The 288,358-nt window shown below is 32.9% G+C and overlaps 1 long non-coding RNA gene across 1 annotated transcript; it reads right to left on the reverse strand.

The window, feature by feature from the left end:
* Positions 1–53,887: 53,887 nt before the first annotated feature.
* LOC141553632 (uncharacterized) lies at positions 53,888–230,754 on the reverse strand. Its single transcript, XR_012485563.1, has 2 exons — positions 230,663–230,754; positions 53,888–54,056 (listed from the first exon to the last, which is right to left on the reverse strand). It is a non-coding gene; the product is annotated as an uncharacterized LOC141553632 (long non-coding RNA).
* Between the last annotated feature and the right edge of the window lie 57,604 nt (positions 230,755–288,358).

Raw genomic sequence — 288,358 nt, forward strand, 5'->3', positions numbered from 1 at the left:
TTTTATTATTAATATGGTCAATTATACTAATAGTTTTCCTAATATTAAACCAGTCCTGAATTCCGTGTGTAAATCCTACTTGATCATAGTGTATTATCCTGGATATGATTTTCTGAAGTCTTTTTGCTAATATCTTATTTAAGATTTTAACATCAATATTCATTAAGGAGATTGGTCTATAATTTTCTTTCTCAGTTTTCAACCTACCTGGTTTAGGTATCAATACCATCTCTGTGTCATAAAAGGAGTTTGGTAGAACTCCTTCATCCCCTATTTTTTCAAATAGTTTATGTAACATTGGGGCAAACTGTTCTTTAAATGTTTGATAGAATTCACATGTAAATCCATCTGGTCCTGGGGATTTTTCCCTGAGGAGTTGATTAATAGCTTGTTCTATTTCTTTTTCTGAAATGGGAGTATTTAAGCAATTTACTTCCTCCTCTGTTAATCTAGGAAGCTTATATTTGTGGAGGTAGTCATCCATTTCACTTAAGTTATTAAATTTATTGGCATAAAGTTGGGCAAAGTAACTCATTATTTCTCTAATTTCTCTTCAATGGTGGCAAGATCCCCCTTTTCATTTTTGTGACTAACAATTTGATTTTGCTCTTTTCTTTTTCTGATCAGATTTACCAAAGATTTATCTATTTTATTGGTTTTTTTCATAAAACCAACTCTTAGGTTTTTTGTTTGTTTGTTTGTTTTTTACTTTCAACATTATTGATTTCTCCTTTTAATTTTTGTATTTCAAGTTTAGCTTTTGGTTGGCGGTTTTTAATTTGGTCTTTTTCTACCTTTTAAGTTGCAGGTCCAATTCATTAATCTTCTCTTTCTCTATTTAATTCAAATAAGCCTCTAAAGATAAAAAATTTCCCCTAATTACGACTTTAGCTTCATCCCACAAATTTTGGTATGATGTCTCATCGTTGTCATTATCTTGGGTGAAATTATTAATTGTTTCTATAATTTGTTGTTTCACCCAGTCATTTTTAAAGATGAGATTATTTAGTTTCCAATTACTTTTTGGTCTTTTTACACCTAACTTCTTATTGAATGTAGTTTTTATTGAATTGGGAACGGAGAAGAAGGAATTTACTCTTTCTGCCTTACTGCATTTAATTTTTAGATCTTTATGTCCCAATATATGGCCAATTTTTGTATAAGTTCCATGAACTGCTGAGAAGAAAGTATACTCCTTTCTATCACCATTCAGTTTTTTCCAAAGATCTATCATACCTAGTTTTTCTAATGTTCTATTTACCACTTTAATTTCTTTCTTATTTGTTTTGTGGTTTGGTTTATCTAATTCTGAGAGTACAAGGTTGAGATCTCCCACTATTATACTTTGCTCTCTATTTTATCTTGCAACTCTCTTAACTTTTCCTTTAGGAAGTTAGATGCTATACCACTTGGTGCATATATGTTTAGTATTGATATGCCTTCATTTTCTATGCTACCTTTTAGCAGGATATGGTTTCTTTTCTTATCTCTTTTAATCAGATCAATTTATGCTTTTGTTTGATCTGAGATAAGGATGGCTACCCCTGGTTTTTTGGCTTCCTCTGAGGCATAATAGATTCTGCTCTAACCTTTTACCTTTACTCTGTATGCATCTCCCTGCTTTAAGTGTGTTTCCTGTAAACAACATATTGTAGGGTTCTGACTTTTGATCTAGTCTGCTATCTGCCTCCTTTTAATGGGAGAGTTTATCCCGTTCATATTTACAGTTAAAATTACTAATTCTATATTTCCTGCCATCATATTATCTCCTGATTATGCTTTTGTTCCCTTGTCCCTCCTAAACCCCTTCCTCAGCATTGAATTTATGGACCCCACTTGTGATGCACAGCCCTCCCTTTTTAGTATCCCTCTCCCCTCTTTATAAGTCCCTTCCCCTTTCTTGTACCATTTTCTTATTCCCCTTTTCCTTTCCTCTTTTCCTCTCCCCCTTATAAAGAGGTGAGAGAGAATTCCCTGAAAAACAAATATGTCAATTATTTACTCTTTGAGCCTACTTTGATGAGAGTAAGATTCACCCAATGTTTCCCCCCTTCTCTAAATTCCCTCAGATGTGGTAGATTTCTATGCCTCTTCTTCGGATGTACTTTCCCTCTTTTTATCACTCCTTTCCCTTTTTCTAATACTATCCCCTTCCCTGTACTACTTCCCTTTTTATGTTATATCAGTACAATCAAATTATCCATGTGGACTTTCTGTATATCCACAACAGAGATAACAGTTCTCAAGAATTCTTTTTACCTTTTTCTGCTTCTCTTGAGTCTTGTGGATGTAGGTCAAATTTTTTGTTTAAGTCTGTTTTTTTTCTTAGAAACAAATGGAATTCCTGTTTCATTAAATGACCATCTTCTTCCTTAGAAGAAAATGCTAAACTTAGCTGGGAGCTGGGTAGTTTATTCTTGGTTGCAATCCTTGTTCTTTTGCCTTTCCTAATATCAGGTTCCAGGCACTTTGATTCTTTAATGTGGAGGCAGCCAGATCTTGAGTGACCCCTATTGTGGCACCTTGATATTTTTTCCTTAGTTTGGTAGTTCTGCAGCTTTAGACACTATGTTCCGTGGAGTTCTTTTTTTAGGATCTTTTTCAGAAGGTGTTTGATGAATCTTTCAATGTCTGTTTTCCCTTCTGTTTCTATTATCTCTGGACAGTTCTCTTTGATGATTTCCTGTAAAATAGAATCTAGGCTCTTTTTTCTCTATAATTTTTGGGAAGTCCTAGTGATCCTCAGATTATCTCTCCTAAATCTATTTTCCAGGTCTATAGATTTTCCCAGTAAATATTTGACATTATTCTCCAGCTATTCATTTTTATTTATTTATTTATTAGGGTTTTTTTTTTTTTTTTTTTTTTTTTTTTGACTGAGTCTTGGTTTCTCAATGAATCATTCATTTCTATTTGTTCAGTCCTGATTTTTAATTAGTTATTTCTTCATTCCCATTTTTTAAATTCTTTTTGTATATGTCCAATTGAGTTTTTAAATGAATTATTTTGCTCTGTTGAATTTTTTTCCATTTCATTATTATTTTTTTTTTAAGTGATTTATTTTCTTTTGCGAAATCACTGATCCTTTTTCTTGGGAATTTTTTTTTATCGTTTCCAATTCAGAAATCCTACTTTCCTGTGATTTTTTTAACCTTTTATAATTCCCAAATTTTGTTTCCCTGCACCTCCTGTGAATTCTTTATTTTTTCCAACTCAATTTTCAGGATGTTGTTATTCTCTATCATACCTTCTCTTTCCTTTCCCCATTTTTCTTCATACTTTCTTAACTTTTTAATAGTCTCTTCTAGGAGAAAGTTATGTGATGGGGGGCAGGTATCATTCCCCTTTAGGATATTATCTGGAGACTCTCTGCTGTTCGCCTCCTCGGGGTTGGATATCTGATCTTTCTCTGTATAGAAGGTATCAATCATTCTCTTCAGCTTCTTACTCACTGTTAACACTCTCTGGGTGGGGTCTGCCCTTGAGGTAAGAAATTTATCAACTTCCTCCCAGACTGGGGATAGGATGCAGCAGTCCTATGTCTGGGCTGAGAGAGAGCTCTGTGAGAGAGTTCTCCTCCCTCCTCCCCAGAAATGCTTCAGAGCTGGTTAGCTCTACTGCACTGGGAGGAATGCCCAGTGAGGAACCCCACTGTGTAGCCCAGAAACTGCTCTGAGCTTTAAGGCTGAACAGTGAAAGCATCATAAACCCCAGCCAAAGCCTTCTGGGGGGCCGTGCATATTAGCAGCTGACACAAAAGCCCCTGCACTCAAACCGGAAGTGTCTGTCCCTGCTTTGGAGGTTCTGCTTCTCTGGGAGTTCCACTGCTGCTAGAATTCCACTGCCTCAGGCTGACCTCTGCAGTATGTGGATTAGAGGCTGCCCTGGGCTATGCCCTGCACTGTTCTTAACTGCCCCAAGGAAAAGCCCTGGACAACAGAAGGTGGCTGCACAGCTGTCCTGAGATTGGTGCTAGGCCACTTCTGGATTGGGGTGAATCTAAGATCTGGCTTTATATTTTAAAGTAGCTTGATTTTTCTTATGATCTGTTTGTTTTATTAGCAGAGTAGAGTATCAGCATTTGCCAGATTCCTCTATCTCAGTGGCTTCTCTGATCCCAGAGTTCTCCCCAGCCCGTTTGACACAGTGTGCAATCCTGTCAATGCTGATCTTTTTTTTTTTTTTTTTTCCCCTTGGAATCAACCTTTTCTGTTGAAATTCCCAGTTCTCTCACTGGTAAATTGTGCTTCTAATCCTTGCGGGTTTTATCAGTCCAGCGTTATTTTTGAGGCTGATTTAACTAGTTGGTATTGAGGGAAGAAGGAAGTTTACAAATTCTCCTGTATCTTCTCCACCATCTTGGCTCCACCACCCTAAAAATAGATTTTTAAATGGTATTCATAATGGAATGTTAAACATGGATAGTGGAAATATACATAATAAGATTGAGAACTAAGCTAAGGTGCCACAATAATACTGAGAAAAAAGAAGTTAAACATGTCAATCTATGTTCTCCTATCTTACCTCTGAGACTTTCCAGCCTTAGTACTGTTACAGGGTTCAGTTCTTGTGATGTCAACCATGAGATTGCTCCTGATAACTCTATTTTCAAATGTTCATCATCCCTTGTAATTATTGTGTATTTACTTTTTATTCATTTTGAATCAAGTATGTGTGAATAAATTGTTTTTTTAGTAGAATATATGCACCTTGAAGACAGGGGATTTTTTTTTTTTTTTTTTTTGGTATCTGCTCCAAGCATTTAACTATGCAAGTATGGCATATATTAATCATTAAACAAACAAATAAATAAATAAATAAATAAATGCTTACTTACTGACTTGTTAATAACAAAGAAGTATGATCTATTAGATGGTCTATTAGAGTAGTTGTGCTTTATTATTTTTTTTTAATCATGGTGCATTTGTGAGAAACTCATTACATAGTAAATAGTTTAGATATTTTAACATCTTCCATTGTTTCTAACTTTTATACATGAAAATGAAATAATATATGAGGAAAATTGTACAGTAGTACAAAGAACAATATAGTCTTTGAAAGTGTCAGAATAACCTTGCAGTTAGTGAGATTTATTTTAATTGCTATGAACAATGTTCCACAATTTTTCAAATACTTTTAACAATGAAAGTGCCAACTATCATGAACACAATATGCTGCATCCAAGCATAGCTTATTTTTTGTATTACATGTTCTTAAGTTTCAAAGGCATAGATATGAGCAAAAAAAAAATTGAACAGTGAGGAGGAGCATATAGTTAATATTCACATTGTATTTTGTTTCATGAAAATCAATACACTGTTAACTATGACCCATTATTGTCTATCTATATTTATCTTTTTTGTTTAACAATTGTAGGGGTAGTAACAGTAGTAATAATATGAAACTTTTCTACATTTTATCTGATTGCTAAAATACAAGTATAAACATGTTAAGGTACTTTTTAAATGTCTTCAGTACATCTTAATTACTTCCAGGACTAAATAAAACCTTCATATTCTGTCATTCAATATGGATGTCTTCAGTCTATTTTTCCAATTTTATGTTATTCCTCTTGCTGGCTAACCAGATTTTTTTTTCTATACTGTGACTTTGTTAAGCTCTTTCTGTATTTGTTTACTCACCTTCTTCAGTAACACATTTGTCTAAGTATCTACCTGTTTAAATTCCTTTTTTTCTAAAAGTCTTTGTCTAAGGCTCAAATCAGTTTATAAGATAGTGAATTTAGAGGTTTAATGATGTTCCAACTAAGTCCAAGAGAAGCTACATGGTTTGCCTATAGCTGCCCTGCTAGATAGTATCTAAGTCAAGATGTGAATCTGAATCTTCCCTTGCCCAACATCAGCAATGTAACCATAATAACTGGCTTGCTGTCAGATCTGCTGCCTCTACCTTCATGAGGTTGTCCCCATGCCTTGTATATGTTCTTCCCCTTTTAGAATCCTTATCTTGGTTCAAATGTTGCCTTCCACATAAAATGTGGTGTTATGGCCACGGATTTTAGTGTTTTCTAATTCCCAAATTATTTTGCATTTTAAATATATATTTTGAATATTTACTTATTTGCATATATGTGCTATTTATTTTCTTTCCATAGACCTATGCTTTAAATAAGACCAGGGACTCTTTTATTTTTATTTGCCAATGTCTAAGACAGCACTAGATATATAGTAGATGCTCATTAAATGGTTTCTCAATGAATCAGTGCCATCCTTAATCCATTCTACGAAAAATGAAATAAATGACCAATGATTGCCGATAGCCTTTACACTTATCTTCTGTTATCATTGAGAAATATTCAAATTAATCTTGTGTAGTCCCATTGTATCTTCCTATAATCAGAAATACTTAGCTGGAGCCTAGAAAATAAAATTTCACTTTTCCCTTGTATTGTCTTATAAAACCTTTTATTTTATGGATCTTTATTCCCATATTCATTACTGGATCCTTTTGTAATCTGATTTTCAAAGCTCTTTTGATAATTGAATCATTAAACAATTTCTTTCAATATATTTCTGGGGATCAAATCCATTGCGTACTTTTCTCCTTTATTCATTCATCACAGGCCCTGGAACTGTTCCTTAGAATTCAGGGTCTAAAATGACTCTTCTACTTTCATTTTTCAGTGCCAACTTAAACATCAATTTGTAATCAAGTGCACAGTTTTCCTCTAGCAGGCAATAATCCTTGTTACCCCAATATTGTTTGCCCTAAATTTAACAAAAGAAGCTGACACCTTAGCTTTTCCTACTATTGCTCTATTTTAGCTTCTGTTAAATTCTACAAGTTGAAATTTTCTGTACTAGCCCACTTTTTCTTTTCTCTTGTAATTCAAAAATGGAAAGGAGATAAATAGATTCATCGGCAAGCAAATTGAATGGAAAGGAATTAAAATATTGTCTAATAAATTGGACAGCTATGAATATATTTCATTGGCTATTAAGTGTCACAAAAAGTGCTGCAAAAAAAGTGCAGATGAAATAATGCTGCATACATTTCTATCCTCCAGATTCATTTTGGAATGTTTCTTTATCAAAGTTTTGTAAATGTAACTCAGAATTACATTCACTACATCCTCTTCCCAAATCTCAGGAACTATAAATGAAGGTAATAATAATTATAATGATTATTATTATTAAACAAGCATATAGTACATACCTGTCATGTTATCAAACCTGAGGATACAAAGTCAGAAATGAAATATTACCATCCCCACTATCTTACATTCTACTAACCACTATCTTACATTCTATTAATGGAGGTTACATGTATGCCTGTCAGTAGAATAAAATATCAGAAAGAGCCTCTGAAGGGGGTGCAGTTTGACCTGAATTTTGAGGGAGACTAATGATTCTGAGAGGTGGAGAGTATTCTATATAGAGAAGATAGTCTATGAATATACATGAAGATGCTAGATGCAATGTGTGTGAGGAATACCAAGAGTAACATTTTGTAGAACCAAAGATTGCATGAAGGGGTATATTAGTTGAAGGAAATGGAAACATAAACTGGAGCCAGCTTTTTGCTATTGATGTTGAATGTTAAAAATAGTTGTATATATGTTAGGATATCATTGAAAGTAAACAGTAAGAGAAAAATCTATCTTTCATGCATTGAGATTTAAGAAATCATGCTAGTGATGTAAAAGAGACTATTACCTATGACAACTCATACATGTCTGGGAATGTTCTTACTGGATTCTTACTTATGGCCATACCTTTGAACAACTATTCACTCCCCCTCTCTGCTTGGCATTCCTTTTAATTGTCTGAAGTCCTTTCCCTTTTTTCAGTGAATTTTTTTTATCTGCTATCATCCTTCATTTTTTCCATTGAGTATCTGCCATATATTGGAGTTGCATTTGGCTGCTAGGGCTTCAGGGGGCATGTTATTATTATTTTGTGGGAGTGCCTATAGGGTAAATTATCGCAAATTTATCTTACTAGTCCATTCCATGATCATAACCATTCTAGCAAGCAGAATAAAGGGCCTTTTGGGTTAATATCTCTTTTCTAATCACTTCTCACCCACTCAAAAGGAATTCCCCCAGGTCCACTTGCTATTTAGATTCAGTTGAATAAATACATTTCAATTCTATCATGCCTCTCACAGTTTGCCACTTTCAAGAAAATTAACTTGGGATTTGACAAAGTCTGAAGGAGAAATTCTGCAACATTTTAAGGAGGAAAGACAGTAATAGCACACTTAGTCCTGAATTCTGAAGTCAAACACACTTTATCATCATCCTAATAATAACACCACAAAAATGATCCATAATAAGGACATGAAATAATCTGATATCTATATTTTTTTTGGTGATAACTCTTCATAGATTTTGTATAACTTCTACTGAATGATACTGTAAGAATATTCCAAAAAGACTATTCAACTAGCTGTGGTTTCAAATCTATGTAATATAATATTCTTAAGTCCTGACCTACTGAATTTCCCTCTTCAGCCAGAATAACCCTTGCAGTGACTTCAGTCTTTCTCCAAGGTTACTTCATATTAATTGTGCAGATATGCACTGCCCCATAGCTGTTCCTCATACATGACATTCTATCCTTTAATGATCAAAGTTTTTGTTGTTATCCTGAACCCCTGAAATATAATTCTTCCTAATCTATATCTGTTTCCCTCAAATCACAGCTGAATTCCAACTTCTATAGGAAGTCATTCCCTATTCTTAATCTATTTTTCCTTTTTTTTCCCCTAAGTTTATTGATTATAGTTATTCTTTGTACTTAGTTTGTGCAATAACTCTCAGAAAGAAATTGGCTAATGAAAACCAATTTGTAGATTTGTAGGTTTTTCCAGCTTGTGAAGAGATTAAACTAACCTGAGATGAACTTTTCAGATAAAGGCAAGGGAAAATGTAGATGTTTTCTCAAAAAAGAGACAGGAGCTTTGAAACTCTTTAGAAGAACAAGGCAAGGAAAGGAAAATTCATAGCTATGTAATGATAACAGCTGTTTGCAAAGTATGAGATACTTCTAAATTGACCAGTTGACAATTGTATATCTAATCTCTCTCTTGCTCTCTCTGTCTTGTCTCTCTGTCTCTCTCTTTCTTTCTCATTTATCTATTATGTATCATCTATCCAGATCCCTCCATCCCTCCCTCCATCCATCCATCTATATATTTATTTATCATGGGTATTCCCTACAGTAGAAGATAATATGAGAACTTAGAAAAACAACCAGAAGAAAAAAGAACAAAGGTGAGCCCTATTCCACTTTAACAATATTTAAATTTTTATTCCATTAAATAACACATTTACTTGATGTGATAGTGTTTCTCAAAAATACTAGTTTCAGAAATTGTATTTAGGTTTCCAAGTAATCTTTTGTTTGCCTTGCATAAGGAAATAAGAGCCACAAGGCAATAGAGACCTTTCAAAGTACAGGGCTGAGAGATTTACCCCCCAGCCCATTGTTATAAAGTTTTGTTCTCATTGTTTTATATATATATATATTTTTTTTTCATATATATATCATGTTGTGAAAGAATCAAAACAAAAGCCATGAGGAAAAACAACAAAAGCAACAAAGTGAAAATAGTATGTTTCAATCTACATTCAGACTCCATATTTCATTATCTAGATGTAGCTAGCAAGTGGATTCCAAGTCCCTTGGAATTGTCTTAGATTACTGTATTGCTGAGAAGGTCAAAATCTATCAAAGTTGAACATCTGCAGCATGTTGCTATTATTATGTATACTATTGTCCTGATTCTGTACACTTTGCTCACTATCATTTCAGGTAAGTATTTCTAGACTTTTTTAATCATTCTGCTCTTGATTTCTTATAGCACAATTATACTCCATCACATTCATGTACCACACGTTATTTAGCCACTACCCAATTGTAGTCATCCCCTCAATTTCCAATTCTTTGCCAGCATAAAGAGATGTTCTATAAACATTTTTGTATATTTAGGTTCATTAGGTTCATACTTTTCCTTAAAATAGTCAGGAACATATATTTAAAACCGTCAGTAAGCATCACATGTAATGGGGAAAAACTAAAACCTTTCCCAGTAAGATCAGGCGTGAAACAAGGTTGCCCACTATCACTATTATTATTTGATATTGTATTAGAAATGCTAGCCTCCACAATAAGAGTCAAGAAATAGATTAAAGGAATTACAGTAGGTAATGAGAAAACCAACTATCACTCTTTGCAGATGATATGATGGTATAGTTAGAGAATCCCAGAGATTGTACTAAAAAGCTATTAGAAATCATTCACAACTTTAGCAAAGTTGCAAGATACAAATAAATCCACATAAATCCTCAGCATTTTTATACATCACCAACAAAATCCAAAAGCCAGAGATACAAAGAGAATTTCCATTCAAAATAACTGTCGATAGCATTAAATATTTCAGAATCTATTTATCAAAGGAAAGTCAGGAAATATATTAGCAAAATTACAAAACACTTTCCATGCAAATAAAGTCAGGTTTAAATAATTGAAAAAATATTAAGTGCTCTTGGATAGGCTGAGCAAATATGATAAAGATGACAATACTCCCTAAATTTATCTATTTAGTGCCATACCAATCAGACTCCTAAGAAACTATTTTAATGATCTAGAAAAAAATAACAACAAACTTCATATGGAAGAACAAAAGGTAGAGAATTTCAAAGGAATTAATGGAAAAAAAAAATCAAATGAAGGTGGCCTAGTTGTACCTGATCTAAAATTGTATTATAAAGCAGCAGGCACCAAAATCATTTGGTATTGGCTAAGAAATAGATTAGTTTATCAGTGGAATAGGTTAGGTTCACAAGACATATTAGTCATTAACAATAGTAATCTAGTGTTTGACAAACCCAAAGATCCTAACTTTTGGGTTAAGAACTCATTATTTGACAAAAACTGCTGGGAAAACTGAAAATTAGTATAGCAGAAATTAGGCAAAGACCCACACTAAACACCATTTACCAAGATAAGATCAAAATGGGTCCATGATTTAGGCATAAAGAATGAGATTATAAATAAATTAGAGGAACATAGTAGAATTGACTTCTCAGACTTGTGGAGGAGGAAGGAATGTGTGATCAAAGAAGAACTAGAGATCATTATTGATCACAAAATAGAAAATTTTGATTACATCAAATTAAAAAACTTTTGTATAAACAAAACTAATGCAAGCAAAATTAGAAGGGAAGCAACAAACTGGGAAAGCATGTCTACAGTTCTGATAAAGTCCTCATTTCCAAAATATATAGAGACTTGACTCTATAGGAAATCAAACCATTCTCCAATTGATAAATGGTCAAAGGATATGAACAGACACTTGAAACTATTTCCACTCATATGAAAGAGTGTTCCAAATCAGTATTGATCAAAGAAATGCAAATTAAGACAACTCTGAGATACCACTATACACCTGTCAGATTGGCTAAGATGACAGGAAAAAATAATGATAAATGTTGGAGGGATTGCAGGAAAACTGGGACATTGATGCATTGCTGGTGGAGTTATAAACGAATCCAACCATTCTAGAGAACAATCTGGAATTATGCCCAAAAAGTTATCAAACTGTATATACTTTTGATCCAGCAGTGCTATTACTGGGCTTATATTCCAAAGAAATACTAAAGAAGGGAAAGGGACCTGTATGTGCCAAAATGTTTGTGGAAGCCCTTTTTGTAGTGGTTAGAGACTGGAAAATGAATCAATACCAATCAATTGGAAAATGCTTGGGTAAATTTTGGTATACGAATGTTATGGAGTATTATTTACACTCATTTCCTAGTGTTCCTTCACTAGGTGAGGCTGATTCTGTCCATCATTGATCAATTGGAACTGAATTAGATCTTCTCTTTGTCCAAGATGTCCACTTTCATCAGAATACATCCTAAACAGTATTGTTGTTGAAGTGTATAATGATCTCCTGGTTCTGCTCATTTCATAGGATCAGTTATGATTATATGAATATGTCTCTCCAAACCTCTCTGTATTCATTCTGCTGGTCATTTCTTAAAGAACAATGATGGTATACTTAGAGAACCCCAAAGACTCTGCTAAAAAGCTACTAGAAATAATTCAAAATTTCAGCAAAGTGGCAGGATACAAAATAAATCCACATAAATCCTCGGCATTTTTATATATCACTAACAAAATGCAACAGCAAGAGATACAAAGAGAAATTCCATTCCAAACAAATGTTGAGAGTATAAAGTATTTGGGAATCCATCTACCAAAGAAAAGTCAGGAATTATATGAGAAAAATTACAAAACACTTGCCACAAAAATAAAATCAGATTTAAATAATTGGAAAGACATTCAGAGCTCTTGGATAGGCCGAGCGAATATAATAAAGATGACAATACTCCCCAAACTAATCTATTTATTTAGTGCTATACCAATCAGACTCCCAAGAAACTATTTCAATGACCTAGAAAAAATAACAACAAAATTCATATGGAAGAATAAAAGGTCGAGAATTGCAAGGGAACTAATGAAAAAAAAAAACTCAGAGGAAGGTGGCCTAAGTGTACCTGATCCAAAGCTATATTATATAGCAGCAGTCACCAAAACCATTTGGTATTGGCTAAGAAATAGACCGGTAGATCAGTGGAACAGATTAGATACAAAGGACAAAAAAGGGTACATATATAGCAACCTAATCTTTGACAAACCCAAAGATACCAACATTAGGGATAAAAATTCATTATTCGGAAAAAACTGTTGGGAAAACTGGAAATTAGTATGGCAGAAATTAGATGTGGATCCACACTTAACACCATATACCAAGATAAGATCAAAATGGATCCATGATTTAGGCATAAAGAGGGAGATAATAAATAGATTAGAGGAACAGAGGATAATCTACCTCTCAGACTTGTGGAGGAGGAAGAAATTTATGACCAGAGGAGAACTAGAGATCATTATTGATCACAAAATAGAAGATTTTGATTACATCAAACTAAAAAGTTTCTGTACAAATAATACTAATGCAAACAAGATTAGAAGGGAAGTAACAAATTGGGAAAATATTTTTAAAAACAAAGGTTCTGACAAAGGTCTCATTTCCAAAATATATAGAGAACTGACCCTAATTTATAAGAAACCGAACCATTCTCCAATTGATAAATGGTCAAAGGATATGAACAGACAATTCTCAGAGGAAGAAATTGAAACTATATCCACTCACATGAAAGAGTGTTCCAAATCACTATTGATCAGAGAAATGCAAATTAAGACAACTCTGAGATACCACTACACACCTGTCAGATTGGCTAAGATGACAGGAACAAATAATGATGAATGTTGGAGGGGATGTGGGAAAACTGGGACACTAATACATTGCTGGTGGAGTTGCGAAAGAATCCAGCCATTCTGGAGAGCAATCTGGAACTATGCACAAAAAGTTATCAAACTGTGCATACCCTTTGACCCAACAGCGCTACTACTGGGCTTATATCCCAAAGAAATACTAAAGAGCGGAAAGAGACATATATGTGCCAAAATGTTTGTGGCAGCTCTTTTTGTAGTAGCTAGAAACTGGAAGATGAATGGATGTCCATCAGTTGGAGAATGGTTGGGTAAATTATGGTATATGACGGTTATGGAATATTATTGCTCTGTAAGAAATGACCAGCAGGAGGAATACAGAGAGGCCTGGAGAGACTTAAATCAACTGATGCTGAGTGAAATGAGCAGAACCAGAAGATCACTGTACACTTCAACAACAATACTGTATGAGGATGTATTCTGATGGAAGTGGAAATCTTCAACATAGAAAAAAAACCAACTCACTTCCAGTTGATCAATGATGGACAGAGGTAGCTACACCCAGAGAAGAAACACTGGGAAGTGAATGTAAATTGTTAGCACTAATATCTGTCTGCCCACGTTACATGTACCTTCAGAATCTAAAGTTTATTGTGCAACAAGAAAATGATATTCACACACATGTATTGTTTCTAGACTATATTGTAACACATGTAAAATGTATGGGATTGCCTGTCACCGGGGGGAGGGAATAGAGGGAGGGGAGATAATTTGGAAAAATGAATACAAGGGATAATATTATAAAAAATATATATATATATAATAAAAAAAATACTCTTTCTTAATTTGTATACCATCTATCTACCTGTCAGTTTGTATCTTTGTCTGTGTCTCTCCTTTTTTCTTCACAGGAATAAAATACTTTCAATCTATTCTTTCAGCTCTCTTTCCCATTGAAGTTATTGCATATAGTTGTTTGATTTTTCTCCCCATTTTAGTGCAGATTTATTTTATTGTGCTTTTAGTTTTTCCTATTTATTTATATTGAATCTGGCTTCCAAGAGATTTCTAGACATGTATCTCTAGCCCTAAATTTTCAGTGTTTCCAATGATCATATGTTACTGTCATATTTTTCCTAGTCTTATATCAGTTAAGAGAAACGGTTATTCTCCAATAACAAACGATCTGAGTAAAAACAGCACAAAATTTTGTGAAGAACACAAAGGGATAAGTAGAAAGAGAATAACACAAGTGCTGCAACAGGAAAAGCAGTTATGTTTTTATTCCTACCAAAATTTATGACAGTTTTTCTTCTGTTATCCTTGAAGAAAAAATGGAGAAATATTTATAGATGACAAAATGATCTAATTGATTATTATTTGAACAATATATCCCAACAGCTATGATTAATGAATAGAGGTCAAATTGGAGATCTCCAATTATAAGCAATAAAATTGGGCTATGGCTCTATCCCTTTAATCATTTTTCTCCATATTTTTGGAAAAAAATTAAATTCTTTAATACCTTTCCCCCCCTGTTATTTCACTGATGTGAATTTTCCTTCCAAAAGAATTATAACCACCTGTCTATATTTTAATATCTGATGTGACCATGTATATACAATAGGTTTAATTTTTTTAGCCTACTAATAATCTGAGCCTACTTCTTTCCCCAACTCCTGAAAGGTATAACAGGCTTATGTCTTTTAGAAACTGGGGGAAAATATGCTTTGTTCTTGCTAAATATTTGTAAAAGCTACCTTATATTAAGTGGTTAAAATACACTGAGATGTTAGTCACTGGACCTCTAAAATTGGAGAAATTTTAAGAATTTTTAGATTTTTAAATCTTAAAATTTTAGAAATTCCTTCCTCAAGGAAAGGAAGAGAATCTTCTCAGTGCTTGAGAACGTAGATAAGAGGATAATATAATAAGCTCAGACTTAAGAGAATAGGACCAAAGTCAAAAGTTTTATTTTGATAATCTAAATTAGACTTCTTTAAGGTTTAAGCAAATCATAGACACAATTAATAAGCGAAATCTCAAAAAAAATGTAATTGCCTGGTAGAAGTTGAAAAGTTATGTTATCTATATATCTATACTACAGATATTCCTAAATTGCAGGTTTTAATAGTAAGGTTTAGAATAGTCTAAGTCCTGGGGCAGATGAATGAAAGCACGCTTCTATAAAGTAATTAAAAAAAGTTCATATTGTAAGTTATTCTACACAGAGTGATAAGAATTTAGTAGATGTTGTATGTGAACTGGATTTTTCCCTGATATTTCCTTAAGACAAATGCCTCTTAAAATCAAAACCTGGGGTTAACAATATGGTGGGAAATACAGAATTAGTAATTTTAACCATAAATGTGAATGGCATAAACTCCTCCATAAAGCAGAGGCAGATAGCAGACTGGATTAAAAGCCAGAATCCTACAATATGGTGTTTACAGGAAACACACTTGAAGCAGGTCAATACATATACGGTAAAGGTAAAAGGCTGAAGCAGAATCTACTATGCTTCAGGTGAAGTAAAAAAAATTAGGGGTAGTCATCCTGAACTTAGATCAAGCAAAAGTAAAAATTGATCTATTTAAAAGAGATAAGGAAGGGCACTATATCTTGCTAAAGGGCAGCATAGGTAATGAAGCAATATCCGTACTAAACATATTTACACCAAGTGATATAGCATCTAAATTCTTAAAGAAGTTAAGAGAGCTGCAAGAAGAAATAAACAGCAAAACTATAATAGTGGGAGATCTCAACCTTGCACTCTCAGAACTAGATGAATCAAGTTATAAAATAAATAAGAAAGAAGTTAAAGAGGTAAACAGAATACTAGAAAAGTTAGTTATGATAGATCTTTGGAGAAAACTAAATGGAGACAGAAAGTAGTACAGTTTCTTCTCGGCAGCTCATATTAGAACATAAAGACCTCAAATTCAAATGCAGAAAGGCAGAAATAGTAAATTCATCATTTTCAGATCACAATGCAATAAAAATTGTATTCATTAAAAGGCCAGGGGAAAATAGATCAAAAAATAATTTGAAACTAAATAATATCATCCTAAAGAATGAATGGGTGAAACAGCAAATCATAGACACAATTAATAATTTTTGCCCAAGAGAATGACAATAATAAGATGACATATCAAATTGTGTGGGATGCAGCCAAAGTGGTAATAAGGGGATATTTTATATCTTCAGAGGCCTACTTGCATAATAATAGAGAAATAGAAAATCAATGAATTATGCTTACAAGTAAAAAAGCTAGAAAAAAATTAAAACACCCCAGTCAAACACTAAACTTAATTAAAATCTGCAAAAAAAAAAAAAAAAAAGGTCAAGAATTTCAAGGGAACTAATGAAAAAAAAAAATCAAATGAAGGTGGCCCAGCTGTACCTGATATAAAACTATATTATAAAGCAGTGGTCACCAAAACAATTTGATATTGGCTAAGAAATAGATTAGTTGATCAGTGGAATAGATTAGGTTCACAGGACAAAATAGTCAATAACAATAGCAATCTAGTATTTGACAAACCCAAAGACTCCAACTTTTGAGATAAGAAGGTATTATTTGATCAAAAACTGCTGGGAAAATTAGCATGACAGAAAGTAGGTATTGACCCACACTTAATACCATACACCAAGATAAGATCAAAATGGATTCATCATCTAGGCATAAAAAATGAGATTATAAATAAATTAGAAGAACATAGGATAGTTTTCCTCTCAGATCTGTGGAGGAGGAAGGAATTTGTGACCAAAGAAGAACTTGAGTACATTATTGAAAGCAAAATGAATTAATTTTGATTACATTAAGTTATAAAATTCCTGTACAAACAAAACTAATGCAGACAAGATTAGAAGTAAAGAAATAAACTGGGAAAACATCTTCATAATTAAAAGTTCTGATAAAGGCCTCATTTCCAAAAATACAGAGAATTGACTCAAATTTATAAGAAATCAAGCCATTCTCCAATTTATAAATGGTTAAATGATATGAACAATTTTCAGATAATGAAATTGAAACTATTTCTACTCATATGAAAAGGTGTTCCAAATCATTATTGATCAGAGAAATACAAATTAAGACAATTCTGAGATACCATTACACACCTGTCAGATTGGCTAAGATGACAGGAAAAGATAATGATGAATGTTGGAGGGGATAGGGGAAAACTGGGACACTAATGCATTATTGGTGGAGTTGTGAATGGATCCAACCATTCTGGAGAACAATTTGGAACTAAAATCAAAAAATTGTCAAACTATGCAGACCCTTTGAACCAGCAGTGTTACTACTGGGCTTATATTCCAAAGAGACATTAAAGAGGGAAAAAGGACCTATATGTGCAAAAATGTTTGTGGCAGCCCTTTTTGTATTGGCTAGAAACTGAAAATTGAATGGATGCCCATAAATTGGAGAAATGCTGAGTAAATTGTGGTATATGAATATTATGGAATTTTGTTGTTCTGGAACAAATGACCAGCAGGATGAATACAGAGAGGCTTGAAGAGAGTTACATAAATGGATGCTAAGTGAAATGAGTAGAACCAGGAGATCATTATACACTTCAACAACAATATTATATGAAGATCAATTCTAATGGAAGTAGCTATCTTCAACAATGAGAGCATCGAAATCAGTTCCAACAGATCAGTAATGAACAGGATCACCTATACCCAGAGAAAGAACACTGAGAAATGAGTGTGGACCAGCATATGGCATTTACACTCTTATTGTTTGCTTGAATTTTTGTTTTTCTTCCCAGGTTATTTTTATTTTCTTTCTAAATCCTATTTTTCTTGTGTAGCAAGACATCTATATAAATATGTATACAATATATTGTTTTTAACATATAGCCTAACGTGTTTAACATATATGGGACTACCTGCCATCTAGAGGAAGTAATGGAGAGAAGGAGGGGAAAAGTTGGAACAGAAGTTTTTGCAAGGTCAGTGTTGAAAATTTACCCGTGTTTGTCAATAAAAAAAAAATATAATAAAAATAATAATAATAATGAAAAAGACAAATGCCTATTGTTTTGAAAAAATATTTTGGATACTAGGATAAATTTGTTTTTTAAGGAGTCTCACAGGCACTTGCAAGAATGTCACTTAACCTTTTTATGTCATTCTTATAACCCACAAAATGGAATTAATTATGCTGACCTCATTATCAGAAGTATATTGTGTTAATAAAATGGTTGTGACTACAAAACCATAATGCTAAGTTTAAATGTCCATTAACTAGATATAAATCAGCATTGAAACATTCCATTAAAATATACTCCTAAGGAATTATTTATTCAATCTAATTTGAGGCATATCTGTGTTTCTTGCTTCTCCTGCTTGTATATCAGAAGCTATAACATAATTTAAGATAACATTAACAAAAAACTATCAATAGTTGCAAAAACTCGTTCAATAAATTAAAATAATACCATTAACAATGTGAGAATAAAAGGGAAATATTAAATGCTGGTCTTTTTATTCTGCTCCATATTGTTACTTTTGTTAACAGATGAAGTAATACCACTAGACATGAAAGTTAATATCTTTTTATAGCTTGAATAAATCTAAGAAAAATATATTAGAATAATAACTGAAACAGCAAAGTATTCTAAATGCCTCATCTAATGTAGTCTCATAACAACCCTATATGGTAGTTCTTATAGTGTCAGTTTCTACATTTAACAAATAAGGGAACTGAATTTTTAATGGATCAAGTAATTTATCCATGGCCACACAGTTATTTTCAGAGGCAAAAGTTACTAAGCTAAACTAAAATTACATCCTCCATGCAAAATGTTTCTGATGTCTGTGGTCAGGAATTGAATAGGATGAAAAAGTATGAGAGACATTTTTGACATAAAACAGTGAAATATGTAAAATTCTTGTTGAAATTATATTGAATTATTATTTTGAGTCATATGAAAAACAAACAAACAAAAGTTGAAAATTTTATGCTTTGATATGCATTCAGGCTCTGTAGTTCTTTCTCTAAATAGAAAAGGCATTTCCCATCCTAAGTCCATTGTAATTATATAGGATCACTGCATTGCTGATAACTAAGTATTACAGTTGATCATCACAAAATCTTGCTATTACTGTATACATTGTTCTTCTGGTTCTGTGCACTTTACATAGTATCAATTCATGTAAGCATTTCCAGGCTTTTCTGGAGTCAGTCTGTTTATCATTTCTTATAGAACAATATTATTCCATTACATTTTTTATTCCACAACTTATCTAACCATTCCCCAATGGATAGGCATCCAATCAATTTCCAATTCTTTGCCACCATAAAAGAACTGCTACAGAAAATTTTGCACATGTGGGTCCTTTTCCTTCTTTTATGATTTTCTTGGGATATAGACCCAGTAGAGGCACTTCTGGTTTAAAGGGTATCCATAGTTTGATTGTCCTTTGAGCATAGTTCCAAATTGCTCTTCACAGTGGTTGAATCAATTCACAATAGAGTTGATTTCTTAGAGGTGAGATCAATTCCTTTCTTCATCTATAAACATGAGTTATGAAACAAATAGTAATAATTCAAATATAAGAATATTTTACATATATATATATATATAGACAAAATGGCTTCTGAGTATAATGACAAAATATGATTTTAGAATTATGAAGTCATAGTTACATAGTAAATTTTGTGCTAGAAAAAAAAAACCTACAAAACCCTCATTTTGTATTTTCATACCATGACTATCAGTTATTTGAATGCCTCTGTATACTTGATGCAAGGTAGAAATTTAGTTAAACCAGTTTGAAGGGATCTCAGCTATTAGTCTTTATCAAGGATCCCATTTGCCAAAGTATTGAATAGTAGTAATACTGACCAATCCCAGACAGAGAAAATGGAGATAGAAAGACTTACAAGGTCATATTAACAAACTGAACAAATGTCCCAAATCCTCACAAATGCACAACTAGTATTTGTTGAATGCAAGCAAATTTTTTTTACCTGGAAATTAATTTCACTTATGAGGGCAATAGAATAATCAAGATGACTGTTTTAGGGCAATCTTTTATCTTTAAACAGAAGGGAATACAAAGCTGGTCAAGAATGATCTCACTAACATAAAAAGAAAATAGCTACATTCTCTATTAAGGCATGGAAGTAAAGCTGAGAGAAACACAGAACAAGAATGAGGTTTTAAAACTCTTGAACCACATGATGAACCTATGTTGCCTACTTGTATAAGCGATTTGTAATTAGAATTGATCAGACATATTTGGGCTACTTAGACTTCTTTATGAGATCTTCATGTCCAGGGATAAAAAGAAAATCTGACATCTCTTCTCATTTATTTCAGAACTCCACTTTTACTTAGTTCTCAGAATGTTTAGCTAATTATTCCTATCACAGACACTGAAAGGTGATAGGTAGGAGGGGTGGTACACAATCAAAAAACCTCATTATATTATTCTGCCACATATGCATTTACATATAAAATACAACCCATTACTTTGTAGTGACAGTCCATGGCATGACAATTCCTCCATGCCTGTGGCTTTTCTTGTAAGTTAAGAGAAGCAATTAAAAGGAGAAAAAAAATCTTATTGAAATTCAGAGTTTTTCCCAGTCACCCACCCTGTTTCCTTATTGTCATTCAAATAGAACTTATGTCAACTTTGGTTTCTTACTAATTAATATATATATATATATATATATATATATATATATATATATATATATATATATATATATATATGAATATGTGAGTGTGTGTGTATGTATATATATTTCTATCACAAAGAGAAATAAATGCTCATATAAAATATCCATATGACATTCTAAAGGTCTGGATTAATTTCTTATATTCTTTGTAAAACATAATTATTTTCTTGTTCTATAAATTTCTAAGTCTCTTTTGTTTTGACTCATACTCAATAGCATTTTCCTATATCTTCTTAGTAGGTATGATTACTCTAAGAAAAAAATAATCAAGAATGATAATTTTAAAACAGCATTAATTTTAGTAATTAACTATGAATGTTCAGACTATATAGTTGTACTTCTCTGATTATGATTATCTTCATAAGTTTCTATCATTCACCTATGTAGATATCAGAGAGAAAAATAAAACCAACAGAAACAAGACTAAAATGGAAATACAAAGTGAAGAAAATGTTTCACAAAATTTTTTTCTGAGTTCTCTGTTCAGAGAATTCTGAATTCTCGATTCTAAAACATATAAAGAACTGTGTAAAATTTATAAAATACAAGTCATTCCCCAATTGATCAAAGGATAAAAGACAATTTTAAGATGATGAAATTTAAACCGTATACAATCATATGAAACATGCTCTGAATCACTATTGATTGAAGAAATGCAAATTAAAATAACTCTGGGGTACCATCTCACACTTCTCATATTGGCTAAGATGACAGGACAAGATAATGATAAATAGTGGAGGGGGTTTGGGAAAACTGAGACACTAATGCATTCCTGCTGGAGTTATGAAACGATCCAAACATTCTGAAGAGCAAACTATGCCCAAAGGTCTGTAAAACTGTGCCTACCCTTTGACTCAGCAGTTGAGTTATATGTCTATATCTCAAGGAAATAATGAATAAGGAAAAAGTAGCCACATGTGCAAAAATGTTTGTAACACCTCTTTTTGTGGTATTACCTAGGTAACATAAAGGCATTGTCAAGCAAAAGGATTTGTGAGAAATAATAGCCTATTCAATAGATATATGTATCCTTTAACAGTTTTTTTTTTTTTTAACACAATTTGGTGGAAATTTTTTGTTTGTTTGTTTTTTGGTTGCTGTTGTTGTTCAGATGTTTCAGTGATCTTCAGTTTTGTATGATCTCATTTGAGGTTTTCTTGGGTGAAATGTTGAGGTGGTTTGTCATCTCCTCCTGAGTTCAATTTACAGATGAGGAAACTGAGGGAAATAGAGTTATGTGAGTGACATTCTATCTACCTGCCCAAGGCAGAAGTAGAATAACAACTACTTATTTCTTTTGTCTGGCTTCATTAAGTGTACCTGCTATTGAAATGAGTATTAAATTAAATTAAATTAAATTAAAAAAAAAAAAAAAAAAGAAAAACACAAAATACCATCATACATCTCTCCATTCATCTATTTAGAAGTTATCTATGACCTGAAAAAAGGAATAGCAGATATAAAGGAAACTAGCCACCATATTCTTTCTACTGATTTGGAGTGAAGGACACCTCTACTTTTATCCCACCATTCCAAAACTACTGAAATGAATATGGAAAAATGAAACAAAACAAAAACAAAACAAAACAAAAACAAAAACAAAAACAAAAACTTCTCTTCTCATAGATGAGGTAATGTCAGGCTAGTTTCTTCTTCTTCCAAAGTGGCAAAAAGTTTAAATAAAGAGATGATTTTGCTACAAATTTTTCTACATGAATCATGAATAGCAGCATTATTATCAGATTTTCAGAGATCTCAGCTTTGGCATTAAGGTGATAACAGATGCTGTTACACAGAATTCTTAATTATTCTTATTAACTCCTATTTTAATCTTTAGCCTTGTATGAAAGTAAGCTGGGATTTCCTAATACATTGAAAAAGACCTGAAATTTTGGCAAGGTTTAAGCTGAAAAGCCATTGGATGTGGTTCCAAGGCAGAATATAATGGCTTTCTGAGACTTAGTGTAAAAAAGTTTACTACCAGGAAGGCTGATCACATGATAAAAGATTTGACCCTTATCAACTCTTTTTTTGTTGTTGTTGTTGTTGTTGTTGTTGCTCAGGGTCACACAGCTAGGAAGTGTTAAGTATCTGATAACAGATTTGAACTCAGGTCCTCCTGATTTCTTGGCTGGTGCTCTACCCAGGGCACTACCTAGCTGTCCCATCCTTTTCAACTCTAAAAACAAAATATATTGGCACAGTCAAAAATGTCATCATCTGTTGCATCTTGGAATCTTTCTTTACTAGATATATTTGAATTTGTGCATATGTCTTTATTATTTACATTAGATATTAGCAAATTAGAGACCATGGATAAAATCTGATCTGCTGCCCATTTTTTTATTCATCCAAAGAACTAAGAATTTGTTTTAACATTTTAGATGTTATAATGTAAAAAGATAATTCTTAGCTCAGAAAAAGTTAAATAAAACTCATAGGATGTAGGAGATGTAATATGCATTTCCTCCTTTGGAAGTGATGGATGAAACATGAAATTTATCTGAGTATTGAAAGCAATAATGCTTTCATAAAGATTAAAGAAAATAATTTAAACACATAAGACACCTAAAAAAGATTCAACCTAATATTTTACTGTTGAATATGGAATTCTAGAATTTTTGTCATATTCTAGCATTTACATGAAGCTCAATAATAAGAAAAAAAATAGGAAAACAGAGGTCTTTGGAATGCTTAGATATACAGTACTTTTCTTGAAAATAATTTTTTTCTTAAAATTTGGATAATTAAAATCAACTAAATCAAATTTCAAATAAAGAATATTTGCAGTAACCTTTCATGAAATTTAATCTAAATAAATGAGTCAGGTCAATCAGAGAAATGTCTGCTGCCTAAAACAGAAGATTTCTCAGAAGTCACTGAGAAAGGATTAATAGAATATTTTGTTTAATTTTATAAAGACATATTGACAATAAGCATAACTTAATCTAGACATGGGAAAATACTATCAAATAATTTTAAACACACTAAACCAACAGAATAAATAAAACTAATATTCAACATGGAAATAAAATATTTGACAGTTAATTTCTCAGTGTAGTAGTTCAAAAGCTTAGGCTTCTTTTCTTTACTAATAAATCCAAATATGTTTTCCTTCTCAGCTTTTATTCTTCTTTTTTTTCAACACCTTTCTTATAGTTGTCCAAAAGAGAGAATAATAAAGGAGTATTGTGGAACTTTCTGATTTTCCCCCTTGATGTAGAGCAGCAGTAACATTATATGTTTCTTTTATGTTCTGTGTGCAATAAACTCACTGGTTCTAAAGGGAGCAACCCCCAGGAGAAAATGAAATAAATGGTTACTTTCACATGAAGACAGAAATGACAAATCTTTCCTAAAGCTATTCAGTGGTTAGTATTCTCCTTCAGCTCTCAAAAATTTTGTTTGTATTCATTCTGTATTTCAAATTTACTAATCTATTGTATCATTTTAATAGAATACAAGTTTCTTGTAAGCAGATTGTTTTGATGTTGCTTAGTATCTCCAATGCCAAACCTCAGTGTGTTGCACAAAATAAGTATTTAATGAATTCCTATTGAATTGAATTGATTTGAAAAATCCTTGACATATTTTGTTGTCATGATGATCCAATTCAATTCACTTAAAATGATTATCAAACTCGTTTTTTTCTTTTTGGGCAAGGCATTGTGCCAGGTTTGTTTATTGACTGATTGGACACTTCAATTGGATATAAAGATTACTATATAACATAGATCTTTGTTTTTTGAGCAACATAATTTAGTAAAGGATATAGTAGATATTCTCTGTCTCTCTGTCTCCTCTCTCTCTCTTTCTCTCTCCCTCTCTCTCTCTCTCTCTCTCTCTCTCTCTCTCTCTCTCTCTCTCTCTCTCTCTCTTCAGGTTTCATTTTTAAGCATATTGAATCAAAAGGGAACATTGTCGAGGCAGTGACTCCAACTTTCCCTCTAGCTCTGGTGTTTAGCTTCTCTGTAATCTCAAATTTATTTTTCTTTAGTCAGTTTCTGTGCTTTCTTTTCCAAGCTTTGCATCTCAAACTTTCATAATTTTTATAAATCCCATTTATTTACCTTATTTTCTTCCATCTTTCTTTAAAAATGTTTTTTGAATTTTTCTACAAGATCTTTTTGAGCTAGAGACCAGTTTATGTCCCCATTTGAGGCTTCAACTGAAGACATTGTGTCTTTGTTTTCTCTTCTGTATTTGTGTTCTGATATTCTCTGTATCCATACTTGCTTTCTGCTGTCTGTCTGTTTGTTTTTAGGGGGGGAGGGGATTTGCTCCTTTTTTTTTTTTTTTTAAATTGAGCTCTGTTTCTAGGGCACAGAGGAGATTGCTCCAAGTTTCTTTTGCAGGGGGAATGGAGATTTTCATTGAATGTGTGGGGCTTTTGGTGTGCAGGCTTTCCCACTGCACTTGGTGTGCCTGGCCAAGTCTCACCTGTTTTGCTGGGGTCTGGGCTCACAACTATTCTTCTGTGTTTTTGTAGGAGGTGTCACACATACTCTGCTAATTTCTTGGCCTTCTGAACCAGGAGAGAGTAGCCAATATTTCTGTATTTTGGTTAAGATCCTTCAAATAGATCCAGATAACAGTCAGAGGCCACACCAGGCCTCCCTGTGCCAGGCCTCTCCAACTCACAGCTATGCTGGGTCACATTCTCCCATGCCCAATGAGGCAGATCTTTCCTGAAGTCCTTCCATGATATATTATTATACTCTGAATATTTGTGGGTTCTGTCACTCAAAAATCATAGAGAGACTTGATCAAAAGTTGATTCTGAGGGAAGCTGTGGAGAGCTCAGGCAATATCCTGCTTACTTTCTGCCTTCTTAGTTCCTTAAGTGAGTAGATAGAGGAAGATAGAGTTGAGGTAATTGTGAGAGTGGGAAGTGGAAGGAGAATGCTACTTGTACAATAACATCTGGGCATTCAGAATCACTGTGGTTGGAAGAGGGTAATGATCCAAAAAGTATCAATGACTAGAAAGCGGCCCACTAAAGTAATAGGAAGTTATCCTCTTCATGGTCCTCTCTCAAAGATCAATGGAGTATGCAGAGTTATTGAGAATTATGAGATACATGTAGTCATAGTAAATAGAAGCTAGCAAATGGATAATTTGGACAGGAGGCAGAAAAACAGTCTGTTTTTTAAAAGACTTATAGTGAATTAGAGAAGGTGCTGCATCAGTGACAGACAATAGAAACAGGTATCCTTGATTGGGACTGAAAAAAGTCTCTATTTGAATACTGAGAAAGTGCCATAGGCAAATTTCAACCCTTAGATAAAATGACTGTGATTTGGTATTTTTATTTGTACATATGATCATTTCTTTAAAATGATGCTGCTCAAGGAGCTAAAATGGATGCCCCTCAGTTGAAGAATGGCTAAACAAATTATGATATAATGGAATATTATTTTTCTATATGAAATGACAAGGAGGCTGATTACAGAATAGCCTGGAAAGCCTTACATAAATTGATGCTAATTGAAGTGAGCAGAACAAAAAACAAACAAACAAACAAACAAAACAAAACAAAAAGCCATTGTACATAGCAAAAATAAGATCATTTGTGGTGTACTGGGCTCTTTTCAACTATAAGGTGATTAAAGGCAAATCCAATAGACAGATGAAAAGTACAATCCACATCCAGAGAGAGAACTATGGAGAATGAACTTGGATCAAAACATAGAATTTTCACCTTTATTATAGTTGTTTATGTTTTGCTTGTGTAGTTATGTTTTGTTTATGTAGTTTTTTCATGTTTTTTACCTCCTTTTGATCTGTTTTGTTTGTTTTTGGTTTTGTGCAGAATAGTGAATATGGAAATCTGTTTAAGAGAAAAGCACATGTTTAACCTATATTGGATGGCTTGTGGTCTTGGGGAGGGGGAGAAAGAGATAAAATTGAAACACAAGATATCACAAAGGTGAATATTGGAAAAATAACTTTGTATGTATGGGGAAAAACAAAATACTATTAAGATTTTTAAAAAATAAGAAAATGATGCTATTTAAATAGTGCATTTTAATTTGCACATGCATTTGTGATTATGACAAAAAATGTTCTGAATGATCATTTTACATGTGTTATTTATAGTAGCAACTTGTATCTACTACCTCAGGCTGGTAGGATAAAAAGGAATATATTTTTCTCTCTTTTTTTTCTGAAATGAATAATATTATAATAAAAATGCTGTACGTGGTACAGTGGAAAGAATACCAGTCTTAGAGTCAGGATGATCTAAATTCAAAGCTGGACTTAAAAGCAGCTTTATGACAATTGGCAAATCATGCATCTTTTATTTGCTTTAATTTCCTCCTGCTCCTCCTCCTTCTCCTTCTCCTCTTCTTCCTCTTCCTCCTCTTCCTCCTCCTCCTCCTCCTTCTTCAATATATATTTTTTAATTTCAATATTGGCTAGACTCTCCTTGCTTCTTTCCACCATAAATGGAACCTCCTACCTTTTGCCTTCAAAAAAAAGGAAATTCAGTGTTTTAAATATATACAATTAGGTCTACTGACTTCAATTATTTCTTACAGTCATTCTATAGTGCTTGAAGCTACACAGAATCTAAACATAGTGTAATTGACTTGTCTTTACATTTAACAGCATATATTTAAAATTATGTAGGTGAAGCATAAAAGTTCTTATCAAATATTAATGGGCTGTCTTCTGGAAGACAAAATGCACCAGGTTAAAAATTTGAGAACATGAACTTTTTAAGCAAACTTCCTAATTAATTAGGAATTTTCAAAATCATGTCTCCTGGAATTGGCCTCAAACATATATTAGCTAACTGACTCTGTGCAAGATAGTTTATCTGTTTGCCTTACTTTCCTCATTTGTAAAATGAGATAGAAAAGTAAATGATAAACTACTTCAGTATCTTTGCCAAGAAAAGTCTGCATGAGGTAATGAAGAATTGGACATGACTGAAATAATTAAAGAAGAAAAATTAGAAAAAAAAGTTCTTGTTAGTTAGAAGGAAGGAGTTTCAAAAATTAAATCAACTTCATAACTACAGGATGGGAAGATAGGGAAAACGAAATATTTGGGGAAATTAAATGGAATTTAAGATCAACATTTCACAAAAGTGTGATAAAGTAGAAAAAGAGGTGAATGCAACTTGGGTCACAAGTGATAGTATCTATAAAACACTATTTTAAGATAGTGTTTTATAGAGTTGTAATATATTATTACAACCTTGCTAGTTCAGTTCTGGGTATCACAGTTAGGAAGAACATTTGGAAAATATCCAGAGAAAAGTAAAAATATGGTGAAGGGACTTCATGTAATCATTTATGAAAATCTTGGCATTTCTACCATTAATGGAAGTCTTAAATGAGAAAGTGACTGACAACTTAGCATATATATATATATATGTATGTATGTATTTAACATTTGTTTTTCCCAATTACATGGAAAATATTCAACACTTATAGCCCCAAAATATTCTCCCTCCCATTCTACTGTTGCTCTTTGAGAAGACAGTTTGATGTTATGCATGTGCAAACATGCAAAACATATTTCCGTATTATTCATGTTCTGAAAGATTATATATATAATAATAAAGCCAAACCAAGAAAAAAGGAACTATGTTTGATTTTCATTTAAATTTCATCAGTTTTTCCTCTGGAGATGGATAGCATTCCTTATCATAAGTACGTCATTACTAGTTGATCATCACACATTATTGTTATTACTATTTTTGTACTGTATAAAATGTGTACCTGGTTCTTCTCATTTCACTTTGCATCAATTCATATAAGTCTTTCCAGGATTGTCAGAGAACATCTTGCTTCTTATTTTTATAATAGTATGTCATCACAATTATATATTATGACTTATTTAGCAATTTCGAATTGAAAGTATCCCCTTACTTTCCAATTCTTTGCTATCAGTAAAAGTGTTAATATAAACAATATTGTATATATATATATATATATATATATATATATATATATATATATGTATGTATGTATAATTTTGCTTTGTTTTATTTATCTCTTTGAGATATAGACCTAATAGTTGTATTGCTTGGTTAAAAGGTAAGTTTGTTTTTAGAGACTACTGGGTATAATTCCATATTGCTCTCCACATGGTTAAATCAGTTCACAATTTCACTAAGATTTTGTCATATCCTTTTTCTGTCATAGTAATCAACATGATAGATTTGTAATGTTACTTGAATTGCTATAATTTGTATTTCTCTAATTAGTAATGGCTTGGAACATTTTTTTTTCCTGTAGAACTATAAATTGCTTTGATTAGTTTGTCTGAAAACTTTTTCATATTCTTTGACCATATATCAATTGTAGAGTGATTAATTTAAAAATTATAAATTTGAATCTTTTTTTTTTTTAAAGAAATGAGGCCTTTAAAGGAAAAAAAATGCTTTAAATTGTTTCATAGTTATAATTACTGGCTATTTCCCTCCATTCTGTTATTTTCATTTGTCTTATTCTTTCATTCATTTTATCCTGTCCATCTTCAAAAGCATTTTCCTTCTAACTACTACCACCCATATAAAAAAAATTAGGGATAGATAGGTTCTTATAACAAGCCTCAAATTCCAATGTAATGTTCTCTACTTGTTTACCAATATATGGGATTCATTTGTGTTATTGGCCAGAGCTCTGTACTTGAAACAAAGATTCTTACAAGCTGGTAAGCCAGTGGAATTGATAAGACAATGGTTATCTAGGATTAATATGGTGATTAATAGTTCTCTAGTTCATACCCAGAGAAGGAACACTGGGAAGCGAATGTAAATTGTTAGCACTACTGTCTATCTACTCAGGTTACTTATACCTTCGGAAGCTAATAATTAATGTGCAACAAGAAAATGGTATTCACACACATATATTGTATCTAGGTTATATTGTAACACATGTAAAATGTATAGGATTACCTGCCATCGGGGGGAGGGAGTGGAGGGAGGGAGGGGATAATTTGGAAAAATGAATAAAAAAAAAAGTTCTCTAGTTCAGTATATGTAGTTAGTACTTAATATAGTTCTATAAGATTCATACCTATTCTACAAGATTCACAGCTATGATGATGTAATTATAATAGAGTATATAAACTGGAACAAACTCAGCCAGATACATTCATTTTTTCACTGAGACCAAGGCCCACCTGAGCCAGAGACAGATTCAGAAGGGCCCACAGATAGACTCAGAGAAATGCTCAGAGACAGAGCCAGAGAAGACAGAGAGCTGGAGGCTGGAACACAAGCTCTCAGACTGAGACAAACTTCAAGACAGACACCGTCATGGTGGTCCTCCTAACTCCCCCACAAAAACCAAGACACATTCTGGAGGATCTCAAGAAAGTTAATCCAGGCCCCAGGCAAGGAAACTAGACTGTGAAGGAGATAATAAAGAATTTGGACTTTATCCCTGGATATTCTCTTGGTGATTTCTCAGTTAAAATGAAGAGAGATCCAGAGACATCCAGAAAACCAACCAGAACACTACAATGTGTGTAACCATGAACATGTTGACAAAGACAAGTCCAAGTTGTTTTACTCAAATGCTATTTCCAAACCCAGTATAGTGGGATGCATTGATGTTTTACAAAGACCCTCCAATTTGATTTTGTACGTCCAGAACATTCTCATTTGTCCAACATGAGCAAGAGATACCCTATACTTCACCCAAATTGTTATACCCTTCCCCCTACTTTTTTGTTATTTTTGAGTCTCAAGAGCAAGGTCTATCAATCTGTATTTTTCTGTGACTCTTTTGCATATTGTGTATCAAACTCTATAAAAATAACGTACTAGAAAAAGGGATAATCTCAGATTATGAGAAAAATAATCTGAGTTCCACTTCATTGCAGGAGACCCTGGATCCTTTAATAAAGTACTATTGATTCAGATTTCTGTCTCAGTCTATTTTATTGAAGGTTGGAAAATTTTAATTCCCAACCCAATTAGCCCTCTCCTCACCACCTTTTTGTAGGCTAAGATAGATTTCTATCCCCAACTGAGTATATATGTTATTTCTCCTTTGAAGTCAATTCTGATAGGAATAAGGTTCAAGTTCTCCCCCTGTTTTACTCTCCCTCTTTTACATTATAAAAATTCTTCTCTGTCTCTTTTATGTGAGATAAGTTGCCCTACTCTGCCTCACCTTTTCCCTTCTCCCAGTTACTAACTCTTTCTTATCCCAATTTCATTTTTATTTGTAATTCCATCCAAGTTACATTCAATTCAAATTATATCTATAGCTTTTATCTAAGCTTACTCATTCTAAATGCCCCAATAATAAGAAAATCCATTCAAGAATATAATCTTCCCATTTTTGAAATGTAAACCAATTAACCTAAATGTAAACCAATTTAATCCTTTCTGATTTCTCTTTCCTGTTTGCCTTTTTATGCTTCTCTTGAGCCTCATATTTGAAAGTCAAATTTTCTATTTAGAATGGGCTTTTTATCAGGCATTCTTGAAAATCCTCTATTACATTGAATATCTATTTTTCCCCAGAAGGATTATGTCCAGTTTTGTTGGATCAATAATTCATGGTTGTAAACCTAACTCTGTTACCCTCAAGAACATAATATTCTCAGTCTTATAATTCTTTAATATAGAAGCTGCTATATTTTGGGTTAGCCTAATTATGGTGTTTTGATATTTAATCTATTGCTTTCTGGGCACTTGCAATATTTCCCCCTTAACCCAGGAGTTCTGGAATTTGCATATAATATTCCTGGGAAATTTTATTTTGTGATATTTTTTGGAAGTTATTGGTAGATTCTTTTAAATTCTATTTTATCTTCTAATGTTACAATAATAGGGCAGGTTTTTTATAATTTATTGAAAGATGCTGTTTAGACTCTTTTAAAAATATTATTATGGATCCAGATAGTTCAATAATTCTCAAATTATCTACCAATCTATTTACTGTCACTTTTTTCTAATAATGTGTTTCACATTTTTTTCATTTTTTCACATTTTGCATATAATTTTAATGTTTCTTGATGTCACATGCAATTATTAATTTCTACTTGATCAATTCTAACTTTTAAGAGATTTTCTTCATTTAGCTTTACTTTTCTTTCTCTTTGGATAGTTATATTTTTAAAGAAGTTCTTTTCTTCAATGAATTTTTGTAAATTTCTTTTCACTTGATCAATTCTACATTTGAAGATTTTCTTTTCAGTGAAAGTTTCTATATATTTTACCCTCTGCCTTCTTTTGTTCTCTAAGATGCCATTTACTTTATTATTTTTTATGTCTCTTTTACCAAGCTATTAGCATGTTTTCTCATTATTGTCTCATTTAACTTAATTCTTTTCCAAAATTTTTTCTACCTTTTTTATTTGATTTGTAAATGTTTTTTGAGGATTCCTAGGTATTCTCTATGAGCTGAGACCAACTCATATTTTTTCTCTAAGGCTTTGGATATAACAAGTTGACTTTGTTGTCTTCTTCTAAGTTTGTGTTTTGATCTTTCCTGCCAGCATACTAACTTTTAATCATTATGTTCTGTTGTTGCTTACTTATTTTCCAGGCTATTTCTTGACTTTTTACCTTATATTAAAGTTGAGCTCTGGAGTGAAGGGGTTCCCTCTCCTAAGCTTCAGATTTCTGTGTGTGTGTGTGTGTGTGTGTGTGTGTGTGTGTGTGTGTGTGTGTGCAACTGATGTTTTAAGCTAGTTTTTGAATTCTGTAACTTTTCAGTTCTTTCAATGTTGTATGATCTAAGGAGTGTATTATTGATCTCTGCTCTGATCTGTGCTCTGGTCTGTGAGCAAATCTTTTTTTTGCCCCAGAACTATGGTCAGAAACTTTAATCAACTGTGGGTGTAGGCACTGATGTGCTCCAAGGAAAGTGAAAGGAGTTTGTTTAAAATTTGAACCCTAAGATTTGTGCCAGTAGTACCAGTAAGTAGTGCATACAATAATGATAGTTATCATTTATTTTTTCACATATCCAGCAATCTCCAATTCTATATATATATATATTAAATACAAAATTATCTCACTTTTTGAGAAGATATAATGGCTTATGATATACTTTTCCTAGGTTGAAAAAATCCCATGAAAACCAGGGAGCTAAAAAAAAAAAATTAAGGTAAGTAGAAAAGAATAAAGCCAAGGAAAAGATATGCAAATGAAAATACTATGAAGCTGAAAGTGAAAGCAATGTAGAGAACATTGGAATGGGGGGAAATGGAAGATATCAAAAGAAGTGATAATATTGTAGATTTGATTGTAGGTTTCTTGGGCATACAGAGGAAATAGATGATGTCATTAATACAAATTACAAGATTGCTCTAGGGCTAATCTATATGAATGATAATGTAAGATAATTTCAATTAAGCAAACATGTTAGAAATCTCATTTTATGAAAAACTAGCTGTGATAAATTCTTGAATCTATTTGCAGATAATTTCATCTCTCAGAATATCAAGGGAGAAATAAAAGGAACTGTTTTATTGGACTTGAGTGACAAACAGAGAACTGGTTGATGAAGCAGAAATGATGAAAGCCTTGAGAAACCATGTCCATGTCACAGAGAATTAATGATTTTCCAAAATGAATCATGTGGTCCCTAATCAAGCATATATGTGTAACTATATAAAAAAAGCTTTCAAAGAGGTTATAGAAAAATTAGCTCCTATGTGACATTTTGACTCCAAAAATGTTATCTCAAGAGATATAGGTGTATTATAATATGCCAGTTCTGCCAATAATCTGAATATAAAAAAAAAGGCACATAGCTGAAGGGGTCATAGGGAGCAAACTAATGACTTCAGATTTTTAAAGTGCCCATATAGGAAGATAAAATAAACATACATATAACTGTGGCACAGAATTATGAGGATAATAATGTCTGCTCTGAAAACTCAGAAGGATATGAGTATTGTAGGGGAAATGTTAATAGCAGGGGATCAAGATGGCTGCTATTTAAAGTTATGTTTGAGGCAAGAAGATGAACAAGAAGAGAGATGGTAAATTGGGGGTTGATACAACCATGTTAACAAATAGAAAAAAAAGAATGTTGCTATTTTGCTTGTATACTCTGCTGAATAGAATGACCTCTAGCATGTAAAAATAAGTAAAACAGGATTTGGAGAATTTAACACTTACAGGAAACAGCAAGAGAAGACTTATATGTTCTATAGAAGTTCAGTTTTCATGTCACTGCTAAGTGTATCTCAAATTACTGAAATAATTAACAGGTGTGATTTCAAAATTGTGTCAAGTAGTATGATAAATTATGAAGAATGAAAGAAATTTGCAAATTAGAGATTGATTTTAACTTGGAATCAATGTTTTCAAGACATTTTTTTTCTTGAAATGAAAGGAAACAAAAATCCAGAATAATGATTCAAGAAAGAAATATTTAGAATGATAAATTTAACACATTTTATAAGAATATATAAAATGAATCAGTAAATACCAGACCAACGTGGAATTAGCAACCTAACACATATCAATATACCACTATCTTATTTTTTTTTGTTATAATTCCAAGGTTTATTGTAGAAGGTCAGAAGAATGTAGACAACAAAGAATATTTGAACATTTCTTTTTTTTTCTTTTTTTTAAATTTTATTTATAATTTTTGACAGTATATATGCATGAGTAATTTTTTTATATCATTATCCTTTGTATTCATTTTTCCACATTATCCCCTCCCTCCCTCCACTCCCTCCCCTTGATAACAGGCAATCCCATACATTTTACATGTGTTACAATATAGCCTAGATACAATATATGTGTGTAAATACCATTTTCTTATTGCACATTAAGTATTAGATTCTGAAGGTATAAGTAACCTGGGTAGATAGACAGTAATGCTAACAATTTACATTGACTTCCCAGTATTCCTTCTCTGGGTGTAGTTGTTTCTATACATCATTGATGGAAATGAGTTGGATCTTCCTTATGTTGAAGATATCCACTTACATCAGAATACATCTTCATACAACATTGACGTGTAAAGTGATCTTCTGGTTCTATTCATTTCACTCAGCCTCAGTTCATGCAAGTCTCTCCAAGCATCTCTGTATTCCTCTTGCTGGTCATTTCTTACAGAACAATAATATTCCATAGCCTTCATATACCATAATTTACCCAACCATTCTCCAATTGATGGACATCCATTCATCTTCCAGTTTCTAGCCACTACAAAAAGAGCTGCCACAAACATTTTGGCACATACAAGTCTCTTTCCCCTCTTTAGTATTTCTTTGGGCTGTAAGCTCAGTAGTAGCACTGCTGGATCAAAGGGTATGCACAGTTTGATAACTTTTTGGGCATAGTTCCATATTGCTCTCCAGAATGGTTGGATTCTTTCACAGCTCTACCAAAAATGTACTAGTGTCCCAGTTTTCCCACATCCCCTACAAAATTCATCATTATTCAGTCCTGTCATCTTAGCCAATCTGACAGGTTTGTAGTGGTATCTCAGAGTTGTCTTAATGTGCATTTCTCTGATCAGTAGTGATTTGGAACACTCTTTTATATGAGTGGATATAATTTCAATTTCATCATCTGAGAATTGTCTGTTCATATCCTTTGACCATTTATCAATTGGAGAATGGTTTGATTTCTTATAAATTAGGGTCAGTTCTCTATATATTTTGGAAAAGAGACCTTTATCAGAACCTTTAAATTTAAAAATATTTTACCATTTGTTACTTCCCTTCTAATCTTGTTTGCAGTAGTATTGTTTGTACAGAAACTTTCTATTTTGTGATCAATAATGATATCTAATTCTCCTCTGGTCACAAATTCCTTCCTCCTCCACAGGTCTGAGAGGTATTCTCTGTTCCTCTAATCTATTTATTATCTAATTCTTTATGCCTAAGTCATGGACCCATTTTGATCTTATCTTGGTATATGGTGTTAAGTGTGGATCCATATCTAATTTCTGCCATACTAATTTCCAGTTTTCCCAACAGTTTTTTCCAAATAATAAATTTTTATCCCAAATATTGGTATCTTTGGGTTTGTCGAAGACTAAATTGCTATAGATGTACCCTTTTTTGTCCTTTGTATCTAATCTGTTCCACTGATTGACCGGTCTATTTTTTAGCCAATACCAAATGGTTTTGGTGACTGCTGCTATATAATATAGCTTTAGATCAGGTATACTTAGACCACCTTCCTCCGACTTTTTTTTTTTTTTTTTTCATTAGTTCCCTTGCAATTCTCAACCTTTTATTTTTCCATATGAATTTTGTTGTTATTTTTTCTAGGTCATTAAAATAGTTTCTTGGGAATCTGATTGGTATAGCATTAAATAAATAGATTAGTTTGGGGAGTATTGTCATCTTTATTATATTCACTCGGCCTATCCAAGAGCACTGAATATCTTTCCAATTATTTAAATCTGGCTTTATTTTTGTGGCAAGTGTTTTGTAATTTTTCTTATATAATTCCTGACTATTCTTTGGTAGATGTATTCCCAAATATTTTATACTCTCAACAGTTCTTTGGAATAGAATTTCTCTATGTATCTCTTGCTGATGCATTTTGTTGGTGATATCTAAAAATGTTGAGAATTTATGTCGATTTATTTTGTATCCTTCAACTTTGCTAAAATTCTGAATTATTTCTAATAGTTTTTTAGCAGAGTCTTTGGAGTTCTCTAAGTATACCATCATGTCATCTGTAAAGAGTGATGGTTTGATTTCCTCATTTCCTACTCTAATTCCTTGAATCTCTTTCTCAAGTCTTATTGCCGAGGCTAGCATTTCTAATACTGTATTGAATAGCAATGGTGATAGTGGGCAACCTTGTTTCACTCTGATCTTACTGGGATGCTTACTGATAGGCTTAAATATATGCTCCTAATTATTCTAAGGAATAGTCCATTTATTCCTATACTCTCAAGTGTTTTAGGTAAGAATGGATGTTGGATTTTATCAAATGCTTTTTCTGCATCTATAGTGACGATCATATGATTTTTATTAATTTGATTATTAATATGGTCCATGATACTAATAGTTTTCCTAATATTAAACCAGCAATGCATTCCTGGTATAAATCCTACTTGATCATACTTTATTATCGTGGGGATGATTTTCTGAAGTGTTTTTGCTAAATCTTATTTAAGATTTCAGCATCAATATTCATTAAGGAAATTGGTCTGTAGTTTTCTTTCTCTGTTTTCAACCTACCTGGTTTAGGTATCAGTACCATGTCTGTGTCATAAAAGGAGTTTGGTAGGACTCCTTCATCCCCTATTTTTTCAAACAGTTTATACAACATTGGGGCTAATTGTTCTTTAAATGTTTGGTAGAATTCACATGTAAATCCATCTGGTCCTGGGGATTTTTTCCTGGGGAGTTGATTAATAGCTTTTCATTTGTAAGACTAACAATTTGATTATCCTCTTTCCTTTTCTGATCAGATTTACCAAAGGTTTATCTATTTTATTGGCTTTTTCATAAAACCAACTCTTGGTTTTATTTATCAATACCAAATTTTTTTTTTTTTTTTTTTTTTTTTTACTTTCAATATTATTGATTTCTCCTTTTAATTTTTGTATTTCAAGTTTGATTTTTGGTTGGGGGTTTTTAATTTGCTCTTTTTCTAGCTTTTTAAGTTGCAGGCCCAATTCATTAATCTTCTCTTTCTCTATTTTGTTCAAATAAGCCTCTAAAGATATAAAATTTCCCGTTATTACCACTTTAGCTGCATCCCACAGATTTTGGTATGATGTCTCATCATTGTCATTAAATTGGGGGAAATTATTAATTGCTTTTATAATTTGCTCTTTCACCCAGTCATTCTTTAAGATGAGATTATTCAGTTTCCAATTACTTTTTGGTGTATTTACCCCAACTTCTTACTGAATGTAGCTTTTATTGCATTGTGATCTGAGAAGAAGACATTTATTATTTCTGCCTTCCTTCATTTAATTTTGAGATCTTTATGTCCTAATATATGGTCAATTTTTGTATAGGATCCATGAACTGCTGAGAAGAAAGTATATTCCTTTCTATTGCCATTCAGTTTTCTCCAAAGGTCTATCATACCTAGTTTTTCTAATGTTCTATTTACTTTTTTAAATTTCTTTCTTGTTTGTTTTGTGGTTTGATTTGTCTAAATCTGAGAGTGCAAGGTTGAGATCTCCCACTATTATAGTTTTACTGTCTATTTCTTCTTGCAACTCTCTTAACTTTTCCTTTAGAAAGTTAGATGCTATATCACTTGGTGCATATATGTTTAGTACTGATATGGCTTCATTGTTTATGCTACCTTTTAGTAGGATATAGTCTCATTCCTTATCAATTTTAATTAGATAAACTTCTGCTTTTGCTGGATCTGAGATAAGGATGGCTCCCCCTGCTTTTTTGGTTTTACCTGAAGCATAATAGATTATGCTCCAACCTTTTACATTTACTTTGTATGTATCTCCCTGGTTTATGTGTGTTTCCTGTAAACAAAATATTGTAGGGTTCTGACTTTTGATCCAGTCTAGTGTCCGTCTCTGTTTCATGGGAGAGTTCATCCCATTCACATTTACAGTTAAAATTACTAATTCTGTATTTCGTGCCATCATATTATCCCCAGATTATGCCTTTTCCCTTGACCCACATGAACCCCTTCCCCAAAATTTAATTAATAGACCCAACTTGTGACCCGCAGCCCTCCCTTTTTTAGTATCCCTCCCCCCTCCTTCCAAGTCCCTTACCTTATTCCCCTTTTCCTTTTCCTGTTTCCATTCCCCCCTTTTAATGAGGTGAGAGAGAATTCTCTGAAAAACAAATATGTCAATTTCTTACTCTTTTATCCTCTTCTGAAGAGAGTAAGATTAACACAATTTTTCTCTCCTTCTCTAAATTCTCTCAGATATGGTATATTTGCCTCTTCCTGGGATGTAGTTTCCCTCTTTTTATCACTTCTTCCCCTTTTTCTGATACTACCCCCTTCCCTTTACTACTCCCCCCATTTTTTTTATATGAGTAAAATCAAATCATCCATGTGGAACTTCTATAGATCCACAACAGAGATACAGTTCTCAAAAATTCTGTTTACCTTTTTCTGTTTCTCTTCACTCTTTTGGATGTAGATCAAATTTTTTTAAAATAATTTTTATTATATATATTTTTATAATATTATCCCTTGTATTCATTTTTCCAAATTAGTCCCTTCCCTCTACTCCCTCCCCCCGATGACAGGCAATCCCATACATTTTACTTGTATTACAATATAACAATACATATGTGTAAATGCCATTTTCTTGTTGCACAATAAGCATTAGATTCCGAGGTACATGTAACTTGGGAAGACAGATATTAGTGGTAACAATTTACATTCATTTCCCAGTGTTTCTTCTCTGGGTATAGCTACCTCTGTCCATCACTGATCGACTGGAAGTGAGTTGGCTCTTCTTTATGTTGAAGATTTCCACTTCCATCAGAATACATCCTCATACAGCATTGTTGCTGTAGTGTACAGTGATCTTCTGGTTCTGCTCATTTCACTCAGCATCAGTTGATGTAAGTCTCTCCAAGACTCTCTGTATTCCTCCTGCTGGTCATTTCTTACAGAGCAATAATATTCCATAACCTTCATATACCATAATTTACCCAACCATTCTCCAACTGATGGACATCCATTCATCTTCCAGTTTCTAGCTACAACAAAAAGAGCTGCCACAAACATTTTGGCACATATAGGTCTCTTTCCGCTCTTTAGTATTTCTTTGGGATATAAGCCCAGTAGTAGCACTGCTGAGTCAAAGAGTATGCACAATTTGATAACTTTTTGGGCATAGTTCCAAATTGCTCTCCAGAATGGCTGGATTCTTTCACAACTCCACCAGCAATGTATTAGTGTCCCAGTTTTCCCACATCCCCTCCAACATTCATCATTATTTGTTCCTGTCATCTTAGCCAATCTGACAGGTGTGTAGTGGTATCTCAGAGTTGTCTTAATTTGCATTTCTCTAATCAGTAGTGATTTGGAACACTCTTTCATGTGAGTGGATATAGTTTCAATTTCTTCCTCTGAGAATTGTCTGTTCATATCCTTTGACCATTTATCAATTGGAGAATGGTTCGGTTTCTTATAAATTAGGGTCAGTTCTCTATATATTTTGGAAATGAGACCTTTGTCAGAAGCTTTGCTTTTAAAAATATTTTCCCAGTTTGTTACTTCCCTTCTAATCTTGTTTGCATTAGTATTATTTGTACAGAAACTTTTTCGTTTCATGTAATCGAAATCTTCTATTTTGTGATCAATAATGATCTCTAGTTCTCCTGTGGTCATAAATTCCTTCCATCTCCACAGGTCTGAGACCTAGACTCTCCTCTGTTCCTCTAATCTATTTATTATCTCCCTCTTTATGCCTAAATCATGGACCCATTTTGATCTTCTCTTGGTATATGGTGTTAAGTGTGGATCCATATCTAATTTATGCCATATTAATTTCCAGTTTTCCCAACAGTTTTTTCCAAATAATGAATTTTTATCCCTAATGTTGGTATCTTTGGGTTTGTCAAAGATTAGATTGCTATAGATGTACCCTTTTTTTGTCCTTTGTATCTAATCTGTTCCACTGATCTACCGGTCTATTTCTTAGCCAATACCAAATGGTTTTGGTGACTGCTGCTATATAATATAGCTTTAGATCAGGTATACTTAGACCACCTTCCTCTGAGTTTTTTTTTTTTTTTAATTAGATCCCTTGCAATTCTCTACCTTTTACTGAATAGTCATGGTGATAGTGGGCAACCTTGTTTCACTCCTGATCTTACTGGGAAAGGTTGTAGTTTATTTCTATTGCATATTATGCTTACTGACGGTCTTCAATATATGCTCCTGATTATTCTAAGGAATAGTCCATTTATTCCTATACTCTCATGAGTTTTTAGTAGGAATGGATGTTGGATTTTGTCAAATGCTTTTTCTCCATCTATTGAGATGATCATATGGTTCTTATTAATTTGATTATTAATATGGTCAATTATATTAATAGTTTTCCTAATATTAAACCAGCCCTGCATTACTGGAATAAATCCTACTTGATCATAGTGTATTATCCTGGAGATGATTTTCTGAAGTCTTTTTGCTAATATCTTATTTAAGATTTTAGCATCAATATTCATTAAGGAAATTGGTCTATAATTTTCTTTCTCAGTTTTCGATCGACCTGGTTTAGGTATCAGTACCATGTCTGTATCATAAAAGGAGTTTGGTAGGACTCCTTCATCCCCTATTTTTTCAAACAGTTTATACAACATTGGGGCTAATTGTTCTTGAAATGTTTGGTAGAATTCACATGTGAATCCATCTGGTCCTGGGGATTTTTTCCTGGGGAGTTGCTTAATAGCTTGTTCTATTTCTTTTTCTGAAATGGGACTATTTAAGCAATTTATTTCCTCCTCTGTTAATCTAGGGAGCCTATATTTTTGGAGGAAGTCAGCCATTTCACTTAAGTTATCAAATTTATTGGCATAAAGTTGGGCAAAGTAACTCCTTATTATTTCTCTAATTTCCTCTTCTTTGGTGGAAAGATCCCCCTTTTCATTTGTAAGACTAACAATTTGATTTTCTCTCTCTTTTGTCTGATCAGATTTATCAAAGGTTTATCTATTTTTTTGGCTTTTTCATAAAACCAACTCTTGGTTTTATTTATTAATTCAATAGTTTTTTTTTTTTTTACTTTCAATATTATTGATTTCTCCTTTTAATTTTTGTATTTCAAGTTCAATATTTGGTTGGGGGTTTTTAATTTTGTCTTTTTCTAGCCTTTTAACTTGCAAGCCCAATTCGTTAATCTTCTCTTTCTCTATTTTCTTCAAATAAGCCTCTAAAGATATAAAATTTCCCCTTATTACCGCTTTAGCTGCATCCCAAAGATTTTGGTATGATGTCTCATCATTGTCATTATCTTGGGTGAAATTATTGATTGTTTCTATAATTTGCTCTTTCACCTAGTCATTCTTTAAGATGAGATTATTCAGTTTCCAATTACTTTTTGGTCTATTTATCCCTAACTTTTTACTGAATGTAGCTTTTATTGCATTGTGGTCTGAGAAGAAGGCATTTATTATTTCTGCCTTCCTACATTTAATTTTGAGATATTTATGTCCTAATATATGGTCAATTTTTGTATAGGATCCATGAACTGCTGAGAAGAAAGTATATTCCTTTCTATTGCCATTCAGTTTTCTCCAAAGGTCTATCATACCTAGTTTTTCTAATGTTCTATTTACTTTTTTAAATTTCTTTCTTGTTTGTTTTGTGGTTTGATTTGTCTAAATCTGAGAGTGCAAGGTTGAGATCTCCCACTATTATAGTTTTACTGTCTATTTCTTCTTGCAACTCTCTTAACTTTTCCTTTAGAAAGTTAGATGCTATACCACTTGGTGCATATATGTTTAGTATCGATATGGCTTCATCATTTATGCTACCTTTCAGCAGTATATAGTTTCCTTCCTTATCTCTTTCAATTAGATCAACTTCTGCTTTTGCTTGATCTAAGATAAGGATAGCTACCCCTGCTTTTTTGGCTTTACCTGAAGCATAATAGATTCTGCTCCAACCTTTTACCTTTGCTCTGTATGTATCTCCCTGCTTTAAGTGTGTTTCCTGCAGACAACATATTGTAGGGTTCTGATTTTTGATCCAATCTGCTATCCGTCTCCGTTTGATGGGATCGTTCATCCCATTCACATTTACAGTTATAATTACTAATTCTGTATTTCCTGTCATCATATTATCCCCAGATTATGCTTTTTCCCTTGACGCCCCTGATCCCCCTCCCTGATATTTAATTTGCAGACCCCCCTTGTGATGCACAACCCTCCCTTTTTTTTAGTATCCCTCCCCCCTCCCTCCAAGTCCCTTCAGTTATTCTCCTTTTCCTTTTCCCTTTTTCTCTCCCCCCTTTTAATGAGGTGAGAGAAAATTCTCTGAAAAACAGATATGTTAATTATTTACTCTTTGAGCCTTTCCTGATGAGAGTAAGATTCACACAATGATTTTCCCCCTTACTAAATTCCCTCAGATATGGTGTATTTTCTATGCCTCTTCATGGGATGTAGTTTCCCTCTTTTTATCATTCCTTCCCCTTTTTCTGAAACGACCTCCTTCCCTTTACTACATCCCCCTTTTTTTCTTTTATATCAGTAAAATCAAATTATCCTTGAGTACTTTTTATATACCCACAACAGAGTTACAGTTCTCAAGGGTTCTGTGTACCATTTTCTGTGTCTCTTCAGTCTTGTGGATGTAGATCAAATTTTTTCTTTAAGTTTGTTTTTTTTCTTAGAAACATATAGAATTCCTCTATTTCATTGAATGACCATCTTCTTCCATGGAAAAAGATGCTAAACTTAGCTGGTTAGTTCTTTCTTGGTTGCAGTCCTTGATCTTTTGCCTTATGGAATATCAGGTTCCAGGGTCTTCTATCTTTTAATGTGGAAGCAGCCAGATCTTGAGTGACCCTTATTGTGGCACCTTGGTATTTAAATTGTTTTTTTCTAGCTGCTTGCAGGATTTTCTCCTTTGTGTGGTAATTCTGCAGCTTAGCCACAATATTCCGTGGTGTTCTTTTTTTAGGATCTATTTCAGAAGGAGGTTGATGAATTCTTTCCACATCTACTTTCCCTTCTGTTTCTATTATCTCTGGACAGTTCTCTGTGATAATTTCCTGTAAAATAGAATCTAGGCTCTTTTTTTGGTCATAGTTTTCTGGAAGTCCAATAATCCGCAGATTATCTATCCTAGATCTATTTTCCAGGTCTATAGATTTTCCCAGTAAGTATTTGACGTGGTTCTCCAAATTCTCATTTTTTTTGTTTTGTTTGACTGATTCTTGGGTTCTCTGTGAATCATTCATTTCTATTTGTTCCATCCTGACTTTTAAGGAGTTATTTTCTTCTTTCACTGTTTTTAGTTCTTTTTGTAAATGCCCAATTTTGTTTTTTAAATGAATTATTTTACTCTATTGAATTTTTTTCCATTTCCCTAATTTTTTTTTGAGAATTATTTTCTTTTTCCAATTCAGAATTTCTATTATCTTGAGATTTTTTTATCTTTTCCAATTCAGAAATCCTACTTTCCTGTGATTTTTTTAAGCTTTTCTAATTCACAAATTTTGTTTCCCTGCATCTCCTATGAATTCTTTATTTTTTCCAACTCCAATTTCAGGACGTTGTTATTCTGTATCATTGCTTCCCTTTCCTTTCCCCATTTTTCTTCAAAATGTCTTAACTTTTTAATAGTCTCTTCTAGGAGAGAGTTATGTGATGGGGGGCAGGAATCGTTCCCCTTTAGGTTGTTATCTGCTGAATCTTTGCTGTTAACTTCCTTGGGGTTGGATACCCACTCTTTCTCTGTGTAGAAGGAATGTATAGTTTTCCTGGCTTTTTTGTTCATATTTAAAAAATCTTTTGGGGGTCTGTCCCTGGGGTAGGAAATTATTTATTTACTTCTTTACCAGCTTCCTCCCAGACCGGATGGATGCAGCGGCTCTTGGGCCTGAGCTAAGATAGAGCTCTGGGAGAGAGTTCCCCACCCCCTCCCTGGAAGTGCCTCATTGGTGACTAGCACTGCTGTGCCTTGAGGGCGTTGTGTTCTAGAGGCTTCCCTGACTTTTGAGATTGAAGTAAAGAAGGCCCAAACCCAGCCTATGCTTCCTGGTGGGGCGTGGATGTCTGCAGCAGGTGACATGAAAAGCCCCTGCGCTCAAACTGGAAGTGTTTGCCAGAATCCGTGGCCCCTAGTTCAAAGGTTCCGCTTCTCTGGGACTTCCGGGGCTCAGTTCCACACCTGAGTTCCACCCCCTCCAGCTAAGCTAGGCAGTGTGTGTTGCCTTGGGCCATATCTGCCCACTTGTCAATCTCTTAACTAGTCTTAGGTGGGGGCTGAGGCCACACCCCCTGGTGCCAAGATCTGCTGAGTCACCCCCAGGATCGGGGAAAATCTAATCTATCTGAATTTTTAAAGTGTTTAGATTTCCCTTCTGAACTGCTATATTATAAGCATGGAATTGTTAACAGCCTGTGCCAGATTCCTTTATCTCAGTGGCTTCTCTGATCCCAGAGCCCTTCCCTGTGCAATCGGCGCAGTATGCTAGCACCCAGCCGTCTGTGCTGGCATCTCTTCTTCCTCCCCTGGGAACTGACCATTTCTGTTGAAACTCCAGATTCTCTTCAGCTGGTAAGTCTTGCTTCCAGTCCTTGTGGTATCTATCAGTCCAGGGCTATTTCTGAGGCTGATTTATGTAATTGGTTGTGAGGGAGTAAGGACGTTCACAGAGTTGTGTGTTTCTTCTCCGCCATCTTGGCTCTGCCCTCTGTTGGTCATTTCTTACAGAATAATAATATTCCATAACAATCATATACCATAATTTATTCAGCCATTCTTCAATTGATGGATATCCATTCAGTTTCCATGTTCCAGACACTACAAAAAGGGCTGCCACAAAATTTTTGCACATGTGGGCCCTTTTCCTTCCTTTAAGATCTCTTTGGGATATAAGTCCATTAATAACACTGCTGGGTCAAAGGGTCATAGTTTGATAACTTTTTGAGCATAGTTCCAAATTGCTCTCTATAATGGTTGGATCCATTCACAGTTCCACCAATAATGTATCGGTGTTCAAGTTTTCCCACATCCCCTCTCACATTCATCATTATCTTTTCCTGTCATTTTAGTCAATATGACAGGTATGTAGTGGTATCTCAGAGTTGTCTTAATTTGCATTTCTCTGATCAATAGTGATTTGAAGCACCTTTTTATTTAACTAGAAATAGTTTCAATTTCTTTATCTGAAAATTGCCTGTTCATATCCTTTGACAATTTATCAACTGGAGAATGGCTTGAATTCTTATAAATTTGCGTTAATTCTCTATATATTTTAGAAATGAGGCCTTTATCATAACCTTGAATGTAAAAATCATTTTCCCAGTTTATTGCTACCCTTCTAATCTTGTCTGCATTACTTTAATTAAATTATCTCTTTTGTGATCAGTAACGATCTCTAATACTTCTTTGGTCACAAATTCCTCCCTCCTCCACAGATCTGAGAGGTAAATTATCCTATGTTGTTCTTCTAATTTTTTAATATCATTCTTTATGTCTAGATAATGAATCCATTTTGACCTTTTATTATATACCATGTTAGGTGTGGGTCAATGCCTAGTTTTTGCCATACTAGTTTCCAATTTTCCTAGCATTTTTATTTATTTATTTGTGTGTTTGTTTGTTTGTTTCTTTCTTTCTTTCTTTCTTTCTTTGTTTATTTATTTATTTATTTTTTGGTCAAATCTTATGTCAAAAGCGGGGGTCTTTCAGTTAGTCAAACACTAGATTACTACAGTAATTGACTATTTTGTCCTGTGAATCTAACCTATTCCACTGATCAACTACTTTGTGTTTTAGCCAGTACAAAATGGTTTTAATGACCATTGTGTTATAATAATACAGTTTTAGATCTGGTACAGCTAGGTACAGCTAGGCCACCTTCATTTGCTTTTTTTTTTTTTTTTTTTTTTCCATTAATTCCCTTGAAATTCTTGACCTTTTGTTCTTCCAGATGTATTTTGTTGTTATTTTGCCTAGGTCATTAACATAGTTTCTTGGGAGTTTGATTGGTATAGTACTAAATAATTACATTAGTTAATGTAGTATTATCATCTTTATTATATTCACTTGACCTATCCAAGAACACTTGATATTTTTCCATTTGTTTAGACCTGACTTTATTTTTGTGGAAAGTGTTTTGTAGTTTTGCTCATATAGTTCCTGACTTTCCCTTGGCATATAGATTCCCAAGAATTTTATACTATCAACAGTTATTTTAAATGGAATTTCTCTTTGTAACTCTTGCTGTTGGGTTTTATTAGTGATGTATATAAATGCTGATGATTTCTGTGGATTTATTTTGTATCTTGCAACTTTGCTAAAGTTGTGGATTATTTCTAGTAGTATTGTAGTTGATTTTCTAAGGTTCCCTAAGTATATCTTGATATCATTTGCAAAGAGTGTTAATTTGGTTTCTTCATTACCACTGTAATTTTTAAAAATCTCTTTTTCTTCTCTTATTGCCAAAGCTAGTATTTCTAATGCATTATTAAATAGTAATGGTGATAGTGGGCAATCTTGGGGGCGGAGCCAAGATGGCGGAGAGGAAACACACGACTCAGTGAACGTCCTCACTCCCTCACAACCAATTAGATAAATTAAGTCTCAAAATTAGCTCAGGATTGATAGATACCACAAGGACTGGAAGCACGACTTACCAGCTGAAGAGAATCTGGAGTTTCAACAGGAAAGGTCAGTTCTCAGGGGAGGAATAAGAAAGACCAGCACAGACGGTGGGGTAGGGGCACACTGCGCCCATTGCGCTGGGAGGGGCTCTGGGATCAGAGAAGCCACTGAGGTAAAGGAATCTGGCACAGGCTGTTAGCTCTTCTCTGCTAATTATTTAGCAGTTCAGAAGAGAAAGCCAAAATATTTTAAAACTCAGATTAGATTTTCCCCGGACCCTGGGGGTGACTCAGGCACCAGGGGGTGTGGCCTCAGCTACCTCCTGAGAATAGTTAAGAGACTGACAAGTGGGTGGATACGGCCCAAGGCAACACACACTGCCTAACTTAGCTGGAGGGAGTGGAACTCAGCTCCAGGAAGTCCCAGAGAAGCAGAACCTTTGAACTAGGGACCACGGTTTCTGGCAGACACTTCCAGTTTGAGCGCAGGGGCTTCTTATGTCACCTGCTGCAGACACCCACTCCCCACCCGGACACATAGCCTGGGCTTCCTGCAGTCTTCACTATTCTACGCCCTCGAAGCACAGTAGTGCTAATCACCTCTGAGGCACTTCCAGGGAGGGGGTGGGGAACTCTCTCCCAGAGCTCTATCTTAGCTCAGGCGCAGGGGCCGCTGCATCCATCCCGTCTGGGAGGAAGCTGGTAAAGAAGTAAATAATTTCCTACCCCAGAGACAGACCCCAAAAGATTTTTTTTAAGTATGAGCAAAAAAGCTAGAAAAACCATAGATTCCTTCTATACAGAGAAAGAGCGGGTGTCCAACCCCGAGGGAGTTAACAGCAAAGATTCAGAAGATAACAACCTAAAGGGGAACGATTCCTGCCCCCCGTCACATAACTCTCTCCTAGAAGAAGCTCTTAAGAAATTGAGGGAGATCGAAGAAAAATGGGGCAAGGAAAGAGAAGTTATGATAGAGAATAACAACGTCCTGAAATTGGAGTTGGAAAAAATAAAGAATTCACAGGAGATGCAGGGAAACAAAATTAGTGAATTAGAAAAGGTTAAAAAAACACAGGAAAGTAGGATATCTGAATTGGAAAAGATAAAAAAGTCTCAAGAAAATAGAATTTCTGAATTGGAAAAAGAAAATAATTCTCAAAAAAAAAAAATTAGGGAAATGGAAAAAAACTCAATAGAGCAAAATAATTCATTTAAAAACGAAATTGGGCATTTACAAAAAGAACTAAAAACTGTGAAAGAAGAAAATAACTCCTTAAAAGTCAGGATGGAACAAATAGAAATGAATGATTCACAGAGAACCCAAGAATCAGTCAAACAAAACAAAAAAAATGAGAAGCTGGAGAACAACGTCAAATACTTACTGGGAAAATCTATAGACCTGGAAAATAGATCTAGGAGAGATAATCTGCGGATTATTGGACTTCCAGAAAACTATGACCAAAAAAAGAGCCTAGATTCTATTTTACAGGAAATTATCAAAGAGAACTGTCCAGAGATAATAGAAACAGAAGGGAAAGTAGATGTGGAAAGAATTCATCGAACTCCTTCTGAAATAGACCCTAAAAAAAGAACACCACGGAATATTGTGGCTAAGCTGCAGAATTACCACACAAAGGAGAAAATCCTGCAAGCAGCTAGAAAAAAACAATTTAAATACCAAGGTGCCACAATAAGGGTCACCCAAGATCTGGCTGCCTCCACATTAAAAGATAGAAGGGCCTGGAACCTGATATTCCGAAAGGCAAAAGATCAAGGACTGCAACCAAGAATGAACTACCCAGCTAAGTTTAGCATCTTTTTCCATGGAAGAAGATGGTCATTCAATGAAACAGAGGAATTCTATATGTTTCTAAGAAAAAAACCAGACTTAAACAAAAAATTTGATCTACATCCACAAGACTGAAGAGAAACAGAAAAAGGTACACAGAACCCTTGAGAACTGTAACTTTGTTGTGGGTATATAAAAAATACTCAAGGATAATTTGATTTTACTGATATAAAAGAAAAAAAGGGGGGTGTGGTAAAGGGAAGGAGGTCGGTTCAGAAAAAGGGGAAGGAGTGATAAAAAGAGGGAAACTACATCCCAGGAAGAGACATAGAAAATACACCATATCTGAGGGAACTTAGTGAGGGGGAGAATCATTGTGTGAATCTTACTCTCATCAGAAGAGGCTCAAAGAGTAAATAATTAACATATTTGTTTTTCAGAGAATTTTCTCTCACCTCATTAAAAGGGGGGAGAGGAAAAGGGGAAAGGAAAAGGAGAATAAGTGAAGGGACTTGGAGGGAGGGGGGAGGGATCCTAAAAAAAAAAAAAAAGAGGGAGGGTTGCGCGTCACAAGGGGGGTCTGTAAATTAAATATCGGGGAGGGGGATCAGGGGGGTCAAGGGAAAAAAGTATAATCTGGGGATAATACGATGGCAGGAAATACAGAATTAGTAATTTTAACTGTAAATGTAAATGGGATGAACGATCCCATCAAACGGAGACGGATAGCAGATTGGATCAAAAAGCAGAACCCTACAATATGTTGTCTACAGGAAACACACTTAAAGCAGGGAGATACATACAGAGTAAAGGTAAAAGGTTGGAACAGAGCTTATTATGCTTCAGGTAAAGCCAAAAAAGCAGGGGTAGCTATCCTTATCTCAGATCAAGCAAAAGCAGAAGTAGATCTCGTTAAAAAAAGATAAGGAAGGAAACTATATCCTGCTGAAAGGTAGCATAAATAATGAAGCCATATCAATACTAAACATATATGCACCAAGTGGTATAGCATCTAACTTTCTAAAGGAAAAGTTAAGAGAACTGCAAGAAGAAATAGACAGTAAAACTATAATAGTGGGAGATCTCAACCTTGCACTCTCAGATTTAGACAAATCAAACCACAAAACAAACAAGAAAGAAATTAAAAAAGTAAATAGAACATTAGAAAAACTAGGTATGATAGACCTTTGGAGAAAACTGAATGGCAATAGGAAGGAATATACTTTCTTCTCAGCAGTTCATGTATCCTATACAAAAATTGACCATATATTAGGACATAAAGATCTCAAAATTAAATGTAGGAAGGCAGAAATAATAAATGCCTTCTTCTCAGATCACAATGCAATAAAAGCTACATTCAGTAAAAAGTTAGGGGTAAATAGACCAAAAAGTAATTGGAAACTGAATAATCTCATCTTAAAGAATGACTGGGTGAAAGAGCAAATTATAGAAACAATTAACAATTTCACCCAAGATAATGATAATGATGAGACATCATATCAAAATCTTTGGGATGCAGCTAAAGCAGTAATAAGGGGAAATTTTATATCTTTAGAGGCTTATTTGAAGAAAATTGAGAAAGAGAAGATTAACGAATTGGGCTTACAACTTAAAAGGCTAGAAAAAGACCAAATTATAAACCCCCAACCAAAAATTAAACTCGAAATACAAAAATTAAAAGGAGAAATCAATAAAATTGAAAGTAAAAAAACTATTGAATTAATAAATAAAACCAAGAGTTGGTTTTATGAAAAAGCCAATAAAATAGATAAACCTTTGGTAAATTTGATCAAAAAAAAGAAAGAGGAAAATCAAATTGATAGTCTTACAAATGAAAAGGGGGATCTTTCCACCAATGAAGAGGAAATTAGAGAAATAATAAGGAGTTACTTTGCCCAACTTTATGCCAATAAATTTGATAACTTAAGTGAAATGGATGACTTTCTCCAAAAATATAGGCTCCCTAGATTAACAGAGGAGGAGATAAATTGCTTAAATAGTCCCATTTCAGAAAAAGAAATAGAACAAGCTATTAATCAACTCCCCAGGAAAAAATCCCCAGGGCCAGATGGATTCACATGTGAATTCTACCAAACATTTAAAGAACAATTAGCCCCAATGTTATATAAATTATTTGAAAAAATAGGGGATGAAGGAGTCCTACCAAACTCCTTTTATGACACAGACATGGTACTGATACCTAAACCTGGTAGATCGAAAACTGAGAAAGAAAATTATAGACCAATCTCCTTAATGAATATTGATGCTAAAATCTTAAATAAAATATTAGCAAAAAGACTTCAGATAGTGGGCAATCTTGTTTCACCCCTGGTCTTATTGAAAATGGTTCCTATTTTTCCCATTATATAAGATGCTTGCTTATGTTTTTAATTATTTTAAGGAAAAGTCCATTTATTCCTATATTCTCTAATGTTTTAATAGGAATGGATGTTGGATTTGATCAAATGCCTTTTCTGCATCCATTGAGATAATCATATTGGGTTTTTTATTGTTAATTTGGTTATTGATGTAGTCAATTATGCTAATAATTTTCCTAATGTTGTAGCACCCCTGCATTCCTATTTGGTTACGGTATGTTATCTTTGGGATGATTTTCTATGATCTCTTTGATAATGTTTTATTTAAGATTTTTACATCAATATGTATTAGGGAAATTGGTCTATAATTTTTTTTCTCTGTTTTTGTCCTACATGGTTTAGGTATCATTACTATGTCTGTGTCATAAAAAGAATTTTGTAAGAGTTCTTCATTCCCTATTTTTTCAAATAGTTTATATATATATATATATATTTGTGTGTGTGTGTGTGTGTTTGTGTGTTTAGTAGAATTCACATGTAAATCCATCTGGTCCTTTTTTTTTTCCTTTAGGGAGTTGATTAATAGGTTGTTCTATTTCTTTTTTCTGAAATGAGACTATTTAAGTAATTTCTTCTTCTATTAATCTTGGAAATCTATACTTTTGTTGGTATTCCTCCATTTCACTTAGGTTATCCAAATTTAATTCCACAAGGTTGGGCAAACTAACTCCCAATTATTGCTCTAATTTCCTCTTCATTGGTGGAAAGTTCTCCCTTTTTATTTTTGAGACTAATTATTTGATTTTTTTCTCTTTCCTTTTTCAAATTAAACTAACTAAAAGCCTATCCATTTTGTTGGTTTTTCATAAAACCAACTTTTAGTTTTATTTATTAATTCAATATTATTTTTTACTCTCAATTTTGTTAATCTCTGCTTTTATTTTTAGATTTTAACTTATTTTAAACTTATTATATTTTAAACTTATTCAAGTTTAGTATTTGATTGGGAGTTTTTAATTTGTTCTTTTTCTAGCTTTTAAGTTGCTAGCCCAATTCATTGATCTTCTTTTTCTCTATGTTATGCAAGTAAACATCTGCAGATATAAAATTTCCCCTTCTTATCACTTTGGCTGCATCCCACAAATTTTGGCATGTTGTCTCATTATTGTCATTCTCTAGGGTGAAATTATCAATTATGTCTATGATTTGCTGTTTCACCCATTCATTCTTTTGGACAAAATGATTTTGTTTCCAATTACTTTTTGGCCTATTTTTTCCCCTGTTCTTATATTATATGTCATTTTTATTGCAACATGATCTGGAAAAAAATGCCTTTATTATGTCTGCCTTTCTGCATTTGATTTTGAAGGGTTTATGCCCTAATATATGGTCAATTTATTTTTTATTAGTATCATGAACTGCTGAGATAAAAAAAAGTAAACTCCTTTCTGTCTCCATTTCATTTTTTCCAATGATGTATCATACCTATCTTGTCTAATATTCTGTTTATCTTTTTAACTTCTTTCGATGCATCTATTTCTTTTTTTTTTCTTTTTTTTTTATTATATATATATATATATATATATTTTATAATATTATCCCTTGTATTCATTTTTCCAATTTACCCCCCCTCCCTCTATTCCCTCCCCCCGACGACAGGCAATACCATACATTTTACATGTGTTACAATATAGTCTAGGTACAATACATGTGTCGATGCATCTATTTCTGAGAGAACAAGGTTGAGATCCCACACTGGTATAGTTTTACTGTCTGTTTCTTCTTTCATGTCTTTTAACTTCTTCTCTAGGAATTTCCATGCTATACCATTTATGTTTAGTAGTAATATTGCTTCATTATCTATGGTATCCTTTAATAAGATATAGTTTCCTTCCTCATTTCTTTTAATTAGAACTATCTTTGCTCTTACTTGATCTGAGATCAGGATTGCTATGCCTGCTTTTTTTGCTTCACTTGAAGTGTACTGTGTATTGCTCCAGCCCTTTACCTTACTCTATGTATCACTATGCTTTAAATCTGTTTCCTGTAAACAACATATTGTAGAGTTCTTTTTAATCTAGTCTACTATTTTCTTCCATTTTGTGGGGGAGTTCATTCTATTCACATTCTCAGTTAAGATAACTAATGCTTCATTTCTTGTCATTTTATTTACACTAGGTTGTCCTTTTCTCTTTCCTATCCCCCTTCCCTCCTCCCCAGCATTTTGCTTTTGATGACCACCTCCCTCAATCAGCCTTCCCCCTTTGGAACATCTTCCCCTTTTTTATACCTTTCCCCTTATTCTTCTGTTTTTCTCCTCTATTAGTCTTTCCATTTCTTTTTTTTTTTTTCCATTTTCCTTCTACTTCCTTATAAGGTAAGACAAGTTTCTTTGTGATACGAAATATTTGTGATATTCTCCCTTAAAGCCAAATCTGATGAAATGCTCATCCCTCTCCCTTTTTCCCCTCAATTATAATAGGTTTTTCTTTGCCCCTTCATGAGATGTAATTTCCTTTATCTTACCTCTTTTTTTCCTGTAATTCAGTATGATCCCCTTTCCATATCTAGTTTCTTTTTCATATTATCACAATAAAATCAAATTATACCTGCATTCTCAAGTATATCCATGACAGAAATTTAGTTCTCAATAGTTCTTTCCTTTTCAATTTTTTTTATGCTTCTCTTAAGTTCTGTGTTTTGAGATCCAATTTTTTGTTCACTTCTGGTCTTTTCATTAGAAATAGGTAAAATTCACCAAGATCATTTAATGTCCATCTTCTTCCCTGAAAGATAATGCTCATGTTAGCTGAATAGCTTATTCTTGGCTGTAATCCCAGTTCCTTTGCTTTTTGGAATATCAGATTCCAGACCCTTGGTGCAACTTAGATGACAGAGAATAGACATGGCTTTCTGTGATCTCCTCCTAGTTTCCCTCAAATTAACAGCAGATTAAATCTCTGAACTGGTTTTGGAGTGACAGAATCCACAAGTATTTGGAGTACAACAAATTTCCAGAAGAAGATAACTTTGGAAGAACTTCAGAAAATGTCTGTTTCTATCAGCAGGGGCAAAGGCTGCTGAACTCAGACCATAGCACCAAGAGCTCGAGGCAGAGAGCCAGGGTTAGAAGTCAGTGCATTCCTGCAGCCACATACCAGAGAATCTGTCCAGAGGTATTTAAGCTACTTTATCCTCCTTGCAATCTGATGGGTAAGCAGATTTGCTGTAAGACACCCAAAAACCAATACAAAAGGCAAAATAAGGCCTGGAAGAATGTGGGACCTGGCTGTGGTTAGCCAGCCCTGAAAATCACTCAGCAGAACAGTCACAGGGCAAAATAGGGCTGTCATTCCTTTGCCTCAAGAGCAGACCTTAACCTTTTGAAAAATGAGCAAAAAAATTTAAAAAAAAATCTGACCATAGACAGCTTTTTTGTTGAAAGAGAATAATAAACCATAAAACCTGAGAATTCTAAAGGCAAGCCAGCTCCAGATGAAGTCACAAGTGGTGATATGAGTTGGGCCCCATTTAATAAGGCTCTCTAGGAAGAATTCAAAAAGTATCTTAAAAGAGAGTTAGAAGAAAAGTGGGGAAAGGAAATGAGAACTTTGCAAGAGGGTATGGAAAAGGAAAACTAGAACTTATCTGAAGAAAACTCCTTAAAAATAGACTTGATGAAGTGGGAAAAATAGAACTTTTTCCAAAATAAATACGAAAAAGAAAGCAATTCATTGAAAAACAAAATCTGTGAAATGGAAAAAAATGCAATGAACAAAACACTTTATATAAAAGTTCAATTGACCAAATGCAAAGAAGTCCAAAAAGTTGACTGAAGAAAATAATTCACTAAAAATTAGAATTGAACAAATGGAAGTAAATGAATAAATGAGACTTCAAGAATCAAACAAAACCAAAAAAATAGAAGAAAATATAAAATATTATCTTGGAAAAATAACTGACTTAGAAAATAGATCCAGGAGATACAATCTACGGATTATTGGATTTCCTAAAAACCATGATGGAAAAGAAAAAGAACCTAGACATCAGCTTTCAGGAAATCATCAAGGAAAACTTCCCAGGTATCCTAGAGCTAGAAGGTAAAATAGCCATTGAAAGAAGTCACTAATCACCTCATGAAAGAGATTCAAAAATGAAAATTCCAAGAAACATTGAAGCTCAATTGTAGAATTATCAAATCAAGGAGAAAATATTGTAAGCAGCCAAAAGAAAACACTTCAAATATTGAAGAGCCACAATCATCATTATCCAGAATTTAGCAGCTTCCAGATTTGGAATCTGATATTCTAAAAGGCAAAAGAACTTGCATTGCAGCCAAGAATCAATTATCCAACAAAACTGAGCATCATCTTTTAGGAAAAAAGATGGATATTCGATGAAACAGGTGACTTTCATCTATTTCTGATGAAAAGACCAGAGCTAAATAGGAAATTTATATCTTCAAATATAGAACTCAAGAGTAGCATAAAAAGGTAAACAGGAAAGAAAAAATAACTTTCTTTTAAAAGTTGAAAAGCTTATGCCCCTATATAGAAAGATGATAGTTTTAATTCTGGATATCTGTGAATATTAGAGGGTATAGGTATAATTTGATTTTATTGTGATGATTTTTAAAAAAAGTTAAAGGAGAAATCCAGTGATTTTACTGGAAGAAGATGAAAATGGAGTTAAAATGGGGCAAATCACATCTCATGAGGAAGCAAAAAAGACCTACTGCAATTGAGGGAAAGTAAAGGAGGGGATGAACATTGTGCAAATCTTACTCTCATTAGATTTGGCTCAGAGAAAATAGGTCACATTTAGCTTCACAGAGAAGCTTGTTTCATCCTATAGGGAAATAGGAGTAGAAGGGAGAAAGGAAGAGAGGAGGCTAATAGAAGGGAGAGGAGAAGTGGAAGGAGTAAGGTATATAAAAAAGGGGGGGCTTGTAAAAAATGAGGGCTGTTTGAGGGAGTGGGTAATCAATGACAAAATACTGAGGAGGAAGAAAAGAGGAAAAGAAAAGAAAAAATATATAACTGGGGGTAAACAAGAAAACAGGAAATACAGAGATAGTAATTTTATTTGTGAAAGGGAATGGGATAAATTCTCTTAACAAAAAGGAAGCTGATAGCAATCTGGACTAAAAGCCAAAATTCTACAATTTGTTGGTTACAAGAAACTCATTTAAAGGAGAGTGATATATTTAAAGTAAAGGTAAAAGGCTGGAGCATAATCTATTATGCTTCAGCTGAGGTTAAAAAAAAAAAAAAGATAGGGGTAGCAATCCTAATCTCTGATCAAGCAAAAGCAAAAATAAAGCTAATTAAAAGACTTAAGGAAAGCAACTACATCCTACTTAAAGGTATTATAGACAATGAAGCAATATTAACAGTAAATATATGCACCAAGTGGGATAGTATCCAAATTCCTAGAGGAATTAAGAGAGCTGCAAGAAAAATTAGATGGCAAAACTATATTAATGGGGGATTTCAAACTTGCTTTTTCAGAACTAAATAAATTTAATTACCAAATAAATAAGAATGAAGTTAAGGAGGTAAATAGAATCCTGTAAAAGTTAGGGAAGTGAAGATCAATGAACTGAGCCAGCAACTAAAAAAGCTAGAAAAAGAACAAATTAAACCTCCTCCTATTTAAATACCAAATTTGAATTTTGAATAAAGGGGCAAAATAGATAAACTTCTAGTTAATATGATTAGAAAAGGGAAAAAAGAAAGCAAACTGCTAGTATCAAAAATTAAAAGGGAGAATATTCCACCAATGAAGAGGAAATTAGAGCAACAATTAGGAATTATTTTGCCCAACTTTTTGCCAATAAATATGATAATCTAACTGAAAAAGAGGAATATCTACCAAAATATAAATTGTACAGGTTAACAGAAGAGGAAATAAATTATTGAAATAGTCTCATTTTAGAAAAAGAAATAGAACAAGCTATTAATCAACTCCCCAAGGGAAAAAAAAAAAATCTCTTCGGCAAATCCAGGGCAGGATTAGCATGTGAATTCTATTAAACAATTAAAGAACAATTAATTCCAATACTATACAAACTATTTGAAAAAATAGAGAAAGATGGAGTTCTACCAAATTCCTTTTATGACATAGACATGGTGCTGATACATAAACCAGGTAGGGTGAAAACAGAGAAAGAAAATTGTAGATCAATTTTCCTCTTGAATATTGATGCAAAAATCTTAAATAAAATATTGACAAGGAGAATACAGAAAATAATCTGCAGGATAATAAACTATGAGCAAGTCGGATTTATACCAGGAATGCTGAGCTGGTTCAATATTAGGAAAACTATTAGCATAATTGACTATTTCAATAACCAAATTAACAAAAAATAACTATGATTATCTCAATAGATGCAGAAAATCATTTGATAAAATTCAATATCCATTCATAATAAAAATACTAGATAGCATAGGAATAATTGGACTTTTCCTTAAAACAGTCAGTAGCATCTATTTAAAACATCAGCAACTATCATATGTAATGGGGACAAATTAGAACCACTCTCAATAAAACCAGGTGTGAAACAAGGTTGCCCACTATCATAATGACTATCAATATTGTATTAGAAATGTTAGCATTTGGGTGTAATATCCAGGGTAGATCTCTGGAGGGCCTCAAGATTAGTCAGAGTAAGAATCAGTCAAAGTCCTTTTAGGACTTTAAAGTCTCACTTTAGGAGAAGTGAAGGAGGCAGGCAAACTTCCATGTGGTTTGTCAAAGATAGATCCTAGACTCTGGAGTCTGGAGTCTGAAGTCTTCCCTGCTGAACGAGCTGTGGCAGAGAAACTCTGACTCTCTCCTTCAGCCCTCCAATTCTTCCCTATGATTACCTCACCACAACACATTCAGCAGGCACCAATTTTGAGGAGAGCCATCACATCACCATATTATCTAAGTATATGTTTCTAGAACCATTATGGAAAAATATGGAAAAATGAAGATAATAATGTACTGCTAGTGGAGTTGTGAATTGATTCAAGCACTCTGGAAAGAAATTAGGAAGTATATTCAAAGGACCACCAACATGTGCATGTCCTTTGATCCAGCAAGAACACTACTAGTTCTGTATCCCAAAGAGAAAAAAGGAAAAGTACCTACCTGTGAAAACATATTTGTGTTAAATATGGGAATTTCCAAGGTATGCTTATTCAGTGGGGAATAATTGAATTAGTTGTAGTATATGAATATAATGAAATACTATTATATAATAAGAAATGATGAACAGGCAGATTTCAGAAAAACCTGGAAAGACTTGCACAAACTGATTCAAAGTGAAAAGTGCAAAACCAGAAAAACATGGCATACATATCAGCAACATTGTATGATGATCAAGTGTGATCAACCCAGCTCTTCTTAGTAACCCAATGATCCAAGATAAGTGCAATAGTCTCATGAAGGAGTAAAACCAGATTAAAAACTGATGTATTCTGAATACCTAATGAAGTATATTTTTATTTCATTTTTTCTTGCCTTTTTCCCCTTTTGGTTTAATTCTTCTTTAACAGTTGTGATTAATATGGAAATATGTCTTACATGATGGCACATGTATAAATCACTTCAAAATGGTTACCATCTTCAGAAGGCAGCAGAGGAGGGAGAAAAGAAAAAAAAATTGGAACTCAAAATTTTTAAAATTGAACACTAAAAATTTTCTTGACATGTAACTAGAGGATAATAAAACAATTTAAAAAATAAAAGTAGTTGTAAGTATTTATTAAAAGGATTCACTTTAGTATAAAACATAAACATCACATAGATTACACTAGAACTTTCTGCTCATTAAAGGAATATACTTATTGCTGCTGAATGTATTTTCCTGTTATCTTTCTTTTTAAAATAAAATCAAGACTTCAAACTCTTACTTTGGAAAGCAAAGAGATATTTAATTAGATAATGATAACTAGCCAACTATCTGTAAGATCAATTCATAGCAGGGTAAGTAAATACATTTGTTTTAGAATATTTGCTTTTATTGGATTTGCCTGTAATCAATTGATTGATGAAAGACTTCTCCAAAACTTTAAACATTTCTTTGACTTGGTCATTATCTTCTTCCTTGTTTGTTTAGGGAATAGGAAGTAAATCATTCCTGATTCCTTTCAAAGACATACCTTATTACATCCCCTAACTTCATTTTACACCAATAAGCAATCTAATGTTGATTGCTTTTAAATGGTAGGAAATAACTATTCAGGGGGAATGAACATGAATAATATAGATGAATTAGAAATGTTTTCATAATGGACATAAGCTTGGCAGCAAATCTTTACAACTAGAGATTGTGTGTCACTAGTCTGACTTCTTGATCTTTAAATTGCAGTATTAGAAAATGAGGGTCAATGAATCTTAGTAATGACCTTAATTAAAGTTAACATGTCCTTATATTGCTTACAGGAGAGATGCCACTAAGAGTTTGCTGCATACATACCAAGGTGGACAAAATCATTTTGTCTTAGGTATAAAGTAGCTACCTCCTTTTTCAGATCCTATTGAGAATTGGTATTATGATTGAAACTAAGTTGAAAAGCAAACACTGCTACTGAGAACAGGTAGATGTGATGGTATTCTAAAGTCTTAGCTTTTGCAAACTATAAGATTTAATTTTCACATATATACATATATGTATATACATACATATATTTATAATTTAAATTTAAGCATTTAAAGTAATAAATTTAAGTAGTATCATGCAAAATTGTAAGAGAATAATGGGCCCAAGAATACTTATTTTTATGGTCTTTGTTTGCCCATGGGACATCTTGAGCAGAGAATGCAGTACTTATCCTATGAATATTTATTTGTTGGCATATTTACAGAAAATTTTTATAGCTAAATGTTGTAATGATCATTTTAATAACTTCATTTTAAGTTGTGTTGTGAAGATTCAATTCAATGTATTTTAACACACAATAGCGATTATTAGGCCACTCATAGTGACACATGAATATAATTCCTGCTATAAGTAGGGGCTAAGATTAGTATATCACTTAAATTCTAGAGTTTTGAGTTTCAGAAGCCTAAGGATAAACAGGCTGTCTAAGGACAAGCAATGCATATTAGACTAAAAACAGAATAGGTTGGAACAGGCACACTGATCAGAAGAGCATTCATCCAAGTCAGTGGCTTAACTATACTTCTAATCTTGCAAAAACAACTAGGCGTGGTTTAAAAAGGAAAAAAAAAAAACAAAACAACAAACTGTATTTGTTATAAATAAAATACTGAGCTGGTGCTGAAGTAACATAAATTGAAAAAAAAAAGTTAGTCTCTGCATTCACAAAAGTTATTTTCTCCTGGAGATTTTGGAATGTACACAGCTGGGCAAACAAAAAGTAATGTGAAACATGGACTATTAAAATCTTGGGAATTCACATGATTCCATGGAAATTTGGCTCCCAAAACTGACTATTGAATTTTTGGCCAAAGTAAGTAATATCCAATTCATTGCATGATGGTAGGGAAAAAATGATGTGAAATTAAAATGAAAATTAAAAGAAAGAAAAAAAAGTAAGCAATTGCATGTGATTATGTAACTTGCTAAGAGTCTCACATATTCTTTGCAGTATCTTATTTTAGTTGAATATTTCTGTTTGTTTTCAAATATTAGCAATTTATTTTCTAGTTCCCACAGGCATATCATTTGCTCCAGAATACTAACAGTTGTTTAAAATGACCATCTCCAAATATCAAGCCAACTAGTATAATTAGCATCTTCATTTCCAAAATATTTAGCTACTTAAGAGCCTGGAATTAAATGAGCACTGAGGAATTATAATTACTTTTCACTCATCTATTTGTTGTCCTTTTATCAAAAAGTACCAAAATGACATTACTATATTAGAGTCAAGCTACAGTGTGTTCAACAGTAGCTGATCAATATGAACTCTGAAGGCTTGCCACAGGTCAGATATAAATAGGCCATATGATCATCCCAGGTGTATTTTCTATCTTGGCCATCTTATTTCTTTTCAGCTACTTTAACTCTGCTTTGCTCACAATATATAGTGCCTTCTCTGAAAGCATACCACATTGATCAGTCCTATCCTAATGTCCCCCATCTTGCACAATCAATTCTAAAGTTGAGAAAGACTTTGAAAGAATACTTGTATCACTTTCCATCCCTAACCATCATGGGAGAGCTTGCTCTTTGTGAGTTCTTTTTAAAATAGTTTTTGCATTTGGCATTTTAACAATGTGGCCAACCCAATGGAATTTTTCTCTCTGCAGTAAGTTGAAAAAGGTTGTTCGTATTTCGTTCTCAGAGGACCATCAGATCAGGAGGTGATGCTATGCTATCTAAGTGAATTGGATTTAAGTGAGGGAGGGCTATGCAAGGTCACGAGCCTCAATTTCCCCCCCAAAATCATGTGGGTTCAGTGGCAAGATATAGATCAAGATGACTGGAAACGTCTCTGGATGAAATGGGAGAATTTTATCTTTTTAAACTAAGGTCTTCAACAGGTCTGAATTTGAGTGAAGCCATATGCATTCAATCATTAAGAGTAGGTAATAATTGAGGCACAGAATCTCTGCTTTCACATATTCCCTCTCAAATATAAATAAATAAATAAATCTGGTAGGGGAAGACCTTGAGGTTTTCTGGAAATGATTATTTACATTCAATATGAATCAATCCAAGAACCTCAGTACCTGCTGTCTTATCCGACCAGGTCATCTTCATAATCATCCTGACATAAGTGAAATGGAGCTCATTAAATTTCCTTTTATGGCACTAATACATTGTCCAGATTTCATAGGCATACAAAAATAAAGTCAGCACAACAGTTCTGTAGACTTCCACTGTGCTTATTAGTATATTACATCTTTCCCCCCATGCTTTTCTTTGGAGACTCCCCAAAACTGAGATAGCTCTGGCAATATACATGTCAATCTAATTATAAAATTACATCCCTGGGAAGTATGCTGCCCAGGTAAATGAACTTATGTACAGTATTCACAACTTCTCCATTTGTTGTAACATATGGAGCATGTGTTGCTGGCTGTTTCCTTGGTGTTAATTGTTAGGACAAAATTAGCAAAAGTAGGAGAAAACTGACCTGTACTTTCATCTCAGCCTCAGAAGCTGAATTGAATTATATACATCTGCAAACCAAAAAGCATGCTCCATGTTTCCCTCCACTTTAGTCTTGCCTTGTAGCCTTTTCAAGTTGAAGAATTTATGGTTAATGTGATAGCTGACCTTGATGTCCTGTTTGTTCTCACTGGAGGATTTTAACAACATTGCTAATAACATCAAACATATATCTTTGTTTTATTCTACTGGTGACTGGGAAAATGTGAGAGCATCATCCATAATTCAGAAACTGGTCAAGCATGTCCTCATGAAATTAATGTACAATATTGATGAACTTCTTCAGGCACTTATGCTTTGATCCATAAACAGCCTTCAGGACATTATAAAAACCCTTTGCATTTTTGCATTGTGACTATCAGCATACATTGAATTTCATCTGCCTTCTCACTAAGCCAAAAATTCTGCATCTTTTTAAGCATCACTTAATGTAATTAAATGCTGCCTTCATAGAAATTGATAAATTATCCTGTGAAGATGAATAAAACATCCTGTGGATCTTTCATTTTCATTTAGCAACTTATGAATTTCCCCATCATTTTCATTAAATCAGTTTTGATTCTTGCAAGTGTTCTGGGCCACATGAGTGGCTGTACAAAATCTACACAATCTCTGAAAGTTGTCCTATACTTTTTTGTTCCACTGTTGCCAATGATGTGTTGTTTCCACTTTTCCTCTAAGTAACCAACAAAATGTTCCTCCTCAGAGAAGTGGTCTAATCTAAGCTATTATTTTGGAGTCACCATTTTTGTTGAATGTGAATTTTTAGTTTGAAGAGGATAAGTCTATGATTAGTCCAGCACTCTGAATCACAAACTGCTTTTGTTATACTTTGTCAATCTCTTTTCCTTAGAATCATACAAAATTTTATTCACAAAGTTTTATTGCATTTAGGTAAAAGAAAGAGGGTTGCTGATGAGATAGTCATGAAATATACATATACAAGCCTCCAGTATTGTTACCATTAATGTTGCTATTTGTAACTTTGTTGGAAATGGCATGTCTGATAGTCTGAGCCTACCATTAAAAATACTGAGAATTATTAACTTTTCCTTTTTTGGCATATTGATGGTGAGGGTCTCCAGGTTTTCATAAGGTTGTTTTAAATTTTATCTGGGTATGTCATGGTGAAAGCATAGGCAATGATGTTTTTCTACAGATGTCAATAGCATTGTTATGAGCCCATCATTTACCTCTTTTGTTTGGCATATAAGCTTGTTCACAAGATTAATTTTAATTTCAAAACATATATCAGTTTCCTGGCACTCATCTTCAATATGGCCACTTCAAAAAATAACAACAACAAAAAAAAACAAAATAAAACAAACAAATATGTATCAACCTCTGGGTTCAGTAAGCTGGTCTTCATTTGCCAGTCCTTTTTCATGCATGGCTGTTATTTGGATGTGATACTTGCTAAGCTCTCTCTCAATGAGAGTAGTTTATCTTTCATATCTTCTGGGTTTTGTGTGGTCTATAAGTATGTGGAAATTACATTTAGTGATGGTGAGTGGTGTAGAGGTTGAAACTCTGAAAAGGTGTGCTTGAATCAAATAGCAGAGCACTTAAGGGTAATTGCCTATTCAATGTGAGATAATGGCTCTCTCTATATATTTAGATGATATGGTAATGTGATAGCTCTCCTCATGATTGGTGCTTACTGAATGTTGGTGGTAAGATAATCATAGTTAAAGATTGCAGGGCTGAGGGAGAGAGATCAGGGGACCCTTGGCTGCAGTACCAGAAGGAGAGAGGCTAGAGAATCCAGATTCCAGAATCCAGGATACATCTTTGGCAAGCCTTGTGGTAGCTTGCCTGCCTGCTTCACTTCTACCCCAAAGACCAAGAACTTTGATTGATCCTGACTCTGACTGATCCTGAGGTCCTCCACGGACATTAAATATGGCGACCCAACGTGAACTAAGGACCTGCATAAAGCTCAATCATAATGATAGTGAAAAAGTCCCTATGACTAGGAAGTAGGGTGAGAATTAAAATAGACAAACAGAAAACTTTGGTAAGGAATGAAATGGGACAGATACTAGGAAAAGAGCCTTCCCCATTCCCATCCCTAGGGAGCTCTATAGAAAGCATACTTAGGTTAATAAAGAGGCAAAGGGTGCTTGTAATTTGGGAGCAGATTAGTTGTCTCTTAAAAACATTAAAAATGCATGTCCCCTTGGATTTTCGAGAAACAGGAAATAGAGGCAGATTATTGGAAACTAATAGGAGAGCAACAAAGTGAATATTACAATGATAATGTTCCTGATTCAATTTATAAGGAAACATTCTATATATACAACATAATAAAATTGGCCTTAAATAATCCCACAAGTTTAAAAAAAAAAATTAAGGAGAACAGCCAGACCAAAAAGCATGAGGAGAAAAAGAAAGAGAAGAGGGAAGGTACTGAAAAAAATAGCTGAAGGGCATGAGCAGTTGAGTGAACCTAAAGGATGTGGTAATCCTCACTCTCACAGCTCAGCTTCACCTTTGCCTATACCTGAGCAGGCTCTTGACCCTCCCCCATTAACTTCACCTTCCTGGTAGAGGGTCTAAAGTAAATGCCTTAAATATTCCCATTTCAGAAAAAGAAATATAACAAGTTATCAATCAACTCCCTAAGAAAAAATCTCTAGGACCAGATGGATTTACATGTGAATTCTACCAAGCATTCAAAGAATAATTAGTCCCAATGCTATATAAACTATTTGAAAAAAATAGGGAATGAAAGAGTCCTACCAAATTTCTTTTATGACTCAGACATGGTACTGATACCCAGACCAGGTAGGTTGAAAATGGAGAAAGAAAACTATAGACCAATCTCCCTAATGAATACTGATACTAAAATCTTAAATAAGATATTAGCAAAAAGATTACAGAAAATCATCCCTAAGATAATACACCATGATCAAGTAGGATTTATACTAGTAATGGAGGACTGGTTCAAAATTAGGAAAATGATTAGTATAATTGGTCATATTAATAACCAAATTAACAAAAACCTTATGAGCATCTCAATAGATGCAGAAAAAGCATTTACTAAAATCCAGCATCCATTCCTATTAAAAACACTTGAGAGTATAGGAATAAATGGACTTTTCTTTAAAATAATCAGTAGCATCTATTTAAAACCATCAGTAAGCATAAATTGTAACCATTCCCAATAAGATCAGGAGTGAAACAAGGTTGCACTCTATCACCATTATTATTCAATATTATATTAGAAAAGCTTACTTTGGCAATAAGTGTTGAGAAAGGAATTAGAGATGAGGAAACCAAATTATCACTCTTTGCTGATAAAATGCTGGTATACTTAGAGAACTCCAAAGACTCTACTAAAAAGCTATTAGAAATAATCCACACCTTTAGCAAAGTTGCAAAATACAAAATAAACCCACCTAAATTATCAGCATTCTTATATATCATAAACAAAATCCAACAGAGTTACAAAGAGAAATTCCATTTAAAGTAACTACCAATAGTATAAAATATTTAGTAATCTATTTGCCAAGGGAAAATCAAAAACTATATGAGCAAAACTACAAAACACTTTCCACACAAATTATGTCTGATCTAACCAATTGGAAAAATATTAAATGCTCTTGGATAGGGCAAGCAAATATAATAAAAATGACAATATTACCTAAACTAATCTATTTATTTAGCATTATACCAATCAGACTCCCAAAAAAACTATTTTAATGAACTAGAAAAAATAACAACAAAGCTCAGGGAAAAACAAAGCGTCAAGATTTTCAAGGTAATTAATGAAAAAAAATCAAATAAAGGTGACCTAGCTGTACCGGATCTAAAATTATATTATAAAGCAGTGATTATGAAAACCATTTGGTATTGGCTAAGAAATAGACTAGTTGATCAGTGGAATAAGTTAGGTCCAAAGGACAAAATAATCAATAACTTTAATAATCTAGTGTTTGATAAACCCAAAGACCTCAGCTTTTGGGATAAGAACTCAATGTTTGACAAAAATTGCTGGGAAAATTGGAAATTAGTATGGCAGAAACTAGGCATTGACCCACACATAACACCATACACCAAAATGAGATCAAAATGGATTCATGACCTAGGCATAAAGAATGAGATTATAAATACATTAGAGGAACATAGGATAGTTTACCTCTCAGACCTGTGGAAGAAGAATGTATGTATATCCAGAGAAGAACTAGAGATCATTACTGATCACAAAATAGCAAATTTTGATTTATCAAATTGAAAAGATTTTTGAACAAACAAGAGTAAGGCAGGTAAGATTAGAAGGGAAACAATAAACTGGGAAACATTTTTACAGTTGAAGGTTCCAATAATGGCCTCATTTCCAAAATATATAGAGAATTGACTCTAATTTATAAGAAATCAAGCCATTCTCCAATTGATTAATGGCCAAAGTATATGAACAGATAATTCTCAGATGAAGAAATTGAAATTATTTCTAGCCATATGAAAAGATGCTCCAAGTCATTATTAATCAGAGAAATGCAAATTAAGACAACTCTGAGATACCACTACACATCTGTCAGATTGGTTAGAATGACAGGGGAAAGATTATGGGCAATGTTGGAGGGGATGTAGGAAAAGAGGGATACTGATACATGGTTGGGGAATTGTGAATACATCCAGCCATTCTGGAGAGCAATTTGGAACTATGCTCAAAAAATTATCAAACTGTACATACCCTTTGACCCAGCAGTGTTTCTCTACTGAGCTTATATGCCAAAGAGATCTTAAAGAAGGGAAAGGGACATGTATGTGCAAGAATATTTGTAGCAGCCCATTTTGTAGTGGCCAGGAACTGGAAACTATGTGAATGCCCATCAATTGGAGAATGCTGAATAAATTGTGGTATATGAATATTATGGAATGTTATTGTTCTGTAAGAAATGACCAACAGGATTTTCAGAAAGGCCTGGAGAAACTTACATGAACTGATGCTAAGTGAAATGAGCAGGACCAAGAGATTGTTGAATACTTCAACAACAATACTATATGATGATCAATTCTGATGGACATAGCCATCTTCAACAATGAGATGAACCAAATCGGTTCCAATAGAACAGTAATGAACTGAACCAGCTATACCCAGCGAAATTACTCTGGCAGATAACTATGAACTACTACATAGAATCCATCTATTTTTGTCAACCTGCATTTTTTATTTCCTTCACAAGCTAATTGTATACTATCTCAAAGTCCTATTATTTTTGTACAGCAGAACAACTATTTGGAAAAGTATACATATATTGTACTTAATTTATATTTTAACATATTTAACATGTATTGGTCAACCTGCCATGTGGGGCGGAGAAGGAGGGTAAAATTGGAACACAAGCTTTGGCAATTATCAATGCTGTAAAATTACCCATGAATATATTGGTAAATAAAAATTATAATTAAAAAAAAGAAAAGAAAAAGCCTAAAAATTTTTAAAAAGCTTCAAACAAAACTTCTACCCAAACTTTCAAACTTAAAACTATCAAACCAAATACATAAAACAATTTTAAAAAGTTATTTTCTTTATTGGATGTTCATGGATCTTTTACCATTAGTGTAACTCTGTTCTGGTTTTGTTCATCACTGATCAATTGGAACTGAATTGGATTCTCTTATTGCCAAATATAGCCTCTTCCACCAGAATTGATCCTCATACGGTATCATTGTTGAAGTGTATAATGATCTCCTGGTTCTGCTTATTTCACTCAGCATCAGTTCATGTAAGTCTCTCCAAGTCTCTCTGTATTCATCTTGCTAATCATTTCTTACAGAACAATAATATTCAATAACAACCATATACCATAATTTATTTAGCCATTCTCCAGGTGATGGGCATCCATTTTCTAGCAACTATGAAAAGGGCTGCCACAAATATTTTTGCACATACAGATCCCCTTCCCTTCTTTAATATCTCTTTCAGATATAAGCCCAGTAGTAGCACTTCTGGATTAAAGGGTATGAACAGTTTGATAACTTTTTGAGCATATTTCCAAATTGCTCTCCAGAATGTTTGGATCCGTTCACAACTCCACCAGTAATGCATCAGTGTCCCAGTTTTTTCCATATCCCCTCCAACATTTGTCATTATCTTTTTTCTTGTTATTCTAGCCAATCCGACAGGTGTGTAGTGGTATCTCGGATTTGTCATAATTTGAATTTATCTGATCAATAATGATTTGGAACACCTAGAAAGAACTTGTTTAAAAAAAAAAAAAAACAGAACTGTCCAAATGAAGAAAGAGGTAGAGAAGCTCATTAAAGAAAATTATTCCTTAGAAATTATAAATGGTGAAATTAAAGTTTATAACTATGAGACATCAAGTAAAAATGAAAACGTCCAAAGAATGGAAATAAATGTAGAAAATGAAAAATAAACTCATATAAACACATTTTTTGAAAAGAAATCAAAGAGAGATAATTAAAGTTAGTTGATTAACAAAAAGCTATAATTAAAAAAAAAAGCACCAACAAAACAGATATCACATTTATAGAAATGATTAAGGAAAACAGTTTTGATATCTTAGAACAAGATAATTAAATAAAAATAAAGTAATTCTCAAATCACCTCCTGAAAAAAGTCCTAAAATGAAAACTCTCAGGGATAGGATAGAAAAATTCTAAAGTTCAAGATCAGGAGAAAATATTATAAAATCCAGAAGAAACAATTAAAATATTATGAATCCACAGTCATGTTTGCACAAGATTTAAACCTTTCCACATAAAAGGGTCAAAAGTTTGAGATATGATATTCCAGGAATCAATGAAGGTAGGATTAGAATTAAGACTGACCTTTTCCTAAAAAGTCAGTGTAACAGGATAGGGCAAAAATAGATATAATGAAAGAGTGGAGTGAATGCATTCCTAAAGAAAAGTGAAGTGATATGTAAAAATCTGACATTCAAATAGAAGTCTCAAAAAGTGGTATAAAAAGATAAATATAAATTAAAAATAATAAATAGTTATAATTCAAATAAGTAAAACTCTTTATATTCCTATATGGGAAGATGAGAAATGTAATTACTAAGAACCTCTTTGTTATTAAGTCAATGAGGGTCTATATAGACAGAAGGCATGACTGTAAATCTAATATTGTGGGAAGATTAAAAAAAAACAAAAAACAAGAGTGGGAAAAATGGATGCATTGGTAAAATGGGGAGGAGAGAGGCAGAATGAATAATTCCCCCCCCCCCTAAAAAAACAAAACAAACAAAACAAACAAGCATGCAAAGAACTTTTGAAGTAGAAGGAAAGAAGGAAAGATGATAGTGGGCAATACTTGAATATCAGTCTTATTGGAGTTAGTTAGTTCAAAGAGAATACATATATAGAAGTACACTTAGGTGGGTATAGAAATCTATCTGACTCAAAAAGGAAATAGGAGGGAAAGGAAATAAGAAATTTGATCGTCAATAATAAAAGAGGAGATAGATTAAAAGAGAGGTACTGATCAGAAGCAAAACAGACTTTTGAAAAGTGATAGGATAAAAAGAGAAAGGGAAGACTAAACATATAAAAATAATATGGAATAAATATGCAGATGGATGGAAGAAGAGATTTGAAACAAGAATTCCACAATAAGTTATTTACAGAGTCATACTTGAAATAGAAAAACACATTCAGAATTAAAATAAAGTACTATAGCAGGTTCTATTATTCTTCAACTAAAGTTAAAAAAAATCAGAGGTAGTAATAATTTTAGATAAAGCAAAAGTAAACAGAAACTAAGCTATATTTAGAGGCATTTGATTACTCATATTATAATGTTTATGATAAATATTTTTAAAAGATTGACAGGAAAATAATTGCAGCTTATACATCAAAATTAGTTGCTGAACATGAAGTGGCAGGAAAACATTTACATATACTTTCATAATCAGTAAAGGAAATAAAACATGAGAAACAGATATTGTGAGGAAAACAGAAATTTAAAAAATCAGTTCTGGGGGGCAGCTAGGTGGTGCAGTGGATAGAGCACCAGCCTTGAATTCAGGAGGACCCTAGTTCAAATCTGATCTCAGACACTTAACACTTCCTAGCTGTGTGACCCTAGGCTTAACCCCAGCCTCAAAAAAAAAAAAAAAAAAAAAAGAAAAAAAATCAGTTCTTAACCCCAGCCTCAAAAAAAAAAAAAAAAAAAAAAAGAAAGAAAAAAAATCAGTTCTGCAAGGCTTTCAGAATATGTAAGTCTCATATTTATTTATATAGAATTTATAATATAATGCAAAATTTTTTGAAGGTAATGGATATGGTGAACATCAATAACATGCAGAAATAAAATGATTGTTTTTTTTCATTTATTAGCATTTAATTTTCCCCAAATTTCATATAAAGATAGTTTTTAACATTCATTTTTATAATATTTTAAGTTTAAATATTTTCTCCCTTGCTTCCTCTTTCCCCTTCTCCCCAAGGCAATAAACAAGTATTATATAGGTTATGCATGTAGAATCATGTAGACATAGATCCACATTAATCATGTTATGAAAGAATAATAGAACAAAAAGGAAAAACCATGAGTAAGGAGAAAATAAAACAACAAAAAAGTGAAAATTGTATGTTTCTAACTGTTCAGACTGCATAGTTCTTTCTCTGGATGTAGATATCATTTTCCATATTTAATCTTTTCAAATAGTCTTGGATCGCTGTATTGCTGAGAAAATTAATCTATCATAGGTGATCCTTGTACAATGTTGCTGTTATTATGTTTAATATTTTTTGGATTCTTCTAACTTCACTCAACATTAATTCATGTATACCTTTCCAGATTTTTATGAAATATATTTGCTCATCAAAAAATAATTACATTTTAACAAACAAAAAACAAGTCATTAATAATGTGTTAGTAATTTAATAAACCAGTAATTTATGTATATTCAGACCACAGAACTGACAAATAAAAGCCAAAAATTAATGTGAAGGCAAAAAATTAAATAAAAATGTAAAAAGAGATCTTAAAATTAAAATAACTTAATCATAACTTATTAAAATGATTGATGATGAAAAATGGTATGTGAATAAAGAAAGAACAGATATAGAATATCATATTTTTATGCAGAAATATAACAGATATGGATGTCAGCATTCAACAATTTATTAAGAACATTATACTTCCTGGTACACTGTCAGAACCAGGCACAATCCTAGTTACTAGAGACAGACATATATATAAAAGGAAAAAAAAAATGCTTCTTCCTTCAGAGAACTTATAAGCTAACAGGGGAGACGACATTGAAATGTTTGGGCAACACAAGATATATCCAGGATAAATGGAAGATTATTATCATAGGAGAATGTTCTAGGACCTCAAAGGGCCTCTCAAAGAAAGTGGATAGTAAGGTGAATGTTGAAGGAATCATGGTAAACCAATGAATATAAGCCTGGACAAAGATTATTCTAGGTTTGGAGGAAAAGGAGTGAAAAGTCATGGGGACAGGAAATGGAGTGTTCTTTGAGAGTAACAACAAATAATCCAATGTGGTTGTTTCAAAAAATGCATGTTGGAGGGCAAAGTGTAAGAAGTACAAAGAGGTAATAAAATTGTATGTTGAAAAGATTTTTAATTATGTACATGTTTAGAGGGAGGGCTTTATATTTAACTAATCCTAGAGTCAATAGGGAATGGCTGGAGTTTAATGAGTAGAAAGGTGACCTAGTCAGACCTAATATTTGCAAAAAACACTTTTTCCAGCAGTATGGACAATAGACTAGAATGGAGAAACAAAGAAGTGAAGCAATAATAAGTACAAAATGTGCTAAAAGTGGAAATGATGAGTTTGGGCAGCTGATTAGATAAATATGGAATGAATGAGAATAAGAATCTCAGAAAGACACTGAGGCTGAAAGCCTGGACAATTAAGAGAATAGTAGGACCCTCAAAAATAGTAAAGAAAAGTAGAAATTATGTAGTAAAGGAGATGTGGAAAATAATGAATTCTATTTGATAATGTATGAATTTGAAATTCCATGCCACATCTCTGTGCCTTTAGAGGGCTCATGTCTAGAATGTAGCTTCTCTTTATCTTAATTATCATAATGAAGAAACTAAAGTACCTTAGCCAGAAAACATTTGAATGACTTATGAAGCAATGATATAAGGGCACTAAGGGTAATATTTTTTTAGAAAATGGAAGCATTTTTTAATTTATAAAGTATGATAGATTATAAGCAGTATTGCCTCAAATATGGGGGATTTAATAAAAGATGAAGCCTGTTTAAAAGCCACTTGGAAAGAATCCAAGCAAAGTTCTGTCAAGATAATTTAAGGATGAAAATGGAAGGAGGTGAACAAAAGTAAGAAAAAATGGAATAGATCTGAAAGATTTTTATAACAATTACTTTTATTACTATCAAGGAAAATGAAGCCTACTTGGATTTCTAAGCTTACAACTCTATATGCTTATTGATTGAAGTAAAAATGGCATCAAAGTCAACAACAATATTTATTAAGGATCTTTATTAAGTGTAAAAATCGTTCAATTAATCATTCAATTAATAAACATTAACTGCTTATTATGTTTCAAGGATTACTAAAGATTTGGGACACAAAAAGATGCAAAAGATATTCCTTGCCCTAAAGAAGTTTACAATTTAATGGAGGGGTGGAGCCAAGATGGTAGAGAAGATACAAATGAATTTGTAAGCTCCCTTCTTTCCTCAATACCAATTAGTTAAATCAGCCTCAAAAATAACTCTGGACTAATAAAAACCACAAGGATTAGAAGCACAACTTACCAGCTGAAGAGAATATGGAATTTCAACAGAAAAGGTTGGTTCCAAGGGAAGGAAAAAAAGACCAGTACAGACAAGGTTAGATGTGAACACAATGCACAGATTGGGCTAGGGAGAACTCTGGGGTCAGAGAAGCCTCTGAGATAGAGGAATCTGGCACAGGGTGATAGCTTTACTCTGCTTATAAAACAGCAGATCAGAAGAGAAATCAAGCCACTTTAAAATATAAAGCCAGATCCTAAATCCACCCCAATCCAGAAGTGACCTAACAGATCTAGGCATGGAAGTGCAGAGGCCTTCTGCTGCCCGGGGCTTCTCCTTGGGGTAGTTGAGAGGCTGAAGAGCAGGGACAGAACCGGATGCAGCTTCCAATCCACATAGTGTAGGGCTCAGCCTGAGGCAATGGAACTCTAGCAGCAGTGGAATTCCCAGAGAAGCAGAACTCCCAAAGAAGCAGAACCTTTGAAGTATGGACCGCAGTTTCCGGGCAGACACTTCCAGTTTGAGCGCAGGGGCTTTTCACATCAGCTGCTAATATCCACGGCCCCATGGGAGGCATTGGCTTTCACTGTTCAGCCTTAAACCTCAGGGCAGTCACTAGGCCAAACAGCAGGGTCCTTCACTGGGCACTCCTTGCAAGGCAGCCTTGCTAACCACCTCTGAGTCATTTCTGGGAGGGGGGAGGGGAACTCTCTCCCAGTGCTCTCTCTTAGCTCAGGTACATGACTCTGCATCCATCCCATCTGGGAGGAAGCTGGGAAGTAAATAAACTTCTTACCTCAAGGGCAAACCCCAACAGATTTTAACAATGAGTGAAGTTGAAGAGAACGATTAACACCTTCTACAAAGAGAAAGAGCAGGTATCCAACACCAAGGAGGCTAACAGCAGAGAATCTGCAGATAACACCCTAAAGGGGAATGATACCTGGCTCCCATCACATAACTCTCTCCTAGAAGAGACTATTAAAAAGTTAAGAGAATTTGAAGAAAAATGGGGAAAGAAAAGAGAAGCTATGATAGAGAATAACATCCTGAAAACTGAGTTGGAAAAAATAAAGAATTCACAGGAGGTGCAGGGAAACAAAATTTGTGAATTAGAAAAGGTTAAAAAATCATAGAAAAGTAGGATTTCTGAACTGGAAAAAGAAAATAACTCGCCAAAAGAAAAAATAGTGAAATGGAAAAAAATTCAACAGAGCAAAATAATTCATTTAAAAATTCAATTGGACATATACAAAAAGAACTAAAAATGTGAATAAAAGAAAATAACTCATTAAAAATCAGGACTGAACAAATAAAAATGAATGATTCATTGAGAAATCAAGAATCAGTCAAAAAAAAAAAAAAAAAAGAAAAGCTGGAGAATAACGTCAAATACTTTACTTACTGGGAAAATCTATAGACCTGGAAAATAGATCTAGGAGAGATAATCTGAGGATCATTGGAATTCCCTAAAACTATGATCAAAAAAATATCCTAGATTCTATTTTACAGGAAATCATCAAAGAGAACTGTCCAGAGATATTAGAAACAGAAGGGAAAATAGGCGTTGAAAGAATTCTTCAAACACCTACTGAAAAAGACCCTAAAAAAAAGAACTCCACAGAACATTGTGGCTAAGGTGCAGAACTACCAGACTAAGGAAAAAATATTGCAAGCAGCTAGGAAAAAACAATTCAAATATCAATGTGCCACAAATAGGGTCACACAAGATCTGGATGCCTCCACATTAAAGGATCAAAGTGCCTGGAACCTGATATTAGGGAAGGCAAAAGAACAAGGATTGCAACCAAGAATAAACTACCCAGCTAAGTTTAGCATTTTCTTCTAAGGAAGAAGATGGTCATTTAATGAAACAGAGGAATTCCATTTGTTTCTAAGAAAAAAACCAGACTTAAACAAAAAATTTGACCTACATCCACAAGACTCAAGAGAAGCAGAAAAAGGTAAAAATAATTCTTGAGAACTTTATCTTTGTTGTGGATATACAGAAAGTCCACATGGATAATTTGATTGTACTGATATAACATAAAAAAGGGAAGTAGTAAAGGGAAGGGGATAGTATCAGAAAAAGGGGAAGGAGAGATAAAAAGAGGGAAACTACATCCCAGGAAGAGGCATAGAAAATCGCCCTCATCTGAGGGAATTTAGAGAGGGGGAGAAACATTGTGTGAATCTTACTCTCATTAGAGTAGGTTCAAAGAGTAAATAATTGACATTTGTTTTTCAGAGAATTCTCTCTCACCTCATTAAAAGGGGGGAGAGGAAAAGGGAAAAGGAAAAGGGGAATAAAGAAAGGGTACAAGAAAGGGGAAAGGACTTAAAAGGAGGAGGGAGGGATACAAAAAAAAAGAGAGAGATGTGCATCACAAGTGGGTTCTATAAATTAAATATTGGGGAAGGGGTTCAGGGGGTTCAAGGGATGAAAAAAAGCATAATCAGGGGATAATATGTTGGCAGGAAATACAGAATTAGTAATTTTAACTGTAAATGTGAATGGGATGAACTCTCCCATCAAACGGACACAGATAGCAGACTGGATCAAAAGTCAGAACCCTACAATATGTTGTTTACAGGAAACACACTTAAAGCAGGAAGATACATATAGGGTAAAAGTAAAAAGTTGGAGCAGAATCTATTATGCTTCAGGTAAAGCCAAAAAAGCAGGGATAGACATCCTTATCTCAAATCAAGCAAAAGCAGAAATCAATCTAATTAAAAGAGAAAAGGAAGGAAACTATATCCTGTTAAAAGATAGCATAGTCAATGAAGCCATAGCAATACTAAACAGATATGCACCAAGTGGTATAACATCTAACATCCTGAAGGAAAAGTTAAGAGAATTGCAAGAAGAAATAGACAGCAAAACTATAATAGTGGGAGATCTCAACTTTGCACTCTCAGAATTAGATAAATCAAACCACAAAACAAATAAGAAAGAAATTAAGGAGGAAAATAGAACATTAGAAAAACTAGGTATACTACACACCTGTAAGATTGGCTAAGATGACAGGAGGAAATAATGATGAATATTGGAGGGGATGTAGAAAAACTGGGACACTGATGCATTGTTGGTGGAGTTGTGAAAGAATCCAACCATTCTGGAGAGCAATCTGGAATTATGACAAAAAAGTTATCAAATTGTGCATATCCTTTGATCCAGCAGTGCTACTACTGGGCTTATAGCCCAAAGAAATACTAAAAAGGGGAAAGGGACCTGTATGTGCCAAAATGTTTGTGGCAGCTCTTTTTGTAGTGGCTAGAAACTGGAAAATGAATGGATGCCCATCAATTGGAGAATGCTGAATAAATTGTGGTACATGAATATTACAGAATGTTATTGTTCTGTAAGAAATGACCAACAGGATGAATACAGAGAGGCTTGGAGAGACTTGCATCAACTGATGCTGAGTGCAACAAGCAGAACTAGGAGATCATTATACACTTCAACAATGATACTGTATGAGGATGTATTCTGATGGAAGTAGATATCTTCAACATAGAGAAGAGCTAATCCAATTCCAATTGTTCAGTGATGGACAGAATCAGCTATAACCAGAAAAAGAACACTAGGAAATGAGTAAAAACTATTAGCATTTTTTTGTTTGTTTTTCTCTCCAGGTTATTTTTTTTTCTCCCGAATCCAATTCTTCCTGTACAACAACAACAACAACAACAACAAAATTCAATTCAGCACATATATATTGTACCTAGGATATACTATAAGATATTTAATATGTATGGGAATGCCTGCCAACTAGGGGAGGGAGTGGAGGAAAGTAGGGGAAAATTCAGAACAGAAGGGAGTACAAGGGATAATGTTGTAAAAATGTTATAATTATAAAATTAATTTAAAAAAAAAAAAAGAAAAATTAGGTATAATAGACCTTTGGAGAAAACTGAATGTTAATAGAAAGGAGTATACTTTCTTCTCAGCAGTTCATGAAACCTATACAAAAATTGACCATACATTAGCACATAAAGATCTCAACATTAAATGCAAGAAGGCAGACATAGTAAATGCCTTCTTCTCAGATCACAATGCAATAAAAACTATATTCAATAAGAGGTTAGAGGTAAATAGACCAAAAAGTAATTGGAAATTGAATAATCTCATCTTAAAGAATGACTGGCTGAAACAGCAAATTATAGAAACAGTAATTTCACTCAAGATAATGACAACAATGAGACATCATACCAAAATTTGTGTGATGCAGCTAAAGTGGTAATAAGGGGAAATTTTATATCTTTAGAAGCTTATTTGAAGAAAATAGAGAAAGACAAGATAAATGAATTGGGACTGCAACTTAAAAAACTAGAAAAAGACCAAATTAAACTCCCCAATCAAAAACTAAATTTGAAATACTAAAATTAAAAGGAGAAATCAGTAATATTAAAAGTAAAAAAAACAAACAAACAAACAAACAAAACAAAACACACAAAAAAAAAAAAACTATTCAATTAATGAATAAAACCAAGAGTTGGTTTTATGAAAAAGCCAATAAAATAGGTAAAGCACTGGTAAATCTGATAAGAAAAAGAAAAGAGGAAAATCAAATTGTTAGTCTTACAAATGAAAAGGGGGATCTTTCCACCAATGAAGAGGAAATTAGAAAAATAATGAGTTACTTTGCCCAACTTTATGCCAATAAATTTGATAACTTAAGTGAAATGGATGACTACCTCCAAAAATGTAGGCTTCCTAGATTAACAGAGGAGGAAGTAAATTGCTTAAATAGCCCCATTTCAAAAAAAGAAATAGAATAAGCTACTAATCAACTCCCCAGGAAAAAAATCCCCACGACCAGATGGATTTACATGTGAATTCTACCAAACAGTTACAGAACAATTAGCCCCAATGTTATATAAAGTATTTGAAAAAATTCAGGATGAAGGAGTCCTACCAAACTGCTTTTATGACACAGACATGGTACTGATACCTAAACCAGGTAGACTGAAAACAGAGAAAGAAAACTACAGACCAATTTCCTTAATGAATATTGATGCTACAATCTTAAATAAGATATTAGCAAAAAGACTTCAGAAAATCATCTCCAGGATAATACACTATGATCAAGTAGGATTTATTCCAGTAATGCAGGGCTGGTTTAATATTAGGAAAACTATTAATATAATTGACCATATTAATAATCAAATTAATAAGAACCATATGATCATCTCAATAGATGGAGAAAAAGCATTTGACAAAATCCAACATCCATTCCTACTAAAAACTCTTGAGAGTATAGGAATAAATGGACTATTCCTTAGAATAATCAGGAGCATATATTTAAGACTGTTAGTAAGCATAATATGTAATGGAGATAAACTGGAATCTTTCCCAGATCAGGAGTGAAACAAGGTTGCCCACTATCACCATTACTATTCAATATTGTATTAGAAATGTTAGCCTTGGCAATGAGTCAAGAAAGTGATTAAAGGAATAAGAGTAGGTAATGAGGAAATCAAAGTGTAACTCTTTGCAGATGATATGATGGTATACGTAGAGAACCCCAGAGATTCTAATAAAAAGTTATTAGAAATAAATCACAACTTTAGCATAGTTGCTGGATATAAAATAAATCCATATAAATCGTCAGCATTTTTATAAATCACCAACAAAATTCAACAGCAAGAGATACAAAGAGAAATTCCATTCAATACAACTGTTGAGAGTATAAAATATTTGGAAATCCATCTACCAAAGAAAAGTCAGGAATTATATAAGCAAAATTACAAAACACTTGCTACAAAAATAATGTCAGATTTAAATAATTGGAAAGACATTCAGTGCTCGTGAATAGGCCGAGTTAATATAATAAAGATGACAATACACCCTAAAGTAATCTATTTATTTAGTGCTATACCAATCAGACTACCAAGAAACTATTTTAATGACATACAAAAAATAACAACACAATTCATATGGAAGAATAAAAGGTCGGGAATTTCAAGGGAATTAATGAAAAAAAAAAGTCAGATGAAGGTGGCCTAGGTATACCTTATCAAAAGCTATATTATATAGCAGCAGTCACCAAAACCCAAAGATACCAACATTTGGGATAAAAATTCATTATTTGAAAAAAATTTTGGGAAAACTGGAAATTAGAATGGCAGAAATTAGATATGGATCCACACTTAACACCATATACCAAGATAAGATCAAAATGAGTCCATGATTTAGGCATAAAGAATGAGACCATAAATGGATTAGAGGAACAGAGGATAGTCTATCACTCAGACCTGTGTAGGAGGAAGGAATTTATGACCAGAGGAGAACTAGAGATCATTATTGATCACAAAATAGAAGATTTTGATTACATCAAACTAAAAAGTTTCTGTACAAACAAAACTAATGAAAACAAGATTAGAAGGGAAGTAACAAATTGGGAAAACATTTTTTACAGTTAAAGTTTCTGATAAAGGCCTCATTTCCAAAATATAGAGAGAACTCACCCTAATTTATAAGAAATCAAACCATTCTCCAATTGGTAAATGGTCAAAGGATATGAACAGACAATTCTCAGATGATGAAATTGAAAGTATATCCACTCATGTGAAAGTGTTCCAAATCACTACTAATCAGAGAAATGCAAATTAAGACAACTCTGAGATACCACTACACACCTGCCAGATTGGCTAAGATGACAGGAACAAATAATGATGAATGTTGGAAGGGATGTGGGAAAACTGGGACACTAATGCATTGTTGATGGAGTTGTGAAAGAATCCAGCCATTCTGGAGAGCAATTTGGAACTATGCCCAAAAAGTTATCAAAATGTGCATACCCTTTGATCCAGCAGTGCTACTACTGGGCTTATAGCCCAAAGAAATACTTAAGAGGGGAAAGGGACCTGTATGTGCCAAAATGTTTGTGGCAGCTCTTTTTGTAGTGGCTAGAAACTGGAAAATGAATGGACGTCCATCAATTGGAGAATGGTTGGGTAAATTATGGTATATAAAGGTTATGGAATATTATTGCTCTGCAAGAAATAACCAGCATTATGAATACAGAGAGGTTTGGAGAGACTTGGATGAACTGATGCTGAGTGAAATGGGCAGAACCAGAAGGTCACTATACACTTCAACAACAATACTGTATGAAGATATATTCTGATGTAAGTGGATATCTTCAACATAAAGAAGATCCAACTCACTTCCAGTTGATCAGTGATGGACAGAAACAACTATACCCAGAGAAGCAACACTGGGAATTGAATGTAAACTGTTAGCACTACTGTCTTTCTATCCAGGTTACTTATACCTTCGGAATTCAATTCTTAATGTGCAACAAGAAAATCGGATTTATAATCATATATTTTTCTAGGTTATACTGTAACACATATAAAATGTATGGGATTGCCTTTCATCTAGGGGAGGGAGTAGAGGGAAGGAGGGAAAAATTGGAAAAAATGAATACAAGGGATAATGTTATAAAAAATTACTCATGCATAGGTACTGTCAAAAATTTTATAATTATAAAATTAAGAAAAAAAACAAAGAAAAAAATTCAATGGAAAAAAGAACATGTAACCCAATATATACAGAGAAAGCTATATATAGGATAAATAGAAAAAAATAATACTAGAAAAAAGTTACCAGAATTAAGAGGGGTTTGGTGAGGTTTCCAGTAAAAGATGGGATTTTAATTGGGCCTAAAAGGAAGCTAAGTGTAGCAGTATAGGTGAGTGAGTACATTCTGGGCATGGAGGATAGCCTGGAGTCAACAGATGAAATGTCTTTTTTTTTTTTTTTTTTTTTTTTTTTTGGTGTAATGGTATAGTGACCATTGTGACTGGGTGGAAGAACATGTGGCAAGAAGTAAATCATAAAACTACTGAAAAAAGGAAAGGTCTATGTTATGATCGACTTTGAATATAAAATAGAGATTTCATAGATCATTGAGTAGTGGGTGAAAGAATTTGACCAGTACTTGAGAGATTTTTTTTTTTTTCTTGGCTGAATGGAGGTTTAGAGCAAAGAGAGATTTGAGGCAAACAGACCCACCAGCAGGCTGTTACAGTAGTCCAGTGGAGTGGTAATGAAGGCCTGTATTAGTGTTATGGTTGTTTTAGAGGAGAGAAGATTTTTTGAAGATAAGATTAACAGGTTTTAGCAATGAATAACATATAGGCCCGAAAAATAGTGAAGAATCCATGATAACTCCTGAATTGTGATAGCATGGGAAAATAATATGTGTTTTTTTTTTTTTTTACTGTACTAGGAAAGGTATGAGGGACATTAATTTAAGATGTCTATTGGAAATCTAATTTGATATGTCTGAAAGACAGTTGGATATATGATATTGGAGGTCACCAGAGAGGTTAGCTCAGGATAAGTATACCTATTTGAGAATTATAAGTATGGATATTATAATACATGAGAACTGATAAGATCATTAAGTTAATACACATATATACATATACATACCTATACCCAAATGCATATACATATATATGAGTATATTATAAGATATGTATATATGTATATGTATGTATATACATAGCTGCTTTTTTCTCTCTTTTTGAATCCTCATCCAAATAATTTATATATGTAGATACTCATACATACACACAAGGTTCTTATGATCTGGATAAGGATTCAGCAAAGGAGAAAAAACAAAGGATTTATTAAATAGGCAGTATCAATTAAAGCTGGAATATCCAAAGAGTGGGAAAGGAAAACATTTAAGATTAAGAGAAATTCCTTTTGGACTAGACATCCTAGAGGGCATAGTTTAAGTTATACTAATGACTTCTCAGAATAAGAATCAATCACAGATTCTACTCTGCGTCTGGTCATTAAACCACTTCCAAATCTCTCTAACTCTATTACTATCTCTCCTATAACTATTTTTTATCCTGTTCACATAGATAGCATCAATGATATTATAAAATGCTTTGCTAAACTAAGTTAAAGTTATACCTATGTAGTATTAGCTTTATCTACTATCTTTGTTCTTTCTTCCCAGTCAAAGGTCTATTCAGATTGCAAAGTAAAACAGAAGGAAAAAATGTTTAGAGTAAAATTGGGTGTAAAATATTTTTCATGGAATGGATAATGCCCTTGCTCTTTCCAACAGAGATTAGTGATCAGGATGGAAACCAGCTCATTGGAAGATAGGAGAAACATAGTCAGATGAGAGACCCTCTTTACTCCACTTCTCTAAAAAGACTAAAGATTAAGTAGGAAGAGATTTTAGCTTGATATCAAAATTGAATCTGCAAAGCTGGAGAAAAAAAATGCCCAATCTCCACTAACTTTCGTCTTCTACTTCCCTCAAAGAACAATGAAATAGGAGATGGAAGGCCTGAAGTTAAAGGATAAGTTGCTTTTCTTTGCACTGGTGGAGAATGGGTTGGAAGTAGAAGGTGTAGATTGCCTTTATTGGCATCCACTGAATCATATGCATCTTTATGATGAAAAAATATCAGTGGAATGTTGTCTTCTGTATATCTTTAAATCAACTGTGTAATGAAAGAAAGTCAGTTTTTTCCCCTACTAATGTCTTTATAAAATAAATATCTTAAATAAATTCCATAAAATAAATACATATGGAAGTCATTTTGGGGAGGTAGATAGAAGAAACCTAGTTGGTTCACTTGCAATTTCTGTGAGGAGATGGAAGGCACAAGCAAATTGCAAGTGATCTGAGAGCATCTTACCTGAGGAGATTATTTTACCTAGCTAAGAAATGGCAACAGGAATTGGTAGACTCTCTGTGCATGAAAAATGTTCTTCAAGGCAAATGAAAGATGCACAGCTTGGCCCCTTATAGCTTTACCATAAGAGTATGTTGGGCCCAGCAGCAGATTGTAGAGGCAAGACATGATTTTGTATTTTTAAGGTTTTTCACTTGAGAAGAAAGACAAAGACAGAAAATGCATCTGGATTTGACAAATTGCATTTAAGGGATCTGTGCTGGAGATGATGCATTTTAAACAATTTTCAAAATGTCTGAAGCAGGGGAAAATAGTATTGACAAAAACAACAGAGGAAGAACAATATTATGTGCCTACTTTCCCATTTACATATATATGGGAAAGTAGGCACATAATATATATATATATATATATATATATGATATAATATAATATATGATTACTTTATATATGATTATCAGTTGCTTTAAAGGTTGCTTTAAAGGAATGCAACATATTACTATTGATTATTTTCTCATCATAAAAATGCATGTTATTCAGTGAATCAAAATACTATTATAAAATTTCTATTTAAAAACATGCAAGCTAGCATAAAATTATTCAAGATTACATGAAAATTATAATAATGTAGATGATTTTGCTAAACTAGCCATCACCAATTTCAATGGAGAAGATTCATTAAAGAGTTAAAGTTAAAAATGGTTTCTTTCTAGATTGATAGTGAAGTCCACTTTAGGGATGACACCATGCTGATACATCCAATTTAGAATGTTGAAGTCTCCTGGGTGTGATCCAAAAAGTGAATGATTTAGCCACAAATCCAGAAACTCATACAGCTACAGTCCTTCTGGAAGACATATGTGTTCCTAAAAATCGCTGCGCTATCCAAAATTGTATGATAAAAATCTTTACAGAATTTGTGTGAAAAATGAGATTACAGATACATCATTCAAAAAAAATCATGAATGAACATTATTTTTAAAGAATAATTTAACAAAAAAGTAACAGCTTTACACATGTTAAATTATAACAAAGTATATAAGTACTACAATATATTATGACATATCCTAGCTTCAGGCTGCTGCTCACCTAGGTTTCCATGGGAATGCTTCACAGGCTAATAAATTTTGGGCAGAAAACTTTGGTGATAGTAAAAGGTAAAGGAGACAGAAGGGTAAAACCTCACAACTTCCAATGCACCGAAAATCGTTTTTAAAAAAAATATGAGATTTCAACTTGAAAAAACCTGGTTTGTTTGTGGAAGTTCATTGGAATAGTAGCAGCTTGTGAGCATTTTGTAAACAGATATATTTATCTGCATTGTCTCACTATTTATCAAGGACAGACTTGTAGATAATCCATATTCCTGTTATACTGAACAAATTCCCCAATATATCAATTATATTGGAAGAAATTTGCATTTTTAAAACAAAACCTGTAACAAATATCTATACACCCATATACTCATATGTATATGTTTCTGTATGTATGGTGCAAACGCTGAAAATAAATAAAACACTGAAGGCTGAATTGAGTCGTTAGAAAATAGGCTCGGTTATCTTTAGAAATTGCACAATTCCTTTAAAGACCCCAAATATTTTGATCCTTCCCAATGAATCTCAGAATTAAATCTACATTTTTTACTAGCAATATTCTAAGTGCTATTATACGAGTGTAGGTAAAGTATGGGAGTCTGTGGTCTATGATGAATAAAAAATGACTAGCACATAGAAAATAATGGAAAAGAAGGTCCATAGTACATGAGTGTAGTTCATATACACAAACAAAAATAAAAAAGAAGAAATGAAGGATAATTATATGACCAAAATAGATGATGGTAAATCACTTGATAATAATCAACCATAAATGATGGACAGTTAATTCTGAGCTCCAAGATCAAATAGAACAAATGTGACTTTTTTTTCAAATACTAAGAGAACTTCCTCCATTAAATATTCTGTTCTTTACCCATTCCTTATATTGGTCTTCACTATCTTGCTTATCACTCTTCTGGATTATCAATATCATTTTCCAAATGCAATATCCACATTTGAGTATATTTTAGTCTTAACAGGAGCATGATGTATGATTGTTCTATGTATTAGAAAATAGTCCTGGGCATTAAAAGGAGACCAATAAGATCAGATGATTCAACCAATATATGAAGCATGAATCCCACATCCAACATAAAAAGTATTCATGAAGCATCTGTTTTCTCAGAGCTGATCTAATGATAATTAGCAACTCATTAACCAGTGAGGTAGCCTCTTCCATTTTTGAACTGCTTTAATTAGCAGAAAGATTTTTTTCTCTCTCATATTGAGTTAGAATTGCAATGTTCTTTAAAGGCTCTCCCCAAATAATTACCTAATATATTTGATTACCATTTTTATCCAAATGTAGAAAAACAAAGTACATTATAATTTGAAATGCTACTTAGAGATAATATGATACTTTAAACCAGTTGATTAAACTTAAGTAAATTAAAATTAATCCAAATCACTTTTAGGGAAAACGTTTTCTTATATATTGAACAACCTTTGACTCTTTATTATATTTTAAAATATAATCATCATATTCATCTCCATAAATAGATCCAATGTTTTTTGGTCAAAAAATAAAAATAATTCTTTAACAAGTTCATGGTTTGATTATACTTAAGTGCTTATTTAGTATATAACAATGAAATTTGAATATACAGAAGTTTGAATTTATAGAATTCTGCTCAAGGGGTTTTCTTTTTCCTCAATAATAGTATTTTTTTTTCAGATACATGACAAGAAAATTTTTGGCACTCATGTTTCTAAGATTTTTAATTTTTAAGTTTTCTCCCTCCCTATCTCTCTGCTTACCCTCCCATCTTCTGAAGGAGTTAGGCAGTTAGATCTAATTTACATATGTGCTATTATGTAAAACATTTCCATATTAGTTAGAGTTGTGAATGAAGAAACAGATAAAAAATAAAATATATATATATAAGAATAAAGTAAGTGAAAATATGTTTTGATATGCTTTCAGAGTTCAGTACTTTGCTGAGATATGGATAGAATTTTCCTTTGTGATTCTTTTATACTTGGATTATTGTGTTGCTGATAAGAGTTGAGTCAATCATAGTTAATTATCACATACACTTTATACAGTATTTTCATGGTTCTACTCATTTTACTTTACATTAGTTTATACAAGTCTTTCCAGGCTTTCTGGAACCCACCTGTTATTCATTTCTTTCATAGCACAATAGCATTCCATTACATTCATATATCACAAGTTATTCAGCCATTCCTTAATTAATGGGGAATCAATTTACAATATTGTGCTCCTCCAAAAAGGGCTGCTATAAGTATTTTTGCACATGTCTGTCCTCCTTTTTCTAAGTATCTTTTGGTGATATAGACTTAGTAGTGCTTTTGCTACTATTCCTTTGGGCATAGTTCCAAATTGCTCTACTGAAGGTTTAGATCTGTTCACAACAATGCGTTAGTAGAGTAATTTCCCCACATCATTTCCAACATTTGTCATTTTCCTTTTTTGTCATATTGGCCAATCTGATAAGTATGAGGATGGGCATTTTAGATTTTTTTAATGAATATTTTGCTAATCAAATGTGATTTAGATTACTTATTCATATACGTGCTTATGGATGACAAATGATAAGTGAGATCTTTATCAGAGAAACATCTAAAGATTGTTACCCAGCTTTCTGCTTCCATTCTAATCTTAGTAGCATCAGGTTTACTTATATAAAACCTTTCAAATTTAAAATGATGAGAATTTTACAATCTGTAATTGATTGGTCAAGATTTTTTCTCCTTACCAAAAATCTGATAATCCCTTGCTTCTTTAATTTTCTTAGAGTATCCCTCTTTACATATAGATCATGTGCCCATTTATATCTTATCTTGACATATGGTGTGAGATATTGGTTTAATAACTAGTTTTTGTCCTATTTTTTTTTCTAGTTTTCCCAGCAGTTTTTTTCAAAATCTGAATATTTTAGGTTTATCAACTATTAAGATATTTTTCATAGATGACTTGTCCTATATATAATCTATTCCACTAATCCAGCTTCTCTGCTAAGTAACTAGTATTATCACATAGTTTTTATGGTTACTGTTTTGTTTTTATAGTTTTAAGAACTGGTATTGCTAAATCATCTTCCTTTGTATTTTTTTTGGCACTGCTGAAAACTGTAGGGGTTTCACAGCTTACCTAGTGATGAGTTGGGATTCTAGTGTGTGATTTATGGCATGTACTGAGTTCACATGGGTTGTTTCTGTGTTTTCCTGGTACTACACTGAAGGAATTCTTGATCTGGCCCCTGGAAGATTCCTTTTTGCCTGGGACTGTGCTGAGCCTCCAGGAGAATGTGATGAATGTTTCCTGGTGCTACAGTTCCCCAAGCTCTACTTTTTTTTTTTTTTTTTTTTTTTTTTTTGCCAAGGTATCTAGGTAGTCTTACTATTAGCATTTCTCTGCTCTACTATGTTGGTGCCTTGGATCTCCTTCTGATTTGCTTTACATGTACATGCGGTCAACTCATGGGGGAATTTTCTTTCTTGCACTGAGCTCTTACCAGAATAACAAGAGTGCTTCATGAACATCCTCCAAGTTTTCTGGGTTAAAATACTATTCAGTCACTCCAGAACCCATCCTGAGCTGTTATTTTTATTGCTCTGAAGGGAAACAAGGGAGCCTTATAATGATTCAGTGCTTATTCTGTGATCTTGGCTCCCAGAAATCCCAATGAGCTTTGTAAGCATAAAAAAACAAGAGTTGCAGAAAATGCAACTCTCATTTTATTCTATTCATGTAATGCCTTCATTAGAGGGCAAGTGGTGTGATTCAGAGTTCAGTGGTCAGATTATGGGGGAATTGTATCAATAATCAGTGTATGATTATATGGCTATTTGTGTTGTGCCTGAGTATGCTGACATAGTCCAAAAATGGGAAAGCTAACAGATGTCTCTTGAATAGTGACAATACCAGTGTATGAGAAATATGTTAGAAAGGGTCTCAATTTTTATTGTAGCAAATAACACTAAATGAATATCCTCAAGCTGTCCTATGTCATTTTAAAAGCCTATCATTTGACTTATACAATTATAATCCTCCCTAAGTCCAGTATGACAGATAGCTATCTTTAAAAAGAGGATCCTTGGGAAAATGCTATCCTTGAACTAGGTTATAGGATGCTCAACTTGGAACAAAAAAGTGTTTTATTGTGAGTGAAAAAATGTAAAATCCCCAAATTTCTTTATTTGAAGAATAATGTGTGATATTTTCTCTATTGTTTTTGTTGGAATTTTTTTCCTCTCTAAGAGGCTCTGAGGTTTGACTGATAGGAACAATTTTAACTATGTTATTATTTATATTATTTAAAATAAGACAAGAATTGCTTTGAATATTAATGAATTTTATTTTATAATATAAAAAGGGTAAGTTATTTTTTCAAGTCAATTTTCTCTATTGCTTTATTTTTTATTATAAGAAATATGTCTTCTATATCACTCTGATATCTATCTTTTGTGGTTTTCTTGCTCTTCATATATAGTACACTATATATATATATATATATATATATATATATATAATACTATACTACTATAGTATAATATTTGATACTTAATAACCTTGTTGTTGACAGACACTTAAAACCACTTATTTATGAATTACAAGTAGTGCTATAAGAGTTTACTTTCAAAAGAGGAAAATTGAACATGCTTCTTTTTTTTTTTTTTTTATGAGATCAATAGCAAGGTGGCTGGACCAAAAGGATCATCCATCAATTTACACCTGGATAATGTCCAAAATGCCTCCACAAATTGATTTGCCAGCAATGACTTCCCAAAGCAATCTGATTGAATTGAAAGAGGGAAAAATTAAAATGAATGAAGGAAGAAGTGAACTATCTGTGTTTAATCTCCAGTTTCATCAGAAATCGATTAACTAGCTGACTTTGGGTCCAAAAGAATTAATTATACTCAGTCTCTGGTATAATTAACAACACTATGGCCATCTCCCAAAATATTCATTAAACAGTCAGGAACAATATGAAATTCAAATTAAAATTGGAAAAGAGATTAAATAGAAGTAGTCATCTCTAAAAAGAATCATACTACATCTGAGATGAAATCATTTGAGCAATACAAAATATGGAAATACATTTTGTGTTACATTTAATTATCATTAATTCCAGCACTGCAAGCTGGCAGCTATTTTAAGCTCATTACAAAGACTAAAATGGGTTGGAATTTTAATATGAATCTATCCTCATTGGAATAATGGGAATATGCTTCAAAGTTAGAAGAAATTTAGAATAAAAAAATCCAACTTTTAGTCAATTTGCTAAGTTTGGGTGCAGAAATATATATTCTTTATATGCAACGTACAAGAGAAAAATAAACAACATTTTCTTTTTTTTCTCAAATGATTTTTAAAAGATACAAGATATATTAAACAATCTGAAGCTTATATAGTGACCCAATTAGTAGACTCTAGATTCGTATGTTATGAATTTAAATTACACATAATTTTAAATTATCTGTGTCATTAATAAACTTTTCCACATAATGAGAGACAGAAACACAGACAGACTGAAAGTCTCCTAATCCATATGTATTATATGTTTGGAAATGATATGATTACTTTTATTTCCAAAGAATATGGAACAGAAATATTTAGGAAATGATAGAATGGCATAAAGGCATAATATTATATTATTATTATTTTTTTCTGTGGTTGGTTAATCTGACTACAATGGTAACATTATGATAATTTAAATTTGATAAAGCTTAGAGCATTAAATGAGAGAAAACAGTGTGTAAATATGTGAAATCATAGGATTATAAGAGCTTGTATGTGAATGTAGTTATATATAAACACATTTGCTACAAATAGAGTATGATTCAGTGAGAAAACCATTAGCTCTGAAGTCAGAGGACCTGGATTTAAATTAAATTTCTGACATTGAATAGCTGTGGACTTGGACAAGTTACTAAACCTTCGTGATTCTCAAAATCCGTATCTGAAAAATGGCCAGGGGAAGTGGAAGAGACAGTTTATCTGTAGGTTTATATTATAAAATATTTAACAATTATCTTCCCCATGCTCAAAACAATTTTAACCTTAACCTGCATTATCAGTATTTTCTCTATAACTTTCTTAAGCCTAGACAGGCAACAAAATTAAAAAAAAAAAAAAAATATATATATATATATATATATATATATATATATATATATATATATATATATATATATATATGGCCTGATTTGTAGTATTTGCTGATTTCAAATATGTAAATGCTCATACTTAAAATTTAATAATTGGCTCTATTGGGAAAGATTCTGGGAAGATAACAGAATAGGTCAGAAAATTCCAAGCTCTCCAGATTTTCCTCACAAAGAAACCAGATGTATGCCTCAGGACAAACATAGAATGATGCAAACAATTAATTCTCAGGATAGAATAGGGGTCCTCATGAGACAACTCAAGAAGGCCCTAAAACTCCAGAATCAAGACTGAACGAAAGGGAAGTGTAAACACCTGTTAGCTAGCTCCAAAAAAATAACAAGCAGGAGCCCTGTGGATAGCTGGATAGAGAGATAACTTTAGCATCTTTGACCTCCTAGACAGTTTGGGGAGCTGGGGGTCTGAATCTAGGAAAAATGAGGAAAACTTGACTAATAATGAACATCAGGCCCTGTTATGCTGCACAGATAGGCCCTAGGTAATAAGGAATAAGCACACACCTGGTCAATGCAAAAGCAGTAGGGGCGATGCTGCTTGCTTCAGACACTTATAATAGGAGGAGGGAATTATTGGTTTGGGGTTTCAGGACAGAGAATTGAACTGAAGTGAATTCAGAGGCACCATCCTCCACCCTAGGATTAAAAGTGGTTATACTAATAAGTTCTCAATAAAAAACAAACAAGCAAAAATAAACAGGCAAGGGAGAAAGAACCAACCACAGAAACTTACTATGGAAATAGAAAAGACAGGAGTTCGTCTTCAGAGGAGGAAACTGATGTAAAGAAAAAAGTATTTCCTTTTCCAAAAGCTAATGTAAAAGATTACCTGGCTAGAAAGAATTAATATAAGAACTCACTCAAAAATGATTTAAAAAAACAAATGAGAGATATTATAGGAAAAAAATAAAATATTAACTATCCAAGATAAAACAGAAGATTATGAAAAGAAAGTCAACCAGTGAGTAAAGTCCCATAGTCTTAAAAAATAAAATAATTGTTTGAAAATTAGAATTGGACAAGAAGAAATCAATGAAGTTATAAAATCAAGAAATAACAAAACACAATATAAAGTATAAAAAATAGAAAAGAATGTAAAACACCTTTAAGAAAAACAACAGGAGCAGCTAACTGATGTTGTGGATAGAGCACTAGGCCTCAGTCAGAAGGACCTGGCTTCAAATCTGATCTCAAGACACTTAACACTTTCTAGCTATGTAACCCTGAGAAACTCATTTTATCCCAACTCATTAAACCCAATTTAACCTAAATTTGGGGAGGAGGTTAAAAAAAGAAAAAAAGAAAAGAAAAGAAAAATAACAGATCAGGTGTATCTAATGCTGCAGTGGACAGAACATCAGTCCTGAAGTCAGTGGGATCTGAGTTTGAATGCATCTTCAGACACTTAACATTTCCTAGCTGTTAATATGGAGAAGTCCCTTAACCCTAATTGTCTCACACACATATACATAAAAAAAGACAAATACACAAAAAACAGATCTGGAAAACAGATCAAGAAGAGAAAGCATAAGTAATTGGACTACCTGAAAGAATACAACCAAAAAAAGATCATTGGTACAATGATACAAGAAATAATAAAAGAAAATTTCCTAAAATGATAGGAGAGGAGAAAATGAAGTGAGAAAAAAATAATTACTCATCACTTCAAATTATCCAAAATAAAGAATATATTTCTCCAAGGGGAAATATATAGGACATTATTTCTAATTTTCAAAAACCCTAAATCAAAGAGAAAATTTTACAAGAAACCACAACAACAACAACAAAATTCAAACAGGCTAGACCTCCAGTTAAAATTGTACTTGATATATCAGGAGCTATAAGTCCACAGAACCGAAGAGTTAGGCCTGTGGCCAAAAATATCATATCTAGCAAAGCTAAACATTGAGGGGAAAAAAGGGACATTCAATGGAATCACAGATTTCCAGGATTTTTATTAAAGAAACCTAAGCTCAATAGAACATTTAATATAAATGAGTCATTATCAAAGACTAATTTCAGTGAGGACAAACTGTTTATGTCTATATAAATAATATGTCTAATTGAAACATCAGTACTTAGTAGTCCAAAAGAAAGATCAAGCCAAAGTAAGTATAAAGAAAGTTTAAAATGCAAAATCAGTTAGGAAAAAGTAAAAATTAAAAATTATTCAGTATGAATAAGATGCAGAGGAAGAATCCCCACATAAACAGATGAGAAAGAAGGGCTGGCAGTTCAGAAAACCTGCTCATATGGGGAATGCATTAAAAAAAAAAGAAACACATACACATCATACATACATTCATACACTTATTCATGCCTATATATATATATATATGTATATATATATGTATACATATATATGCATGTGTATATATATACACAGATAGGTATCTGATAGATAATAGACATATAGACATAGAGATAGTAGCCAAAGAGAGAGAGAGCCAAAGAGAAAGAGATAAGTTAAGTTAGATTAGGTTGCTGTCCTTCTTTCTCAAAGAGGACCAAAATGATCTATAAATAAATATTTGAATTACAGTGTGTCCAACTGTGGTTAATCAGATAAATATGAGCTGAGAATGCTCTGCCACAGGTGGAAAGAAATAGTACCTATGAACATTTTGGGTCACTTCTCTAACTTTGTTCATGTTGCAATATTTCTGAGCAAATTCAATTCTGTTTTGTTTATAGAACATAGCACCTTTTTTGTTGAGGGCACTCCATGCTGGGTATTCCTATGCCATTGTCTCCTATATCATACAATCAATTCAAAAGTTTTTAAGAGAGACCATGAGGATGTACTTGTATAATTTTTTCTAACCACCTTGTGAACATTTGCCCTGTGTGAGTTCTCCATAAAGTAATCCTTGTTGGCAAGAGCACATTTGAACAATATGGCCAGTCTAATTGAGTTGTGCTCTTTGCAGTAGAGTTGGAATGCTTGGCAGTTTAGTTCAAGAATGGACCTCAGTGTCTGGTTTCTTGTCTTGCCAATTAATTTTCAGAATCTTCCTAAGACAATTCAAATAGAAGTGATTCAGTTTCTTAGCATGGTGCTGATAGGCACCAGGTTGTACAAGTGTACAAAAATGAGGTCAGCACAATGGCTCTGTAGACCTTCAGTTTGGTATCAGTCCAGTACGTCTCTTTTCCCATCTTTTCCATCAGAGCCTCCAAAACACTGAAATAACTTTGGCAATGTCTATGTCAATATAATTATCAATGGGGATATCCTTGGAAAGTATACTGCCAAGGTAAGTTAACATTCACAACTTAATTCATCAGTACTTTACCATTTGCTGTAACTCATGGTTCCACTTATGTATGGTGTAGGTAGATAGATAAGATTACCATGATGGGTGTAAACACCCTCCAAATCTATAAAGCAATAAGGATAGAGGCAATAGGATAAGGTGGGGTATAGAAGGATATGTAGATTAACAGGAGTGGGATAAGGTGTGTAGATTAATATGAATGTGATCAAAAGGGAGGAAAGGGTGATGAGAAAAGATAACGGAGTGATCCAGAGTGATAGGGTGAGGGAGGTTAAGTAATAGCAAGGCAAATTAAGGAGTAGAACTAAAGTAGAAGAGTTAGCAAGGATTGAAAATAAGATATATATGCAATAGCAAGAATCAGGAGTAGAATGTATTAGAAAAAAAATGTAGGTTTAGTAAATCACTGATCTCAAAGTCAAATTTAAAGTTTCAATTCAGAGAAAAATCTCCATTATTTGTCAGCCACATTAATATTGTTTTAGATGCATATGTATGTATATGTGAATATGTATATATAGAGATATATGTGTATATATTTATATGTAAGTGTGTATATGTACCTAGATATATGAATGTTTATGCATACATAAACATATCTGTGCCTAATTGTAGCCTGCTTGGGAGAAGTAGGGAGAATGAAAAGGGGGGAAAAGAATGAAGAAAAAAATAGACAGCAGGGAACAAAGCCATAACCTACAAGGAAGCAAAAAAGAAATGGACAGCCATGAATATGTCTTCTATTATTACATATGCTTTCTTGAAATAGAAATTTATTGTTACACATTTTGAATCCTCTCTAATGGTCTTCTGGGCACATGACAATGCTGTTACTTTTCCTGCCTTTCTTTTTCTATTCTGTTTTTTTTTTCTTATTTTGAATTTAAATTTTTAAATAAAATTGGCTCTAGTGAGTCAGTTTGAGCTTGCTCCACCATATGCTTATGACTGAGGCTACTCCTATTTTAAAATCTCTTGATCCTATAAATAAATATGCAGTTTTAAAAGAGTGCAACTTCTGTGAGTGTTTGTATATATTTATATTTGTATATGTGTAAATTTGTTAGTTTTAACATGTAATTAGTCTTAATAACAAGTAGGTAGTTGAAGAAAAAAAATCTTCATGCAATTGTAACATGTATGTGTTTGTCAAATTATTAAGAGCAAGTTAAAGTTTTAAAATTTTATTTTCAGAAGGATTAGAGATAAATAACTACTTTTTGCTTTTTTAATTTTTTTCATTAATGAGCAACATGTTAAATTAATATGCAGCTTATGTTTACTTCTATTTTTTCAATACAAAGAAATCAAAATTCCAATTTAAAATAATTGCAAATTCCACTTAAGTAACTATAGATCTGATTGATAACTTTGATTCAAGTAAGTCTTGAAAATACTTTTGTAATGTTCAAGCAAATCTTCAAAATATATAGTAGTATTGTTAACTCAGACACAAAGTAACATACATAAATATGAAAATGGCATGTGATCTAACTGATGTAGATGTTCCTTCATGACTATCCTGTACGATACTGTATGAGGATGTATTCTGATGGAAGTGGATATCTTCGACAAAGAAAAGATCTAATTCAGTTCCAAGTGATCAATGATGGATAGAATCAGCTACACCCAGAAAAGGAAACTGGGAAATGAGTGTAAACAGTTTGCATTTTTGTTTTTTTTTTCCCCCAGGTTATTTTTACCTTCTGAATCCAATTCTCCCTGTGCAACAAAAGAACTGTTCTGTTCGACACACATATATTGTATCTAGGATATACTATAACATATTTAACATGTATAATTCTGCTTGCCATCTAAGGGAAGGGGTGGAGGGAAGGAAGGGAAAAGTCAGAACAGATTTGAGTGCAAGGCAAAATATTGTAAAAAATCACCCAGGCATATGTACTGTCAATAAAATGTTATAATTTAAAAAAAAGTTGACTATTCATATCCTTTCACCATTTAAAGTTTGTGGTATGGCCTATATTCTTATAAATTTGAGTTAATTATCTACATATTTTAGAAATGAGGCCTTTATCAAAAACAATAGTTGTAAAGATGTTTTCCAGCTTTCTGCTTCCCTTGGCTGTATTGGTTTTGTTTATGTGAAAACTTTTTAATTTAATGTACTCAACATTATTTATTTTGCATTCCATAGTATTTTCTAGTTGTTATATGGTCATATGTGCTCCTCTTCTGAGGAGCAAACACCTAAGAGGCAAACTATCTTCTGCTCTCCTAACTTACTTATAATATCACCCTTTATGTCTAGAATATGACTCCATTTCGAGCTTGTCTTGGGATAGCATGTGAAATGTTGGTCTATGTCTAGTTTCCTCCATACTATTTTTCAGGTTTCCCAGCAAATAATTTTGATGACTGTCAGTTTATAATAAAGTTTTAGGTCTGGTATATATATATATATATATATATATATATATATATATATATATATATATATATATATTTATGTCACTGTTCTTTTCTTTAGTTAGGCCAATGCCTTTGCTTTTTTTTGTTTGTTTGTTTTCATTAATTACTTTGATATTCTTGATATTCTGTGCTTCCAGATGAATTATGAATTTTTAGCTATATAAATATTTTTGGTAGTTTGATTGGCATAGTACTGAATATGTACATTAATTTAAGTAGAATTGTCACTTTTATTATATTAATTTGGCTTATCTATAAGCAATTGATATTCAAAACACATTCTTAAGAGTCCTGTATAATTCCGAGCAGTCAAAGGACTTGGACTTGTCCATGATCACACAAAGAGAGTAAGAAGCAAAACTTACACAAATACAAATATTATACAAATACATATTATCCAGATAAGACATAAATAGTGCCTAAAGTAGTATAGTGGCTATGGCAGATAAAATAAATTCAGTCATTATAGGGCTTGATAACATATTGGATATTAGAGATGGTCAATTCGAATAAAAAAAAATAAAAATGTGACTCTGAGATAACAATGCTGAGTAACAAGAATGATGATAATCACCTCAAGAAAAATAGAGAATTAAAGAATGAGTACGTTTGGAGGAAAAAGAAAATATGTTTTATTTGAAACTTTGGAGTTTGAGATTCCTATGAAAAATCTGAGAAATGGTAATACAGAAAGAAAGGTAAGAAGAGATAAAAGGGCTATCTATCTCTACCTCTGTTTCTATTTCAATCTCTGCCTCTATTTTATCTCCATTTCTATTTCTATCTCTATTTCCATATCCATCATTTATTTTCTGAATACATAATATGCATATACATACATGCCTTGTGCATACATATATATTCATAATATGAATATATAAAATATTTGACCCATATGAATAGAAATTATAATTAAAGACATGAAATTTAATGAGATCATGAAAACAACAAGAATAAGGAGAAGAAGAAGAAAAAGAAGAAGAGAAGAAGGAGGAAGAGGAAGAGGAGAAGGAAGAAGAGCAGCAGCAGCAGCAGCAGGGAGAGATTGAGGAAAAAGAGAAGGAGCAGAAGAACAAGAATAAGAGAAAGAGCAAAATATGTAATAAGGATCTTTGGACACTCATATTTAGGCAATGTTGCACAGATGTAAATGTATCATGAAGACAGAGAAGGAACTATCAGATAGGAGAAGAGTCAAGAGAAGGTATTGTCATAAAAACAAAGAAAATGAAAAAGTATCAGGTGGAGAGGGTAAACAAAACAGTACTGGAAAGATCTCAAAAAGGATGGAGGCTCAGCAAAAACAAAAGAAAAACAAAAAACATTGGATTTAGTTACTAAGATAATATTAGTAACTTTGGAGGAATCAGAGTTTGATAAAGAAAGTAGATTGCAAAGGGACTGAAAAGTGAGTGGAAGGAGAGAAAGTTAAGGCAATATATGTAGGCAGATGTTGTCCTTTCCTTTATGGATGACAAATGATATAAGATTTTGGATATCGTAAGAGTCAAGCAAGGGCACTTAGGTTTTACTGGATAGAATTCTGACCAATGAATCAGAAAAACTTACCTTCCTGAGTTCAGATCAGGTCTCAGATACTTATTAGTCATGTGACACTAGGCAATTCATTTAACCATATGTATTTTAGTTTCTTCATTTGTAAAATTAACTGGAAAAGAAATGGTAAACCATTCCACTATATTTGACAAGAAAATCCAAAATGGGGTCACAAAATGGGAGACATGACCCAAAAATCCCAACTGTTTTGTTGTGGCAAAACATGCAACTGTTTTGTGCCATATAATTATAGATGGTAGCAGAGCAGTTAAGAAATTAATATATCAAGTACATCTTATTGAAAATCTGATAGAGATAATGGGAAGTATGATAGAGATGAATTTTTACCATGGAAAATAATAATGTATAGGAACAATCATATAAGTAGAGATTTTGGCCTTTGAGAAAAAATAGTCAGTCTCAGAGATAGGAGTATAGAAGAAAAGAATAAGCAATGATATCAAGGACTTTTGAGATGTAGAATACGGGAGAAGAAGAGATCATATTGAATATACTTTACTTTTTCAGCAAAGCATCAACATTTTTTCTAAGAAGAAAGCTAAGAGATGTTTGAAAAAAGAAAAAAAAATATTGGAAAAAGAAACAAACAGATTGTGTAATGTAACAGCCAATTAGGGAAGAGTAAAAGGAGTTCCTACTTCATCAGTGGTTCCCCTTTATTGGTTTTGTGAATCCCTTGGGAATTAACAATGATGGTCCAAAGGAATTTTTGTAAGTTCTAAAAAAATTCAAACTTAAATAATTAATAGTTGATAAATACATATACATATACTTATACACTCATACATACAAACATATATACATTCAGACAGATAGATAGATAGATAGAGGGGGATAGGGAAATATTATCCATCCATCTATCTATGTATCTACAACAACAGCATGTACTAAAGTATCATAATTTTGTTTCAGCCATGTTTCCAAGCCATCTTGATCAAATGTACAATAATTTTGGTGTTTGTGCATTGATTACATAAAACTCTGACTTCTTTGGCAAAATTCAATATGTCTTTTTATTTCTATAACATATTAATAATTTTTTCTGAACTGCTATAAGGCTCCAACCTATTCCCAACAGACATTCAGTTACATGAACATTAACTCATTTATATTTTATACATTGGATAAGAAAAATTTTCGCTTTTCTTTCTGCTCTCTTGTTATTATCCAGCATCAGCTGTGTAATCATGTGATCAAGATGTTATGAAGTGAAATGGAAAGAAATGGCTATTAATATAGTATTTACTACATTCCAGTCATTGTGCAAAGTGCACCATTGGTGTTCTTATAGCTCAAATAGCCTTTTTAAAAATCATGATCTATGGGCATAAATGTCTCAAGTAATCTTAAAAACTATTATAGACCATGACAAGTGTTTTACAGAAAGAACACTTATATTGCCTATCTTGCAGTATTAAGGTTATTTTCTGAGTCAAACTTATCTCCTGCTTATGCTACTACTCCTCTCTTTGATGAATTTTCTAATGGATTTATTGACACTACTTGTTCAGTAGTTATGCAGTAAAATCTATAAAAATGGAAGGACTCCTTGTAAAAGAAATTTATATTTGAAAAGATAATTTAATTACAAAAACCTGAATTATATATAAACATTGTTAAAATGAAGCAATAAATGCAAATGGAGTTTTAGTACATTTGTTATTTAATACAGTGCTTGGCTTTAGCCAATATAAAGTAAATATTTTATATTATAACTTGTCATTTGTTTTTCTTGCTTGGTTAAATATATAGATATATACACATAAACACATAGTATGTAGAAACAGATGTATATGCACTATATATATGTGTGTGTACATGGGTATACATACATGCAATACATATGTGAACATTCATCTTTCATGGAATAATCCTACAATTGTATTCCATAATGGTGTATGACCAACTTTTCATTTTTAATTTTTAAATAAAAATTAAAATATACTTTTTTATTTAACTGGATTTAAGATTGTACTCATCTACTCTTGAACTTAATATTACAAACTTCACATCAAATAAAAAAGTCCAACAGATTTACTAAGTTAATAAATATTTTGTTAAATAATTTCCAAATGATCATCAAAATATTATTTATATTTAACAAAATCATACAAAGACATTTAATATAAATATTATGATAAAAGTAAGCATGAGGTCTTTTGAGATTATTTATTAAATAATTCTCACATAAAATATTCATAATTGTTTATAAGTGTTATAATTTTACATAAAGTTTTTTAAAAATTATATGTATAATAAAATTGTGTATTTTATAATTGCTATTATACACTGTGAATTTTAATTTGGAGTTCTTATAAAACAATTATTCTAACCACTTAATAAAACATCAAAGATAATATTATAAGCACTATATCATATAAATATAAGGATTAACAATACAATTATTTTTTGTTTCTCTTGAAAAAGGATCATAGGGATAACAAAGAGGAAATTTTGCTTTTTACATTTTTTTCTAAATTTAATGCTTTATTTTCCCCAGTTACATGTAAAACATTTTTACATTTGTTTTAAAGTTTTGAGTTCCAAATTTTCTCTCTTCCTTCCCTCCCTTCCCCCATGGAGAAGGCAATATGAAGTTATGCAAAATATCTTTTGTAACAGTCATCTTGTGAAAGAAAACATAGATCCTTCCCTGCCACTCACCTTCTCCCCCCAAGAAAAAAGAAAAGCATACTTCAATCTGTAGTGAGACACAATCAGTTCTTTCTAAGGATATAGATAGCTTTTGCATCAGAATCCTTCAGAATAGTCTTGGATCATTGCGTTGTTGAGAATAAAAAAGTCATTCATAGCTCATCATCCTATAAATTTGCTATTACTATATATATACAGTACATTTAACTGTGGCTTAAAATCATGTAGGACTTTCCAGGTTTTTCTGAAAGCATCCTATTCATCATTTATTCTTTTTTTATAATGATAGTTTTTATCCCCCAAACACATGCAAATATAATATCCAATATTCATTCTTGCAAAACTTTGTGTTCCAAAATTTTCTCCCACCTTCCCCCTCCCCTATATAACAAGCAATCCCATATATGTTAAACATGTAATTCTTCTAAACATATTTCCATATCTGGTGACCAAGGAAAATAAGATTAGAAGGAAAAATGATAAAAAATAACAAGCAAGCAAAAAACAAAACAACAAAGGTGACAATATTATGTTGTGATCCATATTCAGTCCCCATACTCCTCTCTCTGAATGTGTCTCTCTTCATCACATATCTATTGCAATTGGCCTGAATTACTTCATTGTTAAAAAGAGCCAAGTCCATTACAGCTGATCATCACATAATCTTGTTCTTGCTATATAAAATATTTTCATGGTTGTTTTCACTTGATATAGAATCATTTCATGTAAGTCTCTCTGGGTTTTTCTGAAATCCTCCTCATTAGTTCTTATAAAATAATTATATTCATTGGATGTCCATCAATTGGAGAATGGTTGGGTAAATTGTGGTATATGAAGGTTATGGAATATTATTGCTCTGTAAGAAATGACCAGCAGGAGGAATACAGAGAGGCTTGGAGAGACTTAAATCAACTGTTGCTGAGTGAAATGAGCAGAACCAGAAGATCACTATACACTTCAACAACAATACTGTATGAGGATGTATTCTGATGGAAGTAGAAATCTTCTACATAAAGAAGATCCAACTCACTTCCAGTTGATCAATGATGGACAGAAATAACTATACCCAGAGAAGGAACACTGGGAAGCGAATGTAAATTGTTAGCACTACTGTCTATCTACCCAGGTTACTTATACCTTCGGAAGCTAATAATTAATGTGCAACAAGAAAATGGTATTTACACACATATATTGTATCTAGGTTATATTGTAACACATGTAAAATGTATGGGATTACCTGCCATCGGGGGGAGGGAGTGGAGGGAGGGAGGGGATAATTTGGAAAAATGAATAAAATAAAAAAAATAATTATATTCATTATAATCACATACCACAATTTATTCATATTTATCCAATTAATAGGTATCCCTTCAATTTCCATTTATTTGCTCTGAGAAAAGAGCTGCTATAAATAATTATATGAATATAGTTTTTTTTTTTCCTTTAAAAAAAATCTCTTTTAGGATACATGCCTCTTAGTGGTATTGTTAGATCAAAGGGAATGCATGATTTTATAGATCTTAGGGCATAGTTATAAATTGTTCTACAAAATAGTTAAATTGCTTCATACTTCCACCAAAAATGCATTAATGTCTCATTTTTCCCACATTCCTTCCAACATTTAGCATGGTCTGGCCCATTACTCAATCAAATAGCTAATTAATTTAATTAGCCAGTTGGATGATGTCTAAGAATTGTTTTAATTTGCATTAAATTTGCATTGCACTCAATAGCAGTTAGACTATTTTTTCATGTGTTTATCACTTTGATTACTTCATCTGAAATCTGTTCATAACTTTTAATCATTTATCAATTGAGTAATGGCTCTTATTTTATAATTTCATTCTCTATGTATTTGAATAATTAGGTCTTTATCAAAGAACTTGATTTAATTTTTTTCACAATTACTATTACAAATTCCCTACATTCTGTTTATCCTTGTGTCATTTATTCTATTAGCTCTCCTTTCATGCTATCCTTTCTCAAGAGCTCTAGTTTGTTTTTGATCCCCCTTTTCCCACTATGCCTTCTTTTCTATCACCCACCTCCCTTCTCACATCTTCTTTCCCTAATACTTTCCTGCAGGGTAAGATAGATTTCTATACCTAAATTTAGATTGTATGTTATTTCATTCTTTGATTCAGTTCTGATGACAGTCTGGTTCACTCACTCCTCCACCACTTTCCCTCCCTTCTATCCACCCTTTAAGCTTTTTCTTGCCTCTTTTTGGAAGATAATTTATGTCATTCCAATTTTCCCTTTTCCCTTCTCCTGGTACAATCCTCTCTCATCCTTTAAAGTTTTTTTTTTATATTATGCATTCTTACTCAACTCACATTTGTGCTCTCTGTCTATATATACTCCTTCTAACTTTCCTAATAATAAAGGAGTTTTTAGGAATTAGAAATATTATCCTCTCATGTAGGAATACAAACAGATTAACCTCATTAAATCCATTATGACTTTACTTCTGTCATTATCACCTTATGCTTTTCTTGAAACCTGTATTTGAAAGTCTGATTTTCCATTCATCTATGGTATTTTCATCAAAGATACTTAACAATCCTCTCTTTATAAAAAATTATACTTAGTTTAGCTGGATGGGTGATTCTTTGCTGTAATTCCAGCTCCATGTTCTCTGGAATATCATATTCCAAGCTCTCCATTTCTTTAATGTAGAAGTTGTTAAATCTTGTGTTATCTTGATTGTGACTGCACTATATTTGAATTGGTTCTTTCTGAATATTTGCACTATTTTCTCCTTGATTCAGGAATTCCAGAATTTGGTTATAATATTTTAGGAGTTTTCATCTTGGGATTTCTTTCGTGAGATGATTAATGGATTCTTTCAATTTCTATTTTACCCTGTGTTTCTAGAATATAAGGACAGTTTTCCTTGATAGTTTCTTGAAAGACAATATCTAGGCTTTTTATTTGATCATGGCTTTCAGGTAATTCAATAATATTCACAATATCTCTCCTGGATCTATTTTTCATGTTAGTTGCTTTACCAATGAGATACTATTTTGTTGTTGTTTTATTGTTTCTTGATTTTTATTAAGATCATTGGCTTCTATTTGTTCAATTAGAAAGAATTATTTTCCTTGGTGAGCTTTTATACTTCCTTTTCCATTTGGCCAATTTTGATTCTTAAGACTTCTCCATAATACACACACACACACACACACACACACACACACACATATGTATGTATGTATGTGTATATATATATATATATATATATATATATATATATATGTGTATATATATATATATATATATGTATATATATATATATATATATATTTGTATTTCATTTTTCATTACTTTTATTTCTATTCCAAATTTTCTTCTATCTCTTACTTGATTCTCAAAATCCCTTCTGATCTCTCCCATGACTTGAAACCAATTCTTATTTTTCTTGGAGACTTTGGATGTAGAAGTTTTGAATTTGTTATCCTGTTCTGAGTGTGTGTTTTGAGCTTCCTTGCCATCATAGTGACTTTCTATGAATCTTTTCTTTTTCTGTTATTTTCTCATTTCCTCAGCCTTTTAGTCAGCTTTTAACTATTTTTTTTTTGAATTAGAGCTTTGTTTCCAAGATGGAAGATAGTATTCATTTGATGAGGTGAGAGGTCAATTCAGTGCAGGTCCAGCTCAATCCTGGTGCAGTCCAAACCAGCACAGTCCCCACCCCAGCAAACCAGTATGATGGCCTTAGGTTTCTAAATCCATTGCTGCACTAATGGTTTCCAGGTCTCTCAGCCCTCAAATGTTAAAGATGATTTGGAAGTTCATCAAGAAAGGTCTGCAACAAAGTGTGAGGGGAGTCCTAGAAAACCAACAGCAGCAGCTTCTAGAGGTAAGGGAGTGAAACCACCGCTCAGAAGAAGGACTCTTCACTAGCACTGAGGCAGGACTCTGTTACTTTGTCCATACTCAGGAACTCAGTCTGGCCCAGAGTCTTAGGGTGAGGAGTATTAATACACTGTAGCTAACAACCAGAATGAAGAGCAAACCTTTCACACATGTTCAGGACAGAAAAGATTACTTATGGTCACTCACAAACCAGAACATACATAAAAGTAGTAACTACAATTCTTGGATCATACCACCTAGGAGGAGCTAAAACCTTATAGGCTACTAAGGAGATCTGTGAAAAGAGTTGTACCAAATTCCTAAAGCTTCAGGACTACAGACTCTTTGTATTGACCCTTCAAGTCATCTTTGTTTGGAAAATGGTGTTCCATCTTTTTGGTAGGTTCAGAGGTTTTAAAATTTGTTTAGAGTCATTACTTAAAGGTATTTGGAAGTGTTTGGGTGAGAGCTTGGGTGAGTTTCTGCTTTACTCTGCCATTTTGGTTCTGCCTTAAACTATTGCTTTTTTAGCAGTGAAGGCATGCTAAAGATTACATGATATTGATTGGTTAACATCAAATAGCTAACAGAAATCTCCAAGAAAAGAACAATCTAGGAGTAACCCAGGTGTACTGACATCCACTACTATACAGAAAGAGCATATAGGAGTGAATGAGATTTTGTGACGTGGGCCAATACACAATAACAATAATTATTAGAGACTAAGTTTTCTAATAAATGTGCCACAACCACTCAGTGGTACTTTTGTAATTTACAAAATTCCACAACTTGGTATTATTCTTATCCCTATATGTCACTCAATAAAATTTATTTCTTTTAATTTGTGCAGAACATGATACCATACTGGGATTACAAAGACAATACAGATTTTAAAAAATAGAAAATGCAATCCCTGCTCTCAAGAATGCACTTTCTCATGAGTGAAAGAACATGCATATAATTAGACCTATATATACAAAACAGAAAAGTAGTAACAAAAAATGTGAAAGCATTAGAATCTGAGAGACCATAGAAAAACCTTTTGTAAAAAATGGGATTTGAGTTGAATCTTAAGAGAAATCAGGGAAACTAAGACGTAGAAGTAAAGTGGAATCACCTCAAATACACAGAGATATGATATAGAATGATATGTAAGACAGTTGAGCTTGGTCATAGAGTTTTTACAGCAGGGTGAGGTTTAAGAAGTCTGGAAAGTCACTGACTGTATCAACACAAACTTCCTTCATATCCTTTACTTAAGTCTCTATCCTCTTTACCTCTCCCTTATACATGTCCCACTTTTATCCTGCTCACTCCCTTCATTATTTATTTTTTTCTTGGTTTAAATCAACATATCTAATTACAGTTAGATAGCCACAAGTAGTTCCTTCAATAGCCTTGACTGTGACCTTGCTCCTTACAAACAAAAATTCACTTCAGCTTATTATCATTTTACTAATTGTTGTTTATATTTTAAGGACTGTTTTCTGCTTTTCCCCACTAACACTATTGACCATTCTGCTTACAAAATTCATGTACAATTGGTCCCTCCCTCATTCATTTTTTTCAATAACATTGAAATCTCCATCATCTTCCTTCTTTTTCTAATATGAAAATTTCACCTTCTTCCTCTCTCCTAAATCCTTTTTTTACTGCATGCAAATATCCTCAATCTTTTTAGTCCTACAAACAGAAATTCACCCTCATTTATCATACCATTCTAACAGCTGCTTCCAATTCTGTTTTGTTAACTTATCATCTACATCTTCAACCTAACTATAGGCTTTCAAAGTTCTCTTAGTCTCTATATTTTTCTCTTTCTATACTTGTGTGTGCATGTGTGCATTTATGTTTTACCTAATTAAACTCCATAGCTTTAATTATCACCTCTGCGTGTTCCAAATCACTACTGATCAGAGAAATGCAAATTAAGACCACTCTGAGATACCACTACACACCTGTCAGATTGGCTAAGATGACAGGAACAAATAATGATAAATGTTGGAGGGGATGTGGGGAAATTGGGACACTAATACATTGCTGGTGGAGTTGCGAAAGAATCCAGCCATTCTGGAGAGCAATCTGGAATTATGCCCAAAAAGTTATCAAACTGTGCATACCCTTTGACCCAGCAGCGCTACTACTGGGATTATATCCCAAAGAAATACTAAAGAGCGGAAAGAGACATATATGTGCCAAAATGTTTGTGGCAGCTCTTTTTGTTGTAGCTAGAAACTGGAAGATGAATGGATGTCCATCAGTTGGAGAATGGTTGGGTAAATTGTGGTATATGAAGGTTATGGAATATTATTGCTCTGTAAGAAATGACCAGCAGGAGGAATACAGAGAGGCCTGGAGAGACTTAAATCAACTGATGCTGAGTGAAATGGGCAGAACCAGAAGATCACTGTACACTTCAACAACAATACTGTGTGAGGATGTATTCTGATGGAAGTGGAAATCTTCAACATAAAGAAGATCCAACTCACTTCCAGTTGATCAATGATGGACAGAGGTAGCTACACCCAGAGAAGAAACACTGGGAAGTGAATGTAAATTGTTAGCACCAATATCTATCTGCCCAGGTTGCATGTACCTTTGGATTCTAATGTTTATTGTGCAACAAGAAAATGATATTCACACACATGTATTGTACCTAGACTATATTGTAACACATGTAAAATGTATGGGATTGCCTGTCATCGGGGGGAGGGAATAGAGGGAGGGGGGGTAATTTGGAAAAATGAATACAAGGGATAAAATTATAAATATATATATATATATATATATAATAAAAAAAATTAAAAAAAAATTATCACCTCTGCAAAGAAAATTCATGGATCTCTTTAACTAGCCCAAGCATCTTCCCTGACCTTTAATATAGCAAAACCAGTTACACATTCAGTATTTTAAAGTGAATGTCTTGGAGATATCTGGAACTGAATATACCCCTTATATATTTTTTTTCCAATTTAACCTCTCTTAAAAACTTCCCTGGTTTTGTGGATGGCAACATATTTTTTTCTAATTTATTTATGATTATATTTAACTTAATATTTTCTCTCAATTCTTTACTCTACCTCACTCTAAACATTTTAAAATTTGCCAAATTTTGTCATTTCCTCTTCCATAATTTCTCTCATGTACAACCTATTCTCTTTAGTCACACAACTAGAATTTTACTTTTGATCTTTTCTAGATTATTGCAATTTTGTCCTAAGTGACCACCTGCTCATTTTTCTTCATTATATTTCCAACTCTGCTTCCAAAATAGTTTTCCTTAAGTATTTATCTGAACATATTAATCCCCTATTTAGTCAATTTCAGTGATTTCTTATGTTCTGTAGGAAGATATGTAAGGTCCTTTTAGCTTTAAAGTCTTTCACAGCCTAGCCCCAGATAATTTTCCCAGTCTTATAATTTTACTTCCTCTCCTGTCTATAAAATCAAATAAAATTAACCTTATCTCTTTAACTCAAAAGCAATTCATGTTTCATATCTGTTCATTTTAACTGGCCCTACTAATGTTTATAATGCACTCACTTTTCATCTCTGCCTATAAGAATCTTTCTCTTCCTTTGAAATGCAATTTAGAGTTCATCTTTTGTATGAATTTTTCCAGTTTCCCTCATTTCTTCCAAGATAAGATATATCTTTTCTTTTATTTATAATTGTTTTTAAGTCTTTTTGTCTCCCATTTTTATAATATAAGCAATTGTGAGTAGGGATTATTTCATTCTTTTTGTAGTCTTTACAGTGGATATCTGATTGAGATTTTTCTTATGTCTGATTTTTCATCATGTAGCTTTAATTCATTATTTTGTGATGATTTTCTATAAAGTAATGCATTATTATTCTTTTAATTTGAACTTGAGGTCTCTCAAAATTAATTTAATTTATCAACTTATTGACATTTGAGAAAATGAGCTATTTTCTCAAGGAGTAAAGTAAACTCTGAACATAAGCTTCCATATCTTATCTTATATGTGGGTGTATATATATATATATATATATATATATATATAGAAACACAGATACAATACTAGAAAAAAATTATCCTATAAACACAAATACATCAATATTGTGAAATGAATTTTGCTGAAGAGATATATTGCTCATTTAGCAATTTGTTGATAAATGCTTTTATTTTTGGTATTGGTCACTACTGGCATTAAACTTTTACTGTGTAATGTAATTTTCTTTTAATCAAACCCAAAGTTAAGGGTTAATACAGTCATAGCAATAGTAATATAAGTAGATGGTTGTTTAGTACTGTGGGTTCTGGCCTCAGTCAGTAGCCTAAACTTATGTTCTTGACATTCTTTAATTCTGAGAATTTTGTCAAGTTACCTGAAGATTCTGGAAGTCAGTTTCCTCATCTAGAAAATTTTTTTTTTTTTTTTTAACCAAGGAAAACAAGTTATTTTATTGGCCTCATATCAAAGTAACATTTCATTCTAAATCTTGATAAAACAAAACTTAGTTCAGGCAACTTGGGCCATATTGTTTCTCTAGCTTTTTTTTTTTTTTTTAATTTTTTATTTTATTTTATAATTATAACATTTTTTGACAGTACATATGCATGGGTAATTTTTACAACATTATCCCTTGCACTTACTTCTATTCAGATTTTTTTTTCCCTTCCTCCCCCAACCCCCTCCCCCAGATGGCAAGCAGTCTTATATATGTTAAATATATTACAGTATAATTTAGATACAATATATGTGTTTAGAACCGAATTTTTTGTTGCACAGGGAGAATTGGATTCAGAAGGTAAAAATAACAGTTTACATTCATTTCCCAGTGTTCCTTTTCTGGATGTAGCTGGTTCTGTCCATCATTAATCAATTGGAATTGGATTAGCTCTTCTCTATGTTGAAGAAATCCACTTCCATCAGCATACATCCTCGTACAGTATCATTGTTGAAGTGTATAATGATCTTCTGGTTCTGCTCGTTTCACTCAGCATCAGTTGATCTAAGTCTCTCCAAGCCTCTCTGTATTTCTCCTGTTGGTCATTTCTTATAGAACAATAATATTCCATAACATTCATATACCATAGTTTACCCAACCATTCTCCAATTGATGGACATCCATTCATCTTCCAGCTTCTAGCCACTATGAAAAGGGCTGCCACAAACATTTTGGCACATACAGGACCCTTTCCCTTCTCTAGTAGTTCCTTGGGGTATAAGCCCAGTAGTAGTATGGCTGGTTCAAAGGGTATGCACATTTTGATAACTTTTTGGGCATAATTCCAGATTGCTCTCCAGAATGGTTGGATTCTTTCACAACTCCACCAACAATGCATCAGTGTCCCAGTTTTCCCACACCCCCTCCAACATTCATCGTTATTTGTTCCTGTCATCTTAGCCAATCTGACAGGTGTGTAATGATACCTCAGAGTTGTCTTAATTTGCATTTCTCTGATCAATAGTGATTTGGAACACTCTTTCATATGAGTGGAAATAGTTTTAATTTCATCATCTGAAAATTGTCTGTTCATATCCTTTGACCATTTATCAATTGGAGAATGGCTTGATTTCTTATAAATTAAAGTCAATTCTCTGTATATTTTGGAGATGAGGCCTTTATCAGAACCTTTAACTGTAAAAATATTTTCCCAATTTGTTACTTCCCTTCTAATCTTGTTTGCATTAGTTTTGTTTGTGCAGAAACTTTTTAATTTGGTGTAATCAAAATGTTCTATTTTGTGATCAATAATGGTCTCTAGTTCTCCCTTGGACACAAACTCCTTCCTCCTCCACAAGTCTGAGAGGTAAACCATCCCATGTTCCTCCAATTTATTTATGATTTCGTTCTTTATGCCTAAATCTTGGACCCATTTTGATCTAATCTTAGTATGTGGTGTTAAATGTGGGTCCATGCCTAGTTTCTGCCATACTAATTTCCAGTTTTCCCAGCAGTTTTTGTCAAATAATGAATTCTTATCCCAAAATTTGGGATCTTTGGGTTTGTCAAAGATTAGATTGCTATTTTTATTCACTATCTTGTCCTGTGAACTTAACCTATGCCACTGATCAACTAGTCTATTTCTTAGCCAATACCAAATGGTTTTGGTGACTGTTGCTTTATAATATAGCTTTAAATCAGGTACACTTAGACCACCTTCCTCTGACTTTTTTTTCATTAGTTCCCTTGCAATTCTCGACCTTTTATTCTTCCATATGAATTTTGTTGTTATTTTTTCTAGGTCATTAAAATAGTTTCTTGGGAGTCTGATTGGTATAGCACTAAATAAATAGATTAGTTTGGGGAGTATTGTCATCTTTATTATATTCGCTCGGCCTATCCAAGAACATTGAATATCTTTCCAATTATTTAAATCTGACTTTATTTTTGTGGCAAGTGTTTTGTAATTTTGCTCATATAATTCCTGACTCTCCTTTGGTAGATATATTCCCAAATATTTGATACTATCGACTGTTATTTTGAATGGAATTTCTCTTTGTATCTCTTGCTGTTGGATTGTGTTGGTAATGTATAAAAATCCTGAGGATTTATGTGGATTTATTTTGTATCCTGCGACTTTGCTAAAATTCTGAATTATTTCTAATAGCTTTTTAGCAGAGTCTTTGGGGTTCTCTTAGTATACCATCATGTCGTCTGCGAAAAGTGACAATTTGATTTCTTCATTTCCTACTCTAATTCCTTGGATCTCTTTCTCGGCTCTTATTGACAAGGCTAGAGTTTCTAGTACTATATTGAATAGTAATGGTGATAGTGGGCAACCTTGTTTCACTCCTGATCTTACAGGGAAAGGTTCTAGTTTATCACCATTACATATGATGTTTACTGAAGGTTTTAAATATATGCTCCTTATTATTTTAAGGAATAGTCCATTTATTCCTATACTCTCAAGCGTTTTTAGTAGGAATGGATGTTGGATTTTATCAAATGCCTTTTCTGCATCTATTGAGATGATCATATGGTTTTTATTAATTTGATTATTAATATGGTCAATTATACTAATAGTTTTCCTAATATTAAACCAGCCCTGCATTCCTGGTATAAATCCCACTTGGTCATAGTGTATTATCCTGGGGATGATTTTCTGAAGTCTATTTGCTAATATCTTATTTAAGATTTTAGCATCAATATTCATTAAGGAAATTGGTCTATAGTTTTCTTTCTCAGTTTTCGATCTACCTGGTTTAGGTATCAGTACCATGTCTGTGTCATAGAAGGAATTTGGTAGGACTCTCATCTAGAAAATTAAATGATTGACTTAGATGAACTATTTTTCCAACAGCTTTAAAAGACATTAAATTATTAAGTCATAGAAAAGCTACTTGTAACAGAGACACTTTAATGGATTGGATCTTCTTCTAGTTACTTTTTGTTATTTTTCTTTATAAGGAATGTTGTGGCATTGTTACTACAGTAAAGTGACTCACATTTCTCAAGAACTTTGGAAATTTCAAGCACTATGTTGGTTATTTTTAAAGAAAGCATCACTAACTTCTGATAATTACAATGTTTCAATTATGTTTTATTCTTTGTAGATATTGTCTACATATTTGACAACATAAAAATATCTGGAGATGTTTATAGGCTATAAATTTTAAAAAATAAACTTTTGTGATTGGAAAATGCTTTTTAGATTAATCTATTACAGTATATTTAATAAAATATATTGTCTTTCTTTTTTTCCATCTTTTCTAAATCTCTTGAAAATCATCTCTTCCACATTAACAACCATATCTTGGAGAAATATCTATTCTACAATCCATTTATTTCCCCGAAATAAATGATAATAGCTCTTTTCACTATTTCAAGAATATCCCAGCTAAATTTCACTTCCTCTCTGCTTTCCTCTTCCATAGTGTTCTTGTACTATTTTATTTCCTCTACCCTGTTCTCCTACAATTCTAGAATTTTGAGCTCTGAATCAAGTCAATTGCATCATTGTTTCTGGAAGGGACATGTCAATCTACTAATCTGGGGTGCCACTCCTTGTAACTTTTCTGGATTCAGTGTTTCTCCTAAGTATCCACTCTGCCTCTTTCATTGGCATTTCATTATATCTCTGGTAATTAGCACAGTGCTTTTCCACTTCATAAGGGCTTAATTATTTTTAAAAATCCTTTTATTACAATGTGCATTTGACAAAGATCTCATCTTCCTAATACATTTCAATGATTTTGAAAAGTGCAATTGTGCTTTATGGAATTAATACTGAAGTTGAAATTAGAATGAGTGGTATTGAATTCTGAATCATACACAAACTAGGTATATGACCAAGATCAAGTCACTTATGTTCTCTGAATCACAGTTTCTTCATCTATAAAGCTGGTACAATAAATGTGATAATTACCTAACTGGATTTTATGAATTAATTATTTTAAACCTGAAGGAGCTACAAAATATGTATTATCATAATTATTCTTTTTACCTTAAACCTTCATATGATCATTTTCTGCTAATTCTCTAGTTAAGATTTTCTCTCTGACTCCAGCAGCATCCCTGGAGTTTTGTACTGCCTTGTTCATGCCAAGTTGATAAAGAATTAATTTCACTGACACTACCTTTAATCGAAATATCAAATTTCACCATTATTGCCTTTAAGTTTTTTTTTTCCCCATTACTCTTTCTGATGCTGCCCTGCTGTTTTGAAGCTAAAGTCAGTTTGTACTTTTTATTCTAATAACATAACTTAATTTAAAAATGAGGTGTCCATATACCAAGATAAGATCAAAATGGGTCCATGACTTAGGCATAAAGAGGGAGATAATAAATAGATTAGAGGAACAGAGGATAATCTACCTCTCAGACTTGTGGAGGAGGAAGGAATTTATGACCAGAGGAGAACTAGAGATCATTATTGATCACAAAATAGAAGATTTTGATTACATCAAACTAAAAAGTTTCTGTACAAATAATACTAATGCAAACAAGATTAGAAGGGAAGTAACAAATTGGGAAAATATTTTTAAAAACAAAGGTTCTGACAAAGGTCTCATTTCCAAAATATATAGAGAATTGACCATAATTTATAAGAAACCGAACCATTCTCCAATTGATAAATGGTCAAAGGATATGAACAGACAATTCTCAGAGGAAGAAATTGAAACTATATCCACTCACATGAAAGAGTGTTCCAAATCACTACTGATCAGAGAAATGCAAATTAAGACCACTCTGAGATACCACTACACACCTGTCAGATTGGCTAAGATGACAGGAACAAATAATGACAAATGTTGGAGGGGATGTGGGGAAATTGGGACACTAATACATTGCTGGTGGAGTTGTGAAAGAATCCAGCCATTCTGGAGAGCAATCTGGAATTATGCCCAAAAAGTTATCAAACTGTGCATACCCTTTGACCCAGCAGCGCTACTACTGGGATTATATCCCAAAGAAATACTAAAGAGCGGAAAGAGACATATATGTGCCAAAATGTTTGTGGCAGCTCTTTTTGTTGTAGCTAGAAACTGGAAGATGAATGGATGTCCATCAGTTGGAGAATGGTTGGGTAAATTGTGGTATATGAAGGTTATGGAATATTATTGCTCGGTAAGAAATGACCAGCAGGAGGAATATAGAGAGGCCTGGAGAGACTTAAATCAACTGATGCTGAGTGAAATGAGCAGAACCAGAAGATCACTGTACACTTCAACAACAATACTGTATGGGGATGTATTCTGATGGAAGTGGAAATCTTCAACATAAAGAAGATCCAACTCACTTCCAGTTGATCAATGATGGACATGGGTAGCTGCACCCAGAGAAGAAACACTGGGAGGGGAATGAAAATTGTTAGCACTAATATCTGTCTGCCCAGGTTGCATGTACCTTCGGATTCTAATGTTTATTGTGCAACAAGAAAATGATATTCGCACACATGTATTGTACCTAGACTATATTGTAACACATGTAAAATGTATGGTATTGCCTGTCGTCGGGGGGAGGGAATAGAGGGAGGGGGGGTAATTTGGAAAAATGAATACAAGGGATAATATTATAAAATATATATATATATATATATATATAATAAAAATAAAAATAAAAATGAGGTGTCAAGAAAATATCAAGCACAACTAAAATGACTTAAACATTTAAAGTATTTTTTTAAAAATATGGAATGGCTCTTTCTCCTGTTATATTCTTTTATCATATGATATCCATGAATCTTAATTTTTTGTGGTAATTAAAGTAAAACAAGTTGTTTCAACTGACTAAATGATATTTAAAACACTTTTTCTTTCTTTCTTTCTTTTTTTTACATGCTTCTTTAGTGTGTTTTTTATTGGAATTTAATTTTCTACCCAGAGGGATAAAAAATTCCAATTAAAGAAAAAAAACCTCTAGATGAATTATTCTGAAGCTTCTCAAACTTTCTTGTTTTAGGACCTCCTTTATACTCTTAAAATTATTGTGCATTTTCCCTAAAATTTTGGGGTTTTTATGTTATTGATATTTATTTGTTGATATTTTTTAAGAAATTGAAGCTTCTTAATATTATTATGAAAATAGCCTTGATTATATGACCTTTTGAAATGGTCTCAAGAAACCAGATTTTTGGACTATACATTTTGATTTATAGATTTATGCTAATAAGAAAGATTAAAAAAAAACATCAGAAATCACCTTTAGAATAACCTATTTCATAACACATTTAAATAATGATAAATGGTTAAATTTTGGTAAATAGTAAAAGGATCCCTAGAATAGCCTAGATAAGATCAAACTGAAAATATTATTTAGCATGACTTCATATTATTTGTAACCCCAAATTTGCTTCTTAAAAGCCGTATGGTGTTGAATAAGTCATTTAATTTCTCTGAATGATAGTAATTTTCAAAAAGAAGCATCATGCTTTCACTAAATTCAAAGGGTTTGAAGATCCAATAAGATAAGATATGTTTATTACACGGAAATGTCACTAACTAATAATATACATAAATTAATTTGGGTGTACATCTGCATGTCTGTCTGTCTATCTCACTTAAATATTTGCATAGAAGTTACTTATCTGACAAAATTCCTGTGAAATCTGTATATATTCCATGAGATTCAAAATGGAGATAAACCAGTGCTTAAAGGCAGAATGCATGAGTTTAATTTTTCCTTCTGATATTTACAAATATTGGTAAATCACTTAATTTTAAGTGTCTCAGTTTCCTCAGGTATTAAAATAGAGAAAATAATACTATTTATTTGTCAGGGTTTAGCAGTCTACAACAGTATTAGACCAGTGGCCCACAAAGGTCCTTATAGTTTAGGCTCTAGATATAGAGAGTTGAGAATAAGTAGCTTATTCTTGAACCAGAACTTGGGCAGATAAGGAGGTAGGACTGGTCTAGTCTTAGATATAAATAGATAGAAATATATCTCAAAATCACAGCAAGTGAAAGAATCCATGCAGAGGATGGGAAGCAAAAGCATCTGACATTTGGGACTATTGTTAAGTGGGTTTGGAGAAAGACATATATGATAATCTGTTGTTAGTGAGGTAAATTGATACAGCCACTATGGATATCAGTTTAGAACTATGTCCCCATAATCACGCAACTGTATCTTTTTCCTTCACTCCCTCCCTCTCTCTCTCCTTCGCTTCCTTCCTTCCTTCCTTTCTCTTTCTCTCTTTCTTTCTCTTTCTCTCTCTCTTTCTTTTCTTTTCTCTCTGTTTATATATGTACATTACATATATATATATATATAGTATTGTTATATATATATATATATATAATTTATATATAGTATTGTTATATATATAATTTATATATAGTATTGTTTTATATATATATATATATACACATACATATATATATATTTAAAGTATTTTGGAATAACTCTTATAGAACTGGACTAGTTAATCAAATAAGGAGTAGAATAATTGCATCACTAATCTTCACACAATTAGATAACAGAAATTTATAGTGGACTTAATTAGCAGAGTTTTGTGTGTTTTATATCTCTGTTCAGCAGAGAAGCAAAGAGGATGGGGCAACAGATGTACTCCAGGCTTGGGGTCTAATTCTTAACCGGTTTATTTCTGCTATTTGCCTCTTCTTGAAGTAATCAGGAAAAAACGAAAACAAATTAAAATTAAATTAAAAACAACAAAAACAAGAACAAGAAATCATAGTTCTTGTCCTTAAATGAAGAAACAGTAGGCAAATACATATAGGTGTGTGAACTATGCATATATGAAATGGATACAAAATAAATGTGAAATAATTTGTTAGAAGAAGGTCCTAAACCACTTGGAGATCAGGATTTAGTATTTTTTCAGGGCTTTGAAGAATGCTAGGGATTCTAAGAGGCAGAAATTTAAAAGATATGTTTGTGAAGCATGGTGACTAGGCTGCACAAAGTCACAGAGTTACTTGGGAGTGCGATATTGGGTATGAAGAAAACATTTTGGACATTTTAGATAGAATATAGAGTCAGGCAAAATATCTGGAAAGTATGTTGGAAACAGGCTGTAAAAAAGGTTTTAGTGCCAAATAGATTGATTTGTATCTTATCCTAAAAGCAATAGACTTTTTGGGCAGGAAAGTAACTCAGTGAGATATGTACTATATGATTATCCATTTGACACCTGGGTAAACAATGGATTTGGAAAGGGAACATTAAGTCACAGAAACAATTTAAGAAGCTTTTGTTCAGAAAGGAGAGAGGCAGCTAGATGGCCCAGTGTATAGAGCACCATTCCTAAGTCAGGATTTCCTGAATTCAAATGTGACCCCAGAGCTTAACATTTCCTAGCTGTGTGACCCTGGGCAAGTCACTAAATCCCCATTGCGTCAACAATAACAACAACAACAAAAGAGAGTTGATGAAGGACTGCAAAAAGATGATAAATATATAAAAGTTCAAAAGGGAAATAAACTTTTAGTTCTGTTCTTATCATGTTATCATGAGAAGCCCATGGAACATCCATTTCAAACTAAACATATTTTGGGAAATGCCACTTTGATGATACCATAAACTCTGCTAAGGCCCAGGGACCAAGACATTTCTAGGGGAGAAATATTAACAGATTAGTGAAACCTCATATCCAAGATTTGATCTTACTTACAGTAATTTCTTAAAGGATACTAATTCTACATACACACACATATATACATGTATATACATATATACATATTAAAAGCCCTCCAGCTTTTCTTTAAAAAGATAAAGTAAGAGATTTTTTTTTATCTCTCCTTATATTTGGTGCTGTTTTACTTAAGAGAAACTCCAATAAGTCTTTCTCTATGACAGCAAACTACAATTCATTGAATTGTAGAATAATTGGAAGAAAGACAATACATATGGCCAAACCAGTAAGGGGTAGAGCTTTTGCTAAAGCTACCTGAGAAGATTAATTTAGCTCAGGGAAAAGATAACAATGTCAGGGTTGCAAACATTAGTCAGATTTGATCATTTATCACAAGAATTCTTTCATGCTTTATGAACTATACCACATTCAGACAAGGGCATTATTGAGTATGGTTCAATAATTGTCGTGTACTTATACAACTTATCTGAGTCCAGCAAAGAAAAACAAGTAAAAAACTTTTCCATTCATCATTTGTACCATAATTTACAAAGGCAGGGGGAAGGGTTGAATATCTATGATTCTGGTTTACCTAATTGATCAAGTGTGATATGGCATTAATGATAGATGAGAGAATTGCTCATGCAAGGTATACAACCAAAAAAGTGATGTAGGTTAAAAATATAAATTTAAAAAAATGTATACAAACTCAGTCCCTTCTGATGTTTCAAGGTTACATGATAAAGTAATTTGAAATTAAGAAACCTAGGTTCAAATCCAGGTTTGCCCTTTTCTACTGTAATGTTGGACAAGTTACTTCACCTTTCTAGATATCAGTTTCTTCATCAGTCAAAAAAAAAAAAAAAAAAGCAAATTGTATTGCATGAATTCTTAAGTCTTTTCCAGCTTTAAATCTTATTCTAAGATCTAGAAGTTGGGCTATACAATGTAATGTGAGGCACCAACCAGAGAAATGTATATGCTACAGGAAGTAAGCTTTATTCCATGTAAAGCCAGAATAATTAAGAAGGATCTTGAGTCTAGAGTTGTTGTTTGTTGAGGAGAAGATGGTAAGAGAAATTGAGTGTAAGGACACTCTTTGCTTTATAATTTTCAGAAGCATATCGCTCACTTTAAGAACTATTTCATTGAGGATCTTCAGATGTAGTAGGTAATTGAAAGCCCAAAGCTTTGGCATAGCTATCCTTTCAACCAACAGTTTAGAGGTTATTAATAAATTTAAATTAAGACGTTAATCTAAGTGGAACTTAAAAAAAAAGAAAAGTTTTCAAAGATCAAAATTAATGTACTGTTTTTCTCTTTTAAATGAGCAGCATTTGTCATCTTCCCATAATCACATTTCTTTAGAAAATAAAGCCAGTCCCTGGGTTCTGCTTGTACAGACAAGAGTGATTTTAACTAAATTTGAATGTTGATTTGTCACTCAATTCTACTTTTTTAAAATACAAATAACCTACATAAAGAACTAGCAATAAAAAATAACAATGTGTAATAAAATATTGAGTAATATAATACCGATTATTATACTGAAGGATTTTAGAGAAAGCTAATAAAACGGGAGGAAGAAATCAGGAAAATATTAGTGGAGCAGGTGTACCATATTGAACATTAAAATATGGATTAGAGTTAGGTTAAAAAAAAAAAAGAGGAGGATACTAGACCTTCAAAGTTGAGAGCTAATAATTAAGTCTAACATAGTATCTCAATGTTTCCCTATAAATCATTTCCCTAAAACAATCCCACATTACTTCAAGAAATATTATTTGCCTCATTTTATAACACTACCACCACCGGCATTACTAGTAATATTACTATTGCTGCCATTGCTATTACTATCACTAGTAATAATAACAATAACAATAATAATGGTTTTGATGGTAATTACTATTTATATGACTTTTTGATGTTTTACAAGGCATTTTTAGATACTTTACCTCCCAAGATCCTTAAGGTAAGTATTACTGATTTTTAAATTTCCCTTTCATTTAAGAAAAAAAAAAACTCAAGAATTGAGGAGCAGTGAGATTTAGTGAGTTATATCTAGGCTTATTTAAAGTAAGAACTACTAGGTTTTAAAATACTCCTATATTCAAACAAATGGATTTTTCCATTGGCCTTTCTTTGAAATCTTGACTATCGTTTTCCAGTTGTGGAGAGTCAGGATCAGATTATTCAAAGAGATATGGAAACGAGGTGAACCCATTAAATAACTCATTTTTTCTTGGCAATAAATTTGTTTTAATTAAGCACTCCAGAAAGTTCTGCAGAATGGATTTTCATGGCAATGATATGTCTTAGTTCTCCTATTTCTTGCCTGTTTAAGTTTATTGGTTTCTTTCACAGAATCTTTAACAATGTCCATCCTTAAAACTATACATAGACATATGTGCCCTAAAGCTCTATCATGGATTCTCTCCTCTTTCTATACCTTCCACGTGAATGACTTTTATTCATCTCCATAATTTCAGTTATCCTTTTCTTATAGATAACTTTCACTTTTAAATATTCAAATCTTCATCTCTCCTCTCCTAGCATTTCTAGCATCTTCTTCTATAGACATATCAACAATACCATATCAAAAACAAACATTTTGCCCCTTAATATCTACCATTTTTCTGGCTTATGTATTGTTCTTCCCTTAACCATTCAGGATGAAACCTCAAATTTTCAATTCTTGTTTCCTCATTTGCCTCTGTTACAATGATTGTCAAGCTTTGCATCTTCATAATATCTTATAGTCCATAACTTTCTGTCCTTTCACACCATAGGCATTAAAGTTCTGACTCTCATCATTTATCACCTAATTTTCCAGTTAGCATCCATGCATTCACATTTGCCCCCCCCTTTCTGATGTACTTTTCATAAAGCTGTAAAAGTAAATTTCCTAAATAACAAATCTGATGTATTATTATCTTATTCAAAAGGCTTTATTGTTTCTTTGTCTTTAGAACAAAATGCAAACTTTTTTGTTGTCAGTCCTTTAAAATCTCTATTATCGGACTTTTTCCTATTCTTCCAGGCTGATTATACATTAAACTGCTTTGGAAAGAAGTATGTTATGAATGTTATTATTGTTAGTGGCTTATTTTTTCAAAGGGAGACTTTTTAATTTTTATTATTTCTCTTGAAAGATTAAAAATGGAATAGATATTTAAAGTCACAACAACAAAAATTAGAAGAGAACCATCTAACATACATTTTCCAACTATGACTAGGAGAGAATTTTAAATTACTAAATACAGAAAAAAAGATAATTCTTATTAAAGGAAAATGGGAAATATTTACATAAACAACATCAGCATAACTGGCATGAATAGTAGAAGCTAACTGGGAAGAAAAAATGACTTTTGCTGTTGCTGTAATGTCTGATTATCCAGACTCCATTTTGGGGGTTTTAATTTCCCTTTTTAGCTCATTTTATAGATAAAGAACTGAGGCAAAAAGGGTCAAATGACTTGCCTAGGATAACATAGCCAATAAGTGTCTCAGGCTAGCTTTGAATTCATGAGTTTGTCTTCCTAATTATCAGCCCACTACTTTATTTTCTGAGCCATCTAGCTGCCCCCAAACAATCTCAGTAACAATAATATCTAAGAAATATAGGAAATCAGCATAAATATATGATTAAAATTCATTTCCCTAATAGATCAGTTGTCAAAGGATATAAAAAAAGAGTTCTGAGTGCTAAAAATAGAAATCACAAGCATTGTGAGTCATATAAAATGTTTTACTTTTCTTTTTTTAGTAGATTAAAGGTTGTGCTTGTTTTCATATTTGTTTTTGACATTTTTGAGTTCTAAATTATCTCCTCCCACAATTAAGAAACCACATATGAAGCTATGTAAAACATTTCTATAAAAATAAAGTTCTGTAAAAATAGATTTCTCACTTTAATGAAAATAAAAGCTCTCAAGAAAAATAAGTTTAAGAGAGAATACTTCAATTTGTATTCAGAAACAATCAGTTCTTTCTCTAGGTATGGACAAGATTTTTCATTATAAGTCCATCAGAGTAGTTATGAATGAGTGTATTACTGAGAATAACAGCAACAACCTCAGAACATTGCTATTATTTTGTGTATAGTATATTTCACTTTGTCCTTGAAGGACTTTTCAGAAACACCTATCACAGTTTATTAAGTCAGTCCCCAGTTGATGGGTATGCCCTCAGTTTCTAATTTTTTTTTGTCCTGAGGGAAAAAAAAAAGCTGCTATGAATATTTTTTGTACATATAGGTCATTTTCCTTTTTCCCCCTGTTTTTTTTTTTGCTTGTTAATTGGAATCTCTTTTGGTACTCATGCCTAGTAGTGGTGTTGTTAGGTCAACTTATATGTATGAATTTGTAGTCCTTTGGACAGATTATTTCTTTTGATCATTTTCAAATGGGACATGGCTCTTATTTTTTATAAATTTGGCTCACTTCCATCTATGTTTGAGAATGGGGCCTTATCAGAATAACTTCATTTTTAAAAATTACATTTGCTAATTAGATTCCCCCCATTTATTTTCTCTCCTTTCACCCTGTCTCTCCTCAAAAATATTTTGCTACTGGGCCCTTCCTCTCCCAATATGCCCTCTCTTTTATCACCCTCCCCCTTCCCATAGCCTTTCCTCTCCTTTTTTTCCTTCAGGGTAAGATAAATTTCTATACCCTATTTAGCATGTATATTATTTCCTATTTGAGCCAGTTCTTATGCGAGTAAGGTTCACTGATTTACCTTCTCCTTTTCCTCTTCCTCTCCATTTAAAAGCTTTTTCTTGCCTTTTCTATGGCAGATAATTTGTACTATTCTACTGCTTCTTTTTTACTTTCTCCTAGTACATTCATTTTTCACCCCTTGATTTCATCAGTTAAAAAAATAAAGATGTTATCCCTTTATATTCAAATAACGCCCATGCTCTCTGTCCACATATATTCCTTCTAATTGCTGTAATAATTAGAATGTTCTAATAAGTTGCAAGTATCACCTTCCCATGTAGAAATATAATATATCTTTTTAGATTTATAAATAGATAAATTTTTAAACAGATAAGTCTCTTTAGATGTCACTTTCCTGATTACCTCTTTATGCTTCTCCTGAGTCCTGATTTTGAAAAACAATTTTGCATTCAGCTCTGGTCTTTTCATCATGAATGTTTGAAAATCCTTTATTTCATTGAATAACTACCTTTTTGTTTTTCTCTGAAACATTTTATTTAGTTTTGCTGGGTAGATGATTCTTGGTTGTAATTCTAGTTCCATTGCTGTCTGGAACATCATATTTCAAGTTCTTCAGTCCTTTAATGTAGAAACTGTTAAATCTTGTGTTATTTTGATTATTTATACTTCATTTGTATTATACTTTGTTATACTTCAATTGTTTTTTTTTTCCTTTTTTTTTTTCTGGGTGCTTGCAATATTTCTCCTTCCTTAATTGGAAGTTCCCGAATTTAGCTATAATATTCCTGGGAGTTTTCATTTTGGGATCTCTTCCAGGAGGTGATCAGTGGATTCTTTCAATCTCGATTTTACCCTCTGGTTCTAGAATCTCAGAACAGTTTTCCTTGATAATTTCTTGAAAGATGGTGTATAGGCTTTTTTAAAAAATTATTCATGACTTCAAGTTGACCAATAATTTTAAAATTCTCTCTCCTACATCTACTTCCAGGTCAGTTGCTTTTTCCAATGAGATATTTCACTTTTTTTTTCATTTTTTTTAGTTTTGCTTTATTGTATTTTGATTTCTTATAAATTCTTTAGCTTCCATTTGTACGATTCTATTTTTTAAGCAATTATTTTCCTCAGTGAGCTTTTGTACTTCCTTTCCCAGTTGGCTGACTTTGCATTTTAAAGCATTGTTCTCATTAATTTTTTCTATCTCTCTTACTTGAGATTTCAAAGTGCCTTTTGAACCCTTCCATGGTTTGAACCCAATTCTTCTTTGTTTTAGAGGCTTTGGATGTAGGAGCTTTAACTTTGTTATTATCTTCTGAGTGTGTGCTTTGATCTCCCTTGCCTTCAAGTTGACCAATAATTTTAAAATTCTCTCTCCTACATCTACTTCCAGGTCAGTTGCTTTTTCCAATGAGATATTTCACTTTTTTTCATTTTTTTTTAGTTTTGCTTTATTGTATTTTGATTTCTTATAAATTCTTTAGCTTCCATTGGTACGATTCTATTTTTTAAGCAATTATTTTCCTCAGTGAGCTTTTGTACTTCCTTTCCCAGTTGGCTGACTTTGCATTTTAAAGCATTGTTCTCATTAATTTTTTCTATCTCTCTTACTTGAGATTTCAAAGTGCCTTTTGAACCCTTCCATGGTTTGAACCCAATTCTTCTTTGTTTTAGAGGCTTTGGATGTAGGAGCTTTAACTTTGTTATTATCTTCTGAGTGTGTGCTTTGATCTCCCTTGCCACTATATTAATTTTCAATAATTAGAAACTATTTTTGTTGTTTTCTGCCAGTTTTCCTAGCCTATTACTCTGCTTTTAATTTTTTGTTTAAAGTAGGATTCTGTTTCTAGGGTGGAGGGTGCACCATCCCAAGCTTCAAAGGTTTTATCTAACTGTTTTCAGAAATCCTTCTAAGAATCTGACCACAATCACTCTTTTCTGCCTTGGAGCTGTTAGGTGTGTCCCAGTCCCACTGTAGATATATGATTTAGAGTGCTGGCTGGGATTGAGGGCTCTATTGATCAGGGATGCACTGGCATTGCACACCAGACTCCCACCCTGTTGCCACAGACCCTCTCCATAATCTTTTGAGTTGTCCCTGGTGTCCAGGGTGAGATGTCAAGAAGCTTTAATCACTGTTGCTGATTCAGAAATCCCACCTTACTGAGACTGAGACTGAGACTGAGACTGAGACTGAGACTGAGACTGAGACTGAGACTGGTCCTGCATGCCAGGGTCCCACTCTAGTTCCCTCAAAAATTTTCTGCTGACTTCCAGGTATTCTTTGGTATCTCTGGGCAGAGAGGTCTGGAAGCCACTAGGACTGTTACTGATTCAGAGGTCAGCCTGAGTTGGAGCTGGGTCTGGGACTGGCACACCAGAGCACCTTGTCCTAGGACTACAGGCTGGAATCCCAACTGGTGTCATAGACTTTTTTTTTTTTCTGCTGACTTTTTAATTTGCCTTCATTGGAAAATGTTTTACTCCATCTTTTGGGGTGTTCCAATGCTCTAAAATTTGTCATTATTTAAAGGAATTTGGAGCAATTTGGGGGAGACATAGAACATGTTTCTTCCTTTACTCTGCCATATTGGCTCTGTGTCTAGTCTTATCTTTTAAAATTATTTCTAGTTTTTCTCATCTATCTTGTTTATATGTATATGGTTTCATGCTGTCTTCCCCATTGGAACATAAGCACTGTGTGGACAGGGATTTTTTTTTTTTTAATTCTCAGCTCTTAGTACAGCTCCTGGCCCAGAATATATAATTAATAACTTCTTCTTGACTTGATCCCCTCCCCAACACATATATTCAGTGTGATCAGGAAAACTGATGTATTTAATAACTCATCCTTCATGTTTTTATAAACTTTTCCTATAACTAATTTATACTATTTCATTACAAACTCTTTATTCTTTCCTTTCAAAGCTCAACTTGATCTATCTTCTACAACAGGCATTTTCTGATTCTATCATTTATTGAGTCCCCATTATTCTGAATTTATTTTGTACATATATATGTACAAGTTATTTCAGAAATACATACACTTATTGTCTTTGTATCCCCCAATTCTAGTATAACCTCTTTTATTTAATAGGTGTTTTCACTATCTTAGGTTCAATACAACACATTTTACCAGGCTTAACCAATACATGCAGGCTGAGGGAAGTGGCTACATCTAGCAATATTAGACATCCAACTTAATCACCTGTCTCCCAAAGAGAAAATAGTTTTTGCTGAGTTTATTATCCAAGGTATAAACTAAACTTATTATATTGTAAATTTAGATTCCATCATCATGTTTTAAAGGTGTGAGTAATTTAGGATAAAATCATTCAATTTTCTTTTGATAGTACAATTAAGAACAGTAGCTAATATCTACAAGATATTTTTAAATTTCCAAAATGCTTTTATAACAATATTTTCATCTTATTCTCACAGCAATCCTAGGAGTTGAGTGCTATTATTATCCTTACTTTATGGTTAAAGAAATTTAGGTAAACAAAGGTTGCCTTACTGGCCCAGAGTCACATAGCTAGTAAGTTTCTTAGATTGCACCTAATCTTTTAGAGTCTAGGATTCACAAACATGTAGTGAATTTCTACAAGTATTAGGTACCATAGCAAGTGCTGTGGTAACAAAATGCCAAATAGAGAAAGACTTTGTTCTAAAGAGAACAGTGGAAACTATTGTGATGGTCATTGATTTCTAAATATCAAGAATATCAGAAATGATATTTAAATGCAAAAGGCATGTGTTAGATTATATTTGAGTCACTTCTCATTTTTAAGTATTTTAATTATTTAAACCTTAATTTCCAATATAAAATAAGAGATATACTTATTTAGATATAAGGTTGATTAAAATCCCTTATGGACAGCTCAAATTCCAGAATGACTAGAAAATCAGAGGTAAACCTTTCTAATTTTTAATAAAAGATATCCTAGTTTGTGTTATTTCTATAAGACCAAAATAAAAACTTTGTAATAATATGACTGAAAGCATAGTAGAAATTATTTAACATTATAGCATTTTTCAAAGATTAAAAAACAACAACCAACAACAAGGAAACTTTCACAAATGTATTGGACATTAGCTTTGGGGTTTGGAGTAATCTCAGTAAAATGCTTTGTTGGCTGATTTCATGTAACATTCCAGGCTCTTTTCTCAAAGCAGAGTCTTAAAATTGCTTTGCGATTTTTTTTTTCTATTTCCAATAATATTTGTAAAAGGGCCACATGTAGAAATGAGTTCTGAACTGAACTCAGCTCTTTTATGTATATATAGTAGCCCTGCAGCTTTTATATTGAATATTCCTATAAGTATAAAAGCATCCTGCCAATTATCTATTACCCCAATGGCACTTGATATTTTTTGGTTTTCTTTCAATTTTTCCTTATATCACAGCTCAAAAAATCTATATACAAAAAACTGCAGAGGGATGTTCATTACACATTATTTTGGGTTGAATATTTTTAGTATAAAAAATTATTATAGTACCCAAAGGCTAACAATTTTAGTGGGTAGGGGATTTTTTGTGATTGAAACATATTAAGATCCTGAAAATAATATATTTTATTATCGGCTTAATGGTACAATTATCATATTTGGCTTTGGTTAAATTATTTTCTAAAGGTAAATTTATGGATATGAAACATTTGCCCTCAGACAAGAGTCAATAATAAAAGGGAAAAAAAATCAAAGAATCAAAAACAAAAATCCCCCCTCATAATTGGAAGCAACCTCAGTGATGATTTATTTCAAGATGTCTCTTACCACAAATAACTTTTATAGGTTTTTCGACAAGCGATATTTCAGTGTCTATTGAATCTTCTTGTTATTCTTTTGGGTAGCTCTACTTATTATTATTATTATTATAAGAATTATTTGTGGCTTTAGTGGTAGTAGTAGTAGTATTGCAGATTATTTATTTATTTATTTTTGCTGAGGCATTTTGGGATTAAGTGACTTGCTCAGGGTCACACAACTAGGAAGTGTTAAATGTCTGAGACAAGATTTGAACTTGAGTCTTCCTGACTTCAGGGCTGGTGTTCTATCCACTACACCACTTAACTTCCCCTGAAGATGATTTTAAAACAAATATTTTGCAGTAAAAAAATAAAAGCAGAGCTTAAAAATAATCAATTCTCATACAGTAGATAGGTGAACAAAAGGCTCACCCAAAAAAGACAGATTAGAGAACTTGTCACTCCAGTCACTGAAGGGGATGTCTATCAATAAAGTCACATATTTATTAGAGAGTTTAAGAATGAAGTTATTCCTATTATATATATATATATATATATATATATGTATGTATATATATATATATATATATGTATATATATATGTATATATATATATACACACACACACACACATATATATATATATACATATATATATAATTTAGTTTCTTAGAATAAACAGATCCTTCTGACATTTAGATGCTAATTACAGATTTGATTTCAGGAATGTATATTAAAAGTGTCTCTGAAAAGAAAGAGATAGGATTTTTTTTTTTGAAAAACCAAAATGGATTTGTTTTCTCCTCAGATAAATGAATAACAGATATTTTCTGCAATTAGGTTGAAAAAAAAGTTTATTGATAAAAATAAAATACTACCCCCATTCTCTTGGGAAAACAAAACAAAACAAAACAAAACAAACAAACAAAAAACAAATGAGACTGAGAAAGAGAAAGGGAGAGACAGAGAGCACAATCATCACAGAAATGTTATATTTTGGCAATGAACCTAGTTAATGTTTATAGACTAGAGAAGATAATAATGACATAGTCATCTAAACAATAACCAGAATAACTGTCTGTGAACTGTAGGAAAGATTTCCAAAGACAATACATGCCCATTACATACTTCTGCTCACCCAAAAATTTCTTTGTTCATTAAAGTAAATGTTTAATGGAGAGATCATTTTCTAATTGTAATTTTTTAATTAAGTTAATAGGGATGAGCATTCAGAAAGTATATAACATGATGTGAAGAAAATATTACCCACAAAGTAGCATGTCCCCTACTGTGGAGATAAAATCACAGAACTGTAATTAAATAAACAATAACTGTGGGGTATCAGAAGCTTATTCTTCCATACTAATTTATTGGGTCATTACAAGATCTCTATTAGGCACAAGTAATATGTAGTATGCATTTTTGTGCTCTGAATGCTGCGTACTATTGAAAATAGCATTTATATTGATCACAAAAAGAAGCCTTCTATCAATGTATTATAAGGTTATAAGTAAAAATAAATATTGTTCTTGATGGAAGATAGTCACATTAATATAGAATTATTTAGACTTGATTGGATCTTTTTTATAGCTTTTTATTTATAAGATATATGCATGGGTAATTTTTCAGCGTTGACAGTTGCAAAACCTTTTGTTCCAATTTTTCCCCTCCTTCCCCCCATCTTCTCCCCCAGATGGCAGGTTGACTAATACATGTCAAATATGTTAAAGTATATGTTAAAAACAATATATGTATACATGTCCATTATTTTGCTGTACAAAAAGATTGATTGGATTTTTATTTTAATAGTTATCTCCTGTAATAGTGAGAAACTTTACAAAAATCAAGACCAAATGACCTAAGAAAAGGACCTGAAGAATTTAAACTTAACATTAACAAAATCAATGGAGGAAGAAAAGGACTAGAAGCACAAAGTGAGAGAGAAAGATCTTCTGACCATCTGCTTGATTTTCCTTTTACATCTTTGATTCACATTTACCACATGGTGTCAGTTTTGTTACAATAATCCTTTTGTTGTATGTAACAATCTTAGGGTTTGTGAATGAAAATCTATTTCTTTTTCTTCAGATACTTCTTCATAAAGAAGAATTCTAGAAATAGAATTTACCTAACTTAAGCAAAATAAATTGCAGTATGATTGGACCAATGGGCCAAAGATTCCTAGGCAAATAAGCGAATCTTTGTCTGATCTCCAGAAATATCCAAACCTCTTTCTTGAATTATTTTTACCTCTTCCTGAACCACTTATTTACATGTAAGTTTGAAAAAAATGATCTTTTCATGATTATGGCCACCCAACACTGGTTTGATTTTCGACAAATTAGATTAACATGTACACTTAATGAGTCTACCGGAAATCATATTTCTTTTTTAATGACCTTATACTATAAATTAATTATTGAACACTTTATTCTACCATCTGAAATTAATTCAAACAATTAGAAGCCATATGGTGCATTTTCTCATTTCTGCTGTCTTTAAATGTTCTTGGAAAGTTTATAACACTAACATAATTTTCTTTTTTTGCTGAAATAAAATTATATTTTCTTAATTCAATCTTAATATAACTATTTTAATGCTAAAGCAAAGTTTTGAGGTGTTTTAATTAAATTAGTAATTAAGATAGTTTGCATTTGAGAAGTGAATGACATGGAAACAGCCAAGTATTATTAGCCCTTACCCTTAGAAGACTATTACTTCAAACTCAATGAATGTTCTGACATCTTTTGCTTGAAAATTGCTAATATGGGAAACATGATACTTCTCAAACACATTGGTATTGATAACTTGGTTAGGATGCTTTGTTATATTTTTCTAACATCTTGCCTATTTTTTGGGAGGGGCAACTATTCCTATTACTTCTACTTTTCAAACACTCTGAAGTCAAACAGAACAAATGTAATCTTTTTTCTTTACAAAATATCTATTAAAATATTGGAAGATAGCCATCAAGCCACAATATCCCTCTGAACTTTTTCTTCTAAATAAACATTTAGAATTCTTGGTGGATTTTAGGAAGATGGTGGAGTCAGGTGATGAATTCCAAGCTCTCTCTATTTCCACCACAAGTAGACTGAATTTGTATCTCAGGGCAAACATGGACTAATGAAAAATCAAAAATATTTGGGGCAGAACAGGTATTCTCCTGAAGAAAGACCCTGGGCTAGGGATTAACCTGTCTAAAGTACAAATACCTCTAGGCTAGCTTCAGGGGAAACTTGAAGTGGGGACCCCTGAGCCAATGGCTGAGTGTGGCTGGGCTTGTCTGGAGCTTCAGCAGGAACCCCAGAGACATTCACCTCCTGGACTGTTTGTTAAATCGGGTTCTGAGTCTGGGAGGACTGAGAGAACCTTGACTGATTAGGAATACCAGGCTCAGCTATGCTGAGATTAGGCCTTAGGCAAGAAGGAGCCATCTTCCTGTGAATGCAGAAGCAGTGGGGCAGGGATGCTGCTGGTTCTGAGCTTTTGTAAGAGGGTGGAGCTCTTGGTTGGGGTTCCTGGTCAAAGGGGAGAGCTGATGAGAAGCTAGAGGAATCATTAGCCTCAGCCCAGTATTAGACTAATACTTCTTACTTTAAAAAATAACCAGGAAAGAAGAAAGAACCCCATTGCTGAAACATTTTGGGAACAAGGAAAATTCAGATTCATCTTCAGAGAAAGACACTTTAATAAAAAAATCTTCTACCACAAATAGTAATGTAAATGGTGCCTTACAAAAAAGAATTTATAGAACTTAAAAAAATAATATAAAAATCAAATGAGAGACATTGAGGAAAAAATAAAAATAAATAAAAATAAAAACCATCCAAGAAAAACAAGATTATGAAAAAAAAGTTAACCAACTAGACAAGGTAGTACAAAGTCTCAAAGATGAAAATTATTCTTTGAAATTGAGAATTGGGCAAGAGGAAGCCAGTGAAACTACAAGAGACCAAGAAACAACAAAACAGATTATAAAGAATGAGAAAATAAAATAGAATGTGAAACATCTTAAAAGAAAAATGACAGCTCTGGAGAACAGATCAAGAAAAGAAAATATAAGAATAATGGGATTGCCAGAAAGTTGTGACCAAAAAGAGAATCTTGACACAATAATGCAGGAAACAATCCAAGAAAATTGTCCTGGAGTCATAGAACATTAGAGGAAAGTAGAAATAGAAAAAATCCACCAGTTACTTCAAAGAGATCCTTTGTGGAAAACACACATGAATATTCTTTCCAAATTTCAAAACCCCCAAATGAGAGAGAAAATGTTTCAAGAAACAATTAAAAAGTTGAATTAACTTGGAGCTACAATTAGAATTGTATAAGACTTATCAGCAGTCCCAATGAAAGACTACAGGTACTAGTATAATATCTACTGACAATCAAAAGAACTAGGCCTGCAATATCATATTCAACAAAATCATCTATAATTTTGAATGAGAAAAAAAATGGACAATTAACAACCTTGCAGATGACCAGTACTTTCTATCAACTAAACCCTACCTTGACAGAAAATTTAACATGTAAGAAGCAGTTTCAAAGACAGTTTTAAGGAGCATACTGTTTAAACATAGACAATTTTTTTTATTCTTTTTACTAGGGAAATGTATGTTGTATATTTAAGAATCAAATCAACAAAAGGTAGCTTAAAAGAAAAATTGTGGCAGAATTAAGGTAAAAATAGTAATCATCTTATACAAATGAGGTACAGAGGAAGAATAGACACAGAGGCATTAGAAGAGTGACTAGGCTGATAATTCTGAAAACCTACTCACATCAGAAATGGTTTGAATAGGCAACACTACATATATACAATGAAGTTGATAACACTCTCCAAAATCTATAAAGAAATAAGAGGGGAGAAATGGGTAGATAAGGAAGCAAAGGGAGAGAGAAAAAGACAAGGGAGGGATCCTTGGGTGCAGGAAGGTTAAGTAACAGCAAGGCAAGTTATAGAGTAGAATTTAATTAAAGTCAGCAGGTTTAGGAAGGACAGATGTATATATGTGGTGTGTATATGTGTATGAGTGGATATGTATATGTATTATCTATATATGTATACATAAATATATCTTTTCTTAACTATAGCTTGCTTGGAGATGGTGAAGGTGATGAAAGGGAGAAAAAGAATAAAGTAAAGTGCACAAGTGCATGGCAGAGAACCAAAGAACAATTTTACAAGGGAATAAAGAAAAAAAATGGACATTCATGAATATAATTTTGTTTAATATATATATATACTTTCTTGATCTGGTAATTTGTCATTATATAATTTGAATTCTCCCAGATGTTCTGCTGGGAACATGACAACATTATTTTTTTCCTTGTTTTTCTTTTGTTTTGTTTTTTCTTTTCTATTTTTCCTACTGTTTTTTCCAAATAAAATAAGTTGAAAAAAACATAAACATCACCAATTCATTTTATTGAGGCTCATAGAGCATTATCTTAAATCCTTCATCAGTAAGTTACCTTCCTTTGGACACTTTCCAGCTTATTCCTGTCATCTTTAAAGTGTGGTGACTAGAATATAAGTGGGCCAAACAGGGCAGATGATAGTGGCAGTATCATGCCTTAATTTCTGAAACCTATTTCATTGGTTGGAAAATATTATAATTGATACAAATTATATTTGAGTATTAATGAAGTTTCCTGGAAAGTTTGATGAAATTTTTAAGCATAAAAAGTTTATGGAAATACATCAAAGGTGTATTCCCTTGTGTACAAATCCTTAAGACTTAAGAGGAAGTATTTTCTAATTGCATTCATTTATCTATTAGTATATGACTCTGTTAAAATTTTCATGGCATTTTGATAAGCTATTTTGATATCATATGGGTAATCCAGTCATATTGCTGGAAATATTATTCTGAATACAGTATCTTAAGGATAAACAAAGATGACTGTGAACTGGAATATTGGTAAATAATAAATAATATATTATTATTTCCTACATGTTTAAAAATAAAAGAAAATCACAAAAATAGTCAATTACTTCCTGTACATTAGCTAAATTCTTATGAAGAACCTACGTGCATTAATAACCTAGTTCAAATCAAAGTCTTCAGCCATTTGGTGAAATATATCTCCAAGAAAAGCTGTTTTGATATACTAATGATTCTATGAATTATTCATAAAGCATAGTTCACCCAGGACATTGGCTTCAACTCTGACTGAGAAAAAAAAAAAAAGATTTTATTTCATCATGTTTCATTTAATTTGAATGTCTTACTAGGAAAAAGGAATGTAAATGAAAAGGCTATCAATATTTATCTTTGATTTTGGAAAAGCAGAACTTTTCAATGTACCAAAACGATTCTCTCAAACACCCAACTCTTTCCATTTATGTTAAAAATGAATGGAAATATTAATGTGAAAGGGAAATGGATTAAATTTCATTTTTTGGCATGGCTCATTTGTGTACATTTTAGACAGTTATACCAAATGAATAATCATTTTCATGTATATTTGTCACTTTATTTTATTTTATTCCTGATCTTATTCTATGACTAATGCCTCAGAAAATTCTTAAATCTGAACATGGCTTACTAAGAATCACTAGGAATCTGTTGGCTTTGATTCGTTCTGAATACTTTTATGTGAAAAGCTCAAAAGATAGATAGATAGATACATATAGATATATGAACACATGGATACATATACATGTAAATATGTAAATACACAACATATACACATCTCTCTTTCTCTGGCTCTCTACACTCTGTGTTTGAGGCTTTGAACTCAGATTCTCTTGACTTCAGGGCTGATGCTCTATCTACTGTACCATCTAGCTGTCCCCTATCATCCTATTTTAAACAATACTAAAGCTAATAATTATCTGAGACTAAAAAAGAATGCAAAGGACAAAAATTAAGGAGATTTTACTTATTTTGAAAGAGAAAAATAGGATCAATTATAGGACTGAGATAGGCCATTGATAAAGGGAAATAAAGAGAAGATATAGCTACAATATTCATATTTTATTTTATTTTTATTTTAAGATTTTCCTTTTTTAAAACTTAAAACTAAATAGAAAATAAAATAAGAAAGACAAAAAAAAAGAAAATTAAAAAAAATATTGTCAAGTACCCAGCCATTAGGGAAGATTCAAGATATGTAACAGTAAATCTCCATTTAAAGAAAGTTTATATAATAATAGAAAATATTAAATATGCATGGTTGTTCATCTTTTCTTTGCTTGTAGGTTATTTTTTTTTCTTTCTCTGTTTACTTAGATTTAAGGTAAACTTACTTTGAGCTTACTTAGGTAAACTTTTAAAGATAGTGTTCCATAATCTTATTGTTAAAAAAAGATAAGAATTAAATAAAAAGTACAAACAAAAAAGACCTAATGATTAGTTTTAAATGCTTCAATGTCAATAAACCCATGACTTTTTTAATAATGATTTTCAAATTTTCTCAAGATAAGTTATAAAAGTAAGCTATAAAATACAAACTATATTCTTTGGAAGGTAATATTCTTCAGGAATTAACACATGCCTGGCATGTAGTAAATATTTAATTAATGTCTGTTGAATTAAATTAAAATGAATTGAAGTGATGGAAGAAGCCTTTAATGGTCTAAGGACAACTTGAATCTTAAGGGTTCCCCCATCTGCCATTTTCCCCCCTGAGTAGCCTGTCTGTTTTATAATCAGGAAATCATCTAGAATCTTATCAAAGAAACATGCTCAAAAATATTTTGAGAGAATATTTTACTGTTAAAAACTTTCAACCCAAGAGAAATTGTATTTATACCATGAATATGCATTCATCCATATCCTGTATTTTTTATAGCAGCTTTCATCCTGGAGTGCTTCACAAATTGATTTACAAACTCTGAGTAGTGAAACAATTTTCTTCATTTCTGAGATGCACTTCATCCCATTATGCATATGCATGTTGTATTATGTGAATTTCAGGATACAGAGTGGCAATCCCCAAATCTCCCTCTGAGTTTGGAACACTATTTCATGGCTTTATGGAAACACAAATGACATGTTGTTTACTGAAGTTTTTGTGACAAGTCTGACACTATAGTAAAGTTAGGGCCTTACCTAAAAAGGATATACGACTCACAGAGTCAGCAAAAAACTAATAATATTAGTCAGAGACTCAAGAAGTGAGCATTAGTTAAAAGCATTTATTGAGATTACTATGTATAGAATATTATATTAAAGACTAGCAGGGAAAAAGGCAGAATTAGCAGGAAAATAAGTGTTGGACATTTGTGTTAGAAAGATGTACTCATTGAATTGAAAGTACATGTTAAACAGCATATCATATTACAAACTTTGAAATGGTATATTTTAAGGCAGAAATTCTCTTTAAGAATTCAGAACACAATCTAACCTAAACACACATTTTATGCCATGTTTTTCCTTGCCTTCTCATGAAAAATAGAAGATCTAAGGCAATGTTATCAACAATTGCAAAATTACACTGTATAAATTCAAGATCTAAGTGGTGCAGTTCTTTAAAGTATAGGAGTGAGCAAGCAACATTGATCAAATGGATTGACTTTCTACATGTCCTTTTGTAGGATAGGTTTCATATTCACATTATCATATATATATATATCTTTTGAAGATGAAGAGATATATTCCCTAAGGGATTACTGGTACATATAAAATAATAATGATGACAATCTATGTTTGAATAATGATTCATGGTTTATAAAACATGTTGCTAAAAACAATTTTGTGAGGTCAGCTGTAAAAATATTATGAATCCCATTTTATCCATGAAGGAATGGTAGTTCAGATTTGATCTTACTTTGAAGACTTCTAGAGGTGGAGTTGAGGTGGCAGAATGAAGCCACGAAGCTGTTCAAGCTTTCTCAGTTTTCCTCAAAAACTAGGTGAAATCAAACCTTTGAATAGAGTGTGACAGAATGAAACTACTTTCTAGCTCAAGACAGAGTGGACTGACTTCAAGAAAGGTCAATCACACTGAGGTGGTTCAGCAGGACTCAGGAAAAGCCAGTGAGAGGGTCTTAAGCAAAACAGATCAGCAACTAAGATTCTCCTACCTGACTCTGTGGAGAAACAATCCAGTGAGGCAACTCCCAGTACCAGCTCAGAAGAGAAATTCTGGGATACCAGAGAGTTACCAGCAAGCACAGAAAAAGTTACCCCTTGCTTGAGCAAAACACCAAACCAAAGGGGCACTTGTGCTTAAAGCTAAGGCTCAGAGCTGCACAGGAGCTTAGGATAAGATCCACTTTATCTCAGGAGCAGAGCTCAAGCACAAAAGCAAAAAAAAAAAAAAAAAAAAAAAGAGGAAATGCAAAAAGAAAAGGAAAGAAAATGAATAAAAACAGAAAAGAAGCTTGGCTATAGAAAACTACTATGGTGACAGGGAAGACCAAAACACCAACTCAGATGAGTAAAAAAAGTCCAAAGAGAAAATCTCAAAAACTGATGAATTGGATTCAAACCCAAAGAGGCTTCTTGAAATGCTTGTGAAAGAATTTAAAAGACAAATAAAAGAAGTAGAAGAAAAATTAGAAAAGAAATGAGAGGTATGCAAGAGAGAGCCTACAGATCAGAAAAGAAAGGCAATTCATTAAAAATACAATTGGCCAATTGCAAAAAAAAAAAAAAATAATAATAATAAAATGCACTGAAGAAAACAACATCTTCAAAAGTAGAATTAATTGAATGGAAAAAGAGATTAAAAAGCTAACCGAAGAAAATCTTGCATTAAAAACTAGAATGAGGCAAATGGAAGCCAATGATTCTATGACACATCAAGAATCAGCCAAACACTACTAAGTATAAGATGGAAAAAAGAGAATAAAAATATACAAAGGGGAGAAAATAGGGTGGAGAAAAATACAAAGCTAGTGATCATAACTGTGAATGTGAATGGGATGAAGGTGAAACAAATAGGAAAGTGGATTAAAAAACTGAACCCTACACTATGTTGTTTACAAGAAATATGTCACACAGAGACACATACAGAGTAAAAGTAAAAGCCTGAAACAGAACTTATTATTCTTCAACTGAAATAAAAAAAAAATCAGTAGTAGAAATTCTGATCTCAGGTAAAGCAAAAGTAAAAATAGGGCTTATTAAAAGAGATAAAGAAGGAAAACACATTTTGATAAAGGCTGCCATGAGCAATGTAGTAATGATATTAAATGTATATGCACTATGTGGTAGAACATACAAATTCCTAGAGGAGATATTAAGACAGTTACAGAAAGAAATAGACAGCAAAATTATATTAGTGGAGGACCTCAAACTTCCCCTCTTAGGGTCAGTCAAATCTAATCACAAAATAACAAGAAAAAAATTGCAGAAGTTAATAGGATCTTGGAAAACCTAGATATGATAGACCTCTGGAGGAAACTGAATAGAGACCGAAAGACATGTACCTTTTTCTTGACAGTACATGACACTTACACAAAAATTGATCATGTATTAGGGCATAAAAGCTCACAATGAAATGCAGAAAGGTATAAATGGTAAATGCTTATTTTTCAGACCACATTGTAATAAAAATTGTATTCATTAAACAGCCAGGAAAAAATAGATCAAAAACCAATTGGAAATTAATTATTCTCTTTCTAAAGAATGAGTGAGTCAGACACAAATCACAGAATCAATCTATAATTTGATTCAAGAGAATGGCAATAATGAAACAACACACTAAAATCTATGTGGTTCAGCCAAAGCTATTGTTAAGGGAAATTTTATATCTTTAAATAGTTATATGAGTAAAACAGAGAATGAGGAGGTCAATCAATTAGGCCTGAAATTTTAAAAAGTTAAGAAAAAAAAAAAACAAAACTTCAATTAAATACCAAATTACCAATTCTGAAATTCAAAGGAGAAATTCAAAAAGTTGAAACTAAGAAAAGTATTTGAAGTAATTAAGAAAATTCAGTTGGTTTCATGAAAATATCAACAAAATAAATAAAGCTTTGGTTAATTTTATTAGAAAAAGGATAGGAAAAACAAATCACTAGCATCAAAAAAAAAAATGAAAAAAAAAGAAAGAAAAAGAAAGAAAAGAAAATGGTGAACTTACCACTAATGAAAAAGAAATTAAAGCAATAATTAGGAGCTAATTTGCCCAACTGTATGGTAGCAAATCTGGCAATCTAACTGAATATTTACAAAAATAAAATTTGCCAAAGATTCATAGAAGAAGAAATAAACTATATAAATATTCCCATTTTAGAAAAATAAATTGAACAAGTCACTAATGCATTAGATAAGCTAATATAAGATATTGAATATAATATGTTATATGATATAGCATGGCATTATATATGATATATAATATAATTAAAATAATATAACAGAATGTAATGTAACATAACATTATATGATATGATATGATAAATATAATATAATACAATTAAAATGACAATTCGTCCTAAATTATTCCACTTGTTCTGTGTCATACCAATCAAATTTTCAAAACAGTTATTTTATACAGCCAGAAAAAATAATAACACAATTCATCTGGAAGAACTAAGGTCAATAATATCAAGGGAATTAATGGAAAAAAATGAAAATAAAAAGGATGGTGGCTAAGTGGAATAGGTTAGAAATACATGACAATTATCAAGGCCTATAATAATCCAGTATTTGATAGACACAAAAAAAACTCCCTACGAAGTCACTATTTGACAAAAATTGCTGGGGAAACTGGAAAATAATGTTAGAAACTTGGCATAGACCTACATCTCAGACCCCATATCAAAATAATGTCAAAATGAATACATGATTTGGGTGTAAAGGATGATATAATAAACAAATTAGGAGAACAAGGTATAATTTACCTATCATATCTTTGGAGAAGGGAAGAATTTATAACCAAAGAAGAACTAGAAAACATTATGAAATGTCAAATTGGTAACTTTGATTATATTAAATTTTTTTAAAAAGGGTTTTTATTTTTTACACAAATGAAACCAACAGAAATAAGATTAAACCACAAAGGTAAGCAAAAAAATTTACAGCCAGTATTTCAAATAAAAGTTTCATATATAATGTATATGTGTCAAATAATTGATAAATTGTCAAAAGATATGAACTGACAATTTTCAGATGATGCATCTAAGGCAATATGCAAAAATACTCTAAATCTATTGATTAGAGATATGCAAATTAAAACAACTCTGAGGTAACACCTCAGACCTCTCAAATTGGCTAAGATGTCAGAAAAAGATAATGAAAAATCTTGAAGGAGATGTGGGAAAACTGGGACACTAAAGTATTGTTGATGGGGTTGTGAAATAATCAATCACTCTGGAGCAATATAGAATTACATCCAAAGTTTTATCAAACTGTGCATACCCTTTGACCCAGTAGTTCCACTACTAGGTCTGTGTCCCAGGGAAATCATAAAGGAGGGAAATGACCAACATGTGCAAAAAATGTTTGTAGCAGCTATTTTTGTGGTGGCAAAAAAATTAGAAAATAAGTAAATGCCCATTAATTGGAGAATGGCTGAATAAGTGTGGTATATGAAGGTAATGGGATATTATTGTTCTATAAAAAAATGATGAACAAGGTGATTTTAGAAAGTCCTAGAAAGACTTCCACAAATTGATGCTTAGCTAAATAAGCAGGACCAGGAATACTTTGTATACAGTAACAGCAAGAATTTGTGATGAATAAATATGAAAGACTTGGTTCTTCTTGGTGGTTAACTGATCCAATATCAATCAGTTAACCATTTGTAACATGCACTCCTGGCAGTTACAATTACTAGTCTGTCTTAGTACCTTTGACCACTGACCTTTGCAGTGTCAACTCTACCCGGCTCGCCTCCTCTGAGGCCTTCAAAGGTTTCTGGCCACAATCTCTTGAACCTATAGTTTAATAACCGGTAGCACGGTCAAGAACAGCCATGTGTAATCTTAAAAGCCTTTATTATACCTACTCACATAATGCACTGACTTGTTGGTTCCCTAGTGAACACCTGGTCTGAAGATCCACGTGTTCACTACCAAAATCCTTACCTCTCTGGGCTATCCATCCGCTTGGCTGATATTGGTTAACAATCACAATAGACACTGAATTAAAAATGTCTTCTGCAGTCAGAAAAAGACCTATGGAAACTTGAATGTAAATCAACACATCTTGTATTTTCTTCTTTTTTCTGTTTTTTTCGTCTACATAGGTTTTTCCCTTTTATTCTGATTTTTCTCTCTTAACATGATTCATAAAGCAAGGTATATTAAAAATAACTAAGTTTTTTTTAAAGTTAAACAGAAAAGTGAAATCATAAGGGACTTAATACATTTTAGTTGTTTAATGCCTAAAGATGATACTTTGGGAAGATGATACTTTTAATTCATAAGAACTTTCATTATTAGGCCAATTAGAAGGTATTTATATAGACAGGGCACATAGGTGTGAGTTGAATATGAAGAGACAATATCTTAAAAAATAAAATTAAGGTGTGAGAGAGGAATCTATTGGAAGAAAGAAAAGGGCAGAGGTAAAATGGGGCATTTCACATAAAATAAGCAAGAAAAATATTTTACAGAGAAAGGAAAGAAGGGAGAACTGAAGGGGAATGATTAATCCTTATTCACATCAAAATTCATTCAAAGAGAGAATATTGTATATACTTAATTAGGTATATAAATCTATCTTACCATATAAGAAAGCAGGAGGCTAAAGGAATAAAACAAAGAGGGATAGAAGGGAGAGCAGATTGGGGAGAGGATAGTCCAAAGTAAAATATTTTTGAGACATTAGATGAAAAGAGAAAGAATATGGAATAATCAGGATTATATCAATAAAATAGGATAGAAGGTAAGGCAGTTAGCAAAGTAAATATGAAAAAAAATTGAATGAAGTGTCTCTGATAAAGGCCTCATTTTTCAAACACATAAAGAGCTGTATTGTTATGGGCCAGAGAACTTGAAACAAAGTGCTAAGTCAGTGGAATTGATAGAGATAATGGTTGTTTAGCAGGGTGTTTAACCATTCTCTCCTTCAGTATATGTACTTAGTAATAACTATGGTTCCACAAGATTCACACCTTTAAGAGAGCATATATAAGCTAGAATCCTCAAACAGGATTCAGTCTGGGAGATTCAGAAGCCAGAGCTCAAGCTCTAGGAACCAAGAGTACAGAAGGACTCTGAGAAAGCTAACTGGGCCACAGGAAAGGAGACAAGACTTGGAAAGAGACAATAAAGGATTTGGACTTTAATTAATCTGGCTGCATTTGGAGTGATTACTGAACTGAAACTAAGGCTGCCCCCAACCCCCCCCCCCAAGAAATCTGCTGCCAGAGAATATTACATTTTAGAGAAGAATATTACAGAGTGAAAAATTTAAAAATAACATCCATATCCCATTGATAAATGATTAAAAGATATGAATAATTTTAGATGAAATAATCTTAGTTATCTATAGCCATTTGAAAAAATGCACTAACTTTATATTTTGAAGAAATGTAAATTTCAAAAATTCTAAAATATTTCCATATGCTAATAGAACAGAAAAGGAAAATGACAAATCGTGGATGGAATGTGGAGATGAGATATTAATGCCCTATTTATGAAGTTGTGAACTGATTCAACCATTCAGTAGAGGAATTTGAAATGCTGCCCAAAGGGCTATAAAACCATTAAAAATACCCTTTGATCTAGCAATACCAATACTAAGCCTGCATCCCAAAAAATTATATAAAAAAAGACAAAAAAAGGAGCTGTATAAAAAAAATGTATAGCAGTTCTTTTTAAGGACAAAAAATTGGAAACTGAAGGAATGTCAATTGGAATACAAATAAACTAACTCAAAACTTATAAAAGAAAATAATTTTAAAAATAAATTATAAAAAGCAAAAAAAAAAATAACAAACACAAATCAACAGTGTTGTTATAGTACATGAAATTAAAGTACATTGTGGGTCTCAGCATAAGCAATGTAAATAGTTGATTTCAATTTTGAAATTAGAAATAGCTGCCTAGCACAAGATATTATTTATTGCATTTTATTTTATAGGAAGAGAGTATAGTTGTCACATAAGCAGGGACATCTGCCTGCAGCTTAAATGTATTTATTTACTGATATAGATTATATTAATTTATTGATATAGATTATTTGTATTTATGGAATTATATATGTACTCACATATATATATATGTAAATTATACATATACACAAACATATGTTGGATAAGTAAGTATTCACATATAGAATTTAAAAGGAAAATTGAAAATATAGAATCAAATAGATAGTAGAAAATGGTATCACTCTAATTAGTGTGAGAATAACCAAGATTTATAAAAAGAGTATTGCTAAAAAATAATACTGTTTTGGAATTAGGCCATTTTTTGATATTATTGATGAGGATAATTTTATTATTTATGTTTTAAAAAACCTAAATATAAACCTGGTATACAGAAACTCATACCCAATGGAAATAAAATATTTTTCAGGAAACCAACTTCAGCAAGCTGAGAGAATATTAATAGTGAACAGATATAGCTAGAGACAAGTAGCTTTTGTTATTGGCCCCAAGTTGACTTTATTTTCTCTGCTATGACCATGAATTAGACTCCAGAGAAGGAGCACCTCTGAGTTTAGGGAAAAAAGGGAAAGAAATTAAATTGAAGTGGGCTAAATTGATCATAAGTTTTTAGTGAATTAAATTGAGAGTTTATGCTTGAAAAAGGATAACTATGCCATATTCACAGGAAACCTAGCATAAAATAGTGAAAATCTAGAAAAGATGATTAGATCATGCAGATAACTGATTTCAGATATCTAAAGATTTCCACAGCCTCACTTGATGAACAGCATCTAATCATGTAACATATAATGGGAATAAATATAAATGGCTATGCCTGAGTTTCTGAAATTCAATTTCAATATAAGACATTTGGTACATTGACAGAAAATAACTTACATGATGAAGTTATCGAAGCATTATTAGAATGCAAGCTCAATGTGAATTTGAATCTGTAACTAAGAAAGCTAATTTTTCCTAGGCTATATTCATGAAATTGTACAGTGACCTGTAGTTATAGTGGACCTGTGGTTATATTGACTTTGGTATACAGATCTCCCAAATGAAGCAACTCTTTTTTTATTTGTGCAGACTGGTCATTTCTCTAAAACTTACAATTAATCATTTTGCACATTTACAGTATGTCTTAGAGACAGGACTTTAACCCTTGTCTTTTAGGCTTTGAAGCCAGATCTCTTATTCATTATGACATGCTGACTCTCTTATTAAAAGGAAAAATAGAAAGAAAGAAACCTCCTCTTTGTATCCAATTTCTATTCTTTTTAATATCACTCTATCAACTGCACAGAAATTAAAATACATTTTCAAAAGCACAGTCCAACCACATTGCTTTTACGTTTAAGAATATTTAATTAACACTAAGATATAGGACATGATTCTTAGTTTGACAGATAAAATGCTATACATTTACTTAGGTTTATCTACTTTTGATGATATATTATACTATACTCTTTTATGAATCTCTGTTTAAACCAAATTAAGTTACTTGCTGTTCTCCAAAAGTTATAATTCTTCTACATATCTGTGTTGATCAGACTTCCCTGTATGCCTGAAAAGTGTATCTTCCTGACTTTTTATGCTAATTATAGAATTCTGTTTCTCTAAAGTTTTAACTGAGCTATCATCTCCTGCAGAAGATATTTCTTGATTATTGTCTTTAGATTGTTGTTTTTCCTTCTCAAATTGTATTATCATTTTTGTTTCAATTCAATTCAGTGAATATTTATTAAGTACCTACTATTTCCTAAATACTCTGCTATCTGTCTACAAATAAGAAAAAGGAAGTTCATACACTCACAGAGCTTACAATTAAATGGGAAAAAAGAAAACTATCCAGTCACCCAATGAGAAAGGAAGATAGTTAAGGATAGAACAACAGAGGGTATGCCATATGGGGGCACAATGCTCTCTGGAATGGAAACCAATAAAAAGTACAGAAGGAGAATAGAGAGTTACCAGGAGATTTCAGATGTCAGCTTTTTATAAAAGAATGTCTCTATTTATATGTTATAATCTTCAAGTAAAACATAAATCTCTTTCCAGTAAATACTCCCTTTTTCCTATTTGTTTTTTGTTTGTTTGTTCGTATTATTTTTGTATTTCCAATTCCCAGAACATGCATAGTAGGCTCTAAATAGATGTTTACAAAATTAATTTAAAACTTTCCAACACTTCACCAGCAAAACATTTATGGAAAAACATGAAGAAAAGAAGACTTCACTGTGCTTAATATTTTAATTCTTTTAAAATTTTTATAATAATAGTTTTTAATTTTTTAAATAAATGCAAAGATAGCTTTTTGCTTAATATTTTAAACTACAATGTACCACTGGATAAGATGAAACTAGTAGGTACTATCTTAAAGGATTTTTTTCTAAAAAAACTATGTTTCCTACATGTGTCAAAATCATTTAACATTCCTTGGTAGAATCAACAATAGAAAAACAAACAAACAAAACCTTGGTTCAATGATTCTCTATCCAAATCAAGTGAGGCACAAAGTAGAAAGCTGTATACTTTTCATCAAACAAGATATACAGTACAGAGTTCAAAAGGAAGACATTTTCTATCAGTGGTGAGATTGTAAATTCTACCATATTCACAATGTCTTGCTGATTTCAGACCATGTTTCCCAAGCCACTCAATGGGAAATACAGTCCTACCCAGCATGGGAATCTTGCAATTAGTTCCATCCCTCCCTTCCATATCTCTCCATTAGAAACATGGAACTTTGCCCAACAGAAATAGCAAGTAGCTTCATTGCTGTGACCAGAGGTGAAGATGATAAATTATACAGAGAAAGCCATAGCCATCCAATGTATTCCTATAAGAAGCCTTGTCTTAAAGACAGATGAAGCCTTTGTCACAAAATCCTGGTTAAAACCCCTTGCTTGGCTTATTTCTTCTTGTGGCTTTCTCTAAAATTATTCATTCTTCTTCACCTTTTAATCTTTTTGCTATCCCTCTTCTCTCCAATTTCCTCTCCCAGTCATTCTCCCTAACATGTTCTATTATACTACAGATTCATTCAAAGTCATCTATTAATTGGATCTCATTAAAGAAAGCCTGTAAGGAAGTTGCAAAACTTAGACATTTTTACAGGTCTAAAAAAGTTTTGGATTTATTGAGTTACAACTTAGATAAATATCCTCTTGCTGAGTGAATGAACACAACTTGTCTGTCATAGTCAATATAAATTTTTTATCTATGAATAAATTGTAGGACTTTTCCCTAAATGAAAAGCTAGGATTTTGGCAGTGTAATTTCCAGTTTCTGCTCTAACAAACAGATGGTATGTTCTGATATACATATAACAAAACTTTTGGGCACATAATTCCACAGAGACTTGGAGTCCCTTTTACCTGTCTTGAGGAAGGTAATTTCAAGATCATTTCATCTCATTTGTGGTCTCTCAAGATACAGATACATTTCTCTGGAGGGATAACTCATACATGAATAAAACTGTTTAGAATTAATCCCAGAATTATCATTAAAGAGAAATGACATTGTTTCTGGGTCATCTCAATGTTAAACTCTTTAAGGTGTTCCCAGATCATCACTTATTCTATTCATAAGTAGAATTCATACTATATACCATGTCAGTAATATGAGTATAGATTTGAATAGTTCTTTTTACAAGACTTAGTGTGGTGAAAGTTAGGATATTTTTAAACATCACAATAATAATTTCCTTACACTTATCTCCAAAGTAAGAGTAACCTTTCAATTCAGGGATACTTCAATATTCAATTCAACCAACATTTATTAAGCCCTTCCTTTGCAAGGCATTGGGATTGAACTACTGAATACAAATCATACTTAATTTTAATTACCATTTTGAAAGCTAAATTCTGGTAATCTCCTTATTTAGGAAGATGTAGAATGGGAACAAAAATATTTCAGTTCTGAGAAATAGAGTTCCATGCATATATAATGAATAGTTTTTGATAGATTAACTAGCAAAAAATAAATACAAAATACATTTCACCAAAATACATACCGACAGTTTTGATAATATAATTTTCTTTATTAGTGAAATTTTAGCTGATCTTAAAAAGAGATCTTCTTCTTTCTTAATCTATAGTTCATTCTGTTCAGTTCTCTTAAGTTGAATGATTTGGGATCAAGAGCAGAATAGTATGTAAGGCACAGAAAGATTACTAAGCCCTACCTTCTTTTTCCCATCCATACTTGCTAAATGGCTCAGTAATCAAGACATCACAAAATTTAAATATATAACTACTTTGTAATATTAAAACTCCAGAAACAGACATATTTTAGTTAAGTGGATGCTCCTATAGCTGATTTTTTAGCACAGAAATTGTAGTCATGCTTGAGTCCATTAACTTGTATGCCTTATCTTTGAAGATGGAAGCACCATTTATCACCGAAAGAAAATTAAGAAGCTAAATGTCAAAGGATATTTCTATTTCCACTAAGTGTTCTCATTTAAAAAACTGAAAGGAAGTCTAAAATGTTCAGAAAGTATTTAGTATAATTTTAGAGGTATCTTTTCTGATACTTTTTAGCTATGCATCACTGAACATCAGAGAAAATAGCATAAAAATTTGAAAATGATTAAATGAGGAAATTCATCCTTTCAAATAAATTGTAATGATCTGAAAGTGCTGGCTACCACTTGCACTTCTTGTATTTATTGGAAAGAAAAGATTCTAGAAAGGAGATCCTTAACTTAAAATCCTTAATCAACTTATCCTAATTAGAGAATCTGATAATTTACTGGATAGTTTGTGTTGTCCAATCATTTCACTTCTCTATGCCTCTTTAAGATCCCATTTGTCATTTCCTTAGCAAAGGTACTGGGATATTTTCTATTTCCTTCTGCTGCACATTTTACAGCTGAAGTAACTGTGTTAAACATATCAAGTGACTTTTACAGGGTCACAGTGTGGTCTGAAGCCAATTTTGAACTCAGGTCTTTCTGATTCTAAGCCCAACAATCTACATATAGTGTCATCTTCATGCTCAATTAGATGGATAAATTTAGTGGTAATTTCATACTTCAAAAGGCAGTAAAATTAAGAGGAACTACTATTCTCTGCCTTATTTTGAAAAAAAAAAGATAGGTTGTAAAAATAGTACTGACAGGAATTTGGTGGATAGAACAACTTTTCGTTGTATTTGTAATAGGGGAGACAAAAACTGGGAACATTATGGTATGCATTTCAGATTTTAGGTGAGCATATTAAAAAATATTCAGAGAAAGAATGGGGAAGATTTTCTTATTTCACAAAAAAAGAAGTCATTCTAAAAGGAGTAGGGAGCTATCTAAAATGAATTTCTTAAGTCAAGCATGCATACACATACACACATACACACACACACAAAGACCTAATGAGAAAAATGAAGAGTTGCTTAATCAGATGTATATAAATCCATAACCACCCAGTTAATAGGTCTTTATTCAGCACTTAGTATGTATTAGTCAGTATGCTAAGAACTAAGAATATAAAACAAGCAATAATATCCCTGACCTTCATGGTCATCAAATATTTTTTCCAGAGTTACATCATGCATATATTTTTTTTTAAATTCATTTTTCCAAATTATCCCCTCCCTCCCTCCACTCCCTCACCCTGATGGCAGGTAATCCCATACATTTTACATGTGTTACAATATAACCTAGATACAATATATGTGTGTGAATACCATTTTCTTGTTACACATTTATTATTAGCTTCCGAAGGTAAGTAACCTGGGTAGATAGACAGTAGTGCTAACAATTTACATTCGCTTCCCAGTGTTCCTTCTCTGGGTATAGTTATTTCTGTCCATCATTGATCAACTGGAAGTGAGTTGGATCTTCTTTATGTTGAAGATTTCCACTTCCATCAGAATACATCCTCATACAGTATTGTTATTGAAGTGTATAGTGATCTTCTGGTTCTGCTCATTTCACTCAGCAACAGTTGATTTAAGTCTCTCCAAGCCTCTCTGTATTCCTCCTGCTGGTCATTTCTTACAGAGCAATAATATTCCATAACCTTCATATACCACAATTTACCCAACCATTCTCCAATTGATGGACATCCATTCAACTTCCAGTTTCTAGCTACAACAAAAAGAGCTGCCACAAACATTTTGGCACATATATGTCTCTTTCCGCTCTTTAGTATTTCTTTGGGATATAAGCCCAGTAGTAGTACTGCTGGGTCAAAGGGTATGCACAGTTTGACAACTTTTTGGGCATAGTTCCAAATTGCTCTCCAGAATGGCTGGATTCTTTCACAACTCCACCAACAATGTATCAGTGTCCCAGTTTTCCCACATCCCCACCAACATTCATCATTATTTATTACTGTCATTTTAGCCAATCTGACAGGTGTGTAGTGGTATCTCAGAGTTGTCTTAATTTGCATTTCTCTGATCAGTAGTGATTTGGAACACTCTTTCATATGAGTGGAAATAGTTTCAATTTCATCATCTGAGAATTGTCTGTTCATATCCCTTGACCATTTATCAATTGGAGAATGGTTTGGTTTCCTATAAATCAGGGTCAGTTCTCTATATATTTTGGAAATGAGACCTTTGTCAGAACCTTTCCTTTTAAAAATATTTTCCCAATGTGTTACTTCCCTTCTAATCTTGTTTGCATTAGTATTGTTTATAAAGAAACTTTTTAGTTTGATGTAATCGAAATCTTCTATTTTGTGATCAATAATGATCTCTAGTTCTCCTCTGGTCATAAATTCCTTCCTCCTCCACAGGTCTAAGAGGTAGACTATTCTCTGTACCTCTAATCTATTTATGATCTCATTCTTTATGCCTAAATCATGGACCCATTTTGATCTTATCTTGTTATATGGTGTTAAGTGTGGGTCCATATCTAATTTCTGCCACACTAATTTCCAGTTTTCCCAACAGTTTCTTCCGAATAATGAATTTTTGTCCCTAATGTTGGTATCTTTGGGTTTGTCAAAGATTAGATTGCTATAGATGTACCCTTTTTTGTCCTTTGTATCTAATCTGTTCCAATGATCTACCGTTCTATTTCTTAGCCAGTACCAAATGGTTTTGGTGACTGCTGCTATATAATATAGCTTTAGATCAGGTACACTTAGACCACCTTCCTCTGAGTTTTTTTTTTCATTTGATCCCTTGAAATTCTCGACCTTTTATTCTTCCATATGAATTTTGTTGTTATTTTTTCTAGGTCATTAAAATAGTTTCTTGGGAGTCTGATTGGTATAGCACTAAATAAATAGATTAGTTTGGGGAGTATTGTCATCTTTATTATATTCGCTGGGCCTATCCAAGAGCACTGAATGTCTTTCCAATTATATAAATCTGACTTTATTTTTGTGGCAAGTGTTTTGTAATTTTTCTCATATAATTCCTGGCTTTTCTTTGGTAGATGGATTCCCAAATACTTTATACTCTCAACATTTGTTTGGAATGGAATTTCTCTTTGTATCTCTTGCTGTTGCATTTTCTTGGTGATATATAAGAATGCTGAGGATTTTTGTGGATTTATTTTCCATCCTGCCACTTTGCTAAAATTCTGAATTATTTCTAATAGCTTTTTAGCAGAGTCTTTGGGGTTCTCTAAGTGTACCATCATGTCATCTGCAAAGAGTGATAGTTTGATTTCCTCATTTCCTACTCTAATTCCTTGAATCTCTTTCTCGGCTCTTATTACCAAGGCTAGCGTTTCTAGTACTATAGTAAATAATAATGGTGAGAGTGGGCAAACTTGTTTCACTCCTGATCTTACTGGGAAAGGTTGCAGTTTATTTCTATTGCATATTATGCTTACTGAAGGTCTTAAATATATGTTCCTGATTATTCTAAGGAATAATCCATTTATTCCAATACTCTCAAGAGTTTTTAGTAGGAATGGATGTTGGATTTTGTCAAATGCTTTTTCTGCATCTATTGAGATGATCATATGGTTTTTATTAATTTGATTATTAATATGGTCAATTATACTAATAGTTTTCCTAATATTAAACCAGCCCTGCATTACTGGTATGAATCCTACTTGATCATAGTGTATTATCCTGGGGATGATTTTCTGAAGTCTTTTTGCTAATATCTTATTTAAGATTTTAGCATCAATATTCATTAAGGAGATTGGTCTATAATTTTTTTTCTCAGTTTTTGATCGAACTGGTTTAGGTATCAGTACCATGTCTGTGTCATAAAAGGAGTTTGGTAGGACTCCTTCATTCCCTATTTTTTCAAATAGTTTATATAGCATTGGGGCTAATTGTTCTTTAAATATTTGGGAGAATTCACATGTAAATCCATCTGGTCCAGGGGATTTTTTCCTGGGGAGTTGATTAATAGCTTTTTCTATTTCTTTTTCTGAAATGGGACTATTTAAGCAATTTATTTCCTCCTCTATTAATCTAGGAAGCCTATATTTTTGGAGGAAGTCATCCATTTCACTTAAGTTATCAAATTTATTGGCATAAAGTTGGACAAAGTAACTCATTATTTCTCTAATTTCCTCTTCATTGGTGGAAAGATCCCCCTTTTCATTTGTAAGACTAACAATTTGATTTTCCTCTTTCTTTTTTCTGATCAGATTTACCAAAGGTTTATCTATCTTATTGGCTTTTTCATAAAACCAACTCTTGGTTTTATTTATTAATTCAATAGTTTTTTTACTTTCAATATTATTGATTTCTCCTTTTAATTTTTGTATTTCAAGTTTAATTTTTGGTTGGGGGTTTTTAATTTGGTCTTTTTCTAGCCTTTTAAGTTGCAAGCCCAATTCGTTAATCTTCTCTTTCTCTGTTTTCTTCAAACAAGCCTCTAAAGACATGAAATTTCCCCTTATTACTGCTTTAGCTGCATCCCACAGATTTTGGTATGATGTCTCATCATTGTCATTATCTTGGGTGAAATTATTAATTCTTTCTATAATTTGCTCTTTCACTCAGGCATTCTTTAAGATGAGATTATTCAGTTTCCAATTACTTTTTGGTCTTTTTATCCCTAACTTTTTACTGAATGTAGCTTTTATTGCATTGTGGTCTGAGAAGAAGGCATTTATTATTTCTGCCTTCCTACATTTAATTTTGAGATCTTTATGTCCTAATATATGGTCAATTTTTGTATAGGATCCATGAACTGCTGAGAAGAAAGTATATTCCTTTCTATTGCCATTCAGTTTTCTCCAAAGGTCTATCATACCTAGTTTTTCTAATGTTCTATTTACTTTTTTTTAATTTCTTTCTTGTTTGTTTTGTGGTTTGATTTGTCTAAATCTGAGAGTGCAAGGTTGAGATCTCCCACTATTATAGTTTTACTGTCTATTTCTTCTTGCAACTCTCTTAACTTTTCCTTTAGAAAGTTAGATGCTATACCACTTGGTGCATATATGTTTAGTATCGATATGGCTTCATTATTTATGCTAACTTTCAGCAGGATATAGTTTCCTTCCTTATCTCTTTCAATTAGATCAACTTCTGCTTTTGCTTGATCTGAGATAAGGATAGCTACCCCTGCTTTTTTGGCTTTACCCAAAGCATAATAGATTCTGCTCCAACCTTTTACCTTTACTCTATATGTATCTTCCTGCTTTAAGTGTGTTTCCTGTAAACAACATATTGTAGGGTTCTGATTTTTGATCCAGTCTGCTATCCATCTCCGTTTGATGGGAGCATTCATCCCATTCACATTTACAATTAAAATTACTAATTCTGTATTTCCTGCCATCATATTATCCCCAGATTATGCTTTTTCCCTTGACCCCCCTGAATCCCTTCCCCAATATTTAATTTATAGACCCCCCCTTGTGACGCACAGCCCTCCCTTTTTTTTTTTAGTATCCCTCACACCTCCAAGTCCCTTCCCTTATTCTCCTATTCCTTTTCCCTTTTCCTCCCCCCCCCCCTTTTAATGAGGTGAGAGAGAATTCTCTGAAAAACAAATATGACAATTATTTACTCTTTGAGCCTCTTCTGATGAGAGTAAGATTTACACAATGATTCTCCCCCTCTCTAAATTCCCTCAGATATGGTGTATTTTCTATGCCTCTTCCTGGGATGTAGTTTCCCTCTTTTTATCACACCCTCCCCTTTTTCTGATACTACCCCCTTCCCTTTACTACACCCCCTCCTTTTTTTTTTCTTTTATATCAGTAAAATCAAATTACCTATGCGTACTTTCTATATACCCACAACAGAGATATAGTTCTCAAGAGTTCTGTGTACCTTTTTCTGTTTCTCTTCAGTCTTGTGCATGTAGATCAAATTTTTTGTTTAAGTCTGGTTTTTTTCTTAGAAACATATGGAATTCCTCTATTTTATTGAATGACCATCTTCTTCCATGGAAAAAGATGCTAAACTTAGCTGGGTAGTTTATTCTTGGTTGCAATCCTTGATCTTTTGCCTTTCGGAATATCAGGTTCCAGGCCCTTCTATCTTTTAATGTGGAGGCAGCCAGATCTTGTGTGACCCTTATTGTGGCACCTTGGTATTTAAATTGTTTTTTTTCTAGCTGCTTGCAGGATTTTCTCCTTTGTGTGGTAATTCTGCAGCTTAGCCACAATATTGCGTGGTGTTCTTTTTTTAGGGTCTATTTCAGAAGGAGTTCGATGAATTCTTTCCACATCTACTTTCCCCTCTGTTTCTATTATCTCTGGATAGTTCTCTTTGATAATTTCCTGTAAGATAGAATCTAGGCTCTTTTTTTGATCATAGTTTTCGGGAAGTCCAATGATCCGCAGATTATCTCTCCTAGATCTATTTTCCAGGTCTATAGATTTTCCCAGTAAGTATTTGACGTTGTTCTCCAGCTTCTCATTTTTTTTTTTTTTTTTTTTGTTTGACTGATTCTTGGGTTCTCTGTGAATCATTTATTTCTATTTATTCCATCCTGACTTTTAAGGAGTTATTTTCTTCTTTCACAGTTTTTAGTTCTTTTTGTAAATGCCCAATTTCGTTTTTAAATGAATTATTTTGCTCTATTGAATTTTTTTCCATTTCCCTAATTTTTTTTTGAGAATTATTTTCTTTTTCCAATTCAGAAATCCTATTTTCTTGGGACTTTTTTATCTTCTCCAATTCAGAAATCCTATTTTCCTGTGATTTTTTTACCTTTTCTAATTCACAAATTTTGTTTCCCTGCATCTCCTGTGAATTCTTTATTTTTTCCAACTCCAATTTCAGAACGTTGTTATGCTCTATCATAGCTTCCCTTTCCTTTCCCCATTTTTCTTCAAACTCTCTTAATTTTTTAATAGTCTCTTCTAGGAGACAGTTATGTGATGGGGGGCAGGAATCGTTCCCCTTTAGGTTGTTATCTGCTGACTCTCTGCTGTTAACTTCCTCGGGGTTGGATACCCGCTCTTTCTCTGTGTAGAAGGTATCTATGGTTTTTTTGGGCTTCTTGCTCATACTTAAAAAATCTTTTGGGGTCTGTCCCTTGGGTAGGAAATTCTTTATTTACTTCTTTACCAGCTTCCTCCCAGACCAGATGGGTGCAGCGGCTCTTGTGCCTGAGCTAAGAGGGAGCTCTGGGAGAGAGTTCCCCACCCCCTCCCTGGAAGTGCCTCAGAGGTGATCAGCACTGCTGTGCCCTGAGGGCGCTGTGTTTTAGTGCCTTCCCTGAGGTTGAGACTGAACAGTAAAGGCGACTCAAAGCCTAGCCTATGCGTCCCGGTGGGGCGTGGATGTCTGCAGCAGGTGAAGTGAAAAGCCCCTTGTGCTCAAACTGGAAGGGTCTGCCAGGAACCGCAGTCCCTAGTTCAAAAGTTCTGCTTCTCTGGGAGTTTCGTTCCACAGCCTCCAGCCTAGCCAGGCACTATGAGTTACCGCCCCGCCCACTCTTCAATCTCTTAATTACCCCGAGCTAAAAGCCTGGATTGCCTATGTCGGCCACACCCCCGGTGCCTTGATGTGCTGAGTCACCCCTGGGATCAGGGAAGATCTAATCTAGTTTTAAATTTTAAAGTGGCCCATATTTCTCCTCTGAACTGCCGTTTTATAAGCAGAGAAGAGCTAACAGCCTGTGCCATATTCTTTTATCTCAGTGGATTCTCTGATGCCAGAGCCCTCCCCAGTGCGACCGGCTGTCTGCACTGGCCTCTCTTCTTCCTCCCCTGGGAGCTGACCTTTCCTGCTGAAATTCTTCAGCTTGTAAGTCATGCTTCCAGTCCTTGTGGATTCTATCAGTCCAACGCTATTTCTGAGGCTGATTAAATCTAGTTGGTTGTGAGGGAAGAAAGGAGTTTACACAGTGGCGTGTATCTTCTCCGCCATCTTGGCTCCGCCCCTCCATCTTGGCTCCGCCCAGAGTTACATCATGCATATAATTAAGTGTGTATGGATATGTAGAGAGTAGATAGATCACACTATAAGATTTGAATTCACTAAACACTTAGAGTGGGAAATAGCTCATATAACAACTACCATTTTTTTTTTTTTTGAAAATGGATATATATGGAAGCAAAGGCACGTAAGAATTATATTTGGAATACCAAAGACCAAAATGAGTTGAGTCTCTTAGCAAATCTTAAAGCTATCAAAATTTAGTATTTAAAGATAATGAATGAAATCAGAAAGACTTTAGGAAAGTTAGGAATATTGGCATAGAGAAGATAGGAGGATGATAACAAGCAGAGAAAAAAGCAAAATTGCTAATCTCTCATTGCCTTTGTTACCTCTGACAAGAATAATGAAAATATTCTGTTTTAATGGAAAGATCAGAACAAAAATGGCTAATATGTTAATCAAATCAAAGTTAAATAAGGAAATAGAAAGCTATTTCTAGCTATCCTTGAGAAGTTCATTTCATCAGACAAGATGAGTGACCTCTCCACAGACCTAAAGAATTTAGGAATGCTATTATTACTGATCCATTTTTGAAATATTATGGAGAATAGGAATGGCACCACAATACCAGAAACTCAGCATAGTGTTGTAATATAACAACGTTAAAATTGCAGGATCTGTATCTGAGGATTGTTTCAGACACTTCTTCATTAGTAGACTATTGTAGGAAATTTTGGTCACAATGACCTCTAAGGCTTCTTTCATCTTCAGATCTATGATGATCTGAGTAGTAAAGAATACATATCATATTGATTTTTAAAAGAAGGAAAATAGTATAAATTCTACAAACTAAATGCTATTATATTTAACTTTAATTTCTATAAAATTATGGAATGTGTTATTAAAATAATATTTAATGACAATCTTTAAAAAAAGGAAAAGTAATCATAAAGTTCTATCATAGTTTCATCAATACCAAATTCAGGATAGAATAGCTTCAATTCCTTTTCCCCAACTCCCCCTCCAATTTCCTTTTATTCTCTCCTCTCATTTAATATTCCCCTCCCTAATATATGTGTGTATGTTAATTATAATTATTTTCTTACCTATGCTTATTAGCTCAAAGCTCAGAAAAAAAAAAAAAACAGTTTTGCTAACAACATATACATAAAAGAAAGAAGAGATAAATGGGGTAAATAAGAGGCCTTGTTTCCTTTATTTTTATTTCTACCTCTAATAAATTTGTATTTTAAAACAGAAAGGATTTTGGAAATTTATAGTCTCATCTCCTTAATAACCTAGAGAAAAGTAGTGCAACTCTCTGTTAAGAACAAAGAGTTTAAGGAAATAATATCATTCTGGAACATCATGGATTTTTACACAAGTGGCATCTTTGTTAGATATGGGCAATATAGCATATTGGCTCTTATTAAAGAGTTATAAACTTTTTCTTACCTAGGAGTCACTCCATTTTAGAGTGTGGTAGCTGCAAAGATCAACAGCATATTGTATTGAGACCTTTTCCTAGAGATCCAGAATCTGAGATAAGATAGAAACTTAATAATTATATTTTACCTAGAGCAGTCAAAAAACCAGAGGAACATCACCCAATGAAAAACAATACCATGTGAAATAAAGAGAAGAAACATAATATCTCTTGAAATACTGGTAGTTGACATATAAGTAAAAATGATCACATATGTTCTCTATGTGACTTCATGTTCCTTATGTGCATGTGGCCTGAATACATAAATTCCTTATATGTGAGTCCATTTGGATATCTTGACCATCTCTTTCTAATAGTTTGCCACTCCTTTTGTTTTGCATTTGTTTTTCTGCTCATCTCTTTGGTGCTGTGTATGTTATATCTAAGATTGGTAGATAAAGCTTCTATTTTTTTCTTTCCATTGATTATATCTTCTTATAAGTAAAAATAAACACATTGGTGGGCACTTATTAGGAGAAGACTTTTGAGTAGATGAAGACCTATAAAATATCTCTTCTTTGGGTACCTTGAAGAACTTTCCTTGTGGAGCCACATTTGTATGTGTGAGTGTGTTTCCTTGATGATAATACACGTTTGTCACTGATTTAGTTATTAATTTCATATAAATTTATTAAGTATTTCTTAGTTCCCATAACTAAGTACTGAGTATGTATATATGTGTTTATATATATATATATATATATATATATATATATATAAGTTTGTATATATTCATACACACACATACACACACACACATACCTTGCCCTTGAGGATGTTGTATAACTTAAGAAGAAAGAAATTCATACCTCTAATAAAAGTATATATATATATATATATATTGCTTATGATTTAGTGTCCTATCTAAGTGTAGAAGATGGATTTGTGGAAACATGTCACCAACATTTGTTAAAGTTAATTTAGGGCTATTTGCTGTACTACATTTTCCAGAAAGCTCTGCATAAGAGCATAAGAAGATAACATGAGTGTATATCACTTTCTGTAATTGGGTAAAGAAATTTTCACAATAGGAAATTAAAAGACTGAACAGTCTCACAAGATTATAAGCTGGAAATATCAGTATAGGCAGAAAAAACAAATTATGGAAAAAGAGCCAGCACATGAAGAAGTGTATTGTTCCTGAAACCAGAAATGCCAAATTTGCTGAAACTCATTATATAGTCATCACAAAAGAAAACAAAACAAAACAAAACAAAAACAAAAACAAAAACAATATCACTTCAGTATGTTTACTAGAGGTGAGCAAAATTTTACCTTGAAAGGATGATAATAGATGTGAAACTTACCAGGTAATGTAAATTTAGACTGTGAGCTTCAGAATAAACATCATATGCTTAAATTGTTGTACAGGATAATATGAATATGTTATAAAAGAAATGAGTCAACAACATCATGTCATATAAATATAATAACAAAAATGGCATTACCACAAAGTAAAATGGAAAGAACTAGGAGAAGAGTGTATATTAGCTATTCTGACAGGTGTGTATATATATATATATATATATATACATATATACATATATATATGTAAAATGTGTAATGTCTGGTGACATTCTGTCTATGTCTGCAGAGTGGAATGAAAGAATAAAAAGGAATTGAAAGTTATATGATAACTTTATTATGTACTTTAAAAGAATAGCAATTTTTATACAATAGATTTGCAATTTTATGTACAATCATTTTTCTTTTTCTATTTTCCTGTTACAGAATTGCTTATTTCATTTTTAAAATATAGAATAAAATAAATAATAACTTTAAAAAACCACCAAGTTAAAAAAAAGTTACTAAATAATCTAGGCTAATAGAAAGCAAATATACACTTTGAAAATGCAAAAACAAAGTCAAACAAACGAAAATTCTAGGTTCAAAAGTCATCAGATTTCACTATGCTTTTGTGTTACTTGAGAAGAAGCTACAAAGGACTTACTGTATAAACTAGCAAATTTTATCTATTCCGACATTTCCTGAAAGAGTCAACTGTCATAGGATACTTTATTTCCTCTCATTGTAACTGGAAAAGTAGTTTTAAAGGAGTTTGATTTTGATGCTAGATGTAGTATTAAGAAATTGAAGTGTCTTGAATACAAGAATGAAATATACTTCAAAACTATAAGTTTGGATATTCTGTGAATGGAAGATAGAGGTTTGAAGTGAAGAGACCAATTAAGAGATATCACATTTAAGGGGAGAAAGAGTAATGAGTCAATTTATTAACAAAAATTTATTAAATCCCCTAATATCTGCCAACAATTGTGCTAGGAACTAAAGAAACAAAGATGAAAAGCAAGCAAGTCTGGGGAAACTTGTTACTGTGTTGGCATTTTCATTTATGAAATATGGAGCTTGGACTTAATGATCTTGAAGGGTTCTTCTATTTCTAAATATTTACTCCTATGATTGTGTACATGTATTAGTTGAATCACATTGGACATAACTTCTATCAAATGCAGATTCAAGGTGTTTTTGGTTTTCTGAGAAGTACCTGAGGTAATACTTGAGACAAAAGTAATCCAGAATTTCTTTATCACTCCATTAAACACGCAGGTATGACAAAAGGCAATTTGGAACTTTATCTATAAAGGGGAGGTAAAATAATATAAATAAATAAGAAAAACAGCTGCAGTAGCTTGGAAACGCTAACAGAATACACGTTTCTGCACATTGTGCAAAAAATATAAATATTGGATTTTCAATAAAACAATAGCACTTATTGGCACTGCCAATTTACTCAGCAAAGCTATTCTATAGTATCTTTTATAGAAGTTAACATTTTATTCAGTAGAGGATAGAAATATATTGCCTATTGATTAGGAAAATGACATGTCTGATCTGCACTTAAGGAAAATCACTTTGGAAGCTGTGAAGAGGGATGGATTCAAGCAGGGAGAGAGGTGAGGCATGAAAAACAAGAAGTGATGAGTTCCTGGTTTAAGGTGATGGTTATGTCAGGAGAAAAACTGTGTGAGGATAATGCCAAGTTTATGAATTTAGGAGACTGGAAGAGTTTTGACAGAAGGAAAATCATAAATGTTCTGGGCTAGAAGGAATATTTCACTTTCATTGTTATTACATTAGATTAGAGACAAAGAGAAAGAGCAGACAAAGAGAGTAAAAAGTAAGATGAAAATAAGCTACAAGGAGTCTAAAAATGATAAAATAAAGAACTAGAATTTAGATAGCAGTTACTATGTGCTACACTGGCTAAGCACTTTAAAAATTTGATCCTAAAAACAATCCCTTGCAAGTAGGGTGCTGTTATTGTCTTTATTTCACAATTAAGACAACTGAATCAAACAAAATTATCTACTGAGGCATACAGTTAGGAAACATCTGAGATTGATTTGATTCAGGGTCTTTTAATTTCAGAGCTTGGTGCACTATCCACTTTGCCAGGTAGGACAAAATAAGGAAGGAAGGAAGGAAGGAAGGAAGGAAGGAAGGAAGGAAGGAAGGAAGGAAGGAAGGAAGGAAGGAAGGAAGGAAGGAAGGAAGGAAGGAAGAAAGGAACGAAGGAACGAAGGAACGAAGGAACAAATGAAGGAAGAGAATGAGAGGAATTAGACTCAGGAAGATTCAATTGCTTTTGGCAAAGGAGATAAAGGAAGAATTTTGAAGAATTAAATCAAATCCACAAACAAAACATACAAAAGTTAAAAGTTCTTATCAGATCATTAGCTGTCTCTCTTTCAGAGCTGCTGTGAATGATAGCAATGGGTAAAGTAGAGCCCTGTATTTGTCCCCCTAAGCACACTTGGGAAGATTTAGTGAGGAAACTCAGAGAAACTGCAAGGTTATTGTATGTCTTTTGCATATGTTATGGGAAAACAAAGAGGATGAACAACTATTGAAATTAGAAATGATGTTTCCAGAGAGCAAAAAAGGGAAATTAGAAACATTACACATGCCGCAGAGATATACTCAGAGAAAGAACAAAAAACAAAATTGCCAAATATATGTTATAGTAGACAACAATGCAAAGACATAATGCCCTAAAAACTTGTTTTCAATACTCATTAGACTTGGACCAAAAAAAAAAAAAAAATGAGAGGATTAGAGGGAAGGAAGAATAAAAGAAAAAAGTTAATATTAAGATCAACTTCCTACAAGGTTATAAAAAAATATAATGCCTTCAAAAGCATTTTTCTGAGAAGATGAGTGGCAAACAGTTCTTTCTGATCCATGCAATAAAATATGTCAGAATAATAAAACATTTAAAATATGAATCTTCCACACTTCATATATATATTGCCTTCCACAATCTCCTATTAAATGTATTCTGGACAAAGTTGTATAGCTTTTTTTTTTTTTTTTTTTTTTTTTTTTTTTTTTTTTTTTTAAGAATAGTTTAATTTATAACTAGAGGAGAGGAAAATAGCACATATTTCAGTTAGCATTACTATAGGCAGTACATACAATTTATTGAACAGGACAAAGGATTTTCACTGAACAGGAAAAAAAAGGATTTTCACTGAATAAAATAAATCAATACATAAGAGGCAAAGCTTTCAAATTTATCCACCCATTATATTTGAATTATTGAGAAAATTACTTTGTAATATAATGCTGGCAACTAAAAATAAACCTTATATAATTTTGTAATAGCTAGAATAATTTTCCCTTAGTATGTAGCCAAAACAAAACAATAATAATAATAATAAAGAAATAGCAAAACCCCAAACTTTTTCTAGGACAAAAGCTGCTCTTAAGCATCCAATAACAAATATACCCAAGAAGCCTAAAGAATCACAGATGAGAAGTGATATAGTTTCATCAGCAAGAAAGGGAGGGAATCTTTTTTGTGATTAGATGGTACAAAGTAATATTTTTTAAAATAAAAACATTAATCAAGAAAATTTATTACATTATTTGATACTTTTTAAGGGATTGCATTAGGCATTTGAGAATAGAAAAACAAAATCTGATGTAATTTTTCTAACTTACCTAGTGACTTACCTATTAATAGTTTTGGGGAATGAAAATAAGAACTACATGCATAAATTAGTCTATTACAATATAAAAACAACATACGAAAAAATAGGCATAAGATCATTAGAGAGGGAAGGTATGAGCAGTTGTAGGATATAATGAGAGGCTTTATAAGACATTTGTGCTTCATCTTTGTATTGATGGGAAAATTAAGTCAAATCAGCAAGTATTTTTAGGCTTTCTAAATAATATTACTTATTTGTCAGACAGAGCAAAATGGGATTTTATTAGTTGTGAGAAGTAAGTACATTTCTTGCAAAGAGGATGACTAGTATAATGAAAATATATGTTGTAATATGTGTGAAACTCAAATAGAATGTCAACTTGGCCAGACAATAGAACTAAAGTGAAGGCAGAAGTACCATCCCTCACCCCAAGACTAGAGGTGATTACTAAAAATCCTTTTTTTTTTTTTTTTTTTTTTTTTAATTGATAAGGTCAAAAGAACACAACCATAGAAAGTTACTATGGAAATAAGGAAGATCTGGATTCTTCTTTAGATAAACACATTGAAATAAAAAAAATTAAAAAAAAAATCCTTTCTTATCCCAAAGAATAATGTTAAATGGTTGTCTGCCCAGAAAGAATTTATAGTAGAATTCAAAAAAGATTTTTAAAATCAAATGAAAGAGACTGAGGAAAAAACAGACAAACAACAAAAAATAATATGCTGAGAAAAATAGGAAGTGTATGAAAAGAAATCCAACTAGAAAGGAAGATACAGAATCTTAAATGAGTCTTTGAAAATTATAAATGGGCTGGGGAAGGCAGTGAAGCTATTAGACCAAAAAATAACACAAACTAAAAAAGAATGACAAAAATTGAAAAAAAATGAGGACACCAGACGTGGAAATCAGATCAAGAAAAGAAAATATAAGAAAAATTGAACTATCTTGGACACAATAATATAAAAAATAATCAAAGGTAATTTTCCAGATTGATAGAACAAGAGGGGAAAAGTACAAATAGAAAAACAAACTCATCAATCACCTACATCATAGAGATCCTACAAGGAAAATATAGCAATGTCATTGCTAAATTTCAATACCTCCAAATTGAAGAGAAAATTTTTACTAGAAGCAGTGGGGAAAAAAACAAAAACAAAACAAAACAAAACAAAATAGATTTTAAGTATGCGGGAGTAACTATTAGATTTGTATAGGGTTTATCTGCAGCTACAATAAAAGATCACAGGTCATGGAATATTATATATCAACAATCAAAAGTATTACGGTTAAGGTAAAATTTATTACATCCAGCAAAATTAAGTACAATATTGAATTTTAAAACTAAACAAACTCTCAGATTTTCAGGATTTTGTTTCAAACAGGGTTGAACTCAATAGAATATAAAACATATATAAGCCAATATCAAAGAGAAATTTAAAGGACTCAATAAGAACATACTGTTTATTTATAATAAGAGGAAATGTAAATTTTATATCCAAAATTGACACTCATATTGGGTACTCCAAAAGAAAGATTGAGTCAGAACTGAAAATGTTGTGAATCTAAAAAGCAAAACCATTTAAAAAAGGTAAAAATAGTAATTATGCTATATGAATGAGTTATGAAACCAAGAACTGACCAAGAGGAATTAAATAGGGGAGGAGAGCTGTTAGTTCTGAAATCTACTCATAATAAAAATAGGTTAAAGAGGGGGAAAATATAAGATATAAGAAATAAATATAAGCAATACAATGGTGAATAATAAAAGAGAAAGTGGGTGGAAATAGTATCAAATACTAAAGATGATCTGTGAGGTGGGAGGCTATCAACTGAATTGACACAGTTGTGTTGTGTTTTGTTTGTTTGTTTGTTTTTGGCTATATACCTGAAACAGTGAAAACCTAGTATTGGCAGTTCTTTAATCTATTCAAGAGAAATTTGAAAGCCATGATGTCATTTGGAAACAGGAACGATTGTGTATTAAGTACTTTTCCTTTGATTATCTTATTTCATTTGTATAAAATCTAATCAGAATTTGGTAGTGTTGAAGTCATGAGCAGGGGAGTAACTGGGATTTAGTATAATTACAGCCAAACCCTATTACTCATACCAAGACCTCTAATCTTTATTACAGTGTATGGGACATTAGTAGGCAGAAAAATACAGAATTCCTCTAATGTTGATGTTGTATTTGACCAGAGTATATACAGTATATAAAGAGTATATAGTATCTAAAGAATGTATTGTTATTTGAGTCTGTTCCTGTGACTTCTTTAAGTTAAGCAATTCCTCCTGTATAAATAGCCTCCATTCACTTTCTCTTAAATTTAGAGCCTTGAAGCAGGGAAAGGTTAAGTGACTAATTCAGTTTCACCTTGCTAACAATTGTAAGAGGCCAGATATTAATGCAATTTGTGATAACTCTAAGATAGGCCCTCTATGAATTATGTTGTAAGACTAATATAAATTTTGTATCCTGATTATTATAAATGTAAAAGCTCAATTACATAACCCAAGTTTTGCAAAATGTTTCACATACATTTTTGTAGTTTAGTCATTTTCTAGTCATGTCTACATTATTATGACCCCATTTGGGGTTCTCTTGGCAAAGAGACTGGAATAATTTGGTGTTTCCTAGTCCTTTGCTATGTCATACAATTCCGGAGTTCTTCAGAAAAATTCTGAATATTCTTTTATCCCTTCTTCTGACTTCCATGTGAGTGTTGCTTTGCTGTTAGTTCTCTGCAAATTAGTCTTTTAGGCAAACAGTTTGGCATTTGAATAATGTGGCAAGCCAATCAGAATTATGCACTTCTACAGAAGATTTCAGTCTTCTCTAGCCATACCTTATCTTTCCAAGTGATCTTCAGAATTTTCATAAGACAATTCAAATGGAAACAATTCACTTTCTTGACAGTTGTGTGTACTGTCCAGACTTTATAGGCATATATATATATATCAATGAGAACAATATAATGACTTTATGAACATTCAGTTTGGCAAGTGCTTTAAACCTTTTCTTTCCCATACATTTCTTTGGAGCCTCCCAAACAATGAGCTAGCTCTGAAAAAAGAGTGCATTAACTGCCTTATCTATGTGTAAATCCCTGTAAAACATACTGACAAGATAAATTAACTTCTCCACAATATCTAAATTCTTTCCAAATGTTGTAAACAATGATTAAACATATGGATGATATGGTGCTGACTGGTGGAGAACCTGTGACTTGGTCTTGATTTTTAAGACAAAGGCACAAGCAGCAAAGAATCAATCCACACTTTGTTGCATCTCAGGCTCAGAGGTTATTTTAAGTATATAAGCATCTGTGGAGAAAAAACAAACAAAAAATCCAAAAAAGCAAACAAAAAAACAAACCATGCACCAATTCTCTCTCTCAACTTTAGGCTTGCCTTCTAGCTTTTTCCAAGTTAAATAACTTACCATAATTGTAACAGCTGACCTTGATGGCCTAGTTGAAAGTCTGAACACATTCCTGAAAACATCAAGCTAAAAGGCATGGGAGTAAGCACACAGCTTTTACTTACTCTTTATTTTACTTTATTTTAAAGACATTTCCTATTACTTAATGGGGAAAACATAAGAGCATCATCCTTTAACCGAACCCAGGCAAGGATGTCAGCATGAAATTGATATATAAATTTCTCAGGACAACAAAATTTTGACATAATTTTCTGTAAGCCCTCATGACTGATAGTATCAAAGACCTTGGTCAGATTGACAAACATTGTATACAGACCTCTGTTTTGTTCCCAGCATTTATCTTGAAGTTGTCAGGAAGCAAACATCATATCAACCACTCCTCAGCTATTTCTAAATCACACTGGTTCTCAGATGACAATTCCTTGACTATTTCTGAAGATACATTGGTCAAAAGAAGATGAACATTTTTCAGGTTAAGGATCTGCCTATGAAAAAAGATTCTGACAAAACTCTTGCCAACAATGACCAAGAGAGAGATCTCACCCCACTGAGATTGTCACAAGACAGTCAATTCTCTTTACTTTTATATAAATGGACAATGAAAGCATCCTTGAACTCCTGGGGGATAATATCCTCCTGCAATATAAACTGGAAAATTTAATCAGCTTTTGGATGAATGGTGGACCCACTACCTTGTAAATATCAGCTGGAATAAATTAAGTACCAGACATTTTTTCACAAGTAAGGCCCCAAATGGCATTCAAAACCTCTTATTCTTTTGGAAATTTGTCTAGAGAGAGATTGACTTCAACCTGAGGTATATGTTTTCAAAAACTGATTTCAGTATTGGTTGGTAATAATCTGTTGAGAACACTATGAAAGTGTTCAGGCCATCTCTCCAGGATCATATAGTTATCAGTAATCACTAATCAATATGGTCTCATCAGAAGGTAGAAGTTGAAATATAGTGTTTTTGACCCTTAATAGCCTTCAGGGCATCACAGAAATGTTTTAGACTGTTACTATCATTATAAAACTTAATTGCACCTGCCTTCTTACTGAACTAAGAATCCTGCATCTATAAATAAACTTTGCTTGCATTTTGCTTTTGATGAAATTAAACACTACCTTCTTAGATATATATTAACTCTCCTGCTGGTAAAGCCTATGGAGTTTTCACTTTGTCTTTAGCAATTTCTAAATTTTCCCATAATTTTCCTCAAACTAATCCTGGTATTTATGAGGAGTAATGTATTTCTGTACACCAAATCTCTGAAAGGAGTCCACTTTTTTTTTTTTTTCTATTCTACTATTGGTAACTATTTACTAGCTTGACTATCCCTTCAAGAAACTATTACTGACAAGAGAAGCCACTAATTTATCCAGTGGTCCTCAAACTTTTTAAATAGGGGGCCAGTTCACTGTCCCCAGACTGTTGGAGGGCCGGACTATAGTAAAAACAGAAACTCACACTCTGTCTGCCCCTCAGCCCAGCTATAACCCGGCGAGCTGCATAAATGTCCTCAGCCCCCGCATCTGGCCCTCTGCCTATAGTTTGATAACCCCTGCATAGACATTAAGTTTTCTGGTAGTCATATTGTTTTGGGACCACTGGTTTTATTGAATGCAAATATTTAGCTTGGAGAGGATGTCTGTGATTATTACATAGTCTTTGCCAAACATTAGCTTCATTCTCACATTCTGTCTACCTTTTCTTGTTAAAAATCACATAGCATATTAATGTTAATGCTTGCTGCAGTGATACATCAATGAAATTTTACTGGATTTAGCTAAATAAAGAACAGTGTAATGTTAATATTAGGTCATGAAATGCACAAATATTTAGTAATGTCACCACTGCAGTTAATATTTCCATTTTGTTTTCTCTCAAAGACTCTCTTCCATGTCTGGTAATTTGTGCCTAATCTTTATTAAAGTTACTCAGACATAAAATTGTCCTCATTTAGCATGTTGATAATGAGAGTCTCCAGGTCTTCATAAAAATTTTCTTCATCAGGGTTTTTTTTTAATCTTGGAAGCATATGCACTGATAATACTTGTATGGGACTTTCCTGTAAATGGCAATGACATTGACATTATCTTCAATACTTTTGCTAACCATAAAATTTTGTTGACGGGTTTGGTTTTATTTGCAAAACCTATGCCAGATTCATAAAAAAAAAAAATTAAATTTCTAAGCTTCTACCCCCCAAGAGTGACATGAAATAGCTCCTTGCCCAGAGAGAATTTATAGAAGAACTCAAAAAAGAATTTAAAAATCAATCAAATGAGAGACATTTTGGAAAAAGTAAAAAAAAAAAAAAAAAGATTATGAAAAAAGTTAACTGACTACAAATGGAGACACAGAATCTCAAAGATGAAAATAAATCTTTAAAAATTAGAACTGGAATTTCTGATAGTATAAAATATTTGAAAATCTCTTTGTCACGGGAAAATCAGGAACTATATGAAAACAACTATAAAACACTTTCCGCACAAATAAAGTCAGATATAATCAATTGGAAAAATATCAAGTGCTCATGGGTAGGCCAAGGGAATATAATAAAAATGACAGTATTACCTAACTTACTCTACTTATTTACTTACTTAATCCACTTATTCCAATCAAACTCTCAAGAAATTATTTTACAGACCTACAAAAAATAATAACAAATTATATCTGGAAGAATAAAAGCTCAAGAATTTTAAGGGAATAAATGAAAAAAAAAAAAAACTGCCAATGAAAGTAGTCTAATTGTGCCAGACCTAAATCTATAAGATAAAGCAGCAGTTATCAAAATCATTTGGTACTAAGAAGTAGCATAGAATAATCTAGGTTTACAGGACAAAATATTCAGTGACTATAGCAATCTAGTGTTTGACAAATCCAAAGACCCCAGTTTATGGGATAAGAACTCACCATTTGACAAAAACTGATGAGAAAATTGGAAATTAGTTATGGTAGAAACTAGGCATTGACTCACACCTAACACCATATACCAAGATAAGGTAGAAATGGGTTCATGATTTAGACATAAAGAGTGATATTATAAGCAAATTAGAGGAACGTAGGATAGTTCACCTCTCAGTTCTGTGGAGGAGGAAGGAAATTGTGACACAAGAAGGACTGGAGCTCATTATTAAACACCAAATGGATAATTTTGATTATTTTAAGTTAAAAAGTATTTGTACAAACAAACTAATGCAGATAAGCTTAGAAGGGAATCAACAAGTTGGGAAACAATTTTATATTGAAGGGTTCTGATAAAGGCCTCATTTGTAAAATCTATAGAAAATTTACTCAAATTTATAAGAATTCAAACCATTTTCCAATTGATAAATGGTCAAAGGATATGAACAGAAAATTTTCAGATGAAGAAATTGAAACTATTTCTAGTCATATGAAAAGGTCTCTAAATCATTATTGATCAGAGAAATGCAAATTAGGACAACTCTTGAGGTACCATTACACACCTCTCAGATTGGCTAAAATGACAGGAAAGGATAATAAGGAATGTTGGAGGATATGTGGGGAAAATGGGGAACTAATATATTATTGGTGAAATTGTGAATTATGAACTTTCCATTTGGGAGAGAAATTTGGAACTCTGTTTAAAAGATTATCAAACTGCACATATCCTTTGATCCAGAAGCAACAATGTTTGTAGCAAGTAAACTGGAAACTAAGTGGATGCCCATCATTTGGAGAATAGCTGCATAAGTTGTGGTGTATAAATCTTACAGAATACTATTGTTCTATAAGAATGGATCAGCAGGATGATTTCAGAGAGACCCAGAAAGACTTACATGAACTGATGCTAAGTGAAATAAGCAGAACCAGGAGATCATTGCACACAACAATAACAAAATTATACCATGATAAATTCTGATGGAGATGCTCTTTTCAAAAATAAGATGATTTAGACCAATTCTAATGATCTTATGATGATGAGAGCCATCTACACCCAGAGAGAAGTCTGTGGCAATTGAGTCTGGATCACAACACAGCTTGTTTTTGCTTGAATTTATTTTCTTTCTCATTTTCTTTTCCAGTTTGGTCTGATTTTTCTTGTGCAGCAAGATATATGTATGCATATATTAGATTTAACATATATTTTCCTATGTTTAACATATTTTAATTACTTGCATCTAGAGAAGGGGGTGGGGGTAAGGAGAAAAGAAATTGGAAGGCAAGGTTTTGCAAAATTCAATGGTGAAAAAGTATTCTTTCATATGTTTTGAAATTTAAAAAGCTTCAATTAAAAAAATAAATTTGGGCAAGGAAAACCCAGTGAAGCTATGACAGACCAAGACATACAAAACAGGTTATGAGGAATGAACAAATAGTATAGAATGTGAAAAAATTACTAAGAAAAAAGACAGATTTGGAGAACAGATCAAGAAGAGAAAATATAAGAATAATTGAACTGTCTAAATGTTGTGAACAAAAAAAAAAAAAAAAAAAAGGACTCTGACACAACAATGCAAGAAATAATCGAAATAATCCAAGAACCAAGAAAATTGTCCTTGAGCAAATGATCATGTGGAGAATGTAGAAATAGGAAAAATCCACAATGACCACCTCAACAAGAACCTCTGTGGAAAACACATAAGAATATTATTGCCAAATTTTGGAATCCCCAGGTCAAAGAGAACATTTTGTAAGCAAAAAGAAAAAACAAAAACAACAGCATTAACAACAACAAAAAAGCAAAAATAAAAACAAAACAAACAAACAAACAAAACAACAATTAAAATGCACTGGAACTACAATTAGAATTGTATAGGACTTATCACCATCCACACTAAAAGACTGCTAGTCATGGAATCATATTTATTGACAATCAAAAGAACTAGTCCTGTGGCCAAAAATATCAAATCAGCAAAATTATTAAACAAGAAAAATGCACATTCAATGAACTTGCAGATTTTTAGAAATTTCTATTAATTAAACCTGAACTTAACAGAAAATTCAACATGTAAGAGCCAATATTAAAGATCAGCTTCAAGGAACTGAACATGGATAAGTTGTTATTTTGTTTTGTTTTTCTTACAAGGGAATTTTATAACATTCATTTAAGATTAATATCAACAATCCAAAAGCTTAAAAGAAAGATTGAAGGAGAATTAAGGTAAAAATAGTAATTATATCAAATAAGATGCAGAAGAAGAAGGAATATAGAGACATTAGAGGGAGGATGAGAGCTCATTGTTCAGAAAACTTAAAAAAAAAAAAACAAAACACACCCAGGAATAGATTAAATAGACTATATATATATATATATATATATATATATATATATATATATATATATATATATATATATATATATATATATATGTATACGTATATATATATACATATATGTATATATGTATACATATAAATATATACATATATGTATATATACATATATGTATATATGTATACATATACATATATATATATACACATAATATATATCTTAATTATAGCCCTCTTGAGAGGGTGGGGATGAAAGGGGGGAAAGAATAAAGTAAATAAGATATGCACCAGAGAACAAAAGAATAGTTTATAAGAAAGAAAAGAAAAGATGGACACTCATGAATATAATTTCTTCTACTAATATATATATATATATATATATATATATATATATATATATATATATATATATATATATATATATATATATATACATATATATACTGGCATTTATGTTTATATATTTAGAATCCTCCCTGATGTTCTGCTGGGCACATGGCAATGTTCTCTTTTGATTTATTTCATTTTGTTTTGTGTTCCTTTTCTGGTTTTTTTGTTTTTGTTTCTTTAAGTAAAATAAATTTTTTGAAAAAGAATTAGGTTCCTTTTTACCTCTGCTGAAATAAGTACAAAGAACGTACAGTTACTTAACTACAGTTGTAGAAGAAGCTATATAATCTAAACTTTCCCATCTCCTTGTCTTTGATCATGCAGTTAACTAGGCCAGGAATACTTTCCTTTCTTTACCTTCTTTTGAATTCCTTCTCAGTTCCAATAACCAGATCCAAGATATTTTCTCTATAGCACATTTTCTTTTTCATTTCTTTAAATATGCTTACTTATATTATTTTTTATTATTCTGGTTATTCATAAATACATGGTATCACTTAATTTCATAAAATTTCAAATTTAATGAAGATCAAAATTAGGCTTTTATTTTTTCTAGGTCATTAAAATAGTTTCTTGGGAGTCTGATTGGTATAGCACTAAATAAATAGATTAGTTTGGGGAGTATTGTCATCTTTATTATATTCGTTTGGCCTATCTAAGAACACTGAATGTCTTTCCAATTATTTAAATCTGACTTTATTTTTGTGGCAAGTGTTTTGTAATTTTGCTCATATTATTCCTGACTCTCCTTTGGTAGATATATTCCCAAATATTTTACACTATCGACTGTTATTTTGAATGGAATTTCTCTTTGTATATCTTGCTGTTGGATTGTGTTGCTAATGTATAAAAATCCTCTGAAAGGTTCTAGTTTATCACCATTACATATGATGTTTACTGAAGGTTTTAAATATATGCTCCTTATTATTTTAAGGAATAGTCCATTTATTCCTATACTCTCAAGCGTTTTTAGTAGGAATGGATGTTGGATTTTATCAAATGCTTTTTCTGCATCTATTGAGATGATCATATGGTTTTTATTAATTTGATTATTAATATGGTCAATTATACTAATAGTTTTCCTAATATTAAACCAGCCCTGCATTCCTGGTATAAATCCCACTTGGTCATAGTGTATTATCCTGGGGATGATTTTATGAAGTCTATTTGCTAATATCTTATTTAAGATTTTAGCATCAATATTCATTAAGGAAATTGGTCTATAGTTTTCTTTCTCAGTTTTCGATCTACCTGGTTTAGGTATCAGTACCATGTCTGTGTCATAGAAGGAATTTGGTAGGACTCCTTCAATCCCTATTTTTTCAAATAGTTTACATAGCATTGGAGTTAGTTGTTCTTTAAAATGTTTGGTAGAATTCACCTGTAAATCCATCTGGTCCTGGGGACTTTTTCTTAGGAAGTTGGTTAATAGCTTGGTCTATTTCTTTTTCTGAGATGGGACTATTTAGACTACTTAGTTCTTCCTCTGTTAATCTGGGCAAGCTATATTTTTGAAGGAATTCTTCCATTTCATTTAAGTTATCAAATTTATAGGCATAAAGTTGAGCAAAGTAGCTCCTAACTATTGTTCTAATTTCCTCTTCATTAGTGGTGAGTTCACCCTTTTCATTTTCAAGACTAACAATTTGCTTTTTCTCTTTCCTTTTTTTAATCAGGTTTACTAAGGGTTTGTCTATTTTGTTGGTTTTTTCATAAAACCAACTCTTTGTTTTATTAATTAATTCAATAGTTTTTTTTACTTTCAATTTTATTTATCTCACCTTTTATTTTTTGAATTTCAAGTTTTGTGTTTGTCTGGGGGTTTTTAATTTGTTCCTTTTCTAGCAATTTTCGTTGTAAGCCCAATTCGTTGGCCCTCTCTTTCTCTATTTTATGCAAGTAGGCCTGTAGAGATATAAAACTTCCCCTTATTACTGCTTTGGCTGTATCCCACACATTTTGGTATGATGTCTCATTATTGTCATTTTCTTGGGTGAAGTTAATAATTATGTCTATGATTTGCTCTTTTACCCAATCATTCTTTAGTATAAGATTATTTAGTTTCCAATTATTTTTTGGTCTATTTTCCCCTGGCTTTTTATTAAATGTAATTTTGATTGCATTGTGGTCTGAAAAGGATGCATTTACTATTTCTGCCTTACTGCATTTGATTTTGAGGTTTTTATGCCATAGTATATGATCAATTTTTGTATAGGTTCCATGAACTGCTGAGAAGAAAGTATATTCCTTTCTGTCTCCATTTAGCTTTCGCCAAAGATCTATCATATCAAGCTTTTCTAGTATTGTATTTACCTCTTTGACTTCTTTCTTATTTATTTTGTGGTTTGATTTATCTAATTCTGAGAGTGCAAGGTTGAGATCTCCTGCTATTATAGTTTTGCTATCTATTTCTTCTTGCAGCTCTCTTTATTTCTCTTTTAAGAATTTAGATGCTGCACCACTTGGTGCATATATGTTTAATATTGATACTGCTTCATTATTGATGCTTCCCTTTAGCAGGATATAATGCCCTTCCTTATCTCTTTTAATTAGATCAATTTTTGTTTTTGCTTGATCTGAGATGAGGATGGCTACTCCTGCTTTTTTGGTTTTGCCTGAAGCATAATGGATTCTGCTCTACCCTTTTACTTTTAATTTGAATGTCTCACCCTGTTTCAGGTGTGTTTCCTGTAAACAACATATAGTAAGATTCTGACTTTTAATGGAGTCTGCTAACTGCTTCCTCTTTATGAGGCAGTTTGCCCCATTCACATTTATGGTTAGAAGCCCTAATTCTATATTGCTTGCCATCCTATTAACCCCTGCTTATGCTTTTCCCCTTTCCTTCCCTTTTACCCTCCTATCCTGTATTAAACTGGTGAACACCACTTGCTTTTCACAGCCCTCCCTTTTTAGGATCCCTCCCCCACCTTAAAGATCCTCCCCTTATTTTACCCCTCTTCCTCGAAATTACTGTATTCCCTTCCCCTTAGCTTACTCCTTCCCTTTCACTTTTCAATGAAGTGGAAGAAGTTTCACCATAAATCGAATGTCTATTGATACATGCTATGTTCACCTCCCTCCTTTCTTTCTCTCAGATATAATAGGTTACCTTTGCCTCTTCATGAGATGTAGTACCACCACTTTACACTTTTTTATGATAATTTTTTTTTTCCATTTTATCCATTTTATTTTTTAGAGAGCTGATTTCTTTTTCCAGCTCACTAATCCTGTTTTCCTTGGAGTTGTTTACCTTTTCCAGCTCACTAATCCTGTTTTCCTTGGAGTTGTTTACCTTTTCCAGCTCACTAATCTTGTTTCTCAATGATTTGATTTCTTTATCCACTCTGTCTTTGAATGCATGGGATGACTTCTCCAGGCTCTCTTGCCAAGCTTCCCTTTCCTTTTACCATTTCTCTTCCAGCTCTCTCTTTTTGATTTCCTCTATGAGCTCTCTCTTTTTGATTTCCTCTATGAGGTTCTTTTGTATTGAGGAGCAGCTTATATCCCTCCCAGGGGATACATCTGGGGACAGTCTGTTCCTAGTCTCCTCAGCATTTGAAGTCTGCTCCCTCTCCACACAGAAGCTGTCAATGGTTAGAGCCCTTTTGAATTTTTTGTTCATTTTGTCAGAGCAGGAATCAAAGAAAACAAACTGACAAGAGAAACAATTGGTCTGTTTTGCTGGGGATGGGGCTGGATGGTGTTAATGGGCTTCCTCTACAGACTGGGGGTAGGGCAGCAGAGAGCCACTAATAGAACAGCAATGACTGTACTGAGTCTGTGCTCTGAGGCTCCGAGAATGCACTGAGTCAGTCCAGGTGGGGGTTGGGGGTGGCCTGGCTCTGAGAGAAGCTGGCTTTCTGGGGGTTTAATCTTCACCTCTGGTGTTTACACCCTCTCCGCTGCTCCTGGCTTGCTGCCAAGACGGAGCATCCACACTGGGGCAAAAGCCCTTTCACAGAAATGGCAGAGATCACACCCCTCCCCCTCTGGTCTGAGCTGTGTGAGCTGCCTGTCTTGCTCTGGCTGCCTGCCCTCAGTCTGTGCCCAGTCTGATTGACCCTCCCACGAGCAAACACAGACCTTTTCTGGAGACTTTCAAGGATTTCTTCTCTTGATGATTATTTGTGGATTTCTTTCTGGGTCAAACATTAAGTCTGAGGCTTGTCATGAAGTAAGTTCTGAGAGAAAACGAGGAGCTCAAGCAGCTGTCTGCCTCCACTCTGCCATCTTGGCCGGAAGTCCAGGCTTTTATTTTTTTAATGCTTTATAATTCCTCCAGTGACAAAGATCAAATTTTGCACATTCTGAAAGCTTACATAGAAACATGTCCTTTTACAAATAATTTTATCATTTGATCATCACAACAACATTGTGAGTTGAAAGTTCCAAAATATTTATTAAAGTCTAGCAGAGGAAGTGCTGGGTTTGGTATCTTAGGATAGATTAATTAAATTCGTGCCTCTGATCCTTTTTAGTTTGTGTGATAATAGAACAGTCATTTCCCTGAGTCTTAATTTCCCCATCTTGCAACCATACAAATTAGTGAATATCAGAGAAAAAATATGAATCCAAATCTTTTCTGATTCCTCAAAGTTCAACATTTCCTCCACAATGCATTTGAAATTTCAATGTTTATTTAACAAATTAAAATTTGAAAAGGACAAAGTGAAAAAAGGATTGTCAATTCTAATTCTAACAGTTCGTTCCTAATTCTATCTAATTCTATCAAATATCTAATATCATTTCTCTGATTCTATTAGGAAGTGCTAAAACTATATTAGTAACATTTTCACTTTCTTTTAATTTCTTCCTGGAACCTCAAGGTATTTTAAAAATATTATCTCATCAATCTTCATAACAGCCCCAGTAAAAGTTCTGTCAGATTAATAATACTATTGGGAAGGAAAAGAGTGATACTTACCATCAGGAAATAACAAGTATAATACTGATTATATAGAGCTTAACTGGTTATAATAACTTAGTACCAATTCATTAAGAAGTGGTTTGGTTATAGAACTGATTTCTATGTAAATTTTGACTTTCTTCTACTATGTCATTCTGCTAGTTTGAAGGTTAATAAAAACAGCTCTGCTGCCTGGATTATCAAAATGACTAATTTTTAGTAACTAGTATATAATATCATGATTCTTTAAAAGTGGAAAAATTACATTTCTTGAAACATTCTGTAAATTTAAAATAAAATGCTCATATATTGATAACTGCAGAATTACTTATTTCCTACTTCTCAATCATAATGGACTACGTTGAAATAAATAGACTATAAAGTATATTTAGAAGAATTATTACAGTTTGGAATAATTTTATTTATTTATAATTTAAATACAAAATGGAAAAAGGAAAAATTTGCCATATGCAGAACATAACATAGAATATTTAAAATACAAAACAATTAATTTCCATTTCAAGAAAGCTTATATAATAAATACTACAATTCTGTTCAGAGCATCTTTTCTTTGCTTCCTTAGAGGTTTTTATTGTTGTGGTTGTTGTTCTCTGTGTATGTTTAAATCTTCCTCCCTTCTTTCTCTTCCCAAAAGAACATTATAAGTAAATGCAAATATATTTGTACATACATACATATATATTCATAGATATCTGTAATCATGCACATATAGACACATACACATTCATGTACATCTATGTAAACCTGTACTACAAGTGTTTGTCCTGTTTCTCTGAAGTTGGATAACATCAACCTTCATAAGTCCAAGTCTTTGTATATTTTTTAGCTCCACCAACTCACCATTTCCTATAACTCAGCAATAATCCAACTTTATGTTATCTAGTCATTTTAAATAGTGCAAAATATTATTGATACATATGAATGATATGTATTGTAGTTTCCCCACTTTCTCTTTTGATTAAATACATTTTAGCTTTAATTTTAATATTTATGATTACTACCCCTGCTTATTTATTCTTAGTCAATTTTATTCCTGATCTTAATTATTATGTTGTATGTTATCACTTATTTCTTATCCCTTCTGACTCTTCTGCTTTATTCCATTATCTTGCCTTCCTATTATTTAATCTATTCTCCTTTCAAATATTCCTCATATCCCTTTCTTACTGATCTACACATATTTCTATACAGTCCCTTATCCTATTTCTTCCCCCATTTATTTCTTTATAAATTCAGAAGGCTTTCATACCCTTCTAACTGTATATATTGCTCTCTCTTTAACCTAGATCTGATATGAGTAGGGTTCCCTCTAAAAACCACATCTGTATCCTCTCCCCCCCTCCCTCTTTTTTCTTTTTGAATTGATGATATATATATGTATTTACCTCTTTAACTCATTTCCAATGATAGTAGAGTTATAGAACGGCCAGTTCCCCTTCACCATCAACTTCCTCTGTGACAGGTCTTCCTCTCACAGCCCATTTGTATAATTTTTCTTTTTATATTTTCCTACATGGAATCAGACTTTGAAATAGTGTACATTTAGCCTGTGAAGGAAATCCAAAATGCAGGCAGACAAAATTAGAGGGATTGGAAATTCTATGTAGTGGTTCATAGTCATTTCCCAGAGTTCTTTCGCTGAGTGTAGCTGGTTCAGTTCATTACTGCTCTATTGGAACTGATTTGGTTCATCTCATTGTTGGAGAGGGCCTCATCCATCAAAATTGATCATCATACAATATTGTTGTTGAAGTATATAATGATCTCCTATTCCTGCTCATTTCACTCATCATCAGTTCATGTAAGTCTCTCCAGGCCTTTCTGAAATTATCCTGTTGGTCATTTCTTACAGAACAATTATATTCCATATTATTCATATACCACAATTTCTTCAGCCAATCTCCAATTGATGAGTATCCACATACTTTCCAGTTTCTGGCTACCATAAAGTGCTGCCACAAACATTCTTGCACATACAGGTCCCTTTCCCTTCTTTAAGATCTCTTTGGGATACAAACCCAGTAGCAATGCTGCTGGATCAAAGGGTATGCACACTTGGATAACTTTTTGAACATAGTTCCAAATTGCTCTCCAGAATGGCTGGATGTATTTGCAGTTCCACCAACAATGTATCAGTGTCCCTGTTTTCCCACAACCCCTCCAACATGCTGCATTCCTGTCATTCTAGCCAATCTGACAGGTGTGTAGTGGTAGCTCAGAGTTGTCTTAATTTGCATTTCTCTGATTAATAATGATTTGGAGCATCTTTTCATATGACTAGAAATAGTTTCCATTTCTGTATCCGAGAATTGTCATATCCTTTGACCATTTACCAATTGGAGATTGGCTTGATTTCTTATATATTAGAGCCAATTCTCCATATATTTTGGAAATGAGGCCTTTATCTGAACCTTTGACTGTAAAAATGTTTTCCCAGTTTATTGTTTCCCTTCTAATCTTCTCTGCATTGATTTTGTTTGTACAAAAACTTTTCAATTTGATATAATCAAAGCTTTCTATTTTGTGATCAATAATGATCTCTAGTTTTTCTTTGGTCATGAATTCATTCCTCTTCCACAGGTCTGAGAGATAAACTATCCTATGTTCCTCTAATTTATTTATAATCTCATTATTTATTCCTAAGTCATGAACCCATTTTGACCTGATTTTGGTGTATGGTGTTAAGTGTGGGTCAATGCCTAGTTTGTGCCATATTAATTACCAATCTTCCCAGCAATTTTTGTCAAATATTGAGTTATTATCCCAAAGGCTGGGATCCTTGGGTTTGTCAAATACTAGGTTGTTAGAGTTATTAATTATTTCGTCCTTTGGACCTAACCTATTCCACTGAGTCTATTTCTTAGCCAATACCAAATGGTTTTGCTAACTGCTGCTTTATAATATAATTTTAGATCTGGTACAGCTAGGCCACCTTCATTTGACTTTTTTTTTCATTAATTCACTTGAAATTCCTGCCCTTTTGTTTTTCCATATGAATTTTGTTGTTATTTTTCCTAGGTCATTAAAATAGTTTTTTGTGAGTGTGATTGGTATACCACTAAATAAATAGATTAGTTTAGGTAGTATTTCCATCTTTATTATATTTGTTCTCCCTATCCAAGAGCATTTAATATTTTTCCAATTGTTTAGATCGGACCTGCTTTGTGTGGAAAGTGTTTTGTAGGTTTGCTCATATAGGTTTTGATTTTCCCTTGCCAGATAGATTCCTAAATATTTTATACTATCAGTAGTTACTTTAAATGGAATTTCTGTCTGTAACTTTAACTGTTGGACTTTGTTAGTGACATATATAAATGCTGATGATTTATGTGGATTTATTTTATATCTTGCAACTTTGCTAAAGATGTGGATTATTTTTAATGGCTTTTTAGTTGAATTTTTGGGGTTCTCTATGTATACCAGCATGACTAGTCTTATGTGATTCTAAGTGTGGCTTCACCATGTTTCAATTGTTTTGTTCTGAATGCTTGTAATATTTTCTTTTTCCCCTATGGGTCTAAGAATTTAGCTATGATGTTCCTGAAAGTTTTCCTCATTGAATCTTTTTCAGGTGGTGATTATTGGATTTTTTAAATTTATTTTTTTTTCTCTTTCTACTTTTTCCTCTTTTTCCAACACTTCAGAACGATTTTTCTTTAATTATATTTTTAATATTGTATCAACATTCTTCATATTTTTATCATAACTTTCAAGTATTCCAATTATTTTTGTTTTCTCTTTTTAATCTGTTCTACACATCAGTTTTGTTTTTGTTTTTTTTCTTGGTAGATATCTCATTCTCTTTTTTTTTTTCATTCTTTATATTTTATTTTATATTTCTTTTTTTTAAATATAACTTTGCTGGCTTCCCCTTGTCCTGTTCTAATTTTTAAGAACACATTTTAGTTCTTAAAATTCTGGATTTCCTTTTCTGGTTGGCTGACTTTGTTTTCATATTCTTATTTTTCCTGGACTGTTCTTATTTGAAATAAAAATCCTCATTCTCATTTTGTTTGTAAATTCTTTTTGGGAGGGTGATAACTCAACATTACTCTTTGAGATCACAGGGACTTTTTGTTATTATTGTTGTTTCTGTAATTGTTGTGATTGTTGTTTTAGTATCTTTCTCTGGAGATGAGCCCTAGACTTCTCTTTTCCCTTTCTGGGCCTTGGTTTCAGTAAGATAGTCACCAAGAAAATGGTCAGCAATAGATTCTAAAGTCTTTATTCTCTCAGTCTGTCTACTCTGATTGACCTTGTCCCCAATTCACTCAGCCCTTAAATACCCTATTATAATTACATCATTACAGTATACTGAGTATGTGTGAACTAGAGAACCATTACATCACCATGCTAAGTACTAAATATATGTGAACTAGAGAACCATCATCTCATCAATTCCACTAAGTTAACACCTTGTTATAAGTGTCCTTGTTTTAAGTATACTTCTCCAGAGTTCCAGCCCTCTACAATTTCTAATGAAACTTTTCTTTATCTTTGTAGCTCTACACTAACCCTGAAGCACCATTTTTCCTTCTTTGTGGGGAAGATTTAGAGAGCTTGGAATTTTCTACTGTACTCTGCCATTTTTCCAGAATCTTCTCTGTTTGAATTTTTAAAAATCACAAAAGGAAATGTTTCTTTCTATAATCCTGTTTTTTAATGAAATGTCTCTGTGATGAAAAAATGAAGATAAATTAATGATACATTTCATGGTGAACTGTAATTAGCTTAAACCAGTTCATGAGAGTCCGTAGTTAATTTTTTTAGCATATAGACTTACATCTCAGAAATTGACAAACAATATAGCTTTAAGTTTGAATAAGTATCTTCATTGATTATCGAGACTGAAGTAACTTATACATTTTAATAATACAGATTAAATTGAAAAATATATCATGGATACAATTAATTTTCCCCCTACAGATAGCTGTTTAAACATATACCAATAAAACTATGGATGTCTATGTAATAGGGAATGGGAGTTACAAAGTAATCTAGCAGAAACTTGGATCAATGAGTGAATCTAACTATACTGAGAACCCACTACTAGAATGCTGATAAAAAACATAAGCAATATAAAAGATATAATTTTTTTTTATTTTTTATTTTTCTTTCTCTTCCTTTTTTTTTTTGTTTAATCATTTTTAATTTTATAATTTTTATTAATTTTATAATTATAATTTTGACCGTACATATGCATGGGTAATTTTTTTTACAACATTATCCCTTGCACTCACTTCTATTCCAAATTTTCCCCTTTTTCCATCCATCCCTTCCCCTAGATGGCAGGCAATCCTATACATGTTAAATGTGTTATAGTATATCCCTAGATACAATATATGTGTGCAGAACCGAATTTCTTGTTGCACAGGAAGAATTGGATTAAGAAGGTAAAAATAACCTGGGAAGAAAATCAAAAATGCAAAAAGTTTACACTCATTTCCCAGTGTTCCTTCTCTGGGTGTATCTGATTCTGTCCATCATTGATCAATTGGAACTGAAATAGATCTTCTCTTTGTTGAAGATATCCACTTCCATCAGAATGCATCCTCATACAGTATCATTGCTGAAGTGTATAATGAGCTCCTGGTTCTGCTCATTTCACTCAGCATCAATTGATGTAAGTCTCTCCAAGCTTCTCTGTATTCATCCTGCTGGTCATTTCTTACAGAGCAATAATATTCCATAACCTTCATATACCATAATTTACTCAACCATTCTCCAATTGATGGACATCCATTCATTTTCCAGTGTCTAGCCACTACAAAAAGGGCTGCCACAAACATTTTTAGCACATACAAGTCCCTTTCCTGTCTTTAGTATTTCTTTGGGATATAAGCCCAGTAGTAACACTACTGGATCAAAGGATATACACAATTTGATAACTTTTTGGTCATAATTCCAGATTGCTCTCCAGAATGGTTAGATTCTTTCACAATTTCACCAACAATGTATCAGTGTCCCAGCTTTCCCACAGTCCCTCCAACATTCATCATTATTTTTTTCCTATCATTATAGCCAATCTGATATTTTCTCCTTCTTCTTGTTCTTCTTCAGTTTCTTTCTTTTGTTGTTCTTATTCATCTCATCCAATCTCTAGGGCAATAACTATACACATCTAGACATCTAGCTTTCTTACAGCTTCATTGTGAGGTATATAATTCATACATTTTAATATCCATTTTATAGAGGAGGATATTGATGCTCAGACATATTGAATAATGTATCCATAATCAAAGAACCAGTAAATGTCAGAGAAAATATATAATCTCATATCGGGATGGTTGTAAATCAACATTAGGAGCTTTGGTGCTGACTATGAGTGACAGAAATCTACCCTGAGTCACCAGATACCAGGAGTTCAGAAGTCCCTGACAGTCTGGAGCAAGTTGTCAAAAATATCCCTTGAATATCTGACATTGAGGAACTTAAAGATATGTCATAAACTCAGGAGATCTAAGTAAATCCAATAAACCAAATAATCTGAGTTTATATCAAGTAGGATCATACAAAATAGAGCAAGAACAAAATGATTAGACTGGCAAAAAGTCCTATTTTGGCATATAAATATAGAAAGATGAGTAACTACAGGATGTCACAAAACAAAATAAATAATTAAGCTAATTCCAGAGATACCATTATATTCATATTGGAAGAAAAAAAAATAACTTTTTAACATTGTAATCATAGACAAAAGGAAAAAAAAGTGAATTTTAAAACAATTTTTAGAATATCTTTAAGAAATAAAATAAGAAACAGCACATGAGGTAACAGTTCTATAATTGTAAAAAAGAATGCATTGTGAACTTTGCACAAAAATATATTCTCTGAAAATTAGAATTGTTTAAACCAAAATTTATGATTCTATGAAATAAAAAGAACCATTAAAACAGAACTTCTGGGAGTGAAGATATCAGGGTAAGCAGTAAATTGTCATAGCTCTCCCTTTAAACAACCATAAAGTAGTGATACAAAATAAATCCTAGAACAGCAGAACTGCAAAAATGATAAGGTGAAATAATTTTTACAACAAAGACATTTGGAAGATTGGCAAGAAACAGCTGTTTCTCTTGGGTATAAGGGTGTAACAGTTCAGGTGAAGAAGTGTCCCAACAAGTCTCACCTCAGCAAACTAGTAGTAGATCCTGAAAACAAACAGACAAAAACAAAACAAAAACACCAACAGGTAAATGCCAACATTAGGATCCTCCATATACCTTAGCACAGTCCAGGAAATGGACAGACTCCAGTAGTAACTAGATCTCCTGTGATTCACTGTATTTCCTTGGAAAAGCAGAAACAGATCACTGGCTTCAGCACATGTGAGACACAAACTCCTAATGTTTCCACAGTTCCACCTTCTGAGAACAACACCAGATACAAGGGTCCCCTTTGGGCATCAAGGAGACATGAGTACAATAGACAAAGTCTCTAGTTGTTGGTGTAAGAATCCTAAGATAGTATCTCAGAAAAAGAATTCAAATTTAAAAGACAGGAAAAAAGCTAAAAAACATGAGGAAAAATAACAACAAAAAAGAATTTGACAGTAGAAAATTATCATGGTGATGATCAGGACACAAATTCAGAAGATGAAAACAGTCAGAATACCTATGGGCAAAACCTCACAGAATAATGGAAAATGATTTCAAGCAAAAAAAAAAAAAAAAAAAAAACCTCATGAAAGAGCTCAAAAAGGAGCTTAAAAATTACATAAGAGAAACATAAGTAAAATTGGGGAAAAAAATCAGAGAGATGAAAAAAAAAATTGTTTTTAAAAAGAGCCAAAAGTTGCTTACTGACCAAATGGAAAAATGAGATGCAAAAATCCTTAAAGAAAACAACTTCTTGAAAAGTATGTGTATGCATGTGTGTGGGTGGGTGGGGGAGAGAGTGAAGTTAAGATGGTGGAGAGTAGACAGGTCTTTATCTGAGCTCTTCCTGCTGTCCTTCAGATCAATAAAAAATTAGGCCTCTGCACTGGTTTTTAAGTGACAGAACATACAAGTATTTGGAGTGTGACAGATTTCTAGCATATTTTGGAAAAAACTTCAGAAAGGCCTGTTTCACTGGGAGGTTAGGGGAAGAAGTAAAGGAAGAAGAAGATTTCATAGCATAGGAGCAGTGTAGGAATCCAGGGTAGTATGGCTTCATGTGCCATGGAACACTATCAGGAGGCTCTTAGCCAAAATACAGGGATATTGGCTACACTCCTCTGGTTACAAGTCAGTGGATCAGCAGATTCACTATGAGACATCCAATGCAAATACAAAAGGCAAATACTGAGTCTCTGAACCGTAGAATAATGTTGGTTTTGGCCATACATAGCCAGCACAAGAAGAAAGTCAGCAGCCTTGCCCAAAAGCAATCTAAATCCACTGTTGCCTGTAGAGGAAGCTTGGGACAATATCCCCTTTGCCCTAAAAGCAGACCTTAACCTTTTAAAAATGAGTAAAAATGCAAAAAGAACTCTGATCATAGATAGCTTTTTTGGAGAAAGAGAATAGACCTCAACTCTGAGGATCCTAAGGGAAAGCCAGCTCCACATGAAGTTCCAAAGGGTGATATTAGTTGGTTTCTATCTTACAAGGAGCTCTTGGAATAATTCAGAAAGGATCTTAAAAGAAAGTTAGAAGAAAAATGGGGAAAGAAAATGAAAACTTTGCAAGTGAATTTGGAAAAGGAAACAAAGAAATTATCTTAAGAAAACTCCTTGAAATAGATTTAGTGAAATGGAAAAATCAAATAACAACTCCTTAAAAAATAAATTTATCAACATGGAAAAAGCATATGTCTTCTTACAAAATAGATTTGAAAAAATGGAAAAAAATACATTTGAAAAGGAAACCAATTTATTAAAAAAAAAACAGAAATTGTGAAATGGAAAAAAAAATCAATGAACACAACACCTCATTTAAAAATTCAATTAGTCAAATGCAAAAGGAGATTAAAAAAGTAACTGAAGAAAACAATTCACTAAAAATTAGAATTGAACAAATGGAAGTGAATCACTCATTGAGAATTCAAAGATCAGTCAAATAAAAAAAAGAAAAATAGAAGAAAATATAAAATACTACTTTGGGGAAAAAAAAGCGACATGGAAAAATAGATCTGGAAGTACTGATGTACGAATTATTAAACTTTCAGAAAAAACATGTTGAAAAAAAGAGCCTAGGCCTCATATTTCAGGAAATCATCACGGAAAACTGCCCTGATGTCCCAGAACTAGAGGGTAAAGTAACTATTGAAAGAATTCACAAATTACCTCCTCAAAGAGACCCTGAAATGAAAATGCCAAGGAATCATAATTATATTTCAGGATTATCAAATGAAGGAGAATATACTGCAAGCAGCCAGAAAGAAACAATTCAAATAAAGAAAAGCCACAATCAAAATTACACAGGACTAATAGCTTCCACTTTAAAGGACAAAAGGACCTGGAATCTGATATCCTGAAAGACAAAGGAATTTGGACTACAGGCAAGAATCAACAACCTAGCAAAAGTGCATATATCTTTCAGCAAAAAAGATGGGCATTCAATGAAACAGGTGATTTTCATTCATTTCTCATGAAAAGACCAGAGGTGAACAGAAAATTTGATCTTCAAATACAGAAATCATAAGAAGCATAAGATAAATAGGAAAGAAAAAAATAGCATCCTTTTAAATGTGAGAATGCTTATATCCCTATTTTGAAAGAATCCAAAAGAGGACCTAGATAGCATCTTTCAATAAATTATCATGCAAAACTGCCCTGATAAAATGGATCCAGAGGTAAAAATAGGTGTTTGAAAAATCTACCAATCACTTTAGGAAAAAGGCACTAAAATAAAGAGTCCAAAAATATTATAGCCAAATTTCAGATGTATCAGGTCAAGGGGAAATAAATACTGCAAATAACTAAAAATAATTCAAATATAAGGGAGCTACAATCAGGATTAGACAGGATTTAGTACCAGCAATATCAGAAGGTTAGAGGTCATGAAACACAATATCCTGGAAGGCAAAGGAAAAACTATAATCAAAAATCACTTACCTGGAAATATTAAACATAATATATCTGTTGTGGAGATGCTCATTCAATGAAATAGAAGGATTTAAAGCTTTTTCAAAGAAAGCATAATTAAACTAAAAATTGATCTCTAATATAAAGACACAAGAGAAGCATAAATAGTTTTAAAAGGGGAACAATATGAGAGATTAATAGAGCTCAATTCTTTACATCCCTACATAGAAAAAATAATTCTTGTAATCCTTATAAGTAGTACAGCTAGAAGGAAATGTATACATTAAGAGTATGGCTATAAGAAGAATTGGAAGGAATAATATTTTAAGAAAAGGCATGAGAAAGAGGACTATACTGGATGTAGAAGGAAGGAATATGTAGAATATGATAAATTATTTCACATGAACAGGTGAAAAACCTATTAAACTGGAATGGACAATATGAGTGTGGGTGATGGGCATAATTTGATCATTGCTCTAATCAGTGTTTCCTCAGAAAAGGAATAATATACATAATCTGTCAAATAAAAGAAAATTACAGGGAAGTAGGAGGGGAGGAGATTATGTAAACTTTGTCAAAAGGGACGCAATCTATTCTTAGATGTGTGATGCCCAGATATTCAAAGATTCCTGACACTTTGAGTAATGAGAAGTGGGAGACAGGAGCAAAACATAGGTGAATGGCAAAGGATTAAAGAAGGGAGGAAGACAAGAGGAAGATTAGGATGGAGGGAAATGCAGAAATAGTAATTATAATGGTGAATGTTAATGGGAAGAACTCTCCCATAAAATAGAAACATGTAACAAAGTATATCAAAAGCCATTATCCTGCAATGTATTGATTAAAAATATGTACCTGAAAAAGAGAGACACACAGAATGAAAAAAAGAGGTCGGAGCACAATCTATTATATTTCAGCCAAAATTAAAAAAAAAAAAAATGCAGGGGTAATAATCCTGATAGAGTAAATGCACAAATGGAGATATATATATATATATATATATATATATATATATATATATATATATATATATATATATATATATATATATATATATATATATATATATATATATATATATATATATATATATATAAAATCAAACAAGAAATAAACTAAGAAGGTAAATATAATATATAGACAATTTACATATTTTGGGAAAAATGAATAGGAATAGAAAATTATATAATTTTTTCAACAGAACATTTTTAGGTTCTTACTAAGTGCTAATGAGATAATGAGATATTAGGTTCTTACTAAGTGCTAAGTCAGTACTTAACAACTTGACTCCCCTTTACATAGCTTTTGCTCCAGAGACATTATTCAAGAAGAAGTAGTTCTTTCCAAATCATGTCTTTCCCCTGGCTGTCCTAAAGACCAGGACTCTCTTCCTCTTCACTTCTCTTCTTGGTTTTCCTGGCTTTCTTTAAGATACAACAAATGTTTACAGTAATACTTTGATTGTCCTTCCCCCTCCATTGCCATACATTGCAGCATGAATACTAATGCAGGCTTGTGCCTTCCATCTGAGATTACCTCCAAGTTACAGAGTATCTGGTCTATAAGTAACTGTTTGTACATTGTCTCCATTGGAATATGTACTCTCTGAGTACTGGGACTCTCTTTGTTTTGCTTAGTATCTTCAGTACTGACACATAGTAGACAATTAATAATTGCTTGCTGAATGAATGACTGATTAGTGAGAGCAGTAGAAGCTAATGTAGAGGGGAGACAAACATAATAAGCATGGATTAAAAAAGGTAGGAAAGGGTCAGTTTGTGAAAGTATTTAAAAGATAAACAAAAGATTTTATATCTGATACAGGGAAATCACCTTTTATCTATTGCATATCGCTATATATGAACATTTCCTGAACATTTCCCACCTTTAGTTCTACATCTCCTCCTGCCACTCCACTCCTAGAGTTTTTGTAAGAAGAGATCTTTGCATTGGTTTGTCTTTGTAGCCCCCAGCACATGGCACAGTACCTGAAACATTGTAGGCATATAGATTGATTGTAAAGTTCTGATCATTTCTTGGTTGTAATCCTTCTCTGGGAGGAGGTTTATTTTCCCTGTGAACCTTTTTCTCTGTCCTCTTCACTTGCGAATCCATGGGACGTCTTCTCCTTGATCCAATCCAGAACTCCTCCTCAAGGCCACAGTTCTCAACTCTGGCCCACACTTGACTCTCTCCTTGCTCAATGGTGTCTTCTTTTATCCTCCCAGAGAATGAGCGTGTGAGAATGCAAGGGCTTGTGGGAAAATTACTTCTACCAATGAACTTGCTCCTTTTAAACATGCAAGCTCCTCCCCAGAAGTTCAAAGGGGTAAAACTCCCTTTAAAGGCCAGAACTAGAGAATTGTTAAGTACAAGAACCTAACAGAACATGACATTAACACAAAAACTGACCGTGTATTAGGCCAAAACATTTCCTAAATCAAATGTAGAAAGGTAGATATATTAAATCATTATTTTCACAGCATATTGCAACAAAAGTTATATTCAACAAAGGGAAGTGAAAAGATTAAAATTTAATTGAAAACTATATAATCTAATGTCAAAAAAGAAAACATAGAAACAATTATTGTAGAGTACAGGCTAGCTCCCTGGAGGGCTTCAGGGTCAGCCAGAGTTAAGACAAATTAAAGTCCTTGGTCTTTAGGTGGAGAAGTGAAGGAGGCAGGCAAACTACCCCATGGCTTGTCAAAGACATCTCCTTGATTCTGGAGTCCTGAGTTACCAGCCTCTCTCCTCCTGGTCCTGCAGCCAAGTCACTCTGGCCTCTCTCCCTCTGCCCTCCAATCCTTGCCTGTGATTATCTTAACACCAAACATTCAGCAAGCACCAGTGGTGAGGAGAGCCATTATCCAAACATATGCTAATAGAGTCATTGTCTCACATGGAATAGGTAATTAGCCATGTGTTCAGTCCTCTGATTCAAGAATACCTTTTTGGAGTTTCAGCCTTCTGCAAATTATTTCATTGAAGAGAAGGAAAATAATTAGACAATATAACAAAATTTATAGGATGCAGCGAAAGCGGTATGTAGGGAAAATATTATTTTTCTAAATTCTTACATGAACAAAATAAGAAAAAGAACAGTTTGATTAACTGGAAATGGAACTAAAATAAAGGAAAAGATAACCTAGAAAAATAACAAATTAAAAATCCTCAACTGACCATCAAATTGAAATTCCTGAAAATCAAAGGAAGTTAAAAAACAAACAAGGAAATAAACAACATAGTATTTATATAGAGCTGGGTTTATGTAAAAAAGAGGCCACTGGTTAATTTTATGGAAAAAAAATTTTAAAAAATCTAATATCAAAAATGAGAAGTGTGAAATCACCACCAATGGGGGAAAAAATAAAGCAATCATAAGGGAATATATCACCCAATTATATGTCTATAAATTCTATAAACAAAAGTAACAAAAATTTTGCAACCAAGATTACAAGGAATGCAGAAACCTGGGGAACAATCTTTACAACCATTATTTCTGATAATGGTAGCATTTCTCAAACTTATAAAGAACTGGGTTAAATTTAAAAATATACAATCCATTCCCAGTTGATAAATGGTCAATAGATATAAACCAGCACTTTTAAAGTGAAAAAATGAAAGTTATCTCTAAGCATATGAAGAATTCCTCCAAATCTGAGGAATCTCTCCAAATCCTTTTGATCTTCGAAATGCAATTTGAAAGAACTCAGAGATATCATAGAGTATCCACCAGGTTGGCTAATATGACAAAAAAGGAAATGGAAAAATACTGAAGAAGTTGTAGAAAAGTTGGAACACGGATACACTGTTGGTGTTATGAGCTGATCCAGTTCTGGAGAGCCATTTGGAACTATGCCCTAAGGGAAACAAAACTGTACATCAGCAATATCTCTTCTCTATCTTCCCAAAAGATCATACATGTGCAAAGATAATTATAACAATCATTTTTGCAGTGTTATGGTAAAATTTTGTAAATTGAGGTAATGTCCATCAATTGGGGAATGGCTGAACAATCTGTGGCATATGAATATGACAGAATACTATTCTGAAATTATATATAATACATAGGCAGATTTCGAAAAGACTTGTACAAACTCATGAAAAATGAAATTAGCAGAACCAGCAAAACATTGTATTAAATATCAGCAATATGATAATCAACTAGAAATGAGAGCTTTTCTCAGAAAATGTTCTAGACAAATACAAAAGAAGGAAAATGCTATCCAAATTTTTTTTACTTATTTTTTTAATTTTCAGTTTTTCTCCTTTTGATTTGCTTCTTCCTTCATAACTGTGACTAATATAGAACCATGTTTTACATGATAGCATATGTATAACCTAGATCAAATTGCATACCATTTTCGGAAGAGGGGAGAAGAGAAAGAGGTGTTTGAAAATTTAGAACTCAAAATCTTGTAAAAAATAAATGCTAAAATTTTCTTGACATGCAATTAGAAAAATAAAATACTATTGTAATATGAAAAAAATAAAAGAAACAGATTTTTAAATAAATAAGGAAAGATATGTGCTTTCAAACATAAATATATTTGAATACAGTGCAAACAATAATGATTTAAAGATTATCTGACTCATATATATATTTATTTTTTTTACACATATATTAAAAGCCTGGGATCTGAAGTTTAAAAAATTACAAAACTTCAAAGATTTCTTAAAACTAGAAGGAAAAATTTAAAAATGTAGACTCTTCTTTTGTACAATGTAAAGTCAAGTCCTTAGTATGCAATAACCAATCACTGACATCCATTACTTTGTCAAAGAAGATAGAGCCAGAAAACATGATCTAGCACTAATTAATAACAGTCTGGATTACACAAACTATGGCATGTTCTACCTTAAATCAGAGGGGAAATCAATATACATTATTCCCAAAATCAAAGGACATAATGTTACAAACGCACATACCTTACTCTCTAAATCTGAGTACAATCTGACTACAAGGAAAAATTAATATTTAACAGAATAGAGAACTTTTGTTTATCCCTGATTAAAAAAAAAAAAAAAAGAAGATTTGGTATATTTCAACATCAAACTATATGCATATGTCCTAAAAAGGTAATTTTGTTGTTCAAAAACTTACATGACCTGCCAGTCTATCCCTCAATTTTTTAGGCTTCTTAGATCTTAGTACTCTTCCACACAAAATGAAATCCAATGATATTGCCTTCCTTAAAATCTTCCAAATCTAAGGTAACGTCTTTTCTTAAAATGTAAAATGTAAATAGAAAATAGAAACAATGGAAAAATTGTCATGTTCATAGTAGGGGGATATAGGAAACTTCAAAATTTCATTTCAAGGAAGCATATATAATAATAAAACAATGTATTCAAAAATTTTCATATTTTCTTTGCTTCCTTATAGGTTTTTTTTTTTACTCTCTGCTTTACACTTTTTTTTTTCTCTCTCTTTCCTCCCACCTTCCCTACACTACAATTAAACATGGATAGCTTTATGTAAACACATGTGTGTTAGTATACATGTATGTACACATATATCAACACACATATATACACACATAAATAAACATATGCATGCAAATCTACCTATATACATATATATCCTGTTTCCTATCCCTGCTAACTTTCCTACTTTACCTCTACCCACCTAACTTGCCTCACAATTAACTAAACATAAAGTTTTAAATTTAAACTATTACATAAACAAATATATAACTTAGGATGCATGTTTTTCTCTCTAGCCTATTCAAATGTGAGTAGGATTTCAGAGCTACCAGCCCTTTCCCCCTAATTCTATGTAGTTTGTAGTTCTCACACATCATCCATATAGCATACTGACTGTTTTTACCCTTTTCTACATGGTTTTGTTTTTTAAAGTCAAATCATACTGAGTTAATTTGTCTTTCTTTTGTACTACTCAATTACTAATGACAATTTTGGACATATAGTTTACATTTCCTTATATAAAACATAAAAGTTTATTAGTCTTTGATGTTAGATCTTACAAATCAAAATTTGCATAGAGTTCAGATCTTTTTGTAACAAAATCCTGAAAATATGAGTTTATTCAATATCTATTTTCCTTTCAATATTATACTTTATTTTGCTTAATATAACAATTTCATGTACAAACCTCCTACTTTTGTTGTTCAATACAAAATTTTCCAGAACCTTCAGGTTTTTTATTTTTTATTTGTTTGTTTTTGTTTTAGTTGCTGACTGTCTTGACTCTAATGTAGCTCTAGCGTATTTGAATTGTTTTTGTTTTTCTTGTTGTTGTTGCTTATATATATATATATATATATATATATATATATATATATATATATATATATATTGATCCAGGGGTTCTAAATTTAGCAATAATGTTCTTGTATCCTTTACTTGAATGACCTCTTTTAGGTGGTGATTAGTAGATCTTTTCCATTTCTATTTTGTCTTCTTGTTCTATCCCTTTGGAACAATTTTCTTCTATTATTTTTGTATTATTATATTAAATGCAAATGCAGCACTGTATTATAAATCTCTGAAAGCTGCCCACTCCTTTTCTGTTCCACTATTGCCAACTATGTGTTGGCTCAATTTTCCCCACAAAATTAGCATCAAACTTTACCACTGAGAGAAGCACTCTATTGGCATTAATTTTTGTGGTAGTCATTTTGACTTGGAAGCACTGCTTTTGTTGAATGTTTATATTTAGTTTGGAAAGGAGAGGTCTATGATCAGTCCAACATTCTGTGCCACATGATCTTCTTGTATCCTATTTGTTTTTTCTCCTTACTATCATATAGTGCATTAAATGGCAGTATTTTTCTGTGAAGGTGTATCCATGAGGTTTAATTGTGTTTAACTAAATGGAAGACTATATTTATCATGAGAAGATAATGAGATGCACAAGTCTTCAGAAGTAAGTAATTGTTGCTGTTGCTATTTCCAATTATTCCTCTCAAGAATTCCCTACTATGTCTGGTAGACATAGAGTAGGCTAGAGCCTAATCTAGCATTAAAGTCACACAGATTTACAAACTTGTTCTCTCTTGATCCATTGGTATAGAGAGTCTTCAGGTCTTCATAAAATATTTCTTTGACTTTTTCAGGGTTCATCATAGTGAGGACATAGTCACTGATGATAGTGCCATGGTGTTTGCAATGAATGACCTTGACATCTTCAATGTCTAATCAAATGTTCCACAGACCCTGCTTCAGTTATCTTCATGGCCACTGGAATAAATTGTTCTCATTTTCTCATTTCACCAAGAGAAAAGTTCACATGCTCATGATACCTCTAAATTACAGGTTTGAAATCCCTCTCTGTTACACTCAGCCTAGTTTAGCCTGTCTGACAAAATGGTATGTGTAGCTATTTTGTGGCCATTGCCAAATTAAAACTTTGAGCCAGAGGTAAAAATGAGGTGTAACAAGTAGATATCAAAGTTGGAAAATAGTACTGAAAAGGGCTTAGAAGCCCTCACACCAGAGGACTATTCTTCCCTGAACACACTTCACCCCACTAATATGACTAGGGTGCTCCCCTACTAATTATTGGTTGATATTAATTCAAAAATTAAAAATATTTTATTACTGGTCATATTTAAGAAAAATTATTATAAAAGCCATCAATGTGATTTCATATTCTCCTAAAAGTATACATTGAGTCCAGAGAAAATGGGTCACCCAATAGATCAAAAATGTCAAAAGAGTAACACCGCAACTGATTGGATAGAAGTTTTTTTTTTTTTCCTTTTGGGTAAATCTCATGAAATGATTTTGGTATTTGGGTAATTTATTGCTGAGCCTGAGATTGAATACTCTTTCATAATTCAGATTCTGCATTTTTGCTGGATTTCATTTGTCTTTGGCTGCTGATACAGATAAAATGTTGGCCATTGTTGGTCTGGAGATGTTGCCAGGATATCTATGGAAATTCTTACATTTTTTTCAAATTCATAAAGTAATCCTCTGGGGAAGAGGGAGTCAAGAGATTTCTTAATCACTGGCCTTGAAGTGATTCCCTCAATCTGTTTGGTGGAAATATTACTAACACTGAACAGCCAGATACTACAATGCCTAGATTTCATTCACTCTAGCATGTTATTTTACCAAAAACTCATACACGAATCTCTTTAGAAAGTTCGACCTTACTTTCCCCCCCTCAAAATATGTCCATTTGCATTTATTCAGCTATTTATTTTTTATTTGTTTATTTTTGCAAGGTAATTGGGGTTAATTGAGTGGCAAGGATTACATAGTAAGTGTTAAATGTCTAAGGATGCATTTGAACTCAGGTCCTCCTTATTTTAGGATTATTTCTCTATCTACTATGCTGTCTAGCTACCCCATTAATATTTAATATTAATATTTGCACACATATTTACTAAAAGTAGGTGATAGGAGATAGAGGCCTTCCACCTAAGTTGAGGAAGACCCATAGTGTATTGGAAAGTGAAAAAAGAGAGATCTTTCGAAGGGATAAAAAGGTCCCTTTTAGTCAGAGGAGAAAAAAAAAAATCCAGCAAAACAAAAATAAAACTCCAGATAGACAATTGCATAGAGGAAATCTCAATTCACTTAATATGTAGAGTTGTCTTATTTCCCTCACTGACCTGGTCAGACACTGGAATGCCTAGAGCTCAAACTGGCTTATTATTTTAACCATGATACAATAGCCATAACTTAATCTTTTCTGATAATCCCTAATGTATAGAGTCCCCTTCTTTTATCCAATGGTTTTCACTCCTTCCAAACTGATTAAGGACAATTTTTCATAGGTTACCTAAATAATAGCAATATATTAGTTATTATTATAATCAATTACAGTAATTAGGATTGTTATATTAATTAATTTAATAGAGGTGTTGTTACCAGATAAACACATAGGGTGCTACAGCTTTTGCTTTTATTTTAAGTAGCATGAGTTGATTGATTAATTGGCTGTTTCTGTTTTACATTTCCTTTTACAGATATATAAAACAATTATTGCTTTTATCAGGTCAGCTCAAAAGTGGGTATCAAGGAAGGAAGAATTCTAGAATTCTAAGAAGTGGAAATGAGCAGGGAGAGTTTTACATATATTGGATAGACCCTGTGTGAATGCATGAAGATAGAAATTTGTTTATGGGAAAAAAATAAACAAAACAATGTGGCTAGAATGCAGAATTATTGAGGGGGAGTAATCTGTAATCATATGTAAAAGTTAGGTTTGGAAACAGATTATGAACCACTTAAAATATCACAGATTTTGTTTTAATACTAGAAATAATAATGAAACCTTGGAGCATGAAGTAGGGGAGTGACATGTTTTGATATGGTTAAAATTATGCCAATTTGATATGTTTTGATACATGGTATGATATATGGCATTTTGACAACTATGCTGTATGAATTAGAATTAGAAATTATATTAGAGAGGGGGAACAATTAAGAAACTATTGACATTTTCCTTTTGAGAAGTGAACATGGCTTAAAAAAGGGAATTCCTCATGTAGGTAGTAGAAGGGGTAAAGCATATATATATATATATATATATATATATATATATATATATATATATATATATATATATATATATATATATATGTATATAAAACTTCTAGTTCTTTGTGAATCCCTTTTGTTTTTGGAAGTAATGATTTGCTAAGTAGTTGAAAATGGTTAGACATGCTCAGAAATTATATAAATTGCATACATTATTCCATTATCGATAGAACCACAGATATAATTTTTAATGTTTTATTCAGGACTTGTTTTCAGAAACTCATCAAAAATGAAGGCTTTTCAGTTTCAAGAAGGCATGACATAGAAGAATGTTTCAAGAATCTTTAATAGCAGTGGTTACATTTTCCAATCTCTCCCAAATTATGAACAGTAATATTGATTTAATCAACTTGCATCACAATGCAGAATATTCTCAGCAAGGTGTACTACCAGTATAGAGAATGACCTATATATCTAGACATATAGAAAAAAAAAAGGAGAGAAAGTATAAACTGCAAAGAAGCAAAGATAGATAGTCATGAATATAATCACTTATATATGCTTTCTTGAAATATATGCAAATATATTGTTACATATGTTGATTCTGATATCTTCTGCACATATAATTTTTAAATTTTTCCTTTTCTATTTTTCTAATTTTTTCTATGTGGTTTTAAATTCTTTTTTAAAAATTAAAAACAATAGCTATATGACAGACTTTCAGTGCCAAGATGGTAGAGTAAGGAAGGAAACCTATGAAGCTTTGATAAATTTTCCTCCAAATGACTTGAAAAATATTTCACAATTTATATAGGAGCAGAAAAAAGCAGCTTATTAGAATGGCAGGAAACGTCTATCTGCTGAAATGGGAAGGTTCAAGAGTAGCAGCTGCAGCCAGCCTCACAGCAAGGGGCCTGCAGGAAGGCTCCTAGCCTGGGACAATCCAATATTGAGATCCCTGCCTCCCTGTAAGTTAGCAGGCCCCAAACAAGTGAATAATCTGTATAGCACTGCAAGATGCTACATCTGAGACCCCATCCCTAACACAAGCCCCCACCAATTTGACCATGGCTGACCCGTAATGAAGCCCCACCATTTAGCTGGCCAGAAGCAAGACTCCTGATTTGGGCTTGCCATAGAGAGACCCTGTTTCCATAGCAACACAATAGCAGGGTTGTTCCCCTGGGACAGAACAGCAAAGAGATTCCTTCTCAATGACCTGCTAGCAGAGAGGCCCTGTTTCCATAGCAAGCCAGCAATAGGGACTCATTCATAGGGTAGACCAGCAACAAGAACTTTCTCCAGCCATCATCAAAAATATTCTGTTATAGCAACTCTGCAGCAAATCCTTATCCTGAGACAAGCAAGCAGTTAAACCCCCATATCCAGGGGAGACCAACAGGGAGATCTCCTACTCCATCATAAGCCAAACAGAAAACCTATCCTCCAGTTAAAGCAGGAAGCTAAGGCCTGAACTCCAAGTAAAGAATCTGGGCACTAGAACATTTTTTAAAATGGTTTTCAATAAATATATTTTTTAATTAAAAACAACAATAGCTATATGGGAGACTTTCAGTGCCAAGATGGTGGAGTAAGGACAGCAGCACCAGAGCCCAATTCTCAGGTAAAATACTAAGTCACATAAAAGACAAAAAAATAAACAAAACACACACATACACACACACACACACATATACACAAGAAAGAATAATTTGATAATAGGAAATACTATGGTGACAGGGAAAATCAAGGCATGAGCTTAGAAGAGGTCAAAATAGTTACATATGAAGTTTCAAAGAATAATGTAATTTGTTCTCAGCTCCTTACCCACCACCCAAAAAAAGAAAATCCTGAAAAAGTTCAAGTAGGATTTTTAAAAGCAAATTAGAGAATTAGAGTCATAAAAAAGTCAATAACATCTTAAAAAAATTACAACGTTATTAAAGAAAATCGCTCCCTAAAAATAAAATTGGTAAAGAATCAAGTAGAAAGAAAAGCCAAAAAGAAACAAACAAATATTGTGAAAAACAGAAGTAAAATATGTGAAATGAAAGAAGAGGTGGGGGGATGAAAAAAAGAAAAAGATAAAATAGAGGGAAATGGCAGGGAGGGGAGTTAATGGAGTAAAGTCAGGAAGCTGCTTGAGCTCTCCTACTTTCCCGAACCTCTGAATAGAGTCTGATGGAATGAAACCTTTCTTCACCTCAAGATAGACTGAAAAAAACTTTAAGAAAGGTCAGTCACACTGTTAAAAGGTTGTTCAGGCCAGCTAAAATAGATGCTGGGAAAGTCAATAAAAGGATCTTAATCACAGCAAATCAATAACTAAGCTCAAAGCCAAGGCTGAGCTGCACAGGAAGCCTGGGACAACACCATTTTTACCCCAGGAGCAGAGTTCAACCTTAAAAGTTAGAAAAGAGGAAATACCAAAGAAAGGGAAAGAAAATGAGCAAGAAACAGAAAAGAAGCTTGGCCATAGAAAGCCACTATGGTGACAGGGAAGACCAAAACACCAACCCAGAAGAGAATAGAACGTTCACAGAAGAAATTTCAAAAAGGGAAAAAAATAGTCTTGAGCGCATGAAGCTTCTTGGAAATGCTCATAAAAGACTTTCACAGGCAAATAAGAGAGGTAGAAGAAAAATGAGAAAGGAAATCAGTGGGTATGCAGAAGAAAGAAAAGAAAACAGTTTGAAAAAACAGAAGGAAAAACTCTTCAGTTCTTCAATCTTCAAATCAACCAAATATTCAAATAACTTCTTAAAAATAGAATTAAACAAATAAAAAAGAGATACAAAAGATAACTGAAAAAAAATCACACATTAAAAACAAGAACAGGACAAATGAAAGCTAAAGACTTTGTCAGACATCAAGAATTAGTCAAACATACTGATACATCATTGGTGGAATTGTGAATACATCCAGACATTCTGTAGAGCAATTTGGAACTATGCTCAAAGAGTTATCAAACTGTGCATACCCACTGATCCAGTAGTGTTACTAGTGGGCTTGTATCGCAAAGATATTTTAAAGAAGAGAAAGGGACCTGTATGTGCGAGAATGTTTGTGGCAGCCCTTTTTGTAGTGGCCAGAAACTGATAACTGAGTGGATGCCCAACAACTGGAAAATGGCTGAATAAATTGTGATATATGAATGTTAAGGAATATTATTGTTCAGTAAGTAATGACCAGCGGGATGATTTCAGAAAGGCCTGGAGAGACATACATGAATTGATGCTGAGTGAAATGAGCAAGACCAGGAAATCGTTGAATACTTCAACAATACTATATGATGATCAATTCTGATGGATGTGGCCATTTTCAACAATGAGATGAACCAAATCACTTCCAATAGAGCAGTAATGAACTGAACCACCTACACCCAGCAAAAGAACTCAGGGAGATGACTATGAACCACTACATATAATTCCCAATCCCTCTATTTTTGTCCACCTGCATTTTTTATTTCCTTCACAGGTTAATTGTACACTATCTCAAAGTCCTATTCTTTTTGCACAGCAAAATAATTGTTTGCAAATGTATACATACATTTTATTTAACTTATCCTTTAAAATATTTAACATGTATTGGTCAACCTGCCATCTGGGGGAAGTGGTGAGGGAAAGGAGGGGAAAAGTTGGAAGAAAAGATTTGGCAACTGTCAATGCTGAAAAAGTATCTATGCATAAAATTTTGTAAATAAATTTTTAAAAAAGAATTAGTCAAACAAACTAAAAAGAATTGGCAAGACAGACGATTTAGAAAATAGATCCAGAAGAGACAATTTAAAAATTATTGGCTTATGTGAAAGTCATAACCAAAAAAATATAAAAGTGCCTGGATAGCATTCTACAAGAAATCATTAAGGAAAACTGCCCCCAAATTCTAGAAACATAAGAGGAATTACTTATTAAAAGAATCCATTAATTACCTTTGGAAATAAATCCCACAAGGAAAACCCCAAGGAACATTGTTATGAAATTCTAGAACTACAATCTCAAGGAAAAATATTGCAATTCAAATAGACTGTCATGATTATGGAGGATCTAGCAACTTCTAAAAGAAAGGATTGGAGGGCCTGGAATACCATGTTACGGAAGGCAAAGGACCTGGGGTTACAGTGAAGAATTAACTTACCCCGTAAGAGTGAGCATCATCTTTCAGGGAAGTCAAAGGAGCCTCAATTGACTTTCAATTATTTTTATTGAAAAAAATAGAACTAAACAGAAAATTTAATCTTCAAACACCATTAGGAAGAGAAGCATAGAAAGGTAATCAATGGAAAATATATACTATTTAAAAGTTGAATGGTTTATGTCCCTAGATGGCAAAATGATATGTGAAATTCTTTTTTTTTTTTTTTAATTTGGAATTTTTTTTCACAGAATATATGCATGAGTAATTTTTTTTATAATATTATGCCTTGTATTCATTTTTTAAAATTATCCCCCCCTCCCTCCATTCCCTCCACCTGATGACAGGCAATCCCATACATTTTACATGTGTTACAGTAAAACCTAGATACAATATATGTGTGTAAATACCATTTTCTTGTTGCACATTAAGTATTAGATTCCGAAGGTATGAGTAACCTGGGTAGATAGACAGTAGTGCTAACAATTTACATTCACTTCCCAGTGTTCCATCTCTGGGTGTAGTTATTTCTGTCCATCATTGATCAACTGGAAGTGAGTTGGATCTTCTTTATGTTGAAGATATCCACTTCCATCATAATATATCTTCATACAGCACTGAAGTGTACAGCGATCTTCTGGTTCTATTCATTTCACTCAGCATCAGTTGAAGTAAGTCTCTCCAAGCCTCTCTGTATTCCTCCTGCTGGTCATTTCTTACAGAACAATAGTATTCCATACCTTCATATACCATAATTTACCCAACTATTCTCCAATTGATGGGCATCCATTCAACTTCCAGTTTCTAGCTACAACAAAAAGAACTGCAACAAACATTTTGGCACATACAGGTCCCTTTCCCTGTAGTATTTCTTTCGTATATAAGCCCAGTAGTAGTACGGCTGGGTCAAAGGGTATGCACAGTTTGATAACTTTTTGGGCATAGTTCCAAATTGCTCTCCAGAATGGCTGGATTCTTTCACAACTCCACCAACAATGCATCAGTGTCCCAGTTTTCCCACATCCCCTCCAACATTCATCATTATTTGTTCCTGTCATCTTAGCCAATCTGACAGGTGTGTAGAGGTATCTCAGAGTTGTATTAATTTGAATTTCTCTAATCAGTAGACCACCTTCCTCTGACTTTTTTTTCATTAGTTCCCTTGCAATTCTCGACCTTTTATTCTTCCATATGAATTTTGTTGTTATTTTTTCTAGGTCATTAAAATAGTTTCTTGGGGGTCTGATTGGTATAGCATTAAATAAATAGATTAGTTTGGGGAGTATTGTCATCTTTATTATATTCGCTCGGCCTATCCAAGAGCACTGAAGGTCTTTCCAATTATTTAAATCTGACTTTATTTTTGTGGCAAGTGTTTTGTAATTTTTCTCATATAATTCCTGACTATTCTTTGGTAGATGGATTCCCAAAAACTTTATACTCTCAACATTTGTTTGGAATGGAATTTCTCTTTGTATCTCTTGCTGTTGCATTTTGTTGGTGATATATAAGAATGCTGAGGATTTATGTGGATTTATTTTGTATCCTGCCACTTGGCTAAAATTCTGAATTATTTCTAATAGCTTTTTAGCAGAGTCTTTGGGGTTCTCTAAGTATACCATCATGTCATCTGCAAAGAGTGATAGTTTGATTTCCTCATTTCCTACTCTAATTCCTTGAATCTCTTTCTTGGCTCTTATTGCCAAGGCTAGAGTTTCTAGTACTATAGTAAATAGTAATGGTGAGAGTGGGCAACCTTGTTTCACTCCTGATCTTACTGGGAAAGGTTGCAGTTTATTTCTATTGCATATTATGCTTACTGAAGGTCTTAAATATATGCTCCTGATTATTCTAAGGAATAATCCATTTATTCCTATACTCTCAAGAGTTTTTAGTAGGAATGGATGTTGGATTTTGTCAAATGCTTTTTCTGCATCTATTGAGATGATCATATGTTTTTTATTAATTTGATTATTGATATGGTCAATGATACTAATAGTTTACTTAATATTAAACCAGCCCTGCATTCCTGGTATGAATCCTACTTGATCATAGTGTATTATCCTGGGGATGATTTTCTGAAGTCTTTTGGCTAATATCTTATTTAAGATTTTAGCATCAATATTCGTTAAGGAAATTGATCTATAATTTTCTTTCTCAGTTTTCGATCGACCTGGTTTAGGTATCAGTACCATGTCTGTGTCATAAAAGGAGTTTGGTAGGACTCTTTCATCCCCTATTTTTTCAAATAGTTTATATAGCATTGGGGCTAATTGTTCTTTAAATGTTTGGTAGAATTCACATGTGAATCCATCTGGTCCTGGGGATTTTTTCCTGGGGAGTTGATTAATAGCTTGTTCTATTTCTTTTTCCTAAATAGGACTATTTAAGCAATTTATTAACTCCTCTGTTAATCTAGAGAGCCTATATTTTTGGAGGAAGTCATCCATTTCACTTAAGTTATCAAACTTATTGGCATAAAGTTGCACAAAGTAACTCCTTATTATTTCTCTAATTTCCTCTTCATTGGTGGAAAGATCCCCCTTTTCATTTGTAAGACTAACAATTTGATTTTCCTCTTTCTTTTTTCTGATCAGATTTACCAACTCTTGTTTTTATTTATTAATTCAATAGTTTTTTTTTACTTTCAATATTATTGATTTCTCCTTTTAATTTTTGTATTTCGAGTTTAATTTTTGGTTGGGGGTTTTTAATTTGGTCTTTTTCTAACCTTTTAAGTTGTAAGCCCAATTCGTTAATCTTCTCTTTCTCTATTTTCTTCAAATAAGCTTCTAAAGATATAAAAATTCCCCTTATTACCGCTTTAGTTGCATCCCACAGATTTTGGTATGATGTCTCATCATTGTCATTATCTTGGGTGAAATTATTGTTTCTATAATTTGCTCTTTCACCCAGTCATTCTTTAAGATGAGATTATTCAGTTTCCAATTACTTTTCCCCTAACTTTTTACTGAATGTAGCTTTTATTGCATTGTGGTCTGAGAAGAAGGCATTTATTATTTCTGCCTTCCTACATTTAATTTTGAGATCTTTATGTCCTAATATATGGTCAATTTTTGTGTAGGATCCATGAACTGCTGAGAAGAAAGTATATTCCTTTCTATTGCCATTCAGTTTTTTCCAAAGGTCTATCATACCTAGTTTTTCTAATGTTTTATTTACTTTTTTTAATTTCTTTCTTGTTTGTTTTGTGGTTTGATTTGTCTAAATCTGAGAGTGTAAGGTTGAGATCTCCCACTATTATATTTTTACTGTCTATTTCTTCTTGCAACTCTCTTAACTTTTCCTTTAGAAAGTTAGATGCTATACCACTTGGTGCATATATCTTTAGTATCGTTATGGCTTCAGTATTTATGCTACCTTTTAGCAGGATATAGTTTCCTTCCTTATCTCTTTTAATTAGATCAACTTCTGCTTTTTCTTGATCTGAGATAAGGATAGCCACCCCTACTTTTTTCGATTTACCTGAAGCATAATAGATTTTGCTGCAACCTTTCACCTTTACTCTATATGTATCTCCCTGCTTTAAGTGTGTTTCCTGTAAACAACTTATTGTAGGGTTCTGATTTTTGATCCAGTCTGCTATCCGTCTCCATTTGATGGGAGCGTTCATCCCCTTCACATTTACAGTTAAAATTATTAATTCTGTATTTCTTGCCATCATATTATCCCCAGATTATGCTTTTTCCCTTGATCCCCCTGAACCCCTTCCCCAATATTTAATTTATAGACCCCCCTTGTGACGTGCAGCCCTCCCTTTTTTTTTTAGTATCCCTCCCCCCTCCCTCCAAGTCCCTTCCCTTATTCTCCTTTTCCTTTTCCCTTTTCCTCTCCCCAATTTTAATGAAAAACAAATATGACAATTATTTACTCTTTGAGCCTCTTCTGATAAGAGCAAGATTTACACAACGATTCTCCCCCTCACTAAATTCCCTCAGATATGGTGTACTTTCTATGCCTCTTCCTGGGATGTAGTTTCCCTCTTTTTATCACTCCCTCCCCTTTTTCTGATACTACCCCCTTCCCTTCCTTTTTTTTTTCTTTTATATCAGTAAAATCATATTATCCATGCGTACTTTCTATATACCCACAACAGAGATATAGTTCTCAAGGGTTCTGTGTACCTTTTTCTATTTCTCTTCAGTCTTGTGGATGTAGAGCAAATTTTTTGTTTAAGTCTGGTTTTTTTCTTAGAAACATATGGAATTCCTCTATTTCATTGAATGACCATCTTCTTCCATGGAAAAAGATGCTAAACTTAGCTGGGTAGTTTATTCTTGGTTGCAATCCTTGATCTTTTGCCTTTTGGAATATCAGGTTCCAGGCCCTTCTATCTTTTAATGTGGAGGCAGCCAGATCTTGTGTGACCCTTATTGTGGCACATTGGTTTTTAAATTGTTTTTTTCTAGCTGTTTGCAGGATTTTCTCCTTTGTGTGGTAATTCTGCAGCTTAGCCATAATATTCTGTGGTGTTCTTTTTTTAGGGTCTATTTCAGAAGGAGTTCGATGAATTCTTTCAACATCTACTTTCCCCTCTGTTTCTATTATCTCTGGACAGTTCTCTTTGATAATTTCCTGTAAGATAGAATCTAGGCTCTTTTTTTGGTCATAGTTTTAGGGAAGTCCAATTATCCGCAGATTATCTCTCCTAGATCTATTTTCCAGGTGTATAGATTTTCCCTGTAAGTATTTGACGTTATTCTCCAGCTTTTCATTTTATTTATTTTTTTTTTTTTGTTTTGTTTTGTTTGACTGATTCTTGGGTTCTCAATGAATCATTCATTTCTATTTGTTCCATGCTGAATTTTCAGGAGTTATTTTCTTCATTCACAGTTTTTAGTTCTTTTTGTAAATGCCCAATTTCGTTTCTAAATCAGTTACTTTGCTCTATTGAATTTTTTTCCATTTCCCTATTTTTTTTTTTTTTTGAGAATTATTTTCTTTTTCCAATTCAGAAATCCTATTTTCTTGGGACTTTTTTATCTTCTCCAATTCAGAAATCCTATTTTCTTGAGACTTTTTTATCTTCTCCAATTCAGAAATCCTATTTTCTTGAGACTTTTTTATCTTTTCCAATTCATAAATCCTACTTTCCTGTGAATTTTTTACCTTTTGTAATTCACTAATTTTGTTTCCCTGCATCTCCTGTGAATTCTTTATTTTTTCCAACTCCAATTTCAGAACATTATTATTCTCTATCATAGCTTCTCTTTCCTTTCCCCATTTTTCTTCAAACTCTCTTAACTTTTTAATAGTTTCTTCAAGGAGAGAGTTATGTGATGGGGGGCAGGAATAGTTCCCCTTTAGGTTGTTATCTGCTGACTCTCTGCTGTTAACTTCCTCGGGGTTGGATACCCGCTCTTTCTCTGTAGAAGGAATCTATGGTTTTTTGGGGCTTCTTCCTCATACTTAAAAAATCTTTTGGGGTCCGTCCCTGGGGTAGGAAATTATTTATTTATTTCTTTATCAGCTTCCTCCCAGACGGGATGGATGCAGCAGCCCCTGTGCCTCAGCTAAGAGAGAGCTCTGGGAGAGAGTTCCCCACCCCCTCCCTGGAAGTGCCTCAAAGGTGATTAGCACTGCTGTGATTTGAGGGCGCTGTGTTTTAGTGGCTTCCCTGAGGTTTGAGACTGAACAGTAAAGGCGACTCAAAGCCTAACCTATGTGTCCCAGTGGGGCGTGGATGTCTGCAGCAGGTGACGTGAAAAGCCCCTGTGCTCAAACTGGAAGTGTCTGCCAGAAACTGTGGTCCCTATTTCAAAGGTTCTGCTTCTCTGGGACTTCCGTTCCACAGCCTCCAGCTGAGCCAGGCACTATGAGTTACTGCCCCACCCACTTTTCAATCTCTTAACTACCCCCAGGTGAAAGCCTGGATTGCCTATGTCGGCCACACCCACCAGTGCAGAGATCTGCTGAGTCACCCCCGGGATCCGGGAAGATCCAATCTGGTTTTAAATTTTAAAGTTGCTTGATTTCTCTTCTGAACTGCTGTATTATAAGCAGAGAAGAGCGAACAGCCTGTTCCAGATTCTTCTATGGCAGTGGCTTCTCTGATCCCAGAGCACTCCCCAGCGGGAATGGCGCAGTGTGCCACTACCCTACCATCTATGTTGGCCTCTCTTCTTCCTCCCCTGGGAGCTGATCTTTCCTGTTGAAACTCCAGATTCTCTTCAGCTGGTAAGTCGTGCTTCCAGTCCTTGTGGATTCTATCAGTCCAGCGCTATTTCTGAGGCTGATTAAATCTAGTTGGTTGTGAGGGAAGAAAGGAGCTTACACAGTTGCATGTATCTTCTCCGCCATCTTTATAGGTAATTTTTTACAACATTATCTCTTGCACTCATATCTATTCCAAATTTTCCCTCCTTCCCTCCACCCCCTCCCCTAAATGGCAGGCAGTCTCATATATGTTAAATGTGTTATAGTATATCCTAGATACAATATATGTGTGTAGAACCGAATTTCTAGTTGAGCAGGAAGAATTGGAATCAGAAGGTAAAAATAACCTGGGAAGAAAAACAAAAGCGCCAACAGTTTACACTCATTTCCCAGTGTTACTTCTCTGGGTATAGCTGAGTCTCTCCATCAATTGGAACTGAATTAGATCTTCTCTTTGTTGAAGATATCCATTTCCATCAGAATATATCCTCATACAGTATCGTTGTTGATGTGTATATTGATCTCCTGGTTCTGCTCATTTTCTACAGTGGTAATTATCAAAACATTTTGGTACACGCTAATAAATGAAGTGGTGAATTAGTGGAATAGATTAAGTACAGAATATAATAAATGAGTAGTATACGGAAATCTAAAAATTCAAGGTTTTTGGAACAAAAGCTTAATATTTGACCCCCCCCCAAAAAAAAAAAATAAAACAAAACTTTCTGGTGAAACTGAAAACAGTAAAGCATAAACTAGGTATAGAAACATGTTACATTATATACTAAGATAAAATCAAATAGATGCATGATTCTCCCCCAAAAAAAGTGATATCCTAAGCTAATTAAGAGAACATGGCATAGTTTCTCTTTCAGATGCTTTATATGTAGTAAAGGATATAGGAACAAAGGAAATAGAGAGAGCATTACAAAATGCAAAGCACATTTTTGATTATATAAAATTAATGTTTTTGCACAAACAAAACCAATGCAACCAAGATTATAATGAGAGTAGGAAACTGGGGAAAATTCTTGCAACAAGAATCTTTGACAATGACATAATTTCAAAAATATATGTATATGTAAATTTATAAAAGTGCAAGTCAATCCCCAATTGATAGTCAAAGGATGTGTACAGACCAAAAAAAAAAAAAAAAAAAAAAAAAAAAAAAAAAAAAAAAAAAAAAAAATCAAACCTATGTATGGTTATAAGAAATTTTTAAAAAATCACTACTGATTAAAGAAATAGACATTAAAACAACTCCACCTTCCCATCTAATACCTATGAAATTGACTAACATAAAAAAAAAAGAAAAAAGAAAGGAAAAAAGAAATTGTTGGATGTTAGAGGAAATATAAGAAAGCTAGGACACTATAGCATTTTCAGGGAATTAGTATTAGATCCAGTCATTCTGAAGAACAGTTTGCTACTATGCTCAAAGGGCTATAAAATTACGAATATTCTTTAATCCAGTAATATTACTGTTAGATCTATCTCCCAAAAAGGGTGTGTGTGTGTGTGTGTGTGTGTGTGTGTGTGTGTGTGTGTGTGCTGGGGGAAGGTTTGTATGGGAGAGTATAAAGAACTGGAAATCAAAGGAATGATCAGCAATTGTGAATGGCTAATGAGACAGATTATAATGGAATGTCATTGTGTTATAAAAAATAAAAATGAAAAGAAGTATGATTTCAGAAAAACCTGGAAAGATTTATATGAACTTCATTTCTAGAGACCAAAACTTACGATTTTCACTTTCTTTTATTTCTCTGCATCATTTTAATCTTTTTGTAGAAGAAGAAGAAGAAGAAGAAGAAGAAGAAGAAGAAGAAGAAGAAGAAGAAGAAGAAGAAGAAGAAGAAGAAGAAAAACAAGAAGAAGATGAAGAAGAAGAAGAAGAAGAAGAAGAAGAAGAAGAAGAAGAAGAAGAAGAAGAAGAAGAAGAAGAAGAAGAAGAAGAAGAAGAAGAAGAAAAACAAGAAGAAGATGAATATGGAAATGGTTCTACATGTATAACCTATATATGATCTCTTGTGTACTGGGGGAGGGGGAGGGGGTGGAGGAGGAGGGAGAGAGAAACAAAGTAAAGGATAGAATTTGAAACTCAAAACTTTATTTTTTTTAAAAACCCACTTCTGGCTATCAAATACCAAAATTAGAACTATCTCTCAATCAAACAGAAATGTCAAATAATATGTATTTTTAAGTACCAACTGTGTTCCAGGCTATTAAGTACTAGAGATTCAAAGCAAAATAATCTCTATTCTCAAGAATTTCACGGTCTGATGGCACTGAACAGGGGAAAAAAACATTCAAAGGTTTCAAACATTTCAAGAAAAAAGCTATGTACAGGATAAATTGGAGATGATCAACAGATGGAAGACATTTAAACTAAGAACAACTAAAAAAGGCTTCCATTGCATGGTAGATGGGACTTGGAGGAAGCCAAAAGAAATAGATGAGTATGAAAAATGTTTCAGACAATGAGAAAAAACAAAATTCCAGGAATAAGGAGATGAAATATCTTATGTTAGAAACAGCAAGAGGAACAATGCTACTTGTTTGCAGAGTATATGGAGGAATGAAAAACTAGAAGAAAGAGCAGCCAGGATGTAAAGGAATTTGAACACCAAATAAAAAATCTTATTTTTGATCCTGGCAGCTACTGGAATTTATTGGACAAGTATGACATGGTGAGAACTGAACTTTAAGATAACTTTGATAGTTGAGTGGAAAATGGCCTAGAGTAGTTAGAGGCTTGTGGCAGGGAAATAATTAGAAGATTGTTAAAGTAGTTTAAGTATAAAGTGATGACAGCCTTCAAAAAAGTGTTTCCTCACTGTGGCTAAGGCATTCAAGCTTGTACATCGCCAACATTAACCTTCTCTCTCCTCTCAAGAGAAATATATAGTATAAAATGCCAAGTCCTTCACAAAGTCTTTCATTTTGAAAAGCAGAAAGTAGATTTCCATCTTACTGTAATTTGCATATGTAGCTCTGCCTGATTTCAACTCCAAACAATAAGATACTCACATTCTAGATGCTTCAGGTTCCCCCTCTCCCTTTCTTATCTATTTTTGTATATTTTCTTCACATATAAGAGTGAAAACTCCTTGAGAATAGGTAATCACACACACACACACACACACACACACACACACACACATATATATATATACACATATATATACATATATATACATATATATACATATATATACATATTACTTTATTTATTATTATTTTATTACTAAGTAAAAACTTACTATGAAGCATGCATTGTATTAAGTGCTAGACATATATATTAAAATCTACACCTTCCCACAAAGTTTCTTCATGAAAGAGAGAAATATGGGATGATGTTTAGTTTGGATGCATGAATTAAACAATGGTTTTTGTGGCTGAGGGAGACATGAGCATGTTTATAGGCAGTAGGGAAGCAATCAATGAACAAGGATAAATTGAAAATGAGTGAAATAGTGGCTGTGATAGAGGGAGTAATCAGCTGGAGAACATGAGATGTTACTTGTGTATGTAGAGGTATTTTCCTTGATAAGAAGGAGAGTCAATCTTCATTTGAAACAGGGAGAAAGGAAAAATAGTGGCAGAAAGCATCTAGGAAATTTTTTGACATTAAAAATAGGAAAAAAGAGAGAGCTCTCTGCAATGGCTTTTTTTTTTTTTTTTTTTTTTTGGAAATTGTGAGGATAATTTCAAGACAGGAACCATGAAAATGAGGAGTCATATAAAGGGCTGGAACTGAATGAAACAATGATTTAATTAAGTTAATATAAAAGAATTGTCTTGAAGCAACCTGAGCACAATTGAATTTATGTAAAGTAAGTTTGTAGTGCACCCAACAAGTCCCTCAACTATTCCAATGAAATCATAGATCTATATAAATCAAAGGACTGCATAAACTATTGTTTTGTTTCTCAGATAGTCCTATTTTACATGTAGGAGAGGCAGAATATCTAATGAAATCTATCTAATTAATAAACTGATTTTTAAAATTAAATTTTGCATTAGGGCTTGGCATAAAGTTTTTTGTTTGTTTGTTTGTTCTTGTTTTATTCTTTTTTGTTGTTGTTGTTCCTGTTGGGCAAAAGCATAGAGATGTCTACTCTAAGGAGTAGTTAAACACATCTCAGGTGCAGGTGAAGAAATCAGTATTTCTTTCTGTACCCAAAAGGTCCATTAGCTATTTGGAATTTAGTGATGGAGAAAAAATACATAGTAAAAGCACAAGAGGGGAAAAAATCCATATGGCTTTGTTGCCTGTTATGTGAAGACACTGCCAGAAGTGAGTACCCTCTTGGTGTAGGTACCAATTGGTATCAGTGGGGTGATGAGAAAGCTGTGCTACTATACTTAGTGCTTTTCTATTACATACAACAAAGGCACTATCTTCATGGTCTCATTTCTTTTGTGTTTGGGTTAATGTTTTGAACAATGTATGCTAGATAGCACATAATGATTCTCAATTAATTTTGTTACACGTTTTAAATCAGCTTTCAATGCACTAAAGCAGGTGATGAAAATCTGTTATTTACAAAGTAATTATTAATTTAAGAATAACTAAAGGAGGAGTTTCATAGAAACTTAAATGGAAATGGTTGTTTAAGATCTATTAAGAGGCATATACTTGACCTTAAACATGTATGATTTGGGTTGAGGAAAATATGCGGAAATGATGTGACTCACCATAAACTAACTTTATTCTAAAAGGACATTGTCAAACAGCAATGCACATGACATTTGAAACAATGTAATTCTGGTATTAAACTAAGATTTTCTGTGTGGAAAAGACATGACCTCAAATAAAGTCAGACAAGGAAAAGGCATTTATGAGCACAGTGATTGCAGTGTCGCCAATGCTCTATTTCTCCCAAGCTGTACTCAAGTATGTTTAGTTCATACTTTTAAAAATATTTTTCTTAGAAAAAACAGAAAAGTTGACCAAAAATGAATAGACTAAGGGGTAAAACTATAATATCAAAGTATTAAAAGGAAATCAGTTAATCCTTATTAATTCAAATTTCATTAGATAGCAAGTTGGGATCATTTGGACAAGGGAAAGTTTGAAATCTTCCTTGACATTATCTCTAGGGAAAACATTTGCTAAAAAATAGACAATATTAATAAGGTTTCCTGGGGATCCTTCAAGGTAAGAAAAATTATTTTTTAAGCAATGAGCCATCAATTCATTTTTTAAAAAAATTGATGTTAGCTAATTTTTTCTATATTCATTAAAACTTGTTCTTATGGATTTAAAAGGCCCAGGCAATAACAACCACAATACATTAATATTATTAATAACATCAGTAGTAAACACCAAAGCTCAATTTAAACTCAAATAACTTGCTTCCGAACACAAAATTCTTCCTACACATTGCCTGCTCAATAGCTGCTGTAAGTTTAAAGTGTTAAAAGGATGTATTTTTTTAAAAAATTAACATACATATGAATTATCAAAAAACACTTTTTATCATAAGCTAAGAAAATTCACTGGGGAGAGACTTTGGTCTTGTTGACCTCATGGATCTGAGATCATGCAGTGAGTATGTTTGTAAGTGGATACTTTTAGAGTATCACAATATTATTATAATCTTAAATATGCTTAATTCATTGAAAATGGGCTATATTTTTTTGGTTTGTGATATATATTTATCAATGCACAAATGACATATAGCATGAAACTAATATTTTCAAGAAAAAATTAATTTAGAAAATGACATTCATTTAAGAAATGTTATCTGTTAGGATTACTAGGTGAGAACTGAGGTTGTCTGGATAGTGACAAGGTGAGAATTCAGGTTGGACAATTACAAGGTGAGAACTCAGGTTGACTTGATAGAGGGGGCAAGCTCATTGGCTGGGGTGGTTCTTCCCAGAAGCCCTTGCATTATCCCACGCCCATTCTCTGGGAGGATAAAAGAGACAGCACTGGGCCCAGAGAGCAGATCGGCCTGGAGAAGGATAAGAGCTGGAGGAGATTCAGAGCCAGGATTCAAGAAGAGGGTCTCTGCATTACATCAGGCCTGACGGGGCTCTCTGCAGGAAGGGAAGTCACTTCTCTGGACAAGAGTTAACAGCAACTGCCTGGAGACAACGGTTCACTACAGGAAGAAGAATCTGTCTGAGAGATTTGAGTAGACACAGCAGACCTCTTCCCAGAGAGTGATCCGGCAGCTTCTAGAGACGACAGCTCGCTACAATTGGCGTCCACACGTGAGGCAAGGACTTTTGCTTATCCTGACAAGAGGAGCTAGACCAGACCTTCGCAATTGTTATCAAGGACCTATTTTGTGCAAAATATTGTACTAGGTACTCTGGTATTTATAAAGCAATTAGATATTATCCATAACTCTAGAAAACTCTTTGTTAAAGAAGAAATATAAAATGTGAATATTAATAAATATTGTACAAATTAGGTAAAATATAAAATGTGAGGAATGTCACAAGATATCACTTCTGGCTGAAAAATTGAGAAAATGTCAATGAGGAATTGTCACCTACCTTAGAAAAACAAAACAAGATCTCTAAGAACTGAAGTGAACCAACAAAATAAGCAGGGGGGAAAAAAAAAAACAATCTATATTACAAGATCTAAAAGGGAAAATAATTGGAAAACTACAGAACTTTAGTCAATACATGATAAACTATCTATTCAGAAGGGGAAAATTAAGCAGGTGACCCACCTCCTAAGAGAAAGGTCATGAATTAACAATGTAGACTAGGGAAGGGGGAGCAAAAATGGCAGAGTGAAGGCAGAAAGCTACTTCAACTCTCCCACTTTTCCTGGAAAACAACATGAGACCAAGGCTGTAAGAAGATTTAGGCATAAAGAGTGATACAATAAATAAATTAGAGGGGAAAGAATAATTTACTTATCATATCTTTGGCAAGGGAGGAATTTATGACCAAAGAAGAACTAAAGAACATTATGAAAAGCAAAATGGACAACTTTAATGATAATACATTAGAAAGATTTTGCACAAATAAAATTAACAAAAAGAAGAGTAAAAGGGGAATACAAAGCTAGGAAAATGCTTTATAGCCCAGTGTTTCTGATAACGTCTCATTTCTAAAACATACAAAAACTATGTCAAATTTGTAAGAACACATGTCATTCCCCAATTGACAAATGATATGAACAGACAAACTTCAATGATGAAATTAAAGCCAGATGTATTCATTTGAAAAACTTCTCTAAATCACTATTGATTAGAAAATGTAAATTAAAATAATTCTGGTAGTACCTCATACCTCTCAGATTGATTAAGGTGACAGGAAAAGATAATGATAAAAGTTGGAGGTGATGTTGGAAATCTGGGACACTAATGTATTATTGATTGAGTTGTGAAATGATCCAACCATACTAGTGAGCAATCTGGAACTATGTCCAAAGGAATTGTGTACAACTTTTGACCCAGTAGTGCCATTGCCCAATCTTTATTCCAAGGGAATCATCAAAGAGTGAAGAGGATCCACATGTGCAAAAATGTTTGTAGCAGCTCCTTGGGTTGTAGCACAGAATTAAAAATGAATTGATGTGTATCAATTGGATAATGATTGAAAGGTTATTGTATATAAAGATAATAGAATGTTATTGTTCTATAAAAATGATGAACAAGATGATTGTAAAAAATCCTGGAAAGTTTGACAAAACCTGGTGCTTAGGAAAATAATCAGAACCAGGAATGCACTGTGAATAGGAACTGCAAGAATGAATGATGATCACCTATGAAAAACTTAGTACTTTTCATTGATTCAATGATCTACAGCAATCCCAATAGATTTTGGACAGAGTATCCCATCTGCATCCAGATAAAAACAAACAAACAAACAAACAAACAAACAAACAAAAAAACAGAAATATGGAGATTAAATATAAATAAACTCATACCATGTTCACTTCTTTATTCTGTTTTTTTCTCTCCCATAGATTTTCCTATTTGGTCTGATTTTTTTTTTCTGCCAAAATGATTCATAAAGCTATTGTATTAAACATAAATAAACTAAGTGAAAGAAAAAAGGAAGAAAAATCCAAATTAAACACTATAATGGGGGAATTGGAAGCCAAGACCTCTATGACAAACCAACTATCAATCAAACAAAATAAAAAGGATGAAAAACTGGAAGAAAATGTGAAATGCATCATTGGAAAAATAACTGATCTGGGAAGTAGATCCAGGAGACACAATTAGTCTACCCAAAGGCCATGGCCAAAACAAACAAACAAACAAAAACAAACAAAAAACTTGTATAGTACTCTTTAAGAGAGCAAGGAAAATTGCCCTGATAAACTTAAAATCGATGAGGAAATAGATTCTTTGATTGAAAGAATCCATTGATCACCCATAGTAAGAGATTCCACAAAGAAAATCCTAAGGAGACTTTTTGCAAAACTCCAGAACTAAAATCTGAAGGAAAAAATACTGCAAGTTGCCAGAGAAAAGCAATTCAGGTATAAAGGTGCAACAATCAGGATTACCAAGGATTTGGAAGTGTCTACAGTATAGGACTGAAGGACTTTGGGATACTATATTCTGGAAATCAAAGGACCTGGGGGTGCAACCAAGAATAAACTACACAGAGAGACTCAGAATCCTCTTTCGAGGAAGGTGATGGATTTTAATGAAATAAGAGACATTTCAGTCATAAACAGAAAATATGATCTTCAATCACAAATCTCAAGACAAGCCCAGATAGATACACAAGGGAAACTATATAATATTTCAAGGTTAAACTGTTTATACCCCTAGATAGGAAAATAATATCTATAACTCTTGAAAAATGTATCTGTTACTGGGACAGATAGTGGGGAACATCACATGAATGGAGAATGTGGTTGTAAATGTACTCTGATTTGATGATATCAAAGAAAAAGACATTAAGGATTAAAAAAACGTCTATACTGGGGAAGAGGAATGATGAGGTAAAATAGGACAAATTAGTTCTCAAGAAAAGGTGCGAAACATCTATTACAATAGAGGGAAAGAAGTAAGAGGGGTGAGGCATCAGTTTGGCTCAAAGAGGGAATAACTTAATCAATTGTGTCTAGAAATTTATTTTAACCTATAAAGTAGAAGGAGAAAGAGAACAGACAAGAGAGAGGAAGAAAAACTAAGAGAAAGAGGAAGTATGATAGAAGATAAGACAGATGAGGGGGGTGAAAAACGCAACACTACTAAGAAAAATCAGGATGGAAAGAGAACAAAAGACTATAAAGGGGAGCAAATAGGATGTAGGGAAGTACAGAAATGGTAATTATAACTGTAAATGTGAATGTGATGAACTCTCCCATAAAATGTAAGTGAATAGCAGAGTTGAATAAAAAACAAAATTTTAAAATATGTTTGCGAAAGAAACATATTTGACACAGAGAGACACATACAGAGTAAAGGTAAAAGGCTGGAACATAATTTATTAAGCTTCAGCATATGCAAGAAAAACACAGGGGTAGCAATTCTGATCTCAGATAAAGCAAAAGTAAAAATAGATCTAATTAAAAGAGATAAGGAAAGAAAGTATATATTGATAAAGGGTACCATAAACAATTGAGTAGCAAGAATACTTAATTTACATGAATGATGTAGTAGAGCATACAGATTCCTAGAGAAGATATTAAGCTAGTTACAGGAAGAAATAAACAGCAAAATTATAGTAATAGGGGACTTCAAACTTCCCCTCTCATACAAATCTAATGACAAAGTAAACAAAAAAAAGAAACTAGGGAAGTTATTAGAATCTTAGAAAAACCTAAATGTATTAACTCCCTAGAGAAAATTGAATAAGGGCACAAAGAAATCCATCTTTTTCTAAGAAGTACTTGGAACCTACCTCAAAACTGGCCATGTATTAGGGCATTAAAAATGTCACAACCAAACATAGAAAGGGAGAAAGTGTAAATGCTTCCTTTTCAGATCACATTGCAATAAAAATTATAATCAATAGAACTCCAGAGAAAGATAGACTGTAATTCAATTGCAAATTAAATAATCTAATTCTAAAGACTGAGTTGGTCAGCAACAAATCACAGAAACAATGCATAATTTCAACCAAAAGAATGATAATAATGACACAACACAGCAAAACCTATGAGGTGTAGCTGAATCAGTTCTTAAGATGAAATCTGACAATTCAATCAAAATGGATGAATATTTACAAAAATATAAATCGCTAAGATTAACAGAAAAGGAAATAAATAATTTATTAATCAATAAATAAAGATTTAATGAATAACAATAAAATAACTTAATAAATGATAATCTCATTTTAGAAAAAAAGAAATTGAGCAAGACATCAATGAAATCCCCCCCCTTAAAAAAATCTCCAGGGCCAGATGGATTTACAGGTGAATACTACCAAACATTTAAAGAACAATTAATTCCAATACTATGTAAAGTATTTGGAAAAATAGGTAAAAAATATTGATGAAAAAATTTAAATTAAATATTAGCAAAGGGATCACAACAACTTATAGCATGATAATACATTACCAAATGTAATTTATACAAGGAATTAATAGCTAGTTCAATATCAGTAAAACTGTTGCCATAATCAATTATATCAATAATAAAACCAAGAGAAATCAAATGACAATATCAATAGATGCATAAAAAGTTTTTGATAAAATACAGCCCTCATTTCTATTAAAATATTAGAGAATATAGGGATAAAGGGAGTTTTCCTTAAAATAATAAGCGATATCTATCTAAAACTAGCAGCAAGCATTATTTGAAATGGAGGGAAACTGGACACATTCCTAATAAGACCTTGGGTGAAAAAAAAATTGCCCATTATCACCACAATTTTTTTTCATTATTGTACTAAAATATTGGTCTTAATAAGAAAAGAAAAAGAAATCAAAGCAATTAGAACAGGTAATGAGGAGATTAAACTATCACTCTTTGAAGATTAAAGGATGATATATTTAGAGAATCCTAGAAAATCATTCAGAATCACAATGGAAAAAATTAACAGCTTTAGCAAAATTGCACAAAATAAAACAAATGCACAGAAATCATCAGTATTTCTCTATGTTACTGACAAAGCCCATTAGCAAGAGATTAAAAAAATAAATTCCATTTAAAATAACTGTAGATAAAATAAAATATTCAAAACTATATGAACACAATTACAGAAAACTCACACAAATAAAGTGAGATCTAAACAACTGGAAAAATATCAATTGCACATGGGTAGGCTGAGCTATTATAATAAAAATGACAATTCTACTTAAATTGATCTACTTGTTTAGTGTCATCATCAATTAAACTGTCAAATCATTATTTTATAGAACTAGAAAAATAATAACAAAATTCATCTGGAAGAACATATGGTCAAGAATATCAAGGGAATTAATGAAAACAATATTAAAACAATGGTACCCTAGTAGTATCAGACTTAAGGTATGTTATAAAAGGGAAGTCTTCAAAAGCATTTGGTACTGGTTAAGAAATAGATCATTGGAATAGGTTTGATACACAAGACATACTAATCAGTTTCTATAGTATCTAGTATTTGATAAATCTCCAAACTCCAGATCTGGGTTAAGAACTCTCTATTTCACAAAAAAAAAAAAAAAAATTCTGAGAAATTGGAAAATATGTCAGAAATTCAACATAGATTTATATCTATGTTCTTTAGATCTTTGGTCATAAATTCCTCCCTTCTCCAAAAGTTCTTCCATCTTTGTATTATTTCTTGGTTTTAATTATTTTATGCAATGTTTTCCCTCTCTATCCCAGGTTCACATCTTCATCAAATAGAATAATCATGCTATCTGAAAATTTTCTAAGTTGTTAATAAGAATGTAGCTGAAAAGAAGAAATCAAGAAAATAGTCTTAAGGCATGGTATTAGAGGAATATATTAAAATATCTATAATCTAATATATACATATATTCCATATATATGGAAAATATACATATGTCTACAAAAATATAGATTATATAACTATGTGTGCTCATTTATGCAAATATATACATATGAAATTCCATGTTTATGTATTTATAAATATTTGTCAATAAGAATGGAATAAACATTTATTTATAGTGACTTGATTCTCACAACAACAACTAACTCTCTCTCTCCTATTTAATTTCTGGTTGTAAGTGAAATGTAACCTCCTTTTGGAGCCACAATCTCTCTGGCCACACTTTCTATCACTGAATGCACTTTTACTAATTCTCCTGGCTACTGGATGTCAAGGAACTGGAACACGTTTTTGTGCTTCATGGCCACTTTCAATCTCAAAGTATCTCCATCATTCAGTAGTCTCTCTTCCTCTGAATTTACTTAGTCCATATCTACTACACAATCACAAATCTTAAAATCTTTTCAGGAGTAAGTTTAAGTCAACTCATAACAATTAAAAATGGATTCTTAACTTTTAAGCATAAAAATCTGCACTTCAGATATGAGGCAACAATATTAATCAGAGATTGATTGATATATTAATTGTTTAAACTTAAGGAAGTGGTGATGAAAATATGAATAATGCATATTGAACTTAAAATGTGCTGAGTATACTTTTGGAAAATCAGTTGTTAAGCATTTACCACCATATCACTGTTGGCTGTCACCTATATAGTATACTCCCTTTCTTTTTTCAATCAATTCAATGAAAGCCCCATCATCTCTTCTCTATTTCTACTTTTATATTATACAAATTCAGACTTAGGTTGAATTATAGAATTTATGTATAATGATATTCTCTCAAATACCTCTAATTCCCAGTCCTTCAGTTTACTCATTCTCAATTAGCTATACACACCTCTGCTAAAAACAGATACAATATGATCTTGCCATTACACATTACCAATTTTTTTGTTCATGAACTCTGACATTCCTGTATATTGCTAGTATATCATACTATATCATTGCATTGTTTGATCTCCTTCATTGCCTCCTAGCCCCCAAACCTATACTTCAGAATATACAGAATGACCTATAATATATCAACCACTTTGTTGTTACTCTTTTCCATTCTTCTTCTCTTCACATATCCTAAATGTCTTCTGACAATATTTCCTATTTCATTTATATCTCACATAAAGAGGCAGTTTATAAAGTCCTTTGAACCTTACAACAGATTTGTAAAGTAGATGCTTATTTATTCCAAAACTAACCCCTGCCTATACATAGGTAATTCCATTCCATTTCAGGTTCTCTAGTAGTTTGCCACTTCCATCATCCTCTTTCACTTATTTCAATTCTTCCCTGCTTTACCTTCATAACATCATATATATATATATATATATATATATATATATATATATATATATATATATATATATATATATATATATATATATATATATATATATATATATATATATGTTTTTTCCTCTGACGGTACTACCATCATGATGCAGATCCTCACTACCTCATGCTTGCACTTCTCTCAGTTAATTCTTCTGAAAATTTATTTTTCTTATTAATCTTCAATTAAGTTGCTATGTCATATAAAAAATCAATTGAAGAAAAATGGGTAATTATCCTAGAGAAGTCAAAGTGATTATATAAATAATTTCCAAAGCTTTGAATATCCATCTTGTGGAAGAAAAATTAGATTTATTTATTTATTTATTTATTTATTTATTTATTTTTTATTTATTTAATTTTTTAGTTACTGAACAATCATTTAAGAACTGCATAATTCTGTGTCTGGCACTGTGTTAAAGAGTTGATCAAAGATGTTGGAAGGATTGTCAAGGCTGAGGGAAGTCAGAGAAACAGGTTTCCCACTTTATGTTAAATAAAATTGTCCAAAAGGTATGATCAATTGACTCAGAATTTCAATAAACTTCAGATACTTAGATGTCTTTTGTACCAGATGCTATATGACTTGCTAGTATAGTTTAATCTGTCCACATTATTCCGTGGTCAATTCTTCCAAGTATAAGATTAAAAAACATAAATAAAGATTTTTTAAAAAATTAAATGCACATGATACATTTAATCTGGTCAAAATTATAAGCACCAATAACATGAATATACAATATTTAAGTAAAGAAAAATTCCACTTAAGGCTTAAAATTATGCCTAATTTTATTCATATTAAGGCACTAAAGTATAGTAAATTTATATATATGTTCAGCCCTAGAGCTATATATACACTTCATACTGTTGAAACAAAACATTGTTTTGAGAATTGTAGAATGTAAGCACTGGAGAATAGGAGCTCTTATTTTTTGTCTTTGTATCTTCAGTGTTATACACAGTACTAGGCACATAATAGACACTTAAAAGTTGTTTGTTTGGTTTTTTTTAATTTTCAATTGATTGTAATAATAAAGTTTAATTTTAGGAGATTTCTAGATAGATGGCAGAGTAGGTAAGAAAATTTCAAGCTTGGCAAGTTAGATGGCACAATGAATACAACACTGGTTCTGAAGTCAAGAAGACCTGAGTAGAAATTCAGCCTTGGACACATAACAGTTATTAGCTGCATGACCCTGGACAATTCACTTGACTTTAATTGCCTTGCAAAACAAAACAAAACAAAAAATCCAAGCCCCACCCATCTCACCCTAAGAAAAAGAAAATTGCAAACTCTCTAGATTTCTACCACAAAGACAAAATTGTACCTTAGGGTGAGCATAAAATGGTTAAAAACAAATAAAAATTGGGGTGGAACAGTGGTCCTCCTGGGATAATGAGAGAAAATCTGAAGAAATAGAAGACTGAGTTTGGCCCAAGTAAAGTGTAAATACCACTAGGCTAGTTTTTTTTTTTTTTTTTTTTTTTTTTTTTTTTTTTTCTGAAACAGTGAGCCTTGGGTATCCCTGGAATGGAAGGTAACCACAGGAACTTTCACTTCCCAGATTGTGTAGAAAGTAAGGCATCTGAGTCTGGGAAAATTGAGAGAACTTCTGCTTATAAGAAATGCCAGGCTAAGCTGAGTTATCAAAAGCATTCCTGGGAGAGAAGGAACCAGCACATGCTTAGTAAATGCAGAAACAGTGGGGCAGGAAGTGATGCTTGCTATGGGATTTTACAAGAAGGTAGAGTCTGGGATTCTAGGGCAGAGGGCAGAATTGAAGGAGGATTTGAAACCCAAGACACCATCCTCCCCATAACAGGACTAAAGGTGATTACACTAATAAACTATTAATTAGTGTTTTTTTTTTAATTAGTGGAAAAAGAATAAAGAATCCAATCATAGAAAATTACTACAGGAATAGGAAAGACTAAGTAAGGTTCATCTTCAGAGGAAGATATTTAAGTTAAAAAAAATAAGTCTTTCCTGCCCCAAAGAGTAATGTTAAACTATCTCCTGCCCAAAAAGAAATTCTTAGAAGAACTGAAAAAAGACTTTAAAAACCAAATGGAAAAGAAAAAGAAGAAAAATAAACAAAAAATAGAAAGAATGAAAAAAAATAGAAAAGAATGTGAGACATCTCATAAGAAAAACAACAGATCAAGAAGAGAAAACATAAGAATTATTAAACTACCTGAAAGCTATAATCAAAATACAAGAAATAATTAAAGAAAAAATTCTGAACTGTTAGAAAAAAGAGGGGAAAGTAGATTTTTTTTTTTAAACCGCTGATCACTATATGAACGATATTCTATGAGAAAAACTTAGAGGAACATCATTGCAACATTTCAGGATTCTCAGATCAAAGAGAAAACTTTACAAACAATAACAACAACAAAAACAATTCAAATATGCTGGAACTACAATCAGAATCACACAAGACCAAAAAAAAAAAAAAAAAGAATCACACAAGACCTACCAATAGCTACAGTAAAAGAATGCAGATTTTGAAATACTATCTATTGAAAATAGAAAGAATGGGGATTATGGCTGAAAATACATCCAGTAAAATTGAACATAATCCTGAATGAAAAAAAAAATGATATCAATGAATTGCTAGACTTTCAGATTTTTTTTTTTTTTTTGGCAAACAATCCCCAACAAAACAAAACAAAAAACAAAAACAATGAATTTAATGGAAAAATTGTCATAGAAAAATATAAGGTAAATGTCAAAGACTAATTTTACACATCAAAATGTAAACCATATTTCAAAGACTGTCATTAGAAATTGGATAGTCCAAAAGAAAGCTTGGGGTAGAGATGAGTACGATATAATCCTAAAAAGCAAAACTGTATGGGAAAAAGTAAAAAGAGTAAATATATGAAAAATATAGAGAACAAAAAAACTGGAATAGAAGAAATAAATAGGAAAGAAGTGCTGGCTGTTTTGAAATTCTACTCACATTGGGAATGGATTAAAGGGGAAATAATATATACATATCTACAAAAGTATAAAAAGTTTTCAACATTTGTAAAGAAATGAGAGGGGGAGGAAACAGGATAAAGCAGGATATAAGGGTATGTAAATTAATAGGAAAAAGGTGGGGGGAAAGGATAAGTGAGAGATCCTTGGTGATCCATTGTGGATGGGATAGTGGGATGGTGAACAAGTTAAGTAATAGTAAGGCATGTTTATAAATAGAAGCAAAATAGAAGAGTCAGCTGGGATAGGAAACAAAAAACACACAAACACAATGATAATGATCAGGAGTAAAATTCATTAGAAAAAAAAAAAAAAAAAACAAAACAAAACAGGAGGGTAGTAACCATTGATCACAAAGTCCAAGGTTAAAAAGATTCAATCAAAAGAAAAAAATAAGGAAACTACATTATATGTCAGCCATATTAATAATGTTTTAGACTATTAAAAACAACTAGGTAGTATTAGGTTGTAATATTGCTATGTCAGAAGAAGTGATGAGTTTATGGATTTGGAAAGTAGGAAAAGGCTTGGAGCTAAGAAAGATAACATTATCCACTTTCAGAGACATAAAGAAAAAACAAATATAGTATGGCCTTACATAGATATTCATGAATGCATAAATGTATATATGCGTGTGATTATAGGTATCTATGTAAATTTATGTTATGTGCACATATATGTATGGATGTATACATACATGAAGAGATCTGCTTGGAAGAAAAAAGGGGAAAATAATAAAGTAAAAAGTGCACTTCAGAGAACAAAAATAAACTTATAAAGAAGCGAAGAAAAGATGGATAGATCTGAATAAACTATGTTATATTATTATTTATGCTTTCTTGAATTGAAAATTTACTGTTTCATATCTTGAATCCTTTAATATGTTCTGCTGTGCACACTGCAATGTTTTCTTTTTTTATTAATATTATTTTTTATTTTTAATTTTGTATTTAATCTTTAAATACATAATTAAAAATAAAATCTGATTTCAAATTCTGGCTCTATACTTTGGACTTGTGAAAACCACTTGATTGCTTTTATTCTCAATTTCTATGTATGTCTACAGGGAACAAGAGGCTGGACACTTTTCTTGTTCAATTGTAAATCAAAAGATTTTTCTTTGACTCAAAAACAAAACAACACACATTCATAAATTATTTAGTACTGACTATTTTACCAAAAAAAATGCTGGAAAAAAAGTAGAAAACAATATGGAAACTAGATAGAGAACAACTTCTCACATTCAATTCTCTACTCTCACACTACCATCTCCTATACAGGCTTTTGCAATAACCTTTCTTCTCTCTCCTTTCTATCCACAAGTCAGCTATCAAATTGTTCTTCTTAAGGAACAACATCACCATACTATTCAATATCTCTACTAATTCTCTATTAATTCCCTGTTTTTGCCAGGATCAAATATGAAATTTTTTGAAACTTTTCATGGCCTTTATAATTTATCATCTTTCTATCTTGCCAGTTTCATACCTTTTTACTTAACTGTTTGCATGCTATGCGATTCAATAATATTGGATCCTTTGCTTATTTAAGGCACTCCTCCTTACTGATTACTTTTTTCACTGACTGTCCTCATTCCTGGAAGGCTTTCCTCATCTTTGCTTCCTGACTTCCTTCAAGGCTTAATAAAATCCAGTCTTCTACAAGAAGCCATTCTTATTCTACTTCATAGTAGTGCTTTCCTCTAAGATTTCACCCAATTTTTAGTTATCTCTTTTATTAAATTATATGATACTTGATACCTGACAGATCATTACTGCTCATCATAGCACCTTATATAGAGTAGGCACTTAATAGTTACTTCTTGAGTAATCTTAATTTGGCCCTAATGATTAGAGGAACTGGATGGCATGAATAGGGAGAAGGGAAGGTATATGAGAGAATATGGATATAGAATTGACAAGACATGGGAATGATTGTATACAAGAGATTAGAGGAGAAAGACGTTGAAGATATGACCTAGATTGTGAGCTGGGGTGATAGGAAGGATAATGGTTTTCTTGATAGTAAAAGAGGATTTAGGAAGAAGGAAGGTTTAAGTGGAAAGATAATGTAATCATATAGATAAGATCAGTGATTTAAAGGATCATTGAAACATTATATCATAAAAGTTTAGGTATGGGAGGTGATGAAAAAAAAAAAAAAAAGGACTTTCCTTTTGGGTAACAAGCTGACACCTGACTTCTGACAGGTTCTAAATAATATTACAGAATTTAAGTAAAATATGTCACTACTGCTTCCCTTCCATTTCCTGAATCCTCTTTTTTTATGATATGCTTCTTAGCTTTTGAAATGTCATTCTCATTTATTTTAAATCCAAAACAATTCTCAATTATGTCAAAAAGGATAAAGAAAAAAATTATTTCATTAAAAATGATTAAACAATTTACAATATTTTAAACAACCATCCCCTAAGGAACTGTAAAAGTTGAGGCAGGGGAAAAGTGGCTTCAATATAATCCCCACAAAATATACTTGGGAGTTATATTTAAGAATAAATTAATTACACATTCCAAAATCTTGTAACATATATGTAGACCTTTTATTTGTTTTTAAGTGCTGTATCATATCCAGAAAAGTGAGGCAAACTTAAAATTGTATTATGCATTAGTTAAAAGACATATAGAATAACATATTAAGTTCAGAATGGCAAATGGTAAGAAGGAGCTATAGTAAGCCTTTATGAAGTTACTCAAGATAGTGAGGGACCTTGAATCCCATATTAGAAAAAAACATGAGTGGAATAAAATAAGAATATTTAGCCTGGAAATGAAAACCTTTAATGAAGATAGTTACTATTGTTTCTCATTTTCAAACACCTTTGTGGGTATTATTCTAAAGATTCTCTTGGCCAAAATATTTGCTCTCTTTGGTCTTTAGTTTTTTTCACCTCTAAAATCTGTGTGTGTATGTGTTTGGGTGAGAGAGAGAAATAACAAAGAGAATTTCAATTTTTTTTTTCAATTTTAGATGTTTAATTGTATCATTGACCATTATCATTTTTTTCTATTTCTACTTTCCCTTTTTGTTCTATTATTTTGGAATAGTTTTGTTAAATTATTTCTTGTATTATTTTATGAAAGTTCTTTTTTTCTGGTCATAGTTTTCAGGTAATCCAATCATTATGTTTTATCTTCTTGATTGATTCTCCAGATCTGTCATTTTTCTTAAGTTTTACATTTTCTTCTATTCTGTTTCACTCTTTTTACTTTGACTTCTAATTTCTTGGTCTCTTGTAACTTCACTGTCTTTCCCTTGCACAGCTCTAATTTCAAAATTGTATATTCTGCTTTAAGATTCTGGACCTATTTTTGTAACAGGTTGACTTTCCTTTATTAATTTTGTTTTGTTTGAATTGATCTTACTTGTTTTTAGTTTTATTTTTTTTACTTCTCTCTCAAATGAGATTCTTAAAATCTTTTAGTTGTATAAATTCTTTTTTAGGTCTATAGCTATTTAACATTCCTCTTTGAAGTAGGAGATGTTTGTCTATTCGATTTTTCTTCTTCAACATCCTCCTCTGAAGATGAACCTGGGACTTCCCTGTTCTCATAGTAAATTTCTATGGTTAGATTCTTTCTTCTTGGTCTGTTTATTTATTAAAAATAAAAACTCAGTATTGTAATCACCTCCAGTCCTGCATTGATCATAATTTCAAATGCAAAGATTCTAAAGGAAGAACTGTCACTTATCTGTTGACCTAAAGTAGATGTAACAGATGGAAAAATATATAGTACAAAAGAATGGCAATATTTGTTACGTACATTTTTCAGAATATTGTTTTGAGAACATTTCTATAAAAATTTCAGGATACAATTTCATCTGGGGAAAAGAAGCATAAGAAAAATATCTTATATTTTGTTTAAAAAAAGTGAATATAGAGACAGATGTACAGATGTACATATGTGTACAGATATTGATAATAAAACCAATAATATAACTATTTCATAATTATTGGATAGTTGTTCCATAATCCTTTAATGTTCATAGTAATAAATTTACTGATTTCCATTTTATAATATGAGATGGTAATAAAATATGAAATACAAAGTTAGTGATATTTGTGATAGTTAGATGATGCAACTATTTATAACTTAACTGTTTATTCAGTTTTATTTCTATATTTGTATATTCAATAGTCACCAGGCATTTACTGAATACCATGACTGTGCTAAGCAATCAGTATTTTAAAAAGCAAAAACCTATGCCAGCCCAAAAGGAGTCCATTTTGTAATGAATTTGGCATTAAAAAAAAATTGCACATATAATATTTATACTATTTGAATGGGAGGAGAGGACTCCTGCCTCTATAGAAGTTGGGGTTTGAGACTTGGAAGGCATCAGAGGAGTAAATAGGTGGAGGTAAGCAGAAAGAATTCTAAGCATAGGGGCCAATATAATAAAAGCATGTTGAGAAATTAGCTGATTAGCTGTTGTGTGCAAAGCAACAACAACAAAGAAAAAAAAAAAACAATAAACAAAAAGACAATAGTCTAGGGATCATAGTATTCAGAAGAGAACATAACATGAGAGAATTGGAAAGTAAGAAGTGACTAGATTGTTGATATTAACTCATGTCAAAATCTTCATGATCCTATTTAGGGATTTCTTGGTAAAGATACTGGAGTGCTTTGTCATTTCTTTCTGCAATGTATTTATTTTGTAAGGTAATGATATATTAAATGATTTACCCAGAGTCATATAGCTAGGAAGTGACTGAAGCTGGACTTGAATTTGGATATTCCTGACTTCAGATCTATCTTTTCTCCCCTGAGCCACTGGTTGGCTCCTAAGGAACTAGATTTTTAGTGGCTTTAAAAAAAATTTTAATGACTTTAAAAAACACATTATATTTAATTTTAAAGGCCATAGGAAGCAATGGAGCTTACTCAATAGGGGTGGGGGGATGTGTATGTGTGTGTGTGTGTGTGTGTGTGTATATGTGTGTGTGTGTGTGTGTGTGTGTGTGTGTGTGTGTGTGTATGTGATATGCTCATGTTGCTTTGTAAATAGAGGGCAGAGATGTATGAGAGGCACTGGCAACATAAAAATGATAAAAATGGCAACAGGTTGGAAATGTATAAGTACAAATGAGAAGTCAAGAATGACACTTTAGTTGAGGAGATGACTACGAATAAATAATAAATGAATAAAAAATAATATGGAAGCTGGGAAATAAGCAGAAATGGGGAGGATTTGGAGAGAAAATAATGTATGCATCGAGTTTAAGACATTTAAATTGCATTGATGATTTGAAAATAGAGCTTTAGAGAAAGATTAGGATTGATTAAAGAGATTTGTGGATAATATATAGAGAGATGATAATTTCAGACATAGAAATTTAAGAGATAAAAAAAAATAAGCAGAAACTATAATCCATTTACCAATACTACATATATTATAGTATTTGTTGCAAACCAATACTCAAGGGAAAGAAAATTTCTAAGAGAAAATGATGTTTAGGGTTTAGAACATCAATGAAATTGATGTTCAGATACCATTGTTGTGGTTTGGTCATGTGGAGAATTTATAGTGCCATTCTCTTTGTCAAAATATAGATTTACTTAGAAGAGGTTACAAACAAAATAAAGAGATACAATAGTCACTAAGAAGGTAAATATGAAATAGATTAGTGAGTGTATATAGTTATCAAGAAAAGGGATTTTAACAATTTACAATGGAAAGGACAAATTCCTTAGTGGAATTTACAATTAATCAGGAGAAAGGAAACATTGCATGAGATGGAAATTAACTGGCAGACTAAATCTTAAAAGGAATTTAGTACCCTAAAAGAGTTAGTTATAAAAGGGATAAAGATGCTATGAAACATGAGAGAAAGACACCGCAAGACAGAAGTGATTCAGCAAATTTGGCATGGACTATGATCAGATTTATAGTGGAAATTTAACTGCAGGGGTTTGACATATTTTGAATTTTTGACTGTGGGTACTCAAGATTGGGCTCTCCATAGCAGGTGAGACAAAGGTTGTGCTGATCCCCATCAGTGCCCTTTTCTGTTTGCCTCAGGGAGTAATTTTATAGGTACTTCAGGCTTTCTCTACCAATACAACCTGGTAACCTTGGAACTCATCACAAGTCTGGCACTTAACAGAAGATTGGTTCAAATATAATCTTAAACACTTATGAGGTGCTCAGTCATGGGGAAGTCAGTTTACCTCTATGGTGGGAGCAATATCCTAATCCCTTCACTTATGTAAATTAGGTTTTTATTTTTTATTTTATTTTTTTTTTCTTTTGCTTGGGTTAAAGGAAGTTGAAATCATCCTTAAGAATTCTTTGGGTCAGGGAACTAAAGGCTCAGACACTTGATAGTCCTTCCTAGTTTTCTTGGTCCAAAGTAAGAGTGAGGAATTTTTGACAGTTTTGTAGGTTTGGTAAAGAAAAATAATGGTTGGCTTAGGTGAAATTAACTCAGCCTATTGGATTTTAAATGACCACAATTCCTGTTCTTATTAAATACCTTTCTGATATGGCTAAGTAAACCATTTTTTGTTAACTCTATAATCACTACAAATGATTCATTTTGTTCTAATATTGAATATAAATAATATAGGGACAATCTGACTCAGACCTAGCCCAAATAACCTTTCTCTTATTCCTTGTGTACAAAACAGAGGTACTACATACCTCATGGGGCTGGGAGGAAAAGATGCAATGATCAAATTACAAAGGTTGTATATAAAACTAGACATATATACCAATAATTATTATTTCGCTCCAATAAATTAAGATAGAATGATTATAGAACTTGCCCAAAGATACTTGGCTAGTAAATAGCTACATTAAATATTAAAATTCAGATCTTTTGTTCTTTTTCTTCATACTCATGTGCCACAATTCCTCTGTGTAGAACCACAAAAGGATGTACCATCCTATTTAATTTACAAAGTCTGTGAAAAAAGAAATAATAGACTTTGGGGATTAGCAAAAGCTTTAATCTTTTTGAGAGATCAAGGTGATTACACAGTTGTTGCAACCACAGCTCTGATATTGGGACTACTGGGAACAATTTTAATTAGTTACATTAAAGTATATTGACTGCCCTTTCAAATGATAGTTAATGGTAAAATCCCATTAACCAGAATAAAAAAACACCAAGAAGGGAAAAACAAGCTTAAATAGCATAATGAATTTCTAATGAAAAGTGCTGTTTAATGTTAAATGTTATTATTCTTAAAAATAGGAAACTGTCACAAATAATTTTACCAAGGACAAATAGGGATTCTGGTTAAATACTTGGTTATATCAATTTAAGGGAACTTGTACTATTCCTAATCCTGTGGCTATATGTATATAAGGATTCTTAAGGGTAAACCTGTAAGAAACACTAATGTATTTTTGGTGGAAATGAGAATTATTCCAGTTACTCTGGAAAACAATTTGTATCAAAAGACATTAAATTCTGTGTACTTTGTAATGCAGTTGCTATATTGCTTATTAGGCCTAAAACCTGAAAAGGTCAAAGAAAAGAAAGAGGGATTCATATAAACAAAAATATTTTTAGCAGCAGTTTTGAAATTATTTATTTATTGTTAATTTGCTATTTATTTATAATGCAAAGACACAAACTAAGGGAGTACCAATCAATTGACTCAATGATAAATAACATATATTAATATAATATGTTGGGGCCAAATGTTGTCACCCTGGATCTCTTAGAATCAGCCAGAGTTAGGATAAGCAAAACTCTTTATTCTTGTTCTTTTGCAGTTGTGGTCAGGGGATTAGATCTAGCAAGATCCACACCTCCTTCCTCTCTTCCCACCACCCAGAGAATGAATCAGCCTCCTCATCTTACTCCACCCACTGATCTCACTTCCCCTTCTTTGTCCACACACACCTATGGAGCCAGCACAGAATAGTTAAGTAATGTCATCCTCCAAACATGTGGTAATAGAGAATTGAGGTAATTAGCCTCAAGTGCCAGGTTAACTTGTATCTGCTCAATTCTAGCCCTGTACAGTAATAAAATATTATTGCTATAAGAAATACAGAAAGAAATTTCAAAAAAAAAAAAAAATCTGAGAGTGTGTGAACTCATTCAAAGTGAAGTGAGCAGAATGAAAACAATTTAGACAGTAACAAAAACAATATAAAAGGGAAAAAAAGATTTAAGGGTTCTGAACAATACAGTGAACAAATAAGATCAGTCCAAGGACAGATGACAGCGTAGGCTACACATTTCTTAATATAAATATGATGCACTCAAGGTTCATTTTGATATATGCATTTTCAAACATTGCCAGTGACAGAATTTGTTTACATAAACTCTACTTTCATTTTTCTATGGGAAAGAAAAATAATGCAGCAAAATGAATATCAAAAAATGTAAAGAAAGAAAATAGGGCAACTGATTCCTTTATAACATGCAAAAGAGATTGGAAACAAGCTCAAAAGAAATTATTGACAAATAGCATAGTTTTGAAATGTCCATTTTGGATTTACTATGAACTTAAAATGGAAAAGCAAGATACAATTAAGAAATTCTCAGTTTCACATGAAATCCTTTTTGTGTTCATTTCATTTCATATTCATTTAGTTAAGAATAAAAAAAAAAAAAAAAAAAAAAAAAAAAAAAAAACTAAAGAAAAGAAAGAAGGAAAGAGTATAAGTAACTTTGGAGAGAAATGTTTTACCTGAGTGATTGATCAGAAACTAGATAGTTGGAAAATGAAAGTGATAACAAAAGAACAGAAAACTTTTTTGGAAATTTTTTGCCATGAAATGGTAAAGATATAGATGATATCTGACAGATAAGTGATGCAATGAATACAATGCTAAACCTGAAATTAGGAAGATCAGAGTTCAAATTCTTCTTCAGATCCTTATTAATTATGTTACTCAATTAATTGTTACACAACTTATACCTGCCTCAGTTTGTTTTTTTTTTTGTTTTGTTTTGTTTTGTTTTGTTTTGTTTTTTCATCCATGAAATGGGGTGAATAATAATATCTAATTTCCAGGTTGTTCTGATGATCAAATGCAATAATATTCCATTACTGTAAAGTGTGTTGCAAATCTTAAGCCTGCAATGGCTTGCTTATATTATTATTGTTATTTTTGTTTATGTTATGATATTTGAGAAAATAATGAGATTGTGAAGACTTTTTTTTTCCTTCTAAGAGTGGGGAAAACCTTTGATAAACTGGGAGTAGGGAACGAGTAGGAAAATTGGGAGATATTTAAAATTACATGCATATATGAATGGGGAGTCAGGAATAATGGAGGTTATAATAAAGGCAATTTTTTAGAAGAGATAGTTATTGGAATAATATGGAACTTAAGGTAAAATGATAAATAGCCTTGTAAAGGAAGACTTCAAGGAAAGTAGGACAAAATGAGGATACTGGCTAATGATTTTGGAATATAGTGTAGAAAGAGAGTAATTCATGGCCAAAAAAGTGCTCTATTTTCTCTTCTTTCTATTTCCACAGTTTCCATAACAAGTCTATTGGAATTGACTTGAATCACCTCATTGCTGAAAAATAAAGTCCAGCAGAGTTGATCATCACATAATCTTCCTGTTGCTGGGTACAATGTTTTCTTGATTCGACTCACTTCACTTAGCACCAGTTCATGTAAGTCTCTTCAGGCCTTTATGAAACCATCTAGCTAACTGTTTCTTATAGAAGAATAATATTCTATTACATTCATATACCATAACTTATTCAGCCATTCCCCAACTGATGGGCATGCACTCAATTTCCATTTCCTTGCCACTACAAAAAAAAAAAAAAAAAAAAAAAAAAAAAAAAAAGGTCTTCTACAAATATTTTCACACATGTGGATCCTTTCACTTTTTGTGATATCTTTGGGATACACACCCAGTAGAGATATACCTGGATCAAAGCATCTGCAAAGTTTGATAGCTCTTTGGGCATAATTTCAAATTGTTCTTCAAAATGTTTGATTCAGTTCACAACTTCACCAAGAATGTATTAGTGTCCCAGTTTTCTTACATGCCTTCCAACATTTATTATTATCCTTTTCTTTCATCTTAGCCGATCTGAAAGGTTTGAAGTGGTAATTTGTCTTAATTTGCATTTATATAATTAATAGTTATTTAAAACATTTTTCAGGTGAGTAGAATTACTTTAATTTCTTCAGCTGAAAATTGTCTTTTATATCTTTCATATCCTTTGACCATTTATCAAATGGAAAATGACTTTTACATAATTTCTTAAGTTTTTTTTTTTTCAGTATCAAATGCTACTTCCTGTATTAAACTTGTAGCCTATTAATAAAAGCAGATAGCTTTGAGATTAAATATCATTGCCTCTTGTCTATTTATCTTTTGTTTGTGGATATTTTCAGTATAAGGAAATAAGAAAAATTTTTGAGAACATACTTTTTGAGTCTCTCCAAGTGATTAGAGCACTATCAAGAACCAAAAATATGTACAAATATACAAAAATCATCCTAGTTGATTTCCTACAGGTAAATAATGTAGTTAGGGAGACTGATCAGATGAAACACACCAACTTATTTCTTTTTAGGTCAATTGAAGAATTTATGGACTATAAAACATCAGAGGCAAAAATAGTTTTCATTTCTTAGAAAGACTGAAAAGAAGAATATATATTTTGTTACCTTTTTTTTGAAGTTTGAATTTCATGGATATCATTTAATTCATTATCAGTTACAGGGAAGCTAGCCTTTTTGGTGAATGCCATTTCAGCAATGACTTCAGATGTTCTTTTAGAAAGGAAACATTCTCTAGAGGAATTCATTTCATTCCAGAGAGAACTCTGAGGATGTTGAGTATTATGAGGTGAAATAATCTAACATTGTAGATTAATGTGATCATTTTTTTTTTTTATTATAGCTTTTTATTTACCAGATATATGCATGGGTAATTTTACAGCATTGACAACTGCCAAATCTTTTGTTCCAATTGTTCCCCTCCTTCCCCCCATCCACTCCTCCAGGTGGCAGGTTGACCAATATATGTTAAATATGTTAAAGTATAAATTAAATACAATATATGTATACATGTCCAAAGAGTTATTTGGCTGTACAAAAAGAATCAGACTTTGAAATAGTGTACAATTAGCCTGTGAAGGAAATCAAAAATGAAGGCAGACAAAAATAGGGGGATTGGATATTCTATGTAGTTGTTCATAGTTATTTCTCAGAGTTCTTTCCCTGGAGGACTTCAGGCCAAGATGGTGGCGTGGAGGCAGACAGCTGCTTGAGCTCCTCCTTTTCTCTCAGAACTTACTTCATGACAAGCCTCAGACTTAATGCTTGACCCAGAAAGAAATCCACAAATAATCACCAAGAGAAGACATCCTTGAAAGTCCCCTGAAAAGGTTTGTGTTTGCTCGGGAGAGGGTCAATCAGACTGGGCACAGACTGAGGGCAGGCAAGCCAGAGCAAGACAGGCAGCTCACACAGCTCTGACCTGAGGGGGAGGGATACAATCTCTGCCCTTTCTGAGAAAAGACTTTTTCCCCAGAGTGGATACTCTGTCTTGGCAGCAAGCCAGGAGCAGCAAAGAGGGTATAAACACCAGAGGTGAAGAATAAAAACCCAGAAAGCCAGCGTCTCTCAGAACCCGGCCACCCCTAACCCCCACCTGGACTGAATCAGTGCATTCTCAGAGTCTCAGAGCTCAGACTCAGTACAGTCATTGCTGTTCTGTTAGTGGCTCTCTGTTGCCCTACCCCCAGTCTGTAGAGGAAGCCCATTAACACCATCCAGCCCCATCCCCCACAAAACAGACCAATTGTTTCTCTTGTCAGTTTGATTTCTTCGATTCCTACTCTGACAAAATGAACAAAAAATTCAAAAGGGCTCTAACCATTGACAGCTTTTGTATGAAGAGAGAGCAGACTTCAAACACTGTGGAGACTAAAAACAGACTGTCCCCAGATGAATCATCTAAGAGGGATATGAGCTGCTCCTCAATACAAAAGAATCTCATAGAGGAAATCAAAAAGGCTCTCACAAGAGAGCTGGAAGAGAAATGGGAAAAGGAAAGGGAAGCTTGGCAAGAGAGCCTGGAGAAGTCATCCCATGCATTCAAAGACAGAGTGGATGAAGAAATCAAATCATTGAGAAATAAGATTAGTGAGCTGGAAAAGGTAAACAACTCCAAGGAAAACAGGATTAGTGAGCTGGAAAAAGAAAACAGCTCTCTAAAAAATAAAATGGATAAAATGGAAAAAAATTCCATAGAAGATAAAAACTCAATTGGACAATTACAAAGAGATATAAAGAAAGTGAGTGAAGAAAACACATTATTGAAAATTAGACTGGAACAAGTAGAAATGAATGACTCAAGGAGAAACCAAGAGGTAGTCAAGCAAAACCGGAGAAATGAAACAATTGAAAAGAATGTCAAGTACCTTATTAGAAAGACAAAGACCTGGAAAACAGATCCAGCAGAGACAATTTGAGAATAATCGGACTCCCTGAAAAATGTGAGGAAAAAAAGAGCTTGGATACCATTTTCGAGGAAATTCTCAAAGAGAACTGCCCAGACATTCTGGAAACAGAGGGTAAAATAGACATTGAAAAAATTCATCGATCACCTACTGAAAGGGACCCTAAAATCAAAACGCCAAGAAATATAGTGGCCAAGTTCAAGAACCATCAGACAAACGAAAAAATATTGGAAGCTGCTAGAAAAAATCAATTCAGATATGGAGGATCCACAATAAGGATAACCCAGGATCTAGCAGCGTCCACATTAAAAGAACGGAGGGCCTGGAACATGATATTCCGAAAGGCTAAGGAACTTGGTATGCAGCCTAGAATAACTTACCCAGAAAGAATGAGCATCGTGTTCCAGGGAAGAAGATGGACATTTAACGATATAAATGAATTCCATCTATTTTTGATGAAAAAAAAAAACAGACCTATATAAAAGGTTTGATCTTCAAATACAGAACTCAAGAGATTTCTAAAAAGAAAAAAAGAAATCTTGAGAACTATACTTCTGCCAAAAAAATATGTAAAGAACATATGTACAATTTGTCTTAGAAACTAGAGGTGGAAAGGAAATTATATCATAAAAAAGGGTAAAGTGGTGGTACTACATCTCATGAAGAGGCAAAGGTAACCTATTATATCTGAGAGAAAGAAAGGAGGGAGATGAGCATAGTGTGTATCAATAGACATATTCGATTTATGGTGAAACTTCTTCCACTTCATTGAAAAGTGAAAGGCAAGGAGTAAGCTAAGGGGAAGGGAATACAGAAATTTCAAGGAAAAGGGGTAAAATAAGGGGAGGATCTTTAAGGTGGGGGAGGGATCCTAAAAGGGGAGGGCTGTGAAAAGCAAGTGGTGTTCACCAGTTTAATACTGGGTAGGGGGGTAAGAGGGAAGGAAAGGGGAAAAGCATAAGCAGGGGTTAATAGGATGGCAAGCAATATAGAATTAGTCCTTCTAACCATAAATGTGAACAGGGCAAACTGCCTCATAAAGAGCAAGCAGTTAGCAGACTGGATTAAAAGTCAGGATCCTACTATATGTTGTTAACAGGAAACATACCTGAAACAGGGTGAGACATTCAAACTAAAAGTAAAAGGGTGGAGCAGAATCCATTAGGCTTCAGGCAAAACCAAAAAAGCAGGAGTAGCCATCCTCATCTCAGATCAAGCAAAAACAAAAATTGATCTAATGAAAAGAGATAAGGAAGGGCATTATATCCTGCTAAAGGGCAGCATCAATAATGAAGCAGTATCAATTTTAAACATATATGCACCAAGTGGTGCAGCATCTAAATTCTTAAAAGAGAAATTAAGAGAGCTGCAAGAGGAAATAGACAGCAAAACTATAATAGTGGGAGATCTCAACCTTGCACTCTCAGAATTAGATAAATCAAACCACAAAATAAATAAGAAAAAAGTCAAAGAGAATAATAGAATAGAATACTAGAAAAGTTTGATATGATAGATCTTTGGTGAAAGCTAAATGGAGACAGAAAGGAATAAATATACTTTCTTCTCAGCAGTTCATGGAACCTATACAAAAATTGATCATATACTAGGGCATAAAAACCTCAAAATCAAATGCAGTAAGGCAGAAATAGTAAATGCAACCTTTTCAGACCACAATGCAATCAAAATTACATTTAACAAAAAGCCATTGGAAAATGGACCAAAAAATAATTGGAAACTAAATAATCTTATACTAAATAATGATTGGGTAAAACAGCAAATCATAGACATAATTAATAACTTCACCCAAGAAAATGACAATAATGAGACATCATACCAAAATGTGTGGGATACAGCCAAAGCAGTAGTAAGGGGAAGTTTTATATCTCTACAGGCCTACTTGCATAAAATAGAGAAAGAGAGGGCCAACGAATTGGGCTTACAACTAAAATTGCTAGAAAAGGAACAAATTAAAAACCCCCAGACAAACACAAAACTTGAAATTCAAAAAATAAAAGGTGAGATTAATAACATTGAAAGTAAAAAAGCTATTGAATTAATTAATAAAACTAAGAGTTGGTTCTATGCAAAAACCAACAAAATAGACAAACCCTAAGTAAACCTGATTAAAAAAAGGAAAAAGAAAAAGCAAATTGTTAGTCTTGAAAATAAAAAGGGTGAACTCACCACTAATGAAGAGGAAATCAGAAAAATAGTTAGGAGCTACTTTGCTCAACTTTATGCCGATAAATTCGATAACTTAAATGAAATGGAAGAATACCTTCAAAAATATAGCTTGCCCAGATTAACAGAGGAAGAAGTAAGTAGTCTAAATAATCCCATCTCAGAAAAAGAAATAGACCAAGCTATTAACCAACTTCCTAAGAAAAAGTCCCCAGGACCAGATGGATTTACATGTGAATTCTACCAAACATTTAAAGAACAACTAACTCCAATGCTATGTAAAGTATTTGAAAAAATAGGGATTGAAGGAGTCCTACCAAATTCCTTCTATGACACAGACATGGTACTGATACCTAAACCAGGTAGATCGAAAACTGAGAAAGAAAACTATAGGATAATACACTATGACCAAGCAGGTTTTATACCAGGAATGCAGTGCTGGTTTAATATTAGGAAAACTATTAGTATAATTGACCATATTAATAATCAAATTGATAAAAACCATATGATCATCTCAATAGAAGCAGAAAAAGCATTTGATAAAATCCAACATTCATTCCTACTAAAAACGCTTGAGAGTATAGGAATAAATGGACTATTCCTTAAAATAATAAGGAGCATATATTTAAAACCTTCAGTAAACATCATATGTAATGGTGATAAACTAGAACCTTTCCCTGTAAGATCAGGAGTGAAACAAGGTTGCCCACTATCACCATTACTATTCAATATAGTACTAGAAACTCTAGCCTCAGCAATAAGAGCCGAGAAAGAGATTCAAGGAATTACAGTAGGAAATGAGGAAATAAAATTATCACTTTTCACAGATGACATGATGGTATACTTAGAGGACCCCAAAGACTCTGCTAAAAAGCTATTAGAAATAATTCAGAATTTTAGCAAAGTTGCAGGATACAAAATAAATCCACATAAATCCTCAGCATTTTTATACATTAACAACACAATCCAACAGCAAGAGATACAAAGAGAAATTCCATTCAAAATAATGGTTGATAGTATAAAATATTTGGGAATATATCTACCAAAGGAGAGTCAGGAATTATATGAGCAAAATTACAAAACACTTGCCACAAAAATAAAGTCAGATTTAAATAATTGGAAAGACATTCAGTTCTCTTGGATAGGCCCAGCGAATATAATTAAGATGACAATACTCCCTAGACTAATCTATTTATTTAGTGCTATACCAATCAGACTTCCAAGAAACTATTTTAATAACCTAGAAAAAATAACAACAGAATTCATTTGGAACAACAAAAGGTTGAGAATTTCAAGGGAAGTAATGAAAAAAAAAATTAAGTGAAGGTGGTCTAGCTGTACCTGATCTAGAACTATATTATAAAGCAACAGTCACCAAAACCATTTGGTATTGGCTAAGAAATAGACTAGTTGATCAGTGGCATAGGTTAGGTTCACAGGGCAAGATAGTGAATAAAAATATCAATCTAGTGTTTGACAAACCCAAAGAGACCAACTTTTGGGATAAGAATTCATTATTTGACAAAAACTGCTGGGAAAACTGGAAATTAGCATGGCAGAAACTAGGCATGGACCCACATTTAACACCACATACTAAGATTAGATCAAAATGGGTCCAAGATTTAGGCATAAAGAACGAAATCATAAATAAATTGGTGGAACATGGGATGGTTTACCTCTCAGACTTGTGGAGGAGGAAGGAGTTTGTGTCCAAGGGAGAACTAGAGACCATTATTGATCACAAAATAGAACATTTTGATTACACCAAATTAAAAAGTTTCTGCACAAACAAAACTAATGCAAACAAGATTAGAAGGGAAGTAACAAATTGGGAAAACATTTTTACAGTTAATGGTTCTGATAAAGGCCTCATCTCCAAAATATACAGAGAATTGACTTTAATTTATAAGAAATCAAGCCATTCTCCAATTGATAAATGGTCAAAGGATATGAACAGACAATTTTCAGATGATGAAATTAAAACTATTTCCACTCATATGAAAGAGTGTTCCAAATCACTATTGATCAGAGAAATGCAAATTAAGACAACTCTGAGGTATCATTACACACCTGTCAGATTGGCTAAGATGACAGGAACAAATAACGATGAATGTTGGAGGGGCTGTGGGAAAACTGGGACACTGTTGCATTGTTGGTGGAGTTGTGAAAGAATCCAACCATTCTGGAGAGCAATCTGGAATTATGCCCAAAAAGTTATCAAAATGTGCATACCCTTTGACCCAGCCATACTACTACTGGGCTTATATCCCAAGGAACTACTAAAGAAGGGAAAGGGACCTGTATGTGCCAAAATGTTTGTGGCAGCCCTTTTTATAGTGGCTAGAAGCTGGAAGAGGAATGGATGTCCATCAATTGGGGAATGGTTGGGTAAATTATGGTATATGAATGTTATGGAATATTATTGTTCTGTAAGAAATGACCAACAGGAGAAATACAGAGAGGCTTGTAGAGACTTACATCAACTGATGCTAAGTGAAACAAGCAGAACCAGAAGATCATTATACACTTCAACAATGATACTGCATGAGGATGTATGCTGATGGAAGTGGATATCTTCAACATAGAGAAGAGCTAATCCAATTCCAATTGATTAATGAGGGACAGAATCAGCTACATCCAGAAAAGGAACACTGGGAAATGAGTGTAAACTGTTATTTTTACCTTCTGAATCCAATTCTTCCTGTGCAACAAGAAATTCGGTTGTACACACATATTGTATCTAGAATATACTGTAATATAATTAACATGTATAAGACTGCCTGCCATCTGGGGGAGGGGTTGGGGGAGGAAGGGAAAAAATCTGTATAGAAGTAAGTGCAAGGGATAATGTTGTAAAAAATTACCCATGCATATGTACTGTCAAAAAAAAAAAGTTATAATTATAAAATAAAATAAAAATTAAATTAAAAAAAAAAAAAAGAGTTTTTTCCCTGGGTGTAGCGGTTCAATTCATTACTGCCCTTATGGAAATGATTTTATTCATCTCATTGTTGTATAATTTTAGATTTGGTACAGCTAGTTCACCTTAATTTGCTTTTTTTAAAAAATATTATTATTAATACTCTTGAAGTTCTTGACTTTTATCCTTCCAGATGAATTTTGTTTTTTTTTTTTTTTTTCTATGTCAGTAAAATGTTTTCTTCGGAGTTTGATTGGTATAGTACTAATTAAATTGATTAGTTTAAGTAGCATTGTTATCTTTATTATTTTCACGCAACTTACCCAAGAGCACTTGATGTTTTTCCACCTTTTTAGATCTGACTTTACTTGTGTGGAAAGTGTTTCATAGTTTTGTTCATATAGTTCCTGACTTTCCCTTGGCAGATAGATTTCCAAATATATTCTACTATTGACAGTTATTTTAAATGGAATTTCTCTTTATATCTCTTGCTGTTGGATTTTGTTGGTGATATATAAAATGCTGAGGATTTATGTGGATTTATTTTGTATCCTGTAACTTTGCTAAAGTTGTGGATTATTTCTAATAGCTTTTTAGTAGAATCTCTGGGGTTTTCTGAGTATTTGAGCATATCATCTTCACAGAGTGATAATTTGATTTCCTCATTACCTGCTCGAATTCCTTTGATCTCTTTCTCAACTCTTATTGATAAATCTAGCATTCCTAATACAATATTAAATAGGAATGGTGATAGTGGGCAAACTTGTTTCAATCCTGATCTTACTGGGAAAGATTGCAGTTTATTTCTATTGCATATTATGCTTAGTGACAGTTTTAAATAGATGCTACTGACTATTTTAAGGAAAAGTCCATTTATTCCTGTACTCTCAAGTGTTTTTAATTGAAATGGATGTTGGGTTTTATCAAATGCTTTTCTGCATCTGTTGAGATGATCATATGTTTTTTGTTAATTTGGTTATTGATATAGTCAGTCATGATAACAGTTTTCTTAATATTAAACCAACCCTGCATTCCTGGCATAAATCCTACTTGGTCATGGTATAGTATTCTGGGGATGATTTTCTGTAGTCTTTTAATTAGATCAATTGTTGCTTTTTTTCTTGACCTGGGATCAGAATGGCTACTCCTGCTTTTTTGGCTGCATCTGAAACATAGTAGGTTCTCATCCAGCCTTTTACCTTTACTCTGTATGTATCACCATTTTTCAAGTGTGTTTCCTGTAAACAACTTATTGTAAGATTTTGTCTTTTAATCCACTCTGCTATCTGCCTCCACTTTATGGGGGATTTTACCCCATTCACATTTATGGTTAAAATTATTAATTCCGTATTTCCTGCCATCTTATTAACCTCAGATTATGCTTTTCTCTTTTCTTTCCCTCTTACTTCCCTCCAAAGTACTAATCTTATGAGCATCATTTGCCTCATGCAACCTTCCCTCTTTAGGATCCTTCCCTCCACTTTAGAGTCCTTCCCCTTTTCTTAATTTCCTTACAATTTATTTATTTCCTCTATTTAACTTACTCCTTCCCTTTTCACTTTTCTCCTCCTACTTTTCAATGAGGTAGGAGAAGTTTCAATGTACATCGGATATGTCTAATATTTTTCTTTTTGAGCCAATTCTGATGAGAGCAAGATACACTCTATGTTCATTCCTCTCCCTTGTTTCCTTCAGATATATTAGGTTTCCTTTGTCTCTTCATGAGATGTAGTACCTCCACTTTTCCCTTTTTCTGGTATAATTTCCTTTCTACTGCTAGTTTCCTTTTTATATTATAAGAGCAAAATCAAATTATACCTGTATTCTTTATGTATACTCATAACAGACATAGTTCCTAAAATTTCTTTTTACTTTTTTATGTTTCTCTTGAGTCCTATATTTGGATGTCAAACTTTTTGTTTAGTTCCAGTTTTTTAGTCAGAAATAGATGGAATTCACCTATTTCATTGAATGTCCCTCTTCTTCCCTGGGGGAAAAAATGCTCAGTTTGGTTGGATAAGTAATTCTTGGCTGCATACCAAGTTCGTTAGCCTTTTGGAATATCAGATTCCAGGCCCTTTGATCCTTTAACATGGATGCTGTGAGATCCTGAGTAATCCTTATTATGCTTCCTCTGTATTTGAATTTTTTCTTTTTTTTTTTTTTTTTCTTTTTTTTCTAGCTGCTTGGTCTGATAGTTCTGTAATTTAGCCACAATATTTCTTGGAGTTTTGATTTTTGGATCTCTTTCAGTAGATGTTTGATGAATTCTTTCAATGTCTATTTTACCCTCTGTTTCTATGACATCTGGGAAGTTCTCTTTGATGATTTCCTGAAAAATAGTGCTCCCAATATTCATAGGTTTTGACAAGAACTAATTCTGAGGCCTTTCATAAAAGAAGTAGTCTGAAGATAAAGAAGAGCTTAGATACATGCCTGTCGTTTCTGCCATCTTGGCTCCACTCCCTCTTTTTCTTCATTCTTCAAGTCATTGGACTTAATGTCAAAGCTATGCTTTGCATGTATCTGAAGCTAATGTCTAAGTTAATAATACTAATGCGGTTTTTGTGGAGGGGTATTGAATATGATATTATTCCAAGACCTCAGAAACATCTTAATCTCAAGATTTGTTCTGTTTTATTGCTCCCAAATTGGATATATTGTGTGTGTGTGTGTGTGTGTGTGTGTGTGTGTGTGTGTGTGTGTGTGTGTGTGTGTGTATGTGTTTCTGGCATTCTTTCCTTGGTCATTCTGTTGGAGGCTTAGACAGTGCTAGAATCTGGAATGAAGAATTTTGATGTCTGGAACATATAAAATCAGATTTCTTCATTCAACCATTTAAAGGAAAAAAAAAGAAACTCTTTGGTAGGAACAGAAGCACTGTGATCTCATTTTAGATTACTGAAGAACAATCTGGAAAATGGTGGATTAGGTCAGAATATTACAAGTACTCCAGGAGTAGTAGAAGGAAATGAAAATATGCCTCAGGGCAGATGAAGACCATTAAAAATTAGCCAAATCTTAGGGCAGAATAAGGGTGGAACAAAGGAGAAGATCTGAAGAAAGGCCCCAGGACTAAGGTTTGGAAGTATAAATACATCAAGAGTAGTTCTGCTGAAATATCTAGTGAGAATCCTCAGGCTAGCAGGGTTTGAAGGTACCTCCAGACAGTGTGAGAAGTCTAAAACCTGGAAGACTGAAGAAACCTCTAATGATAAGGAATTACTGTCTTGTGATGCTGGACTCCATCTTGAAGGAACCAGAACATTCCTGATGAGTGCAGGAATAGTGGGACACAGTAGCTATTGTCTTCAGTCACTTAGAGGAGTTTAAATTTCTTGGTTTAAAGTTCCAGGCCAGAGGGGGAAATTGAGCTGAAGCCAGAAATCACCACACCCTCACCCTCAGGAATGTAGGGAATTTTACTAATAAGTTATTATTAAAATAAAAAAAAAAATCATGGAAAATTACTAGGGGAATAGGGAAGACTGGGATTCATCTTCAAAAGGAAATAGTTTCTACCCCAAAGAGCAATATTTATAAATAATTATCTGCCCGAAGAGAATTTATAAAACTCAAAATAAACTTTAAAAATCAAATGAGAGAAACTGAGAGAAAAAATTAACAATCCAATCCAAAAACAAAATAAAACAAACAAACGAACAAACAAAAAAAAGATTATAAAAATATAGTTAACTAACTAAAAAGGAAATCCAGAATCTTAAAGAAGAAAATAAATCTTTTAAAGTTAGAATTTTGCAAGGGAAAGCCAGTGATATTATAAGAGCCCAAGAAATAATAAAGCAAAATATAAAGAATGAAAAAATAAAAGAGAATGCGAAACAGAAGAAAAACAAAAGATCTGTAGAACAGCTCATGAAGAAATTTAAGAATAATTGGACTATCTGAACTGTGACCAAAATAAAAAAAAGAATCTTGTAATATAAATAATAATAATGAAATATAATCTAATCATAATAAAATGTATTAAATTATAATATACATATGACATGATAAAATGAAAATAAAATATATTAAAATAAAAGATAACCATGTAAAGGGCTGAAACTCTTAAAAGTTTTGCTAGAATCAGACAATGAAGCACTTAAGGCTAATTACCAATTAGACAATAACTCTATTAGCATATGTTTGGAATTTCTCTTTTCACAGTTAATGCTAGCTCAATGCTTGGGGCTAAGAGAATTGTAGGTAAGGATTAGGGAATGAAGTGAGAGAGGGAGAGAATTTCACTTGGTCTCAGGATGGAGAGGAGAAAAAATGTAGAGATTCTGAACTCTAGAATCAAGGAAGGATCCTTGGCAAAACTCCTGGCAGTTATGTCCATCTCTTTCACTTCTCCTAAAGACCAAGGACTTTTGTTTATCCTGATTCTGGCTGATTCTGAGGCCTCCAGGGAGCTAGCCCCAACTTCACAAATAAAAATAAAAATAAAAGAAATAATCAAAATTGTCCTGTAGTAACAGAACAATAGAAACAGAAGGGAAAAAAAAAAGACTTACCAATTAACACTTCAAAAATATTTTATAGGGAAATATATATAAAAATATCATTGTTAAATTTTATAAACCTTAAATGAAAAAAAAAATTTTTTACAAGTAACAACAACAAAAAATCAATCCAAACATACTGGAGCTACCATGAAAATTGCATAGGATTTATCAGTAATGCTTTATTGAAATGGAAATTTATTGTTACATATTTTGAAAACTTTTTGATGTTCTGCTGGACACATCACAATTTTTTCCTTCATTTTTAAAAATGTTTTTCTTATTTTACAATTGTTTTAAATAAATATATTTTTAAAATAGGTTAGTTGAAATTTTGATTGCCTACTATTCTCATTACTGTTTTAATAAATTTGAAAAATGAATATAGATAAGTAATCTTCATGTACTATGTAATATATTAAGAATTTTATTGTATTGTTTTTCTTAACAGTGTCACAAACATGCATACCTTCTTTTTTAACATCCACAATAATTTCTTTCTCCTTCCTCAAGAAACTTCTTAATTGATTATTTTTTTTTTCTTAACTAACCAGTTTACTATTTTTTTGCTTATCATTTAAAAATGTATCTTCAATTATTTACCTAATCTACCCAAGTACTTTTTTTGTTTAATTCTCATAGAGTAATTCTCTTCAAATCATAATATCGCAATCCTTTTTCTTTCTTCAGAATGAATACTCATTCAGATTCAGTTCTCTTATTTTAATTTGTGTTAAAGCTTTACTTCGTTAGATTTTTCTGAAGTTTTCTTACTCTTTAAATTCAGTTTCTGGATTTCTTCAAAATCTAAATCATTTCAAAATATCTTAACCAATTTTTATTTTGGCAGATTCATGTTTTTCCCTGTGAGACATCATAATTAAAGTTGTTTTGTTGTTTCAATATTGAGAGGATTACTAATATTTCAAAAACACATGCCAAAGAGAGACTGTAGGTTTTGTTATTATTATCACTCCAATGTATAGCTTCATTAGTAATCCTAACATGTGAATTAAAAATGATTATTGAACATGTATTTGAACTCTGATTGGGGAGTCCTTGTCCATATCACACCTTTAGATATACATCTTAATTGTTTGAAATACCATCAGTTTTGTTGGTTTTTTTTTTTCCTCCTCAGAGCATCTACTTCCTTCCTTTATGGTTCTTAACATCAAATATTTATTGGTTTTACTTCCCCTTTTTTTTTTTTTTTTCTTATTCTTTCACCTTTTGATATGAAAAAGAGAAGTTTCCTCTGTTTCTTCTGTGTTGTTTTTTTTTCCCCTTTCCTACATCAAATCAATTCTCCAAATTAAAAAAAAAAAAAAAAAAAAAAAAAGGCTGATTTTTCCTAATAAGTAGGATAGGAAAGATAGGAAATAAATTCTCTTTAAGAACCTTTTAGCTTCTCTTTAGGAGGTAGACAAGCTAAGGAGGTAGAAATACTAGGTTCTTGACTAAGGAAGTGAGCTTCTTTCATAACTAGAGAATTTGCACTTATTTCTATGTCTGTCCAATTTCCTTTACCACATTTAAATAATTAACTACTAAGCAAATTTCACAAAAAATTCAGATTTTTAAAATCATGCAAATATTCTAAAATGTTTTCAGCACTTCCATATCTTAGTAAGAATAGCACATACAATAATTTAACTTCCTCTTAATAATTTGTTATTATCAAGGCCATTTAAATATCTGTTATAACGCAATTCCATTTTTCTGCTAATTTGTAAGGGGGTTAGTTTTTTTTTTTTTTTTTTTTTTAATGGAATTCTTTGCGGTGCATACATTGCTTTGAGAGGTGTATTTTCCTTCCCTCTTCTCAGTCTTTCCCCTGGTAACTTACAATTTGAAAATGAATTGTTTTAGTAAGTGAATCACTTCTTACCAAATGTAGTAATCTTATTTTTCTTTATTCTTTCTTTACTTTTGTAGCTACCTTACTTCTCCACTGACTTCTCTTATCATATTCAGTGACTTGGTCCTCTACATCTATGTTGTAGAGTCCATGATGTTTACATATCTATTCTTTGGCATGTAACCAATGCATAATTGAAGATTTCCATTGGTGGAAACAAATAACAAATATATGTTTTTAAACAACAATCATAGTGGCATGGAATATTTTTGTTTATTCTTGTTTCATAGATTTTGTAAAAATATTATATTTGAGAAAGTATTTTTTTTATTATATATATATATATATATATATATATATATATATATATTTTATAATATTATCCCTTGTATTCATTTTTCCAAATTACCCCCCCTCCCTCTATTCCCTCCCCCCGACGACAGGCAATACCATACATTTTACATGTGTTACAATATAGTCTAAGTACAATACACGTGTGTGAATATCATTTTCTTGTTGCACAATAAACATTAGAATCCGAAGGTACATGCAACCTGGGCAGACAGATATTAGTGCTAACAATTTGCATTCCCCTCCCAGTGTTTCTTCTCTGGGTGTAGCTACCTCTGTCCATCATTGATCAACTGGAAGTGAGCTGGATCTTCTTTATGTTGAAGATTTCCACTTCCATCAGAATACATCCTCATACAGTATTGTTGTTGAAGTATACAGTGATCTTCTGGTTCTGCTCATTTCACTCAGCATCAGTTGATTTAAGTCTCTCCAACCCTCTCTGTATTCCTCCTGCTGGTCATTTCTTACCGAGCAATAATATTCCATAACTTTCATATACCACAATTTACCCAACCATTCTCCAACTGATGGACATCCATTCATCTTCCAGTTTCTAGCTACAACAAAAAGAGCTGCCACAAACATTTTGGCACATATATGTTTCTTTCCGCTCTTTAGTATTTCTTTGGGATATAATCCCAGTAGTAGCGCTGCTGGGTCAAAGGGTATGCACAGTTTGATAACTTTTTGGGCATAATTCCAGATTGCTCTCCAGAATGGCTGGATTCTTTCACAACTCCACCAGCAATGTATTAGTGTCCCAATTTCCCCACATCCCCTCCAACATTTGTCATTATTTGTTCCTGTCATCTTAGCCAATCTGACAGGTGTGTAGTGGTATCTCAGAGTGGTCTTAATTTGCATTTTTGAGAAAGTATTTAATTTTCAAATGTAATCTTTTTCTGACTATTTCTCTCTGCCTCTCTGTCTCTATCTCTCTCTTTCTCTCTCTCCCCTCTCTTTCTCTCTTTCTCCCCTCCCTTCTCTCTCTCTCTCTCTCTCTCTCTCTCTCTCTCTCTCTCTCTCTCTCTCTCTCTCTCTCCCTTCCTCCCTCCCCTCCCTCCCTCCCTCCCTCCCTCTCTCTCTTTTTCTTCACACACACACACACACACACACACACACACACACACACACACACGTAAGGGAATTGTGTGTGTATATATATATATATATATATATATATATATATATATATATATATATATATATATCCTTAACTTTTATGTACCTATAGAGAGAGAAAAAAAAAGAGAGAGAGAGACAGAGAGGAGAGGAAAATGGAAGAGAGGACAGAATAGGAGAGAAATTCTCATGAAGTTAAAGCAGGTTTCTGAACTTTAATGCTTCTGGTAGATAGACCCAGTTCTCAAAGAATTATTGAAGCACTATTCAGTAAATAAACAACAAAAAATTCATTTCATGGTATTTCAATCTTTATGGTATTGTTCAGCTTTTAAATTGTGAAGTGCTATTACTTCAACTATAAAAATTGTGATATCCCACTAGTGCCTAGTAGTGTGACTTTAGTTAAAGGTCTGTTTTTCTATTATAATCACCTATTTTCAAGGGTTCACACTTTTCTTGTAAACCTTTCCCTGGGCTTAGTCACAGTAAAACTCATCTGAAGTTGCAAGTACCTTGTATTAAATGTATTGGCCTTTTTAAAGTTTAAGTGATTGAAGCTGTTATTTCAATTTTTAATCCAAAATTACATTTTTCAAATTACTTTTTAAAAATAAATGCGTTGGTTGGCTCAATCAGTAATCACTCTTTAAATGTAAATGTGATGGTGACACTGTAAACTTTAGAATCCATATAAGTGTGTGTGTGTGTGTGTAGAGAGAGAGAGCAAGAGAGAGAAAAAGATGGAGAGACAGAGAGGGATAGAAAGACAAGAGAGAAAGATGGAGGGAGAGAGATGAAGAAAGATAAAGAGAGATTAAATTTGGTAAAATAATAGAACAGAGACATTTGAAGGATTTGGAAATGGTGAAAGTAGTGATCTTAAAAAGGAAAGAAGCTAACTGGAAATCAACATCATATCTGAGATATTTGTCAGGGAGGGAGATTAATTTACATATAGTTTAACAGATTCAAAAGTTATAGTCTAAAAAAGGAGAAAGCAAAATTTATAATTGCTCAGAACCTTGATTTGCATGAGATCTAAGAAAAGAGGAAATAATGGGACAGCTAGCTGGTACAGTGCTGGCTCTGAAGTAAGGAGGACATGAGTTCAAATCCAACTTCAGACACTTAATACTTCCTAGCTGTGTGAACTGGGGTAAATCACTTAATCCCAATTGCCTCAGGAAAAACAAACAAACAAAAATCAGAAGAAACAACATAAAAGTAATGTGCAATTAATAAACATGGTGATCACCAAGACAGTGTAAAAAACAAATAACATACATCATGACCACAATGAGTAAGAGCTCCCATCAGAATTCCTTAGCTGGTAGAATCCAGGTCACAGCTATTCAAAGTCTTGAGGAGGTGGTTTTATTAAGCAAGTAGTACAAAAATTCTTAACTGAATTCTCACTCCTTTTCCATTAAGGGGTTTTAATAGCCTGAGAACAAAGAAGGCACTACTCTAAATATTTTCATTTGACATATGACCCTCTGAGACAGAGCAGCTCCCCTCAGGTACAAGGGTGTTCTATCATTTGTTCATTCCTTTAGGCAGATTAGGTTTACTCTAGAAGCTGGCCATGTTCCTGGAGTTAACATAGGCCTGCCATAAAGAATATTCATTTATTAAGGCACCAAAAGAATGTCCAATCCTCCTAATGTTTTCTGAGACTTTATCAGATAACTAGGAGTGCATTTCAAAGTTCTAAGCAAATTCACATAAAGGCATGCCTGAGACTTACTGGGATCCCTCACTAGGATTCCTTAAAATTTCCACGTTTCCAGATTTCTTTTGAGTCTTCTGCAGCTGCCCTTGTGATGCACTAAACCTGCATATGTCATTGCTTCCACATTTATATACTTCTTTGAGGGAAGTGGAAAAGCAAAAAGAAATCAAGTAAATTGCCCCTCCCCATCTGGAATTAACAGCATCTAAAGGAAAAAAACAAACAAACAAACAAATCTGTGTTGGGAATGAGAAAACCTGAAGATCAGAATTTTTAGTATATCCCCAGTGATCATTTTGTGAATTTCCTGGAATACAAAGTTCCTCACTTTGAAGACAACTAATTAAGACATCTCCAACTAATGTAGGCTGTCTGAAATGTAATAACTATGACTGAGTTCAATATAGGAAATGACACAAACTCAGTGTGTATATGTTTGTGTGTGTATACCTCATTATCAAAGAAAAAACAACAGTTTAGTTCTTTAACAATTATCAATATTATTAAGTATATTGTAAAACTTTGGTAATCATTCACAGTGGCATAAAACTTGACCATATATTAAGCCATAAAAACCTCAAAATGAAGTGCTGCAAAGCAAAAATACTAAAGACATTTTTTTGAGATCATTATGAAAAAAAATTCATTTAATAAAGTGAATCTCCTGTTTGATAAACCCAAATATCCTAGCATTAGTGCAGCAAACTCAACATTTGATAATTTTTTTGGGAAAATTAGAAATTGTTTTTTTAGAAACTAGGCATAAATCTTCTTGATATATCATATATATGAAATAACTTAGACATAAAAAGTAATTTCATAACTAAATTTAGAAAGCAAATTTAGGAAGACATAAAGAGGATCATCAGAAGTAAAATAGATAATTTTGATTACAGAAATTTTTTAAAAATTACACAAACAAAACCAATGCAGTCAAAATTAGAAAGAAAGCAGGAAACAAAGGGATAAACTTTAAAGAACTTTCTCTGATAAAGCCATAATTTCTTATAGATATATATGGAACCGAGTCAAACTTGTAAAATATAAGAGTCATTGCTCAATTGATAAATTGCCTAAGGTAGAAGAAGAAATCAAAGCTATCAATAAATAATCACATGTAAAAATGACCTAAACCACCACTGATTAGAGAAATGCAACTTTCAAGGACCATTTCACAACTTTCAAATGCCCTTACATGATGGAAAAGTAAAATAACAAATGATAGACTAAAAATATAATTAATGTGATCTTGCTGATGTTGTTAATGATTCAACTGTTCTGGTAAACAACTTGGAATTATGTCCAAAGTACTATAAACATGTTCATACTCTTTGACATGCTAGATCTACATTCCAAAGAGATTAAAAAAAAAAAAAAAAAAGGAACATCATCAATTGATATAAGAATACTTTTAGCACCTTTTTTTGTGGTGATGAAAAATTAGAATTTGAAGGTCTATCCTTCAATTTAGGAATAGTTGAATAGATTATGATATATTATTATAATGGAATACTTTATAGATATAAGAAATGATGAGCCAAGAGTGAAGCCCCAATGGCAAAGAGAATACAGGGTTTTTCCTGACCTCTTCCCATGACCCTCTGACTAACTAGCAAATCCAGCAGCTGAATTAGTTCTGGCCTAGCAGAATTTTGGAAGTGTAATAAGTTACCATCAGAAGATAATTTCAAAGATCTCTAGAAAAGTTTTGTTTCAATCAGGCACAGAGGGAGGGGGACAAAGAACAAGCTGAGCACAGACCAGGGATGTGGGCAGAGTATGCAGGAGAGTCTATGAGGAAGAATCTACAGCAGTGTTGACTGCTCTGTCCTGGTTGCAAGCCAGTAGATCAGCATAGAAGTTATTAAACATCCAACACAAACAACAAAGGTAAATAGTGAGTCCTAAAACACCAGAAAATCAAAACTCCAAGGAATATGGTGGCTAAATTTCTACCATGGGTAACATGAATTGGACTACTTGCCATCTAGAGAAAAGCATGAGGGAAAGGGGAAAAAAATGGAACACAAGGTTTTGCAAGGGCTAATTACTTCTAATATATAACTGATATAGTTTTGCCTTCTTAAGATAGAGATTATGGAGAAGGAAAGGGATTTAGAAATTAATGATTTTAAATGAATATAAAACTGAAGGATTTTTTTTAATTTTTTATTATATATTTTTTATAATATTATCCCTTGTATTCCTTTTTCCAAATTATCCCCCCCTCCCTCTACTCCCTCCCCCCGATGACAGGCTATCCCATACATTTTACTTCTGTTACAATATAACCTAGATACAATACATGTGTGTAAATACCATTTTTTTTTCTTTTTTTTTTTTTATTTTATAATTATAACATTTTTGACAGTACATATGCATGGGTAATTTTTTACAACATTATCCCTTGCACTTACTTCTATTCAGATTTTTTCCCTTCCTCTCCCAACCCCCTCCCCCAGATGGCAAGCAGTCTTATATATGTTAAATATATTACAGTATATTCTAGATACAATATATGTGTGTAGAACCGAATTTTTTGTTGCACAGGAAGAATTGGATTCAGAAGATAAAAATAACAGTTTACATTCATTTCCCAGTGTTCCTTTTCTGGATGTAGCTGGTTCTGTCCATCATTAATCAATTGGAATTGGATTAGCTCTTCTCTATGTTGAAGATATCCCCTTCCATCAGCATACATCCTCGTACAGTATCATTGTTGAAGTGTATAATGATCTTCTGGTTCTGCTCGTTTCACTGAGCATCAGTTGATGTAAATCTCTCCATGCCTCTCTGTATTTCTCCTGTTGGTCATTTCTTATAGAACAATAATATTCCATAACATTCATATACCATAGTTTACCCAACCATTCTCCAATTGATGGACATCCATTCATCTTCCAGCTTCTAGCCACTATGAAAAGGGCTGCCACAAACATTTTGGCACATACAGGTCCCTTTCCCTTCTTTAGTATTTCCTTGGGGTATAAGCCCAGTAGTAGTATGGCTGGGTCAAAGGGTATGCACATTTTGATAACTTTTTGGGCATAATTCCAGATTGCTCTCCAGAATGGTTGGATTCTTTCACAACTCCACCAACAATGCAACAGTGTCCCAGTTTTCCCACAGCCCCTCCAACATTCATCGTTATTTGTTCCTGTCATCTTAGCCAATCTGACAGGTGTGTAATGATACCTCAGAGTTGTCTTAATTTGCATTTCTCTGATCAATAGTGATTTGGAACACTCTTTCATATGAGTGGAAATAGTTTTAATTTCATCATCTGAAAATTGTCTGTTCATATCCTTTGACCATTTATCAATTGGAGAATGGCTTGATTTCTTATAAATTAAAGTCAATTCTCTGTATATTTTGGAGATGAGGCCTTTATCAGAACCTTTAACTGTAAAAATTTTTTTCCCAATTTGTTACTTCCCTTCTAATCTTGTTTGCATTAGTTTTGTTTGTGCAGAAACTTTTTAATTTGGTGTAATCAAAATGTTCTATTTCGTGATCAATAATGGTCTCTAGTTCTCCCTTGGACACAAACTCCTTCCTCCTCCACAAGTCTGAGAGGTAAACCATCCCATGTTCCTCCAATTTATTTATGATTTCGTTCTTTATGCCTAAGTCTTGGACCCATTTTGATCTAATCTTAGTATGTGGTGTTAAATGTGGGTCCATGCCTAGTTTCTGCCATACTAATTTCCAGTTTTCCCAGCAGTTTTTGTCAAATAATGAATTCTTATCCCAAAATTTGGGATCTTTGGGTTTGTCAAAGATTAGATTGCTATTTTTATTCACTATCTTGTCCTGTGAACCTAACCTATGCCACTGATCAACTAGTCTATTTCTTAGCCAATACCAAATGGTTTTGGTGACTGTTGCTTTATAATATAGCTTTAAATCAGGTACACTTAGACCACCTTCCTCTGACTTTTTTTTCATTAGTTCCCTTGCAATTCTCGACCTTTTATTCTTCCATATGAATTTTGTTGTTATTTTTTCTAGGTCATTAAAATAGTTTCTTGGGAGTCTGATTGGTATAGCACTAAATAAATAGATTAGTTTGGGGAGTATTGTCATCTTTATTATATTCGCTCGGCCTATCCAAGAGCACTGAATGTCTTCCCAATTATTTAAATCTGACTTTATTTTTGTGGCAAGTGTTTTGTAATTTTCCTCATATAATTCCTGACTCTCCTTTGGTAGATATATTCCCAAATATTTGATACTCTCGACTGTTATTTTGAATGCAATTTCTCTTTGTATCTCTTGCTGTTGGATTGTGTTGGTAATGTATAAAAATCCTGAGGATTTATGTGGATTTATTTTGTATCCTGCGACTTTGCTAAAATTCTGAATTATTTCTAATAGCTTTTTAGCAGAGTCTTTGGGGTTCTCTAAGTATACCATCATGTCATCTGCGAAAAGTGACAATTTGATTTCTTCATTTCCTACTCTAATTCCTTGGATCTCTTTCTCGGCTCTTATTGCCAAGGCTAGAGTTTCTAGTACTATATTGAATAGTAATGGTGATAGTGGGTAACCTTGTTTCACTCCTGATCTTACAGGGAAAGGTTCTAGTTTATCACCATTACATATGATGTTTACTGAAGGTTTTAAATATATGCTCCTTATTATTTTAAGGAATAGTCCATTTATTCCTATACTCTCAAGCGTTTTTAGTAGGAATGGATGTTGGATTTTATCAAATGCCTTTTCTGCATCTATTGAGATGATCATATGGTTTTTATTAATTTGATTATTAATATGGTCAATTATACTAATAGTTTTCCTAATATTAAACCAGCCCTGCATTCCTGGTATAAATCCCACTTGGTCATAGTGTATTATCCTGGGGATGATTTTCTGAAGTCTATTTGCTAATATCTTATTTAAGATTTTAGCATCAATATTCATTAAGGAAATTGGTCTATAGTTTTCTTTCTCAGTTTTCGATCTACCTGGTTTAGGTATCAGTACCATGTCTGTGTCATAGAAGGAATTTGGTAGGACTCCTTCAATCCCTATTTTTTCAAATAGTTTACATAGCATTGGAGTTAGTTGTTCTTTAAATGTTTGGTAGAATTCACCTGTAAATCCATCTGGTCCTGGGGACTTTTTCTTAGGAAGTTGGTTAATAGCTTGGTCTATTTCTTTTTCTGAGATGGGACTATTTAGACTACTTACTTCTTCCTCTGTTAATCTGGGCAAGCTATATTTTTGAAGGTATTCTTCCATTTCATTTAAGTTATCGAATTTATCGGCATAAAGTTGAGCAAAGTAGCTCCTAACTATTGTTCTAATTTCCTCTTCATTAGTGGTGAGTTCACCCTTTTCATTTTCAAGACTATCAATTTGCTTTTTCTCTTTCCTTTTTTTAATCAGGTTTACTTAGGGTTTGTCTATTTTGTTGGTTTTTTCATAAAACCAACTCTTAGTTTTATTAATTAATTCAATAGTTTTTTTACTTTCAATTTTATTAATCTCACCTTTTATTTTTTGAATTTCAAGTTTTGTGTTTGTCTGGGGGTTTTTAATTTGTTCCTTTTCTAGCAATTTTAGTTGTAAACCCAATTCGTTGGCCCTCTCTTTCTCTACTTTATGCAAGTAGGCCTGTAGAGATATAAAACTTCCCCTAATTACTGCTTTGGCTGTATACCACACATTTTGGTATGATGTCTCATTATTGTCATTTTCTTGGGTGAAGTTATTAATTATGTCTATGATTTGCTGTTTTACCCAATCATTCTTTAGTATAAGATTATTTAGTTTCCAATTATTTTTTGGTCTATTTTCCCCTGGCTTTTTATTAAATGTTATTTTGATTGCATTATGGTCTGAAAAGGATGCATTTACTATTTCTGCCTTACTGCATTTGATTTTGAGGTTTTTATGCCCTAGTATATGATCAATTTTTGTATAGGTTCCATGAACTGCTGAGAAGAAAGTATATTCCTTTCTTTCTCCATTTAGCTTTCGCCAAAGATCTATCATATCAAACTTTTCTAGTATTCTATTTACCTCTTTGACTTCTTTCTTATTTATTTTGTGGTTTGATTTATCTAATTCTGAGAGTGCAAGGTTGAGATCTCCCGCTATTATAGTTTTGCTATCTATTTCCTCTTGCAGCTCTCTTAATTTCTCTTTTAAGAATTTAGATGCTGCACCACTTGGTGCATACATGTTTAATATTGATACTGCTTCACTATTGATGCTTCCCTTTAGCAGGATATAATGCCCTTCCTTATCTCTTTTAATTAGATCAATTTTGGTTTTTGCTTGATCTGAGATGAGGATGGCTACTCCTGCTTTTTTGGTTTTGCCTGAAGCATAATAGATTCTGCTCCACCCTTTTACTTTTAGTTTGAATGTCTCAACCTGTTTCAGGTGTGTTTCCTGTAAACAACATATAGTAGGATTCTGACTTTTAATCCAGTCTGCTAACTGCTTCCTCTTTATGAGGCAGTTTGCCCCATTCACATTTATGGTTAGAAGGACTAATTCTATATTGCTTGCCATCCTATTAACCCCTGCTTATGCTTTTCCCCTTTCCTTCCCTTTTACCCTCCTATCCAGTATTAAACTGGTAAACACCACTTGCTTTTCACAGCCCTCCCCTTTTAGGATCCCTCCCCCACCTTAAAGATCCTCCCCTTATTTTATCCCTTTTCCTCGAAATTACTGTATTCCCTTCCCCTTAGCTTACTCCTTCCCTTTCACTTTTCAATGAAGTGGAAGAAGTTTCACCATAAATCGAATATGTCTATTGATACACGCTATATTCATCTCCCTCCTTTCTTTCTCTCAGATATAATAGGTTACCTTTGCCTCTTCATGAGATGTAGTACCACCACTTTATACTTTCCACCTCTAGTTTCTAAGACAAATTGTACATATGTTCTTTACATATTTTTTTGACAGAAGTATAGTTCTCAAGATTTCTTTTTACCTTTTTTAGAAGTCTCTTGAGTTCTGTATTTGAAGATCAAACCTTTTATGTAGGTCTGGTTTTTTCATCAAAAATAGATGGAATTCATTTATTTTGTTAAATGTCCATCTTCTTCCCTGGAAAACGATGCTCATTCTTGCTGGGTAAGTTATTCTTGGCTGCATACCAAGTTCCTTAGCCTTTCGGAATATCATGTTCCAGGCCCTGCGTTCTTTTAATGTGGACGCTGCTAGATCCTGTGTTATCCTTATTGTGGATCCTCCATATCTGAATTGTTTTTTTCTAGCAGCTTCCAATATCTTTTCCTTTGTCTGATGGTTCTTGAACTTGGCCACTATATTTCTTGGCGTTTTGATTTTAGGGTCCCTTTCAGTAGGTGATCGATGAATTTTCTCAATGTCTATTTTACCCTCTGTTTCCAAAACGTCTGGGCAGTTCTCTTTGATAATTTCCTCGAAAATGGTGTCCAAGATCTTTTTTTCCTCCCATTTTTCAGGGAGTCCGATTATTCTCAAATTGTCTCTCCTGGATCTGTTTTCCAGGTCTGTTGTCTTTCTGGTAAGGTACTTGACAGTCTTTTCAATTGTTTCATTTCTCTGGTTTTGCCTGACTCCCTCTTGGTTTCTCCTTGAGTCATTCATTTCTACTTGTTCCAGTCTAATTTTCAATGATGTATTTTCTTCACTCACTTTTTTTATATCTCTTTGTAATTGTCCAATTGAGTTTTTATCTTCTATGGAATTTTTTTCCATTGTATCCATTTTATTTTTTAGAGAGCTGATTTCTTTTTCCAGCTCTCTAATCCTGTTTTCCTTGGAGTTGTTTACCTTTTCCAGCTCACTAATCTTGTTTCTCAATGATTTGATTTCTTTATCCATTCTGTCTTTGAATGCATGGGATGACTTCTCCAGGCTCTCTTGCCAAGCTTCCCTTTCCTTTTCCCATTTCTCTTCCAGCTCTCTTGTGAGAGCCTATTTGATTTCCTCTATGAGGTTCTTTTGTATTGAGGAGCAGCTTATATCCCTCCCAGGGGATACATCTGGGGACATTCTGTTCCTAGTCTCCTCAGCATTTGAAGTCTGCTCTCTCTCCACACAAAAGCTGTCAATGGTTAGAGCCCTTTTGAATTTTTTGTTCATTTTGTCAGAGTAGGAATCAAAGAAAACAAACTGACAAGAGAAACAATTGGTCTGTTTTGCGTGGGATAGGGCTGGATGGTATTAATGGGCTTCCTCTACAGACTGGGGGTAGGGCAGCAGAGAGCCACTAACAGAACAGCAATGACTGTACTGAGTCTGCGCTCTGAGGCTCTGAGAACGCACCGAGTCAGTCCAGGTGGGGGTTGGGGGTGGCCGGGCTCTGAGAGACGCTGGCTTTCTGGGGTTCCAATCTTCACCTCCGGTGTTTACACCCTCTCCACCGCTCCTGGCTTGCTGCCAAGACGGAGCATCCACACTGGGGCAAAAGCCCTTTCACAGAAACGGCAGAGATCACACCCCTCCCCCTCCGGTCTGAGCTGTGTGAGCTGCCTGTCTTGCTCTGGCTGTCTGCCCTCAGTCTGCGCCCAGTCTGATTGACCCTCCCCCGAACAAACACAGACCTTTTCTGGCGACTTTCAAGGATGTCTTCTCTTGGTGATAATTTGTGGATTTCTTTCTGGGTCAAGCATTAAGTCAGAGGCTTGTCATGAAGTAAGTTCTGAGAGAAAACAAGGCGCTCAAGCAGCTGTCTGCCTCCACGCCGCCATCTTGGCCAGAAGTCCGCTAAATACCATTTTCTTGTTGTACAATAAGCATTAGATTCCGAAGGTACATGTAACCAGGGTAGATAGACAGTAGTGCTAACAATTTACATTCATTTCCCAGTGTTTCTTCTCTGGGTGTAGCTACCTCTGTCCATCATTGATCAAATAGAAGTGTGTTGGCTCTTCTTTATGTTGAAGATTTCCCCTTCCATCAGAATACATCCTCATACAGCATTGCTGTTGAAGTGTACAGTGATCTTCTGGTTCTGCTCATTTCACTCAGCAACAGTTGATATAAGTCTCTCCAAGCCTCTCTGTATTCCTCCTGCTGGTCATTTCTTACAGAGCAATAATATTCCATAACCTTCATATACCATAATTTACCCAACCATTCTCCAACTGATGGACATCCATTCATCTTCCAGTTTCTAGCTACAACAAAAAGAGCTGCCACAAACATAGGTCTCTTTCTGCTCTTTAGTATTTCTTTGGGATATAAGCCCAGTAGTAGCACTGCTGGGTCAAAGGGTATGCACAGTTTGATGACTGTTTGGGCATAGTTCCAAATTGCTCTCCAGAATGGCTGGATTCTTTCACAACTCCACCAGCAATGTATTAGTGTCCCAGTTTCCCCACATCCCCTCCAACATTCATCATTATTTGTTCCTGTCATCTTAGCCAATCTGATAGGTGTATAGTGGTATCTCAGAGTTGTCTTAATTTGCATTTCTCTAATCAGTAGTGATTTGGAACACTCTTTCATGTGAGTGGATATAGTTTCAATTTCTTCATCTGAGAATTGTCTGTTCATATCCTTTGACCATTTATCAATTGGAGAATGGTTCGGTTTCTTATAAATTAGGGTCAGTTCTCTATATATTTTGGAAATGAGACCTTTGTCAGAACCTTTGCTTTTAAAAATATTTTCCCAATTGGTTACTTCCCTTCTAATCTTGTTTGCATTAGTATTATTTGTACAGAAACTTTTCAAAATCTTCTATTTTGTAATCAATAATGATCTCTAGTTCTCCTCTGGTCATAAATTCCTTCCTCCTCCACAGGTCTGAGAGATAGACTATCCTCTGTTCCTCTAATCTATTTATTATCTCCCTCTTTATGCCTAAATCATGGACCCATTTTGATCTTATCTTGGTATATGGTGTTAAGTGTGGATCCATATCTAATTTCTGCCATATTAGTTTCCAGTTTTCCCAACAGTTTTTTCCAAATAATGAATTTTTATCCCTAATGTTGGTATCTTTGGGTTTGTCAAAGATTAGATTGCTACAGATGTACCCTTTTTTGTCCTTTGTATCTAATCTGTTCCACTGATCTACCGTTCTATTTCTTAGCCAGTACCAAATGGTTTTGGTGACTGCTGCTATATAATATAGCTTTAGATCAGGTACACTTAGACCACCTTCCTCTGAGTTTTTTTTTCATTTGATCCCTTGAAATTCTCGACCTTTTATTCTTCCATATGAATTTTGTTGTTATTTTTTCTAGGTCATTAAAATAGTTTCTTGGGAGTCTGATTGGTATAGCACTAAATAAATAGATTAGTTTGGGGAGTATTGTCATCTTTATTATATTCGCTCGGCCTATCCAAGAGCTTTGAATGTCTTTCCAATTATATAAATCTGACTTTATTTTTGTGGCAAGTGTTTTGTAATTTTTCTCATATAATTCCTGGCTTTTCTTTGGTAGATGGATTCCCAAATACTTTATACTCTCAACATTTGTTTGGAATGGAATTTGTCTTTGTATTTCTTGCTGTTGCATTTTGTTAGTGATATATAAAAATGCTGAGGATTTATGTGGATTTATTTTGTATCCTGCCACTTTGCTGAAATTTTGAATTATTTCTAGTAGCTTTTTAGCAGAGTCTTTGGGGTTCTCTAAGTATACCATCATGTCATCTGCAAAACGTGATAGTTTGATTTCCTCATTTCCTACTCTAATTCCTTGAATCTCTTTCTCGGTTCTTATACTGGGAAAGGTTGTAGTTTATTTCTATTGCATATTATGCTTACTGACAGTCTTAAATATATGCTCCTGATTATTCTAAGGAATAGTCCATTTATTCCTATATTTTCAAGAGTTTTTAGTAGGAATGGATGTCAGATTTTGTCAAATGCTTTCTCTGCATCTATTGAGATGATCATATGGTTCTTATTAATTTGATTATTAATATGGTCAATTATATTAATAGTTTTCCTAATATTAAACCAGCCCTGCATTACTGGAATAAATCCTACTTGATCATATTGTATTATCCTGGAGATGATTTTCTGAACTCTTTTTGCTAATATCTTATTTAAGATTTTAGCATCAATATTCATTAAGGAAATTGGTCTATAATTTTCTTTCTCAGTTTTTGCTCTACCTGGTTTAGGTATCAGTACCATGTCTGTGTCATAAAAGGAGTTTGGTAGGACTCCTTCATCCCCTATTTTTTCAAATAATTTATATAACATTGGTGCTAATTGTTCTTTAAATGTTTGGTAGAATTCATATGTGAATCCATCTGGTCCTGGGGATTTTTTCCTGGGGAGTTGATTAATAGCTTGTTCTATTTCTTTTTCTGAAATGGGACTATTTAAGCAATTTATTTCCTCCTCTGTTATTCTCGGGAGCCTATATTTTTGGAGGAAGTCATCCATTTCACTTAAGTTATCAAATTTATTGGCATAAAGTTGGGCAAAGTAACTCCTTATTATTTCTCTAATTTCCTCTTCATTGGTGGAAACATCCCCCTTTTCATTTGTAAGACTAACAATTTGATTTTCCTCTTTCTTTTTTCTGATCAGATTTACCAAAGGTTTATGTATTTTATTGGCTTTTTCATAAAATCAACTCTTGGTTTTATTTATTAATTCAATAGTTTTTTTTTACTTTCAATATTATTGATTTCTCCTTTTAATTTTTGTATTTCAAGTTTAGTATTTGGTTGGCGGTTTTTAATTTGGTCTTTTTCTAGCCTTTTAAGTTGCAAGCCCAATTCGTTAATCTTCTCTTTTTCTATTTTCTTCAAATAAGCCTCTAAAGATATAAAATTTCCCCTTATTACTGTTTTAGCTGCATCCCACAGATTTTGGTATGATGTCTCATCATTGTCATTATCTTGGGTGAAATTATTAATTGTTTGTATAATTTGCTCTTTCACCCAGTCATTCTTTAAGATGAGATTATTCAGTTTCCAATTACTTTTTGGTCTATTTATCCCTAACTTTTTACTGAATGTAGCTTTTTTTGAATTGTGGTCTGAGAAGAAGGCATTTATTATTTCTGCCTTCCTACATTTAATTTTGAGATCTTTATGTCCTAATATATGGTCAATTTTTGTATAAGATCCATGAACTGCTGAGAAGAAAGTATATTCCTTTCTATTGCCATTCAGTTTTCTCCAAAGGTCTATCATACCTAGTTTTTCTAATGTTCTATTTACTTTTGTAATTTCTTTCTTGTTTGTTTTGTGGTTTGATTTGTCTAAATCTGAGAGTGCAAGGTTGAGATCTCCCGCTATTATAGTTTTACTGTCTATTTCTTCTTGCAACTCTCTTAACTTTTCCTTTAGAAAGTTAGATGCTATACCACTTGGTGTATATATGTTTAGTATCGATATGGCTTCATTATTTATGCTACCTTTCAGCAGTATATAGTTTCCTTCCTTATCTCTTTTAATTAGATCAACTTCTGCTTTTGCTTGATCTGAGATAAGGATAGCTACCCCTGCTTTTTTGGCTTTAACTGAAGCATAATAGATTCTGCTCCAACCTTTTACCTTTACTCTGTATGTATCTTCCTGCTTTAAGTGTGTTTCCTGCAGACAACATATTGTAGGATTCTGATTTTTGATCCAATCTGCTATCCGTCTCCGTTTGATGGGATCGTTCATCCCATTCACATTTACAGTTAAAATTTCTAATTCTGTATTTCCTGCCATCATATTATTCCCAGATTATGCTTTTTTCCCTTGACCCCCCTGATCCCCCTCCCCGATATTTAATTTACAGACCCCCCTTGTGACGCGCAACCCTCCTTTTTTTTTTTTTTTAGGATCCCTCCCCCCTTCCTCCAAGTCCCTTTACTTATTCTCCTTTTCCTTTTCCCTTTTTCTCTCCCCCTTTTTAATGAGGTGAGAGAAAATTCTCTGAAAAACAAATATGTTAATTATTTACTCTTTGAGCCTTTCATGATGAGAGTAAGATTCACACAATGATTCTCCCCCTTACTAAATTCCCTCAGATATGGTGTATTTTCTATGTCTCTTCCTAGGATGTAGTTTCCCTCTTTTTATCTTTCCTTCACCTTTTTCTGAAATGGCCTCCTTCCCTTTACTACACCCCCCCTTTTTTTGCTTTTATATCTGTAAAATCAAATTATCTTTGAGTACTTTTTATATACCCACAACAGTGTTACAGTTCTCAAGGGTTCTGTGTACCTTTTTCTGTTTCTCTTCAGTCTTGTGGATGTAGATCAAATTTTTTGTTTAAGTCTGGTTTTTTTCTTAGAAACATATAGAATTCCTCTGTTTCATTGAATGACCATCTTCTTCCATGGAAAAAGATGCTAAACTTAGCTGGGTAGTTCATTCTTGGTTGCATTCCTTGATCTTTTGCCTTTTGGAATATCAGGTTCCAGGCCCTTCTATCTTTTAATGTGGAGGCAGCCAGATATTGAGTGAACCTTATTGTGGCACCTTGGTATTTAAATTGTTTTTTTCTAGCTGCTTGCAGGATTTTCTTCTTTGTGTGGTAATTCTGCAGCTTTGCCACTATATTCCGTGGTGTTCTTTCTTTAGGGTCTATTTCAGAAGGAGTTCGATGAATTCTTTCCATTCTTTCCACATCTACTTTCCCTTCTGTTTCTATTATCTCTGGACAGTTCTCTTTGATAATTTCCTGTAAGATAGAATCTAGGCTCTTTTTTGGTCATAGTTTTCTTGAAGTCCAATAATCCACAGATTATCTCTCTTAGATCTATTTTCCAGATTTATAGATTTTCCCAGTAAGCATTTGACGTTGTTCTCCAGCTTCTCATTTTTTTTGTTTTGTTTGACTGATTCTTGGGTTCTCTGTGAATCATTCGTTTCTATTTGTTCCATCCTGACTTTTAAGGAGTTATTTTCTTCTTTCACAGTTTTTAGTTCTTTTTGTAAATGCCCAATTTCGTTTTCAAATGAATTATTTTGCTCTATTGAATTTTTTTCCATTTCCCTAATTTTTTTTTGAGAATTATTTTCTTTTTCCAATTCAGAGATTCTATTTTCTTGAGACTTTTTTATCTTTTCCAATTCAGAAATCCTACTTTCCTGTGATTTTTTAACCTTTTCTAATTCATAAATTTTGTTTCCCTGCATCTCCTGTGAATTCTTTATTTTTTCCAACTCCAATTTCAGGACGTTGTTATTCTCTATCATAGCTTCCCTTTCCTTTCCCCATTTTTCTTCAAACTCCCTTAACTTTTTAATAGTGTTTTCTAGGAGAGAGTTATGTGATAGGGGGCAGGAATCGTTCCCCTTAAGTTGTTATCTGCTGTCTCTCTGCTGTTAAATTCCTCGGGGTTGGATACCCGCTCTTTCTCTGTGTAGAAGGAATCTATGTTTTTTTTGGGCTTCTTACTCATACTTGAAAAATCTTTTGGGGGTCTGTCCCTGGGGTAGGAAATTATTTATTTACTTCTTTACCAGCTTACTCCCAGACAGGATGGATGCAGCGGCTCTTGGGCCTGAGCTAAGATAGAGCTCTGGGATAGAGTTCCCCATCCCCTCCCTGGAAGTGCCTCAGAGGTGACTAGCACTGCTGTGCCTTGAGGGTGTTGTGTTCTAGCGGCTTCCCTGACTTTTGAGATTGAAGTAAAGACAGCACAAAGCCCAGCCTATGTGTCCTGGTGGGGCGTGGATGTCTTCAGCAGGTGACATGAAAAGCCCCTGTGCTCAAGCTGGAAGTGTCTGCCAGAAACCATGGCCCCTAGTTCAAAGGTTCTGCTTCTCTGGGACTTCCTGGAGCTGAGTTCCACTCCCTTCAGCTGAGCTAGGCATTGTGTGTTGCCTTGGGTCGTATCCGACCACTTGTCAATCTCTTTAACTAGTCTCAGGTGGGAGCTAGAGGCCAAACCCAATGTGCCGAGATCTGCTGAGTCACCCCCGGGACCTGGGAAAATCTAATCTATCTGAATTTTTAAGGTATTTTAGCTTTCTCTTCTGAACTGCTATATAATAAGCAGAGAAGAGCTAACAGCCTGTGCCTGATTCCTTTATCTCAGTGGCTTCTCTGATCCCAGAGCCCTTCCCAGCGCAATCGGCGCAGTATGCTAGCACCCAGCCGTCTGTGCTGGCCTCTCTTCTTCCTCCCCTAGGAACTGACCTTTTCTGTTGAAACTCCAGATTTTCTTCAGCTGGTAAGTCGTGCTTCCAGTCCTTGTGGTATCTATCAGTGCTATTTCTGTGGCTATTTATCTAATTGGTTGTGAGGGAGTAAGGACGTTCACAGAGTAGTGTGTTTCTTCTCCGCCATCTTGGCTCAGCCAGGACTTTTTTTTTAAAATAAAAATGTGTAAATGTTAATTGGCCAGAAAATATTTGTCTGAACTCATGGATTGTATTTTTAAAATATGATTGTTCTCATGAACAATTATGCTATGTAACATATTCAAGTCCAACAGTGGTCTTAGATGAAAGTGGATGACAGTTCTAATTTATTGCAATCCCAATATAATAATGTGATTTTTGTCTTGATTGTCAGAAGACAACATTCTTTCTACCTCAATGGCCTTCTTTGTAGATCTTTAGCCAGAAACTGATTAATCCATTTGATCGATCCAATTAGAACTTTGTTCAAAAATATAAATTTGATCAAGCAGTGGCAAAATATCTAGGACATATTCCAAACTCTCATCAACACATTCTTAAGTGAAAGGAGCTATTTTTGTTTAATTTTGCATTCATTCCCTGAGTGGGGATCATTATGAGTTACAGGGTAGTATTGATCAACATGAAATAGATAAATTACATGAGGCACATAAAGAAGAGGATTACAATCATACCTCAGATATTAGACATAGATCACTAATTTCCCTCAGTCACCATTTACCGCAAAATGTGAATAATAAAACATTTAGTTACTGTCAGAGTTGTTATGAATTTCCAATAAGATAACATACTTAAAGTTCTCTGGTGGGAATTAGGGGAAATATTTTTATTTTTATTTTCCTGATCTGAAAAATGTGAGGTTTTTTTCTGAATTTCCCTCCAGTTCTTAATTGAAAAGGAGGATAGCACTGCCAGGAGAGGGACACATTTACTTATTTGTTTATGTATTTATGTATTTTTTTTTGTTTTTTTTATATGTGTTTATTTATTGAAGCAAAGACTGTAGCTTTTAGTGTGTTGATTTTGAGATGCTAGATGGAAATCTATATTGTGATATCTAGGAGGAAGTTAGAGATTCAGAAGTAGAGTTCAGAGGAGAGGTCTGTGTTGAGTATGTAGATAAAAGTTCCAATTTCACATAAGATGGAACAATATAATTTAGGTAAATAGTAATATTTTACAATAGACAATCAAACTAAAAAATTTTACTAATCAACATCTATCACTATTGCTACTTGAATGTTCATCTAGAGATCATGTATCTTTACAAAATTGTGCTGTCATTTCAAGCTTGCTACTTTTGTTGAAACTAAGGTTTTATATTTATAATGTGAAAAGGTTAAGGAGAGCCTAATGCTCCTGGAACTATAAAATTTTCCCAGAATTGCAAAACAAAGAGTAGACATTAAACATTTATTTTGGCATATACTAAAGTTGCATTAATTCCCATGTTGTCAGGTATATGTTTTTAGATGACACCCCTAGAAGCAAAAAAGTGAAAAAAAATCCAACTGACAGTAGAAATCAGATTTCATAACAAAGACCCTTAACAAGATGGGGAAAACAGAGAAGTATCCTGGTATAGTTATCCATATAGAAGGAGTGTTTTTCCCCAATGGTATTTTATTTTTTTACCCAAATACATGTAAAGATAGTTTTTCACATTCGTTTTTGTTAGACTTTATGTTCTACATTTTTCTTCCTCACTTACCTCTCCTTACCCCAAGAGAGCAAGCTTTCTGATACATGTTCAATATATGCAATCCTCTTGTTGTGCAAGAAAAATCAGACAGATAGTATGGGGAAAAACATAAGAAAGAAAATAAAACATGAAAACACTGTGCTTCAATCCATATTCAGTTTCTACAACTCTCTCTCTGGGTGTGAATGGTATTTTCTTGGTATTGTCTATTGGAATTGGAATAAGTCTTTTTAAACTAAGAAACTAAATGATTGAGGTTAACGCTGATTCTTTTCAGTGTTACAGATCTCATTTTTTAACATAATATTGTATTGCAATTGGGACAATCTGATGTAGTAGATAGAATGCCAGATCAAATCTGACCTCAGATACATATTAGTTGTATGACTCTGGATAAGTAACTTGTTTACTTCAGTATCCTCAGCTCTAAAATGATTAAGAGAAGGAAATGACCAATCACTCCAGTATCTTTGCTAAGAAAATCCAAAAGAAACCATGAAAACTTAAAACCAAAGCCAATTAAACAATAATTAGAGCATCTAGTTCTACAATTCAACAAATATCTATTAATCTGTTTTCCAGGTGTGGTGTTTTCCTGTGGTGATACAAAGATAAAAATTCATATCACTATTGCTATAAAAACTCTTCCACAATATGGGAAGATTCATTGAATGGAGAGTCACTGAATGAATACCTTTTCCATGCTTTCCTTTCCACTGACTTAATACCTATAGTCCCAGGTAACAGTCTGAAAGAGAGATAACTGTTATAAGTAGAGAGAAAAGACAAGAAATAGCCCTAAGTCTTCAGAGAAATGTTTAATGTCTCATTGTGATAACATATCTTTTCAATTACTGGATCAAGATACAATTACTGAGCATCCTATAAGTACAATTCACTTGTTATAAACTAAGGATATAAAGAAAAATAAGAAAGTTCATGTTCCCTAGTACACTTTATAATAAGGGAAATAAATATAACTATGTACAAATAACCTATATACATGATGCTTTAGAAATAATCAATAGAAAGAAGACACTAGAATTATAAAGGATCAGGTAAAACTTCCTGCATAATGTAATATTTTAATTAAAAATGGAAGGAAGCCAAAGAGATAGGAATAAGGAAAGCGAAAATTACAGACCTCAGAGATAGATCCTCTACCCTTCCCTATCCCTTATTCCCTTATGGGAAATAAGCAAGTGACAAAACTTTTTTTAGACATACTGATGCTCATAAGTAATTTGAGTCAGGAGGTAGAAGGGTGACTGAACAAAGCTCAGATCTACCAAAATGCTGTAGTACCAACTACCAAGTACAAGAAATTTTATTATAATTCTAAATGTGATACAGTTATTGAGGGGGAAATAGAGAGGAATAAGAACCAGAGAAAAAGAGCAGGAAATGGAAAAAAGTTGAGAGAAAGATACAGAAATAGAGAAAAACAATGAAGTAGAGATTTTTGATGTATCATTTGTCAACACAAATTTCAAAGACAATTAGTTTATGTGTACATCATTTCTTATAAACACATCCTAATTTGATTTGCAAATTGCAAATTTAAGGTCTACAGAGATGAAGAATGTACTTAAGTACATGAACTTAATGATGTTCATGAAAAGTTGGAAGGATGTGAAAGAAGATATAAAAATAAGTCATATCTCAGGAACCAAAAACTCAGATGAAGAAAAATAATTTTCATTTGAAATCTTTGTTGGGAAACTTTGTTTAAGAGTCCATTTTATTTTTTTATTCTTTTTTCGAAATTATCCCCTCCCTCCCTCCACTCCCTTCCCCCAATGGCAGGTAATCCCATACATTTTACATGTGTTACAATATAACCTAGATACAATATATGTATGTAAATACCATTTTCTTGTTGCACATTAATTATTAGCTTCCGAAGGTATAAGTAACCTGGGTAGATAGACAGTAGTGCTAACAATTTACATTCGCTTCCCAGTGTTCCTTCTCTGGGTTTAGTTATTTCTGTCCATCATTGATCAACTGGAAGTGAGTTGGATCTTCTTTATGTTGAAGATTTCCACTTCCATCAGAATACATCCTCATACAGTATTGTTGTTGAAGTGTATAGTGATCTTCTGGTTCTGCTCATTTCACTCAGCAACAGTTGATTTAAGTCTCTCCAAGCTTCTCTGTATTCCTCCTGCTGGTCATTTCTTACAGAGCAATAATATTCCATAACCTTCATATACCACAATTTACCCAACCATTCTCCAATTGAAGGACATCCATTCAACTTCCAGTTTTTAGCTACAACAAAAAGAGCTGCCACAAACATTTTGGCACATACAGATCCCTTTCCACTCTTTAGTATTTCTTTGTGATATAATCCCAATAACAGCAATGCTGGGTCAAAGGGTATGCACAGTTTGATAACTTTTTGGGCATAGTTCCAAATTGCTCTCCAGAATGGCTGGATTCTTTCACAACTCCACCAACAATGTATCAGTGTCCCAGTTTTCCCACATCCCCTCCAACATTCATCATTATTTGTTCCTGTCATTTTAGCCAACCAGACAGGTGTGTAGTGGTATCTCAGAGTTGTCTTAATTTGCAATTCTCTGATCAGTAGTGATTTGGAACACTTTCATATGAGTGGAAATAGTTTCAATTTCATCATCTGAGAATTGTCTGTTCATATCCCTTGACCATTTAGCAATTGGAGAATGGTTTGGTTTCCTATAAATCAGGGTCAGTTCTCTATATATTTTGGAAATGAGACCTTTGTCAGAACCTTTACTTTTAAAAATATTTTCCCAATTTGTTACTTCCCTTTTAATCTTGTTTGCATTAGTATTGTTTGTACAGAAACTTTTTAGTTTGATGTAATCAAAATCTTCTATTTTGTGATCAATAATTATCTCTAATTCTCCTCTGGTCATAAATTCCTTCCTCCTCCACAGGTCTGAGAGGTAGACTATTCTCTGTTCCTCTAATCTATTTATGATCTCATTCTTTATGCCTAAATCATGGACCCATTTTGATCTTATCTTGGTATATGGTGTTAAGTGTGGGTCCATATCTAATTTCTGCCATACTAATTTCCAGTTTTCCCAACAGTTTCTTCCGAATAATGAATTTTTGTCCCTAATGTTGGTATCTTTGGGTTTGTCAAAGATTAGATTGCTATGGATGTACCCTTTTTTGTCCTTTGTATCTAATCTGTTCCACTGATCTACCGTTCTATTTCTTAGCCAGTACCAAATGGTTTTGGTGACTGCTGCTATATAATATAGCTTTAGATCAGGTACACTTAGACCACATTCCTCTGACTTTTTTTTCATTAGTTCCCTTGCAATTCTCGGCCTTTTATTCTTCCATATGAATTTTGTTGTTATTTTTTCTAGGTCATTAAAATAGTTTCTTGGCAGTCTGATTAAGAGTTCATTTTTATCACATATTTTATACCATAAGAAGTAATTCTTATAGTACTTGAGGATTAAGAGACATATTAAACTCCAGAGATCTTTGACTTCTTTAAGGAAAAAGGGCAATAGTGGGTTCAAATATCAATAATTTTTACTTTTCTTACATGATTTCCAGTTAATATTTACAATATTTAATCTAATTCACAACTGCATTATTAGTGTGTTCATTAATGTGACTTTTCCCATAATCTTTCTGACTTTTTTCTAATTTTTATCTTTGCCAATTTATAAGACGAAATTAAATTTTGGAGTTTTGAGAAGTTATATTTATTTTATTATTTAGAGCATGCTTTCAAGTAATCAATTTTAACTATTTATTCTTATCACTTGACCGTATATTTTGGTCAAGGGATCCTGATAGTATATATCAAATCCTTAAATAACTTAAATATAAAGTTCTTTGCAATGTCCACAGTATTTTCTTATATCATTAATTGATAAATTGATCTACATGTTAATTCTATTACTACTATAGATATGAAACTGAAAGGGACTTTAAAGATTATCTAATATAAACCTTTCCTTTCATAGATGAGAAAATTGAGTTACAGAGTTATTAAATGACTTGACCAAAAGATCACACAGGCTTTAATTAGTAGAGTCAGAATATGAATATTTATCTTTTAATTCGATATCCACCACTCTTTCCAATACATAATGCTGAATATCATCTTTTTAAAGGACTAGAACTGGGCAAATGCATTCGGATAATGGGGCATGTGAGACTAATTGCCAATTGGACAATTCTCTATTAACATGTTTGAAGGATGACCCTCCCCAACTGTCAGTGCTGTCTTGATTGGTGGGACAGAAAGGGGAAGTGACTTGTGTGCGTGGAGTAGGAGGAGGGAATTGAGGCATTCTCCTGGCAGTGGAGAGAAAGGTGTGGAGATTACTAAATTTAATCCCCTGACAGTGACCTAAAAAGACCAAAAATAAAGACATGATTAGCCTGACTCTGGCTGATTTCTGGGAAGACAGAGTTCCAGCATTTGGCATCTAAAGTGGACCAGGCACCCTACCTTCACTGAAGTCCTCCAGTAACCAGGAGATTAGGTGAGTAATCTAATAGGCAAATAAGGAACTTACCTTGTTGAGGGCTAAACCAGCAATCTCTTGTAGCTGAAATGGGGCAGATGCTAGCTATAAACATTTCCTTGACTTCAGCCTACTCATCCCCAGCCCCAGCTGCAGCCTCAGTCCCAGCTCCAGCTCCAGACCCAGGAGTGATACTATAGAGAATATAATTAAGATAATTGAGGAGCAGAGTTTACTTGTAATCTGGGTACAGATTGATAAACTTTTGGGCACATTAAAACGCACCTCCCCTTGGTTTCTAGAGGAAGAAAAACTAAATGTAGATAACTGGAAGCTAGTGGGACTTCAATTGAAAGAATTTTACACAAAAAATGGGCATCGTTTAATTTCTGCAAAGGTATTTTATATATACGACATAATTAAATTATCCTTAAACTATTTAGCAAGTTGTAGGAGCAAGAAAATTTTAAAAAAGAACAGAGGAGGCAGTGTGAGTAAAAAAAAATAAATAAAAGATAAGCAATCTCAAGACCTTGCCTAAGGGCAAGGGGATTTAAATGAGGAACTAGGGTAATTCTCTTGAAGAAGCTTCAACCCTGCCTAGAGAGCAGATTATTGACAGGCCCACATAAACTCCACCTTCAGGGATGGAGGGAGGAGGAGTAATGGGATGGCGGTGATATCATCAGCACCTCCCCCCCAGCAATCATCAACTCCTACAACTAGATTACAGAAAGCAATTTTTAAAGCTTCACAAGATTGATAAAAATAGATACTGATTTCAATTTTTTCCTGTGATTCAACAGTTTAATTCTGCAGGCCAAGAAAGTAGAAGATACTTTTCTTTTGATATGGACATCCTCAAAGACCTGAAAAAAGCTTGCATTCTCTATGGGGCTACATCAGCTAATGTTAAGATGTTACTACAGAATTTGGCTTATGAAGTCTTAACCCCTAGTGACTGGAAAGCCTTTGCAAGGGTATGCTTAGAACTTGGGCAAAACTTGTTGTGGCTTTCTGAATATAGTGAGCTCTGTAGGATTCAACAAAATAAACAATGTGGAGTTAATACTTCAATCACCTGTGACCTACTAACAGGTATAGGTTCTTATGCAGAAGTTTCAGTACAGATTAATTACTCCATAACAGCATTTGAGGAAATTGCTGCTGCTGCTATCAAAGCATGGGCTTCTCTCCCCAGTGAAAATGACAAGGGTGAGACCTTCACAAAAATTGTACAAGGACCAAATGAATCCTTTGCTGATTTTGTGGCATATTAGCAGACAGCTATCACATGGATTAATGGTCAAAATATAGTAACAGACACTTTGGTAAGGCAACTTGCTAAAGAAAACACCAATGAGGTTTGTAGAAGGATTATACTAGGACCACACAAGGATGCTCCTTTAGAGGAGATCATAAGATGCTATGCCACAGTGGGCACAAATACCTTTTGCAGTTAGGCTATGGTGCAGACTTCCCAAGATCCCAACATGGGAAGACAGGGTCCCTTTTGGCAAGGGACTTCCAGAGAGACTTGTCAATGCTTTCAATGTGGTAAAGTAGGGCATCTGAAAGCTCAATGTTGGCATAGAGACAGAGTGAGAAAACAGGGTGGGAGAACCAGACCCAAAACCCCATGTCCAAAATGCAACAGAGGACTCCATTGGGCATCAGAGTGTAGACTGATTCAGGGAAACGGGATGAGGGGCCCAGCTCCAGGGCCCCAGGTAAAAAACACTTGGGGAATGATGGCAGCCGATGCCACACCCAGAGAGTGCCTACAAGTCCAATATCCAGACATGACCAATCAGCTAGGAAGCCATCTGATGGGAGAAAGGGATTACACAACCAATTAACCAGGAAGCAACATGATGAGAGAAAGGGATAACAATTAGGGAGGATAGAGTTGTATGCAGCTGGGACAACTTAGATACCCCCTGGAGAGGTGAAATCTGTTCCTCTCCAGCCTATGGATCCCTTGTCTCCAGGTACAGTAGGCTTGACTATTTCACCTCCTGAGAGTACTTACAAAAACAGCGTTCATTCATAAATTGATGTGGGAAACTGGGGAATGTGTAGATAATATCCCAGTCACTAACACAGGTAGACAATGTGTGACTTATTAACCAGGGGAAGTAGTAGCATTGGGTTTATTGATACAGACCCCTAATAAGCAACCTGGTAGTAGTCACCCATGTTCTGACCCCAAGCAGCAAAACCCAGGAATACACTGGACAGCAGCTGTGACAGCTGACCAACTATGCTAACTAACTAACTAACTAACTATATATATATATATATAAATGGTATACCATCAGAAGGATTGGTAGACACTGGTGCAGATTGTACAGTCATTAGAGGTGCCAACTGGCCCAGTCACTGGCCAAAGACTAAGGCAGACACCTACATGTCTGGAATAGGAGGATAAATAGCAGCTGAAGTTAGTGCTACCCCTTTAAGATAGATATTTGAAGGTGAAACAGGAGTTTTTACTCCTTTTATAGTTGAAAAAAATCCCCATCAATCTGTGGGGAAGAAACATTTTACAACAATTAGGGTTAAAAATGAGTACTTCGGTTTTTTAGGCAGGGCTGCTATTGAAGGTCTGCCACCACTTTTACCTGTTCCTATCCAATGGAAAACTGATACACCAGTGTGGGTAGAACAGTGGCCCTTAGGTAGAGATAAAATTCAGGCCTTATTAGACATAGTACAGGAACAACTTGACCAAGGACACTTACAACCTTCTCTAAATCCTTGGAATTCCCCAGTATTTGTTGTAAAAAAGAAATCTGGAAATAAAATAAACAATTCTCTCTCGGGAAGTGGTTGGTATTTTTCAACAGAGATCAGTTGAAATTTTTTGAATCATTGGATTGATCAAAGTCTTTTACAATTGAGTAGAAATGATGTTTTACACAATCTCCAATAATGAAAATCAGAAGTCAGAAATATATTCAGCTCTTGAAAATTCTTTTCACAGAGAGATTGCTTCTAATCAACCTTTTTAGATCTTCCAGTTGTTATCACATCTACCTCCAAAAATTATCTTGTATTTATTTTACATATGCATTTATAAGTATATTTCTAAATAACATGTAAGATCCTTGAGAAAGAACATTTCATTTTTGTTTTTATGTTCCCCAAACCTATGATACATGTGCTTAATAAATGTTTGATTGATCTTTGAGAATAACAAATCGAAGGTCAATCAAAACAAACTGACATTGTTCCATTAACAATTTCAAAAAAGAAAAAAAAGTTTCTACCTGAAGTAATACACTCAACAATCTTTCCTCTTGCTCTTTCAATGTGCTCCCAAATAGAGTGAGATCATTTAGACATACTAATACTACTAAGTAGTTTATGTTCCCAAACTCTTTTTTCCATGAACTACTAAAAACTGGATGAAATTCAAATGAGTAAATATCACTCTCAGCTAAGGAAAATTGTCCTTTCTTTATCAGACTTTGGCAAGGTAGGCAAAGAGAATAACTTATTTTTTAACAAAAATTTCTGGACACTTTAGAAGTGTTGACTTCTGAATGTGACACTGGTAAATCTAATTTCTCTTATTGAAATGGCACTTGGTCAATGATTGGTAGTCTTTCACATGCTCCACAATTATTATTGAGACATATTAGTTTGAAAATTAATGATACCATTTGAGTATTATTTCCAAGATCTTTTATGATGAGAGAATAGTTATCCATAACCAGTTTAAAAAAAGTTGGGAAACTCAGAGGATTATGTGTTACCAATTGTTCTATTTTATGTCTATAGTAGAGTAAGTATACCATCTCTTTTGCTTAAGGTAAAAAAAAAAAAAAAAATACACACTCCATACACACACACACACACACACACACACACACACACACACACAAACACACACACACACACACATATATACATATATATGTACATATATATTATATATTATAAGGGACATGATAGTATTTTTTAGAAATTTGAAGAGCTTTAGTTTGAAGTAGAAAATAGATTTGTTCTGCTTGATCTGAGAGGACAAAACTAGTAGCAGTGTGAGAAGGAATAGGAAGATGTAACTTTAGCCCTAATTTAAGGATTAATATCAAAGTAATAGTTTCCCAAGAGGGAGAATGTCCACCTTTCAATGGATACTGAATTAACATTATTTTTTAATACACACAACTGTATACAAGAATTACATAAATTAATTTGTAATTCAAGAAAAAATAACATTTCAACATAATTACATCTTTTGCATTCCTTTTTCTATATTATTATGTTTATCTTAGATTTAAACAAAACGAAAGAACAGTAAAAAATCCAATTTCCTCATTTCCTTAGGACACAAAGAAATTACTCACTTGCTTCCCAAATATAAAAATCCCTTAATGCAAATTATGATTACAGCCCTGTCTTTCACTTTTCCCAGAACTATTTTTCACCTATTCTACTTCTCTGTGGCATTGATTTAATTGCAAACCTATAGACATCAACTGTATATGTGCTCCTGAAGAAAAACCACAAAAGGTGGTTGAAGAGAAAGATATGGCCTAAAAACAACGGCAATAACAACAACAAAAAATTGATTTCTCCTTCTATTTCTGTAACTTAGCTTGAGGCCTATTATCCACACCATAGGGTATCATTTATTGTTGTGGTATATTTTAAACCACTATGACAATAAAATAAAATTAATAAAAATAAAATTTCTATTTTATAAAAAGGCATCAGCATGTGTTCATATAGTACAAGTATACTAAGTAATTTAGGAGAATTAAAATATAAAAATATTTTATAATGTAAAAAAGCAACTCAAAAACAATGAAAATAAGTCAATATAAAACAAAATAAAATAAATCTAAATTACTTTAAATTTATAAATTTGAAAATTAACCACATATTACTTAATATTCTAAATTATTTTGTTAATATAACTGTGTAGTAAAAAAGCAGAGACATGTTCTAAACAGGATACATGTCTATAAATGCTTTCCATTTTACAGCCTAATACCACCTGCCTCTGAACAAAAATGTCATGAATGTATTTATTAAAACAATATATTTTCTTTTGTTAGATCTTTTTAGCAGTTTCCACAGAGAGCCTCTTGCTAGAGGCTGCTATCACCAGATTCCAACTGTGAGTTTTTCTCTCTTTACTATAAGGTAACTTCACCATTGCTTCACCAAAGGTTGCTGAATAAGACATGAAACATTTTCTTAATTTTACTTCTATGTATAACAACATCAAAATAAGAAAAGGTACAGTTTTTTTTTGTAATTTCTTTTGTGTTCAACAGATCCTATAAGATTACTGAAAGGGAACATTCTATTTCTAAATATTTTCAATTTTTAAACTCACATGTTCCATATTTTATTGAAGAAAAAAATGTGGGGAAAGTGACAAATCTATACAATGTGATTGGGGATAACAAATAAACATATTGATGGAAATTTTTTCCTCCAATAATCTGACTCCATTAGCTAAGAAGCTGTACAATATTAATATTATAAAGTGTTTAAAATCCTAGAAAATAATCTAAAATCCTACTTGAAAAATTAATAGTTTAGTTTTTATATGTCATGAATATAAAATAAACCCACAGAAATCATCAGCATTTCTAAATAGTGTTGACAAAGTCCATGAGCAAAAGATAGAAAGAGAAATTCCATTTAAAATTATGGTAGACAAAATAAAATACTTGGGGGTCTACTTGTTAAAAGAAGCCCAAGAACTAAATGAACCCAATTACAAATGAATCCTCACACAAATAAAGTCAAATCTAAACAACTGAAAAAATATCAGTTGAGATAATTGATATCAAAAATGACAGTTCCATCTAAACGGATCTACTGTGTTCAGGGCCATATTAATCAAACTGCCAAAAATTATTTTATAAAGCTAGAACAAATAATAACAAAATTCATCTGGAAGAACAAAAAGTTAAGAATATCAAGGGAATTAATGAAAAAAAAATACAAAGATGGTGGTAAAACTACATATAGTCATCAAAACAATTTAGTATTGGCTAAGAACTAAAGCAATGGATCAATGAAATAGACTAGATAAACATGACACAATAATCAACGACTACAATAATTTAGTATTTGATAAATCCTTAAACTCCAGCTTCAGGGATAAGAAGTCATTATTTCACAAAAATTGGAAAATAATAATATGTCAAAAACTCAGCATTGACCTGCTTTTCACATCCTATATCAGAATAGGTACATGATTTGGATATACTGGTATCATAAGGAAATTAGGAGAGCAAGCTATAGTTTACCTCTCAGATATTTGGAAAAGGAAGGAACTGTTACTTATAAATTATCATCATCTTCTATCTTGTTATTAGGTTAGTTAGAAGGAGTATATATAGACAGAGGACACATATTAATTGAAAATGAAAGATATCAAAAATTAAAATTAAGGGGTGAGAGAAAACTATACTAGGAGAAAGGGAAAGGTAGAATGGGGTAAGTTATCTCATAAAAAAGGGGGAAGAAGAGGCTTTTACAGTGAAAAGGAAGAAGGAGGAGTTGAAGGGAAGTGAGTGAATCTTAGTCTCATCAGAATTGACTCACAGAGATGATAACATACATATAACATACATACTCTATATGTATCAAATTCTACCTTATCCTATAGGATAGCAGGAGGGAAAGAAGATGGGGATGGAAATAGAAAGGAAGACCCATTGGACAAGGGGGTAAGTCAGATGCAAAACCCTTTTGAGGAGGGATAGGCCAAAAGGAAAGAATAAAATAGTGCATAAATACAGTTAGCAAGAATAAATGTGGGGGAAAAAATTTGAAACAATTTTCTTTGATAAAGGCCTCAGGCATACTCTTTGACCTAGCAATACTATTGCCAAGTATGTATTCTCAAACTGATCTCCCCCCTCCTCCGCCAAAAAAAAAAAAAAAAAAAAAAAGAGAGAGAGAGAGAGAGAATGAGAGAGAGAGAGAAAAGAGAGAGAGAGAGAGAGAGAGAGAGAGAGAGAGAGAGAGAGAGAGAGAGAGAGAGAGAATGAGAGAGAGAGAATGCAAAAAAATATATATATAATAGTAGCTTTTTTCTGGTGGTAAAGAATTGGAAATTGAGGAGATATCCATCAGTTAGCAAATAGCGAAATAAATTATAGTATGTAATTATGCTAGAATACTATTGTGCTATAAAACAAGATAAGCGGGATGCTTTTAGAAAAGCTCCATGACCTGTTGCTGATTTTTTTCAACTTATTTTCTTTTCCTGGGTTTTTTTTTTTTTTTTTTTTTTTGTCTTTTCATTTATTTTTTCTTTTACAACTATGAGGGAGACACAGAGAGAGACAGACACAGAGACACAGAAAGAGAGGCAGAGAGAGATGAAAAAGTTGGAAGGAAAATGTGAGCCACTGCACAGTGGAGCATGCACACACAGGCACACCTATGTTTATATAGACATGTGTATCTGTGTGTGTGTATTTATCTATATGTGTATGGATATGTATAAATACATATATATATACATATATATTTATATTACATAGGTAATATTTCTATATTTTCTGATTATATATAGACTCTAGCTATATCTATATAAATATAGATCTATTTATAGCAGAAAAAATGTAGAAGCATCCACAAAGTTGGATAGTGTAAGAAGGGAATAATTTCTTATTCCCATTGAAATAGGAATCAGGATTCATATACACTGTTTAAGAGAGAATAATAAGTACAGGCCAAAAGAAAAGATAATTCATTATGGTTGATGATTCATTGCTGGGGGTTATCAAGAAAGACATATGGTTATTTACTGAGAACCACTAGAAAATAATCTGTCTTCCCAGACTGTGAATTAACCAACATGATTAAAAGTCTTATGATACGTAATGAATGTTGTGGCCAATATACTTTCTAATAATTAATTTCATTTGTTCAGTCAGCATCCATTTAAGTGCCTACTATCTGCCAGGAAATTTTAAGTGTTAGGAATTTGGTAGGAAGAAAAGTGGTAGGAATTTCCTGCTTTAAAGGAGGTCACAGCCTAATGGAGGTAACCAACATATAAACATGATATACAATGAAGAGATATTTTGGATAAAATAAAGAAAATCAATACAAAAGGGCTGGCATTAAAGGAAACTGGAAATGACTTTTTGTAGAATGGATTTTTAGTTAAAACCAAAATGAAGACAAAAAATAAGAGGCAGAGAAAAATTAAAACATAATTCTATATATGAAGAATAGTCAATGAACATGCAGGTATTTTAAAGATGAAAATTTTTGTTTTAATAGTTGCCTGAAGACTGTTGTCACTGGATCTTATAAGAGAGAGGAAAGTGAGTGGGTATAGGAAGACTGGAAGTGAGGGGACAGGTAATGATGAATTTTGGATTAGAAAAAATAAATTATTATAAACAATTATAAAACCCTGAAGAAAATAATCTGAAAACTTTAAGAGATAGATTTTTTTTATTGTTACAACTAAATGAATGTAAGAGATAAAAAGGAAATTGAATGCAGGGGGAAAAAATCTACTGATTGATGGGAAGGATAATTTTAGTGGTGAAAGAAGTTTGGATTACCATATTAGGGTTTTAATATGTATATATTTACATATTTATATATAGATATATATTCTCTGTGGATATGAGAAACAGGTTTCCAACTCAAAATGAAGATTGGAGATAAAGAAAACTATCCACCCATATTAAAATAGCTATATATCAGAGGGTATGATGCATAAGCTAGATAAAGAAGAATAGATATATAAAGGCACAAAAAAATAAGATAATATATTCATGAAGAGGTACAGTAGCATTCAGTGCACAAACCATATACAATTAGAAAATTATCATTATAAATAATAATCACAGTAAAACAATAATGGGATAGAGGAATATCACCTCAAGGCAACTAAAGAAAAATAAACATTTTGTATGGAAAAAAAAGGGATGAAGATTTTTGATAGACATTTTTAGATTAATAAGTAGGACAAAAACCTTTAGAAACCCATTTGCAAGAAGTAGAAATCACTTTATACAGTAATAATAAAAAGATGAAAACAGGTATATGAGATTGGATTGATGTAAAATGAACAACAGGGTGTTGCTTCTGTTTGAGTCAATGAAATGCCTAAGATAGAAGAGTGGAATCAAAACATCCTTTATATATGACATCTGCATAAAATCAATAGCTGAGTACATGTATTGTTTGTGTAATGCAGGGATTTATTTTGTTGGACATTGCTATCCAAATTATGGAGCACCTGGGAATGGGAGACTCTTAGCCAAAATACAGATGTTTTGGCTACTGTCTTGATTATAAACAAGTGTATCAGCAGATTATCTGTGACACATCCAACATAAATCTAAATGAGCCTCTGAACCCCAGAGTAATGTGAGATCTAACCACACCCACTCCAATACCAGAAGGACACCACCAGCCCAGGGCAACCTAAAGCCATTGTTGACTGTAGAGAAATCTTGGGACAATCTCTCCTTTGTTCTTAGAGTAGACCTCTACCTTTAAAAAAAAAATGAGTGAAAAGCAAAAAGAACTATTATCATAGATAGCTTTTGTGGAGAAAGAAAAAAAAAGATTTCAATACCTGAGGATCCTACAGGCAAATCATCTCCAGATGAAACTCCAAATTGGTCCTGTGCTTTCTTGGGAAAATTCAAAAAACATCTTAAAAGTAGTGAGTTAGGAGAAAAACGGGGAAAGGAAATGAAAACTTTGTAATAGAGTTTGGAAAAGGAATTATTTGAAGAAAACTCCATTCAAAATAGACTTAGTGAAATGGAAAAATCACAAAACTCCTTAGAAAGTATATTTGATGAAATAGGAAATAAATATACTTCCTTACAAAATAAATATGAAAAAGAAACAAATTCATTGGAAAACTGAATTTATGAAATGGAAAAAAATTCAATGAACAAAACAGAAAGTTTTAAAACTTCATTTGAAAGTTCAATTGGCCAAATGTAAAAGGAGATTAAAAAAAACTAAATGATGAACATAATTCACTAAAAATTAGAATTGAACAAGTAGAAATGAATGACTTCAAGAATCAGTCAAACAAAAACCAAAAAATGAAAAAAAAATAGAAGAAAATGTAATTTCATTGGAAAAACAACTGACCTCAAAAATGGATCTAGAATTGTCAGACTTCCTCAAAACCATGATTTAAAACAAAACAAAATAAACAAACAAAACTGTCAGGAAATCATCAAGAAAAAACTTCCTTGATGTCCGAGTATCAGAGGATAAAATAGCCATTGGAAGAATTCACCAATAATCTCCTGAAATAGACCCCAAGGAATATCATAGGTAAATTTCAAAATTACCAGATTAAGGACAAAATGTTGCAAGCAGCCAAAAGGAAACAGTTAAAGGATCTAGAAGCCACAATTAGGATTACTCAGGATTTAGCAGCTTCTACTTCAAAAGTCCTGGAATTTGATATTCTGAAAGGCAAAGGAACTAGGATTTCAACAAAGAATCAACTACCCACAAAAAATTAAGCATTATCTTCCAGAGGTAAAGATCGATATTCAGTAGAATAGGTGAATTTCATTCATTTCTGAGGAAAAGACCTGAGGAAAATAGAAAAGTTGATCTTCAAATATAGAACTCAAGAGAAGCATAAAAAGGAAAAAAAAGGGAAAGGAAAAACAAAATAAAACAAAACAAAAAAACTTATCTGTTTTAAAAGTTAAAAACCTTAATTTCCTATATGAGAATATGGTATATTTAATTTTGGAGATCTGTATCTCTGCTCTGTTATGGATATGCTTAGAAGATGCAGGTATAATTTGATTTTTATTGTGGTGATATTAAAACAACAACAACAACAACAACAACAACTAAGGAGAAAAAGGGATTCTACTGGAACAAGAAAAAAATGAAGCTAACTAAATAAATAAATTTATAGAAATCATCCAGCATTTCAATATATAACCAAAAAGGTCTAACAGCAACAGATACAAAGGGAAATTCCATTTAAAATAACTATAGATATATAAAATACTTGGCAGTTTAATTGCTAAGGCAAAGTCAGTGACTTAGGAACATAATTACAAAACACTAACCACATAAAGTCAAATTTAATCAATCAATTGGAATAATATTAAGTGCTCATGGGTAGGTGGAGCTAATATAATAAAAATGTCACTGCTACCTAAATTAATCTACTTATGCAATACGATGCCAATTAAATTTCAAGAAATTATTTTACAAAGTTAAGAAAAAAAATAACAATGTTCATCTAGAAGAACAATGAAGTATTTCATGGCAATTAATGAAAAAAATATGCAAATGAAGGTGGCCTAGTTGATCCAGACCTAAAACTGAGAGTTTTATATAAAGTAGCAGTCATCAAAACCATTTGCTACTGCCTAAGAAATAGGATAATTGATCCATGGAATAAGTTATGTTTACAAGACACAATAGTTAATGACTATAGTAATCCATTCTTTCATAAATCCAAAGATCCCATCTTCTGGGATAAAATCTCATTATTTAACAAAAATTGCTGGGAAAATTAGAAATTTATATTGCAGATACTAGGCACAGAACCATTTCTAGTATCCTATACCAAGACTAAAACATGGGTTAATGATTTTTACATAAAGATTTATACTATAAGCAAATTAGAAGAACAAAATATAGTCTACCTCTCAGATCTATGGAGAAGGAATGTGTGGCTAAAGAAGAATTAGAATACATTAGAATGCAAAATGGATAATTTTGAGTATATTAAGTTAAAAATGTTTTGTAGAAATAAATCCAATGCAGACAAGAGCAGAAGGGAAGCAATAAATTGGGAAAAAAAATCTTTGCATCCAAGTATTCTGATAAGCCTCATTTCTAAAATATATAAAGAATTGATTTAAATTTATAAGGATATAAGCCATTCTCCAATTGATAAATGATCAAAGAATATTAACAGACAATTTTCAGATGAAGAAATTAAAACCATTTCTAGACATATTAAAAAATGCTCTAATCACTATTGATCAAAAAATGTAAATTAAAACAACTCTAAATTACCACTACACAACTTTCAGTTTGGCTAAGATGACAGCAAAAGATAATGAGGAATGTTTGAGGGGATTATAGGAGAACTGAAGCACTAATAGATAATTGGTGGATTTGTGAACTGATCCAACCATTCTGGAGAGCAATATTGTACAATACCCAAATGGCTATCAAACTATAAATATCCTTTGATCTGGCAGCATCTCTACTAGTCCTGTATATCAAAGAGATCATAAAAAAGAGAAAAGGACCTACGTGTGCAAAAATGTTTGTAGTAATCCTTTTTGTAGTGGCAAAGAACTGGAAACTGAGTATATGCTCATCAGTTGGGGAATGGCTGAATAAGTTATGATATATGAATGAAATGGAATATTATTGTTCTGTAAGAAATGATTGACAGAATCATTTCAGAGAGGCCTTAAGGAACTCACCTGAATTGATGTTACATGAGGTGAGTAGAAACAGGAGAAGTTTGTATATACCAACAGCAAGATTATGCAATGATCAATTCTAGTTGACATGGCTATTTTCAACAGCGATTCATGCCAGCTCCAGTTTTTTGGGGTGAAGATTGCTTTATTTCTGATTGATGGAGTAAAAATAATTCATAGCTTGGAAAGAAGTGAAAATACCATTTTTAGAACTTGTGATGATCATTGCTGATATTGTTTTTCTCCTTCATTCTCTAAAAAAACCATAATATCAGGAAGGTGATACCATGGCACATCAGTAAATTGAATTTAAGTGAGGACAGGCAGCCTCCCTTTCTCCTTCAGACCCTTCTGGGTCCAGTGGCCAGATATAGATTATTCTATCAGGCAGCCCTCTTCATAAAGATGAAAGCCTACCATCCTCTAATATATATCCTGGATTCTTAAAGAGCACATTTTATAGTTGTTAGAGAAAGGGAAAAAAAGAATTCCACAGATTGAATTTAGTGCTATCATTATGAATAGAAAAGAAGATATACATTAGAAAACTATGTAAAATGAGAATAACCAAGAAAACATTATGTATGGCAATTAAAAAAATTGCTTTAAGATTGCATTTGTGCAAATAACTTATTTTTCCTGTTATCAATACCCAAATTAATGTTGAACCTTTAAAGAAAGATATTTGCATCCAGAAAAAAAGAATATGTATAGAATAAACTTGTATGTGGATATTTATGTATATGTGTGTATGTGTGCATATATGTGTGTATATATAATACTACATACACATACACACTCATATATAAATATATTTGTGCTAAGTGTTAGTCATTTCTAGGGCAGCAGTAGAAGGAAAGAAAAAATAAATTTATGTGATATTGTTGTTGTCTGTCCTTCATTCTTTTTTTTAGATTGAATGAAATATGAAATAAGAAAGAATAGAGTAAAAAATAGTCACAAAAGAAAAAAGAAACACATGAAACATTGTCATGGGCTCAGCAGAAATTAGTGGAGGTTTCAAAATATATAAAAATAAATTTCCATTTCAAAAAAGCATATATAATAATAGAAAAGATTATGTTTATGAATTTCTATCTTTGCTTTGATTCCTTGTAGGTTATTTTGTTTTGTGCTGTGCATTTTCACTTTATTCTTTTTTCTCCCTTTCATTCTCCCCCACCTCCCCAAAGCAAGCTAGTTAAGCACAGATAATTTGTACTTATACTTATATATATATATGTATATATATATATATATATATATATATATATATATATATATATATATATATATATATATATATATATATACTCACACACATTATATACATATATGTGTGTATATATATATATATATATATGAATATAATATTTTTAATAAGAATCACACATATACAAATACCTATAATCATTTAGGTGTATGATAATATATCCACATATACTCAGAATACACACACACATACACACTTACCCAAATATAATGTGGCTGACATACAATATAGATTCCTCTCTTAATTGAGTTTTTAAGTTTTACATTGTCTAAGATCAATGATTAATATACCTACTTTGTTTTTCTCTAATAAATTCCTAATAACTTTTTCCTAATAAATTCTCCTGTGATCCCTGTTGTAGTATTATCTCATTATCCATTTCTGATAATTCTTCTACTTTAATTCTGCTCCTTAATTTGCCTGGCTGTTACTCAACCTTCTCCACCCTTGGATTCCTCCCTTATCTTCTCCCTGAAACTTTCTTTTTCTTTATATCCCATTCCCATTAATCTACATACCTTATCTCACTCCTGTTAAGCTAAACATCCTTCTGTATCCCACCTATTATCTGCCAGCCTTTCCCAACTTCTTTATCTTTTTCTCATTAATATACACTTTATCCCACTAGAATAACTCTATATAACCTTCTATACTCCACCTTATCCTTTATCCTTTGCCAGTTGATCTCCATTCCTTTTCCCAGTGCCATAAATCTTTAATCCCTTACCTGTATCCTATTTCCTTACCTTCTATTTCTTTCTAGGTTTTGGCAGGTGCTATACCCTTCATGTTCCACCACCACACCCACACCCATACATACACACATATGTGTATATCTGTGTGTTCATGTATATTCATTCCCTCTTTAACCCATTCCTGATATGAGTTGTTTTTCAGAACTTTCTTCCCCCTCTAATGTTTCTGTGTTGGCCCTTCCTTTACACCTCGTTTATATAACATCACTACTATTTTTACTGTTACCAACAATTTTGTTTTTTAGACTCAAATTATACTCAACTCTGCCCCAATCTTTCTTTTGAATTACCCAATAATTAGTGTCAATCTTAAACATACCATACACATTTCAATATACAAAACATAAATGATTTGTCCATGTTAAGTTCCTTAAAAGTAATCTTTAATATTAGCTCTTTTGTGTTAAATTTTCTATTAAGTTCCGGTTTAGTAGAGACAAAATCCAGAAAATCTTCAAGTTTGTTGACTATTTATTATTTTCATTCAATATTATGTATAACTTTTATGGACATGATATTTTTAATGAAAGCCTAGTTTTGTTTTGTTTGTTTTATTGCTGAAATATGTTATAGTAGCACTTGCAGTCTTTTATTGTGGCTACTGATAAGTTCTGTACAATTCTCATTGTAATTCCTTCATAGTTGAACTGTTTTCTGTTTCTTGCAAAATTTTCCCTTTGATCTGCTGGTTTCAAAATGTTGCAATAATATAACTGTGCTTTACACAGAGATAATCTTTGAGGAGGTGATCAGTGGATTATTTCTTTCTATTTCCCCTCATGTTTTATCACTCTACAACAATTTTCTTGGATATTTTCTTGCATTATTGTCTCAAGCTTCTTATTTTGGTCACAACTTTCAGATAGTCCAGTTTTTATATTTTCTTTTCTTATTCTGTTCTCCAGATCTCTTCCTTGTCTTATAAGATGTTTCACATAGGGGTGGAGTTAAGATAGTAGAGAGTGAAGAGGTCTTTGTCTGAGCTCTTCCAGGCACCCTTCAAAATCAAGACCAGACCAAAACTTTGAATGGGTTTTGGAGTAGAAGAGCCCACAGATATTTGGAGTGTAACAATTTTCCAACAGAAGATATTTTGGAAAAACTTAGAGAAAAGTATGTTTCAATTGGGCAGGGATTTGAAGGCAGCTCAGAGCAGGTGTAGAGCAGGGAAATATAGGATGGAAAGGCCTCTGTGCCAACGGAATATAGTGGGAGGCTCTTAGCCAAAATACAACAAGATATTAGGTTCATCCTGCAGCACCAGTTCTGCTTACCAAAAATGGCCCACTAGGCACTTGCATTCCACACCCAGCTCCAAGTCAGTGAGCCAGGCTTCTTAACCATTGAAAGTTTGAGAATAGGTTGAGATCTTTTCAGCCCCAAGATCTCTAATCATTCGTTTGATGGATAAAACTGCTGCTACGGCCCAGTATGCGCCCAACACTCCAGCGCCATCCATTTTCAGGTCTAGTTGATTCGGCTTAACTACCAATCAACTTCAACCTCTATATGAAATTTTAAAGGAAGACAGTGCTTTAAATTCACCAAACCAGCTTATAAAAGAAGCACAAGAGGCTTTGAGAGAGGTTGAAGTGGCTTTATCCAATGTGGTTGAAAGAGTCACTCAAAAACCCTTGGAAATATCAGTTTTTGCTACAAAAGAGGCACCCACAGCAGTCCTTCATCAAGGAGACAGTGTGATTGAATGGGTGAACCTCCCAGCACAACCAGAACAAAGCCTTACTCCTTACCCAGTGCTTGTGGCTAGGATTTTATTAAAGGCTATTAAGAGAATAATACAATTATCTGGAATAAGTTAAGTCCTGAAAAAATATACACATTCTATACTAATGCACAAATTAATGTATGCTGTGAGACCATCCCAGAATGGCAAATTTTATTGGCCACAACTCCAAATTTTGTACATGGATCTCCATTAAAGATAACCCAACTACTACATAATTGGCAATGGATTTTTGAAGAAAAGGTTTCTAAGGTTCCTCTCAAAGGACCAATAATTTTTACAGACGCCTCCAAAGAACATATTTGTGCTGTATAATCTCATGATTTAACCATAAAGAGAGTAGTCAAAACTCCTTTTCAGTCCACTCAACAGAATGAATTATTTGCTATCATGCTAGCTCTTACCTATTACCCAGGAGACATAAATATAATTACTGATTCAGCCTATTCAGTAGGTGTAGTACAAAGAATTGCCACAGCCCAAATAAAATTTGCAGTCTCTAATATTTATCAGCTCTTAAAGGAACTTCAAGAGCAAGTGAGAAAACATCCAGGCAAGATTTATATCTTGCATGTCCACTCACATAGTGGATTTCCAGGTCCTATTTTTGATGGAAATTCAAAGGCAGATAGCCTTCTAACCATGTTAGCCAGTAGTCCTTTATTTCAGGAAGCACAAGAATCTCATTCTAAATATCATCAGGCTGCTCGAGCTTTACGTTTACAATTTGGAATTATAAGAGAGGAAGCTAGGAGCATAGTAAAAAGCTGTACAGCTTGTCTTCCTTTCCATGCTCCTACACTCCCTCCAGGGAAGAATCCTCATGGTTTGAGACCCAATGAAATCTGGCAAATGGATGTGTCCCACTATAAATCTTTTGGTCGTTTGTCTTTCATCCACGTGGTAGTAGATACCTTTTCAGGATTCACTTTTGCAGTGCCAACAGCAAAAGAGACAGACCGAGTGGTCACTTAATTCCTTATCCAAGCATTTGCAGTTATGGGTGTGCCACAAGAAATAAAAACAGATAATGGACCTGCATATAGTTCTAAACATTTTGTGCACTTCTGTGTGCAGTATAAGATATTACATATTAGTGGAATACCTTTTAATCCACAAGGTCAGGCAATAGTAGAGAGAAGAAACAGAGACATTAAAACACTCCTCCAAAAACAAAAGAAAGGGGGAGCCACAGGTAGTCCTAGGGAACTTCTAAATTTAGTTCTCTATACCATTAATTTTCTAATTTTTGACAAAGATTCACTGGCTCCGGCAGACAGGTTTTATAACCCACCAGAAGGGCAGTGTCCAGTGCGAGCAGCTCCACTGTCCTTAGATAATCGCCAGGTGATGTGGAGAGACCCAGAAAGTGGTAAATGGAAGTAACCAGATAGGTTAACTGCCTGGGGGAGAGGGTTTGTCTTTAGCTGACATCTGCCCCATTTCAGCTATAAGAGATTGCTGGTTTAGCCCTTAACAAGTTAAGTTCCTTATTTATCTATTAGAACATTCACTTAATCTTTAACAAAGTTTCCTTGTTACTCACGATTCTGGGTCAGAGAGACTGAGATCTGGATCGGAGACTTTTCCACTGGAATCAGAATTGTGTCTGTCCCTGTTCAGGCGCCAAATTGCTATGGTCCGGTCTAGCTCCTCTGAAGATCTCAGAATAAGTCCTTGTCAGGATAAGCAAGAGTCCTTGCCCCACGTTGGGCGCCAATATGTAATGTGCTGTTGTCTCCAGAAGCTGCCGAGTGCTCTCTGGGAGGAGCTCTGCTGTGTCAACTCAAATCTCTTGGACAGATTCTGCTTCCTGTAGAGAGCTGACTCAATCTGGCCTAGAGCAGAAACTCCCTTTCCTCCAGAGCTGCCCTCTTTTATCCTCCCAGAGAATGGGCATGGGATAATGCAAGGGCTTCTGGGAAAAATTACTTCAACCAATGAACTTGCTCCTTCTAAGCATGCAAGCTCTTCCCCAGGAATTCACAAGTCAAACTCCCAGGAAAGGCCAGAACTAGAAAATTGTTAAGTATCGACTTAGCACTTAGTAAAAACCTAATATCTCATTATCTCATTAGCACTTAGTAAGAACATAACAACAACTGCTCTGTCATGGCTCAAAAGTCAGTGAATCAGCACACTAACTGCAGTAAGCTACACAAGGCACATCATAAGGCACTGAACCACAGCATAAGAAGCAAAACTTGGCCATAGCCATCTAGCACAAGTAGAAAGCTGTTCCAGATCAGTGTAGAGGCACTGTTGCCAGTACAGGAAACTAGACCCAATCTCCACTTTGCCCAAAAAGCAGACCTCAACCTTCAAAAATGAAGGCAAAAAAGCAAAAACAGCTCTAATCACAGATAGCTATTGCAGAGACAGGGAAGAACAGACCTCAAAGCCTGAGGATATTTAAGGCAAAAAAAAAATTGTAGTTCAATCTCCTTAAAAAAATATTGATGCAAACATCTTAAATAAACTATTTCAAAGAGATTACAAGTTATCACCACCATGGAAAATATACCATGACCAAATAGAATTTATACTGGATGTGCAGGGCTGGTTCAATATTAAGAAAGCTATTAGCATAATTGATTATATCAATAACCAAAAGTAACAGAAATTTTAGGGTTATCTCAATATATGCAGAAAAATCATTTGACAAAATCCAACATTCATCCCTATTAAAATCACTAGAGATCATAGGAATAAATGGAGTTTTCCTTAAAATGATCAGTAGCATCTATCTAAAACCACCAGCAAGCATCATATGTAATTATGATAAATTAGAAAGATTCATGGTAGGCTCTGTGGTGAATTAAGGTTGCCTACTCTAAGCACTTCTATTGAATATTGTATTAGGAATGTTAGCTTTAGCAACAAGAGAAGAAAAAATGAATTAAAGGAATTAGAGTAGGTAATAAAAAAACAAAATTATGATGCTTTGCAGATGATGTAATGGTATATTTAAAGAAACCTAAAGAATCAACTAAGAAACTACTAGAAACAACAACTTCATCAAGTTGCAGGATTCAAAAGAAATTTATATAAATATCACTATTTCTATATGTTACCAAGAAAGTCCATCAGCAAAAGTTGCAAAAAGAAATTCCATTTAAAATAACTGTAGGTAATCTAAATTATTTGGGAGTATACCTGCCAAAACTAAGGAAATATATGAACATAATTACAAAACACATTTCAAGTGCTCATGGGTATTCCAAGCTAACATAATAAAAATGACAATTCTATCTAAATTTATTTATTCAGTGCCATACCAATGAAATTGCCAAGAAATTACTTTACAGAGATAGAAAAAATAATAACAGTTTCATCTGGAGGAACAAAAGGTCAAAATTTCCCAGGAAATTAATGAAAAAAAAAAAATACAAATTAAGGTGATCTAGATGAATCAGTCCTAAAACTATATTGTAAATCTGAAGTCTTCAAAACCATTTGGTACTGATTAAGAAATAGAGTAGTTGATCAATGGAATAGGTTAGATTCACAAGAAACAATAGTCAATGACTAGAGTAAGCTACTGTCTGATAAACCGAAAAATACCAGCTTCTGGGATAAGAACTCACTATTTGACAAAAATTGCTGGGAAATTGGAAATTAGTATGGTAGAAACGAAGCAATGTCCAAAATCTAACATCCTATGCCAAAATAAGTTCAAAATTGCTTCATAATTTAGGCATAAAGAGTATTACTAGCAGCAAATTCAAAGA

The sequence above is a fragment of the Sminthopsis crassicaudata genome, chromosome 1 (assembly GCF_048593235.1).
Source record: "Sminthopsis crassicaudata isolate SCR6 chromosome 1, ASM4859323v1, whole genome shotgun sequence".
Lineage (NCBI taxonomy): Eukaryota > Metazoa > Chordata > Mammalia > Dasyuromorphia > Dasyuridae > Sminthopsis > Sminthopsis crassicaudata.